This window comes from Physella acuta, unplaced genomic scaffold, assembly GCF_028476545.2.
Source record: "Physella acuta isolate Inbredline_101_S28 unplaced genomic scaffold, ASM2847654v3 ptg001086l, whole genome shotgun sequence".
Taxonomy (NCBI): Eukaryota; Metazoa; Mollusca; class Gastropoda; family Physidae; genus Physella; species Physella acuta.
The window spans coordinates 1-272,741 of NW_026732603.1; the positions used below are offsets into that span (position 1 = coordinate 1).

General features: G+C 38.0%; 5 protein-coding genes and 1 non-coding gene across 6 annotated transcripts; 1 reads left to right on the forward strand and 5 right to left on the reverse strand.

The window, feature by feature from the left end:
* Positions 1 to 10,156: 10,156 nt before the first annotated feature.
* LOC131955605 (neuronal acetylcholine receptor subunit beta-3) lies at positions 10,157 to 106,981 on the reverse strand. The gene is made up of 11 exons (XM_059319783.1): positions 106,534 to 106,981; positions 48,462 to 48,548; positions 44,099 to 44,325; positions 38,355 to 38,464; positions 33,610 to 33,858; positions 32,736 to 32,941; positions 31,323 to 31,409; positions 19,173 to 19,288; positions 17,839 to 17,949; positions 15,141 to 15,215; positions 10,157 to 12,226 (listed from the first exon to the last, which is right to left on the reverse strand). The coding sequence occupies exons 1-11, from the start codon at positions 106,544 to 106,546 to the stop codon at positions 11,960 to 11,962; spliced, it is 1,548 nt and encodes a 515-aa protein (XP_059175766.1). The 5' UTR covers positions 106,547 to 106,981; the 3' UTR covers positions 10,157 to 11,959.
* Positions 106,982 to 134,412: 27,431 nt separating this feature from the next.
* Positions 134,413 to 137,687, forward strand: LOC131955606 (galactose-3-O-sulfotransferase 2-like). The gene is made up of 3 exons (XM_059319784.1): positions 134,413 to 134,489; positions 136,307 to 136,860; positions 137,086 to 137,687. The coding sequence occupies exons 1-3, from the start codon at positions 134,452 to 134,454 to the stop codon at positions 137,655 to 137,657; spliced, it is 1,164 nt and encodes a 387-aa protein (XP_059175767.1). The 5' UTR covers positions 134,413 to 134,451; the 3' UTR covers positions 137,658 to 137,687.
* A 64,158-nt stretch (positions 137,688 to 201,845) lies between these two features.
* On the reverse strand, positions 201,846 to 202,304 carry LOC131955604 (ribonuclease H2 subunit C-like). The gene has a single exon (XM_059319782.1). It carries the CDS (start codon positions 202,302 to 202,304, stop codon positions 201,846 to 201,848), a length of 459 nt encoding a protein of 152 aa, XP_059175765.1.
* A 6,186-nt stretch (positions 202,305 to 208,490) lies between these two features.
* LOC131955607 (coiled-coil domain-containing protein 33-like) lies at positions 208,491 to 235,437 on the reverse strand. The gene is made up of 27 exons (XM_059319786.1): positions 235,178 to 235,437; positions 231,893 to 232,083; positions 230,907 to 231,024; positions 229,850 to 229,991; positions 228,085 to 228,259; positions 227,323 to 227,665; positions 226,408 to 226,422; positions 225,547 to 225,711; positions 224,116 to 224,282; positions 223,569 to 223,702; positions 223,045 to 223,154; positions 222,569 to 222,673; positions 221,711 to 221,802; positions 221,144 to 221,264; positions 220,552 to 220,684; positions 219,854 to 219,987; positions 219,274 to 219,345; positions 217,876 to 218,109; positions 213,375 to 213,559; positions 212,472 to 212,592; positions 211,985 to 212,114; positions 211,368 to 211,456; positions 210,942 to 211,128; positions 210,579 to 210,655; positions 209,787 to 209,894; positions 209,476 to 209,595; positions 208,491 to 208,732 (listed from the first exon to the last, which is right to left on the reverse strand). Exons 2-27 carry the CDS (start codon positions 231,991 to 231,993, stop codon positions 208,673 to 208,675), a joined length of 3,438 nt encoding a protein of 1,145 aa, XP_059175769.1. The 5' UTR covers positions 231,994 to 232,083; positions 235,178 to 235,437; the 3' UTR covers positions 208,491 to 208,672.
* On the reverse strand, positions 233,190 to 233,261 carry Trnah-gug (transfer RNA histidin (anticodon GUG)). Its single transcript has one exon. It is a non-coding gene; the product is annotated as a tRNA-His (tRNA).
* Positions 235,438 to 236,514: 1,077 nt separating the features above from the next.
* Positions 236,515 to 272,497, reverse strand: LOC131955608 (WD repeat-containing protein on Y chromosome; the record flags this gene model as incomplete). Its single annotated transcript, XM_059319787.1, is given in 26 exon segments — positions 236,515 to 237,306; positions 238,572 to 238,671; positions 239,260 to 239,274; positions 239,689 to 239,800; positions 240,809 to 240,937; positions 241,468 to 241,671; positions 242,393 to 242,531; positions 243,176 to 243,354; positions 244,178 to 244,387; positions 245,243 to 245,402; positions 247,746 to 247,912; positions 248,552 to 248,704; positions 249,639 to 249,717; positions 252,473 to 252,600; positions 253,433 to 253,562; positions 254,390 to 254,508; positions 261,715 to 261,810; positions 262,599 to 262,704; positions 263,202 to 263,296; positions 263,634 to 263,749; positions 264,430 to 264,524; positions 265,308 to 265,450; positions 267,062 to 267,159; positions 267,886 to 268,055; positions 268,956 to 269,169; positions 272,341 to 272,497. Coding segments are annotated over 26 exon segments (3,942 nt in total), but the record flags the coding sequence as incomplete, so codon positions are not given.
* Between the last annotated feature and the right edge of the window lie 244 nt (positions 272,498 to 272,741).

The window sequence follows — 272,741 nt, forward strand, 5'->3', positions numbered from 1 at the left end:
GAAAGAAGGAAAGAAAGAAAGAAAGAAAGACAGACAGACAGAAAGAAAGATAGAAAGAAAGAAAGAAAGAAAGTCGCGATTTCTAAACAAAAACGTCTATATATAAATATGACCCACTAAAAATGGCTACAAGACATGTATAAGCAAATCAAGAAATAAAACAATATTATAATCAAGCAAGCTTTAATCACAGATGAAAGATGATGTTAAAAGAACCATGACTCCCGTATTGCCAGTCTACCTGTTGGGTACATTCCCACCTAGCACCCCTCCGCCTTACCTTAGGGGTTGAGCGTCATTCCTTCCCTCCAGCCTGACGGTATTCTGGTCGGTGTTGTGTTATAAGCCTCGCGGCTAATTACACCGCTCGTCTGATGTGACTTTAAGCAGGGATTAGATTAAATCAGCAGACTGTTATCCTTTGTATATCACCTGTACGCGTTCATTAGCCTCAACACCAATCAGGTAAGCGTCACCAGGTGCAGTTTATAACAAAAAAAACACAAGTCTCTATCTCATTTTTTCCTATACAAGAAATACAAAAAATAAAAAAAATAAAAAGAAACAGACCTATGTTGGTATTTCCAATTATAGTGATGAATTGATGGTAATTAGCGGGTAATGGTAGAATACAACCATGGGCTATTAGTAACGTTCTGCATTATCTTACTCCACACGTGATCCTATACTTTGTGTCATCAGGTAACTTGATAGTAAAACACAACACTAACCCAAAGGTAAAACAAGATCGTGATTCACTTTCTTCAATGACACACACCACACACACATATATATATATATATATATATATATATATATATATATATATATATATATATATATATATATATGTATATATATATAATTATATCAACCCATCGAACACCATCACCAATACCGCCCTATACCAATACACCAACATCACCCTACACCATCACCACACCGTCCTATACCATCGTCAACACCGCCCTACACCATCACCAACACTCTTATCATTTTCCCTTACCAAACGATGTAAGCCAATATTAATCTGTAAACTAACAAGAAGTATATGTTGTGTATTGTAAAACATCCCAAGATCTTCTTATCTTACACCTTGCTCTAAAGCAGGAAAACATGCAGTGTTACCAGTAAGATATATATTACAAATCAAGGCAAATTCGATAACCGCTAGCAAATGTTGTGTTAACATTTATTTACAAACATAAAATTAATCAAACTGTAGATATACTTTTCCTTCAGTAAAAGAAAAATTTAAAAACAGAACAAAGACACCCCTCTCCCCCCCCCCCCCCCCCAATTGTTCTCTTTCTCCTCGTTTTCTACCTCTCGCGCTTTCTCCCTCGCCTTCTCCTCCAGTACAAAAGAGATCACAGTAGCTTTTGACCGCGGAATGATCTTCTTCGGATATCATTTCCGGTGGGCAGGTACTCGTCGGAAAGTATATCCGGTATCCAGGTGGTGAAAGTAAACAGTCTCTTTTGTTGTGGATATGCTGGATCAATAGTGTACGTCGGCTGGGTATATGTTGGATGTGTGAGTTGTAGTAGCTGATACGTTGTTGTGGGTTGTATCATAGGATTACATGTCACCTCACACCAAGCAGAGGTGTGTGTTTGTGTGTGTGTGGGGGGGGGGGGGGTAGAATTGTTTGTTAGTTTTTCATGTGGTGGAATTAAGAAACTAACGTTGTGTAAAATTTCTTGATAGACGTGGTGGTGTTGTGAAGTGTGATTAACTTAGGAGCGGATAAAGATGAGATACTTTTGTTAGTGTGTGTGTGTGTGTGTGTGTGTGTGTGTGTGTGTGTGTGCGTGTGTCTAAAAAAACAGAACAATGTGTGGATGTATATGTAGGTGAGTAGATTCTAGTGTGTGTGTGTTTGTGTAGTTAACGTGGTTCAACATATTTTTTTTTAAAATAAGTTTTTTGTAAATCTGAACAAGATATAGTACAATACCCTTTTCAACTCGACTGTCTATGCAACAGGTGAAGTAGAGTACACCTGTGTTTTTCTGACCTCCTCATACATAGGGATAGCATTATAACCAGCTCCTTTACTTTCCCTAACATATTTCAGGCATCCATCATGGGGACTTCCTGTGAACGTTGGATCCGAACTCGAGACTTTCAGGATAGCAGTCGAACACTCTACCATTCGACCACTCTGCTCCAAATATGAACACGTGGTATAAATAAAATACAAAACAACCAACCACAGTGCCAATGCGTTTTTAAATCTATTCCACCTCACATTTAGCATTATTTTGCTTATCGTTGACTTTTCATTTAAAACCCAAACTTCTCATACATGTCGCTTAGTTATTTAAAATTTTTAAACAATCGCATTGATAAAGAGCTCAAAGATCAAACATATTTTTAAAAAGATCTTATTCAAATATTGACATAAAAATATACAACACATCCGAAACAAATACAATATAGATACATGTTTGCATAAACGACACTTTCGCTCCTAAATTGTGTTTACGTACACAAATAAAAACCGGTGATTGAAAAACGTTGAGACCTAAACATCGGCCACCTCGATCGTTTTAAGTACACGTTTATTGATAGAAAAAAAAACAGTCTCCCACACGATACCGCTGGCTATGGTATCAAATGGAAGCGTCGAATTACCATGAAACATTTATTGCCGTATACAGCCGTGCTAGGGGAGGAGTTCTAGTGCTTATTGCCGAATACAGCCGGGCTAGGGGAGGAGTTCTAGTGCTTATTGCCGTATACAGCCGGGCTATGGGAGGAGTTCTAGTGCTTATTGCCGTATACAGCCGGGCTAGGGGAGGAGTTCTAGTGCTTATTGCCGTATACAGCCGGGCTAGGGGAGGAGTTCTAGTGCTTATAACCCAGAAACAACAGTGTACAGGGGTGAATAACTCTCTGTAGATCAGCATAGTCACTGCTGGGGATTGGTGTTACCCAATGTCGGATTTCTGTAAAGTAAAGATAACTTTTTGGACCTAGAGATCCGTTGGGCAGGTGAAGTAGAGTTCATAAATTTATTGACCTCGGGATATGAACGGATGGTGTGGTCAGCGCATTTGCCCAACCGCCTTTACTTTCCCTAATGTGAATTAGGTACCAATCAGAGCTGGGTGGACTCAGGAACGGTCTACAGTCACAAGTCCGAACGGGATCCGATATCGATACATTCGGTTACCAGTCAAACGCTCTACTATTCGACCACGCCGAACAATCACATACTGCGCTCATTGAATATGGACAGTAAACAAATCCTTAATCTCGACCCAAACCAAGCCCTTAAGCGCCCCGATAACTATTTACAGTAAACAATCCCTACCTAAGCCAACTGTATTAATATCTTTTGATATAGTTTTACAAGTAACTGAAAATGGTAAAAATATTTTAGAAGTAAGTAAAAAAAAGACTGTAAGAATGAGTTTGTTAATCCATGAAGTGTTTTTTTTTTACAAGTTTTTCTAAAACTATTTATAAAACGAGCAATTAAACAACACACAATGTCAAAATCTTTTATTAAACCAGATAATAAACTAAAGCGTCGAACACTAAAAATGTTTTGAACGTTCTAATGGTGTTGAAATTGGTCCTTTTAGCAAAAAAAGTTGCACTACGTTTTACGCATAATGTAAATATAATATTAAAACACGTTAAAAATGTTTTGCTCTACAATGTAGTCCTGATGTTTCTAATCATGGCCACGGTAGCCTTACATTGGATATTAAACTAAACAATGACAATCAAGTAACTGACCCTTTGAGAACTTGACCTGCAGTACTATTGTGTGTGAGAGGGACGTAATGCATTCGGTGTGGGGAGATGTGGCGGGGGGGGGGGGGGGTAGGAAAGGTTTAGGCTACTTGCTGAGATGGAGACTATAGTGCAGATCAATAATATTGTTAAACTTGTTTGAACCCTTACATTGTCTCATTGTGAACCAAGAAGAATAAGAAGAAAATTCCTATAGCTCTGCATAATTTTATTTCAATTTGACCGTCAATTTTAGCGCCGTTGTCATCGCGGAATATCACTTGACTGGGTATTTTATCATAGCGACGATAAGAGCAATCTCAACTACATAATGTCTATTTGAATGGTGCCGGTACTGTTAGTTTTTGTTTCATGTCCGCGCACTAACCACACACAAATGTCTATTTGAATGGCGCCGGTATTTTTTTAGTGCTCAAACACTAACCACACGTGATATTCATTTAAATAAATCTGGCATAGTGTCTAGTATCGGACACCCGGAACCACCCTCCCCTCCCCCATCGCCCCTCCGCGCCAACCACCCAGTGTGTTAATAGAAATAAACCCTCTCCCGACCAAAGTGCCGTAACGAAGCGAGAATTCAATTAGAGTTGTCTCACCCCACCCTTGCATCAGTACCAACTCGACCAAGTCCATTCAGGCTAGGGACTTTTTGTTGGCTAAATCTGAACAAAACTCGTGACTGTAGGAGGGTGAACGATCCTTCAATAAACGTCAATACTACCATACCTTGTTGGCACGGGTGGGATTAAGTTGTATTATATATGGGTCTAGCTCTTGTCTCTCTCAATATATATATATATATATATATATATATATATATATATATATATATATATATATATATATATATATGTGTGTGTGTGTGTGTTTGTGTATACATTGTCAGTTCACTTGAGTATGCGAGTGAGTGTTGTGTACTCTCCGAGAATATTTAGAACATATTAAAATGGAACGCGTCTATTTTAGATGCGTTATAATGACAGAATAAATCAACTTGGTTAGAACAATTACTACAATGCCGTGTACAGCTGTTGGAGAGAGTTTCTTGAAAACGACTTTATTATGCACTGTAATTTTTTAAGTTATATTGCAAATTCAAAATTATAAAAATGAATACATTCATGAATCGACGGGATGCTGTTTTAAAAGATTGTATGGAGCAATTTTGAGTCAACTTTTGAAAATGTTTTGGTGTCTTGCTATTTAAAATTAGTTTCATCAGAAGAGTTTCGTCTATTTCATTGTCTGTGTAACAAGACGTTTCATTCCACGAATTATGTTTGGGCTTTTAAGACACCAATGACGTGCAGTCCTTGGATTTATGGTACTAGGCAAATCCTCCGCAGTAATTCAAATTACAACATTTTGACTAGATGGTATGTATCTTGGTGGAGAATACCACATCTATCCCGTCAATAAGGGGTTCGAAATCTATGCAGTAATTCTAAATAATTATTTTGTTTTTAATTTAATTTTTTTTGTCTTAACCTCCCACCCACGGACCCACTTTCATTACCCTTGTGGATATCTCACAACACGCAACTTGTCAGAATGTATTAAACCTTTTAATTACCAATAGTGTGTGTGTTGTTTGTCTTCGTTTCCAGCAAGCTTCAGTGTATTACTATCACAAAACGTTGACATTGAAGGCTGAATGTTTGTCTGTGACCATTTCTTCAATCTTTTGTCTGCAGCACTCCCATATTGACACCATTACTTACAGCAACATCTATGTTTACCAGCACATCACTGTTTATACCTTTAATTCCAGCGTATCTCTATTTACACCTTTAGCTCCAGCATATATATGCTTACACCTTTAGCTCCAGCATATATATGCTTACACCTTTAGCTCCAGCATATATATGCTTACACCTTTAGCTCCAGCATATATATGCTTGCACCTTTAGCTCCAGCATATCTATGTTTACACATTTAGCTCCAACATTTCATTTTTATGGTTACACATTTATCTCCAGCAGATGTATGCTTACACCTTTAGCTTCAGCATATCTATGGTTACAACTTAGCTCTAGTATACTGCTGTAAACAAACACACTGGAATTTACGACTTTGTGTAAAAAATGGTTTTTATTTTACATTAGCAAAAACTCTACTGTTATTAAAATATTCATTCATAAAACACAGTTCAGACTAAAAACGATATACGTGTAACAAAAGTATAGAAAACTCTCTTTTAAAATAACCATTAAAAATCTGTAATATTTTCTAATTGATAAAAAAAAAACATTGAAATAATTTGAACCTACACAAGAAAGTCTACCAAGTTAAGAATAAAGGACAGGCCCAAATAACAATCTATCCGGTGAATTTTGTTAGAAGTAAATTGTGTAGAGCGAATGGAAAACAAAAAAAGTCATGAACAATTTTACGGAGAACTGGATAACTGAAAAAACAAAAACATTATTCATATATATATATATATATATATATATATATATATATATATATATATATATATATATATATATATATATATATATATATATATATATATATATATATATATACATACAGGCCTATATATATATATATATATATATATATATATATATATATATATATATATATATATATATATTTATATTTTTTTATATATACATATATATGTATATATATATATATATATATATATATATATATATATATATATATATATATATATATATATATATATATATATATATATGTATTGTATACAAAACATACATACACATATAAATATATACACATCTATATATATATATATATATATATATATATATATATATATATATATATATATATATATATATATATATATATATATATATATATTGACAAGACAAATTACGCCACATAATCAATTATCTTATTGAATGATACTTTACTGGAAGTGCAAGTCCAAAGATCTATTTTAAACAACAAACAGCAGTATTAAAATTTAAAACGTGTTAAACATAAAAATCAATGTGAACTGTTACATGAAAGTCTACTGTACCTGTTTTAGAAAAGACACATTTTCAATTAAATTACTGAACTACATCCAGTGGCGTCGCGAGGGGGTGCGGGGGTGACACAATGAATTCGGGTTACGCCCGACCCAGCGACGCCACTGACTACATCATAATATCACTATTTTACTGATATAAGCAGCATGTGATTTGATGCTGGGATGATTAAGAATTTAATTAATGGCGTGAATGTTGTGAATAAAAATGACTAGTAATATTTAAGTGATCTACGAATGTGAGTGAATTGTTTATTTTTTTTATATAACACAAGCGAGATATAACCTCAGGTATTGTTAGTCACATTGTGAATGTTATAATATACGCTATTGCTGAATTTGTCCAGCATGATTATGTGCACACACCCCCCTTTCACAATTGATTTTTCTAGTGTATATTTTACATATTGCTATACACCTTGTAGTACTAGTAGTCTTCGTTTTTAATTCGTTACACAAGAATGGCACGTTCTTTGTTCTTTTAGTTCAATAACGACATTTCGCTTTCGTTATCACAGTTTAGTATATTAGGAAAACAAAAGTTCATATTCATCATCCTCATCGTTCCTTAACCCTTATTGGAGACATTGGGGAACCACAGTTCATAATTCTTCGACATATTAAAATAACGGAAATATGTGCTTCTTTTCTTGATAGTTCAGTGTTTTATTGCCCACGTTTAAATTATAAAACGCTTCGAGATTTTAAAACTGTTTTAACCCTTAAATCACAAAATAAACACTTCGAACAAGTGAGTTATTGTATTTTATATTCTGATTCTACTAATTTTATTTACCAGCTTATGGAATAGACAATAATTCACTAACGGCGAACCTCATTGGTTGGATTTTTAAAAAAAAAAAACACGGAACCTCATTGGCTGAACTTATTTAAATTTTCAACTAACTGTACAGATAGAATACACAGGTGGAGAAACTAAATTTTGGCAGCAGAAAGCCTAAGTTAATGACCTTTTTTCTTTCCTTTTTTACTTTCTCGTATATACGAAGTATAGAGAAAGTCTTGTAATCGTGCAAAAAAAAAAAATCGAGATTTTTGCAAATCTCGACGTTTTGCATCTCACTGATACGGAAAAACATAATTTTGCAATCTTGTCCGTATGTCTGTGTGTCTGTGTGTGTGTCTGTGTGTGTGTGTGTCCGTGTGTAAACACGATAACTTGAGTACCGTTACAACTAGGTTGATGAAATTTCATATATAAGTATTTTATCAAAATCGTAGATCCGTATCAACTTTTGAGCGATTTCTGACAACCGGAAGTGGTACTTTTTCTACTTTGAATTTTTCAAAAGCCTATAACTTGAGTACTATTTCAGATAGATAAATGAAATTTCACATGTAAGTAGAAGATCTAATTCTCTACCTTCTGTTAAATGTTGAGTAATTTCCGTTGACCGGAAGTAGTAATTTACGCTACTTCCGATTTCTCAAAAAACTAATGTAAATTTTTAAAGTAATAATAATATTGCGCACTATTATGCGCTTTTTTATTTCGCGTTCACTTGGTGTGCAATTAATTTGTCTACGAGATTTTATTCTATTTTTAAAACTTTAAGTATTTAAAATGGATTAAAAATCATGTCTATAGCCCGAGTTCCCATCCCCTGTTATTTTACATAAGAATATTCGAGAAAGTTTAGGGGAGATCACTCCCGGTTTATTTTTTTTACAAACCCACTAAACTTAAGAGCATATATAAATTGTGTAAATTTCTTAATTTTCCAGACAAAACTATCCGATTTGTTTATTATTTTGCTTGGCAAACATCACGTTTTTTTTACACTTTGCTTTGTAATTTATGTTTCTAAAATAGCTTTTTACAATAGCTACCTAGCTATATGCGTGTACTATTACACGCAACATGTAAACATGTTGTTAAAATTGAGAGCATGTACATGCACGTACTTGGATATTAGCCCTTTACGCTATTACCCTAGTCACACATGAGCATTAACCCTTTACGCTATTACCCTAGTCACACATGAGCATTAACTCTTTACGCGTCGGAGAGATTGGCCGCTATCCCGAAGGTCTCGAGTTCGTATCTAGATTCGGGCTGTGTGACGTCAGCCGGAGTCCCCAAAGTTATTTTGTCAATTCGGACATTATCTCTTTACGCTATAACTCTGAATCAATGTTCATATTAGCCCTTTACCCCATAACCCTCCTTCCATGTGCATATTAGCTTTATACGCTTTTAATCCATCTCAACATGGACATTAGCACTTTTCGCCATAACCCTTGCTCTACGAGTTTATTAGACCGTTATTCTGTTATCCTAAATACACACGGGCATTTGTCGTCTACCCTCCTCAACATGGACATTAGCTCTCTACCCTCCTCAACATGGACATTAGCTCTCTACCCTCCTCAACATGGACATTAGCTCTCTACCCTCCTCAACATGGACATTAGCTCTCTACCCTTCTCAACATGGACATTAGCTCTCTACCCTCCTCAACATGGACATTAGCTCTCTACCCTCCTCAACATGGACATTAGCTCTCTACCCTCCTCAACATGGACATTAGCTCTCTACCCTCCTCAACATGGACATTAGCTCTCTACCCTTCTCAACATGGACATTAGCTCTCTACCCTCCTCAACATGGACATTAGCTCTCTACCCTCCTCAACATGGACATTAGCTCTCTACCCTCCTCAACATGGACATTAGCTCTCTACCCTCCTCAACATGGACATTAGCTCTCTACCCTCCTCAACATGGACATTAGCTCTCTACCCTCCTCAACATGGACATTAGCTCTCTACCCTCCTCAACATGGACATTAGCTCTCTACCCTCCTCAACATGGACATTAGCTCTCTACCCTCCTCAACATGGACATTAGCTCTCTACCCTCCTCAACATGGACATTAGCTCTCTACCCTCCTCAACATGGACATTAGCTCTCTACCCTCCTCAACATGGACATTAGCTCTCTACCCTTCTCAACATGGACATTAGCTCTCTACCCTCCTCAACATGGACATTAGCTCTCTACCCTCCTCAACATGGACATTAGCTCTCTACCCTCCTCAACATGGACATTAGCTCTCTACCCTCCTCAACATGGACATTAGCTCTCTACCCTCCTCAACATGGACATTAGCTCTCTACCCTCCTCAACATGGACATTAGCTCTCTACCCTCCTCAACATGGACATTAGCTCTCTACCCTCCTCAACATGGACATTAGCTCTCTACCCTTCTCAACATGGACATTAACCTTACATTTTGATCAATTCTAATCTAGACTCACTCCCCACACACACACACCACAAGTTTAAAATTGACAGATATCGCGCCCCCTGAGTAAACCCCCCCCCCCTTAGAACCAAGCCTACTTCGTGAAAAAAGTTTTCAATTCTCAGGCTACACCGCGCTATATTTATTTTATGTTATTGTCATTACGAACACAATACGCCTCTAACGACACAGCCATTGTGCTCACCTTTATCAGAGGCTGCACATTTGTGCATGAGTGTGCAACATACTTGTGTAATAAAGATGTCAACGCTCGCACATTAGAGTTATTGGGATTTATATTTCACCGGATTTTATCACACACATCTGTCGTGGTTTATTTACTTCTGCTCTACAGTTACAACAAATGTACATAGACTCGACCAAGAAGAAAAAGTTCAATCCTAGAGACACGTAGTTCGATCAAGGATACAATTTAGCTAAACATGGATGTTATTTCACTATAATGATAATAAAGTTGTAACAAGTAATTTAGTCGCAGAGACAAGTAGTTCGAACGTAGATGCAACGCTAAAATATGGACAATATAACATGAAAAAAATATTTAATTATAAAAAAAGTCGTTTCGAGTCTAGAAACAAAACAAAACATTCATTTGTTTCGGACCTCGAAACGTGTAGCATCGTTAACGAAGCTTCAAAAATCGATTCTAGACATTTAATGCAATATCATTGACAAAGTGCTAAATCTACTAGAATAAATAGTATCTGTGAACATTGCATAACAAGAGTATTTAATTTTCAACGTCGCTAAAATGTCATTGAAGTTAGTCTTATAACTAACTTTCAAAACAATGTATGCATTCAAATCCACGCAGCTATTCAAATACATGTTGTTGTTTTTTTGTACACTTATGAGAACAAATAGGGCTGGTAAATAGGTCACCAACCAGTTCCATGGCTCATGCAGTTTTTATTGAGCCGTAGAACTGGTTGGTGACCTACTTACCAGCCCTATTGAAGTAGAAATGTCTTAAATATCCAACCGCTTACCATTGCATTCACGTGATTCGAGAAAGTGCTCACTGTGCGTTAAGCCATGCATGAAAACCCACGCCTCGCCTTCCAATAATAAATACCACGTGACACACGTAAATATAGAATAAATGTACACGGTGTAACAAGACATAAACAAGTTCCTGTCTATTAAAAATAAACATATCATTTCATGTAGGAAATGTCAATTGTAACAATAACGACAGACTTGTTTTGCTAAGCTACCTAGAAAGACGTAAATCTTTTAAGTTAATAAATAAAACAATATAAAAAATTCATCGAAGTGAAAGGTAATCGTATAAAAAACGATTATCTTATTTTGAATACTGATGTCTCGAATATTCAAAGCGAAATATCATTTGCATTAAAACTCGACTTTAATGATTAGAATTAGATGAATGCATAAATATGCCAGACAAAAATATTCCTAATGTATATGTATATTATATCATTTTTTTTTAAAATTTTACTAAAGTAGAACCAAATTACAAAAACGTATTAATTCTGTATAGCTGGAAGCTCAATATCTTTTTTCTCATCCAGTTGAAGTTGCATTGTTGTTGTTTTTTTACGTTATCAGATTCAAGATTTCTCAAGTTGATTAAAGATTTCTACAGTTGATTAAAGATTTCTGCAGTTGATTAAAGATTTCTTCAGTTCATTCAAATTTTTTCCAGTTGATTCAAGATTTCTTTAGGCGATTCAAGATTTTTTCAGTTGATTCGAGGTTTTTTTTTAGTTGATTCAAAATTTCTCCAGTTGACTGAAGATTTCTCCAGTTGATTCAAGATTTTTCCAGTTGATTCTATATTTGTCCAGTCGATTTAAGATTTCTCTAGTTGATTCAAGATTTCTCCAGTCGATTCAAGATTTCGTCCAAAAAAAATAAATAATTAAACAGCAGTTTTGGCGATCTGCACGAGGGATGAGTTGTAACTGGTGTTGGACCAGGTGAGGACCGGAAGTGTGTAGCTGAGGGAGGCGAAGATGAGGAGGAGGTAGAGGAAGAAGAAGATCCTGTCCAGGATGAGCGCTACCGCCTTCCACTGCTTGGCGATGTTGTCCTTCTTGTCGCGGTCTTCGATGCGCTGTTTCTGGAGCTTCATGAACTCACGCAGCTCGCCTAGCTTGTGTTCGATCTCTGCCAGTGGGCCGACACACTGGGGGTGGAGAGGAGGGGAGGTTAGGTTTGATGGGTGGGGAGGGGTTATATTAGAGGTTAGGTTTGAAGGGGGGTAGGGGCTATATTAGAGGTTAGATTTGATGGGGGTGGGGTGGGGGAGGGTTGTACTAGAGGTTAGATTTGATGGGGGTGGGGTGGGTGAGGGTTGTACTAGAGGTTAGATTTGATGGGGGTGGGGTGGGTGAGGGTTGTACTAGAGGTTAGATTTGATGGGGGTGGGGTGGGTGAGGGTTGTACTAGAGGTTAGATTTGATGGGGGTGGGGTGGGTGAGGGTTGTACTAGAGGTTAGATTTGATGGGGGTGGGGTGGGGGAGGGTTGTACTAGAGGTTAGATTTGATGGGGGTGGGGTGGGTGAGGGTTGTACTAGAGGTTAGATTTGATGGGGGTGGGGTGGGGGAGGGTTGTACTAGAGGTTAGATTTGATGGGGGTGGGGTGGGTGAGGGTTGTACTAGAGGTTAGATTTGATGGGGGTGGGGTGGGTGAGGGTTGTACTAGAGGTTAGATTTGATGGGGGTGGGGTGGGTGAGGGTTGTACTAGAGGTTAGGTTTGATGGGGGAGGGGTGGGGGAGGGTTGTACTAGAGGTTAGATTTGATGGGGGTGGGGTGGGGGAGGGTTGTACTAGAGGTTAGATTTGATGGGGGTGGGGTGGGTGAGGGTTGTACTAGAGGTTAGATTTGATGGGGGTGGGGTGGGTGAGGGTTGTACTAGAGGTTAGGTTTGATGGGGGTGGGGTGGGGGAGGGTTGTACTAGAGGTTAGGTTTGATGGGGGTAGGGGGTTTTACTAGAGGTTAGGTTTGATGGGGGGTATATTAGAGGTTAGGTTTGATGGGGGAGGTAGAGTTAGGTTCGTAAGAGTTGGTATTCTAGAGCACAGTAGAAGTTAAAGCCGACATGGTTAGGGTAGACTAGAAGATAGGTTCAGTAGGGAAGGTGATATGCTAGATGACAGGTTGAGGTTAGATGTAATATTAGAGGATAGGTTCAACATGTGAGTGGTTGTAATATAGGCTCAATAGGGGAGGGGTGATATTTATGGAAGGTGTGATATTAGAGGAGGGGTGATATTTAGGGGATAGGTTTAATAGGCGTGGGGTTTTAAAATAAGAGGTTAGGTTCTTGGGGGGGGGGGGGGGCTAGAGATTAGGTTCGGGGTAATATTAGAGGTTAGTTTAGAAAGACGAGGGGTAAAGTAACAGTTGATTATTACTAGAACCAGTTAAGGTTAGGTTCAATTGTGATATGTTATCATAGCTAGAAGTTAGGCTCAACAATGGAATTGTAACATTCAAGACACCACTGGTAAAGGAATAAAAGAATACTATGGTTATTCTCAAAGAGGTAAATGAAAAAATACAATTCCTGACCATAAAATCTACTTAAGTATGTCGTTGTTTTTTTTTTAAAGTAATCAATTTTTCATCCCAGTAATAGAATAGATATAAACAGGTAAGTAATTCTAAAGGGGTGAAATTTGAAAACCCTATTAGTAAGAAAAATAAAATGGATTCAATATGTCAAATTTTCACAAGAGATGCAATCTAAAGGCTCCACCCGCTCGTATGCTTCAACACAGAATAGACAGGTAAATCGCTCTACAGGTGCTAGAACACAAGAATCAATTTTAGAAGACATTTTGAAGCAGCAGCGAATAAGTTCCCTGTCTGTGAATTTAATTTCCCAGTGTCGAGTAAGTAAAACAAAAACGAGGGTTTAACGAGAATTTAAAGTGTGAATTCTCATTAGGGGGATGACGTAAGCAGGTACGTCATAAGTTGGCTCTAGCTGCCAGCGGTTCGCATGACGTCACAGTTGAAACCTTGCCCGCCGTTTACAAACATTTAATTAGCTCGAACAAGCATTTTTTTTTCCAGACCGTTCTCTTTTGTGTGAGGGTTTATTTCCAGAGGGTAGGCCAATAGGGCTGGTAAGTAGGTCACCAACCAGTTCTATGGCTCATGCAGGTTTTATTGAGCCGTACAACTGGTTAGTGACCTACTTACCAGCCCTATACCCTTCCTCAGTAGCATGTCTGTCCCCTCCCTGGACGATGCAAAAAAATTATTTTCCATATAGAAAATATAAACTAACTATAACGTATGTTTGCCACACCCCCGCCCGGAAATTTTACCCCCCCCCCCCCCCCCCCCCAACAAAAATGTTCAAGTGCCGAAAGTTTCAAAAAATATGATTTAAAAAAAAAACATTTTTAGTTATAAACCCTAGTATGACAAATATATTTTATTATATTTTGGAGTAAAGCCGTATGTAGAATATGTCTCTATGAAAAACACTTTACTTAAAATCTATTACATACAAACAGCTGTCTTTATTTTTACATTACAGGTAAAATATAGCTGTCTGCAGTAAAAAAAATACAAAAGTATGCAGTATTTTGTATGTACAATATGGCTATGAGAAAAAGTATATTAAAAAAAATGGCTGTCATTATTTTTATCCTAGATGTAAACTATAGCTGTCAGCAGTAAAAAAAAAATACAAAAGTTTGCAGTATTTTGCATATACAATATGGCTATAAGAAAAACTCTATTAATAAAAAATGACTGTCATTATTTTTTATACTAGAGGTAAACTATAGCTGTCAGCAGTGAAATAAAAAAAATACAAAAGTTTGCCGACGAACAAAGTCCCCCACGCGCCAAATCCCCTCCATCCCCGGGAAAACACAAACACCGTCACGTGATTTTGTTTAATCAACGCGTCTTTGTTTGATTGCTTAATTCCACCCCTTCTCCGTTTCTCCCCGACCCCCCACTTCTAACCCATCTACGCCCTCTCCCAGAATTCATTGAGCAAACTCTTACGGGCCCGGGGATCAACAGACGGGGCCGGGCATGCTTTATTCCAGCGCTACTTCCGGTATTTACCTGACTGGTTTGATCTCGTTGTAATGAAACTATTGCTTCATTCGAGCCGTCTAGTTCGTGCTTCCATGTTTTCTCCTGAAACAGTGGCAAAACACAGTAAGTGTATAATGAGGAATATTTAAACAATGGCAAAACACAGTAAGTGTATGGAGGTATATTTGAACAATGACAAAAAAGTTTATGGAGAGAAATATTTAAACAATGACAAAACACAGTAAGTGTATGGAGGTATTTTTGAACAATGGCAAAACACAGTAAGTGTATGGAGGTATATTTGAACAATGACAAAACAAAGTAAGTGTATGGAGGTATATTTGAACAATGACAAAATACAGTAAGTGTATGGATGTATATTTGAACAATGACAAAATACAGTAAGTGTATGGATGTATATTTGAACAATGTCAAAACACAGTAAGTGTATGGAGATAAATAGTTGAACAATGGCAAAATACAGTAAGTGTATGGGGAGACATATTTGAACAGTGGCAAAACACAGTAAGTGTATGGAGGGGAATATCTAAACAATGACGAAACACGGTAAGTGTATGGAGATATATTTGAACAATGATAAAATATAGTAAGTGTATGGAAAGGAATATTTAAACAGTGACAAAACACAGTAAGTGTAAGGAGAGAAATATTTAAACAATGACGAAACACGGTAAGTGTATGGAGATGTATTTGAACAATGACAAAATACAGTAAGTGTATGGATATACACAATTACAAAACCCAGTAACTACACAAAGAGAAAAATCCAAAACCATAAACAAATAATTACAAGTTACATGGCTAGAAATAGTTAAACAATGGTAAACCTAGTAAATTGATAAGGAAAATAACATATAGTAAACAGGGAAGAAAGAAATATGCAATATTTAAACACTGACAAAATCTAGTAACTGCACGAAGATATTTATTTCAACACTAAAGACACTCAATATTTTCATGACTATAAATATTTAAACAATAGCACCCCCCAAAAAAGACTCTGCTAAAAAAATTCAAACAATGACTAAACGCAGTTATCGGATGAAAGAGTTAGTCGTTGTTAACAAGTGAAGCGGTACAGTCTCACGTTTCCGTGCTAATAGAAATCACCTTTTGAAATATCTTTTTTTAACGCTAATGTTCTAAAACCTGAGTTGAAGTACGCTTCATTAATTTAATTAAACCAGTTATTGCACGTGAAAGCCTGTGGTTAAAAAAAATTTCATTTTTTAGAAAATTAATCCAGGCGTTACTAAAACAATCAGAAAATGTAGATAAAAATGTAATAAAATTTGGAGAATAATTTCCAATTGTTTAAATCTTGTAATAGTTGGAGCAGAAACCGGTATATATCTTTTTTATAATGGGTTAATTTTTTTCCTGCGATTTAATGAGTAGTTGAATTCTTTTACATTTGATATGACTTAAAAGAAACAATCGTTTATATTGTAATTAATTAAGTTTTAAAAATATATTTTTAAAAATAATTAAAATTGTCAAGTTACTGGGCTGTTGTAAGTTCTAAGTCTGTCACATTGAAAGTGTTAAGTCTGCCAAATTGTAAGTTCTAAATTTGCCAAACTGAACTTTTTGACTACTCCAAATTAAAAGTTTTGGGTCTGTCAAATTGAAAATTCTGACTACGACTTATTAAAAGTTCTGGGATCTTCAGAATTGAAAGTTCTGAATCTGCCAAGTTGAGAGTCCTAAGTTTACCGAATCGAACGTTCTGGGTCAGCCTAATTAAAAGTTCTGTGTCTGCCATATTGTAAGTTCTATGTCCGTCAAATTGAAATTTCAGGTTCTACCTATTTGTCATCAGCGTTCGACCGAGGTCAAGAAACGTCAGAGCAACGGAGTTGTGATGCTAAGAAGATGTCGAACTCGTAGATCATTGAACTTGTGAAGACAATTCATCTCCGAGAAGTTTTCTAACTCTGTTAACATTTTTTTTTTCTTTAAATACGAAAATAAAAAAATGTTTACAAACGAGGCAGCCTACCTTTTCTTTGTTTGCTAACGTAGCTTTGGGTTTTAACGTTTAGAATTTAAAAAAAAAAAAACTTTGGACAAGAAAACAAACGTCTAGTGAGGATTTAAGGACCTGTCACTGTTAGTCCTCTTTATGTGAGTCGTGGCGGTCAAGGTCAGGCACGTGATGTGTCGGATTGTGACGCTGAAATATCCTAGCGTTATCCGGTTAGGATGAAAGGATTTCCTCAAAAGATAATTTCATTCTTTTTATGGTTGATAGTCTCGGTATTGAAGTGTTGTCATGCATAGAAATATCAAATTCTGCAGCGATCTTGCTTATTCATTGGTGCATTTACCATTCATCTTTCAGACACACACATACACATACATAGAGACAAAGATACACACATAAAAACAATTTTAAAACCGTTCGGGCTTATTCATTAGAACATTCCTAATCAGAAACCTTCACAAATACATAGACATATTGGCACCTAGCTGAAACATCCACACAATTTAAGCATATTATGTCTTCTTGATTTGCATTTAAAAAAAATTCTATCAATATTATTATAATTATTTTCAAATGTTGATTCACAAGGTAAATAATTTAAAGTGAAATTCCATATGATAGGTTGGAGAGAATAAGCATACACATATGCTTTTAAACGAGATAACACTTATCTTTGCAAAACATGGTTGAGGCGGGTAAGAAAATAAATGAACGTACCTCGATCTTTCCAATATCGTCTTTCGGTGTTCTACTTTTGGGTTTGGCTGAGATGAACGGCCGAACTAGATCCTCCATCATTAGACACTTGGCCAGGTAGTTGAAGAAAAACTTGAAAAAGAAATTTGGAATCCAGTTGAAATAAAAACGTCGTTTTTCAGTGTATTTTTTTTTTGCTGAAGTGAATTATGGGTATGATGTTTAGGAAGTTGCATACACGCCAGGCAAGGCGTCTGACAAAAGCAAGATATTCTCGACATACGTGCTTCAGAAGCGAACATATCAGAAGTGCCAGAGGAAACACACGTCATGTGGTCCCACTTAATATACGCACCTGTGGTATCACATGACATACACACCTGTGGTCTTATATAACATACACACCTGTGGTCCCACATGACATACACACCTGTGGTCTTATATGACATACACACCTGTGGTCCCACATGACATACACACCTGTGGTCCCACATGACATACACATTTGTGGTCTCATATGACATACACACCTGTGGTCTTATATGACATACACATCTGTGGTCTCATATGACATACACACCTGTGGTGCCACATGACATACACATCTGTGGTCTTATATGACATACCCACCTGTGGTCCCAAATGAAACACTGCACACCTGGCAAACACACTTGACAGAACACACGCCGATTGGAAATACCTCACACATCTGACACACAATTCATACTTGCTACCTGTAAACGTTCTTCTTCTTCTTCGTTCTTAATTGTATGATATCGATAGGGATTTCCCCCAACACATGTAATTATTAGATGTAAATATGTTATGCATCATGTCGCCCGCTGTCTCCAACTTACGTCTACTTTTCTGTCTAGTTTTATTTCCTTTGCTTTGACCATCTACGTATAATGAATCAGTCAGATGTTGCTTGATTTTGCGAGGTATTTCCTTCTCTTCTAGATGGATTGCTGTCCCCAGCTAAGGTAACTAATTTTTTACTATCCAAACAGGACTGTTTTTATGTAACAGCCATGAGTGTTTACGTCAGAGTTTTACAATACATTTGGGTAACTCACAAAAACACATTTCTACTCAGTAGAAACATCTCCCCACCTACCCTAGTCGACTCGGGTCAACCACAGAGGCGTAGCGAGGGTGGGGGGTGGGGGGGGGGACACATGTCCCCGGGCGCCGACCTTAGGGGGGCGCCAAATTAACAGTTTGACGGGGGGGATGCAAATGAAAAGTTCGAGGGGGGTGTAAATTGAAAGTTTGAGGAGGGGTGGTGCAAATCGAAAGTTTGTTGCTCTGGTCAACCACCAATGATACTGGCATCAGACCAACCCAAACCTTACCTTGCTAACTTTGGGAGGGGCTGTTGTCCTCTGTCCATGGGTGGTCAAGTCAACGATCAGAACGTTCAAGAAACTGGACAGCGTGATCAAAATCATATTCAAACAATAATAGGTACCTGAAATATAACAAACAATAGTGCAATACTGTTTATATATATATATATATATATATATATATATATATATATATATATATATATATATATATATATATATATATATATATATATATATATGTTTTCGCCATTGAAATATTGAACCAAAATAGTGTGTATTTGGTGTTTGAAGAGAAACGTCAAGCTAATCACAAAAACATATACGGACAGTGGATAATCGTTTGGGATCCGACTAGGAAATAGAAAGTCTTGGCGGTGCATTTGGAATTGGGATTAACGGACCAGCACTTTAAATGAGGTGTATCTAAACCGAATATTAAGATAATGTCGAAGTCGTTGTTGAGTTTATCGTTTTGTAAGTGATTTTGTGGTGTCATATATGCATTTGGTATTCTATTACGACTTGGTTTTCAATTAATGTAGGGAACGTACTAGTGGTTTTTGAGCATTTGTAGATTTTTTTTTTAAATTGGGACATGATGTTTACAGTAAATTTGTTGTCGAAAGTTAGTGATGTAATTATGAAAGTTGGATCTCTGTTCTTTGTGAGGTTTTAGTATGTGTTTAAAATTCTAATAGTGGCGCCATAATGTCTCTGAAATATTTTTTTAATACCATTTAAGTCGTAACTGTTATTTAATTATAAATTCTGTAAACAAATTGTAATCTTTTGATATATGTTTATAGCCTGTAGTTTTTTTAAGGTATGATAGCTCTATGAGACGGCGTGGCGTGGTCGTAGGGTTAGAGCGCTCGACTGCTAACTTAAAAAGTCTCGAGTTCGGATCTTGGCTAGAGTCTGGCAGACGTCCCTGAGTCTACCCAGCTAAAATTGGTACCTGGCTCACGTAAAGCAACCAGTCGGGCATTGTGCTGACAACACCATTGTTTACATGGCAAAGTAAAGAAACATCAACTCTACTTCATCTGCCATGAAAGAGGAATTTCTAAAATGATAGTTCTATTATACCAGTTTATCAGCGCACGTTTACATAAGTGCTTGAAATAGTTGTGTGTTCAACAGCGCTATTAAATATTAATTTGTTTTACAAAGCTGAGTAATGGGATGGGCATAATCATTCCTCATTTTTTTAAAAATGCCAGGCAAAAAAAAAATTCCTGAATTTGCAAGCCAATCAAAATGTGTATTTTAAAATTATATGACGTTGATTACTTTCGTTTAAAAAAATATAGGTATAAAGTAAATTGCATGTGATGTGCATTAGCGAATTTTATTTGTGTTTTGCTGAGAATATTAGATTAACGTTTACAGATCTTTAATATTTAATTACTTCATTTTTCATGGTTTGATTTAATTTACTTTTTGTAAGTCAGATTTAATCTACATTTAACAAAAATGTTAACACAATTTTAAAGAGAACAACATTTCAGAATATCAAATCCATTAGTTTTACATCATACTCAAATTGGTGTGCATTTATCTTTTCCAAGTTTATGATGACAAGTTCATAGACAAAACTTTAGGGCGACAAGTTCATAGACAAATCTTTAGGGCGACAAGTTCATAGACAAAACTTTAGGGCGACAAGTTCATAGACAAAACTTTAGGGCGACAAGTTCATAGACAAAACTTTAGGGCGACAAGTTCATAGACAAAACTTAAGGGCGACAAGTTCATAGACAAAACTTTAGGGCGACAAGTTCATAGACAAAACACAGAGGACTTGTCTGGTTATAAGCGACACTCTTACGGACCAAACAGTTAGATGGGGAGTTGAAGTAGAGGTAACCTATTTCCGTGACATACGATGCTCAGTTCTTGGCCCTGTTATAATTACTTTTCTTTAGAGCTTGGCGGACTCAAGGCACTTCCTACGGATTTGAAGCCTGGGATTTGAATGTTACACTTTCAGGTTAGAAGTAGTAAGCTCTACCATTCGACCTCACAAGAATCATGGCGGTCGAGGTGAATACGAAACCTGGGCTAACAATCTAAAATCCAAACGAAGTAAACCTAATCAAACCAATTGCGAGGGCTGACGAACTAACCTTAACCAGATAAAAAGACAGTGCTAATAAACTAAACACAACCAGTACAATTTGACAAAGCTAACGACCTAAACCAAAACACAACCAAAAGGACAACGCGTCATCTCCCACGACTGGTGCTGATATCATCGCCATCATTCGCCCGATGTATCACAATTACAGCACACACACCCCGACCCCACCACCCCCACACACTCAAACTAACCCCTCTTCCTCATCCCCCCCCCAAAAAAAAAGCCAGGAGGGGAAGGGGAATAATCGATCTCTATTAGAGCCAATTACTGGCCTGGTCCGTTCTCTTGGGATGAGCTGTGTTTGTTTTGGCAGACGGTTCTCATAAAGTGTGTTTATGACCCAATTACCCCGGCACCAGTAAATGTTCAACACGATATCACACTCCGCTGCCCCCCCCCCCCACTCCTTCCCACCCACACAACCCCTCCCTCCTCCCCCTCATCTACATTTACGTCACCCTCCCAGGTTAAAAGGTTACCTTTGGTGCATTTTGAATGCCGTAACTGCTGCTATTTTTGGACGTGTTTATGGAGCAAGAAAATCCTTCGGTGTCAAAAGTTCGTTGTATTTTCGCGAGAGGTTGATTAAAGCGGGAGATGAAAGATGCTGAGATTATCAATATCGAGTCAAATATGTGCGAAGGAGCCATAATATTTTGATGATCAAGAAACGTTTCGCCCACATGATCATAATATTTTAACCTGTGTTATTGTTTACTAGTTTATTTAACGTTTCATATGGGCTACAGATATTAAAAAGTAAGAATACGCTATGGGAACGGACCAATCAGACGTAGGGGGTAAAAATAGAAAGGAGGTTGTTTGGAGTACAAACAAAATTGGAAGATTTTTTTGTTGGAATGTTGGTTCGTTGAGGATTGTGAGGGGGTAAATACTTAATGAATTAATTAGGACTTGTGGCAAATTGGTTATTTAAAAGGTTTGCAGTTAAACGGTTTGAGTAAGGAATTTGTTTTAAAGATTTTGAGCATTTTAGAGGTTTAAGAGGTTCGTATTGGAGAGGTTCGTATTGGAGAGGTTCGTACTGGAGAGGCTCGTATTGGAGAGGTTCGTATTGGAGAGGCTCGTATTGGAGAGGTTCGTATTGGAGAGGTTCGTATTGGAGAGGTTCGTATTGGAGAAGTTCGTATTGGAGAGGTTCGTATTGGAGAGGTTCGTATTGGATAGTTTCGTATTGGAGAAGTTCGTATCGGATTGGTTCGTATCTGAGAGGTTCGTATTGGATAGTTTCGTATTGGAGAGGTTCGTATTGGAGAGGTTCGTATCGGAGAGGTTCGTATTGGAGAGGTTCGTATTGGATAGTTTCGTATTGGAGAAGTTCGTATTGGAGAAGTTCGCATCGGAGAGGTTCGTATTGGAGAGGTTCGTATTGGAGAGGTTGGTATTGGATAGTTTCGTATTGGAGAGGTTCGTATTGGAGAGGTTCGTATTGGAGAGGTTCGTATTGGAGAGGTTTGTATTGGAGAGGTTCGTATTGGAGAGGTTCGTATTGGAGATGTTCTTATTGGAGAGGTTCGTATTGGAGAGGTTCGTATCGGAGAGGTTCGTATTGGAGAGGTTTGTATTGGAGAGGTTCGTATTGGAGAGGTTTGTATTGGAGAGGTTCGTATTGGAGAGGTTCGTATCGTAGAGGTTCGTATTGGAGAGGTTCGTATCGGAGAGGTTCGTATTGGAGAGGTTCGTATTGGAGAGGTTGGTATTGGATAGTTTCGTATTGGAGAGGTTCGTATTGGATAGTTTCGTATTGGAGAAGTTCGTATTGGAGAAGTTCGCATCGGAGAGGTTCGTATTGGAGAGGTTCGGATTGGGGAAGTTTCAAAGGCTATGGAAGCAAACCCACAAATTAAAGCAGGCTTAATTTGGAGTTAATGGTCACAATTGCGTACAACCAGTTGGCACGTATACTAAAGTGTGAAGGAGACGATTCCTTCCAACACTAAAAATAAGAAAGAAGAAGAAGAAGAAGGCTTTTATTTGGTATATTTTATGTTGGGGACCAAAACTATTAGAAGGTTTATATTTCTAGATGTGTGCGACTGTGACAATTATATCTGTTAGATTCCTATTTAGGATGTCTGTATTTGAGAGGTTCGACTTGGGGATGTCTGTATTTGAGAGGTTCAACTTTGGGATGTCTGTATTTAAGAGGTTCGACTTTGGAATGTCTGTATTTGAGAGGTTCGACTTTGGGATGTCTGTATTTGAGAGGTTCGACTTTGGGATGTCTGTATTTGAGAGGATCGACTTTGGGATGTCTGTATTTGAGAGGTTCGACTTTGGGATGTCTGTATTTAAGAGGTTCGACTTTGGGATGTCTGTATTTGAGAGGTTCGACTTTGGGATGTCTGTATTTGAGAGGTTCGACTTTGGGATGTCTGTATTTGAGAGGTTCGACTTTGGGATGTCTGTATTTGAGAGGTTCGACTTTGGGATGTCTGTATTTGAGAGGTTCGACTTTAGGATATTTGTATTTGAGAGGATCGAGGTTAGGATGTCTGTATTTGAGAGGTTCGACTTTGGGATGTCCAGTGCTGGCGCCAGGTTATTTAGCGCCCTAGACAAAACTTATTAAAACGCCCCCTTTCACACAAATTAATTACTAAAACATTTTTTTTAAATAATTAATTAAAACTGACGTATTCATTTATTATCAATTGCAGTAGACATCAAAATCAAATTTTACTAGCCTCCTTCGTCGCAAAAGTTTATACTAATTCCTTCAATTCCAGTTTGCAAGCATAATCACAATCTATTGAAATTGTTGCTCCACAAGTCTATTTTGTACTTTATGATATAGACCACCACCCCCCTCCCCTTAGAAACTTTCAAGTGCTATCTCCCCCTCCTCCCCCCAGATCGGAACTTCCTGCATTAAGCTTGACTGTCTTTAGTTATAATTGTAAAATGTCTGTATTGTGTAATTATGTCACGATTTTCTTTTGAAAAATAAAAGGTTATAAATGTTATAGATTCCAGCCTAAAATTGTTATATATGAATCCTTTAGGAGAGGGTGAAATATATGAAAAGACAATCAACTATATGTTTAATTTATGTCTAAGACTGTATGTCTACTAACATTAAGTATTGCAATCTACAACGGCTACTGATGTATTTGTTTTTCAACTTGATAATGCTAAAAAACCTACCAAACTATTTTGTTTAGAACTTAAGCTCTATATAATTTTTACAATAGCAAATAATAACTTAAAGTTGTATTTAAATGTAAGCGGTCAGAATAAGTTGCAGGGATTTGAAATTAATGTAAAGTTAAGCAACAAATTATCTCCCATTTGAAAATCCAAATAACAAAATTTTATTCAAGGGAAATAACTTTCACAAGAATAGCTTAATTAACAAAGTGTAACTAAGACATGCTTGAAATACACAATAAAACGCTCTAAATGTCATTACTTAATAATTATATGGAATCTTTTGTATTATCTATGTAACGTTGTGAAAACAATATATTTTACCTATTGAATTCTTAACTGCAGGTTTTGTTTGAATGTCTATAAATGATAGCTTTATTGTAACATACGGCTATTCAATTATGATGACGTACTATTACATGGTATGGAGGAAGAAAAGTAGATCTAGTATAGTTTTTGGATCCCCTAAATAAAGGGACGCCTTTCAAAAAAATTAAACACAGGCAACTGTTTTAGACATTGCTAGAATTTTTGTCTAAGTATTAAAAAAATTAAAATTTGAAAAAAAAAAAAACAAAGTTTATCGTAGGTATAAATTTCATCCTATTTAATATTATATATTAATGCTTTAGAGTGGTAATATAGATTCCCAAAAAACGAATGTGTGTTACGTACTGAATTGAAATCATCTAATTTACGATAAACTCGACTACTCAATTTACTCTACTACATTCACAACACATTTCAAACTTCGATACCTAAACATAACTAGACTCCATACTCCAACTCGACACCAACTAGCTTAACTTCACCAAACTCTAAAAACGATACTCCCAATCAACAATCATTTCACTGGACCGACTACTACACTTTAACAGTCAATCTAATTCCATACCTAAATACCACAAGAATCAATACTCCCGAACTCCAGAATTACGATACATCATCACCTGCATTCTCATTTTATCTATTACTAATTAGATTCCTCTAGACCTTCAACTACAAAACAGCCGAATAAAAATTATGACACTTTAACACCTCGATACTTTATACCTACGAAACCATATTAGCAATAACCTTCCGCCGTTACTCGCAAATCTAAACGATTCATCAAAACTTACCAAACAAGCAGCTACAATACTTTGAATCAGAGGCGTAGCGACCCCTCCCGGCGCCCGAGGATAAACTTTCAATTTGGCGCCCTCCCCCCTCCATATATTTTTTATATTTATAATTCAAAATAGCAGCTAAAATGATCTTATTTAGGCGCCCCTAGGGTCGGCGCCCGAGGACATATGTACTTTTTGATAATAGCGATTAAACCGTTTGCGCCACCCCCCCCCCCCTAGGGATGGCGCCCTATGCGACCGCCTAGTTCGCCTCATAGGTAGCGCCGGCCCATGGGAATGTCTGTATTTGAAAGGTTCGACTTTGGGATGTCTGTATTCAAGAGGTTCGACTTTAGGATGTCTGTATTTGAGAGGTTCGACTTTGGGATGTCTGTATTTGAAAGGTTCGACTTTGGGATGTCTGTATTTGAGAGTTTCGACTTTGGGATGTCTGTATTTGAGAGGTTCGACTTTGGGATGTCTGTATTTGCGAGGTTCGACTTTGGGATGTATGTATTTGCGAGGTTCGACTTTGGGATGTCTGTATTTGCGAGGTTCGACTTTGGGATGTCTGTATTTGAGATGTTCGACTTTGGGATGTTTGTATTTGAGATGTTCGACTTTAAGATGTCTGTATTTGAGAGGTTCGACTTTGGCATGTCTGTATTTGAGAGGTTCGACTTTGGGATGTCTGTATTTGCGAGGTTCGACTTTGGGATGTATGTATTTGCGAGGTTCGACTTTGGGATGTCTGTATTTGCGAGGTTCGACTTTGGGATGTCTGTATTTGCGAGGTTCGACTTTGGGATGTCTGTATTTGCGAGGTTCGACTTTGGGATGTCTGTATTTGCGAGGTTCGACTTTGGGATGTTTTATTTGAGATGTTCGACTTTGGGATGTTTGTATTTGAATGGTTCGTGTTAGAGTAATTCGTATTTTAGAGGTTTGTATTTTATGTTTGTTACACCAAGAAAATTTAGCAAGCTGAACACACGTATCGACCATAACGCTTCTGAATAAACCCTAGACCGTTGGCGGAGATATCCAAATTAAGTGCATTTATGTGTAAAATATTTACGACCCAGCTAATCATATAAGTAAGCGGTAATTTCCTATAATTAGCTAACGAATTATAATAACTCGTGATGTATCTATACGCACATCAAAGGGAGGACGCAATAATTTAACATTATAGAGCGAGACTCGGGTAATATATCATCAGGGTTTAACGCCCGTAATTTATAATTATAATGTTAAATTCACGTAATACATAATCAAAGGGTTAAACTCCCAAAGGGCTTAAACTCCCATAAAGGTTAAACTCCAATATTTCCTTGTCATGGTTTAACCCCCATCATTTATAGAAAGAGTGTTAAAGCTCTTTTAGACGGCTACTACCACTGGATGTTAAACACTGTTAGAGGGTTAAATTCCCATAGTTCATCATTAGTGGGTTAAACTCCTATAGAGGGTTACGCTAGCCTAGACGGCTAAGCACATAGAGGGTTAAATTCCCTAAGAGGGTTAAACTCCCGTAATACAGGAACAGAGCGTTAAAGACCTACAATCGATGTGGAGGGAAGAAACCCAGACGGTGTCTGTTTTCAAGACGTTTTCCAACCTGGCATCTAAGCGGTGTCCAGACACAGCGTGGAAGCCAAACAAAAAAAATTTGTGGGCTAAATTTGATAAAAATGTTGGCCAAATTTGATAAAAATGTTGGCCAAATTTAATAAACCAATCTTAAAGTACAGAACTGGATCGGGTATTGTGTTAATGAGGTCAGCGCAAGGCGAGCTTAATCTTGTTTAAAACTTCCAACAGAGAAAATGTATCTGGCATTCTATTGAGTTCGTCTCGCAGTGCACAGGTCGCTACACGTAGAGGTGTAGATAATGCATCTGGGACATGAACATAACCCACAACACTTGGTTTAAACACCAATTTTTACGGAGTTGAGATGATCATCCATTCTCGTCCAAAAACCATTCTGGTTTGGTGTATGTTGTATTAAAAGAACACTACTTGGCTTTACTATGTATGTTGAACATATACTACAAGCGATTTATAAACACATAAATAGTATGCATTCATATATATATATATATATATATATATATATATATATATATATATATATATATATATATATATATATATATATATATATATACATACATACATACATACATAAATTGTGTTTAGAGACGTAGTTAGCGCCCAATAATTTAATGTTGAAAATTCCAATTGATTCTCCTTTCCCCGGATTAACGAAACCCAATTCACAGCTTTTATACACTTGGCCGTCAGCCTCTTATTAAAGCCGCTCTCTACTGTAATTGATAAAAGCGTTTTCTGGCTGAAGTGTTATCCTATATCCCTAGCACAGTTAAACAAAATGTCTGTTCATTCGTTGTTATAAATAACGATAAAAGCACGACATGTGTATAATTCTATATATCTATATATGTGTGTGTGCATATATACTAGTCACCTCTCATACAAAAGCTACCTAAGTCTAACAAAATCACACACACATTATAAATGCCCAGCCCCCTCTCCCACACACATTATAAATGCCCAGCCCCCTCTCCCACACACATTATAAATGCCCAGCCCTCTCTCCCACACACATTATAAATGCCCAGCCCCCTCTCCCACACACATTATAAATGCCCAGCCCCCTCTCCCACACACATTATAAATGCCCAGCCCCCTCTCCCACACACATTATAAATGCCCAGCCCCCTCTCCCACACAATTTACATAAGCCCCAGCCACCCCTACACGTACTTTACATAAGCCCAGCCACTTCCTCAACACAACTTACACAAGACCATCCACCTCCCTCACACAACATACACAAACCCATCTACCTCCCACACACAATTTACACAAGCCAAGTCACCCCCACACACAACTTACAGAAACCCATCCAACTCCCACACACAACACACAAGCCCATTTACCTCCCACGCAGAACCTTTACAATCACAAACCCACACACTACATTCACAAGCCAAAACCACCTCCCCCACACAATTTACACAAGCCCAATCTACCTCCCACACACAACATACACAAACCCATCCACCTCCCTCACACAACTTTCAATAAGCTCACCCACCTCCCACACACAACATACACAAGCCAAAACCACCTCCCTCACACAGCTTACAATAACCCATCCATCTCCCACACAACTTACACAAACCCATCCACCTCCCACACAACATACACAACCCCCCCCAACCCACACAGACAGACCTTAACCTAATCAGACCCTAACCCCTGCTATACTTCTGTCTCTCCTCTTCAGTCCCTCGACGCTCAGCCCATCAAATATTGAAGCCCCGGCTTCAACGTCTCGCTAATGCATCGAAAATTAAAACAAACACTGCCCCTTCTAGTAAAAAATATCTGACCCTTTTCTATACCACTCCAACCGCCATTTTTCTGTTATATCTTGTTATTTCTTTGTTATATTTTTCTCCCCCGGAACTTAATAACTAAAAAATATAAGCTTATTATTTTTGTATAACCGCACTCCTGATAATAAAATTACATTATTTTGTTTTTTGCTCACCGTGGAAATATATCTACTATACAACAGAATCGATTAGAGAAAGGGGGGGGGGGGGGAAAAGGGGGATTTAACGAGTGCGACGCCACCTACCCTATTCTCATGTGCAAACCGCTTATCTAATTTAATCCTAACGCTGGTGGGGCGAGAATAGGGCGCCTGGCCATCACAGACCCCCGCCCCCCCCCCTCCTCCCACCACTCACCCCCGCCCGTTGTTTCCCCAAAGCGTCAACTTGCTACATCAGCAGAATGGATGGTGAGGGGGTCCTATGGATGCAACACACAGCTGTGTATCCTATCTATTTCACTTTTTTGCTCTTATCTGGTTTTTATTTTTTTTAATTTTTTTTTATTTTTTTTAGTTTGGAGAAAAACACATCACATCACGTGATCGAGTTTGGCTTTTTATGTTTTTTTTAAATATTTTTATATATTTTTTTTTATTTTTCACAGTTTTGATTGTAGGTGTGATGTATGTATTGTAGCGAGGGCATTTCGGTTCAATAAAGCTGTGTTTCTGTCGTTGTTGTTTGTCTGCGGTAAGGTGTGGTGTGAAGGTGTGAGGTGGTGGCATGTCTTGGTGACAGGGTGTGAGGGTGTGAGGTGGTGGCATGTCTTGTTGACACGGTGTGAAGGTGTTTTTGTGATGCTAAGGTTGTTTTAGCTGTTTGGGGTCTCTACGACATTCCAGGGTCATGGCGTGCTAACCCGAAGTTCTCGAGTCTGGATCCCGGGTTCGAGTCCATGAGGCGTCCCTAAGTTCACCCAGCTTTAATGGGTACCTGACTTACGTTAGGGAAGATAAAAGCGGCTGGGAATAATGCTTCGCACACTATTATTCCATATGTCGAGGTCACAGAAACATATGAACTCTATTTCATCTACCCGCACGGGGGTCTTGGATATTACCCCCCCCCCCCCCCCCCGCGTCAATTACCCCCTCCCAATGCTGAAGAGCTCTAGCTCTAGCCCTAACCCCGAACACCATATACAAAGCTATAGATAACCTTAACCCTAACATCAATCCTAACCATCAACTCTAAACCTACATCTAAAACTAACACTAACCGTGTCACTAACAATAACCCTAACCATTACCCATATATTTACCCTAACCCTAACTTAACCTTAAATGACAAGGACAAAAATTAATGCGGGGGGGGGGGGGAGGTAGTTGCTCCTAGAGGGGTAATTGACGGGGGTGGATAATGTCCTGCTCCCCTGTATGGACCTCTAGGTACAAAAGGTAACCTTGCTCTTAGTTTAACACCGAGATATAATGCCCTTCTTGGCTGTCAATCATTGTACAGGTTGAACTAGTTGAAGAATTAATTATGATGGCATCAATAACACTCTAGTTATACATAATTGTTATGGAACGGCGTGGTGGGTTGGTATAACGCTCTACATATATGTTGTGAATACGGGCTCGAGTCCGTTAGGGAAAGTAGAGACTGCTGGGCACATTATTACACCGTTATATACCGAGAGCTTCCGCCTCCAAATGGATTATGTAAAGAGTATCTTAAGACATTGGTTGTTTAAATGAAGAGCTCAACTCATCAGAGGTAAATAAAACTTACTTCATTATGGTTTTAATGGATTGAGTGGTATTTGCCGGCTATATTTAATGTATACTGACATATGCAGATGATATTCTCCAAGTCATGTTATCTGTGTATTGTTATATGCAGACCATACTCAACAAAACCTTGCATATATATAGTGGCATATGCCGAGGATATTATTCAAGTAATGGAGTGTAGTGGTAGGTCTATATTCAAACGATACGCAACTAATAGTGGCGTGTATGTAGTGATATATGCAGACCATACTCAAGTAGAAGTGGCATAAATGTAGTGGCAATTGTAGATGATACTCACCTAATAGAGGCATGTATGTAGTGGTATCTACAAACGATACTCACCTAATAGAGGCATGTATGTAGTGGTATCTACAAACGATACTCACCTAATAGAGGCATGTATGTAGTGGTATCTACAAACGATACTCACCTAATAGAGGCATGTATTCATTGGTATATATAACGATACTCACCTAGTAGTGGCATGTATTCAGTGGTATATATAACGATACTCACCTAGTAGTGGCATGTATGTAGTGGTATATACAAACGTTACTCACCTAGTAGTGGCATATGCAAGGTCCCAGGCGGTAAATTCTTCTCCAAAAGTCGCAGGAGCACAAAGAAGGCGATGAAAATGGCGAGACCTGTTGTCATGACAAAGTAGTATGTAGTGGGTAGTATGTAATAGTAGTATTTACTAGTAGTATTTAGTAGTAGTATTTATATTAGTATGTAATAGTAGTATTTAACAGTAGTACTTATATTAGTATTTATATCAGATTTGTAAAATATTATTTATGGAAGATCGAAGCATTAACATTTAGTACTAGTATGTAGTAGTATAGTAGTATTATGTTCAGTATTATTAAATAATAGTATTTGATAGTAGTACTTATAGTAGTTTTGTAAAATAGTATATATTCAAGTATAAAGCATTATTATCTATTAAAAGTATGGAGTAGTAGTATTTACAAACATAGAAATCATTATAATTTAGTCGTATATTGTAGTAGAAGTATTCAGTAGTAGAATGTATTCATATGTAAATTGGTCGTATTTAGTAGTAGGACTAGGAAGTAGTACGAATGTACAGTAGTAATTTGTAGTAGTAGTATTTCCAGTAGGAGTATTATTATAGTGGTATTCATAAGCAGTATCTAGTCATATGATGTAGTTGTAGTGTATTAAATAGTAGTATTGTGTTCTAAAATTGGGTAATAGTATCAAATAGTAGAATTTAAAAGCGGCAGCAGTGAGTATCAGTATTTACTTGTATGTTAATACATACTATGTAGATTTGTTATCTTTCTCTTTATTATTATTAACATAATAATGACTCATAAAAAATCGTAAAACAAAGGTCTTTGAAAAACCTAGCTAGTTTTGCCTAATTTAATTTTATTTGCAAGGTTTACAAACTCATTAATTTGTGTCACCTGTCTCACCTGTCTCACCTAACTGTCTCACCTAACTGTCTCACCTAACTGTCTCACATTATTGCCACCTAATTGTATCACCTAACTACTTAGCGTTTCTCACCTAACTGTCTCACATAATTGTCACCTAATTGTATCACCTAACTACTTAGCGTGTCTCACATAACTACTAAGCGTGTCTCACCTAACTGTCACCTACTGTGTCACCTAATTGTGTCAGCTAACTGTCTCACCTAACTGTCTCACCTGTCTCACCTAACTGTCTCACCTAACTGTCTCACCTGTCTCACCTAACTGTCTCACCTAACCACTAAACATGTCTCACCTAGCTGTCTCACCTAACTGTCTCACCTAACTGTCTCACCTAACTGTCTCTCCTGTCCAACCTAACTGTCTCTCCTAACTGTCTCTCCTAACTGTCTCACCTAACTGTCTCACCTAACTGTCTCACCTAACTGTCTCACCTAACTGTCTCACCTAACTGTCTCACCTGTCTCACCTAACTGTCTCGCCTAACCATTAAGCGTGTCTCACCTAACTGCATCTTGGCCGGCGACTCTGGCGGAATGAAGAACAGCACCAGTGTGATGGTAGTCAACAAGATACACGGTAAGATCAGGATGTAGTTGTACAGGGCTGATCGACGTTGGAAGACAATGTGGTAGTACAGCTCTACTCTAGACTCGTTCGTGTTGCGGACGTTCTTGATGTGACGGTAGGCGGGAACGTCCAGGATAGACCTGCGGGGAGGAGTAGCTTCTGGTACAGGTACACTAACACACAGGTATTAATGATGTATTGGTAGAGGTTTACTGGCACCCAGGTATTAAAAAGCACCTGCTAGAGGTACACTAGCACCCAGGTATTAAGGAAACATCTGGTAGAGGTACACTAGCACACAAGTATTAAACATTAAACTTTATCTAGAACATTCATGTAGGTCGGACACACCACTACTTATAAACTGGTGGTCGTCAACATTTATTTTTTCAACGTTATCGAAGCCCCCCTTTCAGACCGTACGATCAATAGTGCAGACGAATTAGAGTTCCTAAGTTTCTTAACCTCTGCATATTAAAGGGATGGTATGGTCAGCACTATGCCCAGCCTCCTTTACTTTCCCCAACGTGAGTTAGATGGACTCAGGAACGTCTTGCATTCTCTGATCTTGACCAAGATTCGAACACAAGACCTTTGGAGTAGCAGTCGATAGCACTACCACCCGACCAATCCCGTCCCATATATATATATATATATATATATATATATATATATATATATATATATATATATATATATATATATATATATATATATATATATATATATATATGTACGTGTTGTGTATGTGTGTCTGTGTGGTATACAATAGATGCTAAGGCAGATGCTATGACCACTAAGAACTCACCAAGAACTACTCTCGATGTACTCTGTAAGATCTATCCACTCCTTGCCACCGTAGAAGCTCAGATCCAGCTTATCATAGCTGTACGTCCAGGAGCCGAACTTGAGCGTGCAGTTCTGGACGTCAAACGGAAAGACGTAGACGTCGATGAGACAGGAGCTGCGGTAGACGACCTGCGGGACGTGGTAGATGTCGCCGTTGTGGTTGACGATGCAGAGGGCGTCACGGTGTTCTTTGAGACGGAGGTCTGCGCTGGAAGAAGTTTCAGAACCGTTGTGTGTTGGGTCGAGGTGGGGGATATAATGATTGCTGGGTAGTATATTGAGACTTAGATTTTTTAATTCTTAAATGCAAAAACTGCTCAGATTAAAAAAAAACAACAAGTTAATAAAAAGTCTAGTGACAATTTAAGCGCAATTTCCTCATGTTATCTAAAAATAGATAGTGATCAAGTTTGTTTTTAAAAAATGTGAAAAAATGATTAGGCCTAGCGAATCAAAACCTTGTAATTGTAACTCCCTATCACTCTCATATAAATTATAAATAAATTAATAGGGTACAAAAATGACGTTTGAATTAGTAAGTAAAAAATAAACTTATAGCAAGATCTAAAAGACAGCGAAAAATAGATTATTTTGACACATCCCTCTCCCCATAGATCTATATCTATATATTGCTATATAGTACTGTAGTGTATTATGTTCATAACCCGTAGCTCTGTCGTAGCGTAAAGCACACACGGGGACAAAACACAAGACGTATAATGCTGGGGTGCGTTCAAGCTAGGAGAACGTTCGGTTTGTAGGTGTTTATGTAATTTTAAAAAAAAAAATTGTGACCGAACGAAAGGATATTTTTGAAAACTTTCTTCGACAATATTGTTTTAAATTATGACAGGAATCGATTGGTAAATGTTTCAAGTCGCTAAGTGGTCTGGTTGCCGAGATATGGGCCAAAAACTGCATTTTTTTCGAGGTTTTTTGACTTTTCCGGGAAATCCAGGAAGGAATTCCGGGAATTTATTTGGCCCGCAATCATCCTCGGAACTTGCTTAACATATTTGCTTTTGAAACTAGTCCTCGATATTGCTTCGTTGAGGAGGAGATACGACTTAAAGCTGCGGACACATCCAGCCAAAAACTGCATTTTTTCGAGGTGTTTTGGCTTTTCCGGGAAATCCAGGAAGGAATTCCGGGAATTTTTTTGGCCCACAATCATCCTCGGAACTTGCTTAACATATTTGCTTTTGGAACTAGCCCTCGATATTGCTTCGTTGAGGAGGAGATACGACTTAAACCTGGGAACACACATCCATCCAGAAATGACAAGTTAATAATCGCAATTCCTGTAAGGAAATTGCGCTAATAAGGAAATTGCGCTAAAAACTATACATTAATGTTGTTACCATTCAAAGAAGACATAAACTTAAAAGCAACTATGTGTTTTTTTCCTAATTTTAAAAATATTTTTTAATATATACTTTTAAAACAACTAAGGAAAAGTACTCTTTGTAGGACAATTTCACTAGTTTGTGTTTGAATCCTGCGGCAATTTATATTGAGTATTTACACGATTTTGAAATAATTCTTAATTATTTATTTGTGAATAGTCATCGGATGTTGAATGGACATCAGACTATGATTTCAAGAATACTGACTCAAACCGTAAAGCTTCAGGTTATAAGCTGCTTGCTCTAATGCTCGAACTTTCTTGAGTTAGATCCGCCTCGCTCATTTAGCTTACCAGATGGGTTAGCCATGAGTTAAGAAAATACCGCAGTGCGTTAGTTGAGTTTTATGTATCTTGTGCTACTATATCACGTCCTACTATATCACGTCCTACTATATCACGTCCTACTATATCTTGTCCTACTATATCGCGTCGTACTGTATCGCGTCTTACCATAGCGAAGTTGTAGCCTACAATAGCCTATCTACGGCTCAAAATAGCGTTTGTGAAACGTTGAATAGTCAAAACTAATGTATGTGTAGCCAACAATAACCTGTGTATAGCCAAGAAAGACGCATGTATAGCTTAGAATAACGTTTCTATAACGTTACTATTGCGTATGTGTAGTCTACTATATCTTACATGTTGCCTACAATAACGACTATTTAGTCGACTATAGGGGTCGGAGTGGTCGAGTTGGTAAAGCTCAAGGCTGCTAAACCGAAAAGTTCGAACTCTCGGGGAGATGAGGCTCGTTAGCTGGGGACAGCAACTCTTCTAGGAGAGACAACTCCAAAAACAAACAACTGCTGCCTTGTAGTTTGTTCTTGGTTGGACAAAGGCTATGGAAGCAAATCCAAAAAGAAATGCAGGCTAAAATCATAACAAGTTGACACGTATCCTTAATTTTGTTGGAGGGGGGTCTTACAATAGCTTATTTGTAGCCTATAATGTGTAGCCTACTACAGGTTTATGTGTAACCTAAAACAATATACTTGTAGCCTACAAAGGCAATATGAAGCGTACAAATGTCGTATGTGTAGAGTCCTATGTGGTATAACCCCATCAACAGCTGATGTTGCAAGCACCCCATACATTATTACCCCTCCCCCCCCCTCTAAACGTGTCATACATTTTTACAAGCTTTTATTTAACTCACTTCCTCGTCAGTCGTCAGTCTAGACGGAAACGCAGGAGTGAAAATTCGGACAGTTCTACTTGACCGATACGATTCACAGTTGGCACGTGGGTCAAGACATGAAGACAATGCAATCTGAAACTAAATTTGACTTAATTGGATGCCTAATTAATTTTTTATGAATTAATTAAAATTTGGACCGAATTAGTAGGCATGTCTAGCCAACCACACCACACGCGTCATCACCTTCAATAGCTGCGCCATCACGTAATGGCTGCGTTCAAAAACCATTGCGCGCCTACTGAACGTGATGTTCAGTAGGCGCGCAATGGTTTTTAGTCATGTAACTCTATTGTAGATAAAACATGTAAAGTACTGAAAAAAAAATTCATAAAAAACGTTTTAATAACAAGCTTTTATGTAATGATGCACTAAAAAGTAGAAAATAAATTATAGACTACTATTTAAATAACTATAAAGAAAAGCGTGGGTGTCTTCCTTAACATTAGTAAAGGTATCCAATAGATACTAAAGTGACCCACGCTTTTCTTTATAGTTATTTAAATAGTAGTCTATAATTTATTTTCTACTTTTTAGTGCATCATTACATAAAAGCTTGTTATTAAAACGTTTTTTATGAATTTTTTTTATTTTATTTTACAAACTATTTCCCAACCAAACAAGCTAGAGCCCTTTTGTTGTAACAATGTCCCAATCAATCTTTCTCTTTTTTTAAAAAAAGCAAATGAAGGCAACGAAACAATGGCTTTTAATGGGGGTGTGGGTGTGTGTGGGTGTGTGTGGGTGTGTGTGGGTGTGTGTGTGGGTGTGGGTGGAGTTTTGGATTTGAAACAAAGAGTTATGGGTGTGCTGGATCTTAAGGACATTTGTTTTAAATATTTATCGATTTAGCAGAGTTTGATCGATTGAATTACAATTTGTTAAGAGATTAACTTTAAAAAAAAATCAGAGCTGTTGTAAGCTTTAAGGGAATTGTTGAGTTGTGAAATAAATAATTGTAGAATATTGTTTGTTTATTTATCGTAACAGTAAACCTTAGTTGCTTTAATTTAAAAAAAAAACGCCTGGCATTTTTAGGATAGTCTTGAGTAAATTAAACACAGGTGACAAGAATTAAACTTCCCAGTGTTTTAACTTTTAACGGTAAAAGTCTATTGCTTTAGACTGCTTAAGTTAATTGATTTTTTTTCTCCAATTCAACAAATAGCAACCCTAGAAGAAATCACGAACGTTAAAAGCCAGCGAAGCTCTCATCAACGTTCATCTTTTGTCCGTCAAACATCAGCCATCAAATCCATCCGTACACCGCCCAAATCTCCCAAACCAACGCGCCCTCGAGCTAGCCGTCCCTAGATCGGGCGATTTATTTCCCCCAGATTAGATCACGTTTAACGACATACGATTCTTCTTGGAGGGTCTCCGGGGCTTTTTGCTCCGTGCTCCTTGTATTAGGGCTCTCGGCCAGTGCTCTATCTGGGGGTGGGGGTAAGATGTAGGATTGTGCGTGGGGGTGGGGGGATTGCGTATGCATTTTCTGTGTTTTTAATTCTCGATTAAGATAATTGTTAAGACGAGATAGATTTTTTTATTATTTAAATCAGGATAAATGGGTACGATATTTTTTTTAAATCGATTTTTTTTTTACTTTAGAGACTAGGATGTGATATATCTGATACTGCTAAAGCAGTGGTAAACATAATATTTATAGAAATACACGTCACTACATAGCAGTCGTCTGCCAACAATCGTCACCCCACCCCACCCACCCACCCCAACCCAAAACCCCCACACAACCCCCACCCCACACACACCTCTATTGACACACACAGATCTTACTAGCTGTGTAGTTTGATGTCTGCTGTCTACCCCCACCCCCACACTCCACACACCCTTACCCCCACACACCCCCAACACTTACTAGTTGTGCAGCTTGATGTCAGGTGTCTATCCCCACCCCCACCCCCAACCCCACAAACCCACACACTCCCACCCACACACTCCCACCCACACACCCCACACACCCCACACACAGATTTACTAGTTGTGCAGCTTGATGTCTGCTGTCTACCCCCACCACCACCACCCCCACACTCCACACACCCTTACCCCCACACACACCCCACACACCCCACACACTTACTAGTTGTGCAGCTTGATGTCAGGTGTCCAGACGTTATGACAGGGTATCCTGACATTAAACACGTGACCATAGTCTTCAGGTTTCCAGGAGATATAGGCGTCGTGCCATTCCTGGAAAGAGAAACGCGAGTCATTCTGTAAAGGGAGATGTTTGTGTAAAGAGAAATGTTTGTGTAAACAGAACTACAGACCAGACATATTTAAGTAAAGAGAGATGTTTGTGTAAACAGAACTACAGACCAGACATATTTAAGTAAAGAGAGATGTGTGTGTAAACAGAACTACATACTAGAAATATTTCTGTAAAGTGAGACTTTTTTTGTAAACAGAACTACATACTATATATATTTCTGTAAAGTGAGACTTTTTTTGTAAACAGAAAAACATACTAGAAATATTTCTGTAAAGAGAGATGCTTGTGTAAACAGAACTACATACTAGATATATTTCTGTAAAGAGAGATGTTTTTGTAAACAGAACTACAGACCAGTCAGTTTTAAGTAAAGAGAAACAACAAACCAGATGGATTTTTGCAAAAAACTAGACCAGTTAGATTTTTTCTACATTGAAACAACAGACCAGAGGCGTAGTGAGGGAGGGGGGGGGGGGGGCAGGTGGTGCGGGCCGCACCGTGTGACACCATTTATGGGGGTGACACCAAGGCAAAAAATAGCAAAATATATAGAGAAAAACTTGAGTAGAGGGTGCAAATCGAAAGTTTGAGGAAAGGGGGGGGGGGCAAACATTTGAAAGTTTGTCCCCGGGAAGGGTCGCTACGCCTCTGGGGGGGGGGGGGGGTGACACCATTAAGTGCCGCACCGGGTGACACCCGACCTCGCTACGCCACTGCTACAGACTATATAGATTTATCTACATAGAAACAACAGACCAGTTAGATTTCTGTACATTGAAACAATGTACATGAAAACAATCGACTACATTTCTATGAACAGTTCCGGAAACACTGCCACTGTGAGAGTTAAATATTTGTTCCGGGTATTATTGACGACCCCTTTTTTAAATGTCTACCTGCGCCCCAAAACGAAACTGTTCCTACGCAATATTCGGTTACTCGTCACTCCTTATTTCTTCACTTCCGGTCACTACTTACTTTCATCGTCCACTAACTAGGCCAATTAGAGCCTAGGCCGTCCACCGGCCGGACCGTCGTTGGTCCAGGATCGAAGGATCGATAATCAATCACCGGTGTAGTGTGACTGGTTAGCGGAAATGTAATCGGGGTGCGCTTGTGATATGAGGCTGACCGGAGGGTGACCATAACTGTTAATTGATCGTCTGCGCCGGCTTGAGAAGGCTGTGTATGTGTGCGGGTGTGTATGTCTGTGTATGTGTGTGTTTGTGTGTGAGGGTTTAGGCAGTTTAACTCTACCCTGAGCCCCTAGGATGTCTATTTTATTTAGCTTGCTCAGTATGTGTGTGTTTGTTTGTGTGTGTGTGTATGTGTATGTGTGTGCGTGTGAAAGGGTTTCAGCCGTTTCTCTTCACGGGGCGCCTAGGATAAGTTTTTTTAAAGGCTATTATTTAGCTTTCTCAGTATGTCTGTGTTTGTGTGCGTGCGTTCGTGCGTGCGTGTGTGTGTGTGCGTGTGTGTATGTGTGTATGTGTGTGTGTGTGGCTCCGCAAATCTTGGAATCTTACTTTAGCCCACTTCCCATTGTCCGACTGAGTTGACATTTCGGCACAGTGGTAGATCTTTAGGTGACAATACGAGAATATCGAATATGTTTATGATAGGATTTGAACAGTTACCCTACACTGACCCCTTGGAGGTTTTTTCTTTCAAAATACGTGTTGACGTTATGCCCTACGTTGAGCTCATCATTTACTTTAATTTGCGTCGCACATATTGTGACATTAAATATGCACAAAACAACATGATATACTTGATACCATCTATGTGCGGCACTTTATCCTTATAGATATGCACTAAACCGTGTCAGAAGAAGGATATATTGCATTTCAAAATGTGTATAATGCATGATATGCTAAACGGAATACTGTTAAAATTATGATAGATCCTATGTGTAGTGTGCATGGTGTGTGTTACACGTAGTATGCTTCATCCATACACATTATGCTTCTAGGATTAATGATGCAGCTAATCAGATGCGATGTAAATCCACATGTAATCCTTCATGACGGTGAGAGCATTAACTTAAACTTATTTTCAACTGGCTTAAAATATGAAAAGGGGTACAAGGATACTGTAATTTCCTATTTCTGTCTTCTCTTCGACGGGCAGTGCCTACTCCCCCCCCCCCCTCCCCCGGGACACGTCCACCGACCCCCATACCGGATGAAATAATAAAAATATTAAATTTCTAAAGAAAATTTGTACTTTAACAACTGTCACTGCCCTCTAAAAGTTTCAGGTAACCTCTGAAAATTCCAAATGCCCCCCCCCCCCTCCCCTCACTGAAAAAAATTTCTGGAATACAGTTTGGCAGGATATCAGTTTTGAGATATCTTCATGTATTTGTGACAAAAGCGCCGTAAAGCTCTATTTTAAAACTGTTTTTTAATGTCATTTTAATGAAGCAAACTACATTGTTTCGTTTAAAGAAGCAAGAAAATAATTCGAAATTTTGCAGAACCACAAGAGTTCCCCGTAAAACCATCGTTATTCAAGGTCTTCAGATCCAATTCCTGGACATACTTTAGAGTTAAAATCATCGTTAAACATCCTTCAAGAGTGGCTGTACAAGACATCATCAGCTGAAGGTGCTACAACGACTCAAATTGTTATAGAAGTTCACATAGTGTTGTACAGATTATATTTTCTTTTAGAAGAATGCGAGGCTTTCTTCATAGCTACGAAACCTAACACTAAGCCGCTTTTTAAATTGATTATGCTTATGGTATATATTTGATTTTGTAATACTTGTTTTACACCAACTGTATATTTTAAAATTCACACAAACGTATACACAAAAAAATAGAACTTTTATATTGTTAAAAAAATTTAAAATCCCACATTTTTATATGATCTATCCCATAACCCCCCCCCCCACCCCCCATCTTTCCCCGACAACATTTAAATTCTTAGTGACACGCTGACTTCGTATGCCGAAAATAACTCTAATTTTTTATTTAATGAAATGCGTGATTGCTGCTAAAAAGGTTACCTTTTATTGAAGTTAGTTATTGGAGAAAAAGACTTCCTTGTTCAGTTTTGTTTGTATACGAACGGCAATTGAGTTTCCAGGATTGTGAAAACCTATTTAGAGTACTGAACTAAACGAAACAAAACAAGTTTTGTAGTGTCTGAATCTGGTCTAAAGCGTAGGAGTTTTCTAAAGGTTCGTGTTTTGTTCAACGTTGGTTTTCTTTAGTTAAATTAACTATTTGGAAGATGATGGGATAATGTAGTCTCTAAAAATATCTGGATGGTCAGTATTTGAACTTTGCATTATTTTTAGTTATTTGGATATGGGTCATCTAGGTAGGTATCATGTGACCAGTGGTCATTTGGTCATGAGGTTACATAATTTGATGTTACAGAACCGATCTCATAATCATGTTTCTTCCAGGCATCTCTGCCCCATCCCCCCACCCCCCGAAGAGAGTCTACCGCCCCTCCCGTCACCCCGAACGAAATGGAATTTATAGAAAATATATACTTTTAACAGTGTTCGCTCCTTCCCCCTCAACGAAAATTTTAGTCGCCCCCCCTCCGAAAATTTCAAATTTCAAGTGCCCCCCCCCCCCCCGGGATATCAATCTGGAAGAAACACTGCTCATAATATACCACTACAGAAGAAGATGCTGTATTGCGATTGCAACCAAATACAGGGATAAACAAAAGGGGAAAAGCATGAGGTAAAATATTACCTGGAATTTACAGGTAAAATAATTGTTGAACTGACATTATTTGATCAGGTGTTGACGGTGGGTGATTGTACGACAACAGGTTAAATTTACACATGGGCCTAATATATTTATCATAGCAAAATGTCATGGTTGTTTTTACATTGTAATTGGTTTATTTCAAGTTAGTGTAAGGAGGTAAAGGAATGTATAACAGTACCGAAAATATGTTCCCAGATATAGAGAGTAAGGATGGTGTGATGGTACTTAAGGTTTGATCTGTGAGAGTTAGGATGGTTTGATGGTACTCAGATATTTTCCCATATGAAAGAATAAAAATGGTATGATGGTACACTAGTACTTATCTTAGATGTGGGTCAAAAACTATAAGATGGTATGGACTAATTTCAGATGGTGAGTATATGCAGGTAAAGATTAGTATGAAGCACTGAATACTTGATTTAATTTGTTGATAAAAATACAAGATGGTATGATGCTACGCTAAAGATGGTATGATGGTACTCATCATTTGATCTCTAATAGTGATAACCTACATGATGGTATGCATAATCTGATATCTGTGTATTAGGATTGTACACTCGATATAATCCCAGATTACAGTCACGATCTGATCAAAAGATTTTGCTAAACTACAGGATGTGCTATGATGCGTGTTCTGTGAGTACAAATTGGTGCGAATAAATCTCGGTGCAGGTGTGTTATAAACGAATGGAAGTGTGACGTGCATAAAAGACAGTGACATTGAAGGTAGAGAACGTTGTTGCTGTAGAATGAATGCTAGGTAGATTGGGTTATGATGTTGGTGTGGAAGGACATTTGTGTCCTGTAAATGACCAGTCTACTTGGATTCTAAACTGATGTTGTTAGTACTTTTTTATTAAAACCAAAAAAAAAAAGAAATAAGTATCCTGTCTAGTTTATTCATATGTGTGTGACCAAAGAATATTGGTAGTGGAACGACAACAATAATGGTATGGAAAGGTGAAGCCCTCTCACAGCAGCCTTAACATGATGGTATAAAGGTTATATCGATCTGATCCAAAGATTCAGCTAAACTACAGAATGATATAACGGTACATTTTTAACAGAAGATTTGGCTAAACTACCGGATGGTATAACGGTACTCACAATATGATCCAAAGATTCAGCTAAACTACTGGATCGTATAACGGTAGCCTACTCATAACATAACCCTAGGATTCAGCTAAACTATAGGATTGTATAACGGTACTCGCGATCTGGATTCAGGATTCAGCTAAATTGCAGGATGGTATAATGGTACTTAAAATATAATCCTATGATTCAGCTAAACTATAGGATGGTATAACGGTTCTCACAATATGATCTTAGGATTCAGCTAAACTGCAGGATTGTATAACCGAACTCACAATTTGATCCTAGAATTCAGCTAAACTACCGGATAATATAACGGTACAAATGTATTAGAAGATCCAGCTAAACTACAGGATGGTATAGCGGTTCTCACAATCTGATCCTAGAAAATTCAGCTAAACTACCGGATGGTATAGCGGTACTCACGATATTATCCTAGGATTCAGCTAAACTACCGGATGGTATAACAGTACTCACAATAGGATCCTAGGATCTACCTAAACTAACGAATGGTATAACAGTACTCACAATATAACCCTAGGATTCAGCTAAACTACCGGATGGTATAACGGTTCTCACAATCTGATCCTAGGATTCAGCTCAACTACCGGAGGTTATAACGTTACTCACAATCTGATTCTAGAATTCAGCTCAACTACCGGATGTTATAACGTTACTCACAATCTGATTCTAGAATTCAGCTCAACTACCGGATGTTATAACGTTACTCACAATCTGATCCTAGGATTCAACTCAACTACCGGAGGTTATAACGGTACTCACGATCTGGTCCCAAATGTTGAGAGTCAGGATCTGCTCCTGCTCATTGAGACCCATGATCTGCTGCAGCTGGACGGCGAACTTGACGTTGAGGGTGTCGTTGTAGCGCAGCACCGGCCGGCTGTAGATGGTCCTCATCTTGTACGACTCCAGGATGCTCTTGACCACGATCTCCTCCCACGACAGCTCGTCCAGGTGAGATTTTTTCTCATTTCTTTTCGCAGTGGCTGCTGGGGATAGAGTACACAAGGAAAAATATGCACTCACAGATTACATGCTTTATTAGATTAAACCCTGGACTCACACAATTACAATTTAAAAAATAAAATAAACCGGGAGTGATCTCCCCTAAACTTTTCTCGAATATTCTTATACTAGGCATGCTGCCCAGCTTTGCTTAGGCGTTCGAAAACATTGAGAATTTGAATGCTTAATTAATTCGCCCGAGGGTCGGTCTACGACCTCAGGAGTTATGAAGAGGTTCCTCCGTGGACATTTTTTTTCGATTTATAGCTCATATAAGGCGCCGGTCAGTCGAGGTCAGTTTTGACCCCATCATCGTAGACTTTTCGGCCAACCGGCCCCCGTGTTCTGTCGCCCCAAGGCAAGATCCTGCCAAATTTGAAGCGCCTGCGGCGCCGGGAAGTGTCCTGTCGGGCACCCGACAACTTTGCTTTATATATTATGGAGATTAGCAAATTGCATAGATAAACAAAGATTTCAATAAAGTAATTAAGGCCTGAAATACTTTAGTATAGAAATGTATTACTTGAATAGATGAATCTAGAATATCTAGATCTAGAATCCAAATAAATAAAATAAATTTTATGAGTTTAGGCCGGAAAAATTGTATTGTGTACATTTCATAGTGTACGTAGATCTAAATCAAATTTGAATGAAATAGTTCATTTCTTTTTATTCTAAACACGGCAGATGACGTCATTAGTTAATGTATAAGCAATAGTGACGTCACAGTTTTATGCGTTCTTTTTCACATTTATTAATGCTTTTCTGGTTGCATAAATAATACTGTTTCTCTACATTCGAATACGCCTTTAATTTTTATTTTTCTTCTTTAAATAAAATTGTGGTTATACATTTAAAACATCTAACATATCATTTTCAACAAAAGTCCGTATAAAGTTCTCCATATATCGCTGCCGTTTCTGACGTGATGTCCGGCGAAAATATTTTGCGGACAGACAGAGAGAGAGAGAGCGAGAGAGAGAGAGAGAGAGAGAGAGAAGTGCGCACATGGGGAATTATATATTAGGATAACACAACGGGGGATGGCAACTCGGGATATAGACAGTATTTTTAATCCCTTTTTAATTACTTAAACTTTTTAAAATAGTATAGAATCTCATAGAAAAAAAGAATTGCGCACCAAGTGAACGCCAAACAATCTGTGTATAATAGTGCGGAATATTATTAGTACTTTATAAATTCACATGCGTTTTTTGAAAAATCGGAAATAGCGTAAATTACTATTTCCGGTCAACAGAAATTACTCAAAATTTGAAAAAAGGCAGAAAAGTAGATGTTTTACTTATATGTGAAATTTTGTTTCATCTATCTGAAACAGTAATCAAGTTATAGGCTTTTGAAAAATTGAAAGTAGAATTAGTTTTACGTTCGGTTACCGGAAATCGCTGAAAAGCTGACACAGAACTACAAATTACATATAATACTTGTATGTGCAATTTCATCAACCTAGCTGTAACAGTACTCAAGTAAAAACCTAAAACGTCGAGATTTGCAAGTATCTCGATATTTTTGTGCACGATTACTATATTTTCTCTATACTTCGTAGACGAGAAAGTAAAAATATGCACTCACAGATTACGTGCAGAATTAGATTAAACCCCGGAACAACACAATTTTAAAAATTGGAGATTAAACTATGCCTGCTCAAATAGCATTTTGCACTATCATTTTAAATTAAAAAGCTTTCAGATTAAGCGATGCAGTCTCAAATTAAACGGTTTATTTTTAGATTTAAAAAGTGCAAATATCTGATTAAATGATGCAAGCCTTTAATTAAATGGCGCACTCTCATAGAAAAAATTGCACTCTCCAATATAAAATTGGACACTCAGATTTATACGGTGATTTGTATGGTACGCTGATTACAAGGCACACGACGGGATGAAACTTCCAGTGTTTCTTCCAGTCTTTTTTCTCCGGGAGGGGGGCGGGGGGGTGGGACTTGATATTTTCGAGGGGGGGGGGGTAGAGGGCGGTCAATATTTTTCGGGGGGGGGGGGGGGGGGGGCTGGTGTAAGTTTATATGTATATGTATAAGTATATGTAAAAGTATAGGCCTATAGAAGAAACTCTGGATCATTCACCCTCAGATTGCCTCAAAGCAACCTACCCACTTCCATTAAAAAAATTGCTCTTATTTAATATTTACTTAAACGGTGAGTTCCTTCAAATAATTAACAACTCTTTTATCAAAAGATTTTATTATCAAGTAATACGTCGTTGTTAAACATTAAACACAATCTATAAAGAATAGTTTTGTGTCTTTGTGTGTAAAATAAGGAACTCTATTTGAACATCTATCTAGAGATTATATATTGAATATAAAATTGTATATATATATATATATATATATATATATATATATATATATATATATATATATATATATATATATATATATATATATATGCATGCATGTATTATCTAAACATATATCTAACTATGTTTATGCTAGTGTAAATAAATTGCTTGCATTGTTTTAATTTTTAAGCAATTCTGATAGACGTTGAATTTAATGAAGAAATACAACATTGTTGTGTGCTGTGACTTGGTGGGGCAAGTTTCAGCCTTGCTGTTGTCTGCTTACAAGCACCCAGCTTTGATCTGCTTACAACTCCATAAGCACCCAACTTTGGTCTGCTTACCAGCACCCACCATTGATCTACTCACAACGACACAAGCACCCAAGCCTGAACCACCAGCCCCACACTTTACCTACCTATAACTGTGAGCATCAGAGCGACACCACCAGCCCCACACTTTACCTACCTATAACTGTGTGCATCAGAGCGACACCACCAGCCCCACACTTTACCTACCTATAACTGTGAACATCAGAGCGACACCACCAGCCCCACACTTTACCTACCTATAACTGTGTGCATCAGAGCGACACCACCAGCCCCACACTTTACCTACCTATAACTGTGAACATCAGAGCGACACCACTAACCCCACACTTTACCTACCTATAACTGTGAACATCAGAGCGACACCACTAACCCCACACTTTACCTACCTATAACTGTGAACATCAGAGCGACACCACTAACCCCACACTTTACCTACCTATAACTGTGAACATCAGAGCGACACCACCAGCCCCACACTTTACCTACCTATAACTGTGAACATCAGAGCGACACCACTAACCCCACACTTTACCTACCTATAACTGTGAACATCAGAGCGACACCACTAACCCCACACTTTACCTACCTATAACTGTGAACATCAGAGCGACACCACCAGCCCCACACCTACCTATAACTGTGTGCATCAGAGCGACACCACCAGCCCCACACCTACCTATAACTGTGAACATCAGAGCGACACCACCAGCCCCACACTTTACCTACCTATAACTGTGAACATCAGAGCGACACCACCAGCCCCACACTTTACCTACCTATAACTGTGAACATCAGAGCGACACCACCAGCCCCACACTTTACCTACCTATAACTGTGAGCATCAGAGCGACACCACCAGCCCCACACTTTACCTACCTATAACTGTGAACATCAGAGCGACACCACCAGCCCCACACTTTACCTACCTATAACTGTGAGCATCAGAGCGACACCACCAGCCCCACACTTTACCTACCTATAACTGTGAACATCAGAGCGACACCACCAGCCCCACACTTTACCTACCTATAACTGTGAACATCAGAGCGACACCACCAGCCCCACACTTTACCTACCTATAACTGTGAACATCAGAGCGACACCACCAGCCCCACACTTTACCTACCTATAACTGTGTGCATCAGAGCGACACCACCAGCCCCACACTTTACCTACCTATAACTGTGAACATCAGAGCGACACCACTAACCCCACACTTTACCTACCTATAACTGTGAACATCAGAGCGACACCACTAACCCCACACTTTACCTACCTATAACTGTGAACATCAGAGCGACACCACCAGCCCCACACTTTACCTACCTATAACTGTGAGCATCAGAGCGACACCACCAGCCCCACACCTACCTATAACTGTGTGCATCAGAGCGACACCACCAGCCCCACACTTTACCTACCTATAACTGTGAACATCAGACCGACACCACCAGCCCCACACCTACCTATAACTGTGAGCATCAGAGCGACGACAACGACAGTGGTCCAAAGATGGCAGAACGGTTCCATTCCAGGCCGGATACTGCCACGCCCTGTGGAGGGATGGGCAGAGGTTCAATTAATGATGGAGGGATGGGCAGAATAATGAGGTTCAATTAATGATTGAGGGATGGACAGAGGTTCAATTAATGATGGAGGGGTGGACAGAATAATGAGGTTCAATTAATGTTGGAAGGATGGACAGAATAATGAGGTTCAAATAATGATAGAGGGATGGACAGATGTTCAATTAAATGGGATGGACAGTATAATTAGATTCAATTCATGAAGGAGGGATGGGCAGAATAATGATGTTCAATTAACGATGGAGGGGTGAACAGAGGTTCAATTAATGATGGAGGGATGGGCAGAATAATGAGGTTCAATTAATGATGGAGATAATAATTAGGTTTAATTAATGATTGAGGGATGGACAGAGGTTCAATAAATGATGTAGGGAATGAAAGAAGAATAAGGTTCAATTATTGTTGGAAGAATGGACAGAAGAATAAGGTTCAATTAATGAAGTGTCGTCATGCGAGCTAATAGCCCACCCCCTCGCTGACCGGATGTGGGGACGCCGAAACCGGATATGACAAATGAGGTGGGGACGTCACGTGCTGACGGTCACATGACGTGGGTTTGCATTGGCCAGAACAATGTATAGAACTGGATAGATCAGTTTGCATTGGCCAGAACAATGTATAGAATTGGATGGATGCATTTGTTTTGCTGTATTGGGCTTATATGGAAGGGGGGTAGATTTATTGTCTGTTGTATTGCTTTCTTTCAGTTATGAGAAGAAATAAACATTCGAATAACAAAGAACGTATTCATATGAGAAAAAAATGTTTAACATGCACGAAAAATGGTGTGGGCTGGGTTATTCAATCGATGTAAACAAAATCGTTTGGAAAACAATAGGGAAATCATATTAAAAAAAATAGTTGTGTTAATTGTTTTAATCAATTAAAGAACATCGAATTGCTTTTATAAGAAAATGGCGTGTTTTTGGTGCGAATTATGATGTCATGATACGAGTATATTGTGTCTTTGTTACTGTAATACGATGGGATTAAGATACAATTTTATATGAGTTAAATTATGGGGCCATGATACAATGTAACTTTTAGGCCATGGTGATACATCGTAAATTGGAGCCTTTGATACAAGTAAAATGCGGCGTCTTAATGTAAGTTATATGTGGGAACTATGCGAGTTAAAGGGAGGATTGATACATGTTATGTGGGCGTGATATAAGTAAAATGTGGGCGTAATACACGTTATGTGGGCGTGATATAAGTACAATGTGGGCGTGATACACGTGATGTGGGCGTGATATAAATAAAATGTGGTCATGATTCACAATAAATGAGGGTATCTTCTTCTTCTTCTTACTTAATTTTAGTGTTGGAAGGAATACCCTCCAACACAATTAAGTGTACGTGTCAACTGCGACATTGAAGCCATTGATTTCAGCCTGCTTTTCTTTTTGTATTTGCTTCCAGAGTGTTTGTCCAACCGAGAACAAACTACAAGGCAGCAGTTTTTTACTTTGGAGTTGTCTCACCTAGAAGAGTGGCTGTCCTTAGCTAACGAGCCTCATCTGCCCGAGGGTTCAAACTCGAGACTTTTCGGTTTAGCAACCATGAGCTTTACCGACCACGCCGACCCCTAATGAGGGTATGATGCAAGTTAAATGATGACAAGACTTTAAATGCGAGCAAGATACAAGTTCCATGTTGTCGTGATATAAGTTAACTGCGAGCATTACATAATTGAAATGCGGGCATGATATACGATGAAGTACGTTACAACCATAATGCACGCATTGTTTCTTTCAGATATATTTTTCTCCGGGAAAGGGGTAACTTTTCGGGAGAGGGGGGAGGAAGGGGTCAGACACGCTTAAAAATACATATATTCTATATAGATTATCTTTTGTTAAGGGCAAGGCAGGAACATAGATACCTGAAAGAAACACTGAACACAAGTAGATCGTGAGAATGTTAATGAGCAAGCCTTCAAAAAACACCTAACCCCCCCCCCCCCAGATAAGCACCAGTAGAGTGCGGCGCTGTCACCTTCATAACTACATCCCTGACAAACTAATCAAGTCACGTGGTTTACCTACCCACCTCTCAGCTTACACCCGACCCGTGATAAATCAGGACATTTTTTGACATCGTCTCGAAACTTCCATCTGCTAACACCTATCTCCGCCATATTTAAAAACACATCCAATATTACGTCACAAGATCAACACACTCTCCCTCCACTTCTTTATATAACTACCCCTCATAATAATAATAACCAACCCCCCTCGTTTCTATTAAATAACGATAACCCTTTTTCACCTTCCAAATCAATCAAATCCCAAACCCCCAACCGTACCCCTCTTTCCTCAATCATTCCTCGACTACAGTGCATTTTTTTTAAAGCCTGGCTTAACACCTACACAGTAACCTCATCCCCCCCCCCCCCCCCCCCCCCCCGCCTTCAACCTTCAGCTCCCGAAATAAAAAACCTCCAGGATTTGGAAAAACGATAAGAAAATTCTAATGAAAGACAGGTAAACGAATATCTAGGCAGTCTCATCAGGGGGAGGCTAAAACGGGTACAGCTATTTCAATATGCCAGTGGTTCTTACACTCGCAAACACGGACCCAAATAAAAACACACAACCAACAATGTTTTATAAGTACTTTATTGTAATTGTTTTATATTGAAACTTTTCTGTTTTTAGTACTTTAAAGTAGTAATTTGGGAAAAAAAGTCTTTACTAGAGGTTTTAATAGAAAATAATTAATGCGTACTGTTATTAAGACGTATTGACATACTTAGCATGGAGACAATGGATTTGATTTGTATGTTAGTCACAGTAGTGCTAAACATGTGAATTATATATATATATATATATATATATATAAATATATATAAATAAATAAATAAATATATATATATATATATATATATGTATATATATATACATATATATATATATATATATATATATATATATATATATTTATATTTATATTTATATTTATATATATATATAAATGTGTGTATGTATATATATTTATTTGTATATATATATATATATATATAAATAAATTTATATATATATATATATATATATATATATATATATATATATATATATATATATATATATCTCTGTGTGTGTGAGTGTGTGTGTGTGAGTGTGTGTGTGTGTGTGTGTGAGAGAGAGAGAGCCATATTTAAACAGAACACGCTACAAACTCGCCCTAGCTGAAACTATCTAACATTCTCACTATTACCCCGCCCTGTTAAAGCCATTTACCAATCATCACTAGCAGTTCATTAGCCAAGGGGATTCTTGACTAACGAGCAACTACACAGATACGGAAAGTACACACAAAAATGTAGACAAGGCATTGTTCTATTCGAGTGTTGCTTTTTTCTTTTTAACTCGTGAACTGTCGTCTTGAACATGAGTTTTATGTACGCATCTAGTTTAAGAATCTAATTTGTAATGGGAGTATTTTAGTATAGTTGTCTGATTATACTTTTGTTATATTTAAGTCTTATCATTGTATGTTTTTACAGAAATGTTCATTTTTTTGTGTATCGGCTGTATTAGTGTCTTGACATAGTGCTCACCATACTATAAGTTTATGGGCCGTGGTTAGACAAGCAGGTTAACTCTACGTCACCTACCTTCAAGAAAGTGTACATAACTTATTAAAGTAGTGCTTGTTTTATAATCTGTGTAAGCGTTGCAAAATTAAAAACACCATAGCACTTTATAAATTAAGCTCAACAACAATTGGGCCAGGTCACCTATAATTAATAGTGTGTTATCCCCAAAATTAATATCTCAGACCACAGTAACAACATACATCAGCCACAACACGCTAGTGCAAAACAAACTTCAGGGAGGAATAAACCTGCACGATACACAGACCACAATCAACACGTTGAGATTAACAGACATTGGCAGACTAATCAGTCAGCCAAACTTTCACCCTCTAGCTCGCTACTATATAGGCTTTCGGCTCAACAAGCTTGCAAAGATCAACAATATAACTCCACGAGCCGGCCCGCGGCATAACATACGCCGCTATTTAGTTGTTTCTAATTTTCAATAATTCATAATTTGTGAATTCGACAGTACCAACGCTGACACTGAAAATATTTCTTTAAAACACTATAAGTAGCTCGTTAAGGACCATAACCCCCCCCCCCCGCCTTCCTTCCCTCCCCCCCTCCTCCCCCCCCCCCCCCTACGTTTAAAATCGTTGGCTCTGCTTGTAAACATTTAGAGTGAACACAGCTCACTAAAACCATGTAGGGGTGGGGAGGTAGGGAGAGCGTTTGCAGCTTGTTTTCTAACGGCTCGAAGAAGAGAATTATATATATAGATATTACGTCGGACAGAAGCACAATCCCACAGAAAGCTTACATTTTTTTTTTCAAAGCTTACAAATTAAAATAAACCGGGAGTGATCTCCCCTAAACTTTCTCGAATACTCTTATATAAAATAACAGGGGATGGGAACTCGGGCTATAGACATGATTTTTAATCCATTTTAAATACTTAAAGTTTTAAAAATAGAATAAAATCTCGTAGACAAATTAATTGCACACCAAGTGAACGCCAAATAAAAAAACGCATAATAGTGCGCAATATTATTATTACTTTTAAAATTTACATTAGTTTTTTGAGAAATCGGAAGTAGCGTAAAGTACTACTTCCAGTCAACGTAAATGACTCAAAATTTAATAGAAGGTAGAGAATTAGATCTTTTACTTACGTATGAAATTTCATTTATCTATCTGAAATAGTACTCAAGTTATAGGCTTTTGAAAAATTCAAAGTAGGAAAAGTACCACTTCCGGTTATCGGAAATCGCTCAAAAGATGATACGGATCTACGATAAATACTTATATATGAAATTTCATCAACCTAGCTGTAACGGTACTCAAGTTATCGTGTTTACACACGGACAGACACACAGACACACACACAGACATACGGACGAGATTGCAAAATTATGTTTTTCCGTATCAGTGAGGTGTAAATCGTCGAGATTTGTAAAAATATCGATTTTTTTTTGCACGATTACAATACTTTCTCTATACTAGTATATACGAGAAAGTAAAAAATGCGTAAAACTTAAGGAAATTTTGATCGTTTTCACTGATTAATTATTATGCTAACACGTTGATATTTAAGGAAATAGGGTTTTTGAAATTGTTTTGTTCATATATTTTGCTTACAAATATACTCTAGCTGAGAATAAAGTTGTATCCTATAAAACATCCAATAATAAAATTAAAAATATTAATTCATTTAAGATCGACAATGTTACGTGGTTTTAAAAATTAAACATTGGATACAAAACAAAATATTAGATCACAATATTAAACTTGAAAGTTATGTCCCTTTAGAAATCTACCCAGGCAGGTTAATTAGCTCCCTTCTCTGCGAGCCGACCTAGTACACAGAAAACGACGATTTAATTATTTGGCAAAAGATCCCCCGGGAGTTACTCCCCCTTCGTTTGGCTGCGGCAATGATTGGGTTGTCTTAGTGGCGTTCGACGTCATTTTTAAACTTTTGAAAATTTTAAAATCGAAAAAAAAAAGAAAAATTAATTGGACGCCAAAAATAAATCCTTCAGCTTGTAGTTACGCCACAACACACTAAAAATGAAGGGGTTTTTAAAATGTGTTTTTATACTGCTAGAATAAGAATTTATTCGAGAAATTCGGGAATATCGATTTTTTTAATGTATTAAAACTACACACATACATCTTGGCAACGAAGAGAGAGAGAGAGAGAGAGAGAGAGAAAGAGAGAGAGAGAAAGAGAGAGAGAGAGAGAGTTTGCATCTATAACCTGCTTATCAACCTTACTTAAAGCGGCATAACTAACTTTAAAGGCGGATTATGGTATATCTAGGTCAAAGGTTAATGCTAGTGTGCAAACCCCCATCTGAAATATTTCAGGCGACCGTACTACCAGAGTTTCTTCCATGCTTATCCCCACCCCCTCCTCCCCCGAACGAAATGGAATTTATATTGAAAGCGTATATTTTTACCAGTGTCCGTCCCCTTTCGGAAAATTTAGTCCACACCTCCCACCGAAAATATCAAGTGCCCCCTCTGAGAAAAAAAGTCTGGAAGAAACACTGCGTACCACCCCTAGCTTACACTTAGTAAAGACGTACCTTCAAACACTTTAGGTCTATTTATATTAAAACTACTAAAATATGTCCACCTTACAGCTACGTAATACAATCATGGAACAATATAGGCAGCAATATATCTAAAAATAACGGGTAACTGTCCAATCTATGGAGTCCCCAGGTCAGGTAACGGGCACATTCACCCCCCCCCCCTTTCCATCCACATCAAGGTCAAAGACCATGCGACCGACCATCTTAAGCCTGCACACAGCTAGGAGTGAAACGAATGCCTTAGATGTCCTATTTCACCCTTTCTCATAGAGATGTGGGATAACCCGCTCTAATCAAACATGGGACTTGGTTTTATAATATAAATATTAGGGGTCAAATATAAAAAAAATCTCATTTCTTACCCTGTATAATATCTGTAATACTACCCAACACCTAAAGTATTTATTTGAAAGAAAAAACATATTTACATATGCCATTTTAAACACATAAACTCTACTTCATTTACATTAAATATAATCGTTTTACGAAATCGTAAATACATTTTATCTAAATATGGTTTTTAAGTTTCTCAATAAAGTTAGAACAGCTCTTTAAAACATTTTGTCTTTAGGTAATATTCAATTTAATTTCTAAGCAACGTGAAAATGTAATAGATTGGTAATTTAGAGAAAACTCAATTCTCGGGTAATCGGATTTTAAGGGAAGATACGCTAGTCCAGGGTTGCAGACCGAATCCAGAATGTCCAGAAAGACATTCCTAAATGTCCAGACTGAGATTCCGAAGTGTCTAGCCGGACGGTCCAGCTCGACAGTTCTAAATGTCCAAGAACTTGGAGATTAGGACACTTCTGGCGCTCGTGGTGCTGATTAGATTGGCACCGCGTGATTGGTTGACTACTGGTGGAGATTCGCTGATTAATAGTTGATTAAGAATGTAAATTTATTTATGAACAGTTAATTAGGTTTATATATGAGTTTATAAATAGATAATTTGGTGTAAAATTGTATTTATAAAAAAGCTGTAACGTTTAAAATGTGTTTATAGATAGTTAATTAGGTTTATCAAAGGTTCATAAAAACGTAATTAGGGGTGTAAATTATATTTATAAGTGTGTTTATAAATAGTTAATTGGGTGACGTATTTATAAACGGTTAATTAGGAGTATTGATGTGTTTAAAAATAGTTTAATTAGCAGTGTAAACGTGTTTATAAATCATGAATTAGTGGTGTACATGTATTTCTACATTGTTAGGTTTATGAATGTATTTATACATAGTTAATTATGTGTTTATACTTATTTAAAAATAGTTGTTAGGCCTATACAGATAAATGTATGAATGGTTTATTACACGAACATGTAAACCTATAAATAGTTACCTAGTTTATACTTTTATTTTTAAATAGTTTTTTGTTGGATTAATTAATTTATATATACATTGTTAAGAAACATTTTAAATTTAGGTAATTCATAATTATTTAATTGGATTTTGTTTCAATACTAAATAATTGTATTGATAGAATATTTGCCATTTTAACTATCATTTGTAAAATTCCCGGTTTTCAATATATCCCAAGTAGACCACGAGGCGTGCGCAGAGTGAGGTAGTACTGTGGTGGAGATTCACATTGTGATTGTAGTGTCACATAGAAGTTGAGGTAGTGTGAGATGGTGTGGTCAGTTAAAGATAGTGGGTGATGGTGTGGTCAGTCAAAGATAGTGGGTGATGGTGTGGTCAGTTAAAGACAGTGGGTGATGGTGTGGTCGTTAAAGACAATGGGTGATGGTGTGGTCAGTTAAAGATAGTGAGTGATGGTGTGGTCAGATAAAGATAGTGGGTGATGGTGTGGTCAATGAAAGACAGTGGGGTGGGTGATGGTGTGGTCAGTTAAAGACAGTGGGTGATGGTGTGGTCAGTTAAAGACAGTGGGTGATGGTGTGGTCAGTTAAAGACAGTGGGTGATAGTGTGGTCAGTTTAAGATAGTGGGTGATGTTGTGGTCAATGAAAGATCGTAGGGTAGGTGATGGTGTGGTCAGTTAAAAAATAGTGGGTGATGTTGTGTCAAAGACAGTTGGTGATCGTGTGGTCAGTTAAAGATAGTGAGTGATGGTGTGGTCAGTTAAAGATAGTGAGAGATGGTGTGGCCAGTTAAAGATAGTGGGTGATGATGTGGTCAGTTAAAGACAATGGATGATGGTGAGGTCAAAGATAGTTGCCAACACTGTTGCCAGCGAAAGATACTGACCGACGCCGTGGTGAGTGAAACAAAGATTGAAACGCCCTGACATGAAGACCATCAAGGTCCCCATTACATCCCGACGCTTGATTGGTTCGGTCAGTCTCATTTATCGTCTGAGCTCCCGAAATGGGCGTCACCCCAGTGGAAGGGGTTTAAGATCCCTGATATGTCCATCGACTTAGTTTAAGCAGCTTATTTTCTTACGATAAATTACACGTAAATCTAAAGCTTATTTCTGTGGATTTTTAACGACAGATTTTAAAGTAAATCTTTTCCTTGAGATAAATGAAACAGTATTTAATAAACTATTAGTTTAAAGCGGAATGGCAGATTTTAAGTCATATTTTATACATTAATATAAAATATTTATAAAATTTTGTAAAGATTATTTGTTAAAAAAAAATGAATCAAGAGTCTGGCCAATTGCTGCTATTAATTAGGCCAATAGGATAATGAACTTGAGGTCAAGAAATAGATTCACTAACGAATTATCCCCACTTGGAGGAATGGTTTACAGAATTAAATAACATTGTGTGTTCTGGTTGTTGGTGTGTGTGTGTGTATGTTTGTGAATGTGTGTTTGTGTGTGTGTGTGTGTGTGTAAGTGTGAGTTTCAGATGTAATATGATACACACGTGGAAAAAGTAAATGTGAAACTGATGTGTTTCTTTGAACTCGCTGAACTTGTATTTTTGGCCTCGAGTTCTTGAAAACTGTTATTCTTTCCAAATACATGTTCAAATAACGTTTTTCCGTTGTTGTTTTGTTTTTTAAATATTGTAACCGGTAACTTTATAAACATGAAGATGGAAAGTTAAGTTCATGGAAAAAGCCCACCTTTTACATTCTACTCGAGCTTGAAGCTTATGTCTGTTGTATCTTTGAGTCTCATGTTCAACTTGCCTTACAAGCCTACTGTATCTTTTATTATGCCGATTGGTTGTCACCACTCCATGTCCGTTAATTGTTAAAATATCATGTTTAGTTTATATCTTAAAGTATCTTACCCTATTTCTGTTGTATCTAAGAGTACCTTCATTAGCTTATAAAAACGTCTGTTGTATCTTTAAGTATCTTATTTAGCTTACCCCCATGTCTAATGTACCTTTGAGTATCAAGTTGAGCTTACCCGTATGTCTGTTGTATCTTTGAGTATCTTGTTAAGCCTACCCCCATGTCTTTGAGTATCATGTTTAGCTCACCCTCATGTTTTTATCATGTTTAGCTCAACCCCCATATCTGTTGTATCTTTGAGTATCTTGTTTAACTCACCCCATGTCTTTTTTAGCTCACCCCCACGTATGTTGTATCTTTAGGTATCATGTTTAGACTGCCCCCACAAGACAGCTTTATAACCCTCGTGTTTTAGTTTCCCAGCACCAGCATCACACGAGTTGTTTCCCCTTCTGACTTTGTTCTTGCCTCAACCATCCCAGGTACATCTTCTAATCTAACAGGTAATGTCTATACAGGTAGGGTGCAGGGGAGGGGAGGGGGATGTTTGGTTGACTTATTGACTCGCCAGATCCACTGTTGCCGTTGTCTGATTATTCAATCACCCGCACCTGTGTGGGGGGAACGTGATGTTTTGTGTGAGTGAAATGGTGTGGGGGAGTAGAATAGTGAGGGGGGGGGGGATGTGTTGGGTGGTGAGATTGTATGTGTGAGTGAAATTGTGTGAGTAATAGTTTTGGGGAGAAAAATTGTGTGTGAGAAATATGTTGTGAGTAATATAAAGTGTGGGAAAGAAATTGCGTAGAGTGAAATGTGTGTAAGGGAGAAATGTGTGTGAAAATGTGTGTGGGACGAAAATGGTGATGCAAATAAATTTTGTGTTGGAAAGAAATGATTTTGATAGATAAATGGTGCTTGAGAAAGAAAGGTGTGTTGAAGAGAAATGGTGTCTGAGAATTAAAAAAAAAACAGTGGCGCGTCTAGTTATGAAAAACTAAAGACGTCAGTTGAACGTATAATTACAAAGAACTATAGACGTCAGTTGAACGTCTAGTTATGAAGAAATAAAGACGGCACTTGGGTCTATAATTATGAAGAGCTAAAGAAGTCATTCGAACGTGTAAGAAGAACTATAGATGTAAGTTCGACCTCTATGATCAAGATACGTGAACTCGAGAACCCTTAGCCTGATTGTTGCCGGTCTATCTAATACAACCCATGATCGCAGAGAAAGATACACTCGACTTCATATTACCATAAAAACGTCATGGATGTCTTCACTTTTTTACTCACTTCAAATATAAATTTATATCGGATTTTGTCGTGTAAAATGGGACGGCGTGGCCTACCGGTAGAAAGCTAGAAAGCTAACCCGAGAGTCTCAAGTTCGGGTTCAAATCAGTGGAACGTCTCTGAGTCCACCCAACTCACGTTAAGGAAACAACGGCGGCTGGGCGTTGTACTAATCACGCTATCCCTTCATATAGAGTTCGACTTTGAAGTAGTCAAACTCTACTTCATCTACCCCATGTGTCTTGGGCACGAACGGGAAATGATAATGTTGATGTGTAAAAAAAATAGTGAGAAAATAAAAGCAGAATGCATCGCATATATTAAGTCAAAACAACTACAGTAAGAAAAAAAATGGGTATCGTTAACAGTGAAGATACAAGAAAAGAAAGACAGGGAAGGGGGGTGTTGCGAGAAATGGATGGGAAGAGAAAGTTGTCCGTTTATGATGGATGTGAAACTGAAATGATAACATGCTGCCTCGGTTACTTGTTGCCCAAACAGATGTTTTTCCTTGGATTTCATAACTTTCCCTGAAAAATCGAACATGTTTCAGATGTGTTTTTCTTGCCATTCGTTGCTTTACCTGTAGAACTAACTCGCTTTGAATTCGTTACGTGCATGAAAAAAAAAAAGTTTTTTGGCAGTTTATTCGGAATTTGAAATAAAGATTAGATTTATCTAAGGTGTCAAAATTTTTCCTTCCCCCACCTTCTCCACACGTAAACATCATGTAAGGGTATAATCTTTCACCATCTACATATTCATGGCTCTGTCTAATATTTAACGCTTTATAATGAAGTTTTAAAATTTAATTGTCTAATTAGCAAAAAATCTAATTTCCACGTGCAGGAAGAAAAGTACGTGCAATGTGTACAATTTGTTGGGTTATCTTTTCTTGCTGTTAGCAGTTATGTGCTCCTGACATGCCCCTGATTTTGTCGTGTAAGTTGCGCGTGGTATGTTGATCACTTATTGTGTAATTGGGTCCTAATGTTACGTCACATAGTGAAGAAAGTTTTGTTACATGGTATTTAGGGTTGATGCCCTTATTGTCCAGTATATTGACAGCTTATGTACTGTGTTGATGACCTTATTGTCCAGTATATTGACAGCTTATGTACTGTGTTGATGCCCTTATTGTCCAGTATATTGACAGCTTATGTACTGTGTTGATGCCCTTATGTATTAGTATATTGTCAGTTTCTATACTGGGTTAATGTCGTTATGGCTTATTGTAACAGTATAATAAAATATTGTCAACCTCAGTGCTGAGTATAATATCAGGTTCTCTACTGGATTTATTTCTTTGTTCTATCATCATATTATCAGCCTGTGTTTTATACTTGGTAAACTTCTCTCATGTACCAGTATATTTTCAGCCTGTGTTGTTTACTTGGTAAACTTCTCTCATGTACCAGTATATTTTCAGCCTGTGTTGTTTACTTGGTAAACTTCTCTCATGTACCAGTATATTTTCAGCCTGTGTTGTTTACTTGGTAAACTTCTCTCATGTACCAGTATATTTTCAGCCTGTGTTGTTTACTTGGTAAACTTCTCTCATGTACCAGTATATTGTCAGACGGCATGGTTGGGTGTTAAAACTTACACCTGCTAACCCGAAAATCGTGTGTTCGTACTCTCTAGTCGGCGAACTCGGGTTTCGGAAATGTTCATGGTTGCTAAACTGACAAGTCCTGAGTTCAAACCTCAGGGCTGATGAGGCATAATACTGGGGACAGAAATCCATCTATGAGAGACAACTCCAAAAATTAAACAACTTCTGCCTTGTAGTTTGTTCTTGGTTGGACAAAGGCTATGGAAGCAAATCCAAAAAGAAAAGCAGGCTGAAATCGGAATCGACGGTCTCAAAGGCGCATAACCAGTTGTCACGCATACTTAATTGTGTTGTAGGGGATCTCTCACAACAATAAAATTAAGGACGAAGAAGAAGAAGAATATATAATTTGATAATGTACTTAACATAATGTTTCGGGTTAATAAAGTGCGAGGAAAGCAGCACTATAAAGCATTTTTAATCTTAGATTTTAACATGTAATTTAACCAATAACCTGTAATTTAACCTGTGATGTAACTTGTAATAGCTTAACCGGAAGTTCCAGTCCCACGTGCCCGGTATCATTTGATTGGTTGAAATTACTTCATCAGTGCGCTAGGTGCATCAAACGACGAGATTGCTAATGACATTTAGGGGTCCGGTCAATTTTAAAACAGCTGCTTGCATCCCACGACCCCTGTGCACTAAAATATGTATTAGTTTATTGAATGAATTACTTTTTAAATAGTATTTTAAAAATTATAAATAATTTAAATGTGAAAGCTTCATCGGAATTACTTTTACGTCACTATTCGTATTTTGTAAAATTAGATGAACATAAGAAATGATTTTTTTTTATTTTTTAGTTTTAGTTTTATTCTGTTAATTATGCTGAGAGAGAAATGAAATGAATAGCATGTTCCGATATTATGAATGGACCCGAGCGAGAATAATCTCAAAGGTTTTCAAGAGGCCCGTAGAAAAAACATAGAAATGTAGTCTTATTAAACTAAAAAAAATATTTTCAAGGTCTCTGGATTTGCAACTTTCATAACATTGATTCTAAAAAATATACCATTTCTGAATAGTTTATAGGTTTACGTTTTTATTTTTTATATTTATTTTTTGTGGCCTCTATAAAGTCATAATATTTTTTAAAAAAAACGAATTTTATCCATGTCAAAAATATGATAGAAGGATTCTCGTCAACTCGGTGGCCTCTATTGATATCACCTTTAAGGCATTGTATACATAACCCACAACTAAACCCTAACCTTCTGCTTCATACAAGACATCAGTGGCGTAGCGAGGTCGGGTGTCACCCGGTGCGGCACTTAATGGTATCACCCCCCCAGAGGCGCAGCGACCCTTCCCGGGGACAAACTATCAATTTTCGATTTGCACCCCCCCCCCTCAAACATTCGATTTGCACCCCTTTCAAACTTTCGATTTGCACCCCCCTCCCCCTCAAACTTATCATTTTTCTCTATATATTTTGCTATTTTTTGCCTTGGTGTCACCCCCCCCCCCCTAAATGGTGTCACCCGGTGCGGTCCGCACACTCCGCCCCCCCCCCCCCTCCCTCGCTACGCCTCTTCAAGACATCACTTATATCTAAACTATAACACAAAACGCAGAAAGATATGTTAATGTCGACTTTAATTTGATAAGACAGTTATTAGAACGAAGAGTGGGGAATTGAAAGAACAAATATCCTTTTCGAGAAAGAAAGACGCCTGTCAGACTAATAAATGAAAAAAAAAACAAGTTTCATTAAAGTTTATATAAAAAGTTAAGACACATTTACATTTATTTTAAAACATTCAGACAAATCTGCAATCGAGATTATTGTAATGGTTCAGAAAAATTTGCAGTAGAGATTATCGAATCCGTTCAGACAAATCTGCTTTAGAGATTAATTTAGCCGTAACCCTTCAGACAAATCTCCTTTAGAGATTATTGTAACCATTCAGTCATATCTTCATTAGAGATTATTGTAACTTTTCAGACAAATCTGCTTTAGAGATTAATGTAACCAGACAAATTTGCATTAGAGATTATTGTAACCGTTCAGGCAAATCTCCATTAGAGATTATTGTAAAAGTTCAGACAAATCTACATTAGAGTTTATGTAATAAAACAAATCTTCTTTAGAGATTATTGTAACCGGTCAGACAAATCATCATTAGAGATTATTGTAACCAGACAAATCTTCTTTAAAGATTATTGTAACCGTTCAGACAAATCTACATTAGAGACCATCAACTGATCAGACACTTAGCCCAACGTACGTGCTATATCTCCCTGGGTTCGACCCCCTCCCACGGTCCCACACCAGTAAGTCACACTGTCCCGGGATGCTTTTTTTTGTCCCCCCCCCCCCCCTTCCCCTTACAATCGGCCTTTTTCTTCCCCACACAATCGGCCCTAACATCAGGAAATTGAATTGCTCCCTCCGCCATTGTCAAAAAGTCCCCCATCCGCCTATAAGTTAGGGCGCCTGGGTAAAGGGGGGCGGGGTGCAAAGTGTTCAATCAAAGGGCTGGGGTGCAAAGAGTGTTCATTGAAAGGGGTGGGGAGGCGAAGGGTGTTCATTCAATCTGTGCCAATGCTAAGCAATCAATTTCATCAATTCCGTATATTTATGCCAGTGGATTCTTTCCCTTGGTTCCTCGCTTACTTCCCCTCCCTAGACAATAACTACCGTCCCCCGCATTATTACGTGCTGGTGTTGGGGTGTTTTTGAGTGTCATTTCTAGCTACTTGTGATGGTTTATTCGCTGCTCGCTACTCCGCGTGCCTAGTTATCCCTAGTTTGTAAAGGGAAATTGTTATATAACTTTTTTGTTTTAATTAACATTCCAGTGCAGAATGTTTCATTTATTAAAATAGAAAGAAAGAAATATTCGGCAAAAAAAAAAAAAAAAAAAAAAAAAAAAAAAAAAAAAAAAAAAAAAACGTGAATATAAAAACAAAATTGAAATGGGAAAATTGCTCGTAAAATGTTATATGACAGGTAGACAAATCTTATTTTATTGGTCATCGCTGACAAAAGATGATAAAGTTAGTCATAATATTGTTCATTCTTATAGGGCCTATATGTTATGATTATTATTTCTGTTTCAAGTAACCCATCAACGTTGGTTCAATTAGGATTTCTCACGATGTTTGTTATGTTTTGCCTATACTGTAAAAAAATTTTAAAAAGTTTCACAACAATATGCATTTACTTTATATTTCTCAAAGAGTATCCTCGATTACAAGACGATTATAACATTTGGTGGAAGACTACGTTATAATCACCTTAATTTAATCTTACAAAGTAAATTATTAATCTTCCAATGATCTTCTTCTTCGTTCTTAATTTAAGTGTTGGAAGGGATCCCCTCGTGTCAACTGGTTATGCGCCATTGGGGCCGTTGACTCCGATTTCAGCCTGCTTTTCTTTTAGGATTTGCTTCCATAGCATTTGTCAAACCAAGAACAAACTACAAGCAGCAGCTGTTTGATTTTGGAGTTGTCTCTCCTATTATAGTGGCTGTCCCCAGCCAACGAGCCTCATCTGCCCGAGGGTTCGAACTCGAGACTTATCGGTTTAAGCAGCCTTGAGCTTTGCCAACTCGACCACGCCGACCTTCTATTCAGGTAATGTCGTCTTACTAAAATAAACCTCTATATTTATTTAAACCAGTAAACACTTATAGAAAACTTTAAAAGCACGCGCTAATCAGGAAAACAAAGACAGCCGTACAGCTTGTCAGCGTCGTCGATATTATCGATCAGCCCGGATTAGGGCTAATGCGATTGGAAACGGCAAGGATTTGAATATCCGATCACCAGCACGAGAAATCCATTTAAACCACCCTGGGATGGCTGACAATTGGCAGAGAGCATGCAAATCAAATTGAGGATTACACTTTTTTTTTTTACAGAAAAAATTTACATTTGCGTATATTTTATTTTTATTCCCCGTCTATATTAAGAAATAAACGTATGGTGATTAAAATTATTATGAATACGTATATATATATATATATATATACATATATATATATATATATATATATATATATATATATATATATATATATTATATGTAAATATATTATTGCCAGTCGTATAGAGCGGCAATTAACCATTTAAACCAGGGAAATATATTTTTAAAGTTGTAAATTGTCAAGTACGACGAATAATGTGTAAAAGGGCTGGTATATCTCAAACCAAATTATAAGCAGCAAGGTTTGTGTTTTTAATACGCCCAGTCTTTTTATACGGGTTAATATACGGTACTTTAGAACGGCGTGGGATAGCGGTAGGATGCTAGACTGCTAACCTGAAAGTCTCGAGTGAAATTTGTTAGTGAAAATAAAGGCCGCTGTCCACATTATCCCAACATATACCGAGGACACTGAAACAGATGGACTCTACTACATCTGATCCATGTGTCTTGACCATAAACATGAAAAGATGCTTATGAGCTTTTATATATATATATATATATATATATATATATATATATATATATATATATATATATATATATATACATATATATACTTGCTAAAATATGAGTACACCCCAGCAGAACTGGACATGTTGTACCATAGCATGAGCTAGAATCCTTGTCGAGACATTGTTTTATGTTTTTCATTGCTAGTTTCTCGTGGAGTTCTATAGCACTGGGAGGCCACTCTCTTTTTTTTTTCTCTTAAATCTTCAAACTAAATTCAGTACGACCCTTACTTTAATTACCCATCTGTGAATAAACCTGGGTATCCTGTATCCTATGAAATAAGGGAAACAAGACAGCCCTTTCAGACTTCTGGCAGACAGACAAAGTAGTTCGAGGCAAATGTTATTGCGACAAAGCCGATTGGTTAGACTCAAGGGGCGTAATAAAGTCTTCTTCATTTAAGGAAAACTTCATTTCCCCCATGAAAGGTTTACCCAAGGCGGATGAATGTTTACTCTCAAGAATTGTTGTGTTTATTTATGGTGATCACTTCCTTCTAAAGGCGGACTACTTATTTTTTTTTAAGATGATGAATACAGTTTTAAACGGAGTGCTGAGGATTGTGGGTTTTTTTCTAAAAATATATTTGACGCGAAATACGCAAGGTACACATTCGCGTGAAATTAAAACCGTTATAAAAAAGGGATTGAGATTGATGATATTTTAGGAAACGAAGCAAGCAATGGCGGATCTAAACAAGGATAAGCTGAGAGTTACGGGACTTGAGTTATTTTTAGCTGCGTTTTTCCCACGCACTGTATTAAATTTAAGGACTTGATAAAAATATTTTGTTTGTTATTTATCGACAATGTAACTCAGTTTCCTGGTTATTTTGAACTTTAGTTGTTGATTTATTGGTTTTGAAATTTTTAGTATTTTAAAAAAGTAAGATTTCCTTTTCAGACCCAACGTTCAATAGGGCAGATGAAGAAAAGTTTGTTTCTTAACCTCGGCTAATAAAAGGGAATAATGTGGTAAGCAGTATGCGCAGCAGTCTTTGTTTCTCCCTAACGTGAGTTATGTTACCATTAGAGATTGGTGGACTCAGGGATCCGAACTGGAGATCTTCGGGTTTGCAGTCAAGCTCTATCAACCGACCACGCCATCCCATAACATTTTAGCTCACTATATGTGTACACGTGTGTATGGCACACAACTTACTATACATTTCTCATACTCCGTAATGTGTACGCACATGGTATCTGACTTGCCACACGTATTAGGATAGCTATGTACAGTAATACACTTCAGTATTTTCATGCCTTAAGCTTAGTCATTGTTTCTTTCAGACTTTATTCTACTTGAGGGGGGGGGGGGATCGGAACTTTCGGGTGTGGTGGCGGGTAGTTTTTTCCGGGGGTGGGGGTGGACACTGGTAAAAATTTTTTTTTTAATTTAAATTATATTTCGTTCGGGGGAGGGGGAGGTGGGGACGGTAGAAGTGCATGAAATGAGGTGCTGGCGAAAAGATCCCTGAAAGAAACACTGAGCCCAGTAAAACGTGTCTTAACATTTTTCTTACGTTTCTCGCCCTGAACTAATGAAGGAAACTTAATTAATAAATTGTGTTTTTAATTGGAGCTGCTCTAATCTGTATCAATAAATGGCATGTGCTAGAAGAATGTGTTGTAACATCAATGTAAATCCACAGGTGGTATAATCAACATTTGAATCATTAAACGTTTCGATCATAAATTATTATATTCAAATTGGATTTTTTTGGTTACTTAATTTATTTTAATTAGCTTTTTCTTAATGAAGCAGAAATGAGATGTCGATCAAATAAATGAGCAGAAGAAAATGTATCCGCCTAATCTAATGGGAACGCGCGTCAGAAGACTGACTAAAAAATAACAAAGCCTCATTTCTCTGTTTTTAGTTAAGGCCCCAAGATTGATGAGAGTTGTGGAACTTGAAGGTACAATAAATAAGGTTTGTAATTAGGTCACCAAATCCTCGTTCTTGTACTTGCTAGCTAGTAAATTTCAAACCAAATATTATTAATTTTATTAAATCGGAAAAAAAGAAAAAGAACAGAAAACTTATTTCCGGTAGAGTTGAGTTATTTATTTAAAATCCTAAACAATAATGATTATAAACTGCAAAATTTAAGCTAACGAAAAATATAGCCTACGTTAAATTATGAATTTTAAAAAAAATATTTGTATAGTTTGTTATTATTTATTTTAACAATTGTTGCATTTTGGGTACTCTTGGCATTTTAAAATCTTGAATCGAGGTCTAGAAACAAATAGCCGCCATGGCTAACGAGATTTCAAATTTTAAGCGAGAGACACCGAGACTTACAAGCCCTAATAGTGCTGGTCTCCTACAATAACTTCATAAAGAATACATTGTAAAGTTGATAAACAAAATAGAAACAGTTGAGAATAGTGTATTCTTCCATTTTCTCTGGTCGATATTACGTGCCTAAGTCCGTAATGGTGTAAGCCGACTAACAGGGAAAAAAAACAAAGCAGACGTATAAGTGGACTTTCTATTTTAATGTTTTAAATACCCAGGGTCTGATCCTAACTCTCTAAATATCAACCCTAACACTTTCAAACAAATAGCAATCTTACATCTTCTACCGAGTGGGTGCTAGAAACTGATTTCATAGAGGCACTAGCAGCTGATTTGAATGGGGCGCCAGAAGCCAATGTGAATGGGGCGCTAGATACTGTTTTGAACGGGGCGATATATACTGATTTGACTGGGGCGCTATATTATGATTTGAATGGGGCACTAGAAACTGATTTCACTAAGGCTCTAGAACTAGAGGCCAATTTGACTGGGGCGCTAGTAGCTGATTTCAATAGGGCGCTAGAAGCCAATTTGACTGGGAAGCCAGAAACTGATTCGCCAAGGGCGCTAGAAGCCAATTTGAATAGGGCGCTAGTTGCTGATTTCAATAGGGCGCTAGAAGCCAATTTGACTGGGGCGTTAGTAGCTGATTTCAATAGGGCGCTAGGAGCCAATTTGACTAGGGCGCTAGAAACTGGTTCGCCGAGGGCGCTATAAGCTGAAATACCTGTGAGGGCTGGTCCAAAAATCGAACCTTGAAAATCCACTACGTCAAACCATAAATAGAATCATCAAACAATTTTCCACTCACGGCCATATGCCGTTATGGTAATATCATATTAATTAAGAGTACTAAATCTATTAATTAATCCAATCGATACCGTGCTAAAAGGTATCGATAAAGCAATATCGCGTTATTTGACATGATTCCTATCTTAATGTATTCAAACAGCGTGAATATTCTTTGACTTTAAAAGGCTTGCGTTAGCTCTACTTTGAAATCATGTACATTGATGTGGTATTTGGCTTCAATTATGGATTCTCGTATTGATTAGGTTTTATTTAGACTGAGTGTTTTTAATTAGAGACTAATTAATTAGAAATTATTTGTTGTAAATATTTAAAAGTACGTGTAGTTTGCTGGTAGTGGGATGAGTGAATGGGTTATACAAGTGTAAATCAGAATGTGTCGGATGTTAAAGGACTTGTTGCTAAGTTGCTAGTTTTAAATTATAATTGTAGTGACTTCAACTTTCATCTATAATCAACATCATCACCATCATGATAATCTTCAATACCCGTTCGTGCCCAAGACACGTGCAAAAGAGGAAATAGAAAGCACCTGTTTCTGTGACCACTGTATGTAGGGGGATAATTTGATCAGCACTACTGTCTATACGATTTTGTTTCCTTATCGTGAGTCAGATATCCATCAATGTTGTATGAACTCTGGTGCGTCTATAAAGCTACAACCAAGGACCCGAACTTGAGACTTTCGGGTTGGGTTTTGTTAGCTCTACAATGTAACGATTCCATCAGTTTAATCTTTTATAATCCTTTTGTAATGACATGAGATTATGCAATGAGCCCTTATTCAGTTTAATTAAGAGAGTTGCGTATTAAATATATACAAGATTTCGTGGTCAGATGGTACAGCGTTTCTGTTAACTAAAGAGTCTCGAGTTCGGAACCCGGGCTTGAGTGTGTGGGATGTAGCTGAGTCCACTCAGCTCTGATGGGTTCCTGACTCGATTTAAGGAAAGTAAAATCGGCTAATAATAGCGCTGACCGAACTATTCAATCATAAACCGTGGTCACTAAAACAGGTGAGCCCTATTTTACCTGCCAATTGGACTGTACGGAGCGAAATGGTAATCTACATTATTTTGTTTTGCAACAGTTTAAGGTTAACCATTTTTTAGAAACGTGTATTAATAACATAGGTAATACCTGTTGAGTATGGTTTAGGGCTGGTTTATCTCATCAACTGATGTCAAAACAGGACTTATAGATGCAAGTTACGTTAGAGTTTTCAGATTTCAGTTTTCGGTTTTGTACGGCAGAAGTCACGTATGTTTCACAATCGTTATTTCAAAGCCATAATAGAAACGACCCATTCGTCATCGGCATAACTCAAAATTTTAAAAGCACTGACAAAAATAAATCACGACCTGGTTCAACCTCTGAAAGTCCCACATTTTTCATGCAGCCATTTGTCTTGTCACGCTATGTGTGAACGAGATCTCGATATTAAAACGAGATCTCGCCCCCTGACTGACACACGTTACGTGGAGGACACTTCGGAAAACGTGTGAAGAATAGGGACCCGATAACTGAGTTGAGGGTTGCAAACAGTGGGGTGTTAACTTAGCGCTTGAGCGATGCGAACACACGCTCAGATAGATCACAAAAACACAAACACAGATAGATCACAAATACATAAACACAAACACAGATAGATCACAAATACATAAACACAGATAGATCACAAATACATAAACACACACTCAGATAGATCACAAAAAATACACCTACATACTCAAATAGATCACACACTCACACACACAATGAATAATCTGACACTAACTCTAAAAGATTTTGCATGTGCGTACACAAACTTTAACCCATATGCAAACATTTACTACATATATATATATATATATATATATATATATATATATATATATATATATATATATATATATATATATATATATATATATATATATATATATATATATATATATATATATTATGAACGTATGTTATATATATATATATATATATATATATATGTATATATATATATATATATATATATATATATATGTTATGTATAGATAAACACAAGCTTTAAACGTTAAACAAACACTATCAAACACATCGTAAACCCAAATGCTATTACAGACAGATCCTAACATGCACCCAATCACACGAGTCATCTCATGAGCCTACGACAACGATTGAGCCGTATAAACGATTAGCGTTTCCTGGTCGATAACAGTTCAACATAATCGATAATCTGTCTGCATTATCGAAAACTGGTCAGCGTGTTTGATAACTGCTCAGTATGCTTGAAAATTGTTCAGACAAATTAAAAACTGATTATCATGTTCAATTTCAATTAAACATGATCAAACATATGATATTTTATACCATGGGTATTATTTGAGACGTTCTATTTTTTTTAAACATAAAAGAACATGATTCAAATGAAATCATGAAACACAGACTCTAAATGTATCGATTTTTATCAAAGTCTCTCTTATTTAATTTAGATTACATCATAAAGAGAAACATATCCTGTCCGTATGTACTCAGTGGAGTAACTCTTGATAGAAGTGTTAAAAGGAAACGCCTGTACTCTAAAGGAAACAAATGTTTGCCTTGCCGAAACCGCAGTAATCGGAAAACTCCGCTTACATTTTATACAAGGTAGGTTTTTAAAGCGCTTTGTTTTTAAAACAATGAATTTACCATTTCTGTGAGGCTGTTTTTATTTTAGATTAAACACGTTATGTATTCTAGATTTCTTCCATTTCACCAACACCGTTACATTAAAATCTAACATTATCGTGAGTACTGGCATTCAAACAATGCATCGCCGAGCGAGCTGAAACAAAAGAAAAATTTTGATTTACATAAATATTCAATCCGTGTATTGACCCCGCTAGAAACGAGAAAAGCACCGGACTTAAAAATTGAAGAAAAAAAATAAAATGAACGTGGGCAGAAAGTATTGAAACGCGTGGGGGACAGTTGACAGTTGGTGGAGATTAAAGGAATAGGAAAGAGAAAGAACAATTGTATTAGCATGAGAGTGTAGCCTGGCGCAAGTGTATGTAAACTTTCAGGAAGTGAGTAACTTAGAGAGTATGTAATGGTAGTAGAGTGGGTATGGCGTGGGACTTTGCAATAAAGATTGCAAGTATAAGGTTCATTTCTATACAGTTGATCCAAAGATGAGTATAAACTTGACATTTAATATGAGTGTGCATAATTATAAACAGACACGTACACAGATATACATTTAAATATATATATATATATATATATATATATATATATATATGTATATATATATATATATATATATATATATATATATATATATATATATATATATATATATATATATATATATATATATATATATATATATATATATATATATATATATATATATATATATATATATATATATATATATATATATATATATATATATATATGTATATATATATATATATTCCTTCCCCCACTCATTCCAGTAGTCTCTGTTTATATAAACACACACGTACACAGATATACATTTAAATATATTCATATATATATATATATATATATATATATATATATATATATATATATATATATATATATATATATATATATATATATATATATATATATATATATGTTCATTCCCCACGCATTTCAATAGTCTCTATTCAAGTTTTTATATAAGAGTAACAAATCAGCTGGGTTAAGTACGGGTGTTATGTATGCGGCTTTTGAACAAGCGAGCTATGAAAGTCCACTGTAGACAATTTTGTACTATAATCTATAGGAGAATTTTAAAACGCTAGGTTTGTATCGATTGTCTGTCCGGTAATACATAAACACTCAGTAAATTTAACTCCTTCTTCGCTAGTGAATAATATAAGGAAATACTTACTTTATTCGAGATCCAGCTTTAAACTTTTATCCGACTATTTGTATATAAAAACAATGTTAAATCCTTTATGTTATTAGACAAATAAACCGGTAGTGATCTCCCCTAAACTTTCTCGAATATTCTTATATAAAACAACAGGGGATGGTAACTGGGGATATAGTTATGATTTTTAATCCATTTTAAATACTTAAACTTTTAAAAATAGAATAGAATCTCATAAAAAAAAGATTGCGCACCAAGCAAACGCCGAATAAAAACGCGTATAATAGTGCGCAATATTATTAGTACTTTAAAAATTTACATTAGTTTTTTGAGAAATCGGAAGTAGCGTAAATTACTACTTCCAGTCAACGGAAATTACTCAAAATTTAATAGAAGGTAGAGAATTAGATCTTTTACTTACATGTGAAATTTCATTTATCTATCTGAAATAGTACTCAAGTTATAGGCTTTTGAAAAATTCAAAGTAGGAAAAGTACCACTTCCGGTTATCGGAAATCGCTCAAAAGTTGATACGGATCTACGATTTTGATAAAATACTTATATATGAAATTTCATCAACCTAGCTGTAACGGTACTCAAGTTATCGTGTTTACACACGGACAGACACACACACAGACACACACACACACAGACATACGGACAAGATTGCAAAATTATGTTTTTCCGTATCAGTGAGGTGTAAAACGTCGAGATTTGTAAAAATCTCGATTTTTTTTTGCACGATTACAATACTTTCTCTATACTACGTATATACGAGAAAGTAAAAAATGAATGTCTGTCTACATAATTTGTCTAACTTTTATTTGGCTTGTAAAAATCCTTTTTTTTTTGTAACGATGACAAACGTAAAGTTATAATAGAAGCCCTATTCTATTTACTTTTGAACAAACGAATGCAGTCCTTGAAGAAATTGAAAGATTAATTTGTGAGCCTCCATGCCTCTTGCTGTGCTGATCGATGTTCGATCTTCTACACGAATCACCTGGTATCCACATGTATTGTAGGCTTTCTTCAGACGTCTGGGCTTAGTTGAACATAATCAAATCCTCACTAGGGGGGTTGGATAATATTGAATCTTACATATTGAAGTCAATATTGGGGTTAGGATAATATTGAATATTGCATATTGAAGTCAACATTGGGGTTAGGATAATATTGAATCTTACATATTGAAGTAAACATTGGGGTTAGGATAATATTGAATCTTACATATTGAAGTAAACATTGGGGTTAGGATAATATTGAATATTGCATATTGAAGTCAATATTGGGGTTAGGATAATATTAACACTATTGAAGTCAATCTAAGGAATCAGAATAATGTTAAAACTATAATACTTAAGACACCACTATGGGTTCGGGATAATATAGATTGGACTCAGCTACAAAGTTTGAGGAAGTGCTTACATAGTGTGGATAAAAAAAAACCCCGAGATAATGTAATCATGGCCATTTTGAAGTAAATACCGTCAGTTTAGAAAGTGAGTGGAGAGTAGAGATTGAGACAGTATAGACACTCTAATATGACGTCACGAGAGTGGTAGAGGTTGCGATAAGTACTAGTTATTGCACAGCTTTGGATAATATAAAGGGCTTAATGGAAAATGTACATAAGAGTAATTTTATTGTTTTGAGATCAACGTGTTTTTTTTTTACATGTTGAAATATCTAGTATATTTTTCAAAAGTTTTATGAAATTAAATCACTTGGGTAAGTTTTCTATAATCCAAATTTACAGGAAGGATTTATTGAATGCTGTCGAATATTATGCAGATCTTAATTAACTAATTAAAAAAAAGAACAAAGATGTCAAGTAAATTTTCCACTGAGCCTTCAAATAGACACTACACTAGTTACGTCAGTTTAAGTATTTAAATTTATACTTATAAGTAGAAACAATACATATTATCATCATGTTTCCCCTTCGAATCCAAAACACATTGGGCAGATGAAGAAGAGTTCATCTGTTTCAATAACTTTGGCAGATAAACGAGGGTCTGAACTAGCGACTTTTGGGTTAGTAACCGTAAGCTCTAGCATCCGACCACGCAGTCCCCTACATAGGCAGAATATTGTTGAATACAATATTTACAGTACAGCATGGACTACGTTCTGAGTTATTTATAAATCCGCCCACGCCCTAACTTTAAAATTACAACAACATCCAGCGTTACATTGAAAACATGCAACTAATTCCTTTTTTATCAACAGACAATTGAAATAAAGTTTAAAAAAAAAACAGAAGCGCCGGTTTAACAAAGGAAACGGAAGAGTGACATTTCTCCACCGGCTGGCCAGGGACGAGAGGTTCACGGTAAATGCCAGGTTGTCTGTGTGACCAGCTCACCCACCGCAGGCCTCCTATTGATCCGCTGCTCGGGCACGGGAATCACGTGCTTAAGTGTCCCTCAGCAGACGAGGCAATTGCCAAAATCTGATGAATGTTTATGTCCCTATGTATGAGAGACGGGCTCCGCGCCTGCGCAGGGATTATTTTTTTTTCTTTCGTCAAACCGGAAGTTAGTGTGAATGTAGTTCCTGTCAATCAATAAAGGATTTAAGAGGCGATGCAATGTTTGATCGGAAAATAGGAGATCGATTTATAGATGTGATCAATACTGAGTAGATAAACGACATGTGTTCATTATGAAGTACATCAGTTTTAAGAGGCAGAATGCTGGCATCTTAAGTGTTATTGTTACTCCTGTCTTAGGTTATATATATATATATATATATATATATATATATATATATATATATATATATATATATATATATATATATATATATATATATATATATATATATATATATATATATATATACAGGGGCGTAGCGAGGGGGGGGGGCGAGGGTGCGGACCGCACCGGGTGACACCATTTAGGGAGGTGACACCAAGGCAAAATATAGCAAAATATATAGAGAAAAACTTGAGGGGGGTGCAAATCGAAAGTTTGAGGGGGGGGGGGTGCAAATAAAAAAACTTGAGGGGGGTGCAAATCGAAAGTTTGAGGGGGGTGTGCAAATCGAAAGTTTGAGGGGGGGGGGGTGCAAATCGAAAACTTGATAGTTTGTCCCCGGGAAGGGTTGCTACGCCTATGGGGGGGTGACACCATTAAGTGCCGCACCGGGTGACACCCGACCTCGCTACGCCACTTTATATATTTATATATATATTAATATATATATATAAATATAAATATATATATATATATATATATATATATATATATATATATATATATATATATATATATATATATATATATATATATATATATATGTGTGTGTGTGTGTGTGTATGTGTGTTTGTGTTTGTATAAGTCTACTTGCTACTTGTTGACATAGAAATAAAGTATAATTGTATACTTGTAAAAAAAAAAGAATGGTTTTAAATAAACACATGTGCACAAAATATTGAGAAACAAAGGTAATGATTTGGTCGTTTATAAACTCTTGGGCCAAAGATAAACAGCTTGATGTTAAACTAAACACTCATCACTGTAAGATGATACCTTAATTGTAAAAAAAATTGCATGTCTTTGTGTGTGTATAAATTACAAACGAATCTGTAATTACTGTGTTATAGGAGTGGAGCCGCTTTAATTCTCAACTGACTTCTAATTTTCCAAACCCTATGATATAGGCTTTTTCTTTTCTCAAGTTTTATACCCATCCCCTTGTAAAAAAAAATATATTGTAAAGGTAAAACAAGCTGAGTCAGCATCTATACAGCATCCTCACCACAGCGACACGTACCAGCAGCATTGAACGTACCAGCCGGTTTGAATAAAAATGTTAATTTACTTAAGAAATACAGAGCGAAAGTTTACACAATAATCACGCCATAATCATGACGTAAACTAAATCTGAAGAAAAAATGTCGGGATTTGGTGGCAGCTGGTTTATTTCTTCATGTTTTTAAATGCATCTTTGTTGTGTTTTTTTTAAATTATTTTTTCTTTTAGTTTTTGGCATTGGGATTAAAGATGACGCCTTTAAGGCTAATGACGTCAGAAATGCAATGAAGGTAAAACAAAGAAGGGCGTAATGCGGGAAGAACGGGTCAAAGGGCGGGGAAAAGGGTTGGTTTATTATAAGTGAGCAGTAATGGCAAGCCAGTACTGATGGCAGGTTAGTTGTGATGTCTGGACATCAATGATGATTGGCTAGAAATGATGTTTGTCCAGCAATGATGTCTGTCCTTCAGTATGTATTAGCATGATTATCCAGAAATGATGTTTAGCCATACATGATGTATGTCCATTAATATGTCTGTCCACTAGGAATTATTGGTAAAGAACGATGTCGTTTCATCAGTAATGATTGGCCAGCAATGATTTTTGCTAGCAATCATATATGTCCATAAGTATGTCTGTCCACCAGTGATGATTGGTCAACAGCGATGTCTGACCATCAATGATGTTTGTCCAGCAATGATCTATGACCACAGATGATGCCTGGCCAAAAATATTATACATCGATCGACTATAATAGGTGAGGGAGACCGCGTTTAAAAAAAAAAGAAATTGAAGACTCGAAAGACCGAAGATAAATCAATGACACAGAAAGTGATAAATGTGTGTTTAGAAAATTAATGGTCACATAGCACGGATTAATACGTGCAATGTAATACACTCGTTTATAATAAAATAATAAATTTAAATTTTATAATAATTAAAATATATATATATAATCTAAATAAAGTTATATATCTTTTACTGTATCGATTGTGATCGATTAGAACTGATATTTACTTTTCTGATAGTTGATCTTCCCGATTGATATAAAGATCTTATCAATTTGTATTACGCTAGATCAATAAGCTTCAAGCTACTGTCGCTGTTTGCTTTATTATATCGATAAAGTTATACAGAGAACATAAACCGGACTTTCAAACTCGATTCGCAATTGGGAAGATATTAATTTTGACAGTTAGTTGGAGTTAGTGAAAGATCATCTAACGTTTAATTTTGTGATCGTTTTTTCGGCGAATATTTTTAGTTATCCTATTTGATATCATATTGGTGCAGATGAAGTAGAGTTAATCAGTTTCAATAACTAAGCCCAGCCGCCTTTGTTTCCCTAACGTGAGTCAGGTACCCATCAGAATTGGGTAACACTAAGGTATGTACTTCTGTCAAAAGTCCGAACGGGATCCGAACTCGACACCTTTCAGAACTGGGTGGAATCAGGGACCTTCTACAGACTCAAGCCGGAATCCGAACTCGCGATTTTCGGGTTAGCGGTCATAAACCCAACCATTCGGCCACGCTATCCAGTATAGTTTGATGTGACATATTTTGTTTAATATTTTTTTAAGAAAATTAATTTTTGTACTAGATATTTCGAACCGTTTTTTTTTAAATCCTTTTTATCTTCAAAGGTGAATTTGGTTTAATTGGCCACTTTGAAAAAAAAAATGTTTTAAAAGGAAAGAAAAAAAATCATCGTTTTCTTCTTCAACATTTTTGTCAGAATTTTGAAAACTTTAATCCTGCCAGATGGCTATTTTTAAGAGTACATTTTGGCAACGTGTTCTCTGAACTAAATAAATTAAATCCTCTACTATTTGTTTAAGAACTTAAATTTCTTTTTTCTCCAACTTCTACATCCCCCCCCCCCTCTCCCCTAAAACTAAATGTGCCGGGCCTCTATCGAGGCAATGGGTTTGATTATTCAGGAACTTTTTCTACGTTGAGGGAAATTAAAACAATTATTCTCCCCCCCCCCTCCCCTTCCGTACAACTGCCCTAGCCCCGGGCAGTGACGGGTCTGTCTTAGGAACAAGGATACTTCACCGTTGTGATCGATAAGAAAGGAAGCCATTTCTAGGATGAAACCTTCCAAATAGACATGGAGAAAAGGGAGGCAGAGCCGTATAGACCCGGTATACTGGTGAGATCTAATGAAAAGTTATTCAATTTCATGGTCTGGAGATGGGGATGTAAACGGGTTAAGTAAAGAGTAATTATAGACATTCCGGGGAGCTTGGCCTAGCGGTAGAGTGCTAGACTGCTAACCCAAAAGTCGCGAGTTCGAATCCGGGTTCACAATACAACTATTTTCATAATTTCTGTTTTACTAGTGGAATACTGGGACATAATGTTCTACTACTTTATCTTTACAATGGATGTTCATTGTAACATTGTCTACTTATGCTTACAAGAGAAAATAAACCGAAGTTTCAAATTAGATTCTCAATTAGGAAGATATAAATTTTGATAATTGTTTGGAATTACTACTAGATCATCTAACGTTGAATCATAATTCGTGATAATTTTTTGTACAATCTTTTTTCCTATTTGATAAAATAAACTATGCTTTAATATATGTTTTTTTTTCATAAATGAATTAATTTGAAATGTCTCTTTCAGTTAGCAAGTTATGAAATTTTTTTATGTAGCAATATCTATCTTGAAAGACGTGTTAATCCTCAGCCTCCTTCCAGCTAAGTTTCTGAATACGAACTGAAAATTCCACTTAAAAATGAACGTCAAATCGTGAGTGACAATCTCGTCCTGAGCCCGGAACCATCAGAGAAATAAACTAGTTGGCCAAGAAAAACACAACTCGTATTTCCTTCACAACACCCCCCCCCACCCCTCCTTCCCAATCACTCAATCATATCGATTCTAATCACCATTTCAATCCAGATAATTCAATTCCCACTCAGTTACGATGGATCAGAGTGTACCGGGCTTTGACTGGGGAAACTATTCAATAGCCACCCCTTTAGGGGTGTTGGGTATGACGGGTGTGTTTATCAATAGCCACCTCTTTGGAGGTGTTTGGTATGACGGGTTCGTTTATAAATAGCCACTCATTTAAGGGTGTTGGGTATGACGCGTTTGTTTATAAATTGCCACCCCTTTAAGGGTGTTGGGTATGATGGGTTCGTTTATAAATAGCCACCTCCTTAGAGGTGTTTGATATGACAGGTTGCCTTACGAATGGCAGCCTTTTGCGGGTTGCTATATCAATAGAGTCTTAGAAGTTTTAGATATAATGGGTTGGCTTAGTAATAGCCATTGCATCAGAGGTGTAGGCAATATCGGGTTGTCTTATCAACACTTGCATGTTACAGGTGTTGGCTATGAAGGGGAGCCTTATCATTCCCAATCTCTTTATGGTTGTTAGTTGTGATAGATTGCCTGATTAATGCCAACCTATGTAAGGTTGTTAGCAATGATAATTTGCATGATTTATGCCGATCTATATAAGGTTGTTAGCTATGATAATTTGCCTGATTATGTAAGGTTGTTAGCTATGATAATTTGCATGATTTATGTCGATCTATATAAGGTTGTTAGCAATGATAATTTTCCTAATTAATACCAACCTATATAAGGTTGTTAGCTATGATAGTTTGCCTGATTATTAATGCCAATCCCTTTAGGGGAGTTAGCCAGAGATGGACTGGTCCGTCGGTCCACCGGGAATTTTTTTCCCGGTGGGACCCCAGGAAAAAATCCCGGTGGGCACCCAGGAAAAAAAATCTCAGTAGGCCCTTAGGACTTAGGAACGATACATTAATAGTCCTATTAGTGTTTTTGTTACAATAAATTAGTGTCGGTAAATCTCTTTTTTAGCATTTTCATATACTAAAACGTAAAATTCTGTCTTTCACGGAACATCTCCCCCTCCCCCCCCCCCACCTAAAAAAGCTGGGGTTGGGCCCAAAAATCCTTTTTAAGTAAATAAATCGAGTATCTTGAGTATTGATGGTTTGAAAAAAAATATTATTTAATTATTTTCGTAAAGAAAAATGTACACAGAGTCGTACCTTTTGAACTCATAAAGATAAATGATTAAAGTTTGATTCCTCTTCTTCTTGTTTTCTGTGATTTTTTAAAAAATTGAGCATATGTTTTTCTGCTTCTCATATTCGTGCTACTAGCGCATTTATTTAATGAAATGGCATTTGGTGTTATTTCATGCAACTAGCGCATTTGCTTTATGAAATGGCATATGGTGTTATTTCATGGGCCTTGTCATTCTAGTAGCCCATTTGATGAAAGAACTTGGCGGAATTATTTTCAGTAACAAAATAACAAAACCATCAACTACCTCCATTTGGAAACCTTAAAGTTACTAGAGAATGGTTGTGTTTCTTAGTACATCTAAAGAGATAATACTGCTACATCCGTTGGTTGTTTGTAGGCAGGTAAATGCCTAATCTTCAGTGGCAGTGGATTGATGGTATGCCTGGATCATCACGGCACTAGAGTATACAGATCTAGAGGTATGAGAACATATTCATCCACATCACATCTGTTGCGGTGCGAATGTGCTAGAGTAAAGCAGGACAGCGATTTGATGAAGAGTAGGACAGAGCTATCAGGAACTAAGCAAAATTCTTGAGACAGGTGCTAACGCGGCTGGTAAATGGTATACTGAATCTTAGTGCTGTAGCTGTCATTGACAGTGTCAGAGATGGAGTGGGTGTTGGTGAAAACTCATTTGGACTTGTGGCCACGCAGTCGAAGTAATCGAGAAGCGTATTTCTCGTGAAATTCATTGTCTATCGGAATTGTGTTGTTTTTTTTTTTTTTGTTATTTTAATGCTGATATTACTCATTATGTCAAAGTTACAAGTATTTTAACGCTGAATATGAAACAACATTATATTTATCGAATAAACAAAATCAGATTAATAATAAAGAAAGCTGTTGGAGCTAGCTGTACCGTGATATACCGTGTTCCTCGTTCTATTTATAGACACGCTCAGTTTAAACTGCACTCTCCCGGTCAAACAAAGATTACAGAGATCTCGAATTTCGCCGACAATTTTCTTTGACCTAGCCTCGGGTTATCTTGCTATTTTCATCCCTTGCACTTGTGCCCTTGCAGATCTGAAATACCACCCCCACCCCCTCCCCACCCACCCCCACCCCCCACATACTTTTAAATCAGCTTTAAGGTCAACACGCTACTTCCATCATCCATCTCCACCCCCCCTCCGCTACCACCACCACCATCATCAACCCTCCCCCCTCTCTTCTACCACGGGATAATGTTGGAATAAATCATCCAAAAACTAAATCGGGATGGGGTGACGACACAATGACCAGAGTACCAATCATGGCTTGACAATGCCCCACCCCACCGGATCAAAGTTGACCTCAGTGGGCGGAGGCCAAGAGCCCAAATCAAGGGTCCTCTATAAGCACTTGTCACGGTATAAACTTGCCATTATTTAGATTTGCAACAAGTATTTCAACATATAGTCCTGAATAAAAATACATCGCTCTATCTTATTAAATTGGTAAAATAGCTCACATTTTTAATATATATATATATATATATATATATATATATATATATATATATATATATATATATATATATATATATATATATATATATAATTTATGTATATATTTAAATAATGTTCATAAATATGATTCATTTGCAATATATAATTATACGCAGGCCTGCATCTACACACACAAAACACAGAAACACACACACACACACACACACACATATATATATATATATATATATATATATATATATATATATATATATATATATATATACACACACACACACATATATATATATATATATATATATATATATATATATATATATATATATATCCTAGTCCTATCCTAATGTCCTATCCTACATTTTCATCGTACCGTAATATCCTAGTCCTATTTTACTGTCCTGCCCTTTATTTTCGTCCTATATATATATATATATGTGTGTGTGTGTGTGTGTGTGTGTGTGTGTGTGTGTGTGTGTGTGTGTGTGTGTGTGTGTGTGTGTGTGTGTGTGTGTGTGTGTGTGTGTGTGTGTGTGTGTGTGTGTGTGTGTGTGTGTGTGTGTGTGTGTGTGTGTGTGTGTGTGTGTGTGTGTGTGTGTGTGTGTGTGTGTGTGTGTGTGTGTGTGTGTGTGTGTGTGTGTGTGTGTGTGTGTGTGTGTGTGTGTGTGTGTGTGTGTGTGTGTGTGTGTGTGTGTGTGTGTGTGTGTGTGTGTGTGTGTGTGTGTGTGTGTGTGTGTGTGTGTGTGTGTGTGTGTGTGTGTGTGTGTGTGTGTGTGTGTGTGTGTGTGTGTGTGTGTGTGTGTGTGTGTGTGTGTGTGTGTGTGTGTGTGTGTGTGTGTGTGTGTGTGTGTGTGTGTGTGTGTAGACGTCGAGCTGCCGCATAAATTGAATGGCTATTGAAACTGTAATAAGTGACTGCTAGTCTGACGACCAAGCCGGGCTAAGACCTTTATCCTTTGGTCAGAAGTGGGTGAAGAGATGGACGCCAATAACTTACTTATTGATCAGGCTGATCTATTGCTGGCTAGCGTAGGATAGAAGGATAGGATAGGGTGGATGGTTGTTGATGTTAGAATAGATAGTAGGATAAGACGGTGGGATAGGATGGAAGGATTGGAGGATAAGATTTTAGGGAGGTAGAATAGGACAGCATGATATTTCGGTAGAATTAGAATGTAGGATAGAACATTAGGATAGGACTGTAGGATAGGACTATGATATTACGGGATGGAGAAAATGTAGGATAGGACATTAGGATAGGATAGTAGGATAGGACTTTGATAATACAATACGGTGAAATGTAGGATAATACATTATGATAGGATAGTAGGATAGGGCTATGATAATATAATACGTTGAAAATGTATGATAGGACATTAGGATAGGACTGTAGGATAGGACTATGATATAACGGGATGGAGAAAATGTAGGATAGGACACAAGAATAGGACAGTAGGATAATACTATGATAATATGGTAAAATGAGAATGTAGGATAAAATATTAAGATAGGACAATAGGATAGAAGTATGATATTACTGTACGGTGGAAAAGTAGGATAGTACAATGATACTACAGTAGGACGACAATAAAGGACAGGACAGTAAAATTGGACTAGGATATTACGGTACGATGAAAATGTAGGATAGGACATTAGAATAGGACAAGGATATTACAGTAGGGCAAAAATATAAGACTGGACGGTAAGATGGGAGGGTGGGATAAGAAGGTAGGTTAAGCCGATAGATTCAGGCAATAAGATTAGACGGTAGAACTTGATTGATGCACTGAGGTAACTCACGTCTCTTCTCTGGGGGAACCTGCAACAGGTGGAGGTCAGGGAACCAACGAGTGCGGAAGGGGGGTGATGTGATTAATTTAATTTTAAACAGTAATTGCTCATACATTAAATTAGAGTAAATTAAATGAAGAGTTTATATTTCAATAAATATGGCATTAATTACAAGGCTATGATCTGAATAAGTTTTAATCAGACAAGTACATTTATAGTTGAATATAATTATAGGTTTATCACGTGCGGAAAAATAAACAAATGAATTTAATTTGTAATCATATTTAACTAAAAAATGTCAAATATGTTTATTTTCGAATTTCGAATTTCCAATATTTTGCAACACAGGCTAAATTGTTATTTATTATTTTATTTTTATTTTTTAAAAATCAAACAAAATTGGCATCAGTATTCTCAAAAAATAAAACGAACGTTAATCAGCTCACTAATTTTTATGTTTAAAGAACAGTGCTCTCTTTACAAATATGTTACCAGTAAACCAAACATTGCATTTGCTAGCTGCACGCCAAATAAATTCTTGGCCAGAAAACCAAAACGTATCTTTGCTAAGTGGGCGCCAAACAAATCCTTAATTTGTACACCAAAATGTAGTAGAACACTATCTCAATAGCTGGGGACAGCAACTCATCTAGGAGTGAAAACTCCGAAATCAAACAGTTGCTGCATTGTAGATTGTTCTTGGTTGGACAAACGCTATGGAAGCAAATCCAGAAAAAAAACTAGTTTAAAATCGTCAACGGCCTTTATGGCGCATACTAAGTTGAAACGTAATACTAAATCGTGTTGGGGAAAATCTCTTCCAACATTACAATTAAGAACGAAGAAAACATCACAATGTGTCGTTGCTAACTGCTAGCAAAACAAATCTTAAAACAGTACAACATCATTAGCCTTTACTACTTCTTCTTCGTTCTTAATTTTTAGTTTTGGAAGGGATCCTCTCCAACACAATTAAGTATACGTGTCAACTGGTTATGCGCCATTGAGGCCATTGAATCCGATTTCAGCCTGATTTTCTTTTTGGATTTAGCCTTTACTAACTGTTCGACTAACTGGTACACCAAACTTTATCTTTTGATAACTTCTGTCACCGAACGAATCTTTCACCCGTCCATCACAACGGCTCACCCCACAAATGTAACCGTTGTTGCGTCTCAACTATCCTTGATGTAAGTATAATCAGACAAAAACAAATGGCCTGTTGGCTAGCTGGGGGATATGAGGGTGCGACACTTATCGATTGCAACCTCCTAAGGGCCAATACTTTTCGCTCGATTAGTTTTTACTGGCAGAGTTCCCTCTCTTGGCAGATGACGTGGTCATCATTCTTTCTCTTCCCCCCCTCCTCTCCCTGTTTCTGTTGTGGGCCTTGTGGTTTGTTAAACTTGGAGATTTAAAGAAACAGTCGTGAAGGGGTTGAAATAGGACGCTTAGTTTTCATAGCTTTGCAAATTATCTTGTATTTTCTTCACCACAAGTATAAAGTATTTTATAAAAGTAAAGAATCATCTTTTTAGAAATAAAGATTCATCTTCACTATAAGTAGAAAGCATATTATAAAAGTAAAGAATCATGTTCACTATAAGCAGAAAGTATATTATAAAAATAATAAATCATCTTCACTATAAGTAGAAAGTACTTTTTAGAAAGTAGAAAGTAAATTATAAAAGAAAGTAAAGATCCTCTTTAGACCTTGCGACCCTTTGGGTTCATATGTTCCTTGACCTCGTTATATGAAAGGTTGGTGTGTTCAAATCTAAGCTAAGTCACCTGTCCTTTCTCTAACGTAAGTCAGGTGCTAATGAGATTTGGATGAACTCAGGGACGACCTACAGTCAAAAGTCCGAACCGTGATCCGAACTCAAGACTTTTTGCGCTAGCTGCCTATTTCTCCCAAATTTCTACCATGCCGATCCCTAGAAAGTACATTATAGTGCGAGAAGAAAGCTAACGTTTTACAAGCCCCAATTATATTCCAATATTTTTTACAGTAAAAATTGTTAGACTGAGAATAGTATGATGGGCAGGATCTATTTTAGTGTCATGGGACTACTCGTGTCGTATAAACAGCGAGGGTATGAGATCAGAAACGTCTGAGAGCAATCTGCAATATTCAACTTTTATGTTATGCTAGTACAAAACAAACATATGAAAATCGATATAACAAAAAAAATCGAATTTATGAACGAGGTATGATTCAATAAATAAATGCTAAAAATAGAAGAAGTATACGGGTATAACGAGGAATAACACACAGGAAAAATAGACCCACAATACAAGGCTTAAGTTTGTTGATTACATCTATAGTGTGAGTTTTCCTGTGGAGGAAAGATGGAAGGAAGCGATGCCAGTAATTGCGAACTGTAGTTTAAAAACTTGCTCACTGCGACATATCTGTGCCAGACATTTAAACTCTCGCACACGTAGACCGTCCCTAAGACTCAGTGGCGTAGCCAGGATCGTCTCGAGGGGGGGGGGGGTTCCAATTTTTACCCGGGGACAAACTTTCGATTTGCACCCCCCCCTCATACTTTATATATATATATATACCGAGGGGTCTATGGGGGGTATGACCCCTCCTACCTCCCCCCCCTGCCTACGCCACTGCTAAGACTGACCAGCTATCAGCCATTGCGATTCCATTCCGTGCTGTTTTTTTTTTTACAGCGCTCTGTTGCAGCAAGATCAGATATGGACAGCCCCAAGCCTCTCCTTACACGATACATCACAGTCTAGGTCAGTTCGATGGGAGGGGGGCTAATATTTACATCACTCATAACTGGGAATTATTTCCCTTACATGACTAAACGTAATGGATCACTCGAGGAGTATTTTTTTTTAAAGTATACAATTCAAGTTTTTTTTTCTTAAATGATTTATCCCCAAAAGACGCAAACTCTAACCCTAATAGAATAATAATGAGAATAAAATGGCCTCTAGGAGGTGGACGGGACACGCAAGTCAGAAGTGTGTTAATAAAATTGATTTTTCTCGCCTGGGAGGGTTTGAGAATTTTAGATCTACCGCCTTTCTGATGACATTCAATAGAGGAAATTTTGTTTACAATTTAATCAGCGTTTCTGTAGGAAATAAATGGACACATTTTTTTTATCTCTCTCTCTCTATCTGTGACTGTTGTGTTGAGCTATTTTTTTTCGTTAGACTGTATCGCTCTCTCTATCTCTATCTCTCTTTACCTCTTTGTTTATCTGTGCTCCATCCCCTTTGCTCTATCTTTCCAATTCTTTTATTGTTTACCTTTCTCAATCTGTCAATCAGAACAGCAAAGCCAGTAATTTCCTGAACTCGAATTTTTATTTATTTATTTATTTTTCTTGATGCTGTAGATTTGCATTTGTATTTTATCTTAGCTTTAATAGTCAAACATTTTTGGTGCTTTCCTTCTAAAATGCCATACATCATCTCAGTTATTTTCCTCTAAACGTAAAATTGGGCGTCGGTAATTTCGATAGACCGCATACTCTGACAGAAGAACTACAGCAACTTTAATTTTTTTTAATATTATTCGCACAGTAATCTTTGTTAAAAAAAATATACACGATAGTTTGATTTCAACTCAAATCAAGTTCTCTTATTAACAAATGAAAATGTTAGTACTTTGTTTAAACGTTAATATATGCAATAAATGCAAGGATGCTGTTTTTAAAATATTGTTTTAAATTCACATTGAAAGCTTTGAGATGATTAGAATATAGGAGTTACGTTGTTAGAAATCTGGCAATAACTGACATTAATTGGTAAGTTTTCAGAACTTTTAGCAATGGAAGTGGTATCAAAACGAGGACATATCGATACCAATAATATATGACTGTCATGTCGATACCAATAATAAACTTGTATCTGGTTCATTAAAGATGAAGTTAACAGAACTTAGAACAATTGAATCGTCATCAATACGGAGGGCATATCGATACCAATAATACAAGACTGGCATGTCGATGCCAGTATTAAAAGACTGGCATAACGATACCAATAATGCAAGACTGGCATGTCGATACCAATAATAAAATACTGGCATATCGATACCAATGATACAAGAATGGCATATCGATACCAATATTCAAAGTCTGGCATATCGATACCAATAAGACAAGTTTGTCCTGTTTACAAGAGATGAAGATCTCAGAAATTCTCGCACTCCGAGGCGGCATCAATAGGGGAGGACATATCGATACCAATAATACAAAACTGGCATATCGATACCAATAATAAAAGATAAGCATATAAATACCAATGCAACAAGACTGGCATATCGATACCAATAAGACAAGTTTGTCCTGTTTACCAGAGATGAAGCTCTCAGAACTTTTCGCACTCAGAGGCAGCATCAATAGGGGAGGACATATCGATACCCTTAATACAAGTCTGTCATGTTTGCTGAGGACATATCGATACCCTTAATACAAGTCTGTCATGTTTGCTAGGGATGGAAGGCGACGCAAGAAAAATTAACTCAGCATAATAGCGCCACTCCCCTTCTCCCTGGGGACGGGGGTGAGGTAGGGGGGTGGAGGAATTCTTTGAGCACACGTCGAGAGGGTCTGGTGAGTGAGACGAAATAAATATCTGATTGCTCTGATGTGACAAGGACCATCTACATCCGCCCGCCATCTTGGTGTCGTGCTTCCAAGATTCTTAAGCTTTTAGACGCACAATTGGGGTGGTGGGGGGAGACTGGGTTGGCGTTTTATTCTGATTAGTTTAGAAAAGTAAGGGGAGACAAGAAATGGAGTAGGATAAAGCACGCGATATAAATCAGTGTAATAATCTTGTCGTGCGTGATATAGAAGGTACTATTTACATTTTTGTAAAAAAAAAATATATTTTGGTGCGCCCTAAAAATAAATAAATAATGAATAAAACATAAATAAATGAAAGTAATGATAGGTGGACCCAGCCTAGCATAGATAATTTTAGCAGAGTTTTTTTTTTTTATATTTTGAGACGATAGATTTTATGAGTTCTCTACTTCAGTACCTGAAAAAAAGCTTTTAGAAATTTAACAGTGAGTTGCTTTTAGAAATTTAACAGTGAGTAAAGATGGTTCAGCGTCTCACTTTCAGAAGACGTTTGTCTTACAACACCAACTCCAAACGCAGAAAGGTATCCAAGACACCTGGTTGTAAACTAGTTTATTTGTATCAGAAGAAACTCCCCAAGACACCTGGTGGTAAACTAGTTTATGTGTATCAGAAGAAACTCCCCAAGACACCTGGTGGTAAACTAGTTTATGTGTATCAGAAGAAACTCCCCAAGACACCTGGTGGTAAACTAGTGTATGTGTATCAGAAGAAACTCCCCAAGACACCTGGTGGTAAACTAGTGTATGTGTATCAGAAGAAACTCCCCAAGAAACCTGGTGGTAAACTAGCTTATTTGTATCAGAAGAAACTCCCCAAGAAACCTGGTGGTAAACTAGCTTATTTGTATCAGAAGAAACTCCCCAAGACACCTGGTGGTAAACTAGTTTATTTGTATCAGAAGAAACTCCCCAAGACACCAATATGTGGAGACTACAAGACCAACCTGAGAGGGCTTAAAGCTGTTAGACCCCACAAATTGGCTGCCATGAGTAAGAGACAAAAGACAGTAACACGTGCTTATGGTGGATCTAGATGTCATAAGGCAGTTAGAGAAAGGATCATCCGTGCTTTTTTGATTGAAGAACAGAAAATTATTGCTAGAGTACACAAAGCACAGGTAGCCACTAAAAACACTAAGTTACTTTTTAAATAAATATCTAAAATTAAAAAAAAATGAATACAATATAAGGACAGTGCCTCATTAGACCTAGCGATCCTATTGGCAGATGACGTAGAATGTGCGTATTTTTCTTACCGCATCCCCAAATTAAGTCAGCTACCCATCAGAGCTGGGTGGACTCAGGGACGTCCCTTATTTTTTATTGTCGAGATGGTGTGATCTAAATTGATCAATATTTAAAAACAACAACTCAACTCTAAGATATAGAAGAAAAAGGAAGGAAATTATTTTGAAAAAAAAATGGAAGGAAATTATTTTGAATCAAGCACATTAAACCACAAGAGAAAAAAAAATTGCTTCTACTGTTTCGTAACATTGTGAACATTTTAAAGGGAGGGTTTTATATGGGTTCGCTGTTGGGCAGTTAGTTTCAGGTATGTCCGATTTTTGGAGCCAGGTGCTACTCATTAATTGGGAAAATGTGGCTCTTATTTTCGTTTGGCAATCGCAGCTTGCAGTAGGATAAAAATGGTAAAATTAATAGACAGGTATTAAAATTAATAGACAGGTATTAAAATTAATAGACAGGTATTCAAATTAATAGACAGGTATTCAAATCAATAGACAAGTATTAAAATTAAAAGACAGGTATTCAAATTAATAGACAAGTATTAAAATTAATAGACAGGTATTAAAATTAATAGACAGGTATTAAAATTAATAGAATAAAAAGAACAGACAGTTTAAGAAAGTTAACATAGATTAGGCAACTAATTAGGAGAAATAACTATACAACGTGTCAAGAAGTATTTTAAGTGTGTAAAGGAAAGCAGTGTATGCATACACATCAATAGAGTAAGAGGTTAAATTCAAAAGTGAAGGGGTTTAATTCAACAGTAAATTGGTTAAATTTAACAGAGAAATTGTTAAATTCAACAGCGAAGCGGTTAAATTCAACAGTAAACTGTTTAACTTGAGCAAGGATAGAGTTAGAGTTAATAAAGAAAAAGGTTAAATTAAACAAGGAACGAGTTAAATTGAACTGTGAACGATCTGAATTGAACAATGAAAGTGTTGAATTCAACATGAAAGGTGCTAAATTCAACATTAAACGTGCTACATTCAACATTGAACTTGTTAAATAAAACGTGCTAAATAACATCGAACGTGCTAAATTCGACAATGAAAGGATTAAATTCAACATTGAACGCGCTCAATTGGACAGTCAGCGGATTAAATTCTTCAGTGACCGGATGAAACCAATATAATGTTGAGGTAACTCCAGGACTAAACAAAAACTTCCCGATTATGGACGGGCGGTTACTCCGAATCAGAAACGCGGGGGAAAAACAAGGGCGATAATAACTGTCTGGACGTGTCCTAAGCGGTAATAATAACCCCTTCAGCAAGGGCCGCAATCAGACGTATACACACACACACACACTTTGACTGTGCGAGTTAACGCCCATGTCAGGTCTGGCTAAAGATGGACAGCTGATTGGGAAAAGAGAAAAAAAATGGGTCTGTAGGACTATAAAGGCTTTTTGTTTCTTGTGAATGCTACCCCCGCCCTACTCCACCCCACCCCCCCCCCACCCACTCTTATACTCATCATGCTAAAAAATACAACTTCCCCTATTCTACTCAAAATACTCAAATATCCAGATTCGTCCCCTGCTAAAATACCACCATGATACCTCCCCCCGCATCCCCCATATACAAAACATCGTCCTATGCCAAAATACCATTTAGAGAAAGAGAGATCCCGTCTTTATGTTGGTGTATACAAGAGGCATCACAAAATTTCCTGTCATCTTTTGTCCAGCAAGTTTGATATTTCTGTACACATCTATTAGCTACACGTTTTTTTTTTTAGTCTAACCACATCACATCGTAAAGATTATTTTAGGAAGCTTTCAGCCTGTATAATCACTGGGGTGACTTGATATGTTAAAGTTTAGAGTTACCTATTAGGCAGATTTTCTAAAAAAAAAGATGCGAAGAGACGTGGTACGGCTAACCGAACCGCACGCTTCACTTTCACAGATTCCAGCGTCCCAAGACATCTCGGTGTACCCATTAGATAGATACACACGATGGAACTATTTGATGACTGCAGGTTAAAAAATTTCAATCCTAAAATAGTTCCAACAGCTGGACCTTATCTGAAGCTTATCTTCGTTTTACTTGGGCGTTTTTTTCTAGATCTGGTGGAGTTGAAAAACGTCAACCTTTTTAGATCATCCACCAACTTGAGTATGACCACCACCTATATATAGGCCTATATATATATATATATATATATATATATATATATATATATATATATATAATATATATATATATATATATATATATATATATATATATATATATATATATATATATATACTTACAAATATATTTAGCACGCTTTCTAAAAAAAAAACAAATTGACATATGTATTTTACAGAACTCAAATGTGTGGAAAAAGAGTTCATGAGCAATTCAGTTAGGCCGATGTTCAAATCATAGCTTATCCAAGTGTTGAAACATACTTTCAAAAGTTACTGTCCTCTTTGAATGAGTATATTATGATGTTGAGATTTCTACAACCCAATTCCCTGATGTTGTCTGGGTATCACACAAAAGTGTGTCGTTCTTACAAATAAAACATCAGTTAGAACAACCTCTCTTATATTTTTCTTATACTTCACGTTACCAGTGGGCTGGACGTATTCATTTCATCAAGTGGTTCTTTTGTTTGAAATACAAGGGAGGCAAATTGTTTGGAGTTTGACGTCCAGACGAAAGGGAGACAATCAACAGGGTACATGTTTTTTTAGGAACAAATACAGTCTCATAGTATTTTTTGTGATTGTATCAATGATGATCTTGTGATATGTGTTACTGCAAAGTTATAGTCGAGAGTTTTACATTTTACAAGCTTTTCCACTTTGCTCGAAAAATCTATTTATTGTATGTTTAATAATTATTAAATTAAGGCAAACAATAATTTAAGTACTCTAAAAGTCAACTTGTTATTCTATACGTTAAAATTTAAATTACATAAAGTAAAATAATATAGTAAAAAAATATAATGATGTATACATTTTGGAAAATTATTATTGGCAGTTTGTTCGATAAATATCTCAAATTCATTTCATTGAGTTTTAAAAAAATGCTACAATCTGAAATTTCATATTGCCTTGTTGAATTAACGTCAATGTCATGTTTTATCGAAGTTTTAAATATTTTTCTTTAGACAATCTCTCTGCCGAACTAAACACATATTAGAAGGAACAGTATGGTTTAGACTATAAATCGCTCTTTTAAGTAGTCATAAACTTGTATCTGTTCAGATTGTCTAAATTATTTTTTTTTAACTATTAAGAGATTTTCGTGCGCTAATGGTATTATTTGACGAAAAAGTGGGCCTACTCCAAATCAGTAAATTCTCAAATCTGGCGTCGAGTACCGTTTTGAGCTGAATGATGACTTAGACCAATGGTATAGGGGTTGTTGAGTTTAAAGACGCCAGGCCATGATTGTGATCTATCTCTACCATGAGAAGAAACATAACTCTCGTCCTAAAGCATGATATATGTTTTTTTTTTCATTTTCTTATTAAATCATTCCGTTCTTCATCATATTATATATCGAAAACATACCATAAATAAATATCAAAGCGTTATTTTTAATAAATGTAAACAATGAATAAATCAAAATTTATAATAAGTCGATTTTTGTTTATCTTTCAAATAAATGTCACAAGAAAAAAAAACTCACAGGGAATTAAAATGATTCTTTACGTCATAACTATTGATCGCAGCGCGTCTATTTCTCCCCATAAATCAAACAAATTCTATCAAAAAAGTGGCTTTAAAAAATTGCCCAGAAAAGAGCTAAGAGGGGCCCAGAAAATGGCTGAGAAAATGGCTCCGGGAATGGGATCGAGGCATCCCTCGGAGACTCCTGCAGGAAAATGTATTGGCCCCAGCCTGATGGGACGGTGATCTTGGCGCCAGAATTAAACATGAGCGTCGTCTTTCACTCCGTGTTGCAAAACTGGAAAATTTCCAATTATTTGATGGAACGGAAGCGCTGTGTACAGTTAGCTTACCCAACTCTAAATCATTACTGAAAAAATAGAAGTATTAAGTTTTGTAAACGTTGGTTATTGAATAGAAGTGCTGTGTACAGTTAGTTTACCCAACTCTAAATCATTACTGGAAAAAAAGTATTAAGTTTTGTAAACGTTGGTGATTAAATAGAAGTTACCCAAGTCTAAATCATTACTGGAAAAAAAAAGTATTAAGTTTTGTAAACGTAGGTAATTGAATAGAACTGCTGTGTATAGTTTGCTTAACCAAGTCTAAATCATTACTGAAAAAAATAAATGTCTTAAGTTTTTCATAACTTTAGTTTTGAAATGCATGTAGAACAGTTCGAACGTGGAAGAGGAGAATAGTACACGATGTTGAAAAAGAAAATTATCGCGCAAGAGACATCGATAGGAACAGAAAATAAAATAATGTTAATGTATATGTTAAATATATAATTTTAGAAGTAATGGAAATAAAATGTTTTCGTCTATGCTGGGTTATTATTCAAACTATTAAAATTTTATTTACATAGCACAATTGGCGGATTATGTAATATATCTTGTAGGATTAAACGTTGTTTATAAAAATAAACCGGTAGTGATCTCCCCTAAACTTTCTCGAATATTCTTATATAAAACAACAGGGGATGGTAACTGGGGATATAGTTATGATTTTTAATCCATTTTAAATACTTAAACTTTTAAAAATAGAATAGAATCTCATAAAAAAAACATTGCGCACCAAGCAAACGCCGAATAAAAACGCGTATAATAGTGCGCAATATTATTAGTACTTTAAAAATTTACATTAGTTTTTTGAGAAATCGGAAGTAGCGTAAATTACTACTTCCAGTCAACGGAAATTACTCAAAATTTAACAGAAGGTAGAGAATTAGATCTTTTACTTACATGTGAAATTTCATTTATCTATCTGAAATAGTACTCAAGTTATAGGCTTTTGAAAAATTAAAAGTAGGAATAGTACCACTTCCGGTTATCGGAAATCGCTCAAAAGTTGATACGGATCTACGATTTTGATAAAATACTTATATATGAAAATTCATCAACCTAGCTGTAACGGTACTCAAGTTATGGTGTATACACACGGACAGACACACACACAGACACACACACACACAGACATACGGACAAGATTGCAAAATTATGTTTTTCCGTATCAGTGAGGTGTAAAACGTCGAGATTTGTAAAAATCTCGATTTTTTTTTTTGCACGATTACAATACTTTCTCTATACTACGTATATACGAGAAAGTAATTAAGTGAAAACTTTTTTTTCTCTCAAAAGTCTTTCAGTGCGGGCGGTCTAGGGCAGGGATGGGATAAACTGATTTAGTGACAAGGGTAGATGTGAGAGTGAGGTCACTAAAGATTCTTGACCAGGGCATATGTGAGAGTGAGGTCAATAAAGATTCTTGACCAGGACATATGTGCGAGTGAGGTCAATAAATATTCTTGACCAGGGCAGATGTGAGAGTGAGGTCAATAAAGATTCTTGACCAGGGCATATGTGAGAGTGAGGTCAATAAAGATTCTTGACCAGGACATATGTGCGAGTGAGGTCACTAAATATTCTTGACCAGGGCAGATGTGAGAGTGAGGTCAATAAAGATTCTTGACCAGGGCAGATGTGAGAGTGAGGTCAATAAAGATTCTTGACCAGGACATATGTGCGAGTGAGGTCAATAAATATTCTTGACCAGGGCAGATGTGAGAGTGAGGTCAATAAAGATTCTTGACCAGGACATATGTGCGAGTGAGGTCAATAAAGATTCTTGACCAGGGCAGATGTGAGAGTGAGGTCAATAAAGATTCTTGACCAGGACATATGTGCGAGTGAGGTCAATAAATATTCTTGACCAGGGCAGATGTGAGAGTGAGGTCAATAAAGATTCTTGACCAGGGCATATCTGAGAGTGAGGTCAATAAAGATTCTTGACAAGGGCGAAATGTGAGAGTGAGGTCAATAAAGATTCTTGACCAGGGCATATGTGAGAGTGAGGTCAATAAAGATTCTTGACCAGGACATATGTGAGAGTGAGGTCAATAAAGATTCTTGACCAGGGCATATGTGAGAGTGAGGTCAATAAAGATTCTTGACCAGGGCATATGTGAGAGTGAGGTCAATAAAGATTCTTGACCAAGGCATATGTGAGAGTGAGGTCATCAAGGATTCTGGTGGAACCAGGAGCGTCTTAGGGCATGGAACACGTGACAAGAATGAAACGATTTTTGGGTTTGTAATCAAGTGCTCAACAGGCAATCCTTTGAAAATTGGTCAATTTTTAAAATGTATTTATCAATTGATTAGTAGGACCTATAAATAAATAAATAAATAAATATATATATATATATATATATATATATATATATATATATATATATATATATGTATATATATATATATATGTATATATATATATATATATATATATATATATATATATATATATATATATATATATATATATATATATATATATATGTGTGTGTGTGTGTATGCATGTATATAACAAAACATTCGGCATATAGATTTTTTTTAAAGTAACGATTACAGTTTTTGTATATTTTTTTTTTAAAGTTACTCGAACTCAACGTATAACAATTTTGTTTTGATAAAAATCTTCAATTTGTTGGTAACGCAATTCTCTTAATAGAATACCAGTTGTTTAATAATGTATCTAATTCAAGGAAATCCGACCGGCTTATTTTGAGATTAAGGCATGTAATCGTCTGCAAATCAAAGAATGGCTGAATCATTTATTTTTAAATCATTTCTAAATGAATTTCAACACAAAAAAGCGCTATAGTGTTTGTGATAGATTATAGGCTACTAATGTCGATAATAGACTCTTCTGAAAAAATGTGTTTGTTTGTAGCATTGTAATCTCGTCTAGTGTTATGGTTAGAAATTAGGGTTAGGCGTACTTTGTTAGGGCTATGTTTGCAATTATGGATAGGGTTAGTATTGGCATTAGCAAGACAGATGTGTGTTTAGTTAACTACAAGTATCATAACACCCCCTTTTTAAGAAGATTCTATTATTGTGTTATTATCGGTAACGGGTGTATGAAATACACCGACGCTTCAAGTTCAGTGAGTTGTGTTCAGTCAGTTGTTTACTGTTGTGATCTTTGGACTCCCTTGAGGGACTGGGAAGTCGGAGCTGTTGTCGTACATAACAGAAGAGGGGATGGTGTGTATAGATGTGATTTGATGAAGTTGTGTTGGCGTGTTATGCATAGGCGTAGCAACCCTTCCCTGCGCCCGGGGGACAAACTTTCAATTTGGCGCCCCCCCCCCATATATTTTTTTATATTTATAATGCAAAACTGCAGCTAAAATGAACTTTTAATTTTTTTTCAAACCCCATCTTGGCGCCCCCTATGGTCGGCGCTCGGGGACATATGTACCGCCCCCCCCCCCCCTCGCTACGCCACTGCATGTGTGTTGCACGTTTAGAGGCTCGTGATAAGCTGAACTGGCTGGAGAAGTGTAAGATACATTTGGGCTGAACCATATTGAGGGGTGTCAGAATCATAGGTTGGTGTTAGATTTTGGGGTGAACCATACGGAGGGGTGTCAGCATAGACAGGCTAGTGTCATAGAAATTTGGGCTGAACCATATTGAGGAGTGTCAGAATCGTTGGTTGGTGTCAGATTTTGGCGGAATCATATTGAGGAGTGTCAGCATCACAGGCTGGCGTCAAAATCTTTTGGGCTGAACCATATTCGAGTGTGTGAATCATAAGCTGTGTCAGATTTTGGGGTGAACCATACGGAGGGGTGTCAGCATCGACAGGCTAGTGTCATAGAGATTTGGGCTGAACCATACTGAGAGATGACAGCAGCAGAGTCTGATATCATATTATGACTGACGCCTATTACGGGGCGTCAGGATAATGGGTTGGTGTCAGATTTGGGCTGAACCATGTTAAAGGGGTGTCAGCATTAGAGACGCAGGTATCAAAGTTAGTGTGTAGCATGTTGAGCGGTTTCATCAATGGATATCCGGGTGTCACATGTGGGATGAACCAATTTGGGGGTGTTATTAACAGAAGACATTTTGTCAAAGTCAATCTGAACATTGACACGGGCAGTCAGCTGAGGCGTAGCGACCTATTCTGGCACTCGGGGCGAACTATCAATTTAGAACCCACCTCCCCCGTGTATTTAATCATTCACATTGGCGAAAAAGTAACACTCCCTCATTTTGGAAAAGTTTGGGGCGCTTTTTAGCAGCCGCTTTCCCGTTACTTTCTTTTTCTCAAAGAATTAATAAAGATAATAGTAAAATCAGTATAGAAAACCAAGATGTAGTCTATTTTCTTAAATTTGACTGTATATAATTCAGTAATACAGTTCATAATAAGCTATATATTTATTTTTATCTACCACGTTTGACGCCCACTTAGGTTCGGCGCCCGGAGGGGGCGTCCCACCCTCCCTCCCTTAACTACGCCTCTGGCAGTCAAGAATCACATAGACTCGTGTTTAAAAATACGTAGAACTATAACAGAGGAGTGTTGGAGTCACATAGACTTATGAAAGAAAACTTACTGTTGGAAACAAGAATTAAAGTAGTGATTCTAAATTAATTAGCAAAATAATGAATGGGAAAAAAAAACAGAAGTAATATAAATTTTAAGATGGTGTGAATTGGAAAATCTAAAAAAACTAATTCAAGAAAAAAATAACTTTAAAAAATTGCGTTGGATGAAAATAAGAAGACTTTCGTATGCTAAAGAAACATTAAGTTAAATAAACATCTTTCACGTTCCTTCATTTTATCTTCGAAAGGTAAAAAGAAAAAAAACCATAAATGATGCTTTTGTAATTACAACACTGTTTACAATTAATTATTTTCACATCTTTCTAAGAGCTCTCTGTTTCATGTACGTGCGCGTGAGTTATTTTAAGGACTGGTTCTAAATGTATATTTTTAAACAAACAAAGATGTATTCATTTAGAGAATGTATTACAAAGTTCAGCGTCTGAAACTTATTTTCCAGCGAAAAAAAAAATCAATTTTTCTTACTTCCGGGAATTGATGAATTTAAAGAATGTTGATGATTTGTTATGTAAATCAAGAACATTTAAAATATATTTGACATGAGCAGGAATTTAATCAGGTATATATACATTATATGTGTCGCAGTGGGGAGCTAATTCTACCAAATATGCTAAAAAAAATCGTGTTTTTTTTTAAATACAAAAACTATAATTTCCCTTCGAATGAATGATCTCCCTTGAATATCAGCCAAACACTACAGCCCAAAACGATAGTGTTTTATCGAAGAACTGTTTTCTTTCGATCAATGATGTTTGTCTTTTATGAGTTTGTTAGTGCACGAGGATCATGTTGTCGTGTTTCTGGTCTGCCATGAAGGTTGTGGTTGTGTTTGTTGGAATTTGTATCTGTTATGGTGCTGCTGGTCTGTGTTATGGTGTGGTGTTGATGGTCTGTCATGAAGGTTGTGGTTGTGTTTGTTGGAATATTTGTCAATGTTTTGGTGTGATGTTGCTGGTCTGTCTGTCAAGGTTGTGGTTGTGGTTGTATTTGTTAGATCATTCGTCAGTGTACAATTATTATGGTGCGGTGTTGCTGGTCTGTACTATATATATATATATATATATATATATATATATATATATATATATATATATATATATATATATATATATATATATATATATACAATTTCAAACTAATTACCTAAAGAGTAAGTGTCTAGGCTAGCTGTATCAAATTGCATTTGTTCGACTATGGTGTGTGTACTTGCAGTCAGCCGCCAAGTAGACCGAGCGAGGCTGAAGGACACTTAGATAATTAATTAAAAACCTGAATTTTTAATTACAAAGCACACGCGAGTCTATTTTTAGTATGTGATGATATGGTGTGTAGTCTGCTGGGTTATGTGTTTTTTTTTTATGTGTGTGCTTAAGGTATAGTTGTGTGTTTACACATTAATACACGATGTATACTTCCAGCAGGTCTAAGCATAAGATTTGTATCCCAGTTTAAGTATATTTCATATTTCCGAAGTCAAATCTACTATTCCGAATTTACTAATTTGAACGATACCTATACCCAATGTGAAATTGATGCCCTGCATCACAGGTAAAACAAAGGTAGGTCAAATATATGGCTAGATTTCTAGGTCAAATATAGTCCCTGTACCTGAAGGTCAACATATGCCTTTTACCCTTGGTCAATATATGCCCTGTACCTTTGGTCAAATATATGCCCATGTACCAGAAGGTCAATATATGCCCTTTATCCTAGGTCAATATATGCCCTTTATCCTAGGTCAATATATGCCCTTTATCCTAGGTCAATATATGCCCTTTATCCTAGGTCAATATATGCCCTATACTCTAAGTTAAACATATGCCATGTAAATGAAGTCAATTATATGCCCTGTACCCTAGGTGAAATATATGCCCTTTACCCTATGTGAAATTATGCCCTGTACCTGAAATTTATGCTCTGTATATTCGAAAACGTTTTCATCTAAAACCCCAGACAACTAAAAAACACCGACATAATCTATCAACCCCACCCCCCCCCCCCTCCAACCTGATCTCCATGCAACATTTTCATTTAAACCCCAGGTCATCTGAACTTGGACCGATCTATTCTAACCCCCCCCCCCCCCCCACCCCCTTCAACTAGGCCACTCCCCTCGACTTTTCCATATAAATCCCCTGGCATCTGAACTAGCACCCACCCACTCTACCCCCCAACCAGCGCACTCCACTCGACGTTCCCCACCTGTGGTCGTCAAGTCAAGCGTTAAATAAACTCACTGACACCTCATATGTTTTATACCTGGAGATTCGACACGCTTCGCGCTGTGTAAAACGTCAACATATCCTCCACGCTATTTAGGCACGCATCTCACTAACATTTTACCCAAAATAAACTCTCGTTTTACCATTTTAGCACCAACAGAATAAAAGAGTGCGGGGGGGGGGGTATTAAATCCTCTTCTACTCCCATAATATAATTGATAAATATCTACATGTACCCCCCTCCACTCACTCACAATTTATCATTTTTTAAATTAATTTTTACTTCCTGTTTACAACCTTTTGTTACCACATTTTTACCTCGTTAGGGGTAGAGAGGGGTGAGGGGGGTGTTATTAAGTGCTTTATTTCCCCCACTACGTATGATCAATATTTACTTTAACCCACATCCACAGTTGATCCCTATCTAGCATTTTAACCCACCCCAATGGATGAGTATTTACCAATTACCCCCCCCCCCACACACACACACCTCCCAAAATTAATCAATATTTACCCCTTCAGCCTCCACCCACGATTTATTAATTTTTTAATTGACCAATGTTCACCTCCTGTTTCCCACTTATGTCCCACCTTGTTACCTTAATAAAGGTGTGTGTGGTGGGGAGGGGGGGGGGGGGGTAAATTACATACTTTATTATCCACACCATAATTGATCAATATTTATCCCTACACCCCCCCTAACCACAGTTGATTAATCTTTACCACCTTTACCCCCCTAACCACAGTTGATTAATCTTTACCACCTTAACCCCCCTCCTAACCACAGTTGATTAATCTTTACCACCTTAACCCCCCCCCCCCTCCTAACCACAGTTGATTAATCTTTACCACCTTAACCCCCCCCCCTCCTAACCACAGTTGATTAATCTTTACCACCTTAACCCCCCCCCCTCCTAACCACAGTTGATTAATCTTTACCACCTTAACCCCCACCCACAATTAATCAATACTTACTTCCTGTTTACCACCTACGTCAAACCCTTTTTTTTTTCATGAAAATAGGTAGAGAAGGGAAGGTGGTAAATATAGTCCTTTATTACCCCACAATAATTGATCAATTTTTATCCCTACTCCCTCCCCCTTCTCACCACAGTTGATTAATATATACCTGCTGTTTACCATCAGCATATTACCTTTTACCCCGTTGTTACCCCCCCCCCCCAAACTTTACCCCCCCCCCCCCCCCCACAAAAAAGTACCCCCCTCCCCCACTATTTATCCAATATTTAACCCTTTGTATCACATTGTTCAACCCTATAATAAACCCACCTCCCCCACACTGCCCTGTTTACCCCACCCCCATTTACCCACTTACCTACATCTCAACAAAGACAGCAGCCACACAATTAACCCTAAAGAAAGATTCCACCCCATGTCATCGCCCTGTCAAACCGTGTTTGATTGTTCGGCAATTTACGAGACGGCACCCATCTGGCATCTAGACAGCTTTCTCATTAAAACTTATCAAAGTGGAACTCAGTTATCAGAGAGAAATTGACTGACGCTGTTCTCCACCCAATTCTATCTAATTATCTTCTCAATCTCCCTCCCATCCACTCGCCCTTCTCCCTCTCTCTCTTTAATATATATATATATATATATATATATATATATATATATATATATATATATATATATATATATATATATATATATATATATATATATATACATATATACATATATACATATATATATATATATATATATATATATATATATATATATATATATATATATATATAAATATATATATATTTATATATATGTACATATATAAGTATACACACATATATATATATATATATATATGTATATACATACATACATACATATATAACATACATATATATATATATATATATATATATATATATATATATATATATATATATATATATATATATATATATATATATATATAATTATATTAAGACTTTGTATTTATATGTGTTCGGATGTTGAAAGGCGGTATAGGGTAGCATTATGTCTATCAATATTCCTTGAATTACTACAGCATGCTCATCCAATCAGACTAATTACGAAATAGCTAGAATACTCTCAACATATTATCAGCACACCTTTAAGTAATTCAGGTAAATTTTAAACTTTTTTTTCAGCAGACCTGAACTGTAACAAAATAATTAATACATTCGACTTATTGATGGGAAATATGATATGGATTTGCTCTATAATAAAATCCTAGTTCATATATATATATATATATATATATATATATATATATATATATATATATATATATATATATATATAATATATATGTATATATATATATATATATATATATATATATATATATATATATATATATAATACATTAATGAGAAAGCCCATAATTACACTAGGAAACTAAAACCACAATGTATTAAACTTGGCTAAAATTTAAAAAAAGATTGTTAAGAAAATATATTGTATATTGATTTTAAAAACAGACGTCTTAATTACTTACTCATTATACGAAGTATAGAGAAAGTCTTTTAATCGTGAAAAAAAAATCGAGATTTCTGCAAATCTCGACGTTTTACACCTCCCTGAGTCGGAAAAACATAGTTTTGCAATCTTGTCCGTATGTCTGTGTGTGTATGTGTGTGTATGTATGTATATCTGTGTGTGTGTCTGTAAACACGATAACTTGAGTACCGTTACAGGTAGGTTGATGAAATTTCATATAAACGTATTATATCAAAATCGTAGATCCATATAATTTTTTTAGCGATTTCCGATAACCGGAAGTGGAACTTTTTCTACTTTCAATATTTCAGAAGTTTATAACTTAAGTACTATTTCAGATAGATAAATGAAATTTCACAGGTAAGTAGCAGATCTAATTCTCTGCCTTTTTTTTTAAAATGAGTTATTTCCGTTGACCGGAAGTAGTAATTTACGCTATTTCCAATTTCTAAAAAAAAAGACGCATGTGAATTGATAAAGTACAAATCATATTCCGCACAATTATACGTATTTTGTTTTGCATTCACTTGTTGTGCAATCCTTTTTTCTACGAGATTTTACTATATTTTAAAAAAGATTAAGTAATTAAAAAACGAATTAAAAATCATGTATATATTCCGAGTTGCCATCCCCTGGTGTTTTATATAAGAATATTCGAGAAAGTTTAGCGGAGATCACTCCCGGTTTATTTTTATTTCATGCGTATCTATATTCAATAGAATGTCAATTTTTAATTTTAAAAGGAAAGTTTTTACAGATCAGTTAGTCGATTTAAACATTGAGGTTTCGCCTATCTAATAAAACTATTTAAGAGGGTTATGATTTCAATGTGAAAGGTATAGGCTGCCTTGAGGAAAATTACATTTCAAAACGTTTGAGTGGTTAGTAAGAACGAGAAAGTTTTTAGACAAATTATTAGAGAAAGAGAGAAGAGAGAGAGAGGGAGAGAGAAAGAGAGAGTGAGTGAGAGAAGGAGAGAGAGGATACAAACAATTTAACCTCGTAACCAGTTTAACCAAATTTAACCAGTTTTGATATGTGTCATAACTGTTGGATAATTATTAAATAAAAATGCGAATCAGATACTTGTTTTATATGAATACAAATACGTTGCTCAATGTATAAAAGAAGTAGTTCATAATTTAAAAATATATATATATATATATATATATATATATATATATATATATATATATATATATATATATATATATATATATATATATATATATATATATATATATATATATATATATACATAACCAATAATTGTGGTCAAGAAAGAGTAGCACATATGTAAACAATTCTAATTGTTTTGACTGAATTATTTTCACACACGTTTTTACTCATAAGAACAAACAGAAAAGAAAATTAAACTCCCACTAATGAATAAAATGACCAATGGTTTGGTTCTACGTATACTAATGATTCGTGTTTCGGTCACTTCCTTTATCATTTGTACTTTTCATGCTAAATATAGGTCACTGTTTCAAATATTTAGTAGTGACCGTTGGCTGACGTCACATATCTTGGTTGGAGGCTGTGATAAGAGGGATGCAATGTGTTAGGTGGGGTAGTGGGAGGGGGGGGGGGAGAGAAATCTGAAGAAACAGATAATGTGTATTTTAATCACTAATGAAATTAAAAAAAAATGTTTGATTTTTGTTCGAAATTTTGTCATTTGATTTATTGCTTGGTGGGAAAGTGGGAAAAAATGGAGGGGGGGGGGGAGATTAATGTTTATTTGTCATTTGATTGGAGTGTTAATTTTTGTGACGTCATGAAAAATATTGGTTATGCTTGGGAGATAACATTGGCAGGATATCCTAAGATACAAAAATACACACGCTCAAATACCTCACGCCTCACACACACACAATACACACACTAATCCATCTCACACACAAAATAAACAAATTACACACACTCATCCATCTCACACACAAAATACTCACACTCATTCATCTCACACACAAAATACACACACTCATTCATCTCACACACAAAATACACACACTCATACACCTCACACAAAAAATACACACACTCATCCATCTCACACACAAAATACACACACTCATACATCTCACACACAAAATACACACACTCATACACCTCACACACAAAATACACACGCTCATCCATCTCACACACAAAATACACACGCTAATACACCGCACACACAAAATACACACATTAATTCATCTCACACACAAAATACACACACTCATACACCTCACACAAAAAAAACATACACCCAATCAACTCACACACAAAATACTCACACTCATTCATCTCATACAAAATACACACACTCACACACCTCACACAAAAAATACACATGCTCATCCATCTCACACACAAAATACACACATTTATTCATCTCACACACAAAATATACACATTCATACACCTCACACACAAAATACACACCAACCACAAATGAAAAACCCACACACTGTTATCCTACTCACGAATGTGCTTACTCATCTCCCTAACACACAAAACCACAGACACACACGTTTACCCATCACTCAACTCACACACACATGCACTCACTTATAATACAAGAAAATTCACTTCTCAATTTTATACAAGACTCACTCATCCAAAACACATAGTACACAATACACAAATACAACTGAACAATATACATAGACACTCATCTATCACACATAACACACAAACACACAAACAACACATGCACTTACATACATATCCAATACACAAAAAACAATTACACATCTATCAAATGCACATCATCCATCACATACACACACGCTACAACATCTTTCTAATGATCCAGATTATCACTTCCTTTAAACTAAGATCGATAAACATCGAAAATCTATACCTGATCACCACTCAATACAGTCAATACGCTGATCGGTCAACTGTGACATTCACTCACACACCCGCACACTCACCTCACACTTCAGCACGTGCATACAACACACCTATCGAACCTAGGCAACACACACGTGCGAAGGATGAAGTGCTCACGTTTGTGTAATCATGCATATCCCAGCACACACGAAAATAGGCCGCCGTGTCACGGTTAGATGTGTAGCTGTATCAGGTACACACAACACACCTCGCTTCTTCGTAGGTGCCTATATTAAATCGATGATTTTTTTTTCTATTCAATTGTTTCAATAAAGCTTTTGAATTCTTTCTCCTTACTCGTAAGAGGAAGTGACAAGTGCATTTGAAAAAGTAAACAAAAGCCCCTTGTCGATTTGATGTGGCGTAACCGCTTTTGATTACCACGATGCGGTATAAATGATTTTAGTAGGTATGAAAACTACATACATTTTTTATGTTGTCGAAGAATATTCAATTAACATTTTAAAAAAATAGTGTCTGCTGTAGACGCTATATATATGAAATGTAAATATTACCGAATAGTTGGTGTTTTCACTGACCACTAAATGGTTACATCAATTTACCATGTAATTAAAAATGAAATGAATGAAAACATTGTGTATTATGTAAACAAAACAGTAATTATTTTCATGTCTCTCGATCAATAAGCACACGTGTCAAACTGTAAACAATGTGTGTAATCAAACACATGTATGTATAAATGCATTATAAAAAGGTGACAAGCAATTAATTAAAACACAATATTAATGAAGGAAATCAAACAAGTATCAAATGTACACACAATTCTAAAGCGATATTAGTTTACAAAAACGTAACGCCAAAAACGAACAAACACAACAAACAAAAGCTTACACAACACAAATAACACATAATTTAGGTATCAACACGTTGCACATTATCATTACACACTAAACTAGCACAACATAATTACACACTGAACAACTTTAAACTACACTATACACACACAAACAACACACCTTAAGCTACACACAATAAACCTTACAACTACACACAGCAGAATTTAAAACTACACAGAACACACATTACAACTTCACACAACAAACCTTAAAACTACACACAATACACCTTAGAGCTACACACAACACACTTTATAACTACACAGAACACACAGGACAACTTAAAACTACACAGAACACATTAAAACTACACACAATACACCTTAGAGCTACACACAACACACAACAACAACAAACCTTACCTCTAGTTCCCATAGCACCAGAATTCTTCCAGAAACATCCCAGTCCTGTGTCTTGTTTTCATAGTGATGAAACTTTAAGTCACTAACTCCCCATTTTACCGCGCTGAACACAAATCTTTAAGGCTGCGACACTCAAATATTTTATGTTTTAGATCACAACCTTACCGTGGAAAATATACACGAGTTTATAGAACCACACGTTAACCTAGAACACACGGAATCCCTAAAGTTAGTGCTTTCAAAAATTTATAAAAATAAATTAAAATAACGTTCACCTCTAAATAATAAAACAACTATTCTAACACTTTACATATTTCTTTTTAAATACGCTATCTTTTAAAACGCAAACGCGATTTTTTTCTTCTTCTCTCTCTCTCCTGTTAAAATTCCAGAAAAAAACTCCAATTGTTGCGACACTGGAAGAAAGAGAAACACCGAAATAGCTTGAGTCGAGAGTACGGTGTAGGGGAGAAAAGCGAGTGAGCGAAACGCTGTGAGTTAGCCGACGCCATCAAAAACATGGCGGCCACAAGCGAACACAGCCGCTTTTTTTCTCCCGGGCTCCTGGCCAAGGGGACGTAACTCACGTTATTTTCGTGGGTAAATATTTGAGATAGTTAACAGTCAATAAAAGTCTTGTCATAATTAGATGTAAAAAACATGGTAGTGGGGTTGGGTTGGTTACTTTGTTTCTATAACTTTGACAAAAGATGACTGGCAAGGTATATGAAAGCAGGATGATATCTTTTGACGATTGTTCCATGAATTAGTATCTTAACAGTTAGTATCTAATGTGAACGTACTTTATACAATTAGAAAAATGTTGGTTTAGTCTGGCATTTTATTTTTATTTAGAATATTTCTTGGTAGAAAAGACTGTACTATAAATATGCATATGTTTCTATTTATTTTTATTTAAGTGCGATATTATTTAGTTAAAGAAAAATCAATTATTGTGTACCTTTTAGTGCATTATTATATAAAATACTGATACTAAAACATTTTTACTTTCTCGTATATAGAGTATAAGGAAATTAGTTTAGTCGTGCAGAAAAATTAAATACAATTTTTATAGTTTTCGACGGTTCACGAATTACACCACCCCAATGTATCTTATACGGAATATAAAAGATGCTAAAAATCTGAATTGAGATGAGACAAGTTTTCATGTTCATCCAGAAAAAATTTGTTTTGCAGTTTTATCCGTGTGTATCTGTGAACACGTTAACCGGAATACCGTTTCAATTATGTTGATGAAATTTCATATGTAGCTATTATATCAAAGATGTAGTTCTGTATTAAAGTTATAGCGATTTCTGATAACCGGATTCTGCTTCCGGTTACTCAAAAGACAACTTGAGTACCGTTTAAGTTAGATGGACGAAATTTTACATAAAATATTACATTGTATGCGCATGTTTTTTTGTTAAATTTGTAACGATTTCCGGTAAACGAAAATGGTACTTTACTCTTTTTCCGTGGGAACACACAAACTTGAGGATTGTTTCAGTTACGTAGACGAAATTTTATATATAAGACCCTATACTTATATCTCTTTCAAATAGTGACTTCCAAATACCCAAAAGTGGTACTTTATTTATCCCTGGTTTATAAAAATACTAAAATGCCACATAATACCAAATAAATAAAATACAAAATAACTGTTTCAGCTAGATAGACGGAATTTTCCGCTTAAGTATATTATCTTATTCTGTTTTCTTTCAAATTTCGAGTGACTTCTGGTGACTAGAAGTAGTACTTAGCGCTATTTCCGATTTCTCAACAAAGGTAATCAATATTCCCTTTATAAAGTACTAACTTTCTGCTCTATTATACTCACAATTTTTGCGCTCAATAGTTTCATTTTGTAGCATCGATTGTTACATAAGCGTAATTTTAATAACCTCGGATATTTTTGGTTATGTAAGAGGAAACAAATAACTTGCTTACATGCTCTCAACCGTAAGAGGGTGTAAGGACGATGTTTGCTTCCTAGACTGCCGTTAGAGGATCGCACATTTTCTCCACTGTGTATTGCGGCAGGCACTACAATTAGCGGCTTGTACAGGGGTCGGCAACATTTTAAGACGGAAGATCCAAAAGTTACAATCTAACAATTTTTTCCAATTTTTAAAGAACCACTAACATTGTATGTGCACTTCGGTAGTGGATAGCATGGAACCATTGCCACGGGGCTGGCCACAGCACAGTTGTGGGGCTGGCCACAGCACAGTTGTGGGGCTGGCCACAGCACAGTTGTGGGGCTGGCCACATCACAGTTGTGGGACTGACCACAGCACAGTTGTTGTGCTGACCACAGCACAGTTGTGGGGCTGGCCACAGCACAATTGTGGACAGCACAGTTGTGGGGCTGGCCACAGCACAGTTGTGGGGCTGACCACAGCACAGTTGTGGGGCTGACCACAGCACAGTTGTGGGGCTGACCACAGCACAGTTGTGGGGCTGACCACAGCACAATTGTGGGGCTGGCCACAGCACAATTGTGGGGCTGGCCACAGCACAGTTGTGGGGCTGACCACAGCACAGTTGTGGGGATGACCACAGCACAGTTGTGGGGATGACCACAGCACAGTTGTGGGGATGACCACAGCACAGTTGTGGGGCTGACCACAGCACAGTTGTGGGGCTGGCCACAGCACAGTTGTGGGGCTGGCCACAGCACAGTTGTGGGGCTGACCACAGCACAGTTGTGGGGCTGACCACAGCACAGTTGTGTACTGGCCACAGCACAGTTGTGGGGCTGGCCACAGCACAGTTGTGGGGCTGACCACAGCACAGTTGTGTACTGGCCACAGCACAGTTGTGGGGCTGACCACAGCACAGTTGTGGGGCTGGCCACAGCACAGTTGTGGACAGCACAGTTGTGGGGCTGGCCACAGCACAGTTGTGGGGCTGGCCACAGCACAGTTGTGGGGCTGGCCACAGCACAGTTGTGGACAGCACAGTTGTGGGGCTGACCACAGCACAGTTGTGTACTGACCACAGCACAGTTGTGGGGCTGGCCACAGCACAGTTGTGGGGCTGGCCACAGCACAGTTGTGGACAGCACAGTTGTGGGGCTGACCACAGCACAGTTGTGTACTGACCACAGCACAGTTGTGGGGCTGACCACAGCACAGTTGTGGGGATGACCACAGCACAGTTGTGGGGCTGACCACAGCACAGTTGTGGGGCTGACCACAGCACAGTTGTGGGGCTGACCACAGCACAGTTGTGGGGCTGACCACAGCACAGTTGTGGGGCTGACCACAGCACAGTTGTGGGGCTGACCACAGCACAGTTGTGGACAGCACAGTTGTGGGGCTGACCACAGCACAGTTGTGGGGCTGACCACAGCACAGTTGTGGGGCTGACCACAGCACAGTTGTGGGGCTGGCCACATCACAGTTGTGGGGCTGACCACAGCACAGTTGTGGGGCTGACCACAGCACAGTTGTGGGGCTGACCACAGCACAGTTGTGGGGCTGACCACAGCACAGTTGTGGACAGCACAGTTGTGGGGCTGACCACAGCACAGTTGTGGGGCTGACCACAGCACAGTTGTGGGGCTGACCACAGCACAGTTGTGGGGCTGACCACAGCACAGTTGTGGGGCTGACCACAGCACAGTTGTGTACTGGCCACAGCACAGTTGTGCGGCTGACCACAGCACAGTTGTGGGGCTGACCACAGCACAGTTGTGGGGCTGGCCACATCACAGTTGTGGGGCTGACCACAGCACAGTTGTGGGGCTGGCCACATCACAGTTGTGGGGCTGGCCACATCACAGTTGTGGGGCTGGCCACAGCACAGTTGTGGGGCTGGCCACAGCACAGTTGTGGGGCCTAACGCCCAGGTTATGTCAGATGCCCTAATACGTTCTACTACATCTGTTCTCGTTGTTTTTTACTTTGTTCAAAATTGTTTTTGTTTTTAACAGTATATTTTTTTGAGTTTTTGAAATAAAATATTATAATTATTATGGAACTGGAGAGCAGCATATTGACATCAAAATAGCCACATGCGGCTCGCGAGCCGCTGGTTGCAGACCCCTGGGTCAGGGGTCGGCAACCTTTTGAGACGGAAGAGCCAAAAGTTACAATTTTCAAAATTTCCCAGCTTTTAAAGAGCCACTAACATTTTTATTTTAATATTATGATCTTTGATTAGGATTACATATATATATATATATATATATATATATATATATATATATATATATATATATATATATATATATCAATGTATGTAATTGTAGTATGTAAGTGTGTGTGTGTCTGTTTGTCTTTTATTCGATACTACACCTTTCATCCGATTGCCATGAAACTTTAGGAAGCTGTTGAGAATACTCATGGGGAGATATTTGCGAAAATAAAATGTCAAATTCGCAAATAGAATAGCGAGTGTTTATTGTTTATATTTATTAAATCGTTCATTACCGAGTGTTCCAGACTAATATTTTTATTAGTTTCAAGAAGAAAATAAAATAATTATTAATATTTGTCCATTGAACTGAAGAGCCGCTCCTCGACATCAAAAGAGCCGCATGCGGCTCGCGAGCCGCAAGTTGCCGACCCCTGCCCTGGGTTAATCAAATATTTAAATTGCCCTTCTTTTGAGGGATCCAAAATTAAATATAAATAAAATAAATTAAAAACGGATAATTAATGGCGGACGAAATCCTATCTCACAAAACAAGCTCTATTAAGATACTAAAGTTAAAGAATACAGAATGCCAATTGGTATGTGCTTGCCATTTCGTTATTCTTAATATTTCGAAAATAATCGAAGTTAATATAATATATGTAATATAAATAAGGAGTAAAATATAACAATAATCTTAAGGATTGTATTCCGAAACTACGAGATTTATTGTATTCATATAATTATAGTTAACTCCCTTAGAGAACAATTTAAGTTTACATATGGGAGGTAATTAACTCACCCAAACACAAAAATAACTGCCTGTAAAAATAATTCCGTTATATTAATACACAGGTGAAGACGTTTTAAATTTCTCTTAAAATAGAACATTGTAATATTGTGTCTGTGTGTTAATCAACATACTTTTTATCAATTGACTGTGTTAATAACTAGACATTGTCAATAAAAAGAAATAAATAGATAAATATATTTGTATGTATGTATATGTGTGTATATGTATGTTTATATGTATGTGTATTAGTATGTCTATAGAGGTGTATATATGTATGTATATATATAAATGTATATATATAAATGTATATATATATATATATATATATATATATATATATATATATATACATATATATATATATATATATGTATATATATATATATATATATATATATATATATATATATATATATGTGTGTGTGTGTATGTATGTGTATCGGTGTAAGTATGTACGTATGTAAGTATGTATGTATGTAAATACATATATACATATATACATACATACATACATACTTACATATGCCTACATATTTTTTTTTAGAAAAGCTGATTTTTGTAAGTAACGCAAACTAGAACTAGTATTCGTTCAAATTCTAATTTATTGTCAATAAAACAGTTTCTTAGATTAATAGAATGAATAGAAATATATTTCAGTCTGTCTCATGGAGATGCTATTAGCTTTTATTTCAATGTGAAGTTACATCCAGCGGGCAGCAACTGCAACTAATCAATTAAAAATATCAGAGCATGTCTTTTTATTCACAAGTATAGACTACAGCATGATGTTGTCCTTCAGCCAGTATGTATCCACGATGAGTATTCTGATGTGTGATAGTTGACATGATTATTTAGGGATGCAAGTATCGTTTTATGTTTGTATTAGCCCATGTTGTTGTGTAAGATGCTGGAGTTGTTCAGCGTGTAACCTACTTATTGAAAAAAAAAACGGAATTTTTATTGGGTTGTCAAATCACAGTTGACCCTTGAAATACCCATGATACACACACATGCATATATACATCACACAATATAAATTATACGGTTCAATGTGTGTGCATTAAGACATACGTATTGAGGTTAATGATTAATCAGTTAATTAGCATTAGTGCGGGATGATCGTTATACCATCTACCCACACTAGCAGTCCACAAACTTCTTGTACATTTATGTTGAAGTAGAATACTATTTAAAATTAGACACCGTTTAATTTTAGTTCATTTTTAAGGCATACTGTTATGCTTGCTTCCGACACACTACAGAGAAAGGGCTGTTTTATGGTTAATATTCGGTTATAATAAATGTGGTTTCATAAAAATAAAAAAGATTTCACATACGCTATTTATACAACAAAAATAGACAGGATCCTAAGTTCCCATTCTTAACCTGACGATCTATGGGGCAAGTGAAGTAAAGTTTACCTGTCTCTGTGACCTCGGTATATAAAGGGATGGTGTGTCAGCACTATGCCCAGCCGCCATTACTTATTCTAACTTGAGTTAGGTGCCCATCAAAGCTGGGTGGATTCAGGAACGATCTACTGACTTGAACCCGGTTTCAAACTTGAGACTTTCGGGTCACCAATCTAGCATTCTACCGCTAGGCCACCCCGCCCCATGATAAGATCAAAGCTGTACAACAAAGATGGGATCAGATATTATTCAAAGAGTGGACATCAAGGACAGACTACTCAGTTTATAATTAATTAGTTAATTAGCATTGATGTGGGATGGTTATTATATAGCATTTACAACTGAAGTAAATTTGTTTACATTAGAAAACATAAAACTTATATTACATGCAATCTATATATATATATAATTCTCTTCATGGAGACTATAGAAAACACCAAGCTCTAAGCGCGCCTAACAGTCCCCTCTCTTTTTCTCTAGGTATATCCCTACCATCCTCACCCCACATGGTCTGATGAGCTGTGGTTCACGCTAAATGTTTACAATCGTAGAGCCGGGTTTAGTAACGGCCATTAGGGGCAGATAATTTAGTTTGAACCGATTTTAAAGTTAGGGGAGGTAACTAAAAGGAGGCTTCTTTCACGGGGGGGGGGGAGGGGGTTTGTAGGGTAGGGGTTGGGGGATAGGAGGGTGGGGTGTCGGAGGGTTATAGTCCTTAACGACCTACTGATAGCGTTTTAAAGCAAATATTTTCAGTGGCAGCATTGGTACTGTCGAATTCACAAATTATGAATTACTGAAAAGTAGAAAATAAAACAACTAAATGGCGGCATATGATACGCCGCGGGTCGGCTCGTTAAATAATTTTTTTTTTTTAAAATAACGAAATCTGTTATCTTACAAGACTTTTCTTTATTCCACTCACTTTTCAAACTTTTTCACTTCTATAATTTCCCGTCTACCAAGTATCCATTTTTTTTTCTAGTAAATTTTTTTTTTTACTGCATCATTGATCTGGGACGTACTTTAACTAAACAGCCCATAAGAGTTGTCTCGCCCTTCTCTCTCGGCGTGATCTCCCTTGGATTTCAACTGAACGTCGGGGGCCAAAGCGGCGAGATATGACGTGTCCAATTACAGCCGGCTTACCGGTTAACCGGATCCGGCACACGAAGGCGAGACAGCATCTTTATTGGGGTTGGGGATCCGGCTGGACGGAGCAAAGGTTGGGAGGGGGGGAGTGGGAGGGGCGTTTTTAGACGAAACGGAAGTTGGAGGGTGTCAGCTGAGGGAGAATTCCGTTTGATGGTTCATTTAGACACGGGTGATTGATGTTCAATTAATCTGTTGATGTATGATGTGCAATGGTAGATTTAAAACATTGATGTTTGATGTTCGAGGGTAGATTTAAAACATTGATGTCTGATGTTTCATGGTAGTTTTAAAACATTGATGTTTTGTGTTTGATGGTAGATTAAAAATACATGATTTCTGATGTTTGATGGTAGATTTAAAACATTGATGTCTGATGTTCGATGGTAGATTTAAAACATTGATGATTGATGTGCGATGGTAGATTTAAAACATTGATGTCTTATGTTTGATGGTAGATTTAAAACATTGATGTCTGATGTTTGATGGTAGATTTAAAACATTGATGTTTGAAATCAATAAGATACACCCCAGAAATAGTCATACAAAATAGATCCTCTTAATTCAACTAATGCATGCATTCAGTACACAGTTCAACACCCACACATATATCCACAGATCACACACAACTCACACACGGATCAACACGATACAACAAACACAGATCTAACTACATAACACCGGCATAGATCTCTAAGATAACATCCCACACAGATAAACAGAACCACCAACATAAAAACCACAAACAATAACAAGACACAAACCCTATTCATAACAGCAACACAAACCCAGCCTATGAACACTAAAGGAGCATCCAAAGCAAGGTTAGAAAACATCCCTCGCTCACTTAGACCTTCAACAAGAGCGGACAACCCATGTAGCGAAAACTCCCGACCGCTGAATTATTTATTATTTCCCCTGACTTCTCCATTCGTCTCCTAAAGTTCCACTACGTTGTGTTTTTTTTTTTTGTGTAGAAAAAAAATCAATAAAATATGGTTGTACGTGCTATGATTCGAAGAGTCTTCACGGATGACTGATCAGGACTTACTGAAAAGGAAACATTAGGGAATTGTTGCAAGAATAAAATACTTAAAAAAAACTTTTTAAAAAACCACGTTTTTCTTGTGGACTAAAAAGTAGAAAATAACTATTTACATACATTTGATGACAAAAAACGTGGGTACGTTCACCATCAAATTTCCCGACCCATCTGCCCGACCCACGTTTTTTGTCATCAAATGTATGTAAATAGTTATTTTCTACTTTTTAGTCCACAAGAAAAACGTGGTTTTTTAAAAAGTTTTTTTTAAGTATTTTATTTTCTCCTTTTTAGTCCGTTGCTACACATGAAAAACGTGGTTTTTAAAAAGTTGTTTATATAGTTTATTTTCTACTTTATCTAATCACTTGATTAAGTATGACTTGACTAAGTGTTTTTAAATACACGGACTAAAAAAATCTTGAGCGACCGATACGCTTTAAACAGAGAAAGGGTGTAATTTACGTTGCTGGCGTGGAGATCTACTCACGAATCACGTGATCAAATCTCCCATAAACAAACAAATAAACGCGAAGCTGAGTTAAGGAAAAACGTGTTTATGTGTATTTTAGCATGCCCAGCGTACCAACCGTGTCACCGTTAACAATGTGTTACCGTGTCCGTTCTCCTTTTTAGTCCGTTGCTACACATGAAAAACGTGGTTTTTAAAAAAGTGTTTATAAATACACGGACTAAAAATCTTGAGCGACCAGGATTCGAACCTGGGTTGTCGCGGCCACAACGCGAAGTACTAACCACTATACGATCACGGCCAGCGCGCTCACATCGATTGGGGCCGAAGTAACTGTGTCAATAAGCCTCCAGTCTTGTCGGTATCTTTAGAAATCATGTCCTCAATTTTATGGTCCTTGGGGCGTAATTAAATTAAGCTAATTACGGTCTCTAATTGCTAGTTTTTATGATTGCATCTGAAATTGTTAGGCGAAAGTAGCATGCATGCCAAATTTCAGGTCTCTAGAGCAATCAGAAGTGGGCTAATTTTCGATGTCAATTTTAACAACAAACATCCAAACAACCAAACAAACAAACGCGAAGCTGAGTTAAGAATAAAATACTTAAAAAAAACTTTTTAAAAAACCACGTTTTTCTTGTGGACTAAAAAGTAGAAAATAACTATTTACATACATTTGATGACAAAAAACGTGGGTACGTTCACCATCAAATTTCCCGACCCATCTGCCCGACCCACGTTTTTTGTCATCAAATGTATGTAAATAGTTATTTTCTACTTTTTAGTCCACAAGAAAAACGTGGTTTTTTAAAAAGTTTTTTTTAAGTATTTTATTTTCTCCTTTTTAGTCCGTTGCTACACATGAAAAACGTGGTTTTTAAAAAGTTGTTTATATAGTTTATTTTCTACTTTATCTAATCACTTGATTAAGTATGACTTGACTAAGTGTTTTTAAATACACGGACTAAAAAAATCTTGAGCGACCGATACGCTTTAAACAGAGAAAGGGTGTAATTTACGTTGCTGGCGTGGAGATCTACTCACGAATCACGTGATCAAATCTCCCATAAACAAACAAATAAACGCGAAGCTGAGTTAAGGAAAAACGTGTTTATGTGTATTTTAGCATGCCCAGCGCACCAACCGTGTCACCGTTAACAATGTGTTACCGTGTCCGTTCTCCTTTTTAGTCCGTTGCTACACATAAAAAACGTGGATTTTTTAAAAGTTTTTTTTAAGTATTTTATTTTCTCCTTTTTAGTCCGTTGCTACACATGAAAAACGTGGTTTTTAAAAAAGTGTTTATAAATACACGGACTAAAAATCTTGAGCGACCAGGATTCGAACCTGGGTTGTCGCGGCCACAACGCGAAGTACTAACCACTATACGATCACGGCCAGCGCGCTCACATCGATTGGGGCCGAAGTAACTGTGTCGATAGGCCTCCAGTCTTGTCGGTATCTTTAGAAATCATGTCCTCAATTTTATGGTCCTTGGGGCGTAATTAAATTAAGCTAATTACGGCCACTAATTGCTAGTTTTTATGATTGCATCTGAAATTGTTAGGCGAAAGTAGCATGCATGCCAAATTTCGGGTCTCTAGAGCAATCAGAAGTGGGCTAATTTTCGATGTCAATTTTAACAACAAACATCCAAACAACCAAACAAACAAACAAACGCGAAGCTGAGTTAAGAAAAACGTTTTAAAAACGTGTTAAAAATGGACACGTCGTCAAAATTGTTTTTTAAAAGATATTGAATATTTAATTTTTTTCTTTTCAAAAATGTTTCATTTGAATGAAGACTTCTCTAGCGTTCGCTTTATAGGTGGCTGAAGAACAGAGGGGCACCATAAAACAGCTTCTGCCTTTATTGTATTTATACCCTTGTTACGAATCAATGATTATAAACTAAAGACATCGTTTTGTAAATGGAGTAGATTAAAGATATGCGGTTAAAATTCTTTTTTTTTTAATTATTTTTAAACGAAATTCTAAATTGTTATTTGAAAGAAAATCTAAACTGTAATTGATTTTTTTTAAATATGAATTGTATGAGGTAAAATTCAAACTTGTATTTAACAAAGCAGTGAGTACGCTGTGAACGTTGTGGTTTGGTTGAAAGTGAAAAGAACAATGGAAAACATGAATAAAACATTGTTAGATTTCAGTGGGATGTAACAAGTGATTGTTGTTTTTTAAGCTGGTTGCAATTGATTGTGGCGTGTGTAATATTAGAAGGTAGCTTTTGAAGTTTTGGTGGCTGATGTTTCTTCTTGGTCATTTAGATTGTGGTTATTTGTTCTTTAATTGGTGGTTCTTAGTCTTTTAAGAGTTTTTTTTTAATCAAGATGGTGGTCATTGGTCCATTTCTTTGCAATAAAACATCACAACCATAACCACATGATTACCTTACACCCCATTATTTAAAAGGTCGCCTACTGAAGCGCCATACCTGTTAAAAGATCTACCTTTAAAAGTCAGACTTCACATTTAAAATTTACCCACGATTTCATCCTTACCTTTAATACTTACACACCTGCCCATCTTATCTTTAAAACTTACCCATCATATCATGCTATAAAATTCACCTTACCATCTTACCTTTAAAACTTACCCACCTGCCATTATGTTATAAAATTCACCTTACCATCTTACCTTTAAAACTTACCAACCTGCCATTATGTTATAAAATTCACCTTACCATCTTACCTTTAAAACTTACCCACCTACCATCATGCTATCAAATTCACCTTACCATCTTACCTTTAAAACTTACCCAAATGCCAGCATGCTATAAAATTCACCTTACCATCTTACCTTTAAAACTTACCCACCTTCCAGCATGCGATATAATTCACCTTACCATCTTACCTTTAAAACTTACCCAAATGCCAGCATGCTATAAAATTCACCTTACCATCTTACCTTTAAAACTTACCAACCTTCCAGCATGCGATAAAATTCACCTTATCATCTTACCTTTCAAACTTACCCACCTGCCAGCATGCGATGAAATTCACCTTACCATCTTACCTTTAAACCTTACCCACCTACCATCATGCTATAAAATTCACCTTACCATCTTACCTTTAAAACTTACCTACCTGCCATCATGCTATAAAATTCACCTTACCATCTTACCTTTAAAACTTACCCACCTTCCAGCATGCGATGAAATTCACCTTACCATCTTACCTTTAAAACTTACCCACCTACCATCATGATATAAAATTCACCTTACCATCTTATTTTTAAAAAATACCCAAATGCCAGCATGCGATAAAATTCACCTTACCATCTTACCTTTAAAACTTACCCACCACCACATCCTTTAAAACACCCCCCCCCCCCTTACATTTAACATAACTCTTTGACAACACCCCTCCCCCCCCCACCTGCAAGCATGCTATAAAACTCACTTTACCTTCTTATCATAATCTCACCTTTAAAAGATCCGTCCCCCCCCCTACACCCCACCCCTCTAACACGGCTAATCTTCCCCCTGAAAGCCTTTATCTTTTATTCACATGTTCCACCTATCTTACACTTCTGATCTATACCTGCCGTATTGAATTAGACGTATATAATTCATCCCGTGCATGTTCCTCGTCTAGTCTACCCACGGGCACCCCTGTCTGTCTTCCCCTGCCATGCTCATCTGGAATTCTATCTTCCAGCTCTTCTTGGATGTTCGACACAGTGTAGGACAATCCCGCCATCAAATATTTAAACCCAACTGCACCGCGGTCTTTAGAGTGCTATCATTTATTCCCTCAAATAGCTATCGGCATTGAGAACGAGCAATTGAAAGGGAGGTCACCTTAATTATTGTTTTATTAGCAGGCTTTATTTCGAGATGGTCTTTTTGAAGATTCCCACACAGGATTTTACGACAACAAAAAAAAATGTCTATTGCGATTTAAAAATATCATACTTATAAAGTTATACTTGTTTTGTTTTTAGTTAAACGTGGACATTTAACTAATACCGAAAAACATTAACTGATATGTAAACTGAAATACATATAAAGGGTTGTCTCATACAACAATTATTAATTGGTAGATGCACCATACAGTTCACTGAGGTTTTCGTTTTTCAAAATACGATTTTTAAAACTGCCTTTATGAAAAGAAATTTATTCATTTCTGGTAGGACGGAGTGGTCTAGCGGTAGAGAGCTGGACTGCTAATCCGTAAGTCTCGAGTTCGTCCTTGAATCCACCCAACTCTTATGGGTACCTAACTCACGTTAGGGTAAGAAAAGGCGGCTGGGCATGGTGCTGACCACACTATCCGTTCATAATCCGAGGTCCCCATAGACCCGTCAGGTTTGAAAAAGGGAACTTTACTTTCTTTTTTAGTACAGGCAGTGGGGGTTGAAGGGGTGGGAGAGGAGGGGTGGGCAATACTTCCATAGATCACGAACTCCGGTCAAACCCCGCCAAGTCGAAAAAAGGAAACATAATTAATGTAAAAAAATGTATTTTTAACCGTGTGCATTCAACCCCCCCCCCCCCCCCCCCACCCCTATCCACCACCAAGAAATGTCTGAAAGAAATACCTGTATTTGAGAAGTGGGCAAATCTCTAAAATTTGAGACACATGGATTTTGGCTTAGGGAATAGGTCTTAATAAAACCAGGAACTAGAGTTAGGCATGAAAGAATCACGTGTTGATGAGTCGAAGATTTGGTTGGGTGTTAGGCATGGATGGAAGAATCGTTCTGAAGATATGAACACACTAGTTAAAGTTAAAGCATGCACGCCATAAATAATTGTGTGCTTAGTTTGGGTTTGGGCAGATTTGGTTTGGGTTGGTCTTCAATAGACGGAATGCGCGGGTTGTTCTTTGAATGGGGTTGGTTTTTTTATGTCGTCTATAAAAAAAACAAATTCGTTTTTATAAGGTGTTTGATCGAAGAGGTATAGTGTTACTTATATACTAGTAATTTGTTTGTTTTAATATAAATTTCCCAAGAAATATATTTTCTTTGTTTTTTGCTCAGCTGGGTTGTAGTTTAGCGTGATTTTGATTTGAAGCAGATAGCTATGTATAAAGTTAGTGATCAACTGAAGAGGAATTGACTATTATAAAAACATTCGCATTGTCACCATAATTCATGTCGACTGTATTGGGAAAACGAAAGTAGTAGTATATAATATGGGTAGGTCAGCAGTATATAACATAGGTAGGTAGTAGTGTATCACATAGGTAGGTCCTTTGAATATAACATCGGTAGGTCAGTGGTGTATAACACCAATATGGCAGTGGTATATAAAATGAGTAAGTCAGTGGTATGGGATCTCATCAATACCCCCACCCATCAATTAGCCCCCTGGATATTATCCAATTATTCACCCCCCCCCCCCATTAGATCAATTAACTCCCCACACCCCTTGCCAAAAAAAAAGCCAAAAAAGAAGCATATACTGTATCTGAATGTGCTAACATTAAAAAAATGAATAGTATAGATAAATACATGTATTAAATTATATGTAGCCATTGTATATAGTAGTTGTTTATACCATGGTAGCTCAGTAGTGTATCATATAGATATGTCAGTTGTTATTACAAAGCTAGGTCACTAGGGTATCACATCGGTAGGTCACTAGGGTATCACAAAGGTAGGTCAGTAGTGTATCACAAAGGTAGGTCAGTAGTGTATCACATCCGTAGGTCAGTAGTGTATCACATAGGTAGGTCAGTAGGGTATCACATCGGTAGGTCACTAGGGTATCACATAGGTAGGTCAGTAGTGTATCACATAGGTAGGTCAGTAGTGTATCACATCGGTAGGTCACTAGGGTATCACAAAGGTAGGTCAGTAGTGTATCACATAGGTAAGTCAGATGTAGATAACACCGAATACGTTTCTCCACCTCAATCTTACAGGTCTAAGGTCAAGAACAATATCAGGCTAGAGATATTCACATTAGCAGAGTTTCTTCCAGGCATCACTTCGGGGGGGGGGGGGGCTCTACCGCTCTACCCCCCCCCCCCCCCCCGAACGAAATGAAATTTATATAGAAAATATATACTTTTAACAGTGTCCGCCCTCCCAAAGAAAGTCTACCGCCCCCCCCCCCCTCCCCTGAAAATTTCAAGTGCCCCCCAGGAGAAAAAATTCTGGAAGAAACACTGCACATTAGATGTGAGAGCCCCTTGTATGATCTAACCGGAAATATGTGTCAACTTTACATGGTAAATAACTAGAAAAACTCCCCTTAAAGGGCTTTAATCTCACTATAATGCTCACCTTTCAAGGGAATGTATCTTGTTACACGTAAACAGGCTTGTTAATAATGGGGTTGCTTCCCTTGATTTGATGGATTCTGTAAAAAAATAAACCACTGTTTACACTTTCCAGGGGTCTCCAAACTCAATCTTCGTTCGGCCGGTGGAGGTCTTTGTGTCTATGGGAAAAAAATACGGAAATGTACGAGTATTCTATCAAGATCAGCCGCTGCTTACATGGACATTGTGTTTTTATCGAATTAAAATAGAGGCGCACAGTAGTGCGTAGAGGATATATTCTATGAGTTGAAAAAAAACACTTCCTGATTATAACTTGGACTGGACTAACCTCTAACAGCAGTATCAGCACCGGTTTTCTGACTTGGATTCAAATGCAGACGAAGGGAAACTGTTTCAAAACCCATTTGAAGCAGATGTGTCCAGTTGCCCAGATAAACTGCAGCTGGAGGTCATTGAGTTGCAACGTAATCAAATGAATTCCTTTGGGACAAGTTAAAAGGTGGACTGGTGGGATTTTGCTAGTTTTTGCCCAAGGAAGACTACACTAATGTCAAAAATGTTGTATCAAAGTACCTTTCAATTTTGGAACAACATTCCTGTGTAAAAAAAAAAACATAATGAAATACGTGAAGATAAATTTGAGAACAAATTGGTCCGATCATAATCTCTAGTCAATGTTGATGTTAAGGACATCAAATCTAAAGCCAAAAATGTCTGCTATTCTGGCATCCAAGAAACAATTTCACCATTCTACTAATACAGGTGTTAATGTGTAGTGTATCAATGTGTTATTAAATATTATATGACTTGATTTGTGTTTTTACGCATTACTACACCTTTCATCCGATAGCCATGAAACTTTGGGAAGTTGTTGAAAAAAAACCTGGGGAGGTTTCTGTGAAAAAAAAGAAATCAATTTCATATGGGTGGCGCCCCGATAGGGTGTAATTTGGTGCTCCGTATTATCCCGTGAGCGCTAAGGCGGCTACGTTTGTTTTAAACGATGCGATAGAATATGGATACAATGGGGCATTATAGTCGTTCACTATAGTGAATCAGGTGCGTCTGCCGATGCCCCGGTAGGGTGCGTTTTGTCGCCCAGGGCTATCACTTGAGCGCAATGGCGCACACGTTCGTTCTAAAGAGTGCGATAGAATATTGATAAGAGGTAGTATTATAGCTGTTTATTAAATCGAATCAGTTTTAAGGAGCACCCTATATAGGTGCATTGTCAACCAAGGACAAGGCAGCAGTTGTTTGATTTTGGAGCAACATCTGCCCGAGGGTTCGAACTCGAGACTTTTCGGTTTAGCAACCATGAGCTTTACCGACTCGACCACGCCGACCACTTCTTAAAGTATTAATATCAGAGGCGTAGGCGGGGGGGGGGGGGGGTGTACACCCACCCCACCCCCCACCATGGACCCATCATCTGTAATTTTTTTTGTCATAATACCACTGTTACTTACTTAAATCTATTTCTGCATCAGGATATATGTATAATTGTATATGTATGTTTAGAACCATCATCTAAAAACTGACTTTATGTTCACTCTAAGTTGGTCCCCCCCCCCCCCCCCCCCGCCAACCTCCCACTACTTAACCACCTAAAACGGGACACAACATTAATGTCACACCTAGGTATACGCTGGGTAGGATTGTTGACCTAAAGTGACCGGACAGCGGTGAATGAAGTTGAACTCAACCCCCCCCCCTCAACCCACCCGAACTGATCTGTTAAGTATTTTGGGAAAAAGCGTAAAGAGGTACCAAAGTACCGTGCCGCCAGAATAATAGCTTTTGAAACAGGTAAAACTCTTTAAATATTGTTTTTGCAATGACCAGTAAAGAGGTGTGTGTGCAATACAGTGATCCAACCCATACCTTATCATTATTTAAATGATCTTTAAAGAACAGAAACAACAGTAGCTAATTAGAAAATGTGTGATCTGCAGTGAAAGACCAATGTTATAGTTACATGTAGGCTATTATTTTAGTTACATGTAGGCTATTATGCTGTAAGATTTTTAGCATTTATGATGACAATATATTTAACTCTGATTGTAGACAACATATTTTTGTAAAAACGAATAAACTTAAGCTTGGTTTTTTTTTTTTTAGAGTGATACATTATTTTGTTTTGTTCGTCTACTGTGTGTTTTTTTCTTATTTCTTCAGAGTACTACTTTCAATTTATTTTACATCATAGTGAAGCAATGACACACACACACACACCACACACACACATATATATATATATATATATATATATATATATATATATATATATATATATACATTAAATAGGATGTAATTTATAACTAACCGTAAACTTTGTTTTTTTCAAATTGTAACATTTTCATATCTAATCAATAATTCTAGCAATGTCTAAAACAGGTACCCGAGTTTGATTTTATGAAAAGCGTCCCTTTTAAGGGATCCAAAATTTTACTAAATTTATGTATACTAAACAATAATAAATAATATGCCATAAAAATTGAATAGAAGTATGTAATAATAAAGCTAAAGTTTTAGGACCTTCAAACAAAACCTACAGTTAAGTATTCAAAAAGTAGAATATATTGTTTTTACAAGCTTACATAGCTAATACAAAATGTTTATTATAATTATTACGTAATGAAATTTAGAACGTTTTATTGTGTTTTTCTAGCGTTTCTTAGTTACACTTGGTTAATTTAGCTATTCTTGTGAAAGTTATTTCCCTTGAATAAAATTTTGGTATTTGGATTTTCAAAATGGGAGATAATTCGTTGCTTAACTTTACATTCATTATACCTAATTCCTGCACCTTAGGTTGACCGCTTACATATAAATACTGTAAATATTGTAACAAATTATATAGAGTTTAAGTTCTAAAACAAAATAGTTTGGTAGGTTTTCTTTAGCATTATTAACTTAAGTTGAAATTATAAGTTGTAGATTGCAATACTTAATGTTAGTAGACATACAGTCTAAGTCGTAATTTAAACAATTAATTGTCTTTTCATATTTTTCAATATCTCCAAAAGGTTTCATAAATCCTAGCCAATACTTAATGCAATACTTAATGGGACATACAGTCTTAGTCGTAAATTAAACAATTATTTGTCTTTCGCTAATTTTCACCCTCTCCAAAAGGATTCATAAATATTATTTTTAAGCTTTAATCTATAACATTTACAACATTTTATGTTTAAAAAAAAATCGTTACAGTGGCGGAACTAGAAAAAAAGGGCAACCCGCAACAATTTTTTGAGCCCCCACACCGGAACTACCTATAAGGCGAACTAGGCTGTCGCCTAGGGCGCTGTCAATAGGGGGGGCGCAAAAATGTTGTGAAAAAAGTACATAATAATTGATAACTTTGATTATATTAAATAAACTATATACACAGGCCTAACGATATATTTAGGTGCCCAGGACGAACTATCAATTTTACGCCCCATCTTGCGCGCTGGTAAAAATGCGCCCCCACCTCCCATATTTGAAAAGGTCGGGGCGCTTTTTAATCAGTGTTTCTTCTTTCAGACTTTTTTCTCCGTGGAAGGGGGGGGGGGAGGCACTTGAAATTTTTATGAGGGGGGGCGGAGGGGCGGACAAAAATTTTCGGGGGGCGGACACTGTTAAAAGTTTATATTTTCTATATAAAAATCCCATTTCGTTCAGGGGGGGGGGGGAGTGTTGAGACGCCTGGAAGAAAATCTATTTTTAACAGTAACTTTGCCTTTATATTTTGGTGTCACATAATTATTGTAGAAAACAATTAGTCTGTAATGCCAAGTAGCAGTCCACATTCTTTATTTCCACTGTATATAATTCTGTGATGAGCTCTTTATATTATTACCTATTACGTTTGCGCCCTTTTTGGGTCGGCGCATAACGCAGGCCGTTTAAGAAGAGGGGGGGGGGGGGGGACAAAATCAGACAAAAATTCATATTTTTAGCACCTTGATAGAATAGTGGTTTTCTAAAAATAAAAAACGTATCGATTGCAGCAGTGATTGTTCTACAGTAAATAACACACATGGTTGCGTAGAGAAAAAAAAAACAACTACGTATGTAGTATGAAAAAAATTCATAAAAAAACGTTTTAATAACAAGCTTTTATGTAATAATGCACTAAAAAGTAGAAAATAAATTATACACTACTATTTAAATAACTATAAAGAAAAGCGTGAGTCTCATCCTAAATATTAGACACTACTATTTGAATTACTACAAAGAAACGATGCATTGTCTTCATGTCCTGACCCACGTAAATAATTACGAACCGTATCGTATCTGTTAGAAGTGCCTGCAATTTCACTCGGCCGTTTCGATCTAGACAGACAGATAGACAGACTGACGAGGAAGCAAGTTAAATAAAATATTGTAAAAAAAAATAATAAGGCATTCAATAAAGTCAAATTTAATGTCATAATGCATTGTCTTCATGTCTTGACCCACGAACCTATTACGAATCGTATCTGTCAGTTAGAAGTGTCCGAATTTTCGCTCCGGCTGTTCGATCTAGGCAGACAGACTGAAGACAGACTGGCGAGGAAGTGAGTGTAATAAAAGCTTGTAAAAATAGGCAAATCTTAAACCCACTTCCATGACTTATTCTCTCCTTTAAATAGTCGAATCAGGGTGCCGATAAAACTAATGAAAATAGTTTTTTACTAAGCGAATAGAAAACTAAAAATTCGTCTCCTAAGAATGATTAAGCTTTTAAGCATCCTGACCAGTGTTTCTTCCAGACTTTTTTCTCCGGGGGGGCCTTGAAATTTTCGGGGGGGGGGGGGGCGGTAGACTTTCTTCGTGGGGGCGGACACTGTTAAAAGTATATATTTTCTGTATAAATTATAAAAATTACATAGTTATGTAATAAGACAATTTAATAAGTATCAAATGTAAACACAATTTCGTAGAAATTATTTCATACTAATAGCTATTTAAAAAAGAAATCACGAATTATATAATTATTATGATCATTAATACATTTAGTTATAACGTTTAAAGACTTTGGCGAATATTTAAACGATTGATTCCCTTAGTTCGCACAAATTTGTTAGATACGAGTACGAGGTAGCTGACACAAGTTTCGTATATACTAAATGTCAAATGGATGAAAGTATTTTAATTACATTACCCATCTTTTGAAATAACATCTGTGTTACTGGTAATGTGAATGAACTTACACAATATAACGCCTTAATTGCGCAAACACAAAATGAAGCTCAACTTTGTTTCCAATTGTTCTTGGTATTTTATAGAATGCCTTTAAATAAAAATAAAAATAAAATGTTCAGAAGACGCTTATGTTATCTAGCACGTTTCCTCCGCATATGTAACTTACAACAAATCCTAACACATCGTTTCGTTTATTATTCGGACTATGTTAGTTTTAATCATGCGAGAGATCACACAGGCAGAGTTTCTTCCAGGCATCCACCCCCCCCCCCCGAAGAAAGTCTAACGCCCCCTCCCCTTCCTCCCCCCCCCCCCTCCCCGAACGAAATGAAATTTAAATAGAAAATATATACTTTGAACAGTATCTGCCCCCTCCCACCCCCGGAAATTTGAGTCCGCCCTCCCCCCCCCCCGGAAATTTCACCCCCGGAGAAAAACAATGGCTGTAAGAATCACTGCACACAGGGCTCTGACCTCCTGAAAGACTTGAACGTCCTGCATGTGCTTGTATAGAGAGAATTGTGAGCACAATATAACACAAATATCACACACCATACAAGAAAAACATTACACACTATGCAACATCAACACAATATATATATATATATATATATATATATATATATATATATATATATATATATATATATATATATATATATATATATATATATATATATATATATGCCTTTAAATAAAAAATAAAAATAAAATGTTTAGAAGACGCTTATGTGATCTAGCACATTTCCTCCGCAAATGTAACTTTAAACAAAGCCTAACACATCGTTTCGTTTATTATTCGAACTACGTTAGTTTTAATCTAGGGGGGGGGGGGGCGCTCGGCAATATCCTGCTCACGTTTTGGGCAAGGCAGTGGGTAATAAAGAGGGGTATTCGACAGAGGGTAATGTATCCTAAGGGGGAGTTTAATGTATAATTTTACATTGTGTCACATAATGCGAGAGATTACACAGGGCTCTGACCAGCTGAAAGACTTAAACAACCTGTATGTGATGTATACAGAGAATTGTGAACACAATATAACACACATATCCATCACCATACAACATAATAAACTACACGCACAATATAACTCAGATACCACTCACCATACAACAAAAACATTGCACACTATGCAAGATCAACATCACACACCACCCCACATCAACTTCATCATTGATCTAAAGAGAATTTGCCAGCTTTAAAGTTTTTAATTAGAAGTAATCAAAACTTTTTAAAAAAGTTTTACACTAATCACAGGAGTGTATAATATTAATCTTAAAACATGTAAGTATAAATCATTATACGAAATTTCATTTTTTACAAGTATCACAATTATATATATATATATATATATATATATATATATATATATATATATATATATATATATATATATATATATTTACATATATATATATATATATATATATATATGTGTATATATATATATATATATATATATATATATATATATATATATATATATAAATATATATATATATATATATATATATATATATATATATATAAATATATACTTACATATCATTGAAAGTGATCTAAAACGAGCAAAATTAATTAATACTTTATTATAGAACACCCTGTATTCAGTGTGCATAGCTTTTGTTAATTGCATGAAGATAAATCGGAATAACAATACTAATGATAATATTATATAGAACATAACTTATATTTCCAATAAATGTCAACAATTTTGACAAACTCGTATTCATAAATACGTTTTTTAAAGATACGAAATTACTTAGGAAAAAGTATTTATAATAAAATTCTTACCTTTTATTCTAATAAGTTAAAATACAAAGAAATGTAATTAATGCAAAGAAGCAATGTTAATTATAATGGTTTGTTTTCAAAGAAAAGGCATGAATTATAAAGGGGTACATGTACACATTATTTACTAAATTAAACAAATGCATAAAGCATCCTTGTAAATGTGTATTACCTAATTAATGAATTGTTTAGTTTGATATATGTTTTAAAATATTGATTAAAAAACCCAAATGTATTTTGTTTTCATAATTAAATGTTATTGTACTGCTTGATTTCGGTTTTGATGTGTGTGTGTGTGCTGTGTGCGTGTGGGGGGGGGGGGGGGGGGGTAAAGGAAGGAGGTAATGACCGCGGCACTTATCAAGGATGATAATATTATCCTGGACTCAACGTTTTTACTTAGCTGTGCAGGTAAGCAGTGGTATGCAAATAGACGCTTCTTTATGTGAAAGCTTCACGCATCCGTGTATTCTTTATTCCTCTATATGACCCATACTTATATTCCGATAGACTTGTGCTGTACATTTATATTACAAATCTAACGATAAAATTGAAGTGCTTTAAGGTTGCATCAGTGATTCAAAGTTTAAATACATTTAGTTTCGCATTTCTAGACATAAAATACTGCATTAGTTTAGGTGTGTTTTTTTTACTAGAGTACAATAAAACAATTTTTATAAACAAAAGTTATTATTTTGACACGAAATTATGAATTTAACGAATTTTGGAAATAAACTTTTCGGTGTTTTTTGTTGTTTTTTTTAATTTGGCCTACATAAATTTGTAAAAGAGAATTCACGAACACAAGATGATATCAATGTCAAAACTAACGTGCTTTCATTAATGAAAACATTGGTCGGTCATAACAACTATTACATAGTTTAGCAATTAAAGAAAGAAAAAAATTAAGCTATTTTTCTTTTGTTCGATTAACTTTTGTTATTTTTATTTATTTTTTTGTTGTTGAAATGGTCTGTATTTGTGTTTTAATTTCATAGAGACGCACACGAAGAATAATTTAGAAAACCAGTTGTGTAGAACAAAGCGATGATCTATGCTCTAAAAGAAATACATAGCAACGTACATAAATTTGCTGACTTCGGGACCGTTCACCAGATTGAGATCCTTCAACCCGATCAACCCCTCCGTCGCACCTGGGGTCAGCTGAGACGAAAGTTGACCCAGGGGGTTGCAGGCCGCGGTATCCCTGAACCAAAACCCCGCCCCTGCGGCTGAGGCGACGTTGGTGTTGGCGCTGATATCATTGTCGACATCCCAGGTGGAGAAGTTGGCGGGACTTTGGGGGAAGCAGTTGTTGACGACAGCATTGTAGCCGGAAGTTGCTGATCCTCGGTTGCTAATGCCGGTGTAGCTCATCTGGTAGGATTCCGCTCCGGATTTAATGACGACGCCAGCGATTGACCAGTAGGCCGTGACGACGTTGTTTTGGAAGAAAGCTTCCATTTTTAATTTCTTGAACCCGGAGAGAGCTGTGGTGTAGATGCCTTGAAGTCCCAGCCAGAAGTTGTTGTCGTCCAGTTGGTATCCGGTGACAAACTCCTGCCAGGTTTTGTTATGGCTCACGTGCCCGTTGTTTTTAAAGACGTAAATCTTGAGCGACGTGCTGTTGACTTTCTCACACAACGTTGGCCTGACACTTCCAGAAGAGTCGATGCTGATCCAGTAATTTCCCGGTGCGTATTGTGGGTCTAATAAAAAGCTGCAGTTTTTGGGACCCACGTCGCAGTTGACCCCTGTCCAGCCGAACCCACACACACATCCTCCAACAGAATCGTCAAAGATTTTAGTCAGCCCACAAGGAATCCTTTTATTGTAGACGCGGATGTCTTCCCTCGCGCACAGAACAGCGCCGATGGACAACAGACTGCAGTTTTTGCGGAAGTAACAGGTGCTAGTCTCGTCTCTGACCACACCTGGACACGAAGCGCTCATGCTGCACTTGCTCATGCACTGCAGAAAACTTGTGGACTTCTGGACCTGTGTGCACTGGGCTATGACCTGGGTGGTGGTGTTTGTGGAACAGCCTCGAACCCTCACGAACGTTTCTGTGCTAACTTCACGGCCACTCGCGTTCCACAACACGATGCTGCAAACATACAAACACACAAACTTCCAAGCGAATTCACGTGCCGACATTTTAATACTTCATACACGTCCCTCAATGAAGAAATGTTGCAGATTTTATTTCATAAAACAATTCCACACTGAAGACCTATAGAAATTAAATATTTTCCTTAGTTGGCCTTGTTTTATCATACAGAATTTCCAAAAAAAATGTATTGGAATACTAGAGATTTTTTGCAAACTATCAATTTAAACTTAATTGAAAATGGAGTTTTTTTTAAAAACTAAATTCAACCCTTTTTCAAGTAAACCTATTTTAACATCCTTTCCTGAAAATATTTTACGTCGACTGACATACAACTAAAGATCCATTCAAGAAATCGACTCATAGTATCAGAATTAAACATGAAACGAGGAATGGGGTGGGGGGGGGGGGAGGAGCTGCACGAGCCACTGAGTGTACGAAACAAATTATGTTTCTAAAATAGTCCTGTCAGAATTATACATGACAACTGTGGACGTCGGTTTTGTTTTACAATGCAGCTTCATATCTGGTGTGACCAAAAATCTAGACTGACGCTTCAAGATACTTCATGTGTGACTAATTAGTATAATTAGCATAAGCTAGTGAATGGATATAACACTATCTACCCACGCTTAGCGTGCATAAAGAATTGGTTGATTTCCAAAACCGGGTGAAGTAGGCCAGGTAGAGAGTGGTAGTGTTCCAGGCTATTGTTCTAGATGTTGGAAAACTCTTGTGGTGGCAGGATGCTGACGCATAGGATTTGCATAAACAACAGTAACCTCACCATCACAATTCGCCATCTCATCAATTTTTTTTTACAAGACGCTATTAAACAACAGCTTCTAGTACCATCTCAAGACGCCATCAAACAACAGCTACCATCACAAGACGCCATTAAAAAAACAAGTACTTACACAAGACTCGATCATAAAACATCTACTTTCACAAGACGCCGTCAAAAAAAAAAGCTATTTTTTCCCATCACTTTAGGCAGTGGCGTAGCGAGGTCGGGTGTCACCCCCGGTGCGGCATTTAATGGTGTCAACCCCCCAGAGGCGTAGCGACCCTTCCCGGGGACAAACTTTTAAATTTTCGATTTGCACCCCCCCCCCCCTCAAACTTTCGCTTTGCACCCCCACCCCTCAAACTGTCGATTTGCACCCCCCCCTCAAGTTTTTCTATATATATTTTGCTATTTTTTGCCTTGATATCACCCCCCACCCTAAATGGTGTCACTCGGTGCGGTCCGCACCCCCCCCCCCCCCTTGCTATGCCTCTGACTTTAGGCCAACAATGGCGGCTTTCACTTTAAAAACAAAAGGACGTCGATAGAATATGTTAACATAAAAGAGGAAAACGTTTTCTTGCAAATTTCACATTTCTATGATTAAATTCCCAAAGAAACGTTTTTATCAAAAGGTTTGTATGTGTGTGTATGTGTGCTTATATTTGTGTGCATGCATGTGTGTGAGTGTGAGATGTGTGTGTGTGTATGATTGTGTGGTGTGTGTGTATGTGTGTGTGTCAGGTGTAGGGTGCAACAGCCTTACTATTGTTTTCCGTGTTACGCTTCAATGATGGTACTTTGTTAAACATGGGTTTCTTTGGAAAAGATTTGTATAAAGATACGCGCAATAATTTCTGCACTGGAAAAACTTCAAAGTTGTAGAGGCTCATAATAAATCAAAAATTTCATCGATTTAAAATAATACAAGTAGACAATGGAAAACTATGCATGTGTTTAGCATAATAAGACGATGATTTAAATAAAAGAAGTGTTAATGTCTTTGTGGACACGATTTGTTCAAGAGAAAGGAAAGAAAAGACTAAAGAAAGAAAATGTTGAAATAAGGTCTGTCTCAATGGAATGTAGATTTGTTAGACTATAACGTGGATTTAGAATTGTGGGTTGTTAAAATATTTTTATGTAAGATGAAAGCTGTTGTCGATTTACGTGCGACTATTGTGGCGTTGCCATGGGCTTTTTGTTTATGCCTATTATCCTTTTGTTGACTGTCTATTGTCCTTTGTTTAATGTATGTTGTCGGTCGGTCGGTCGGTCGGTCGGTCGGTCGGTCGGTCGGTCGGTCGGTCGGTCGGTCGGTCGGTCGGTCGGCCGGTCGGTCGTACGGACAGACGGACGGATGGAGTACGGTCGTTCTGTCCGATCGTACCACAGTCGCCCTTTCGTCAGCACGGCCGTCCTTCTTCTAGTTTTATGGACTAGACAAGTAATTTAAAACAAGACATGCATTCAGCGGACAATGACGTCTCTTATGTATTCATTGTGTCATTTCACAGAGAAAGAGGAGTAGCAAATTAGAAATAGGGAGGGTTATCAGAGAGAGAGAGAGAGAGAGGGTGAGCAAGTATAAGTAGAAAATGAGTTACGTTACTTATAAACGAGGAGGAGCAAGTTATAGTTAAGTGACAGTATAAATAAAAGTGGAAGGGCCATGTAACTGAGATAAAGAAAAGAGGGAAGGGGTATAGGTGGAAATTAATGAAAAGAGAGAAGAAGAGAAGAAGAAAAAAGGCGTGAAATAATGTGTGAGAACTAATAGGTGGAAGAAACGGTCAACGAGAGTTAGAAAGAGCGGAAGAGGAGAGGGAGGGGGAGGGCTGGAGGAAGTAAAACGAACGTTGTGAGGTTGTAGGATAAAACTTGCGAGGCGTATATAAAAAAAAAGTTTGTTGACAAACTAACTTCAGGTGACACGCCACTAAATCATGTCACGCTACAGGTAAGAGCTTAGAGTCTGATTTATGATTGTTTGTTTGTTTGTTTGTTTGTTTGCTTGTTTGCTAGCTTGTTTGTTTGTTTGTTTGTTAATTTATATGTATTAGTGATTTTTATTTTATTTTTACATTTTTTAAATCATTTTTTTTACCTAAACCTACATGTTGAGATAATCATAAATGTGTCTGACAGGTTTTATGAATACCAGTACCTGTGCTTACCTGTACAACCTGTTTTCACTTACTAAAACTTACCTGTCACCATTTTACTAACTCCAACCCCTCCCCTAAACTGACACTCAGCATGTCTTTAAAATTAATGACTCGCCCTTAATGAAGTGGCTGTTGTTTAGCAAATTCTTCTTGTGTTTTTATACGTCATTAGGGTCGTGTGAGGTCAGGTATTGTTAAAGGAGTGTTTAGGGATTGTGCTTGACTAGAGATTTCACAACATATGGTGGTGTAGTTTAGAGATTATACAACACAGCTGATGATTTTAAATGACAGTGTATTTTAGTAGCTCCGGCAAGAATGTGTAGGATATGGTTTTTATCTGATGAGCTTAGTATTGTGTAGTTTTTGTAATATAACTAATAAGTTAGGATTGTGCTTTATTGAATATATACTAGTTAAGCTTAGGATAGCGTGAATTTAAATGTAACTAGTTAAAGTTAGAACTGTGAAATCATTTTTTTTTGTGTTTTGATTACTACGATTGTGTAGTGATAGATGTTGTATTAATTTCATCGAGGATTTCTTTGAGAAAGTGAACCAGTACTGCATTTTTTCTGCAAAGTTTGTCTTTGACAAATAAAAAAACATGTGAAGGATGTCAACGTTATTCAGACAATACTCCGTACTAAAATGGTAAATGAAAATACTATTTTAATGTGTTCAAAAATACTTGCAGCTAATATAAAAGGCAATCGCGAAAACACGTCTTAGTAAATACTAAAAAAGGACTCTAACATGCTTTTGTTTAGCAATAATGCACTGTGTAGACTGGTAATCTTGTTGTTGTATAATCTTTTTTTTCTGCTTAAATGACGTGTTTGGGGAAAATCCTGTTCCGTTAGCTGCCAATCAAAACTAGCTATACAAAGATAAATGTGTTGCTTATTGATTGGCAGGTGAAGAGACGTTCGTCGTAGCTGTGTCTTAGCGGTATTATGATATTGGTATGGGAGTTGTGTGGCAGTAGTATAAAAGTAGTATGATAGTAGTATGGGAGTAGTGTGGGAGTATTGTGGGAGTAATATGAGTAGTATGGTAGAAGTATGGTAGAAGAATGGGAGTAGTGAGGGAGTAGTGAGGGAGTAGTGAGGGAGTAGTGTAGGAGTAGTGTGGGAGTAGTGTGGGAGTAGTGTGGGAGTAGTATGGGAGTAGTGTGGGAGTAGTGTGGGAGTAGTGTTGGAGTAGAATGGGAGTAATATGAGTTGTATGGGAGTAGTATGAGAGTAGTATGGGAGTATTATGATTGTAGTATGGGAGTAGTATGAGAGTAGTATGGGGAGTTGTGTGGGAGTAGTGTAGGAGTAGTGTGGGAGTAGTGTGGGAGTAGTATGGGAGTAGTGTGGGAGTAGTATGGGAGTAGTGTTGGAGTAGAATGGGAGTAATATGAGTTGTATGGGAGTAGTATGAGAGTAGTATGGGAGTATTATGATTGTAGTATGGGAGTAGTATGAGAGTAGTATGGGAGTATTATGATTGTAGTATGGGAGTAGTATGAGAGTAGTATGGGAGTATTATGATTGTAGTATGGGAGTAGTATAAGAGTAGTATAGGATTAGCATGCGGGTAGTCTGAGGGTTGATTAGGAGTAGTGTAACTTTAGTCTGAGGGCAGTATAATTGTATTATAAGGTTAATTGGTAGTTTGGTTGTATTAAAATAGTAATATGTGAAAAGTATGAGGGTAGTCTTATTTTAATATTGGAGTTTGTCTGGGAGTAGTATGTAGTAATATGAGGAGTGCATGAGGGTTGAATGAGGGTAGTATATGATTAATATGGGACAACAGTAAGTTAGTTATAAGGCGTTTTCTAGACAAGCTGTTTAGCAAAAGTAACGAATTTAAAATATAGGATTATAACGTTTCCCAACGAGTTCTTGTACAATATTTACTTTTTGTTTATCCGCACATTGCATTGAATGTATTAAGTGCGTATGTTCTCATTTTGTGACACGTTTTTATTTTGTTGTTTCAATATTTTAAATTCCGTGAAGGGAAGGGGGTGGGGTGATGACCCAGAAAACAATTAGGCAGGTAACTCGCCTAATTAGGACGTTGTTAATTAATGAGAGGTTGTCGTGCAGGTGTAGGCTAGCTTATGGGTTTAAGTGGGTTTATAATTTTAAACACAACATTTGTTAAATGAAATGAAGAATGTTTTTACGTAAGCTAAGCAGGCAGTGAAAGAAACGACAAGCTGGTTTCAAAAGGTTGTAAAAGGCATTTAAGGAATCTGCATACATTTGCAAGGTCGTAGTTAGATGTGTGTTTCTTTGATGTTCTGCTGAGATAAGTTTGAGTTGAAAATGAGAAATTAAAATCCAAAATAAGTATACATTTGCAAGTTTCTAATATATTCATTCATGTATTATATTTATTTTACAACACATATTTTAATTTAAGATTTATTAATGAATCTAACCATGAATATATATATATATATTTTATAACAGGATTTTGACAGTACTAGCTGTCCTCATCTTTTTACTCATGCTGTCATCGCCTTCAAGTATTGTGTTCATCAAACGATTTACTGAGTCTGAAATGTTTGTTGAAGGAGATTTATTAACCCAGGGCAAGCCAGCATTGCAAGTACGAAATGTACAACCCCCAAAACAACACATTTACTATCTAAAAACCCACAAAACAGCCAGCACGACGATATATTCCATCTTAGCGGAATACTGCCGGGCACATGAACTAGTACCGTTACTACCCGTTGGCGTCCATATCAACCAACGACCGCCTTTTCATCCATCTCAGTTGATGCTGCACCACAAGGTATCCAAATACGACATGGTGTTCAACCACCACATCTACACGGAGGAGATTCTCAGGTACCTCCACAACGACACGTTCACTTTCACAACCATCAGAGACCCATTCAAGCATTTCATCTCGTCCTTCAGTTATTTTTCTAAATTTAACTTGACCTATCTGACGGAGATCAAATCCAAGAATAAACTTGACGCCCTCTTGGAAAACCCTGAACAATACGAGACGAAAGGTTATTCATCCTACACCAATGACAAGAATAAACTAAACGCCTTCCTGGAAAACCCTCAACATTTTGAATCAAAAGGGCAATCATCCTACACTAACGACAAGAACAAACTAGACGCCTTTTTAGAAAACCCTGAACATTACGAAGCGAAAGGGTATTCATCCTACACCAATGACAAGAATAAACTAGACGCCTTTTTGGAAAACCCTGAACATTACGAAGCGAAAGGATACTCATCTTACACGAACAACAGACAATCTCTTGACCTCGGCTTTGACATCAAACACAAATTTAACGACTCGACATACATCAAAGAGTTCATCTCTCTCACAGAGAAACGCTTCCAATTAGTGCTAATAACGGATTACTTCTACGAATCATTAATCCTGCTAAAACGCGCTCTAAACTGGCAGACGGGGGATATTTTGTTTTATAAGAAACAAGAAAACAAAGACAGTTCTCTGCTCTTAAATTCAGCGACAGATAAACAAAGGAAACAACACGAACTCTTTTCTACCGCGGATATCCAAGTTTACAAATATTTTTTACAAATTTTTAAATTTAAGATTTCCAAAGAGCGAGATATTGAAGGCGAGGTTGCAGAATTTCAAACTGTTTTATCGCGAGTGCATACGTTTTGTGATAGAGATTTGCCGTCTAACTCTCAGTTCATGTTAGAAACCGGTAGGTGGTCTGACCGAATAGATTTACAACATTCCAAGTGTAAATGGCTTAAGTTAGACGAAGTACAATTTACAAAATATTTGCAAAATGTGCAGAGAAGTCTGTTTGAATCTTGACTAACAATTAACAGAATGAATTAATGTATTACAAATTGTAAAAATTACAATGTGGATAAGCAGTAACCAACGTGTAAAATACACTTAAAGATAAAGCATGAAGACTGCAGAGAAAAGAGTTGCACTATCCAACAGAGTCAATTCGCTACCTCCAGTGTAAATCTTTTGGCAATAAAAGCTAGACAGTCTCTCCACAACGCCATGGCCGTTTACCTACAACATCACGATGTTCTAACCACACAATATATATATATAGTCAGCCGATCCAATACTATTCTCAACGACACTGTTGTTGAGCCGCTCATCGATTGTGTCTGTTAAATTGTTTCTCACTCGATTATGTCGTTAAGACTCCGAACTAAATAATAAACTATGCTAAGTACAGTTTACTTCGCAATCTTTCACAACCTATTCCAATTCCACCCCCTTTGCTACGACACTCACCTAGCACTTTCCCGCTCTCTCCCTTCAAATTCAACATCCCACTCATCTTTCACCCAGTCTTCCCAACACACCGTCCAAACTTCATCCAACACCCCCTACCCTCCCTCCCAGGAGACCCAGACACCCTGACCAAACTAACTCCCATATTTGGTATACAAGACACAAGAGTTTTGTATTGACTTCATGTGTGAGTGTACATTTCAATAAGGCTTCGTCATCTATTTGGCATAAATTCAGCACTATTCCAATTAGTGTATCAGTTCAGCTCTCTTACCTGGCAGGGGGCTGGGGTTGTGTTTCAGTAGTTCTGGGATAGTGACCTACACGCAAAGCATGTCCAACACACCCCCCACCCCCTCTGGTGGCAATATATATATATATATATATATATATATATATATATATATATATATATATATATATATATATATATATACATACATATACATATACATATACATATATACAATACGTATATTGAGAATATTTACTTTAACCAGTGCCATCTCCGCCACACCCTATCGGGTGTTTCAAGCCTCACCCCTCACCCCCCCCCCCACCCCCGTCTCCCCAGATTAAAAATAATAATTATCTGACTTGGATACTGTATACCATCTTGTTTTAGTTACTACCCATGTATTCTAATACGAAAACAAAGGGAAACTACTTGTAACAGTTTTCCCTATATTGTTTTTAATAAAATGACATTTTATAAATAATTGGTTATCCTCATTTTAATTTTTAATTTTTGTAAATTAAAATTGATAGTGGTAAAGACTTAATTAATGTAGTCTTATTCACAAGAGGGGAAATTAAAGGGATGTTATTTTATGTGACCAATATTAAGTGGACAAAGGGTATTTAACTAGAGGCAGTCATGCTGTTCATAATGTAGAGATGAGGGCTAGCTAATTAACAGTTCTGTAATAGAAGGAGGGTTAAAATATTGAATAGGATACCTCCATCTCGTGACAGACCTATTTGGATTTGTACAGAGCTGTATATGACGTAATGCAGTGTAATAAATCATGTACTACATCGTTTCACATGAGTGCATATTTTGTGTGGTAGAATTATGGGTAGAAACATGTATAAAATGTGATCTAGTCTAAGGCTTATATGATGTGGTACACGGTTCTTTATTAATGGGCATGTGTATAGAAGATTGTATGGCTGTATGTGGAGTATAATAAATTTTTATTATGGCAAGTGCTGTAGCAGAATATATATATATATATATATATATATATATATATATATATATATATATATATATATATATATATATATATATATATATATATATATATATATATATATATATATATATATATATAGTCATGTATAAGAATAAGCACTTTTCAACACCAATAATAATAACAATTTCATACAAGTGTTGAATAACTTTAGTACATCGACGTTAATTATTTATATGCATTTCTTCCCTTTTTTAAATTTTCCTATCAACAAAGGGAGGGAACCTTTTAATTTGGTCCCGATGATTGATAAAAATACATCACAATTTTTAAAAAGAATACAAAAATGTTATTGGATTAAAACTTTCATCACGATATTTATCAAATGACACGTATTTATTGTTTTGATTACTTATTATCAATTTTAAAAATATGATATTATATAACTGCTGTGGAGAAAATAGAAAACCATAATTTTACAAAGTACATTGATTTATAAATTTAAGAATTTTCTTCATTACACATTACGTGTCCATTTTTAAATTAAGCTTATATCATACTAGCTGTTTCGGCCAGGCCCTGCTCTGGCTTCTGTGAAAAACCTTGCTGTTAAAGACTATTACCTGTGTGTTCAGTAATCATCATAAACCCGGCATTGCCCACCCAAACCACAACCAACTAAAACAACGAAACGCAAACATAACGCTAACACAATTACAAATACAAACGAAAACAAAAACCTAACAACAAACCCAACCACAACCACAAACACCAATACGAACACAAAGAAAAAAACAAACGAAAAAGCAAACAAAAACAAACCAAATCCAAACGCAAAACCAACCACAAACACAAACCCAAAGAAAAAAAACACAAACGAAAAAGCAAACGAAAACAAACCAAATCCAAACGCAAAACCAACCAAAAACACAAATACAAACACAAACCCAAAGAAAAAAACACAAACGAAAACGAAAAAAGAAAGAACAAAAACGAACCAAATCAAAACGCAACCACTAACGCAAACCCAACCTAAACACAAAGAAAACACTAACGCAAAGTGCTCACAGTCTAGCCCGGGGTACAATCGCCTGTTTCAGCTTAATAATCGACTACAGTACCCCAACTTATTCATAGTCTTTTGCACTCACTTAAACGAACGTAGGTGCCAAACCAAACCAAATGAACAATTATAATACTCCAAGCTTATTCGTAAAACACCTACAACATTTGCACTTGATCAATCCCCGCTAATTATGTAATTATTTTTTTTCCCAACACCAAAACAAAGTAATAAAAAGTAAATTCTTTTCCACTGATGCAATGTTTTATAAAGGGAAGTAATTGTGTTTTCCTAATTTATCAAAGGGAAGTAAGTGCTAAAGGACTAAATATAAATAATTTTCAGACATAATTAGAATTTTTGTTATTTTTTTTTAAATTGTGTTTAATGAACATGCCGACAATTATTACTATCAGTTTGAAAATGAAAATTATTTCCCAACACTTTCAATAGTAATTTTTTAACTCATAAATTTAGACAAATGCGCACGATAATAGTCTAACACTTAAATCCATTGAAGTATGTCAACGACAAACATATGTATTTTTACATACAGAATTGAGCTTTATATATTAGACTACATAACGTCTTCTTTTAAACGGTATTATCCACATAATGGGAAAATATAAATGATAAAATATAGAACTTGTTATTACGAAACACCACTATATCAGCCAGATAGCTGGCGAACGTACCCGGGTTCTTTTCAACGGTTATACACAGATGGCTTAAAGCCCTATAAATGATAGCTAGCACAACAGTTAACGAGGACACGAACTTAACGTCTAGGGGATACACTCGATGAACTGCTGATACCAACAACACATTTAATCCATATATAACTTTTAATATGCGTACAAATTCAAGATAAGACTCTAGCTTTATACAGAATAAAATGAATGAGTAAAATAACAAAAACCCAAGTTACAATTTGAGGAAAAAACACTATGTAACACTATCACAGGATATGGCACTTAGGAAAATCACCACAGCTTATACAACACTACTAAATCACAAAATATTACTTAAAACCACAAGTAATAAGGGAAAAATGCTGCTTAAAAACTATAGGCTACAAAATAGCGACACTCAGGGCTTTCTCTCTCAAAGATGTCTGGTCTGACTTGCTGCTATGGACTGCAGCGATGGACTGCTCGCAGAAATCTGTGCGCAGACCATTTGACACCTGAGGCAACATGGGAGGTCACCTTCAAAACATGAGACTATTGGTTGGGACATCTCTGATGTCCGAATCAACCAATCGAAAGTATAAAAGTATTGCACCACCACTGGTGATGGAAAATTACTGGGTATATGTCTTTCTTAGAACTATGGAAAAGTACCGGTGGTTGCACCACAGGTCACTCATGATTGAGCAATAAAAGTCAAACAAAAAAAACAGGACCTAAGTAGGTCACATTGTAAAAATATGTAACATATATGTTCATGTAAACCTGGTCTTGCTGTCAACACTGGATGGGTAAGCAGCAAGAGAGTAAAGCTATTGAAAAAAAAAGAATGTCTCCAATATGTAGGCGTTCAAAAACACGATTAGAAACATTAGCTACAAAAACCCTAACACAAAACAAATTGCATGGAAGTATAGGGCAGGGGTCGGCAACCTGCGGCCTGCGAGCGCATGCGGCTCCCTTGATGAGAAGATGCGGCTCTCCAGTTCCACGCACAAAGTTAAATCATTATTTTATTAATTTTCAAAACTAATTAAAATATTATAAAGAAAAACAGAATAATGAGAATAGGTGAGATTGAAAGTATACCGACAGCTGACAGTCGCTTGGGCACCAGGCCCAGCCCCAAAGCCGCACTGCGACCAGCACATAGGCGTCGGTTACATTCTTAAAACTACCGTAGTGCCGACCTTTTCGAATATCTCTAAATGGGGAATCTCATTTTATACAGAATGTACTCTCTACCGGGCAGTATCAACTAATTTAACCTGAGTGACGTAGTTGTTTTTTTTTTTAGTTATTAGCTTCTCCATAATTGTGCCGGGTACAGATGGCCGGGGTACGAGCTTAACCTGCGTTCAATGGGGTGGAACAGAGTTTCTTTCAGGCATCTCTTCGGGGGGTGCCCCCCCCCCCCCTGAGCGAAATGAAATTTATATAGAAAATATATACTTTTAACCATATATACTTTTAACCGTGTCCGGCCCCCCCCCCCCCCGAAGAAAGTCTACCCCCCCCCCCCCCCCCACGGAAAAAAATGCCTGGAAGAAACACTGGGGTGGAAGATCAGCCGTGTGAGAACCGCAGACAAAAGCGAAAGATACCAAAGCTAGTTAGTCGGAGTTGGTCGTGTTGACGGCTGCCGGGCTATGGGAGACACCTGCTGAGCCAGTGGTGTCCGTTCAGAAAAAGAAAGTTATTGGCCTCTAATGTGGATGAGGATTGGTCGTATAGTACTATTATTTGATTATAATTTTAATACTTTAATATGTTTTTTGCGAAATATTAGTATTTTTTTTTAAGTCTAAATATTCTTTCATATTTAAAGCTATTTATTTTAAATCAAGTTTATTTTTCTAACCCTAATCAAATACCAAAATATTGAAAAGAAATATGTTAGTGGCTCTTTAAAAACTGGGAACTTTTGTAAATTGTAACTTTTGGTTCTACCGGCTCAGAAGGTCGCCGAACCCTGGTATAGGGCTACATGAGATTCATACTAAAATAAACACCTTCCGATTAAAACAGCTGGATAGAACAAGGATAGAACTACATTATCATCCATTAGCACAATACTACATAGGGTTAAACAAAAAGAGCATTCTAAAATTAAACATCACAACACCACACTATGGAGGAAATGAAATAGGCAGCCTTTATAAAGGCAACATTCCAAGGAAACAAAAGCATTATTGGGGAAGACACAAAATAAAAATAAAATATATACGACATCGTAATCAAACAACAAGCGACACCCTTATACACCGGAATTAGTTGGGCCAATATAATAGACATTGAAGATACATTTAGAAACCTACATAAAAAACGCATTACACCAAAAGAAGGGAAGTAGCTTACTGACTGATTTTTAATACAACTCCAGTTTCACGAAATACAAAGTCAAATCAAAGATGTTAAAATATCATGTCAAACGTGTAAACAAAATATACACGAAACTGAGAAACATATTTATTCAGATTGTATATTAGTACAGAAAGCAAAGCAAAGCAAACACTTGCAAAAATATTAAATAAAAAACACCAATCAAACAGCCACAACAAATAAAGCAATCACAGTTAACTAAATTAACACGACTAGACAAAGAACAGAAGACGAAAACAGACTAGTAGCAACGGCCATTTATAGATCAACTATTTGGGAAAAATATAAATAAATTTAGATTTTATTTTAAAAAATACACGGACACCGAGTTAAAAGAAATATTTCAAGCAAAGCTAAGACATAGAATGGGAACTCTCAACTTACTTAAAAAAAAGTGTATAGGAAAAGAAAGTATTAATATTCAGTAAGACTGTCTCAAGTTGATTAGCCCTCGATTAAATTAACATTAGAACAGTCCTAAGGTTTTTCAGGTTTTAAAATGCACAATCTGAGTGGTAGAAAGAGATACACAACTCTCATCCCCCCTCTCCGCCCCCACCCCCCACCCCCCCCCCACCCAACTGGACTGGCGTGTGGATCGGGGGCAGCGTACGCTCATCGCCAGGGGTCAATTTTGTGTCATGGACAATTTTTGAGTGAAAGATAAATTTGACTATTTGAACTTGTCGGGATACAAGGCAGATGAAGTAGAGTTTATCTGTTTCTTTGTCCTACGCATCGTTTTTTTAAACCATAAAAACATGTTGTCTGGGACTTGGCGGGACACTGGGCAGGTGAAGTAGAGTTGAGTAGGTCACCTGTGACGTCATATATGAAAGGACAATGTGGTCAGCCCTATGCTCAGCCGAAATAGGTGCTTTTAAAAGATAAAAAACGTCTTTTTGATTGTGGGGTCTGGTTATTTTGTGATGATAAGTGACAGACGTGATGTCATTTATGGATGACCCCCGAAACCCACAGTTTTCCAATGGATGACCGGGTAAGTCTAGTAAAGAAATAATTGTTTTCCAGCAAGTAGTACACATAATTTTGTTGTTGTTTTTTTTTTACCGGCGCCTACCCCCTTGAAAAAGGTATTGAAAAATTGTATCGCAAAGTTTGAGAACAAATTGCTATTAGATTTTTATGAAGTTGCGTTTTGAGAGTATACATTTTGACTTCCTGTACAGCCAATCAAGATTTGTCTTACGAAAGTGAAACTTTGGGTTATAACTCAGGCTTGATGAAAATAAATAGAAATGTAGCCCTAAACTTAACAAATTATTTTCAAGTTCTCTGGTTTTGCAACTTTTATAACATTGTTTTAAAAAATATTAAATTTCTGAATTATTTTCAGGCTTAAGTTATTTATTTTTTTATTTTTATTTTATTTTATTTATTTACTGCTGCTATGATGAGTAAATCTTTAAAAAAAACTCGATTTTTATCCATGTCCACAATATGATGGAAGGATTCTCGTCAACTCGGTGATGTCCATTTTATAACAGTGAAACATTGTTGTATCGTAGCTTGGGAGTGTGTTTTTGAGATTGCATCAGAAAAGGACGGTAGCTGTGCGCATGCGTGAGAGAGGGAGACAAGAAAAGGCAAGAACATGGCGTAAGTTGGCTGAACACGCTGTCCATGTGGAGACAAAATAAATATGTATATAATGTAAAAGAAGGCTCGTCTTGTAATTTCGTATGTGATAGATGAAAGGTAGGGAAAAGGCCTGTGGCAAATTTATAGCGTGAACCCAGTCACACAAAAACATTGTGACACATGTCTTTAAGTATTTTATTTCCAGATTATACTGTGCTGGCATTGTGGTCAATTGGTTAAGCGATCGCCCGTTTAGTAGATCACGCGTTCGGTTAGGATTCACGAAACAAATCTGCCACATATTAGGCTGTACCAACATACAAATCAAGCTCTGAAATAAATTGTTTGCGCCCAAACGCTTTTACTAATTTTTTTTTACACAATTTCTCAGTGTAATTACATATACCCCGAGAGATAATAATGTGCGCAGGGAAACATTTTGGACACACGTATGCCTTAAAGAACCGTAACTCTAAGGCATTTTTGTCGCCTAAAAGAACCGTAACTCTAAGGAATTTATGTCGCCTAAAACAAACGTAACTCTAAGGAATTTATGTCGCCTAAAAGAACCGTAAATCTAAGGAATTTATGTCGTCTTAGGTGGGTCCCACCAGCACTAGAGAACGATGCATTGCTAAAGGCTCTCAGAATAATAAGCAAAAAAGAACCAATAGTAAACAGTATCCCATACACAAACAACCGCAGCTTCACCATCTTCTCCGACACTCCGAACACTATACCACATTATGTCAAGTTTAACTATAAAAACAGACCCATCAGCATCCTCATGTCCTTACCTGGAAGACGACAAGCCTGAAAATCATGTGGTTCAACACAACATTGGACAAGTTATTGCCACCCGAGAGATCAAGAGTGGGAACAACAACCATCCTTACCGACAACTACAACAGTACCATCTAAGGCTACACCTACACCGCAGCATCCAACAGCGCCCACAAATCAGACGAACCAACAAGCGAGCGCAAACACCCCCAGTGTACAACTACTAGCAACACAAGAACTAGTAACAACTGCACCGCAACCCCCAGAACCGATGGAAGCGGAAATACCGTTCAGGGAACCAACCAGCCATCCCAAAACATCAAGTAAGCCAACAACCACCAAAAAAAATAAAGCGAAATCACCAGTCGTCGAAACTTCCGTACCGCAGCAACCAATAGCACCACCAAATTCATCGGGAAAAGTAACTACCCCAAGCACAACCGCAACTCAACCCCCAACCAAGAAGCCAACAACATCTCAAAACAAGGAAACAAAAAGTCCAATCGCAGAAATAGACTACGCCCCGCCATCGAAGAGGAAAAGTGAAAATAGCCCCACGGAACAAGGCAAAACATTTAAAGAACAAAAACGCAACGAAAGATTTTACGGCTGCTTCTTCTGTACCGAACGATTCCCAACAACTAGGGAAACAAGAAACCATGAGAACACAATACATGCGATGCTTAAACGGTGCACCATCTGCAGAAACCAAAAAGTCCACAATGACATAGGAGCCCACTATCAGGCCTATCACGTTGGTGCATACATCCTTCACTGTAGCCAATGCCAAGTGTACCTCCCCGAAGAGGGCATGAAGTCGCACATGGCGTACCATCACCCGATGTCTTAAATAGAGACAATATTAGACGTTTTGTTTAGTGTTAAACTTGACATGATTAATCTAGGAATATTGAACTTAACATATAATAGACGTTTTGTAAAAGTTGACAAATATAACATTACATTGTAAATCTTTTTAATGCAATACTATGTATTACATTGTAATTTTTTAACATCCAACCTATCCACACAGTGGAAGGAGTTCTATTAAACTTGTTAAAAAAAAATTAAACAACAAATTCAAAACTGCTATATAAAATAATAATATTGTAGGGCTTTCACAAACAATACGGTTTTAGACATGTGACTCGATTATATCACAATTTAAAAAGTATTACACATAAACACAATTTGATTCTATTGCAATCTATAGAGTATTATGTTTAACAGTATCTAAATAATATTATTAATTATCGTTTTTGGAAATTTTATTGAGGTTTGATGTACGACAAGGCTAAAATGGAAATGGAATTTTAACACCTCAGGCTAAGACAATATTTTATTGATATAAATATTATAAGCAACATGGCTGATGTATAGATTAAAAGACAAAACAAATCATACATTATTCCCTTTCAAACAGCAATGTCATTTCACGTTTCTTTTTTAAATATATTTTAAACATAAAACAAACAAATTATAATCATTTATTTTGTAGTTGTATACATTTTCAAAGATATGAGTATACATTTATGTATACTAATTAAATGAAGAACGTAAAATGGGATTAAAATTAGTTTTAAACAGTGGCGTAGCGAGGTCGGGTGTCACCCGGTGCTACTCTTAATGGTGTCACCCCCAGAGGCGTAGCGACCCTTCCCGGGGACGAATTTTCCATTTGCAACTCCCCCCCCCCCGTCAAGTTTTCGATTTGCACCCCCCCCCCCTCAAACTTTCGATTTGCACCCCCTACCTCAAGTTTTTTCTATATATTTTGCTATTTTTTGCATTGGTGTCACCCCCGCTAAATGGTGTCACCCGGTGCGGTCCGCAACCCCCCCCCCCCCCGCTACGCCTCTGATTTTAAGCAATCAATGGGTGATTTAGCTTGCTGTACTTCCAACGGCTCAGGTCTCTGTTCCCCCAGCCTTATCTGTGAAGCCATTAGTTGACATTGTGGCGACACATGGACAGAAACTAAAACGACACTGGAAAGGGTTCAATGCTATACTGATCTACCATTTAGTATTTTCTAATTTTTCCATGACCCACCATTGATCACAGGTAGTGTGTTTACTCTACATTTGATCCAATTTTGTTTTTGCCTCAGACATGTAATTGACAGCTTCAGTTTGTCTTGCATGTTCGCTTTAGTATTACAGTTTTCACCATCAGTCTGTGAGGACCTAATATAGATATCCAATAGTAATACTTTCTTCTTACTTGCAGCCTACTTTCATTCATTTAAGAAAGTTTACCCAAACATAGATCCAACACAAAACGGCCAATTACAATTTTCTCTAAAGACAACATGATAATGCAAACGAATGATCATTCAAGGCAGGGGTCGGCAACCTTTTGAGGCCGAAGGGCCAAAAGTTACAATTTTCAAAATTTCCCAGTGTCTAAAGAGCCACTAACATTTTTTTTCAATATTTTATTATTTGATTAGGATTATGTAAATAAATTTGATTGGTTATTTAAAATAAATAGCTTTAAATATGAAATCATAATTATTCATATAAAAACATGCAATTGTTTAATGAAATTAATAATAAAAAAAATATAAAAAATAGAACTATCCCAAATCCACTTAAGAAGCAGTTTACTTTTTTTTTTCATTTCTTTACGGACATCACCGGCTCAGGAGGTGTCTGCCATTAGCCAGGCAGGCCTCAACACGGCAACTGCGACTAACTGGCTTGTATATAGGTTTGATAACGGTGTATCAGTCGCTTCTGTCCTTTGGTTCTCACCAGGCTTATCTTCCATCCCACTTAACACAGGCTAAACTCGTACCCCACCCTCCAGTACCTGGTTCAACCGTAGGAAGCTAATAACTAAAAATCTAAGTCACTCACATCAAATTAATGATTACTGACAGATAGAGAGACGAATTCCGTAAAAAAATAACATTCCCCATTTAACGATATTCGATAAAAGTCGGCACTTGGGCAGTGGCAAGCATGAAATTGTTGTCAACGAAGGCTGTCCGTATACTTTCTACTGTACATATTCTCTGTTCTCTGATGATTTTTTTTTTACTCTGTTTAATTAAACTTGTGTTTCTTTACAGTATAATGTTATGAGTTTTAAAAATAAAAAAATATAGCCTAACTATTATTATTTGTACAAAGAGTTGGAGAGCCGCATTTTGACATCAAAGGAGCCGCATGCTGCTCGCGAGCCGCAGGTTGCCGACCCCCAATTGGATCCTTAAATCAGAGTAAATAGAAATATCTAGGACAAATTGGCACATTCACGATAAGAGCGAAGTATTTCTATATAAAATATTATTTTCTTTATAAATATATTGTTTTTATTATTAAACTGTATACAAATTATAATATGTTTTTGTGTAAATTAAAAGCACTACAGCTTTTTTTCGTAGATAGTTTCTTAATGCATAATAATATTTAAAAGATACTTTATCGTTTTTTCATCATTACATTATTTTTACATTAATAACAATGCTTGTAAATTCGTTTAAAGGTTACCTCCCTTGGTTAATAAGTTATTCAATATCAATGTATATACAATTTTCAACAGTTTTAAGGATTTAATTTTTTTACTTTCTCGTATATACGAAGTATGGAGAAAGTATAGTAATCGTGCACAAAAATCACTTGAAATTTTTAACAATTTTCACCTTATTACACCTCAGTCCTTCATCACATCCGAAGTATAGAGGACTTATTTTAATCGGGCAAAAATTATCAATCCAGATTTATCAAAATTAAGAGGTTTTTATGCGTAATCCTGTCTGAAAAACTGGGCTTTGCAATTTTGTCCGTATGTCTGTGTGTCTGTCTGTGTGTGTGTCTGTCCGTGTGTAAACACGATAACTTGAGTACCGTTACAGCTAGGTTGATGAAATTTCATATATAAGTATTTTATCAAAATCGTAGATCCGTATCAACTTTTGAGCGATCTCAGATAACCGGAAGTGGTACTTTTTCTACTTTGAATTTTTCAAAAGCCTATAACTTGAGTACTATTTCAGATAGATAAATGAAATTTTACATGTAAGTAGAAGATCTAATTCTCTACCTTCTTTTAAATTTTAAGTAATTTCCATTGACCGGAAGTAGTAATTTACGCTATTTCCGATTTCTCAAAAAACTAATGTAAATTGTTAAAGTACTAATAATATTAAGCACTATTATGCACTTTTTTATTTGGCGTTCACTTGGTGTGCAATTCTTTTGTCTACGAGATTTTATTCTATTTTTAAAACTTTAAGTATTTAAAATGGATTAAAAATCATGTCTATATCCCGAGTTCCCATCCCCTGTTGCTTTATATAAGAATATTCGAGAAAGTTTAGGGGAGATCACTCCCGCATTATTTTCAATTGTGTTAGAACTAAAAATACTCTAATAACATTTTTATTTCGCCATCTCAGTGTAAAAATGTCTTTCAAAAAGTGTTTTCCTGTATCAACACAGAAGAATTCCTTACTATTTCAACAATTGTTTTGTTGACAACGAGCAAGAATGTAAACAAACAACAATAGAACCCATTCTACAAACAACAGTCCGGTATCTGACCAGGTTGTCTGGAGTAACCCTGGTGTCTCCTGGAGCTGACCGAGCCTCCCTTTCTGCCGGACACAACAACCAGGATGCCAGACACTAGCGCCAACAGGAGAGCACAGATCGCCAGGCCAAACGAGAAGCCGTAATCATGGCGGCCGTTATCGTCGTCTGCTCTAGCAGCAAAGATGATCACTGCCACGGCCCAGGCCAACCCTGGAGGGGGGGGGGGGGAGACATTTTAAAGATTATAATTCTTTTGTGTCCATACTTTGAGATATAACCAGGGCCGTCGCTACCTATAAGGCGAAATAGGCGATTGCCTAGGGCGCTGTCTGTAGGGGGCGCAAAAATATGAAATCGCAATTATTAAAAAGTAACTAACAATTGATAACTTTAATTAGATTACATTAACTATATACAAAAGGTTAGATTGTTAACTGGGTTGTTTCCTTTTGTGTCACTTTGCTAATGATGCAATTAGCATTTATTTTTAGACGATACAATCAGAAATTGAGATCTAGCTTCTAATAATACACAAATTGTAACTATAACTAATTGCATCTGTCACACTGATGTTTATAACACGTCAAACAATTAATTTCTTCTACGCGTTCAAGAAAAAAACTTGTTGATTTGTATAACTTTAGCGAATGACGCAATCTGCATCATTTTTTTCAGGGTGTTATGTGGCGCTCTGGGTTTTACTGTGAGCACTATGGCGCCTATGTTAGTTTTAAGGAGCCAGGGGCCGTACGCGGCACCCCTGCGGTAGTGAAATTGGGTGCTCCCGAGAGCGAAACGCTACGTACCTGACGCGTGTTACCGAAGTGTGTTCTACCTCATTATTTCTGTGAGTGATCAATGTACACTCAAGTTTTCATGCGGTAGTGTAGGTAAAACCGTGTCCTGATATTTATGACCCAAGCGCAGGCATTGTTTACATTTAAATAATTCACTTTTAGAAAACAAGGTCAGGCGTCTAAGAATATAGGATTTGTAACGCGTGAATAAAACCCTTCTTGCATATTTTGTCAATATTCTTCTATTCCTGTTGCAACGCGCGGGGACTGGTACGCTAGTATATATATGTATATATATATATATATATATATATATATATATATATATATATATATATATATATAATTAGTAATAAACCCAACGTCGAAACGTCCATAGTACTTGTATATGTATATAAGGTACCTAGTGTGAAATCTGTACAAACCTATAACATTAGAGGTACCATAAATAAACCAATATAATCTAAACAATCCTCACCTGAAACTATAAGACAAATGCCAGTCGCCCGGACTGCCTCAGACTTCCCCTGATTTTTGCCATAGAACATGTACAGAAGCAACAGCAGACATCCGACATTGAGCAGAACAAATCCAAAGACGCCGGTCGTTTTGGTTGCTGCCAACCAATCTATGGGGGACACAAAGATAGGGACAAAACAGGTACATAGGTAGAGGAAATAAGCCGTATGGACAAAACAGGTACATCGGTATAGGAAATAAGTTGTATGGACAAAACAGGTACATAGGTAGAGGAAATAAGTTGTACGGACAAAACAGGTACATAGGTAGAGGAAATAAGTTGAATGGACAAAACAGGTACTTCGGTAGAGGAAATAAGTTGTATGGACAAACAGGTACATAGGTAGAGGAAATAAGTTGGATGGACAAAACAGGTACATAGGTAGAGGAAATAAGTTGTACGGACAAAACAGGTACATGGGTAGAGGAAATAAGTTGTATGGACAAAACAGGTACATAGGTAGAGGAAATAAGTTGGATGGAAAAAACAGGTACATCGGTAAAGGAAATAAGCTGTCTGGACAAATCAGGTAAATAGGTAGAGGAAATAAGTTGTATGGACAAAACAGGTACATAGGTAGAGGAAATAAGTTGTACGGACAAAACAGGTACATAGGTAGAGGAAATAAGTTGGATGAACAAAACAGGTACATAGGTAGAGGAAATAAGTTGGATGGACAAAAACATGTACAGCGATAGAAGAAATAAGCTGGATAGACAAAACAGGTACGTCGGTAGAGGAAATAAGTTGGATGGACAAAACAAGCATATCGCTAGAAGAAATGAACTTCTAAAAACAAAACAGGTACATCGGTAGAAGAAATTAAAATTCTATAAACAAAACTGATACATCGTTAGAGATAAAATTAGATGAACAAAACAGGTACATCGGTAGAAGAAATAAGTTGGATGGACAAAACAAACAGACTGCAGTCTCACAGCTATCCAGCTATAAGAAATTTTTTAAAAAAAGTTATAAATTAAAAAACACGTATATCAATACACGGATAATTCAGCGGCATATGAGTTTAAAGTTACATGAAAAACCTACATACATGTTCACACTATCTACTCAAGCTAGGGATGACGCCAAGACGAATTTTCTTTGAAATAAATTCTTTTGTCTCTTCCTAACTGTTAGAAAAGCTATCCAATAGATACTAAAGTGACCCACGCTTTTCTTTATAGTTATTTAAATAGTAGTCTATAATTTATTTTCTACTTTTTAGTGCATTGTTATTAAAACGTTATCTTATGGAAAAAAAATGTGTACAATATAAACAGCTTGGCAAATTAATCGGAAATATTATCAATATGTAAAAAAAAATGTACAAAGCGAAAAAAGGGGATGCATAGGGTTGTTTTGTTTAGTAAATAAATATTTTTTTTTATTTAAACTTTGGACATTTATTTAAAAAGTAACTTAGTGTTTTTAGTGGCTTCCTGTGCTTTTAGTAGCCTACTCTAGCAACAATTTTCTGATCTTCAATCAAAAGAGCACGGATGATCCTTTCTCTAACTGCCTTATGACATGTAGATCAACCATAAGCACGTGTTACTGTCTTTTGTCTCTTACTCATGGCAGCCAATTTGTGGGGTCTAACAGCTTTAAGTCCTCTTAGATTGGTCTTGTAGTCTCCACATACTTGGGGAGTTTCTTCTGATACAAATAAACTAGTTTACAACCAGATGTATTGGATACCTTTCTGCGTTTGGAGTTGGTGTTGTAAGACAAACGTCTTCTGAAAATTAAAGGCTGAACCATCTTTACTCACTGTTAAATATTCTAATAAATAAAAAATGTTTTTATAATACTTTTATTTGCAATTAAAACAAGTACATAAACATCAAATTCTTTACATAATTTCTAACATCAAATGAAAGTGAAAGGTTTCTCAAATGTATATAATAAATATTTATATGCTGTCGTGTATGTAACTATAAAAAATTGAAATGAATAACACTAAAAGTGAAGATCAAATGAAAGTGTCAGGAGTCCGGGTGAGGAGTTGAAAGGAAGTTGATCGAAGAGGGGGGGGGGAGGTTTGGGTGGGGTGGGTCCATGGAACAGTGAAGCATTTTCTATGTAGGGAAACTTAAATTTTTTTTTTTTTTTTTTTTTTTTTTTTTTTTTAAATACTTTTATTTGCAATTAAAACAAGTACATCAACATCAAATTTTTTAACATAATTTTGAACACCAAATGAAAACGAAAGGTTTTGCAAATGTACATAATGAATATTTACATGAAGTTATGTATTTGATTATAAAAAAAAATTGCAAAGGATGACAGTAAAAGGGGTGAAGGTCAAATGAAAGTGTCAGAAGTCTGGGTGGGGAGAGGAAAGGAAATTTTTCAGAGAGGGTCAATGGGACAGTGAAGCATTTTCTATGTAGGGAAACAACTTAAGTTGACTAGTTGAAAGGGTGTTGTAGTGGTCGCATTGAGTTTTCAAAAGGTTGCAGTGTGAAAGATGAGGGGAAAGAGACAAGATTTAGAACTTTAAATAAGTTCTGGATATTGATGTTGCGGTGGGTGGTGGGGTCGTTGGAACAGTTAAAGGGATTGTGGGGTTATCATGTCTGGGGGTAAAGTGGATAGAGGGGGAGAGAGGAGGGGGTAGATTTTTTTTATTTATTTTTATTTTTATTAATTCAATTGTTTTAAACATTTAAATCAGTAATAATAATATATTTGATAGATTTTACATAGCATCAAAGACATGAACAATGAACATCAATTGCATATATAATAATCAAAGGGAAAAAATAAAATGGCATAAGAACTAGATTAAAATAAGGTGTGCAAACTAGGTTTCTCTTCACTGCTTAGTTTAGTGTGCTGCGGAGTCAAAAGTTCACACTGTAGCCACCCATGGACAAAAATAGAAACGACTGTAGGAGAAGGGTCTCTGTAATCACGTACTGATCTATCATTCCAAAACTTTCCATGACATAAAATTGACCCTTGGCAATGAGGGCACGCTACCTTGAAATGTCCGCCAGTCCGGTTGAGTGTAGGGGGGGGGGGGGAGTGTGTGTGTGTGTGTGTTGGGGGTGGGGGTTGAGGTGGGTATCTCTTTCTACCATTCAGGTTGTGCATTTTAAAACCCGGGAAACAGAAGACTGTTCTAATGTTAATTTACTTGGGCGCTGATCGAGTGATGTTTGGCTTGAGACTGTCTAAATTAAAATTAATACTTTATTTATTTCTTTCCTGTATATTTCTTTTTTTTTCTAAGTTAAGTGAGAGTTCCCAGTCTATGTCTTAGCTTTGCTTGAAATATTTCTTTTAACTCGATGTCCGTGTATTTTGTGAAAAAATATCTGACTTTATTCCTAATTTGCCATATAGTCGATCTATAAATAATTTTGCTACTAGTCTGTTTTCGTCTTCTGTTCTTTGTCTAGTCGTGTTAATTAAATTAAGTGTGATTGCTTTATTTGTTGTGGCTGTTTGATTGGTGGTGTTTAATATTTTCGCAAGTGTTTGCTTTGTTTTCTGTACTAATATACAATCTAAATAAATGTGTTTCTCAGTTTCTTGTATATTTTGTTTACACGTTTGACATGTTATTTTAACATTTTGATTTGACTTTGTATTTCGTGAAACTGGAGTTGTGTTAAAAATCAGTCTGTATGCTATTTCCCTTTCTTTTGGTGTAATGCGTTTATTATGTAGGTTTCTAAATGTATCTGTAATGTCTATTATATTGTGTTCCCTGGCCCAACTAATTCTCGTGTATAAGGGTGTCGCTTGTTGTTTGATTAGGATGTCGTATATTTTTTTTGTGTCTTCCCCAATAATGCTTTTGTTTCCTTGGAATGTTGCTAGCGTTTCTTTATAAAAGCTGCTTATGTCATTTCCCCCATAATGTGGTGTTATGATGTTTAGTTTTAAAATGCTCTTTATGTTTAACCCAATGTAGTATTGTGCTAATGGATGATAATGTGGTTCTATCCTTATTCTATCCAGGTGTTTTAATCGGAAGGTGTTTATTTTAGTTTGAATGTCGTGTAGCCCTATACCTCCATTTAATTTATTTTGTATTAAGGTTTTGTGGCTAATGTTTCTAATCGTATTTTTGAAAATGAACTCTCTAATGTGCTTGTTTGTTTTTTTAATAAATGAGTTGGGTATTGTAGAGTTCGTCGCTACGAAAATTATTTTTGGAATGATATATCTGTTTACTAATGCAGCTCTGGCAAAAATGGTTGTATTGCAGTATTGGTATTTTTCCAGATTGTGATTTATTTTATTTTTCAGTGTGGTCCAAGTTTCTTGGTCGTTTATTGCGAGATCGCTAGTATAGGTTATTCCATAAATTTTGAGTTTGTCAGTTATTGTTATGTCTATGTGATAGTTATCTTTACCTTTCCATTTACCTATACCCATTACTTTTGATTTTTCTGCGTTTATTTTTCCCCCGCTCCCTTTCCCAAAGTTGTTGAATTTTTCTATTACAGTCTGTATTGCTTTTTCTGTTTGTACTAAGAAAGTAGTGTCGTCTGCGTATGCAAGTATTTTCTTGCCTACCGTGTTTGGAATGTACAGTCCTTTAATCGAGTTGTCCTGTCTAATGTTTTCTAGTAGGGGTTCTAAGCTTAGGATGTATAGTAGGGGAGATAAAGGACAACCTTGTCTAACTGATTTCTGTATGTGAAAAGCGCTTGTAACACTGTTGTTTATTAATAAATGACTATGTGCATTGTTATATATTATTTTTATCCATGTTTTAAAATAGTGTCCTAGGTTGTAAGCATCTATTGTTTTTATTAACCATGTATGATCTACTCTGTCGAACGCTTTCTGTTGGTCGATGCTAAGAATCGCTAGTTGTGTGTCTTTCTGCGTGCTATAATGTATGATGTCTCTGATTAAGTGCGTGTGGTTGTGTATGTTTCTACCTGGTATGCTATACTGCTGATCGGGGTGTATTAATTTAGATATGAAGGGTTCGAGTTTCTTAACTAAGGGAAACTTAAAATAGTTATTTCCTTTGTACCAGTAAGCATCAAGTGAAAAGTAATATTCATATAAGATTCTCACATTTATAGAACGGTGTATTGTTTTAAAATTATGGTTTTAAATTTTTATTAGAGCAGACAGATAATATGCCATTTTTGTTTATTTATAATATTTGATCAACAATGTAAATACATTTAATAATATCAATATAGATATGACAGTTTTAATACAATAATGATTTCACAATATTTTTATTTAAATTGTAATGTATTTTTAACAACCATCTGGAACAAATTAAAAGGTGCCTCCCTCTCTGGCATAACATTTTAATAAGGGAAGTAATACATGTAAACAATCAAAGTCGATGTATTTAAAGTTATTTAACACTAGCATAGTAGTGTTATTATTATTGGTGTTATAAAGTGCTTACTTGAATATATATATATATATATATATATATATATATATATATATATATATATATATATATATATATATATATATATATATATATATATATATATATATATATGTGTGTGTGTAACGGTGAAAGCCCGAAGTGCAGCCAAAGCCCGCATTGGCCGGCCAATGTGCGCAATGGTCGGCTCTCTTGGCCAAAGCCCGAAGAGCTTAGTACTGAGAGCGTATTTCCTACATTGACCGGCCAATGCGCGCACTGGCTTGGACGTGATGTCGAAGTCCAAAAGCTTGAAATTGACAAAGCATTTCATACATTGGCTAGCCAATGCACGCACTGACCGGGATGTCCTATCTAGACTAATTTGTGATCGCGTTTTCATTATTCTGGGTGCGGTTTCTTTGTGAGTAATGTATTGTTTGTATAGCATTCTATATACCATGCGACATGGACCAAAAGGGTCGTCAGACCAAGTGACAGACTTAACACATGGCTGCCAAAATAAATAATCCAAATCCTAAAGGAAGCGAATTTGTTAATCAAGTTATTCTGAACTAAAGAACATGTGGCCTGAACTTTAACTAGTTCACGGACATCCAAGGCATAACCAAAGTCAAGGTTCAGTAGAACGTGCCAATCAAGATATTCAAAACATAATGATGACATGGATGCAGACAAATGAATAAGCTAATTAGGCTGAGAGTCTCAAATTTATTCAATTTATGAAATACATGACAATAATATGGCCAATAGATTATGTTTAGTTTGTGAAAGATATTGTAGTGCATCCTATTCTTGTGGATTCTGTGGCAACGATGTCCATGCTACATGCGGAATAGCCAATGAAGCAGACGAAGGTTACTGAGGGAACATTACTTGCAGATTATGTAACAATAAACATGAAATCATGGACCACAGGTCAGCATCTCATACTAGCTTGCAATTTCAAGGTGCTAAGACGCTAAAAAATCAGATATAAATTTTAAACAAGCTGAAGTGGGAGATAATATTCGCATCCGTACACCAGATGTTGACAGAGGTCGCGGTGATCCCCAAAGCGTCATTGCAGTTGTCATGAGCGTCGAGGACGCTTTCTACAAGTTAGGAACGGAGCATGGTGTTCTAAAACAACTATATGCTAGAAGTGAGTTTTCAATTCTTCACGAAAAACTGTCATTATCGCCCCTTGGCACTGAGGAAAAAACACTACGAACCATCGCATCTTCACAATCACTGACCGGTGGCCAAGGCTACATTTGCTGTAATTGCACAAATGCACAACGAATCGCTGCAAGTGTAAATAAAACAAGCTACTATGTAATTCTAAATGCCATAAATTTTCAACTTAATTACGTGATCCAAACGGTATAAAAATCCCAAAATCTACTCAAAATCTTCTAATTAGGACTTTGGCCGGTCGTCCCTAGCCAGATGATCTTCTAATTAGGCAAATCCACAATGCCCAGTCCACGGACTGGCCGGCCAAACGCCGAAATCAAGTTAATTTTCGGACTTTGACCGGTCATTGGAAAGGCGATATTGGCCAATGCGCGCATTGGCAATTATATCCTACTTAAGCTGGTATAAAGGCTTGGAGCTACAGATGTGGGGGATAATGTCCTACTTGAGCTGGTATAAAGGCTTGGAACTACATATGTGGGGGATTATGTCCTACTTGAGCTTGTATAAAGGCTTGGAGCTACAGATGTGGGGGATTATGTCCTACTTGACCTGGTATAAAGGCTTGGGGCGACAGATGTGGGGGATTATGTCCTACTTGAGCTGGTATAAAGGCTTGGGGCTACAGATGTGTGGGGTTATGTCCTACTTGAGCTGGTATAAAGGCTTGGAGCTACAGATGTGGGGGATTATGTCTTACTTGAGCTGGTATAAAGGCTTGGAGCTACAGATGGGGGGGGGGTTGGGTATTATGTCCTACTTGAGCTGGTATAAAGGCTTGGAGCTACAAATGTGGGGGATTATGTCCTACTTGAGCTGGTATAAAGGCTTGGAGCGACAGATGTGGGGGATTATGTCTTACTTGAGCCGGTATAAAGGCTTTGAGCTACAGATGTGGGGGATTATGTCCTACTTAAGCTGGTATAAAGGGTTGGAGCTACAGATGTGGGGGATTCTGTCCTACTTGAGCTGGTATAAAGGCTTGGAGCTACAGATGTGGGGGATTATGTCCTACTTGAGCTACAGGTGTGGGGGGTTATGTCCTACTTGAGCTGGTATAAAGGCTTGGAGCTACAGATGTGGGGGGGGGGGGATTTTAAGCAATAAATGACTCTTGCCTGAATGTGGCAGTCTTCACAGTGTCAGGTTTTCCCCTCGAAATAGATTAGTCGCTGGGGTTGGGATCTATAAATCTAGGTCCTAACCCTAGACCGTCAGATACTTCATTGTAAAAATATAGATTTGTAACAATAACGATATTCGCTACTGTGAAATTCCCCGGTCACTTTTCGATCCCACTTCAAGTACTTGATCCAAAAAAAATTAGAGTAAATAGAACTTCTGAAAAACGAAAGGTGATAGAATGTCAATAAAATAATGTATTTTTGTATAAAAGACTATTTACTTTATAAAATTATTGTTTTTTATTTTAAAATTAAATTGCATTCAAATGATAATACATTTTTTGTGTAAACTAAAAACACTACAATCTATATTCATATTTAACTAATAGCATAAAAAAACCATAAAGGATATTTTATTATATTCAACATGACATTTGTATATATTTGTATATGTTGTTCACGTGTTTTGTGAAAACGTTTCAAGGTTGCTTCCCTTGTTTAATAAGAGCTATTCAATATCAATGTAAGATTTTCAACAAGTGTATGGATTTGTTGTTTTTTATTTGGTTATTAAGTTCGATACATATTTGTGTGTTAGAACTAAAAAGACTCTAATACCATTTTTATTTCGCCATCTTGCTGTAAACGAAATGTATTTAAAAAAAATATATAATTCCGCATCAACACAGAAGAATTCCTTTCTATTTCAACAATTGTTTTGTTAACAACGAGCAAGAATGTAAACAAACAACATTAGAACCCATTCTACAAACAACTGTCCGGTATCTGACCAGGTTGTCTGGAGTACCCCAGGTGTCTCCTGGAGCTGACCGAGCCTCCCTTTCTGCGGACACAACAACCAGAATGCCAGACACTAGCGACAACAGGAGAGCACAGATCGCCAGGCCAAACGAGAAGCCGTAATCATGGCGGCCGTTGTCGTCGTCTGCTTTAGCAGCAAAGATGATCACCGCCACGGCCCAGGCCAACGCTGGAGGGGGAGACATAAAGTTTATAATTCTTTTCTGTCCATACTTCGTTAAATAACTTTTATCATTGGTAACGGTATGTGTTATCTTACTAACGGTACGAACATGTTTTATGGAGAGGGCAACTGTAACCATTCTGAATCTTTGAAATTTATAAGTTTACTTATATTATATATACATATATATAAATATATATATATATATATATATATATATATATATTTATATATATGTATATATCTATAATATAAGCGGGATGTGTCTGTCCTTCCTTCCTTCCTTCGGTCCGTCATCGCTATAGATTTTGGGACTATAAAAGTAAACATTTGCACCATGCTGTGCTTTTCAGTGCACCGCAGTGTCTTATTATTAGTAATAGAGTAGGGTTTGTTTATATAGCGGCATAGAGCTATTTTATAATTGCCACGGTTTTTACTCTTTCGCATAACGTCAAGAAAATATTAAATACACGCACATGGCTAAAACATATTTAAAAAATCAATGTTAAATATCATTTTCGTTATTATTCCTAGAAAAAATGGATATATTTTTATGAAAGTAGGTCAAAGAAACTAATTAATTCAACTTTTTTTTTGGTAATTTTTTGCAAGGGAGGTAATTTGAAAATATATTTAACTCATCAATTCCATTCTAAGTTAATTTTTTTTTATTACTACCGCATTGATTATTATATGTTAAGGTTCATAATTAAAAGAGAAAAATGTTAAGATTATTAATATTATTTATTATCATTTTCTAATTAGTCTATGATTTCTCAAAAAATCACTATCTTTTTGCTTTTGTTTTTCGGTGTTATGAAAACAGATGGTGAAATTAGACTTTTTGAGAAGAATGGAAAGGCTGTCTCTGAGCGCGGACGTATGGGAAAATGTGTTTTATTTTTTAATATTCAACTCACTCTCAATAATTTAAAAGTTAATTTTTGTTATTACTTCCACATTGATTATTATATGTAAAGGTTCATAAGTAAAATAGAAAAATGTTAAGGTTATTTATATTATTTTCTAATTAGTCTATGATCTCTCAAAATCACTATTTTTTGTTTTTGTTTTTCGGTGTTAACAGATGGTGAAATTTTAGGATTATAGTATAGAGAAGGCTGAAAAGGCTCTTTCTGGGCGCGGACGCCTGGGAAAAGCGTGTTTTTCGGTGGTGATTCTAATTACATTACCAATGTGTTTTCTTAGAACCATAAAAGTAAACGCCACTTGCCGTACATTTATTTGCATCGCATTGTTTTATTGTAAGTTATGGAGTAGGATCTATTTATGTGACTTAAATAAAGGCTCTCTTTGGGCGCGGACGCCTAAAAAAGCGTGTTGTTTGGTGGTGATTCTAATGTTGTGGCTGTGGTTGTGTTGTGGTTGTGTTGTGGTTGTGTTGAGGTTGTGTTGTGGTTGCGTTGTGGTTGTGTTGTGGTTGCGTTGAGGTTGTGTTGTGGTTGTGTTGAGGTTGTGTTGTGGTTGTGATGTGGTTGTGTTGTGGTTGTGTTGTGTTTGTGTTGTGGTTGTGTTTTGTTTGTGTTGTGGTTGTGTTGTGGTTGCGTTGTGGTTGTGTTGTTGTGTTGTGTTGTGTTTGTGTTGTGGTTGTGTTGTGTTTTGTTTGTATTGTGGTTGTGTTGTGGTTGCGTTGTGGTTGTGTTGTTGTGTTGTGGTTGTGTTGTGGTTGTGGTTGTGTTGTCGTTGTGTTGTGGTTGTGTTTTGTTTGTATTGTGGTTGTGTTGTGGTTGCGTTGAGGTTGTGTTGTTGTGTTGTGTTGTGGTTGTGTTTGTGTTGTGGTTGTGTTTTGTTTGTGTTTATGTTTGTGTTGTGTTTTTGTTCGTTTTGTTCTGTTCCAAAAATGTACATTTAAAAAGATTTACCGTGGCGGAGCACGGGATGCAGCTAGTATATATATATATATATATATATATATATATATATATATATATATATATATATATATATATATATGAGAGGATAAGCGCGTTTTTTCCCTATTTTTTTCAATTTAATATCTAAAGCCTTTTCAATACTTTTATCATGTTTGGCATACGAAAGTAAGTATTAAACAGCAAAAAAAGGGTTGAAAACAGTTTTGGTTGTCATGGAAACCCAAAAAAACCTCCGCCATTTTGAATTTTTTGGTACTTTTCAAAATGCTAAGGCTTTTTTATTTATGCCCCTATAGCAATCAAATTTAAACTGCTTCAGTAGCGTATCGAGGGGGGGGGGAGGGGCGGGGGGTTGGAAAAATGGTTGGAAAAATAAATTGAAAGGTTTAGGGGGGTGCAAATTGAAAGTTTGAGGGGGGGGGGTGCAAATCGAAAGTCTGAGGGGGTTGCAAATCGAAATCTTGAATGGGGGGGGGGTGCAAATCGAAAAGTTTGTCCCCGGGCGCCGGGAAGGGTCGCTACGCCTCTGAACTGCTTATATTTCAGTATATATTAAAACTTTTGTCACAAAAATTTTTGAAATAGCTACTAGTAAGAATTTTACAAAGTCTCAAAATTCGTACCATTTTTAGTGTTCAAAGTTTCAAAATTTGCATATTAATTAATTACCAAATACTTTTTTTTCTACGAAAACCATCACAATTCCCTTGTGACAAAAGTTGTATTTTTGCATGAAGAACAATTACTGAAAATATGGTGGCGATTGTTTTATAAATAAAAAAGTGTTAAAAACCATCGAACTGAGAAAAACAGCCAAAAGTAACGAAAAGTCGGTCACGAAAATGCTATATCTGTGTAAACTGCAAAGCTGATTGTAAGCTTCGGGTGTTTCCGAGATGATGGAAAATAAGATTATTAAATGAAAGAGAAATCCAGCTTTCCAATGATGCCAAATACAATATGATGACGGATAGAAATCTTTTCATAGAGAGCGTGTAAGATTGGGAAAAAATGATTATTTTTAATTAATAAAGTCATAAAAATGGTAATTTAAACACCTAAATTTTTTTTTTCTCTATAAAGTAATTATTTTCTTAATTAAAAAATGGACAAAGTATCAAAAAATGTTGTGATTTTTTTCCGCGCATATCCCCTTAAATAATGTTCATAAATATAGAAGATAGAGACAGAAAGAGGTAGATAAGCATGTATTTTATACATAGAATTTAAAAATGGGATTTATTTGAGATATTTAATTATTTATATATAAGTAAATGTATAAATTTACATTTATATATATGATAAACATATATATATATATATATATATATATATATATATATATATATATATATATATATATATATATATATATATATATATATATATATATATATATATATATATATATATATATATATACATAAAAGTAAATGTTTAAACTAATTATATATATATATATATAACATACCAATGGGTTAAATCTTTAAAGGCCTATGACAGTAGAGTTACCGTAAATAAACCAATATAATCTAAACAATCCTCACCTGAAACCAATAGACAAAATTCAGTCATGATTGCCTCAGACTTCCCCTTATTTTTGCCATAGAACATGTACAGAAGCAACAGCAGACATCCGACATTCAGCAGAACAAATCCAAAGACGCCGGACGTTTGGGTTGCTGCCAGCCAATCTGTGGGAGACACGAAGAAAGGGACAATACAGGTACATAGGTAGGGGAAATAAAATTCTATAAACAAAACAGATATATCGGTAGAGATAAAATTAGATGAACAAAACAGGTACATCGGTAGAAGAAATAAGTTGGATGGACAAAACAGGTACATCGGTAGAGGAAATAAGTTGGATGGACAAAAACAGGTACGTCGGTAGAGGAAATAAGTTGGATGGACAAAAACAGGTACAGCGATAGAAGAAATAAGTTTTATAGACAAAGAAGGTACATAGGTAGAGGAAATAAGTTGGATGGACAAAACAGGTACATAGGTAGAGGAAATAAGTCGGATGGAGAAAACAAACAGACTGCAGTCTCACAGCCAGTAGATACAACACGACTACACCTCCTCCATAAACCTGTGTTGGTGTCTACGTACATAAATGGAGTAGTTAAACGATCGTGTGAAATGTACCAGGATGACGTACAAAAAGCTATCCAGCTTTAAGAAAATTAAAAAAAAAAGTTATGAATTAAAAAACACGTATATCAACACACAGATAATTTAGCACAATATAAACAGTTTGGCAAATTAATCGGAAATATTATCAATATGTAAAAAAAAGGTACAAAGCGAAAAAAAAGGGATGCATAGGGTTGTTTTGTTTAGTAAATAATTTTTTTTTAATTTAAACTTTGGACGTTTATTTAAAAAGTAACTTAGTGTTGTTTAGATGCTTTCTTGTGCTTTTAGTAGCCTACTCTAGCAATAATTTTCTGTTCTTCAATCAAAAAGTTACGGATGATCCTTTCTCTAACTGCAAATGTGTGTGGTCTAACAGCTTTAAGTCCTCTCAGGTTGGTCTTGTAGTCCCCACATGCTGGTGTCTTGGGGAGTTTCTTCTGATACACAACAAGGTGTATTGGATACAGATGTATTGCGTTTGGAGTTGGTGTTGTTAAACAAACGTCTTCTGAAAATTAAAGGCTGAACCATCTTTACTCACTGTTAAATATTTTAATAAATAAAAAATATATTTTTATAATACTTTTATTTGCAATTAAAACAAGTACATAAACATCAAATTCTTTACATAATTTCTAAATTCAAATGAAAGTGAAAGGTTTCTCAAATATATATAATAAATATTTATATGCTGTCGTGTATGTAACTATAAAAAATTGAAATGAATAACACTAATAGTGAAGATCAAATGAAAGTGTCAGGAGTCCGGGTGAGGAGTTGAAAGTAAGTTGATCGAAGAGGGGGGGGGGGGGGGGGGTTTGGGTGGGGTTGGTCCATGGAACAGTGAAGCATTTTCTATGTAGGGAAACTTAAAATAGTTATTTCCTTAGTACCAGTAAGCAACAAGTGGAAAGTTATAATGATATAAGATTCTCACATTTATAAAACAGTGTATTGTTTTAAAATTATGGTTTTAAATTTTTACTACAGCAGACAGATAATATGCCGTTTTTTTTTAATTTATAATATTTGATCAACAATTTAAATACAATTAATAATATCAATATAGATATAACAGTTTTAATACAATAATGATTTCACAATATTTTTTTTTTAATTGTAATTTATTTTTAACAACCATCTGGAACAAATTAAAAGCTGCCTCCCTCTCTGGCATAACATTTTAATAAGGGAAGTAATACATGTAAACAATCAAAGTCGATGTATTTAAAGTTATTTAACACTAGCATAGTAGTGTTATTATTATTGGTGTTATAAAGTGCTTACTTGAATATATATATATATATATATATATATATATATATATATATATATATATATATTATTGGTGTTATAAAGTGCTTACTTGAATATATATATATATATATATATATATATATATATATATATATATATATATATATATATATATATATATATATATATATATATATATATATATATATATATATATATAAGTGTGTTACGGTGAAATCCCGAAGTGCAGCCAAAGCCCGCATTGGCCGGCCAATGTGCGCAATGGTCGGCTCTCTTGGCCAAAGCCCGAAGAGCTTAGTACTGAGAGCATATTTCCTACATTGACCGGCCAATGCGCGCACTGGCTGGGACGTGATGTCGAAGTCCAAAAGCTTGAAATTGACAAAGCATTTCATACATTGGCTAGCCAATGCACGCACTGACCGGGATGTCCTATCTAGACTAATTTGTGATCGCGTTTTCATTATTCTGGGTGCGGTTTCATTGTGAGTAATGTATTGTTTGTATAGCATTCTATATACCATGCGACATGGACCAAAAGGGTCGTCAGACCAAGTGACAGACTTACCACATGGCTGCCAAAATAAATAATCCAAATCCTAATGGAAGCGAATTTGTGAATCAAGTTATTTCTGAACTAAAGAACATGTGGCCTGAACTTTAACTAGTTCACAGAAATCCAAGGCATAGCCAAAGTCAAGGTTCAGTAGAACGTGCCAACCAAGATATTCAAAACATAATGATGACATGGATGCAGACAAATGAATAAGCTAATTAGGCTGAGAGTCTCAAATTTATTCAATTTATGAAATACATGACAATAATATGGCCAATAGATTATGTGTAGTTTGTGAAAGATTTTGTAGTGCATCCCATTCTTGTGGATTCTGTGGCAACGATGTCCATGCAACATGCGGAATAGCCAATGAAGCAGACGAAGGTTACTGAGGGAACATTACCTGCAGATTATGTCACAATAAACAAGAAATCACGGACAACAGGTCAGCATCTCATACTAGCTTGCAAACTCAAGGTGCTAAGACGCTAAAACAAATCAGATTATATTCATCATGACATTTATATATATTTTACGAATTTTGTGAATTATTTTAAAGGTTGCTTCCCTTTTTTAATAAGAGCTATTCAATATATAAGATTTTCAACAATTGTATGGAATTGTTGTTTTTTATTTGGTTATTATGATCGCTACATATTTGTGTGTTAGAACTAAAAAAAACACTAATACCATTTTTATTTCGCCATCTTTCTGTAAAAAAATGTCTTTCAAAAAAATTTTCCTGCATCAACACAGAAGAATTCCTTTCTATTTCAACAATTGTTTTGTTGACAACGAGCAAGAATGTAAACAAACAACATTAGAACCCATTCTACAAACAACTGTCCGGTATCTGACCAGGTTGTCTGGAGTACCCCAGGTGTCTCCTGGAGCTGACCGAGCCTCCCTTTCTGCCGGACACAACAACCAGGATGCCAGACACTAGCGCCAACATGAGAGCACAGATCGCCAGGCCAAACGAGAAGCCGTAATCATGGCGGCTGTTGTCGTCGTCTGCTTTAGCAGCAAAGATGATCACCGCCACGGCCCAGGTCAACGCTGGAGGGGGAGACATTTTAAAGATTATAATTCTTTTGTGTCCATACTTTGAGATATAACCAGGGCCGGCGCTACCTATAAGGCGAACTAGGCGATAGCCTAGGGCGCTGTCCGTAGGGGGCGCAAAAATATGAAATCGCAATTATTAAAAAGTAACTTCTTTTCTTCTTCTTCTTCTTCGTTCTTAATTATTAGTGTTGAAGGGGATCGAGATTTATCTGCCAGTGGGTTTGAATTCGAGACTTTGTTCGAATTTATCAACCATGAGCTTTTTGCCGACTCGACCACGCCTCCAACACAATTAAGCGTTACGTGTCAACTGGTTATGCGCCATTGAGACCATTGACTCCGATTTCAGCCTGCTTTTTCTTTTTGGATTTGCTTCCATAGCCTTTGTCCAACCAAGAACAAACTACAAGGCAGTAGTTGTTTAATTTTGGAGTTGTCTCTCCTAGAAGAGTGGCTGTCCCCAGCTAACGAGCCTCATCTGCCCGAGGGTTCGAACTCGAGACTTTTCGGTTTAGCAACCATGAGCTTTACCGACTCGACCACGCCGACCCCTAAAAAGTAACTAATAATTGATAACTTTGATTAGATTATATTAACTATATACAAAAGGTTAGATTGTTTACTGGGTTGTTTCCTTTTGTCCGAAAAATAATTCCAGTTGTGTCACTTTGCTAATGATGCAATTAGCATTTATTTTTAGTAGAGGAAATAAGCTTGATAGACAAAACAGGTACATAGGTAGAGGAAATAAGGTGGATGGACAAAACAGGTACATCGGTAGAGGAAATAAGCTGCATGGACAAAACACCAACATCGGTAGAGGAAATAACGTGGATGGACCAAACAGGTACATCAGTAGAGGATATAAGCTTGATAGACAAAACAGGTACATAGGTAGAGGAAATTAGTTGGATGGACAAAACAGGTACATCGGTAGAGGAAATAAGCTGGATGGACAAAACACCAACATCGGTAGAGGAAATAAGGTGGATGGACAAAACAGGTATATCGGAAGAGGAAATAAGCTTGATAGACAAAACAGGTACATCAGTAGAGGTAATAAGTTGGATGGACAAAACAGGTACGTTGGTAGAAGAAATAAAATTCTATAAACAAAACAGATACATCAGTAGAGATAAAACTTGATGAACAAAACAGGTATATCGGTAGAAATAATAAGTTGGATGGACAAAACAAACAGACTGCAGTCTCACAGCCAGTAGATACATCACGACTACACCTCCTCCATAAACCTGTGTTGGTGTCTACGTACATGAATGGAGTAGTTAAACGATCGTGTGAAATGTACCAGGATGACGTACAAAAAGCTATCCAGCTATAAGAAAATTTAAAAAAAAAGTTATGAATAAAAACACGTATATCAACACACAGATAATTTAGCACAATATAAATATTTTTGGCAAATTAATCGGAAATATTATCAATATGTAAAAAAAGGTACAAAGCGAAAAAAGGGGATGCATAGGGTTGTTTTGCTTAGTAAATAAATATTTTTTTTTAATTTAAACTTTGGACATTTATTTAAAAAGTAACTTAGTGTTGTTTAGTGGCTTCCTGTGCTTTGAGTACTCTAGCAATAATTTTCTGTTCTTCAATCAAAAAGTTACGGATGATCCTTTCTCTAAATGTCTTATGACATGTAGATTCACCATAAGCACGTGTTACTGTCTTTTGTCCTTTACTCATGGCAGCCAATTTGTGGGGTCTAACAGCTTTAAGTCCTCTCAGCTTGGTCTTGTAATCTCCACATACTGGTGTCTTGGGGAGTTTCTTCTGATACAAATAAACTAGTTTACCTCCGGGTGTCTTGGGGAGTTTCTTCTGATACACATAAACTAGTTTACTACCAGGTGTATTGGATACAGGTGTATTGCGTTTGGAGTTGGTGTTGTTAAACAAACGTCTTCTGAAAATTAAAGGCTGAACCATCTTTACTCACTGTTAAATATTTTAATAAATAAAAAATATTTTTTTATAATACTTTTATTTGCAATTAAAACAAGTACATAAATATCAAATTCTGTACATAATTTCCAATATCAAATGAAAGCGAAATGCTTTGCAATTGTATATAATAAATATTTACATGCTGTCGTGAATGTGATTATAAAAAAATTGAAAGGAAAATCGGTAAAAGGGGTGAAGGTCAAATGAAAGTGTCAGGACTCCGTGTGCGGAGTGGAGGGGAGGTTGTTCGGGGAGGGGGAGGGGGTGGGGGGGTCAATGGGACAGTGAAGCATTTTCTATGTAGGGCAGGGGTCAGCAACCTGCGGCTCGCGAGCCGCATGCGGCTCTTTTGATGTCAAGTGACGGCTCTCGAGTTCCATGCACAAATATTAGAAATTATTATTTTATTTTCAAAACCCATAACAAATTATATACTGTAAAGAAACACAAGTTTAAACATAATAAAAACACTAACCGGCGAACAATGAGAATAGCTGGGAGTAGAGAGTATTCGGACAGCTGACGGTCGTTTGGGCACCAAGCCCAGCCGCACAGCCGTGCAATGCTTGCCACTTCCCGAGTGCCGACTTTTTCGAATATCTTTAAGTGGGGAATGTTATTTTATTCAAAATGCATTTCCCTATCGAGGGCGCTTTCTGCAAGTTATGAACGGAGCATGGTGTTCTTAAACAACTCTATGTTAGAAGTGAGTTTTCAATTCTTCACGAAAAACTGTCATTGTCGCCCCTTGGCACTGAGGAAAGAACACTACGAACCATCGCATCTTCACAATCACTGACCGGTGGCCAAGGCTACATTTGCTGTAATTGCACAACCAAATGCACAACAAATCGCAGCAAGTTTCTTTAATTTAGTTGAGCGCAGTGTTAAAATCAGGGAGGGCTCATTGTTGACACAGTGACTGCAGGACCGAAGCAGTTGAGTGGTCAGACTTCAAATCATAATCCTGAGCTGTCCTTACTAGCTCCACGGTCACTAGTCTCTCCTGCGCCCGTCTTCTGTTTTCATCACTCAACAACTTCTCAGATGTGATTGTTTCGGGTTTAGGCTGGTGCTGGAAAAACTTCTAGAGACAAATACTTGTCTTGATAAAAAACAACAAGTGTACTTTAATGCTGGGCACTTTAAACAATACATGACTCTTGCCTTAATGGGGCAGTTTTTCAGCCCAGTGTCTGGTTTACCCTCGAAATAGAATAGACGCTGGGGTTTAGATCTAGAAATCTAGGCCCTAACACAGGGGTCGGCAACCTTTTGAAGCGAAAGAGCCAAAAGTTACAATTTTCAATATTTCCCTGGTTTTAAAGAGCCACTAACATTTTTTTTATTTCAAATATTTTTTTTTTTTATTAAGAGTATTAGTATTTGTTCAAGGAGCTGGAGAGCCACATCTTGATATCAAAAGAGCCGCATGCGGCTCGCGAGCCGCAGGTTGCCGACCCCTGCCCTAACACTTAACTGTCAGATACTTCATTGTACAAATATAGATTTGTAACATTAACGATATTCGTTACTGTCAAACACCCCGGTCACTTATCGCTCCCACTTAAAGTACTCGATCAAAAATATTAGAGTAATTAAAGCTGCGCGTAAATGTTCTACTAACCATCGTAGAAAACAAAGTATTTTTATTTAAAAATTATTTTCTTTATAAAATTATTGGTTTTTATTTTAAAATTAAATTGAATACAAATAATAATACATTTTTTGTGTAAACTAAAAACACTACAAGCTATATAAGTATTTAGCTTATAGCATAGAAAACATTAAACGATATTTTATTATATTCATCATGACATTTGTATATATTGTTTACGATTTTTGTGAAAACGTTTAAAGGTTGCTTCCCTTAATTAATAAAAGTTATTCAATATCAATATACGATTTTCAACAACTGTATGGATTTGTTGTTTTTTATTTGGTTATTAAACTCGCTATATATTTGTGTGTTAGAACTAAAAATAATCTAATACCATTTTTATTTTGCCATCTTGCTCTAAAAAAATTTCTTTAAAAAAAAAATTCCCTGCATCAACACAGAAGAATTTCTTTTTTTTCAATAATCTTTTTATTGACAACGAGTATGCGTAAACAAACAACATTAGAACCCATTCCACAAACAACTGTCCGGTATCTGACCAGGTTGTCTAGTGTACCCCAGGTGTCTCCTGGAGCTGACCGAGCCTCCCTTTCTGCCGGACACAACAACCAGGATGCCAGAAGCTAGCGCCAACAGGAGAGCACAGATCGCCAGGCCAAACGGGAAGCCGTAATCATGGCGGCTGTTGTCGTCGTCTGCTTTAGCAGCAAAGATGATCACCGCCACGGCCCAGGCCAACGCTGGAAGGGGAGACATTTTAAAGTTTGTAATTCTTTTGTGTCCATACTTCGTTATATAACGTTTATCATTGGTAACGGTATGTGTTATCTTACTAACGGTACGAGCATATTTTATGGAAAGGGCAACTGCAACCATTCTGAATCATTTGAAAATTATATGGATGGACAAAAAAGGCAGCCCATTGTGGTAAAAGAGATGAATTGAATGGATAAAAACGTACTGTTTGCCAAGCTGTCTAACATGATGCAGCCAGTATTTACACCACGATTGCACCTTCTCCATAAACCTACGTGGGTGTCTTCGTACACGAATGGAGTATTGGATCGATCGTGTGAAATGTACCAGGACGACGTACAAAAGCTATCAAACTGAAATAAAATAAAAATATAAGTTATAATTTATATATAAAACACGTTTATCAACACACAGAAAATTTAGCGGCATATGAGTTTTAAGTTAAATGAAAAGTCTGCAGACATGTGCACACTCAGTGTTTCTTACAGACTTTTTTCTCCGTTGGGTGGGGTGGGGGGGTTACTTGAAATATTCGGGGGTGGCTGACTACATTGTCTGGGTGGAGGGGAATGTGAGTAATTAATTAATTTTTTTTTTTTGTGTAGAATATCGAAATTTAATTTTTATTTTTTTAAAGGGAGTTTTAGTTTTTACGTCTGCATTGATTATGCCAAACGTGTTTATCGTTAAAAATGTCATGATAGGCAATGGTACTCCCTGGAAGTAATAATGCTGAGTTTCCCCCCCCCCCCCCCCCCCCCCCCCCCCCCACAACCTCCATCCTGGAAAAAATGGCTGATAGAAACCCTGTTGCCTTGCTAATAAAAAGCTATGAGTCGGAGAAAATTTACCGGTTTTTTTTTTGTTTTATATAAATAATCGAAGTTTAAAGTTTTAATCTAAATGTCTAATGACTTTCCTGATTAGACGATCCATTAGATGCACGCTATTTTAAAATGATACCTTAAAGCTTGAAAACTTTGTTAATAAACCGTCAATAATTTTAAATATTTACTCCATGTAACACCCCATATACACCATATTACAATTTCTTTATTACAGAATCGACAGGTTAATTAAGGTCTAATGGTCAATCGTATCTGGCAACCGGAATTACGGCAAGATTACTATTTTGTTGTAATCATCGACCGAATGCCAAATAGAGAAATGATTTACAAAGTAATGTTACAATTCTAAAGTATTGAATCTCTGGTAACATCTTAGCTGGGGCTAGAAAGATAATGGATCTAAAAACTACTTGCGAAAATATACACCTACTTGGTTGAGATAAAAACATAACGTTTAAATGTTATGATTTTAAACATTAATATACAAAAGAAAAAACTTTTTAGTTGTAGAAATGTCTTTCTCATCAATATAGTTTACGCAATATAAGATTGAATGACAATGATTATTTATAATAAAATAAAAAAATAAAAACACATTTACTTTTTTAGTATTATCAATTTTTAAATTATTGTAACACAATAATATTTATTAACCTTGATAAAAAAGATAGTTTGACAAATTATCCAAACTATACTCACCTAGAAAATAGCCAGTGGTCAGTCAGCTTGTAGAAGCATATCGTCCTACGACAGACTACCAAATGCTTGTGACGTCTGGCATTAAAGACCAATGGTTCAAGATTCGGTGTTTGGTAATATTTGCAGGCCTTGGTTCTTGACGACGGAAATATCGCAAATGTATTTAATCTTTAACTGAGCGTCGGTAGAAAGCGATACAAAGTGATTGGGATGATAAGGGTGTGTGTATGTATGGGTGTGAGTGAGTGGGTGGGTGGTGGGGGTAGTTTAATTGTTCGGGTTAGGGTTGTTAGGTTGGAGTGGGGGAAGGGGTGGGGCACGGTAGTAGGGTGAGGGTTAGTTGTATTGTTCGTGTGATAGTGGTATTTGGGTGAAGTGTGGGTCAGGGCGGTAGGGTGGAGTGAGGATTGTTGTATATTTCGTGCGAACGTGGTATCGGGGTGGAGTGGGGGTCATGGTGGTATTGAAGGGGTCGGCAACCTTTTGAGACGGAAGAGCCAAAAGTTACAATTTACAATGTGTCCCTTTTTTAAAAATATAACTATAGAACTATCCCAATCCACTTTAGAAGCCGTTAACTTTTCTTTTTCTTTCTTTATCGACATGACCTGTTCAGGATGTGTTCTCAACACGGCAAACTCCAACTAACTGGTTTGGATATGGGTTTGATTACCGTATCTGTCGCCTCTGTCCTTTGGCTCTCACCGGGCTGATCTTCCGCCCCACTGAACGCAGGGTAAGCTCGTACCCCACCGTCCTGTACCCGGCTAAACAGTAGGAAGCTAATAACTAAATAAACTACGTCACTCGGGTCAAATTAATAATTACTGACAGATAGAGAAAGGCAATCTGACTAAAATAATATTCCTTAACGATAATCAAAAACGTCGGCACTTGGGTAGTGGTAAGCATGTAATTGGTGCCACGGGGCTGGCTATAACACAGCGGTGGGGCTGGGCCTGGTGCCCAAGCGGATGTCAGCTGTCCATTTACTTTCTACTTCACCTACTGTCACTGTTCTCTTATGAGTGTTTTATTTAATTAAAGTTGTGTTTCTTTACAGTATATTTTTTGAGTTTTGAAAATTAAAAATAAAATAAATATGAATATTTGTGCGAGGAGCTGGAGAGCCGAATCTTGACAGCAAAAGAGCCGCATGCGGCTCGCGAGATGCAGGTTGCCGACCCCTGGTATAGTGGAATCTGATTGGTAATAGAGAAATGAGTATGCAGATGATGACATATAGTTGTTTCAAAGTAGAAAAAGTACCACTTACGGTTATCGGAAATCGCTCAAAAGTTGATACGGATCTACGATTTTGATAAAATAATTATATATGAAATTTCATCAACCTAGCTGTAACGGTACTCAAGTTATCGTGTTTACACACAGACAGACAGACACACACACACACACAGACATACGGACAAGACTGCACAATTATGTTTTTCCGTATCAGTTGTACGATTACAAGACTTCCTCTATACTTTGTATATACGAGAAAGTAAAAATAGAAAGGATCAACAGTAAAGGGTGTGAAGGTCAAATGAAAGTGTCAGGACTCCGTGTGGGGAGTGGAAAGGAAGTTGTTCGACGAGAGGGCGTGAGGTGGGGGGGGTCAATGGGACAGTGTGTGTAGGGCCAGGGGTCGGCAACCTGCGGCTCGCGAGCCGCATGCGGCTCTTGTGATATCAAAATGCGGCTCTCCAGCTCCTTGAACAAATACTAATAATCTTAATAAAAAAATTAAATATTTGAAATGAAAAAAATATTAGCGGCTCTTTAAAACCAGGGAAATTTTGAAAATTGTAACTTTTGGCTCTTCCGCTTCAAAAGGTTGCCGACCCCTGGTGTAGGGAAACATAAAAAAAAATTTTATTTTCTCTTTTTTTTCGCCTCAGACACGTAATTTATAGCGTCAGTTGTGTGTTCGCTTTAGTATTACAGTCTTAATCATCATCGGCTTGTGAGGACTGATACAGATTTACAAGAGTAATATTTCTTTCTTACTTGTAGCCTACTTTCATTCATTTAAGATGGTTTACTTATACATAGATCTAATACAAAACGTCTAAATATAAAGAAAAAAATTAAAATTAAAAACCAACCTGAAACTGAAAATGCAAATTTGTAATTAAATGATGATTCAAGGGATTTTTTTTTCGGCGTGCGTGGTGGGCTGAGGGGACGGGGAGGGGAGGGGTGGAATTTGGGTTTTTAAGTAGAGCTGAAAAAAAAATTGGGATTACCCAAAATTAAAATTACGAGCCGGCCCGCGGCATAACATACGCCGCTATTTAGTTGTTTCTAATTTTCAATAATTCATAATTTGTGAATTCGACAGTACCAACGCTGACACTGAAAATATTTCTTTAAAACACTATAAGTAGCTCGTTAAGGACCATAACCCCCCCCCCCTTTCCTCCCCCCCCCCCCCCCTACGTTTAAAATCGTTGGCTCTGCTTGTAAACATTTAGAGTGAACACAGCTCACTAAAACCATGTAGGGGTGGGAAGGTAGGGAGAGCGTTTGCAGCTTGTTTTCTAACGGCTCGAAGAGGAGAATTATATATATAGAAGATAGATACACATTTTAAGCAATCGGAAAAGTTATGTTATTACAATGAGACACATCAAAGCATAAAATAGTTATTTCCTTAGAATCAGCAAAAACCAAAGGGCCAATTAAATTTTTAGAAGATACTCAAATTTATAAATGAGTGTACTTTTTTTAAATTAAGGTTCTAATTTTTTTCTACAGCAGATAAATAATATGCCGTTTTTTTAAATTTATAATAATTGATCAAAATTTTAAATAAATTAAAAAATATACATATAGAAATGATAGTTTTAATACAATATTGATTTCAGAATCTTTTTTTTTAAATGTAATGTATTTTTAACAATCATCTGAAACAAATTAAAAGGTGCCCTCCCCTGCTAACAGTAAAATTTTAATAAGGGAAGTAATACATGTAAGCAATCAATGTCGATGTATTTAAAGTTATTCAACACTTGCATAGTAGTGTTATTATTATTGGTGTAATAAAGTGCTTATTCTAATACTTGAATATATACATATATACATATATAATATATATATATATATATATATATATATATATATATATATATATATATATATATATATATATATATATATATATATCTGTGTGTGTGTGTGTGTTACGGTGAAAGTCCAAAGTGCAGCCAAAGCCCGCATTGGTCGGCTCTCTTAGCCAAAGCCCGAAGAGCTTAGTACTGAGAGCGTATTTCCAATGATCGCACTGGCTGGGACGTGATGTCGAAGTCCAAAAGCTTGAAATTGACAAAGCATTTCATACATTAGCTAGCCAATGCACGCACTGACCGGGATGTCCTATCTAGACTAATTTGTGATTGCGTTTTCATTATTCTGGGTGCGGTTTCATTCTGAGTAATGTATTGTTTATATAGCATTATATACACCATGCGACATGGACCAAAAGGGTCGTCAGACCAAGTGACAGACTTACCACATGGCTGCCAAAATAAATAATCCAAATCCTAATGGAAGCGAATTTATGAATCAAGTTATTTCTGAACTAAAGAACATGTGGCCTGAACTTAAACTAGTTCACGGAAATCCAAGGCATAGCCAAAGTCAAGGTTCAGTAGAACGTGCCAACCAAGATATTCAAAACATAATGATGACATGGATGCAGACAAATGAATCAGCTCATTGGGCTGAGAGTCTCAAATGTATTCAATTTATGAAATACATGACAATAATATGGCCAATAGATCATGTTTAGTTTGTGAAAGATATTGTAGTGCATCCCATTCTTGTGGATTCTGTGGCAACGATGTCCATGCAACATGCGGAATAGCCGATGAAGCAGACGAAGGTTACTGAGGGAACATACTTGCTGATTATGTCAAAATAAACAAGAAATAATGGACAACTGGTCAGCTTCTCATACTTGCTTGCAAACTCAAGGTGCCAAGACGCTAAAAAAAAATCAGATACAAATTTTAAACAAGATGAAGTGGGAGATAATGTTAGCATCCGTATACCCAATGTTGACAGAGGTCGCGGTGATCCCCCAAGCGTCATTGCAGTTGTCACGAGTGTCGAGGGCGCTTTCTGCAAGTTAGGAACGCACCATGGTGTTCTTAAACAACTATATGTTAGAAGTGAGTTTTCAATTCTTCACGAAAAACTGTCATTGTCGCCCATTGGCACTGAGGAAAAAACACTACGAACCATCGCATCTTCACAATCACTGACCGGTGTTCAAGGCTACATTTGCTGTAATTGCACAACCAAATGCACAACAAATCGCAGCAAGTTTCTTTAATTTGGTTGAGCGCAGTGTTAAAATCAGGGAGGGCTCATTGTTGACAGAGTGGCACCAGGACCGCCGCAGTTGAGTGGCCAGACTTCAAATCGTAATCCTTAGCTGTCCTTACTGGCTCCACGGTCACTAGTCTCTCCTGCGCCCGTCTTCTGTTTTCATCGCTCAACAACTTCTCAGATGTGATTGTTTCGGGTTTAGGCTGCTGGTGCTGGAAAAACTTCTAGAGACAAATACTTGTCTTGATAAAAAACAACAAGTGTACTTTAAGGCTGAGCACTTTAAGCAATACATGACTCTTGCCTTAATGGGGCAGATTTTCAGCCCAGTGTCTGGTTTACACTCGAAATAGAATAGACGCTGGGGTTGGGATCTAGAAATCTAGGCCCTAACACTTGACTGTCAGATACTTCATTGTACAAATATAGATTTGTAACATTAACGATATTCGTTACTGTCAAACACCCCGGTCACTTATCGCTCCCACTTAAAGTATTCGATCAAAAATATTTTTTTTTTTTTTTTTTTTTTTTTTTTTTTAAACAAGTACATTAACATCAGCAAATTTTACATAGTTGAGTTTATACATATTCAAAATAAAACGATAGTTTTTAAGTCCATTTTTGACAGGTCTTTTACTATAGGAGGGATACATTTGCAACAACATCAGCATATTTTACATTTTTAGAAATGTTCTTAAAAAAAAAACATATCAAGATGAATTTACAAATGTATACACCTTTTTTACTAAATTTTATCATCTAATGAAACCATTTTGTCCGAATTAGCGTATTAATAATAAGTATGTAGATCTACATGGTTATCATATTTGTTTTATATATGTTGTTATACACAATTATAAGGGATAATCAGTAAAAGGGGTTAAAGTAAAATGGTAGTGTTGGAATCCGGATGAGGAGGGATTGACAAAACTCGTTTAAGTGGTGAGTACAGCGTGTCATATTTGAAGAGTTGTCCTTCTCGCTGTTTATGTTCTGTCGTCTGCATATATGTAAGAAATGGATCTGTCTGGGTTGAGGATGTAGAATATTTGATTGTGGCAGGGGTCGTTGTCGGTGTGCTGGTCGTTGAGGTGTTTTTCTATGTCGTATTTGGTGTATAGACTTGTTAGGCAGTATCCACACTGGAAGACAGCGGTGTCTGGGTGTTTTAGTACGTGGTGCTTTATTGCTCCTCTGCTTTTGATCAGATTGTTGCAATGCGGGCATTTACTCGTATCAGGATGGGAAGTTTTTGTATGTGTTTTACACTCGCTGGCAGTACTGAAACTGTGAAAGCAATAACCGCAGCTCTTGTCTTTTCCAGGAGTTAAAGGTTTGGGAATTTGAATTGGTTCAGTGGTAGTTTCTTGTTGCGGCTGGGTTTCTAAGGTGTTTGTCAGGCGATCGAAGATTTGATTCGCGGGTTTTTTTGTTAATTTTCCTTGTTCTGTGTTCTGGCCCTAACACTTGACTGTCAGATACTTCATTGTACAAATATAGATTTGTAACATTAACGATATTCGTTACTGTCAAACACCCCGGTCACTTATCGCTCCCACTTAAAGTACTTTTTTTTTTTTTTTTTTTTTTTTTTTTAATACTTTTATTTGCAATTAAAACAAGTACATCAACATCAAATTTTTTAACATTATTTTGAACACCAAATGAAAACGAAAGGTTTTGCAAATGTACATAATGAATATTTACATGATGTCATGTATTTGATTATAAAAAAAAATTGCAAAGGATGACAGTAAAAGGGGTGAAGGTCAAATGAAAGTGTCAGAAGTCTGGGTGGGGAGAGGAAAGGAAATTTTTCAGTACTCGATCAAAAATTTTTTTTTTTTTTTTTTTTTTTTTTTTTTTTTTTTTTTTTATAAATACTTTTATTTTCCATAAAACAAAGTACAATATATTTACAGTAACATGGTTTACATATCTTTGAAGTACATATATTAATTATATACATTTTTTTTTTTTTTTTTTTTTTTTTTTTAATAATTTATTTGATAGATTTTACACAGCATCAAAGACATGAACATCAATTGCATATATAATAATCAAATGGAGAAAATAAAATGGCATGAGAACTAGACTAAAATAAGGTGTGCAAACTAGGTTTCTCTTGACTGCTTAGTTTACTGTGCTCTGTCCTTAGCTGAGGAGTCAAAAGTTCACATTGTAGACAGAAATAGAAACCACCGTGGGAGAAGTGTCTCTGTAATACACATTACTGATCTATCATTCCAAAACTTTCCATGACACAAAATTGACCCCTGGCAAAGAGGGCACGCCACCCTGAAAAATCCGCCAGTCCGGCTGAGTGGAGGGAAGTGTGTGTGTGTGGGTGGGGGGGAGGGTGAGGTGTGTATCTCTTTCTACCATTCAGGTTGTGCACTTTTAAAAACCTGGGAAACAGAAGACTGTTCTAATGTTAAATTACTTGGGGGCCGATCGAGTGATGTTTTGCTTGAGACTGTCGATATTAATTATGCATCTAGTTTATTTGCTTCCTCTGTAGTTCCAATTTTAGTCTCCTGTAAAAGTAGGATGTCAATATTGTGTTTATTTATTATGTTGTTTATATAATGTGTTTTGTCCCTAGCCCCCTGATGTTCAATGTTGCCAGATTTAGCATGAATTATTTGGGGTTTTCTTTCGAACATCTGTTTCTGGAGGGCTGGATGGTGGTGGTCTTTTAATTCCAAACCTTCCAGCCGTTGGTTTGCTATCCCGTTGGGCCCTGGTCACGAACCTTTGAGGTGGCTTTACTGTAGGTAATTGTTTTTTACTTGAACTGATTGCTTGACTATATGACAGTTGACCTGATACCTTTGTTGCTGACATACTTTGTGAGCTTTTAATTTCATTTAGCGGTTTCGTTATGTTTTCTGAACTAGAGTTATCTTGAAGAATATTAGTTATTGTTTCGTCGACAGCCTCCAAATTTTCGTGATTCCCATCTTTTTGAGACCCGGTTACTATGGAATTCCTGGTTGCTATTGTCTCCATGGCTTCGGCCTCTATGGTGGTTTCTGTTACGCTTTCGTTAACTTGCTGCGGTGCTACAGTAGTATGATGTGCTTCAGTTTGGCCATCTACTTCAAAGGCATCTTGTACCTCTCTGTGCCTTGCTTCTCTAAGCATTTCATTTTGTCTTTCTCCGTCAACATCATAACTGTCCCAATGCTTTAAGAAATTTCTATTGTTACTTAGATGCTCCCTAACTTCTTCTTTATCATTTGCATCCCAAGGCTCAATTGCCCTGTACTGTCCATCTACTAGCTGGACGCCGTCAAGAGCGCGAGTCCTCAAATGCTCACACATTTTAGGCAGGTGCCTGTTTGTGTTGCAGTGGCAACATTGCACCCTCCTCCCATTGAGGATTATAAGGACTCTGCTTTCTTTGTTGGCCTCATTTGTAAGTATAATATAGTGTGGGACACTCTCCGCATCTTCTTTCTCCAGAGAGATGGTGAATTGAACCACATTTGATTGGTCTATTCTCTTAAATGTTGGTGTTGAGTCCTGACTGCTTATAGATTTCAGAATCGCCATTATATCATCGTCACTTGTCTTGGAAGGCAGCCATTTCAGCATGCCCCTTTGCCCAGATTTATCGGCGTGGGTTATTGATATTCTCTGCACTCTGTATCTGGATGTTAATCCAGGTGGCAAATCTCTGTGAAATTCTTTTAGGTGCATTTTCTCATATAGTTCCTTTGATCTAATGGTGACATACCATTTACGCAGTGTCCCATAGTTATACAGACCTTCAAATTCAGCTGGTGATAGGCTACATAACATACATAGCTCTCTTTTTAGTTCGTCAGCTGTGAGAGTAGCTAAAGAAAAACCCTCTTCTATGAAAATCTCTAGAGTTTTTGACGCATGTCCTGCCATGCCGAACTTAGGCAGGAATAGCCGTTTGATATATTTTTCCGCCATAGTTGTGCGTGAGGCCAACCCGGGGCCAGGATAAAAAATATTAGAGTAATTAGAGCTGCGCGTAAGTGTTGAACAAACAGTCGTTGAACAAAGTATTTTTATTTAAAAATTATTTTCTTTATAAAATTATTGGTTTTTATTTTAAAATTAAATTGAATACAAATAATAATACATTTTTTGTGTAAACCAAAAACACTACAAGCTATATAAGTATTTAACTAATAGCATAGAAAACATTAAATGATATTTTATTATATTCATCATGACATTTGTATATATTGTTTACGATTTTTGTGAAAACGTTTAAAGGTTGCTTCCCTTAATTAATAAAAGTTATTCAATATCAATATACGATTTTCAACAACTGTATGGATTTGTTGTTTTTTATTTGGTTATTAAACTCGCTATATATTTGTGTGTTAGAACTAAAAAGACTCTAATACCATTTTTATTTTGCCATCTTGCTGTAAAAAATGTCTTTAAAAAAATTTCCTGCATCAACACTGAAGAATTCCTTTCTATTTCAACAATTGTTTTGTTGACAACGAGCAAGAATGTAAACAAACAACTCTAGAACCCATTCTACAAACAACTGTCCGGTGTCTGTCCAGGTTGTCTGGAGTACCCCAGGTGTCTCCTGGAGCTGACCGAGCCTCCCTTTCTGCCGGACACAACAACCAGGATGCCAGACACTAGCGCCAACATGAGAGCACAGATCGCCAGGCCAAACGAGAAGCCGTAATCATGGCGGCTGTTGTCGTCGTCTGCTATAGCAGCAAAGATGATCACCGCCACGGCCCAGGCCAACGCTGGAAGGGGAGACATTTTAAAGATTATAATTCATTTCTGTTCATACATTGTGATATAACGTTTATCATATTATATGAAGATGGCAACCTTTGTGAATCATTTGAAAATTATATTTTTATATACATATATATATATATATATATATATATATATATATATATATATATATATATATATATATATATATATATATATACTTATTTTGATGTCCGAGACAGACAATTTTTTTTCACATTGAAATTGAACATGAAAACAATAAAAGTTATAAATTAAAAAACACGTATATCATCACACAGATAATATAGCAGCATATGAGTTTAAAGTTACATGAAAAACCTGTATACATGTTCACACTATCTACTCAAGTTAGGGATGACGCCAAGACGAATTTTCTGAGAAATAAATGCTTTTGTCTCTTCCTAACTATTAGAAAAGGTATCCAATAAATACTAAAGTGACCCTCGCTTTTCTTTATAGTTATTAAAATAGTAGTCTATAATTTATTTTCTACTTTTTAGTGCATTGTTATTAAAACGTTTTTTATGAAAAAAAAATATAATACAACATAAACATCTTGGCAAATTAATCGTAAATATTATCAATATGTAAAAAAAGGTACAAAGCGAAAAAAGGGGATGCATAGGGTTGTTTTGTTTAGTAAATATATATTTTTTTTTTATTTAAACTTTGGACATGTATTTAAAAATTAACTTAGTGTATTTAGAGGCTTTCTTGTGCTTTTAGTAGCCTACTCTAGCAATAATTTTCTGTTCTTCAATCAAAAAGTTACGGATGATCCTTTCTCTAAATGTCTTATGACATGTAGATCCACCATAAGCACGTGTTACTGTCTTTTGTCTCTTACTCATGGCAGCCAATTTGTGGGGTCTAACAGCTTTAACCCCTCTCAGCTTGGTCTTGTAGTCTCCACATACTGGTGTCTTGTGGAGTTTCTTCTGATACAAATAAACTAGTTTACCACCAGGTGTCTTGGGGAGTTTCTTCTGATACAAATAAACTAGTTTACCACCAGGTGTCTTGGGGAGTTTCTTCTGATACAAATAAACTAGTTTACAACCAGGTGTCTTGTATACCTTTCTGCGTTTGGAGTTGGTGTTGTTAAACAAACGTCTTCTGAAAATTAAAGGCTGAACCATCTTTACTCACTGTTAAATATTTTAATACATAAAATAGTTTTTTTTATAATACAATACTTTTATTTGCAATTAAAACAAGTACATCAACATCAGATTCTTTACATAATTTCGAACATCAAATGAAAGCGAAAGTTTTGCTAATGTATATAATAAATATTTACATGATGTCATGTATGTGATTATAAAAAATTGAAAGGGATAACAGTAAAAGGGATAAAGGTCAAATGAAAGTGTAAGGACTCCGGGTGGGGAGTGGTAAAATTGTTCAAAGAGGGGGGGGGGGGGGGTGGGGGGTCAATGGGACAGTGAAGCATTTTCTATGTAGGGCAGGGGTCGCACAAATACTAAGAATTATTTTATTTTATTTTTAAAACTCATGAAAATATTAGTCTGCAACTCTCGGAAATGAACGATATTATAATACAATGTCATATAAACAATTACATTAGAATATTTGGTTACTCCATTTTTCAATGTACTTCCTTGTTTTCTAAAACTGAGTTATTTAAATGTAAACTGCTTGTTCTTGGATAATATTTATCGAGGCACGGGTTCTACTACACTACGATCCAGCTCGCCATGGGACGGGCTGTATGAAAGAGTTGAGTGTAAGTTAATCACTCACCGTAATATCACAGTCAATCACTCAACGCCTAAGCGTCGTGGACGGAAAGTGGCGCTCTTGTGAACCCGATTACACTATCGCAAGGGCGCCATGTACAGCCCCTAGCTCGGTTTAATCGTCGAATGTCGTGTGCCGCATTATCAATATTGTAGTGTGCTCCTTAAAAACTAACGTAGTCGCGTAGTGCTCGCGGGATAGCACTGGGCGCCAAATTGCACTCTGCAGAGACACCGCAGGACGCGCCTCATTCAATATAGTAAGCGACTATAGGAACTCATTGTATCGTAAATGAACGTAGGCGCTATGGTGCTCACGGGTAAGTCAAATCGCCCCTGCCGCGGAATATAGTAATACCCCTTACCCGCTATGCAGGACGCTTGATTAAGGGATGCCGAGTGCTAACACACCCGCTATGGAACTCTGGGCGCCAAACCGTGTATTGACGAAAATCGCACCCTCCCGGGCAATACCCATAAGAGTGGTGTTTTTTTTTGCAGAAATATTCTCGGGAGTATTCTCATTTACTCTCCAGTTTTATGGCACTCGGATGAATGGTGTCCAACCGCATCCGACTTTTATTTTTTTATATACCGCACCCTCACGGGGCGCCGACCTTGCGAAATATAAAAAAAAAAACATTATTTTGCAGGAACCTCCCCTGGAGTGTTCTAATCTACTCCCCAATGTTTCTTGGCGATCGGATGAACGGTGTCAATTTTATAAACCGAATCGCTCCATGCCGAATTTGACTTTTTCTGTAGATTCCTCCCCAGGTGTATTCTCAACAACTTCCTAAAGTTCATGGCGATCGTGTGAAAGGTGTAGTAATAATTAAATTTTGTAGTAATAATTTTTTTTTTTTTTTTTATTTTTTTTAATACTTTTATTTTCAATTAAAACAAGTACATCAACATCAAATTTTTTAACATAATTTTGAACACCAAATGAAAACGAAAGGTTTTGCAAATGTACATAATGAATATTTACATGATGTCATGTTTTTGATTATAAAAAAAAAAATTGCAAAGGATGATAGTAAGACACATTACGAAATGATAAGCAAATCCATAAGGAGATTCTCAAATATATAAGGCGGTGTACTTTCCAAAATTGTGGTTTTAAAATTTTACTACAGCACAAGAATAATATGACGTATTTGAAATTTATAATAATTGATCAAAGTTTAAAATACATATTATAATATAAATATAATGATGAAAGTTTTAATCCAATAACTATTTTAGAATCTTTTTTTTTTGTAATAAATTTTTAACAGTCATCTGGAACAAATTAAAAGGCGCCGTCCCTTGCTCAAAAAAAAATTTTAAAAAGGGAAGTAATACATGTAAACAATCAAAGTCGATGTATTTAAAGTTATTCAACGCTTGCATGGTAATGTTATAATTATTGGTGTTATAAAGTGCTTATTCTTATACTTGAATATATATATATATATATATATATATATATATATATATATATATATATATATATATATATATATATATATATATATATATATATATGTATGTTACGGTTAAAGCCCGAAGTCGGCCAAATCGCGCATTGGCAAGTTCTTGATTTCGGCCTTTGGCCATGGTTCACCGGCCAGTCCGAATTAGAAGATCATGAGCGGATTTTGTTTTTTTTTATACCGTAAGGATCATAAAAATTAAGTCTTAGTTGATTATTATTTAGAACGAGAAAAATGGCCCGTTGAGGAAGGGTACAACGGGCGCTAGGCTGATAGTGCTGTCTCTTTTCTCTAAACTAAAACCAACCCACCCCCCCACACACCACCCCCACCCCACCCCCCCACCCCCACACACCAACCCCACCCCCACCCCCCACCACACACCACCCCCACCCCTCACCCCCACACACCACCCCCTCCACACACCGCCCCCACCCCCCACCCCCCAAAAAAAACATGTCTACCGTCCCATTCAACGAAATATAATTATATACTTTTTCCAGTGTCCGCCCCCTCCCAGAAAATTCTACCCCCGCCCCCGAAAATTTCAAGTACCCCCACCCCTCTCCGGGGAGGAAAAAGTCTGAAAGAAACACTGAAACCAACCCCCCCCCCCCCACACACCACCCCCACCCCCCCCACACACCACCCCCCACCCCCACCCCCCCACACCACCCCTCCCCACCCCTCCACCACCCCCCACCCCCAAAAAAACATGTCTACCGTCCCATTCAACGAAATATAATTATAAACTTTTTCCAGTATCCGCCCCCTCCCAGAAAATTCTACCCCCGCCCCCGAAAATTTCAAGTACCCCCCACCCCTCTCCGGGGAGGAAAAAGTCTGAAAGAAACACTGAAACCAACCCACCCCCCCACACACCACCCCCCCACCCCCACCCCCCACCCCTCCACCCCCCCCCCCCCCACACACACCCCCCCCCCACCCCTCCCCCCCCCCCCCCCCAAAAAAAAAAGCATGTCTACCGTCCCATTGCAAGAAAACCACTTTTTAGATTAGACACATTAATTAGGCGGTAATTTTATTATAGAGTATCGATGAGGAAATTTCTTTTGAGTTGGGGAGGGGGGGGGGCTCAGACGTTCTTACGCGGGGGGTGGGGCTTCGCCCCTACCCGAAGAATTGTATGCAAGAAACTCTTCACGCAAACCATTTAGATTAGACAACATTTCCTTTTTTTCAATGTTTACTTACGCGAGAATCAATGACGTCATTACATTACTGTGTGCACTCTCTGGTTTGAGATTATGTTCTACTCTACGCTAAATGTGTCGACGTCATATTTCGTTTTTCGAATTACTGTGCATGTTTTTAAATTGCTTGTGTTTTCTCTAGAGCGTTCTTGTCAGACAGAGCGTTCTTGTCAGACAGAGCGTTCTTGTCAGATAGACAGACAGCGAAACTATTAGTATTAACGAGAAAAATGGCCCGTTGAGGAAGGGTACAACGGGCGCTAGGCTGATAGTGCTGTCTCTTTTCTCTAAACTAAAACCAACCCCCCCCCCCCCACACACACCACCCCCACCCCACCCCCCCACCCCCCCACACCACCCCCACCCCCCACCACACACCACCCCCAACCCAACCCCTCAACCCCACACACCACCCCCACCCCCCACCACACACCACCCCCACCCCCACCCCTCACACCCAGACACCACCCCCCTCCACACACCGCCCCCCACCCCCCACCCCCCCCCCCCCAAAAAAAACATGTCTACCGTCCCATTCAACGAAATATAATTATATACTTTTTCCAGTGTCCGCCCCCTCCCAGAAAATTCTACCCCCGCCCCCGAAAATTTCAAGTACCCCCACCCCTCTCCGGGGAGGAAAAAGTCTGAAAGAAACACTGAAACCAACCCACCCCCCACACACCACCCCCCACCCCCCCACACACCACCCCCACCCCCACACACACCACCCCCCACCCCCACCCCACACACCACCCCCCCCCACCCCTCCACCACCCCCCACCCCCAAAAAAAACATGTCTACCGTCCCATTCAACGAAATATAATTATATACTTTTTCCAGTGTCCGCCCCCTCCCAGAAAATTCTACCCCCGCCCCCGAAAATTTCAAGTACCCCCACCCCTCTCCGGGAGGAAAAAGTCTGAAAGAAACACTGAAACCAACCCACCCCCCACACACCACCCCCCCACCCCCCTCCCCACCCCTACACACCACCCCCCCCCCCCCACCCCTCCACCCCCCCCCCCCAACCCCCCCCCCCCCCCCCCCAAAAAAAAACATGTCTACCTTCCCATTGCAAGAAAACCACTTTTTAGATTAGACACATTAATTAGGCTGTAATTTTATTATAGAGTATCGATGAGGAAATTTCTTTTGAGTTGGGGAGGGGGGGGGGGGCTCAGACGTTCTTACGCGGGGGGTGGGGCTTCGCCCCTACCCGAAGAATTGTATGCAAGAAACTCTTCACGCAAACCATTTAGATTAGACAACATTTCCTTTTTTTCAATGTTTACACGATAATCAATGACGTCATATTACTGTGTGCACTCTCTGGTTTGAGATTATGTTCTACTCTACGCTAAATGTGTCGACGTCATATTTCGTTTTTCGAATTACTGTGCATGTTTTTAAATTGCTTGTGTTTTCTCTAGAGCGTTCTTGTCAGACAAAGCGTTCTTGTCAGACAGAGCGTTCTTGTCAGATAGACAGACAGCGAAACTATTATTATAGATTACATTATTATTTTTACGCTTGCGACGATTTGTTGTGCACTAGGTTGTGCAATTGCAGCAAATGTTTGCATTGGCCGCCGGTCAGTGATTGTGAAGATGCGATGATTCGTAGTGATTTAGTGCCAACGGGGGACAATGAGAGTAGTTTTTTTAATTGAAAACTCACTTTTAGCATGTACCATGTTCCGTTCCTAACTTGCAGAATGCGTACTCAATGCTCATGATGTTCGCATCCGTATACCAGCTGTTGACAGAGGTCGCGGTGATCCCCAAAGCGTCATTGCAGTTTTCAAGAGCGTCGAGGGCGCTTTCTGCAAGTTAGGAACGGAGCATGGTGTTCTAAAACAACTATATGTTAGAAGTGAGTTTTCAATTCTTCACGAAAAACTGTCATTATCGCCCCTTGGCACTTAGGAAAAAACACTACGAACCATCGCATCTTCACAATCAATGACCGGTGGCTAAGGCTACATTTGCTGTAATTGCACAAATGCACAACAAATCGCAGCAAGTGTAAAAATAACAAGCTACTATGTAATTTTAAAAGCCATAAAAGTTCAACTTGTTGGAACAAGTGATACTATTGATTGAGACTCTAGTATAATAAAATAATTTGAATGTTTCGACTATTTACTTTAATTAATAATCAATAAAGTCTTAATTTCGTGATCCTTACGGTATAAAAATCACTAAATCTGCTTATGATCTTCTAATTAGGCCAATCCACCATGTTCTACTTGAGCTGCTATAAAGGCTTGGAGCTACCGATGTGGGGGATTATGTCCTACTTGAGCTGGTATAAAGGTTTGGAGCTACATATGTGGGGGATTATGTCCTACTTGAGTTGGTATAAAGGCTTGGAGCTACATATGTGGGGGATTATGTCCTACTTGAGCTAGTATAAAGGCTTGGAGCTACAGATGTGGGGTTATGTCCTACTTGAGCTGGTATAAAGGCTTGGAGCTACAGATATGGGGGATTATGTCCTACTTGAGCTGGTATAAAGGCTTTGAGCTACAGATATGGGGGATTATGTCCTACTTGAGCTGGTATAAAGGTTTGGAGCTACATATGTGGGGGATTATGTCCTACTTGAGTTGGTATAAAGGCTTGGAGCTACATATGTGGGGGATTATGTCCTACTTGAGCTAGTATAAAGGCTTGGAGCTACAGATGTGGGGTTATGTCCTACTTGAGCTGGTATAAAGGCTTGGAGCTACAGATGTGGGGTTATGTCCTACTTGAGCTGGTATAAAGGCTTGGAGCTACATATGTGGGGGGGGGGGTTATGTCCTACTTGAGCTGGTATAAAGGCTTGCAGCTACAGATGTGGGGGATTATGTCCTACTTAAGCTGGTTTAAAGGCTTTGAGCTACAGATGTGGGGGATTATGTCCTACTTGAGCTGGTATAAAGGCTTTGAGCTACAGATGTGGGGGATTATGTCCTACTTGAGCTGGTATAAAGGCTTTGAGCTACAGATGTGGGGGATTATGTCCTACTTGAGCTGGTATAAAGGCTTGGAGCTACAGATGTGGGGGATTAAGTCCTGCTTGAGCTGGTATAAAGGCTTGGAGCTGCAGAAGTGGGGGATTATGTTCTACTTGAGCTACAGATGTGGGGGGTTATGTCCTACTTGAGCTGGTATAAAGGCTTGTAGCTACAGAAGTGGGGGATTATGACCTATTTGAGCTACAGATGTGGGGGTTTATGTCCTATTTGAGCTGGTATAAAGGCTTGGAGCGACAGATGTGGCGGATTATGTCTTACTTGAGCTACAGATGTGGAGGGGGGGGGGGGGGTTATGTCCTACTTGAGCTAGTATAAAGGCTTGGAGCGACAGATGTGGGGGATTATGTCTTACATGAGCCTGTATAAAGGCTTGTAGCTACAGAAGTGGGGGATTATGACCTATTTGAGCTACAGATGTGGGGGTTTATGTCCTACTTGAGCTGGTATAAAGGCTTGGAGCGACAGATGTGGCGGATTATGTCTTACTTGAGCTACAGATGTGGAGGGGGGGGGGGTTATGTCCTACTTGAGCTAGTATAAAGGCTTGGAGCGACAGATGTGAGGGATTATGTCTTACATGAGCCTGTATAAAGGATTGGAGCTACAGATATGGGGGATTATGTCCTACTTGAGCTGGTATAAAGGCTTGGAGCTATAGATGTGGGGGATTATGTCCTACTTGAGCCGGTATAAAGGCTTTGAGCTACAGATGTGGGGGGTTATGTCCTACTTGAGCTGGTATAAAGGGTTGGAGCTACAGATGTGGGGTTTATGTCCTACTTGAGCTGGTATAAAGGCTTGGAGCTACAGATGTGGGGGATTATGTCCTACTTAAGCTGGTATAAAGGCTCAGAGCTACAGATGTGGGGGATTATGTCCTACTTGAGCTGGTATAAAGGGTTGGAGCTACAGATGTGGGGTTTATGTCCTACTTGAGCTGGTATAAAGGGTTGGAGCTACAGATGTGGGGGATTATGTCCTACTTGAGCTGGTATAAAGGGTTGGAGCTACAGATGTGGGGTTTATGTCCTACTTGAGCTGGTATAAAGGGTTGGAGCTACAGATGTGGGGGATTATGTCCTACTTGAGCTGGTATAAAGGCTTGGAGCTACAGATGTGGGGGATTATGTCCTACTTGAGCTACAGATGTGGGGGGTTATGTCCTATTTGAGCTGGTATAAAGCTTGGAGTTACAGATGTGGGGGATTATGTCCTACTTGAGCTGGTATAAAGGCTTGGAGCTACAGATGTGGGGGATTATGTCCTACTTGAGCTGGTATAAAGGCTTGGAGCTATATATGTGGGGGATTATGTCCTCCTTGAGCAGGTGTAAAGGCTTGGAGCTACAGATGTGGGGGATTATGTCCTACTTGAGCTGGTATAAAGGCTTGGAGCTACAGATGTGGGGGATTATGTCCTACTTGAGTTGGTATAAAGGGTTGGAGCTACAGATGTGGGGGATTATGTCCTACTTGAGCTGGTATTAAGATTTGGAGCTACAGATGTGGGGGATTATGTCCTACTTGAGCTACAGATGTGGGGGGTTATGTCCTACTTGAGCTGGTATAATGCTTTGAGCTACAGATGTGGGGGATTATGTCCTACTTGAGCTGGTATAAAGCTTGGAGCTACAGATGTCGGGGATTATGTTCTACTTGAGCTGGTATAAAGGCTTGGAGCGACAGATGTGGGGGATTATGTCCTACTTGAGCTGGTATAAAGGCTTGGAGCGACAGATGTGGGGGATTATGTCCTACTTAAGCTGGTATAAAGGATTGGAGCTACAGGTGGGGGATTATGTCCTACTTGAGCTGGTATAAAGGCTTGGAGCGACAGATGTGGGGGATTATGTCCTACTTGAGCTGGTATAAAGGCTTGGAGCGACAGATGTGGGGGATTATGTCCTACTTGAGCTGGTATAAAGGCTTGGAGCTACAAATGTGGGGGATTATGTCCTACTTAAGCTGGTATAAAGGCTTGGAGCTACAGATGTGGGGGATTATGTCCTACTTGAGCTGGTATAAAGGCTTGGAGCTACAGATGTGGGGGATTATGTCCTACTTGAGCTGGTATAAAGGCTTGGAGCTACAGATGTGGGGGATTATGTCCTACTTGAGCTGGTATAAAGGCTTGGAGCTACAGATGTGGGGGATTATGTCCTACTTGAGCTGCTATAAAGGCTTGGAGCTAAAGATGTGGGGGATTATGTCCTACTTGAGCTGGTATAAAGGCTTGGAGCTACAGAAGTGGGGGATTATGTCCTACTTGAGCTACAGATGTGGGGGGTTATGTCCTACTTGAGCTGGTATAAAGGCTTGGAGCGGCAGATGTGGGGGATTATGTCTTACTTGAGCTGGTATAAAGGCTTGGAGCTACAGATGTGGGGGATTATGTCCTACTTGAGCTACAGGTGTGGGGGGTTATGTCCTATTTGAGCTGGTATAAAGGCTTGGAGCTACAGATGTGGGGGGGGGGGATTTTAAGCAATAAATGACTCTTGCCTGAATGTGGCAGTCTTCACAGTGTCAGGTTTTCCCCTCGAAATAGATTAGACGCTGGGGTTGGGATCTATAAATCTAGGTCCTAACCCTAGACCGTCAGATACTTCATTGTAAAAATATAGATTTGTAACAATAACGATATTCGCTACTGTGAAATTCCCCGGTCACTTTTCGATCCCACTTCAAGTACTTGATCCAAAAAAAATTAGAGTAAATAGAACTTCTGAAAAACGAAAGGTGATAGAACGTCAATAAAATAATGTATTTTTGTATAAAAGACTATTTACTTTATAAAATTATTGTTTTTTATTTTAAAATTAAATTGCATTCAAATGATAATACATTTTTTGTGTAAACTAAAAACACTACAATCTATATTCATATTTAACTAATAGCATAAAAAAACCTTAAAGGATATTTTATTATATTCATCATGACATTTGTATATATTTGTATATGTTGTTCACGTGTTTTGTGAAAACGTTTCAAGGTTGCTTCCCTTGTTTAATAAGAGCTATTCAATATCAATGTAAGATTTTCAACAAGTGTATGGATTTGTTGTTTTTTATTTGGTTATTAAGTTCGCTACATATTTGTGTGTTAGAACTAAAAAGACTCTAATACCATTTTTATTTCGCCATCTTGCTGTAAACGAAATGTATTTTAAAAAATATATATTTCCACATCAACACAGAAGAATTCCTTTCTATTTCAACAATTGTTTTGTTGACAACGAGCAAGAATGTAAACAAACAACATTAGAACCCATTCTACAAACAACTGTCCGGTATCTGACCAGGTTGTCTGTAGTACCCCAGGTGTCTCCTGGAGCTGACCGAGCCTCCCTTTCTGCCGGACACAACAACCAGGATGCCAGACACTAGCGCCAACATGAGAGCACAGATCGCCAGGCCAAACGAGAAGCCGTAATCATGGCGGCTGTTGTCGTCGTCTGCTTTAGCAGCAAAGATGATCACCGCCACGGCCCAGGCCAACGCTGGAGGGGGAGACATTTTAAAGATTATAATTCTTTTCTGTCCATACTTCGTTAAATAACGTTTATCATTGGTAACGATATGTTTTATCTTACTAACGGTACGAGCATATTTTATGGATAGAGCAACTGCAACCTAAAGGTGCGCGGACCTTTGACCACAGGTGCTTTGACCATATGGGGTTTGACCATAGGGGGTTTGACCACAGCGGAGCTTTGATCATAGGGGCTTTGACCATAGGGGGTTTGACCACAGCGGGCCTTTGACCATAGCGGTGCTTTGACCATAGGGGGTTTGATCATAGGGGGTTTGACCATAGGGGGTTTGACCACATGTGTTTTCTCTGCAGAGGGTCTTTGATCACAGGTGGTCTATCAACTGGTGTTTGATCACAAGCGCTGTGCCCGGCTTTGATCATAGGTGTGATACAATTAACACGATTTTATACATGTTTCCTGAGAGTACGTTAATAGAAATTAACATGTATTTTAAAAAAGCCAAGAACTATATTTTAGTCTCCACATAAAGGCTGGTGCTAAGCCTCATAGATTTTGATTTTAAATATAAATGAAACACAAATAATGCTACATATAACAAGTTTCACAAATAAATAATGTAGATGTACTTGAAAATACATAGCATATATAAAGGATAAAAAATGATACAAAACTTGCCAACAATATAGTCAAAGATGTAATACATAAAATGACAGATGTGCTATAGCACGCAAATATGTCAGTAAATCTGTTTGACCATATGTCCATGGTTTTGACATAGAGTAGTTTAGATGATTTTTATGATGATTTAACATATTATTACATCATGTCGAAATTTAAAATATAATTTAGCAACTTTTAAAAAAAATCCTTACCATATATGGACAGCATTGAACAAACCTCCTGACATCAAAGACACTATGTGGACAATACACCTGAGATCAAAGACCCTATGTGGACAAACCACCTGAGATCAAAGACCCTATGTGGACAAAACACCTATGATCAAAGCCGGACGCAGCGCTTGTGATCAAACACCAGTTGATAGACCACCTGTGATCAAAGACCCTCTGCTGAGAAAACACCTGTGGTCAAACCCCCTATGGTCAAACCCCCTATGATCAAACCCCCTATGGTCAAAGCACCGCTATGGTCAAAGCCCCGCTGTGGTCAAACCCCCTATGGTCAAAGCCCCTATGGTCAAAGCTCCGCTGTGGTCAAACCCCCTATGGTCAAACCCCCTATGGTCAAAGCACCTGTGGTCAAAGGTCCTAGGACCATTCTGAGTCATTTGAAATTTACAAGTTAACTTATATATATATATATATATATATATATATATATATATATATATATATATATATATATATATATATATATATATATATATAAAAATATATATATATATATTTATATATATATATATATATAAACTTAGAAACTTATAAATTTATAAATTTATATATATATATATATTATATATAAGTAAATTTATACATTTATATATATATGTGTGTGTGTGTATAACGTACCTAGTGGTGAAATCTGTAAAATCCTATAACATTAGAGATACCATAAATAAACACGATATATTCTAAACAGTCCTCACCTGAAACTATAAGACAAATGCCAGTCGCCATGATTGCCTCAGACTTCCCCTTATTTTTGCCATAGAACATGTACAGAAGCAACAGCAGACATACGACATTCAGCAGAACAAATCCAAAGACGCTGGACGTTTGGGTTGCTGCTAGCCAATCTATGGGAGACAGGAAGAAAGGGACAAAACAGGTACATCGGTAGAGGAAATAAGCTCGATATATAAAACAGGTATATAGGTAGAGGAAATAAGTTGGATGGTCAAAACAGGAATATCGGTAGAGGAAATAAGCTGTATGGACAAAACAGTACATCGGTAGAGGAAATAGGATTGACAAAAACAGGCAGCCCATTGTGGTAAAAGAGATGAATTGAATGGATAAAAACCTACTGTTTGCCATGCCGTCTAACATTGTGCAGCCAGTATTTACACCACGATTGCACCTCCTCCATAAACCTATGTTTGTGTCTACGTACACGAATGGAGTATTGGATCGATCGTGTGAAATGTACCAGGATGATGTACAAAAAGCTATCCAACTGAAATAAAATAAAAATATAAGTTATAATTTATATATATAAAACACGTATATCAACACACAGAAAATATGAGCTTTAAGTTACATTAAAAGTCTGCAGACATGTGCACACACAGTGTTTCTTTCACACTTTTTTCCGTTGTGGGGGGGGGGGGGGTTACTTAAAATTTTCGGGGGTGGCAGACTACATTGTCTGGGTGGAGGAGAACGGAGGACACTCGTAGAGTATTTATTCTCTATATAAATTTTATTTTGTCGGGGGGGGGGGGGAGGTTGCCTGCCTGAAATTGAAAATTACTAAGTACAGAATGACGGCATCCGAATTGTGATGAAGTTTTGATAGGCATTTTAGAACATGATTGATTGGCGATAACAATGTGGAAAACGCTCATATTGACACTGAATACTTTCAATGAGGTGTCTCTTTAACATTCAAATACAGATATAACTTGTAAATAAAAATAGGGATTAAAAATGAATCACATGCAACTCAACTTTGATGAGCTCCTGGATCGGGAAGATTATAGGTGACTGTTCCTTCATCAACAAAGGTAACATAAAAATGATGGAAACTTTAAGGATATAAGGCTAAACAGACGAAACAAACGTCATACTTGCAGAGTTGAGCTAGCAGGACCAGAACGAACGCGGCCTTGACGAGGATGCTGGCACCCGTGAAGCCGTCCTTGATCCCCATCTGTGAATGCTTTTCTTAGAGTAAAACAAAGCATGCAAGTATACGGTTTAAATGTTCAGGTGTTTTTATTAATAATTTTTATGGAATATCAAAATTTCTTTTTTTTTTATTGTGTGAGTTTGAGTTTTAAACTTGTTTGACGTCATTAATTCCATGATAGGCCCTGATACTCCCGGGTGGGAAGAACGCTGAGCTCCCCCCCCCCCCCTCGGCAAATCCCATCCCCGGGGGGAAAAATGGCTGAAATAAACACTGCTGCCTTGTCATTAACAGTTATCAGTCGAAAAAATTCCCAGTTCTTTTTTTTCATATTAATAATCGAAGTTTAAAGCCTTAATCTAAATGTTTAATGACTTTTCTGATTAGATGATCCATTAGATGCCACTATTTTAAAATGATATTTAAAATATTTACTGCATACAACACCCCTTATACAACACATCACAATTCCTTTATTAAAGAATCGACAGGTTAAATCAGGTCTAATAGTCAACAATAAATCATCCAATCTTATCTGGCAACTGGGATTACATCAAGATTAATGTTTTGTTGTAATCATCGATCGAATGCCAAAGAGAAAAATAATTATACAAAATAGTTTCACAAATCTAAAAGATTGTTTCTCTGGTAGTAGCATAGTATATAAAACTAAACGTTAAAATATTACTATGTTCTATCGTATCACAAAATAAGCCTCTAAAAAAATTGCTAAGGTCCCATTCAAATACAGGTGATAAAAATTGTTTAACCATCTTAGCTTGTTCTGTAAAGATAATAGTCTAAAAACTATATGTGATGTTATGGGCCATACTTAATTAAAAGATATAAATAAACAGTTAAAATGTTATGATTTAAACATTAATTTAGAAAAGAAGATACTTTTTCGTCTAGAAATGTCTTTCTGGTCAATATAGTTTACGTAATATAACGATTGTATGTTCCACAAAGTTAAAAGGCTATAATTACTTACAATACAATTAAAATAATTGAAAAAAAAAACAGTTACATTTTAGTATTTTCATTTTTTCAAATCGATATAAAACCATATATAAATGAACCATGATAAAAAATAAGATAGTTTGACAAATTATCCAAACTATACTCACCTAGAAAATAGCCAGTGGTCAGTCGGCTTGTAGAAGCCTATCGTCCTACGGCAGGCTACCAAATGCCTGTGACGTCCGGCATTAAAGACCAGTGACTCAAGATAAGCGTTTGGTAATATTTGCAGGCCGTGGTTCTTGACGATGGAAATATCGCAAATGAGCGTCGGTAGAAAGCGATATCAAAATAGGGGTGTTAGGGGGTGAGTGTGGGTGTGGGTGTGGTTGGGTGGTGTGGGTAGTTGGATTGTTCGGGTTAGGGGTGTTAGGTTGGGCTGGGGGTTGACGTGGAAGGGTGGTGGTGGTGGTATTGTTCGTGTGATAGTGGTATTGGGGTGGAAGGGGGGTCTTGGTTGTAGGGTTGGGGGGTTGTTTTATTGTTCGTGTGATAGTGGTATTGTGGTGGAAGGGAAGGGGGGGTCATGGTTGTAGGGTTGGGGGTTGCTGCATTGTTCATTGTTTGTGTGATAGTATTGTTGCGGTGGAGGAGGTGGGTCGTGATGGTAGGGTTGGGGGGAGGGGTTAGTTGTGTTGTTCGTGTGACAGTGGTATTTGGATGGAGTGGGGGTCGTGATGGTAGGGTGGTGGGGGTAGTTGTATTGTTCGTGTAATAGAGATTTATACATCTTAAAATTTGTTAGGGCCCGATGTAAGTTGTATTGTGAAATTGGCGTGTGGCTGGGGTTCTAACGATTGGAGGTGTAGAAATGAAAAAAAACACAGAGCAAAATAAAGACAGAGGCGTCGCGAGGCTGCTGCGGACCGCACCAGTTGACAACATTTAGGGGGGAGATGACACCAAGGCGACAACTTTTTTAAATATATAGAAGAGATATACTTTTTTGTCAGTTCAACTAAGGGTTAATTAGAGTTAATCCACATGAATAGATAACTGATTATAGAAAGACATGTTTACTCTTATCTGATTACACTTTAATATATCACCAGTGGGTGATACCAACTGCAACATTTACAGTGGAAAGAAGGTTTTGGTGAGTATTCGGAATAACTGATAAGTTTATCAACGACCGAAGAGAGGGGGTGACACCAAAACCCAATAATTTACGATGAAAACTATTTTCCACTTGAATTAATTGTTGGATAAATATAATGTGCGTACATTTTGAAGCTGTTAGGTAAAATGGGGGGGGGGGTGGAGGGTGGCACCATGAAGTGCCGCACCGACTGACACCCAACCTAGCGACGCCACTGCAAACAGAGCCATAGTTTTTAACAGATACAACTACAGCGCCATTGTTAACATTGAGGCGAAGATCTATATTCATATATGGAGTTGGTGTTGTAAGACAAACGTCTTTTGAAAAATTAAAGGCTGAACCATTAACCGAACTGTTAAATATGTTTACAAATAAAATATTTTTTTTTAGATTATTCAACATTTTTGCTGTAATACTGCCTACCACATAAAAGTTATATACATGATTTTTTTTTTTTTGCCTCAGACACGTAATTTATAGCATCAGTTGTGTGTTCGCTTTAGTATTACAGTTTTCATCATTGGCTTGTGAGGACTGATACAGATTTACAATAGTAATATTTCTTTCTTACTTGTAGCCTGCTTTCATTCATTTAAGATGGTTTACTTATACATAGATCTAATACAAAACGTCTAAATATAAAGAAAAAATAAAAATTAAAAACCAACCTGAAACTAAAAATGCAAATGTGTAATTAAATGATGATTCAAGGGATTTTTTTTCTCGGCGTGGTGGGCTGAGGGCACGAGGGGGGTGGGGGGAGAGGGGGAATTTGTTTTTTTTTTAAAGTAGAGCTGAAATGAATTTGGGATTACAGAGAATTATAATGATACACATTTTAAGCAATCGGAAAAGCAATGTTATTACAACGAGACACGTAAAAGCAAACACTCTTCCCTTTCAAACATCTATATCTATACAGTCCTCAATTAGTTTTTTTTTTCCTTTTTTTTTATTAATTCAATTGTTTTAAACATTTAAATCAGTAATAATTATTTATTTGATAGATTTTACACAGCATCAAAGACATGAACATCAATTGCATATATAATAATCAAATGGAGAAAATAAAATGGCATAAGAACTAGACTAAAATAAGGTGTGCAAACTAGGTTTCTCTTGACTGCTTAGTTTACTGTGCTTTGTCCTTAGCTGAGGAGTCAAAAGTTCACATTGTAGCCACCCATGGACAGAAATAGAAACGACCGTGGGAGAAGTGTCTCTGCAGTACACATACTGATCTATCATTCTAAAACTTTCCATGGCATAAAATTGACCCTTGGCAAAGAGAGCACGCTACCTTTAAAAATCCGGTTGAGTGGGGGGAAGTGTGTGTGTGTGGGGGGTGAGGTGTGTATCTCTTTCTACCATTCAGGTTGTGCACTTTTAAAAACCTGGGAAACAGAAGACTTTTCTAATGTTAATTTACTTGAGGGCTGATCGAGTGATGTTTAGCTTGATACTGTCGATATTAATTATGCATCTAGTTTATTTGCTTCTTCTGTAGTTCAAATGTTAGTTTCCTGTAAAAGTAGGATGTCAATATTGTGTTTATTTATTATGTTGTTTTTATAATGTGTTTGTCCCTAGCCCCCCTGATGTTCAATGTTGCCAGAGTTAGCATGAATTATTTGGGGTTTTCTTTCGAACATCTGTTTCTGGAGGGCTGGATGGTGGTGGTCTTTTAACGCCAAACTTTCCAGCCGCTGGTTTGCTATCCCGTTGGGCCCTGGTCACGGCCCTTATGGGGTGGCTTTACTGTAGGTAATTGTTTTTTACTTGAACTGATTGCTTGACTATATGACAGTTGACCTGATACCTTTGTTGCTGATATACTTTGTGAGCTTTTAATTTCTTTTAGCGGTTTCGTTATGTTTTCTGAACTAGTATTAACTTGAAGAATATCATTTATTGTTTCGTCGACAGCCTCCAAATTTTCTTGATTCCCATCTTTTTGAGACCCTGTTACTATGGAATTTCTGATCGCTATTGTCTCCATGGCTTCGGCCTCTATGGTGGTTTCTGTTACGCTTTCGTTAACTTGCTGTGATGCTGCAGTAGTATGATGTGCTTCAGTTTGGCCATCTACTCCAAAGGCATCTTCTATCTCTCTATGCCTTGCTTCTCTAAGCATTTCATTTTGTCTTTCTCCGTCAACATCATAACTGTCCCAATGCTTTAAGACATTTCTATTGTTACTTAGATGCTCCCTAACTTCTTCTTTATCATTTGCATCCCAAGGCTCAATTGCCCTGTACTGTCCGTCTACTAGTTGGACGCCGTCAAGAGCGCGAGTCCTCAAATGCTCACACATTTTAGGCAGGTGTCTGTCTGTGTTGCAGTGGAAACATTGCACCCTCCTCCCATTGAGGATTATAAGGACTCTGCTCTCCTTGTTGGCCTCATTTGTAAGTATAATATAGTGTGGAACACTCTCCACATCTTCTTTCTCCAGAGAGATGGTGAATTGGACCACATTTGATTGGTCTATTCTCTTAAATGTTGGTGTTGAGTCCTGACTGCTTATAGATTTCAGAATCGCCATTATATCATCGTCGCTTGTCTTGGAAGGGAGCCATTTCAGCATGCCCCTTTGCCCAGATTTATCGGCGTGGGTTATTGATATTCTCTGCACTCTGTATCTGGATGTTACCCCAGGTGGCAAATCTCTGTGAAATTCTTTTAGGTGCATTTTCTCATATAGTTCCTTTGATCTAATGGTGACATACCATTTACGCAGTGTCCCATAGTTATACAGACCTTCAAATTCAGCTGGTGATAGGCTACATAACATACATAGCTCTCTTTTTAGTTCGTCAGCTGTGAGGGTAGCTAAAGAAAAACCCTCATCTATGAAAATCTCTAGAGTTTTGGCGCATGTCCTGCCATGCCAAACTTAGGCAGGAATAGCCGTTTGATGTATTTTTCCGACAAAGTTGTGCGTGAGACCCACCCGGGGCCAGGCAACACACACAAGAAATAAAAAAGAAAAAAAGTACTTACAATGTATAAAATGTGAAGAAAAAAAAACACACACACACAAGGTTCCAAATGGACATACACACGAGTTTAAATAAGTAGAGATGAAATTAATCCAAAGTCACTGATTCTTTAAGGTATTTGATTACAATGATACTTAATGAGCATTTATTTGTTGCGTTCATTTTAAATAGATTTTATCCCTTTAGGGATCCAGAAATACATGCACATAATATATTCAACGGCCTAACGATATATACATGCAATTTGTTTTTTTTTTTTTTTTTGTTTTTTTTTTTAAATATACATGAAATATTTTTGCTTTTAAATAATATTTATTTTTACTCATTTGACATCACACATATAAACAGAAACATACAAAGCAGGCAAATATGATTTCACTAAGTTTAGTATTAGTAAGTCTTTTACTACACATAATATATTACATGACTGTACGAAATGTCTTAGAGCAAAATCAAGTAGGTACTTCTACAATAGCCAGTAAAGCTTGTACTGCAAATAGCATTGCATTCAATGTATTTTCAGTTGCATTTATCAGAGCTATAGAAATAAATCCAAATAAACTATGTGGTTCTTAAAGTACCAGTACTGATTCTTTCTTAGTTTAATTGAACCTGTTACAGGTACTTAAAAATTGTAATTCTTAATGTCCCTTCATGCTTGTCTGGCTGCTACTTTGATCAGAGTCCATTTTGACTGGTTTATGCAGAGCGGAGGAGATGTCAACACACTGCAAGGCCCTTTGTATCAAATCATCAGAAGTTGGTTGTTTGTCTAAATTCCAGTGTGTAAATTTATCAAATGAGTGTGTAGCTATCAATTTTCTCTCTTCATCTTCTGTTGTTCTTTTGTGATGTTCTTTTAATACTAAACCTGTAAATCCAGATGGCAAGTTTACTTCTACCCCATTTAAAGGTCGTCCTCTGAATGTGGCAGCAAGTTCTTTATTTCCATTTGATGATTCGTCACATATTGTTTTTTGGAAGAAATCAGATACCCTTGCTTTTCCATCAAAGTGTATTTCACATGGTATATAATGACAATTTCCTTTAGATGTGTCAGAAAGAGAGAGTGTGCTGTTTACATCAATCGTAGTAGCCATTTTTACCCGCGTAAAATTGCAAATATTTTTTTTTTTTTTTTTTTTTTTTTTTTTTTAAATTGCAAATAGTTACTTCATTTTAAACGGAAAAAAGTCTAGTTATCAATGAATTCTATTGAAGATTCTCGTATTTATAAATCAGTGTACTTTGCCGAAATTGTGGTTTTCTATTTTTACTACAGCAATTAGATAATATGAAGTTTGCTAAACTTAATAATAAATGATCATAATTTTTAATTCATTTTATAATATTTATTAAGTGATGTAAGTTTCAATCCAATAACAATTTCAGAATTTTTTTTTCAAAATTTGCAATGTATTTTTAACAATCATCGGGGTCAAATTAAAAGGTGCCCTCCCTTCCTTGAAATGAAATTTTAAAAAGGGAAGTAGTACATGTAGACAATCATGGTCGATGTATTTAAAGTTATTCAACACTTACATGGTATTGTTATTATTATTGGTGTTAAAAAGTGCTTTTTCTTATACTTGAATATATATATATATATATATATATATATATATATATATATGTGTGTGTGTGTGTGTGTGTGTGTGTGTGTGTGTGTGTGTGTGTGACCAAGTGCGACAGCAGCATGTGTGACGTTCTTTGTTAGGTCTTTTGCGACCCCTACCTCACGGCACCCAAATGCGACAGAGGCGTGTACAACCTCCTGCCTGTAGGTGTTCGCCCGCGGCTTAGGAATTCCAGCCTCTAGGCCGAGGACACCTCATTTGGTATCGATCCACCCACCTGATATAAAGAAGCACACTCTGCCCGCAGGATTATTATTACGTCAATTTATTTCTTCTTGAATAATCACAGTTCAGATATTTAGGTGAATCTCAACAGACCTCCACTGTCACAGGTCCACACACTGTATCACTCCGTAACTCATTCTACTAACACTTGTCTCTGCATCTTCTGTCTATCACATCTTCTATCTCTCTCATCTTCTGTCTCTCACATCTTCTGTCTCTCACATCTTCTGTCTCTCACATCTTCTGTCTCTCACATCTTCTGTCTCTCACATCTTCTATCTCTCACATCTTCTATCTCTCACATCTTCTGTCTCTCACATCTTCTGTCTCTCACATCTTCTGTCTCTCACATCTTCTGTCTCTCATATCTTCTGTCTCTCACATCTTCTGTCTCTCACATCTTCTGTCTCTCACATCTTCTGTCTCTCACATCTTCTGTCTCTCATATCTTCTGTCTCTCACATCTTCTGTCTCTCACATCTTCTGTCTCTCACATCTTCTGTCTCTCATATCTTCTGTCTCTCACATCTTCTGTCTCTCACATCTTCTGTCTCTCACATCTTCTGTCTCTCATATCTTCTGTCTCTCACATCTTCTGTCTCTCACATCTTCTATCTCTCTCATCTTCTGTCTCTCACACCTTCTGTCTCTCACATCTTCTGTCTCTCACATCTTCTGTCTCTCACATCTTCTGTCTCTCACATCTTCTGTCTCTCATATCTTCTGTCTCTCACATCTTCTGTCTCTCACATCTTCTGTCTCTCACATCTTCTATCTCTCACATCTTCTGTCTCTCACATCTTCTGTCTCTCACATCTTCTGTCTCTCACATCTTCTGTCTCTCACATCTTCTGTCTCTCATATCTTCTGTCTCTCACATCTTCTGTCTCTCACATCTTCTGTCTCTCACATCTTCTGTCTCTCATATCTTCTGTCTCTCACATCTTCTGTCTCTCACATCTTCTGTCTCTCACATCTTCTGTCTCTCATATCTTCTGTCTCTCACATCTTCTGTCTCTCACATCTTCTATCTCTCTCATCTTCTGTCTCTCACATCTTCTGTCTCTCACATCTTCTGTCTCTCACATCTTCTGTCTCTCACATCTTCTGTCTCTCACATCTTCTGTCTCTCACATCTTCTATCTCTCACATCTTCTGTCTCTCACATCTTCTGTCTCTCACATCTTCTGTCTCTCATATCTTCTGTCTCTCACATCCTCTGTCTCTCACATCTTCTATCTCTCACATCTTCTGTCTCTCACATCTTCTGTCTCTCACATCTTCTATCTCTCACATCTTCTATCTCTCACATCTTCTGTCTCTCACATCTTCTGTCTCTCACATCTTCTGTCTCTCACATCTTCTGTCTCTCACATCTTCTGTCTCTCATATCTTCTGTCTCTCACATCTTCTGTCTCTCACATCTTCTATCTCTCTCATCTTCTGTCTCTCACATCTTCTGTCTCTCACATCTTCTGTCTCTCACATCTTCTGTCTCTCACATCTTCTGTCTCTCACATCTTCTATCTCTCTCATCTTCTGTCTCTCACATCTTCTGTCTCTCACATCTTCTGTCTCTCACATCTTCTGTCTCTCACATCTTCTGTCTCTCACATCTTCTGTCTCTCACATCTTCTATCTCTCACATCTTCTGTCTCTCACATCTTCTGTCTCTCACATCTTCTGTCTCTCATATCTTCTGTCTCTCACATCCTCTGTCTCTCACATCTTCTATCTCTCACATCTTCTGTCTCTCACATCTTCTGTCTCTCACATCTTCTATCTCTCACATCTTCTGTCTCTCACATCTTCTGTCTCTCACATCTTCTGTCTCTCACATCTTCTGTCTCTCACATCTTCTGTCTCTCATATCTTCTGTCTCTCACATCTTCTGTCTCTCACATCTTCTATCTCTCTCATCTTCTGTCTCTCACATCTTCTGTCTCTCACATCTTCTGTCTCTCACATCTTCTGTCTCTCACATCTTCTGTCTCTCACATCTTCTGTCTCTCACATCTTCTATCTCTCACATCTTCTGTCTCTCACATCTTCTGTCTCTCACATCTTCTGTCTCTCACATCTTCTGTCTCTCACATCTTGTCTCTCATATCTTCTGTCTCTCATATCTTCTGTCTCGCTCCCTGCATACATCTGTCTCTCAGCTCACATCTTCGATCTCTACATCTACCCAAAAGTGTCGCTCCAGAGGCGTAGCGAGTGGGGGGAGGGGGGCGGGGGGTGAGGACCGCACCGGGTGACACCATTTAGGGGTGTGACACCAAGGCAAAAAAATAGCAAAATATATAGAGAAAAACTTGAAAGGGGGGGGTGCAAATCGAAAGTTTGATGGGGGTTGCAAATCGAAAGTTTGAGGGGGGGGGGTGCTCCTTATATATACCCAGTCACACCCAGATGTACATCCGGTTTTGTCAATAATGTCTATCAAGGTCAAAGTATTCTATTTCGCATAGAATAGAATTCTATTTCGCATATTTCGACGTGTGTATAGTCTCTATTAATAGCTTGTCCATTTGTCTTTAAGTTTACGAGTCAAATCCTATTTTTTTAGTAGCATCAGCTACGTCACAACAGTTTCATAATAACTATTAATAACTCATTCCATTTCTAGCCTTGACCTTGTCCTTGTTTACAACGAAATCAGTTATTTTAGTAACTACACTAGTTACATACTACACACATCGGTATAATTCAACGACAGTTGTTTAACACGCCCTCCCCTCCCCACACACCAGAAATTATCCTCCCCCGCCCTGTAATTTAAACCACATGTGAATATTGGGAGCAAGGTATTACCTCTGTCAATAATCCTCGATCATTTCTAAACTAAGAACCGGCCTGCAATTATAGCCTCCCCTTCCCTGTATATTACATCACGTCCACCAGCAAAAAATAAATAAATACATAAAAACGTTAATAATTACAAGCTTTTATAAATGCACTAAAAAGAAAAAAAATAATACAGTTTTTATTAAATATAAAATAATTTTTAAAAATATAATAAATCTGCGGTTACTTTAATTATAAAAAAAATACTTTCTTTAAATATACTAATGCATTACTATTTATAGTGATATAAATAGTAATTTTTTTTATATTTAAAGTTATATTTTAAAGTATTGAACGAGGAGCGAGACTTGGACTTTCCATTGACTTTACCGCCTTTACCACGTCCGGACATTGTGAGTTGGTTAGGAGCGAGAAGAGTAAAGCGACTGAAACAGCGATCGTGTAGATAGAACTGCCTACTAATTCGGTCCAAATTTTAATTAATTCATAAAAAAATAATTAGGCGACCAATTAAGTCAAATTGAATGTCACGATGCATTGTCTTCATGTTTTGACCCACGTACAAATTACGAACCGTATCTGTCAGTTAGAAGTGCCTGCAATTTTGCACGGCCGTTTCGATCTAGACAGACAGACTGACGACAGACTGACGACAGACTGACGACAGACTGACGACAGACTGACGACAGACTGACGACAGACTGACGACAGACAGAGGAAGTAAATTAAATAAAAGCTTGTAAAAACATAATTAGGATACACCATATCCATCTTTTATTGCTTGCTAATATTAATAGGGGGTCGTCCATAAATGACGTCACACTAGTAAGGGGGAGGTGGGTGTGTGATGAGAGGGAGGAGAGGGGGGGGGGGGGGTTGAAATGGTGTGACGTCACATTTTTTAATTATAAAAAAGCAATGTTCGAAAACGAGTTAGTGCCGTTATTTCTCGTTTTAGAAAACGGTTTTAATAAATTGTAATAGAAACTGATCAAAATACTCAATGTTAACAGAGTTCTGACAAGATTTTGGAAACATATCGATTCTTTAAGAAAAATTCAACAGCAATTTTGAGAGGGTTGTAGGCTGAGGTGTGACGTCATTTTAAGGGGGGGGGGGGGGGTCTGGCTTTTTGTGACGAAGTGTGACGGAGGGGAAGTGGGGGAGGTAAAAATCGTCAAAACAAGCGTGACGTCCTTTATTGATGACCCCTAGGGATCGTAATATTTCTAGAGTTAGAGGTAGAGGATCAAGATAGGGGTTTAAAAGCGTTGATCGTTAAGCAAGGAGATCCGGTTAGGTTTAGAGCTAGTGTTATGGAGCAAGATTAGAGTTAGAATAGTGTAGCAAGCAATTTGTCAGGGGACCAATGAAAAGGACGTAGGCCACGAAGGAACTGAGTGACCATTTAGTTAATTGACTTGACCAGCAACCAAAGAGGCAGCTAAAATAAACGTTGAAACGGTATTTTTTTTTCGGACCGTCAGCCGAAGAAGTCGACTACACCTTCTTTGGCAACCTCGGCATAACTTCTTCTTCGTTCTTAGTTTTTAGTGTTGGAAGGTATTCCCTCCAAGATAATTCAGTATTACGTGTCAACTCGTTATGCGCCATTGAGGCCGTTGACTCCGATTTCAGCCTGATTTTCTTTTTGGTTTGCTTCCATAGCCTTTGTCCAACCAAGAACTAACTACAAGGCAGCAGTTGTTTGATTTTGGAGTTGATTCTCCTAGAAGAGTTGCCATCCCCAGCTATCGAGCCTCATCTGCCCGAGGGTTCGAAACTATATTCCTATGACTGCATAGATTCTAATTATATCCACATGACTGTAGCTCTCACGAACTCGAGACTTTCGGGTTAGCAGTTTAGCGCACTTTCTATAGACCACGCCGTTCCATTTAGACAAAAATGAAAGCATATACAAACTAGCAATTCTTATATGTACACCTTTATTTATATCGTCTGGTACATAATTAAATCATATAATTTATGCAGGAAAAAAAAACATGTAAAATATTAGAGAAGTTTAATGTGTTTGTAATAAAAATCCATTCCTAGTGTATGATGAAACTATCAAAGAACTATTCTTTCTTAAATTTTAAATGATGTGTTAGCTTTTCCTCTGGTGGTGTATAGTTGTTGCACTTTGTTTCAAATATCGAACTTAATTGTTTTTTTTAAACAATGTTTTTTTTCTATTCTATTGTACAATAACTTTATTAGGTCCTAAAATATAAGCTAAGATTTTAATTATAACCAACAGAGCAGATTATCATTATATAAACTCATTGCTTAATGGGAAATGCCTGAAAAGAACAGTTAGATACTTTAAAAAATGTATATAAAAAATATTTATATTTACATTTTATGTACAGTTAGTAATTACACATTATAATAAATGAATGTTTAAATTTAACATTAACTACTGGACATTCGTACATTTTTGTTTAAATGTAATATACACTTACACAATCATTAAATTATTAACATAGCTAACATACTAAAGTATTATATTCAGAGTTTCTTTTAGGCATCTTTCCAATCCCGACCCCTCCCCACCCCTCCACGACCGTCCTTAACCCTAGAGAAAATAGCAAACGTGTTTATTGTACTGTTAAAAACATACACTATAACTAGTGTACAAACTTGGATGTTTTTAAAACTAACAAGTGCCCCCTCCCCCCTCCCCTCTAACAGAAAGAAACATGTCTGAAAGAAACACTGTACATCGTGAGTGCTTATTTGTAATTAATTATCACAGGAAGTTGCAATGAATGTGTTTTTTTTTAAACAGCATTTTATCTCAACAAGGGACCAAGCCTTGAAGGTACTGTATAAGATCTTCCATAGGCGGAATCCTGAGGAAAGACAATGTATTTCTATGTAAATAAAAAGTAACCAAAAACAATTCATTTTTATAGATATGATTGCATTGTTAGCTTTATAAATAAGTGATAAAAAATGAATAAAAAAGATGCCTGGTTGTAATGAATGTAGAAAAAGTATAGGTTTTAATGGCACTTCTTTATGTGTAAGTTACTTACTATGAAGTGACTATGTGGCGGAGTGTGCTAATTGGTGGATAATGTACCTCATATGTATGTAATCTTTGAACTATATAATCACGTAATATTGAATTGCAAACACTGCGTTACATTTAACTAGCTAGACAATCAGGTAACATACAACAAGTAAGACTTTTTCACGTGTATCAATAATCTCGTAATAGTGTACTGCTAAGACTGCGTCACTTCTAGCTATATTATTTTGACTGCGTAGCTTCTAACTATATGTCTATGACTGCGTAGCTTCTAGCTATATTCTTTTGACTGCGTTGCTTCTAACTATATTCTTTCAATGCGTAGCTTCTAACTATATAGTATATGTCTATGATTGCGTAGCTTCTAACTATATGTCTATGACTACGTAGCTTCTAAGTATTTCTATGACTGCGTAGCTTCTAACTATATCGACACGACTACATTAATTCCATCAACATTTGCGTGCTATTCAATTGCAAAGGCTATGTCACTAACTAAATCACGTGATATTTTAACTGCTAAGATTTTAAACTGCTGTGACTGTGTGACAACACACATACCAAGACCGGGTAATCGTGAAGTATCATCCCACCACTGCGACCAAAGCCGTGTTCCGCTTCGTTGACCCTAATGCTGAGATCAGCCCGTTCCTTCCCCCAACTGCGTGCATTCTCTTGGAGCTGGAGGGAAAACATGGGAGACAATCATTCGTTAACTTATTTATTATACCAAAACTTGAATTTAATTTTTTTTTATTTGTTTGTGAGAAAAAAAATGTTGTCAAGTTACTAAAGTAATAAAACTGTAAGAGCTGTAAAGCAACACTTTAAAGTAATCGTGCGTTCAATTTTAAAAAATAGCAAATTTTTACCTGTTTTTCAAGGGACATAATTCGACCCTCTGCTCTCTCCAACGCTTGGTAAAGTTCTAGTTTTTCAAGGTCCTCTCCACCACCTGCTCCTGCTCGAGCCATTTGGTCCTGGAACAAAGAGGTTTAACGAAGAGGTTTAACAAAGAGGTTTAACAAAGAGGTTTAACAAAGAGATTTAACAAAGAGGTTAAACAAAGAGGTTTAACAAATAGGTTTAACAAAGAGGTTTAACAAAGAGGTTTAACAAAGAGGTTTAACAAAGAGGTTAAACAAAGAGGTTTAACAAAGAGGTTTAACAAAGAGGTTTAACAAAGAGGTTTAACAAAGAGGTTAAACAAATGGGACTAACAAAGAGGTTTACTCGCTGTTTACAAAATATTATATATCACTGCTATAGAGGGTATTAGGTGATACAGAGGTTTAAAACATGTAGTATAGGATATTAGGGTGGTTTAAGCTACATAGTTAGCTACAATTCTGTATAGGATGTTAGGTGACTAAAGCTTCAGCTAATTAAAAGATAATACAGTAAATCCGTAGCCTCTGTCGCATTAATGCACCACGTTAAGATCAGCCGAAAATTATATAATAAAGTTTAAAATAAATACGTAGACAGGGTGGTCTGTTTAAAGTCGATGATGCTGAACTTTATTTGTAAAAAAAGGTTCTAAACCAAGTGTTGAAGGATGTTTTGAAAAAGATCCAAGATTTAGGGAAGTTTAACCAGGGTGGATTTATTTCTTCTCTATCGAGTTAAATATCACTATGAGAAAATATAAAACCTGAGCTTACCTTCATGTCATCAACCAGCTCTCGGAGCCGTTTGTTTTCATCCACCAGAGCAGCGTTCACCTCATTCATAGCACCATCTGTAAGGTAAACATTCAAGTGTAATTTTATGTAACGCAGTACTTGCTACTGTTTCTGCTAATGGTTCTTTTATTTGGGTTACAAATAGAAGCAGGTACAGCTTTAGAATTGTGGAGGCAGCACTTCAGAAAAGGCAGGATAGAAAATCAAAATAATCTTTTCCAAAAAATAAAAAAAATTGCCCAACGCTATACTATGTATGTTGGTGTAAAACATATACCTCTGCTATCGTAGAAAATTCCTAACTTCAAATATGAAAATTTCGCAAATAAAATCGACCCTGACCTTTGTTGGGTTTTCCCCTCATCTTGTACAAGACAGCCTCCAGCTTCTCGATGACCTTCTCCTGCTTCTTGCAGGTTTCTTCCAGCTTCCTGACCTTCTGGACCTTCTCCTGAAGTCTCTGCAGCAGCTCCTGTTGGGAAGCGTGGGCGTGGGACATCTTCAGGTAATCTTTTTCCTTGTCGTTTTTCTGGGGGAGAAAGTTTTCTTTTTATACATATACATCTGTATTCTATGATGGCATTATCGATACTGTGTTATTTCATGATTGTTAAATATATCGATATTACCTTAATTGTTAAAGTTCATTAGGCCGCCATAGATGCAGAAAATATTTTTAAAATAATAATATAATTTTAAAAAGTTGGGAAAATGTTAGTAAAGGGAAGCAACTGCATTTAAAGTGCTGATTTTTATCAAATTATTTACCTTTATGAGTTCATTTTGTAGCTTCTGTACTTTTGTTTTGTAATCTTTTAGTTCGGTTGTTTGTGCTGCTAGCTTCTGTCTCAGTGAGGCTGTTAAATATATATATATATATATATATATATATATATATATATATATATATATATATATATATATATATATATATATATATATATATATATATATATATATATATATATATATTTCCTTAACCATGCGTGTAATAGTCATGTTAACGTTGAGAATACTTAAAATAACATTATAATATAAATGAAACAAATCCTGCACACTTACACATCTATTCACCTTGATGAAAACACATCCATTGAACTTTGCGCGTCACACAATACAACACGACATAATACGACAGGACACCAAACAACACAACAAACTACACAGCACAACACAACACCACACATTATGACACAGCTATGAAACTATTTATTCCGGTACATGAGTCATAAATTACAACACAGCACAGCACAACATCACAGGACACAACACAACATGAAAGGACTCTACACGACACGATACAACGTTACACACAACACGACACAACTTACAGGACCCAACACACCGCAACAAGACACACCACACAGATCTTAGTAAAGCTATACCGTATCTGGCTTGCAGCTCTGGACGTGCCAACGAATCCAAATCTGCCGCGTCTATCAACAACTTTCTGTTGTCGTCATAATGGTTGACGTCAATGCGCAATTTGCTATTCTCTCCCTCGAGTTGCCGGACCTGAGCAAAAAAAATGTAACCATAACAAAATTTATTATTGTTATAGAAAGTGTAATATAACCAAGATACATAATCTAGTTGCTATTAAATATGCTGAAAGAGTTTCTTAATATTAATATTTTAATGAATTTCACGTAGCAAATACATACTACAGCATTTATATTATTTTAATATTTTCTTTCATCAATCGCTAACCTAAACATAACCTATGAACTATGACAAGTTCTAGCTGTTAATCTATACCTAACTTAATCTAAATTTAACCCAATAGAAGAAACACCGTTTTCTGTTTTAGGGAACTACATAAAATTCCAAGAAAAGCATATATTGTAGAATACGTGTTGGTGGGATTCGAACCTGCGTTCTCAGTGCTAGTATATCCTGTCCCATCTTCTGCACAGCTGTCCTGTAGTTGTCCAGGTCCCTCATCTGGTAGTCCAACAAGTTCATCTGTGTTTGGTCAAGGTCGTTGGGGTCCCTGAGAAAACAGAATCCACGTATTTCGTTACGTTATCACATGATGACCTCAACCACTGCCTACGAAGTCAATCAAAAACGTTTTAAAATCTGATGTTGTGATACAAAGAAGCAAAGTGTTATCAATGAGTTGAATGGTTGATGGTAAAGAGGATTGCTATAGTGGTGTTACAAACAATGATAAAATCTATAATGTGATCGGACAACTCGTTTAAATAAATATATTCTTAAAAGTGAAGAACTAAAAGTATCCATTGAATCTTATTGTACATACACACATTTTTCAACCACTATCTGCAATGTTATTATCTATTTCAAAGCTTGTATTGATGTAACCCTTCTCAAAGATGCGCGGGTTTACATGAGTGTTGGGATATAGGAATGTGGGATTATTGAAGTTTGGGAAAGTAAGGGTTATACGAGTGTTGGATTATAGTAGAATGGGATTATAGGAGTGTTGAGTTACATAGGAGTAGGGTTATAAAATAAGTGAGGTTACAGCAGTGTCGGGTTACATAAAAGTGGGATTTTGGGAATGTTGGGTTATTCGAAAGTGGAATTTCGGGAATGTTAAGTTATAGAAAAATGGGATTATAGGAGTGTTGAATTACATAGGCGTAGGGTTATTAAAAAGTGGGGTTATAAGAGTGTTGGTTATAGAAAAGTGGGATTTTGGGAATGTTGGGTTATTCGAAAGTGGGATTATGAAAGTTCGGGGAAAGTGGGATTATGAGAGTGCGTGAATATGGGATTGTATGACTGTACACAGACAAGAAGCGTCACCTAGTGGCGGCCGTTGTGGTGGTGTACGCTCCCCGGTCTGGAGGCTGGACGTGACGGGAAGGGGGCGGTGGCTTGCTCTTGGTGGAGCGGTCAGTGTTCTGGTTAGGGTCCACGAAGATGTACTGGTACTCAGGGAGGATGTACTCCATGGCTTCAAAAGGTGGGAGTTCCCCGTCTTTGATGGGCTGGTGTTACGGGATAACAGCGAATTAACACAGTTATTAATACAAGGATTAACATGTATGAGCTTAGGAATTAACGCATTGATACAATCATCGTTAAACACATGTGGATTAAAACACTGATTAATACATTAATTAATACATGGATTAACACGTGAATTAACAGATGGATTGACACGTACATTAATACATGGATTAAAACCTTCTTACTTGTTACAAAATCTAGTTTCAGAGGCGTAGCGACCCCTCCTGGCACCCGCGGACAAACTTTCAATTTGTCGCCCCCCCCCCCCCCCATACACTTTTATTTTATAATTAAAAATAGCAGCTAAAATGAGCTTATTTTGGCGCCCCTAGGATCGGCGCCCGGGTACATATGCACCCCCCCCCCTTCTCCCCCCCCCCCTTCCCCCGTCGAAACGCCTCTGTCTAGTTTATTAAAAATATTTTTTTTACAATTTGACGTATCACAACATTTAAGGCATGAATAGTAAGGGTTAGCATACACATATGAAGGAGTAAATCAATTCGATTATTTAAGAGAATTGTTGTATCTTCATTTTTATCACTGTGTTTTAATGAAATATGTATCAACCTGGAATATGATGTTGCCATGTAAAAGCATTTCTACTTTTTTCTAGTATTTGATAAAAAAAAAATTCCAGTTCAGCGGCATATATTTTAAGTAACAGCATACCATTGTGATGTAATCTCAGTAGAAGCGGTCAAAAGAAAAGGGTGGGAGGGGTGAACAATAGGTAATCAACTACCGGAAGATGGCAATAACATTCGTGACGGAGTGGGTGATTAACATGATCGATCAGCGAGCGAGCATTGATTGGTTTACGTTAATGAAGTTCTGCTGATTGATGTGTGAACTTCCGCTTGTCGTTCTGGCTTATCGATCTCCACCAATAACACTTAAACCGGTGTGCGTGAAAGAATTCATAGGTGTCAAGTGTTTATAGAACTAGCCATACACCGAACAACTAACCTAGCCCAAATAAAATAGGTAACACGCAACACCCTAAAGCTAGTCACTAAAACTCTCCTACCTCTAAACACACACACACACACACACACACACATATATATATATATATATATATATATATATATATATATATATATATAATATACTCGTATAAATAAGATTTATATATTATATAGATGTATATTTATTATACATATATATATATATATATATATATATATATATATATATATATATATATATATATATATATATATATATATATATATATATATATATACGAGACTGTGTGTTCCTGTGTTTGTTTATATCTTCGTGTATGTCGATGGAGTATGCCTGTGTGTGCCCTGGTCAGAAATATGATTTAAGCAACACATTGTATATAGTATGCAATAAAAGTGCAGTATATGGTTTGTAAAGGGGTGAACGAGTTGAAATGCATTGCAAAGTATTTAACAAGTCCTATTAGGATAATTTATCGAGTATATTTGTAAGCAAAAAAAAATACACAAAGTATAGTACATATTTTTGTCTAACGTCTCTGCCGCAGGTCAATGAAATTATACATGAACGGACTAATATAATCTATGGTTAGGTCATGATTAAATTTACCATTATCTAATAGTCTGGTAATTTTTTTTTTTAAACCTGTGGTAGGACCGTACAGTATTCTACAACCATGCACATTTTAGAATGTTGGTGTATTATTACTGATATATTTATGATTTGGGTAAGTGTTATTGTCAGGTTTATAGTCAGGGTTGTTAGTAGTATTAGGGCTAGGGGAGGGTTATGATTATGATAAGGGTTGAGTTTCGCAAAATATTAGCACCATTAAGCTCCGTTAAAAATTTGCTCCTGTTTTTAGCTCAACCTAGATGTGTAATTGGTTAGTACACACAGCTACACACTCCGTGGGTTTTGTGTTTGTTATACCTGAGTCAATTCAGCACTAATGTGTACCCAACTTAATACGCTCTATTTCACCTGCCCTAAATACCGTTACGAGAATAACTTACATAATTGTTTTAAAATATGTGCCATATTCTAATAGACCATGTATTAAAACATAAACAATCTACATCATCTTAAAAGATTGTTTTATTAAGATTTTATACATACCGACACTACACATTGATTTAAGCTAACATGTTGTAAATAAAATAAAATCATACCTCTGAAGTATAGGGTCGGTAGTACATAGTCGCCATATTGAATCACTTAGCGTCGAATCGGTTCAAATTTAAGTTATTTTTAAATCGATATCGATCCACTGGCATTAAAGTGCCAGAAGTAAAAACTAAACACCACTAACCCTAACTTTTATGTGTCACTATCTTCAAGTTCACGTCCACACCGATTCACATTTCAACAAGTTATAAAAAGTGAAATCAAAACTAGTAAATCTAAAATGTAGGTTTTATTACAAGTATATATTTACGTCCAAACTAGGATCACATAACGAAAAACTTGTTATCGGGCCTAAAGTTAGCCTAACACACGGCCTAGAGGATCGTACCGTGACCCCTAGCACCTTGTTGACACTGGTTGCCTAGCGACGAGCCCCGCTGTCCTCATTACGTCGCAGGTGTGTTCAAAACTTGAACGGGTAAAAAAAAACGAGGGTAACGGATAGTGTACCGCTGGCTTAAGGGAGTTTTGTTGTAGGTAACTGGGGGCCTATAAAAGCAAGGTATGTGTAGGCAGATCAATATAAGGGCTAGTAGCGGGGTTAAGAAATACACGAGGGGGATATAGTGTTGGTTGATCTGGGTAATTAGCTTGTCGTTTGGGGGCTGGTGTGTAAGTGTTTATGTGGCTTTAGTTAAAGTGTTTTTGATCTTATATAGTCACGGCTATTGAGCGGCTGGTAGGTGGAGAGGGGTGTACGTTAGGTGTAGTTATAAAGTACAAAGTAGTGGGTGTTTTTTGTAAAGTATAAAGTAGTCGATATTTATTGTAATGTACATTTTAGTGGGCATTTGTTACGGAATAGTTATTGATATTTAACTTAAAAACAAAAGAAAGTACTGTATTCGATTCCATAGACTTTTCATTATTGTTTGTTTACTTAGAATAACACATGAATAAATGAACAAGGAGGGTTATAACACTGCTAGTTAGCTGAGCGGTATATCAGCGGTATAACCAAGTAAACAACTAACCAATATACGTGGCGGAATACTTTCCACCATTTCATTAAACCAAGGGGTCAACTCATCAAATGTCTCTTGACCAACCGACCAACTCACCAACCGACAAATCGATCAACCGATATGACCATAAGACCAAATGACATACTGACCAAGCGACTAACTCATCAAATTTCTCTTGACTAACCGACAAACCAACCGATTGACGAATCAATTAACTAATAACATGACCAACAGACCAACTGACATACTAACCAAGCGACTAACTCATCAAATGTCTTTTGTACACCAAGTACATTCAAATGACCAACTAACCAACGCATCAATTGATGAAATGAGCATCTAACCAACCAATCAACTCACTGACTAATCGATTAAATTATATAAAGACTTATAGACAACTGACTTACTGACCAAGCGACTGCATGTCTCTCGTACACTCAGAAAATACGAATGACAAACTAATCAAATGATCAACTGATTAACTAATCAACTGACCAACTCACCAATTGACCAAACGACCTATTGACTAATTGTGTTTCGTTCACAGTGTCATACAACTGACAAATAACCGACTGATAAAATGACCAACTGACATACTGACCAAGCAAAAACTCATGAAATGTACTTGTACTCCATATACATGTATATGGAAACTGACCAATGGATGAACTGATTAAATAACAATATGACCAACCGCCCAACTTACGAACTTGCCAAATAACCAACTCACCAAACGTCGCTCGTTCACAATGTCATCCAACTGAAAAATATCCAACTGATAAAATGACCAACTGACAAACACATCGGCTCAGCAAACTTAGCAAATGACTAAGCTTACCTATTAACCAATTCACCAAACGACTCTCGATCACAATGTCATCCAACTGACCCATTGACTATCTGATAAAATGACCAACTGACAAAGTGACATACTGACCAACTACCAAGCTAACCAATTTACTAACTGACCAACCGACCAACTCACACATTTAAGAACTGACAATCACTGAACTGACCAATTCACAAAGCTGACCAACTGACCGACTGACCAACTGACCCACTGACCCACTGACCAACTGACCAACTGACCAACTGACCCATTGAACAACTCACCCATTGACCAACTGACCGACTGACCAACTGACCAACTGACCCATTGCCCCACTCACCAAACGGTTCTTGTCCACTCTCTGCAGATACATCCCTGGCGCCAGATTCTCTTCCTCCTCCTCCTCCTCCCCTCCCTGTTTCTCCTCACTTGGACCCTCTTTCGGCTGAACTTCCGGTGAGGGTGTCCGAATCTGCAACACGTCTGCCGTGTGGGGCGCCGTGCTCAGCCCCTCTCGTAGCTCCATGGACGGGAGGTTTTCCAGGTTGCTCATAGTCACCATGGAGTCTGGTTGCTATGGAAATAAAACAAAACTGAACGCTGTAGATGGCTATGTGAACTAGACAAACATGCAGTGATTATTGTTGTTTGTTTTCATGCGTTATTTAAACACACGGGATAGGGCACGTCTCGACTTATGACGGCAGATATACAGACAGCCAAGTTAAATAAAAGCTTGTAAAAAATATAGAAATCACATTGACCAAGTTTCTTGCAGACAAATCTTTAGTGTGTGTGTGGGAGGGGGGAACCTTGAACGTAATGAAATTTATATAGAAAATATATACTTTTACTAGGGTCCGCCCCCCCCTTGCCCCCCCTCGCCCCCCCCCCCCCCCCGATCAAGTGCCCCCGAGTTGAAAAATGTCTGGAAGAAACACCCGCACATTGAGAAATCCGCAAATCACTTGGAAACAATTGTTCGTTCATCCATTATTAGTTATGCATCAAGCCATGCTAATTGTATGTAATACAAGAAAAACAACAAAAAAAATTCATAAAAAACGTTTTAATAACAAGCTTTTATGTAATGATGCACTAAAAAGTAGAAAATAAATTATAGACTACTATTTAAATAACTATAAAGAAAATCGTGGGTCACTTTAGTATCTATTGGATACCTTTACTAATGTTAAGGAAGACACCCACGCTTTTCTTTATAGTTATTTAAATAGTAGTCTATAATTTATTTTCTACTTTTTAGTGCATCATTACATAAAAGCTTGTTATTAAAACGTTTTTTATGAATTTTTTTTTCAGTATTTTACATGTTTTATTTACAATAGAGTTACATGACTAAAAACCATTGCGCGCCTACTGAACATCACGTTCAGTAGGCGCGCAATGGTTTTTGAACGCAGCATTTACGTGATGGCGCAGCTATTGAAGGTGATGACGCGTGTGGTGTGGTTGGCTAGACATGCCTACTAATTCGGTCCAAATTTTTATTAATTCATAAAAAATTAATTAGGCATCCAATTAAGTCAAATTTAGTTTCAGATTGCATTGTCTTCATGTCTTGACCCACGTGCCTACTGTGAATCGTATCGGTCAAGTAGAACTGTCCGAATTTTCACTCCTGCGTTTCCGTCAAGACAGACTGACGACAGACAGAGGAAGTGAGTTAAATAAAAGCTTGTAAAAACAGAACTAATTGTTGTCTATTTAAAGTTCTTACGTGAGTTGTGATCAGCTTCAAGACCATGCCAATCAGAGGAGCTCTTCCATCTGACATGCGCAGCTCCGAGCCCTGCAGAAAAGTAAAAAGACATTTGATTGGTTGCATAGATTTTGCACCTTACAAAAGTATAATAAGGCAGTGTGTTACCTAGAGTGACCACCAAATTTCTATATCAACTTAAATGAGAAGCCCCAATAGTATGTCATCTCAGATGACATAACTCAACTATATGTCACTTAAAATGACAAACCCCAACTGTGCGTTGCCTTAAATGCCCCCCCCCCCCCCACCATCTTTGTGACCCACTAGTCTACTCACCATAATGGGCACACCATCCATAGACTACTCACCATAATGGGCACACCCTCCATTCACTACTCACCATAATGGGCACACCCTCCACTAGTCTACTCACCATAATGGGCACACCCTCCATAGATTACTCACCATAATGGGCACACCCTCCACTAGTCTACTCACCATAATGGGCACACCCTCCATAGACTACTCATCATAATGGGCACACCCTCCACTAGTCTACTCACCATAATGGGCACACCCTCCTTAGACTACTCACCATTATGGGCACACCCTCCACGCGCATGCCCATCTTGGCTTTCTCCTGACTGAGCTGCTTGTACACCTTCTGATCCAGCAGCAGAGAGGAGAAACCAACAGGTGAACGAATCTTCCAGAACTCATCAGTCATGGCTGTAAGGTAAAAGGAAATAGGTGTCACGACACTGACAGTAACCAAAACAATAAGTGTCGTGGCACTGCCACACTTCAGAACTGACAGCAACAAAAAAGTGGCATAGGAATATCTTGTGGTGTGAACTTTGAAAGTATTTACCTGTAGGCTACTGTTACAGTATTTACCTGTATTTTACCTGTATTGTGACAATACTTACCTGTATTTTACCTGTATTGTGCCAGTACTTACATGTATTGTGACAGAACTCACCTGTATTGTTACAATACTTACCTGTATTAGAACAGTATTCACATATATTGTGACAGTAATCTACTGTGACAGTACTAGCCTGTTATGTGATACTAATCACATGTATTGTGATAACAGACTAATGTTATAATACTCCCCGCTGTTGTGACAGCATTCTGTATTGCCACAATACTCACTACCGCAGAACTCACATGTATTGCTATCGTACTCACCTGTATTCCCACAATACTGACTTGTATTGTTCCGTTACTCACCTGTATTGTCACACTACTCACTGCCACAGTACTTACCTGTATTGCTACAGTACTCACCTGTATTAGCCACGTAGTACTCTATAACCAGCGCTGCTGTAGGTGTGAACATGGTGGCCTTGTCCTTGGTGTCGCAGAACAGGTACGGGTGGTTCCATTTGGGTTGTTCCTCTGGTCGGCCAAGCAAGCTTACCTGTGAAAATAACGGCATTGTAATTGCCATATAACTTGTTTAATGGAAACAATATCTATATATGGCAGCAACATGAATACAGTCGTTTATTATTTGTAGAAAAATCTTACAATCAAACGTATTGGGTGATTTTTTTTTAAATTGCTAATTAGCAAATGTTTTTACAGTTACGTATTTTGAAATATCTAAGCCTTGTCTAATCTTACGAGTACTAAAAATAAAAAAATAAAAAGCAAACCAAGTTTATTTAATTCAAATAGGACTGAAAATTAGTATGAAAATGATAAAATATGGATAGTCTCCCTTTATTAAAAAAAATTCAGCTCTAATACAGCGTTTATACTTTGGTGAAGGTGTTGGGTTTATACTTAGGTGAAGATGTGGGGGTTTATACTTAGGTAAAGAAGTGGGGTTTATACTTAGGTGAAGATGTGGGGGTTTATACTTAGACACACTCACCTGAGGGTATCCGTGTGATGACCGCCCCACGACCGTGAACGTGTTAGGGTGGGGGTTGGGGAAGGTGATGCTGGACATTGTCACCCCAGCGGCCCGGGGTTGGGTCAGCAAGTTGTCGCTCCTGAAATAGTACGCACATGTACGACTTAAGACTCACTCTGGACCAGGGGAGTGGACTGGCCCGCCGGTCTATAGAAAAAAATTCCGGTGGGCGCGTAGGAAAAAAACCTGGATGGGCCCCCAGAAACGCCACTGCAGTAGGTCTATTCGAGCTTTGATTTGTTTAAAATTAATGGCTTTTTACAATTTCTTCATGCCAAGATGTAAAATGTAGGCTTTGATGGAGAGAAAAAAATAAAATAAAAAATGAAAATGTTAATCTAGGGTTGGAGCCCTCTTTTAAAATTTCCCGGGCTCCTTAGACACTGCCAGTTTACCCCTTCTCTGGACTTTATCTTTTAAAAGACCAACGGGCAAAGCCATTGTCTTTAGTAGTTAATCATGAATTATAACTTAAGATTGTAATGATATAATGCGGGTGCTGTGTCAAGCAATGAATGAACATACTTGTAGTTGTAGTAGTCGGGCACAATTCTGGCTACAGCAATGAGGGGACCCACGGGGTTCTGTAGCGGGAGTTTCACACCCCTGAGGAAAACCTGTGTAATAAGCAGGATCGTTATCAATAAGTTTTTTTTATTTTTTTATTTAGCATTGAATCTATTTTATATTGATGAATGCTTAGGTTTATCTGTATTGTTATCATCAATATTTAATGTATGTGCCCTTCAAAATGGAATGGAAGGGTTTATTTTCAAATATTGGCTCCCGGTCAAAAAAACCCTGGACATAAACCCCTTGGACATAAACCCCACGACATAAACAAAATCGACATAACCCCCCCCCCCCCCCCCCGCGACATGAACTCAATTGGGGTGGTTTTTGTCCAGGGGGTTATAGCCGGACACCCAAATATCACATTCAGATTGAATCTTGTTTATTAATTTGATTTTGGACCTCATGGTTGGAGGGTAAAGCTCACGACAGATAACATGAAATTCTCTAGTTCGGATCCCGGACGTCTGTAGGACGTCTCTGAGTCCACCCAGCTCTGACGGGTGCCTGACTCAAATTAGAGATACGAAGGCAGCTGGGTATAGTGTGAACAACATAACATCGATGTACGTTGAGATCAATGCAAAAGATAAACGCTACTTCATTTGTTCCATGTGTCTTTGGAAGGAGCGAAACAGATGATAAGATGAAGATTAGTGTTAAAGTATAGGTCTATGTATTTGAATGTGTTGAACGAATTTCAATGTTATTGGGTAGCATCTATGTCAGTGTATTGTAGTTCACTCACAACATTATCTTATTAACATAATTAATACGAAATGCGTGTGCTCCTGTAGCACATAATCTTACCTCAAGTGCCAGATAGTTTGGTGACGACGGGTCTTTGGGCAGTGCACTGGCCTTGCGCATGATGGATGCATACAGCTTGACGCCTTCTTGACCCCCCTTGGCGGGCTACATGACATAGTATGTAATTTTAGATTAGCCAAACCATTTTCTAAATTAAATAGATAGAACTCAAACATATCTACTTGTAATTGATTTGATTTGTATAAGCTAGATAAAATATAAGTCAAAAAGTTAAAATAGCTTAAACTCAACTGTTTATCATATATATATATATATATATATATATATATATATATATATATATATATATATATATATATATATATATATATATATATATATATATATATACAACTTAAATAGATCGAGTTAAAATAGATCTATGCTAAATAGATCGAGCTAATACAAATGCAAGTTGTATAGATCTCGTTACATTATATGTAAGTCTAAAAGATGTAGTTGAAGTAGCAGCTTACCATCACCATCTCGATGTGGTACGGGTGAAACGGCTGCAGGTTTGCTATGGGGATGCTGTAGTTGATGAGCTGACCTTTGGTGATGGCGTCATCCACCGTGATGACCATAACTGTCAGATAGTAATTATTTAAATTAAACCCTATCATGGAGAAATTGTAAGTTTGCTTTACAGGTGGCAGGAAGTCTATATTGATATACACACCATTTATTAAAGGCCTCTGTTGCTAATGATTATGCGCAATCAATAGAATTAACAGTTAGTGTTTTGTTTTATGTTAGTTGAAAAAAAAATTGAATTATCAGTAAAAAAAAAAACGAAACATGAAAAATAAAGATCCTGACGAGAAATACAGCCTCAACAGACAACCCCTTTGCACAAACTCACGCACACACACACACACACACACACACATACGCGCACTCATTCCAGACACACATAAGCTTGCGCAAGCTTATACCACACACTAAGAAACGAACGGGCATTTAAAAAACAATCACGACACGCCCCCTAATGACGTCATACCTTCCTTCTCCGCCTCCTTGTCCGTCAGCTCCAGCGTCATCAACTCCTCCCACGAGGGGATGTTGGTGGGCCGGGCCACGGCGTGGGTCCTTGACCGTGCTTTGCGATTCATGTCCACATCTTTGCGCGTTTTGCTGCAGACAATATTACACTTTCTAACATTCTGTTCTACAGAGGCATAGCGACCCCTCCCGGCGCCCGGGAACAAACATTCTAACACCTCAACCATATATTATTTATTTTTATAATTCAAAACTGCAGCTAAAATCTTTTAATTTTTGTTTTCTTCCAACCCATTTTGGCGCACCTAGAATCGGCGCCCGGGGACATATGTACCCACACGACCCCCGTCGCTACGCCTCTGCTGCTCTAAAAGTAAAATATGATTGTGTAAACTTCCGAATCTATACAACGAATAGTTATAGAAAAAATTATCTTTATTAATGAAAAAATATATATACTTTTCTATCAACTAGAAACGATTGAACTAAATGTCTATATATTTAAGTATTTCCACATACGAGCCAGAAGATTTGAACCCACTTACACTGTGACGAAAGGCTGAGGAGTTTTCCCCCCGGCCGCTGACGGCAGGTTGCTGGCACCGTGGACGATGACGTCAATCTGGTCATGGCCTGGTTTGGACGTGTGCCGCCATGTTTGGTTGGAGCTGTACGTGGTTTTGTCGTAGTCTCGCAGTGGCGAGTCTCCGGTCTGGCGAAAACAGGTATTTGTTATAAGGGATTTTATAATAGCTTTAATATGGATGGGATAAATAGCGAATCGCCAGTTTGGCGAAGATAGGTATTTGTAGGCAGACGATTTTATCCTAGCTTTAATATGGGTGGGATACAATGCGAGTCGCCGGTCTGGCGAATACCGGCATTTGTAGTCAAAAGATTTTAATGTTATACTAGTTTCAATATGGAAGGGATAGAACTTAACCAGCGGCGTAGCGAACCTTCCCGGCGCCCGGGGACAAACTGGCAATTTGGCGCCCCCCTCGGGAGCAAATTTTTAATTTGCACCCCTCCCCCCCCCCCCTCAAACTTTCGATTTGCACCCCCCCCTCCCCAAACTGCAAAAATGCAGCTAAAATGATATTTTAATTTGATTTTACAACCCATTTTGGCGCCACCTGAGGTCGGCGACCGGGGACATATGTACCCCCCCTGCCCCCCCCCCCCCCCCATCGCTACGCCTCTGAACTTAACTCCAAAATTGTGCACGCAATATCTTTTACAGTAATTTCAACGTCCCAATGAAATTAGACTATAAACCCCAAAGTTTTTTACTCACTGACTTGTACAATAACTTCACATATGAATGGATTAGAGTTTAGTTCCAAGTAGCAACTTTTGTGTGTTTAAAAAGATACAAAGCTCAGCACGTTTTTCATTAAGAGATTGTTGATAAATATTTAACATTAACTTTTATTTTCATGGCGATTGCAAGGTTAACAATGTAACCCTTAGTATCTTGAGATAATATCTAGCTTCGAGATATAAAGTAATGCTATTCGAGCATTGTAGTTTTACTGAGACAGTGTGTGTTATCATTGGTGACATTGTATATGACGTGCATAAACTTATTATAAACGCATCGCTGTGGGCATGACGCTATAGGGATATCTCTCTTTTTTTTCTATCGTGCCCAAGACACATTGGGCACATGAGGTAGAGTTAATCTGTTTCAATGACCATGGCATATAAGGGGATAATGCCCAGCTGCATGAGTTCAGGAACGTCTTACAGTCACAAATTGGAACTGAGATTAGAACTCAAGACCTTCGGGCTTGCAGCCGAATACTCTACCAATCGACACCGATTGTGTATTGGTGATTTAGACAAAAGTATTGGAGTGAGACTGTTTAAATAGATATGACAGGTAACAGAAATTTTAAAAAGAAAGTGGGATAATTTCAATTATTTTACACATATATATGTAAACTATGTATAAAACAACCAACAGTACTCACTTTCCTGAGATCCTGGGCTGGGGGTGAGGGAGATGGCGTCACGGGGAGGTTGATGGACGTGTTGTCGCCCCACTCACTGACGGGTGAGTGACCTCTGAATGGCGCCGCTGCGGGCTGGGTGGGTCGGTCGTGAGGGCCCGGGGTTCGGGCCACCTTGGGACGGGCCTGGTGAGACAAGCAAAACATGGACCAATCGAGACCTGCTGGATACTGACTTGTCTTTTACGTGCACAGTTCCTCGTCTTATTCATGGTGTACCAATAGTATAAGGTTGTGACACCCAGTATTGTAGTTGCCTAATCTAATATAACTTATATGTAACATATTACAAACATACATGATTTTGACGTCCAGCTATTATTATACCCACATATGTGATTTTATCTTGCAGGTAATGTAGTACCCAGATATACGATTACCTGTCAAGTCAACATATATCGCTATACTGATACTATAGTATTGTTTTAGAGTTAAATGTGAGGTTTTACTTCTAACATTAGTTAAAAAAAACTAACTTAAGCTGCATAACAAATAAATTATATTTCATCATCTTACATTTTACCATGCATGGTTAACGCTATAAGAATATACGAAAGATGTTGAAAGGGGAATATACAAATACAATCCCTTTAATAACAATATTATTCACTTCATGCAAATACGATGATATACACATAATAAATACCAAATATACGTTGTGTATGCTGTATTAAAATAAGTTTTGCCTTATAGGCCTACTATAGGTGTACATAAAATAAATAATGCCTTCAATGCCTACATTATAAATGTAAAAGTAATTATCAGGCAGCTTTTTAAGGGCATGCACATTAAATAAAAATCTTCCTATTGTCCTTGACCTACCTGAAAGGCATCCTTCTGTTGATAATAGAAAGAGTTTATTTACAAAATATGGTTTTAGAAATCAGGACGGATATGACGTTTTGCTTTTAAAGCGAGGTAGCAATCGTGATCTAATTTTATAGTTGACATAACATCTTGGTACATATGGTTATAGGAGTCACAATAAATACGGTGCTAGATAGGAGTCTGATAAACAACGTAAATCTTAGCTCAGAAACAAGTTTAAAAAAATTGTAGGTAAGACATTTTTTTTTATCTTTATTCCTTGGCATAGGGGAGATTGTTTCTAATACATGTACATATATTTTAGGCGTGATGAACAGGGTTACTATTGAAGCAAAACAATCGATGTAATATATTTATTCTATTTATAAGGTATGCTTTCAATCCTTATGGTATATTGGGCAAGGGAAGTAGAATTCACCTGTTTCTGTGACCTCGGCATATGATGGGATATTGTTGTCAGAACAATGTCTAACGGTCCTTACTCTTCCTAACGTAAGTCAGGTACCCGCAGAGTTTCTCCCCCCCCCCCCCCCCCGAAAATTTTTTACCGCCCCCCCCCCCCGAACGAAATGAAATTTATATCATTTATATAGAAAATATATACTTTTAACAGTGTCCGCCCCCCCCCCGGAGAGAGTTTACCGCCCCCCCCCCCCCGAAAATTTCAAGTGCCCCCCCGGAGAAAAGGAGAAAAAAGTCTGGAAGAAAAACTGGGTACCCGCCACACCTGGGATGACTCAAGGATGTCCTAGTGATCCGAACAAGAGACATTCGAGTTAGCAGTCTAACGCTCTACCATTCGACCACGCTGTACTTTTTATTGTATGTAATACCATACATTTAAAAACAGTTACTTAATGTAAGCTGAAAGAATAGCACCCCCTTATGAATCAACATAAAACATTTTACCTGAAACGGATTTTCTGTTTCTTTAAGTTTCGCCTCCTGTTCCAACCTCTTCCTCTCCTTCTCTTCTTCCTCCTCCCTCCTCCTCTCCGCCTCTCTGTGCTCCTCTATCTCCCTCCTCCTCCTGTCCTCTTCCTCTCTCCTCTTTCTCTCCTCCTCTTCTCTCCTGGCCGCCTCTCTCCTCTCCTCCTCCTCTCTTTTCCTCTCTTCCTCCTCCTTTTTCTTCTTCCTCTCCGCCTCATCGTTGTACTCCTTGAGGGCGAAGTTACACCTCATCCTCCCGCAATGCATTTCGGCTTTTCCCTGTTTGCTGGTAGTCCTGAGCAGGGCGACAACTTGTGTGTGTCTGAGTCACGTGGTTAAAAACGAATTAAATATAGACAGGTCTTTGTGTCTGAGGGAGTGGCGTAGCAAGGGTGGTGACACCATTTGGGGGGGTGACACCAAGGTAAAATATAGCAAGTTTGAGGGGGAGGGGTGTAAATCGAAAGTTTGAGGGGGGTGTGCAAATCGGAAATTGAAAGTTTGTCCCCGGGAAGGGTCGCTACGCCTCTGGGGGGTGACACCATTAAGTGCCGCACCGGGTGACACGCGACCTCGCTACGCCACTGACTCTAGCTATAACCCTAAATCCCTCTACACTTTACCCAAATCCATTGATCCTAAAAATTTTAATACACCTACCTGTAACCTAACCCCTCTACCTGTTACTCTAACCAATCTATCTATATCCCAACCATATCTACCTGTAATAACCTCACTCACCTGTACATGTCCTCCCCCGGGTTGACGTTGTGATTAGTCCGGGGGGCGTTGGTCCGGGGGTAAATGGCCACCTTGCCCTCCCCCACCTTCTTGCCCATGTCCTGGCTGTTTGCCGGCAGATCGAACGCTTCCAGCAACAGGTAGACGTCATGGTTCCGGTCGTGTTTACAGAAACCTGCTCGGAGAATCAGAGTTTGTGTCAGGATATCTTCAGCAGGAGGCATTACACCCCCTCCCCTCCGCGACACATGCACGCCCCTCAACCCCCGAACCCAAAAAATTTTAAAGTAAAAAAAAATTTAATAGAAAATATATACAGTAATTAGTGTCTGCTTCCCCGACACATGCACGCCTTTCCTCCACCCCCCCACCATTTTTTTTAAAAGTAAAAACTTTTATAGAAAATATATACAGTAACTAGTGTCTGTCTCCCTCTCCCGTAAGTTAAAGTGCGCCTCCCCTATCCCCGAAGGTTTCAAGTTTCTACAACCCAACCCCGGAGAGAAAAATGACTGAAAGAAACAACGCGGGCACTAGTGTCATTAGGACAACTTAAGCTGTGATTTTTTTAGCACCTGGTCGGTGTAACAAAATGCCGTAAATAATTGTCGTTTAGTTGTAGAAAGCTATATATATAAACCTGCAGATGTGTAGACTAACGACAAGAGTAATCTTTCTTCTTCTTCTTCGTTCTTAATTTTAGTGTTGGAAGGGATCCCTCTTTAACACAATTAAGGATACTGTCAACAAGAACAAACTACAAGGCAGCACTTGTTTGATTTTGGAGTTCGAGGGTTCGAACTCGAGACTTTCCGGTTTACCAAACATGAGCTTTAGAGACTAGACCACGCCGACCCCTGACAAAAGTAATAACTTGTGTAGTAACGATGGTGATATTCTTCTGGACCGGAACTAGGTCAAATTATTGCACTTCACCACATTTTACGATGAAGTGTGTCATGTACTTCATTATTCAAGATATCTATTCATTCCCCACCCCCTTACGACTACCACTACCTCATGCTGAATCTGGACACCAGAATGTTGTACTATTACAGAAAGGATTACATCGCTAGGGAAAACCATGACTAAATAAATAATGACTTGGAGATGCTATCAATAGACTTCGAATAGTAATAACATAAAGGTGAACTTTAACATCGAGCTATAACCTTTGCACCCCCGCATATGCCAGTGCCACCTTTACTTAATCTTTCTTATCTATCCTTCACAAGAGTAACAAAGCAATCGTACCAAGGTATATTTTGTATGTCTGTATCGCTGTTTTATTTAGAGAGATAAGTGAGACATTAAATCTTTAATACTGCCATCCTAATATATAAAAGCCCATGTTCGCACCTCTTTCTCTCTGTCTGTCTTTAAGTTTTTTTTTTTAGGCGATGTGATCAGTATGTTCAGCGATATATGAAGAACTTAAAGATACATACTTTTTTGAAAATAATATGGCACTTGATATAAATGTATAACTTAATTTTATTTAAAGAAGGGAAATAAAAATCAAGGTATATTCGAATTTAGAAACACACTTTTGAAAATGCAACCGGAAATGCATTGATTGTTTTGAAAAGAACGCAATAAATGATGACGTCAAATGCCACATGTTTAAACTAAGGAAAGAACAACAATAACTATTTCATAAATTATTTTTTTCCAAATACATATAACATCAAAAATATATAGGCCTATCATGGGTACCGACAGCTAGTAATGGAAAACAACCAAGGACAGGTAACTCTTGACTCACCTGCAGGTAAACGGTAGGTGAATTTTTTGTCCTCGAACACACACAGCTCTGGCTCATTCTCTGAGCCCTTTTGGTTGACCACGCTGGTCACGGCCTCGTAGTCTCGCACAAAACTCTCATCCGGCCACTTCCGTAATAAAATCTGAAGGATTGTGGGATAGGAGATAAAACGTATTTCAAATAAATAAGATGTTTTTTGTTTAAGCTCAACACTCACAAAAAATGGCATTCACTAAGAAAACACGCAAGTATTAATAAGTATAGAAGACAAGAGTTGGAATAAATGCGTAAAAAATGGAGTTAAATACTTATATATATTATATATATATATATATATATATATATATATATATATATATATATATATATATATATATATATATATATATATATATATTGAAACGCATGGAATGGCTTGTTCTTAATTGGGAGTAGAAAAGTGAGAAAAGGACGAACAACAAAAATGTGCAAAACACAGAAATGTACAAAACACAAAAATGTACAAATCATAAAAATGTACAAAACACAAAAATGTACAAAACACAGAAATGTACAAACCACAAAAATGTACAAAACACAAAAATGTACAAAACACAAAAATGTACAAATCATAAAAATGTACAAAACACAGAAATGTACAAAACACAAAAATGTACAAATCATAAAAATGTACAAAACACAGAAATGTACAAAACACAGAAATATACAAAACAACTTTCTGGGAGTGGCCACTTGTGCACTCTGTAGAGACGGGAAAAGATTCAATGATGATATACCAATGCAATGTGCATTTGTTTACCTTAGAATAATCTTTGGTGGCCTAACCCAAACTATAGATGGTCAGCTAATGAGATGTGTGATTTGAACCTTGGAATAGTATTTGGTGGCCAGACTTTGTATAGTCAACAAATTCACTAATAAAAAATGTGTTATTATTACCTTGAAACGATCTTTGGTGGGTAACTATGGGTGTTCAGCTAATGAGATGAGTTATTATTACCTTGGAATAATCTTTAGTGGCCAAACTTTGGATGGCCAACTAGTGATAAAATATTACCTTGGAATAATCTTTAGTGGCCAAACTTTGGATGGTCATCTTGACAAAGTACCGTCCAGGTTTGTTGAACACGGCGTCTAGGATGTCAACATCAAACTCGAGGATTTTATGTTCTATTCTGTTCGTGCGGGAAATGAAAAGAAATCATAGTTAGACTGTTATACATAGATCACACGCATTCGATTAAGATCTATGTGACTTGGAAGTACAGCGTACGGTTGTTAATCCGAAAGTTTCTTGTACGAAATACGGAATCGATTATTTTCTTCTTCTTCTCCGTTCTTAATGTTAGTGTTGGAATGGGGACAAACTTCAATGAGGCAGTTGTTTGATTTTGGAGTCGTGTCTTCTTAAAGAGTTGCTGTCCCCAGCTAACGAGCCTCATATGACCGAGGGCTCGAACTCCAGACTTTTCGGTTTAGCAACCAAGAGCTTTACCGACTCGACCAAGCCGACCCCGTGAACTCATTTCATTTAGGACTTCCTTGAGTTTACCAATGTATGATGGGTACCTGATTAGCGATATGAAAGTAACTGAGGCTGTTAAAAAAGGAATAGACACTCTCTTCATATGCCGTGGTCAGGGGAAAAGTTTAACTCGTGTTATATTTATCATCGTTTAGAATTTAGTTGGATTGTAACGGGATTGCATAATTGATGGCAGTGTAATGTGTTGGCTAAAAGGCTATGCGAATGAAAATATAACTAATTAGTGTCATGCCCCCAAGCATCATCCTAACCACATTCCCAAGATAGACGAACTCCAATCCACTAACTACACCCCACTATTCTACCATACCCATCATATCATTCACATCAGTCTTAGCCAAATTTCATTTTCATCGAACGCCCCAAACTTTCGATGTTTCGAAAACCACACCTTCAAGCGAGAATACCAATCCTCCCTCCCAGAACACATCATCCCCCCTCTCCCCCCCAACCCCACCCCCACCCCCCTCCCACCAGCAGAAGAGTGCCAGACCTACCCATCCGCCAGACGACTGCTGTTCATGGCAGGAGTGGAGGAGTCTGGGAAACCAAGCCTGTTGGACTTGAGCTCGGGGTAGGGGAGCCTGGGACTGGCCATCTTGACCCCACGGGTTCAGACCCCCACCTGGGGATACAGGTCCTGGCTAAGATGTCTCAATATAGATGTCGTGTGGCCTTCAACACTGACCTTCAACAATTACATAGAAACATTAGAATTATTTTTAAAAATACACACTTAAGTCAGAAAATACTTTTAAAAAAACTTTTTAAAAAACCACGTTTTTCTTGTGGACTAAAAAGTAGAAAATAAATTTTCATACATTTGATGACAAAAAACGTGGGTACGTTCATCATCAAATTTCCCGACCCATCTGCCCGACCCACGTTTTTCCCACGTTTTCTTTAACTTGCTTTCGCGTCTGTTTGTTTGTTTGTTTGTTTTTCCAATCAAATCTTGCGATCGCAATTTCGGGCACTTCCCAGTTAGCTAGCGCGCTGAAATTTTCAGGGAAGCTTTGTTTCGGATGACAATAAAATATTCAACTGTTATTATTACTAAATTGATCCATGGAAACATTTTATTGATCATTTTATACTCCTATATAATTGTACAAAAAACGTGGGGAAAAAAGGGACATAACCCAGTAACTGTAATTTGATGAAAACAAGGTTCGGTACTCTCCCTCTTTTTGCTTACTGAGTAGTTGTCACGCGGTGTTTGTCTACAAACAACCAGAACGTAACAACTGGTTGCTATTGAAAGCGATGAAAAACGTGGGGCGCCGTGATTTTCTTACAGTTTCTAATACTGTTGACTCTCTACAAGCTCCCTAATAAAAGTCAATAGTATTATCTGATCAATAGTAATATAACTTTTACTTCGGCGCTCCAAGTTTTTCATCGCTTATAGTAGAGTGATCGCTTGCATTATTGTGATGAATAGCATTTATTTTCTACTTTTTAGTTCAATCAGAAAACGTGGGTTTTTAAAACTTTTTTAATGATTATTGTTTGTCATCAAATGTATGAAAATTTATTTTCTACTTTTTAGTCCACAAGAAAAACGTGGTTTTTTAAAAAGTTTTTTTAAGTATTTTATTTTCTCCTTTTTAGTCCGTTGCTACACATGAAAAACGTGGTTTTTAAAAAGTTTTTTATATAGTTTATTTTCTACTTCATCTAATGACTTGATTAAGTATGACTTGACTAAGTGTTTTTAAATACACGGACTAAAAATTTTGAGCGACCGATACGCTTTAAACAGAGAAGGGGCGTAATTTAATTAAGCCTACATGCCGTGACCAGGATTCGAACCTGGGTTGTCGCGGCCACAACGCGAAGTACTAACCACTATACGATCACGGCCAGCGCGCTCACATCGATTGGGGCCGAAGTAACTGTGTCAATAGGCCTCCAGTCTTGTCGGTATCTTTAGAAATCATGTCCTCAATTTTATGGTCCTTGGGGCGTAATTAAATTAAGCTAAATACGGTCTCTAATTGCTAGTTTTTATGATTGCATCTGAAATTGTTAGGCGAAAGTAGCCTCTATGCCGAATTTCAGATCTCTAGAGCAATCAGAAGTTGGCTAATTTTCGTTGTCAATTTTAACAACAAACAAACGCGAAGCTGAGTTAAGAAAAACGTGTTAAAAAAACATACATGTAATGGAGAAAAATGTTACACATTCAACAATTTATCTGGCAAAAGTCACGAGAAAATCAGGCATTTATGAAAATTTTATATACATTTACATTACAAATCTGATTTACTTATTACAAACTCAATTTATTGTAAACGTAATTTTAGTAACAACCACACAAGTAGTAAATCTCTTTAAATGTTTCGCGCTTGTTGTTGTTTCTTATTAAATGTAATGTACTCTTTTATTCCAGCTAAACATGATTTTTATACCTTATTTGTATACAAATATGTTACACATTATTTGTATACTTTTTAAATACATAATTGTTATAAACAATTTTTATTTTTTTTATTTTATACATGATTTTCATTCATGATTTTTATACATTATTTTATTATTTATATACGTGATTTTAATACATGACTTTTATACTTGTTTTTTTTCTCTACGCAGGCTACAAACATGATTTGTTTGACTGATTTTTTACAACTAGTAGGATTGCTTGTAAAGATGTTGTACATTCGTGAACAGGCTTAGTCTTCATTTCATGGGCGTGTGCTGGCATATTTTACTGAAGATATAAGTCGTTTAATGGTTCTATAACATATACTTTAAAAATTCAACCTTCACATTTCTTTTTAATTGCTTTGTTATTGACAAAGTATTACTAATGCGTCAAACATTTTATTATTTATTTACTAAATACATTAAAACCTATTTAAAAAAAAAACGAAAATATTTTTCACTAGAATACTCGACATACTTTGAATAGAAACACTCCCCCTTTTAAAATTTTAATTCCATTTTAATAAAGTTTCCCTCATTTGCATAATCTCCCAACAACAAAAACCGCCATACCCGCGCAGTCAATGAGACACTTGGAACCAGACCAAAGACCTGTGTGTCAGTTCTGCGACTCACCTGTATCAAGGTACCTCAGGTGTGTTGGCGTGGGGGGTACTGGACTACAAAACCGATCATATACTTCGACTTTCGATTATCGATTCGTTTTATTTACCGTCTTGCTTTCAAATTCAAGGAACGGAGAGAAATAGCGACACACGAGAGGGTGACAACTCCCCCCCCCCCCTTCCCGCACCTAGTGACGCTATTGATGAGTAGCAAAAACTAAAATTTATAAAAAAGTATTTAGCATGTTGATGAATAGAGATTTAAATATAATTTATAAAAAAACGCTTTTGACGCATGGATTTTCTTCATTATTTCTTAAATAAATTAAACTTATAGTTTAAAAAGTGAATTTTTAAACTGTTGTTTTGTCAATAGTAAAGTAAGTGAATACTGTTTTAAGAATAGAATAAAGCGCTAAAAATAAGGCATCTAGTCCAATACTTTTGACTTAACACAGAAAGTAAAGTATAATTATGTTTATAATATAAAATTTGCCACAAGACTAACTTATATTATCGCTATTGAAAACAAAATTTTAACTATTTTGAAATGAAAACAAAACAGTCGAAAATTGTAATGTATTCAAGTAAAATCGTCGAGCAGTCTATTAATAAAAAAAAATTAATTCGCGTTCGATTATTAAACAAAATAAAGAAAGTGACAAATCCGAAGGATAAAAATGAAATTTAAAAATAAAAATAAAAACACACAGTAGTAAATCTTACGCATTGCCATGTGAATCAAACACATTTTTTGACTTTCGTCCCTTTGGTCTCAATTGTTATTCAAGTTTTTATTAAAGTTTAAAGTTTATCTAACTAGTGTTTGTTATTTAAATCCTTGCTGGAAATTTCCTTACACTGAACGAACACACCTGAAAGAACTACACACAGCTACACAGTAAACAAGACACGGCCAGTCAAAGAAAAGTCACAGAAAGTAAAACCGTTCACAGGCCGCGACGCCGCCATTTTGAAATCAATATTTACCTATATCCCTTGGTAAACCAGGCGAGTCTATCAACAGATCGTTACAAGCAAATCACTCTCGGCACCGTCCTGTGTCTGCTGGTCTTTTAGTGGCGGGGTTCTTGTACCTGTTATCTCACCTGGGTTATACACACGGGAGGGATTGGGAGGGGGTGTCCACTTATCTTACCTTGATAATACACAAGGGAGGGGTTAGGAGGGGAGGGGGTGTCCACTTATCTTACCTTGATAATACACAAGGGAGGGGTTAGGACGGGAGGGTGCGTCCACTTATCTTACCGGGATAAAACAAGAGTGTGGTTTGGGGGAGGGTGGGAGTCCACATTACTTTTTCTTGATTTACTGTTGTTAAATGTCTTAACTATTAATCTTGTTAAATGTTAATTAGAAAAATAACCACTTGCTACATGTAAAATTAGAAAACATGGCGTAAGTTACTTGTAAGGTGGGTTGAAGATGTGTACATATTTTACCTTTTAAGTGTAATAAACTTTAGATTGGTGCAAGAACAGATTAGATTATTAACATTCAAGGGCGTGAAGTGATAATGGAAACATGTAATTGTATCCCCTTTTATACTCGGTAATTTCTAGACATGTTTTATCTACATTTATGTGTTATTTGGAAACCAAGTAGTGTAATGTTCATTTATGTGTTATTTGTAGAATAATTAGTTTGAGCACAATTTATATGTAATTTATACAACAAGTACTTTTGTGTCATATGAAATTCAAAACATGTTACGTCTTGTCTCTTTGTAATCATGGCCGTCCATAATGTGACTTTTCAGTCACATTGCGTCTTTTGGGTGACTTTGAATGTACTTCACATCCATGGCCGTCCATCACGAGACCCTTAAAATCCATGGCCGTCCATCATGAGATCCATCATATCCATGGCCGTACAGAAATTACCTTTTAATTTCCCAATAAAATGATCCCACATATTATGTACCTGTAGTCAAAAGCTAAACGTACGATTACAATATTTTTCTAAACATCCAAATTTAGCAGTTAAAACAATCAAAATAAATGACACAAGTCAAATGTGAAATTTTATAAGCATATGTAAATATTTCAATAGATTTTAAATTTTTCTATGAAAAAAAAAGTTAATATTCAAAATGTACTTATCCCATAACTATGAATAAATACACAAAAGTTTTAAAATTGTTTTTGTTTTAAATTCTGGAGATCAAATAAAAAAAATTAGCTCCAGTATAGCTAATCGTGAACTTTTATAACAAAAAGGAATAGTTGACTTTCAGGTTTTTTTTATCCTTTCTCGGCTTCACCGGCGGGAGAACAGAATTACTTCCCTTCAACATGGGGGCGTACGGGCGTCGGGGCTGGAAAGGGCTGGCCAGCTCGCTCTCCGAAGCCCCATCCTCTTCCGGTTTACTGGGGTCATAGTTCAGCGCGTCCCTGACCCGCTGTAGCAGTTCCGGCCCCAGCTCCATTTCCGACGACAGGCTCATATACGCGTCGGTTTCCGACGACTCGATGACGGAAGATTCCGACCAGTGTTCCCGACGCAACAGCCTCTCCCCGGGGAATTTAGGGCTCCAGCACAACGAATGACCCTCCGGGCTCAGGCAGCTACTGCGCATGTCCGTTTGAGACCAGGTGTCGTTCAGGTAGCTCCGGGACTTCCGCCTGGAAGTGTCGGTCTCCGGGAAAGTCTCGCTGAGGCTGCGCGTGTCCGGTCGGGAATGTTCCGACATGCGCATCGAGTTGTACAGCCAGTCGGTGTCGTCGGGGTTCTCCGACATAAAGCTCTGGGCTAAACCTTTGACGGCGTCGGCCACGGTCCCGGTGTAATGTTTGGGTTCAAGGTCGCTGGTGCTGGAGTAGAGGCGGCGGCGGCTGAGGAGGAGAAGGAGTTCACACATAAATATAAAAGGTTCCATGACAAATGATCTCAGACAAAATATCCCAGACAAAAAATGTCTCACGGAAAAATGATCTCATGACAAAAGATATCAGGACAAATTATCTCAAGGACAAATAATATCACGGACAAAAAGATATAAGGATAAATATATCAAGACAAATTATAAAACCATGGACAAATGATCTCAGACAAAATATCTCACGGACAAATGATCTCATGACAATGATCTCAAGACAAATGATCTCACGGAAAAAAGATATCAGGACAAAATATATCACTACAAACGATACCGTGGACAAATGACCTCAGACAAAATATCTTAGAAAAATATCTCACAGTAAAATGTGTATAGTATTTACAATTATTTTAGTCGCTTCTAACCTTTTTAAAATTTCTATTTATAGCTACTGTCTCTTAGAAGTTTTTACTTTTGTGTCTCATAATTGAGATAGCAACAGTCAACTAAGTAAAGCCAAATAGCAGTCAATTTTTAACTGAACTATTCAGTGCTAGAGTTCAAACTAAGCTTATCATTTCTTCCTCTAAACTGTTTGTCGACGCCAGAGGGTAGGCGCCAGGGGCTGCGCCCCACCTGACTTCGCCTAGTTACGTCTATGTCACACACGACATGTCTACCCAATGGCTCACTATTTAACGTGATATAGGCCCCGGCGTAGTCGACTCGGTAAAGCTCATGGCTGCTAAACAAAAAAGTCTCGAGTTCGAACACTCGGGCAGATGAGGCTCGTTAGCTGGAGACAGCCACTCTTCTAGGAGAGACAACTCCAAAATCAAACAACTGCTGTCTTGTAGTTTTTTCTTGGTTGGACAAAGGCTATCGAAGCATATCCAAAAAGAAAAGCAGGCTGAAATCGGAGTCAATGGCCTCAATTGTGCATAACCAATTGCATAACCAATTGACACGTATACATAATTGAGTTGGAGGGGATCCCTTCCAACATTAAAATTAAGAAGGAAGAAGAACTAGATCTAAAATACTCAGAGATACACAAACTACCACACAGGTTTTGCAAATGTGTAGATTTCAATAGGCCAACATCGTAAAAATCGCTATGAGTTAATTAGCTAAACTGAATTTCTTCGCTATGCACGCATGATTTCTATCTACTTAAGTACTAATGAACCAGGTCTAAAACAGGTTAAGTGGGCGTTACTGCGATAGCGGAAATGGGTAAAACGAAAGTGAAAGTAGAAACGAAAGTGAAAGTAGACTGACTTCTCAAGGTGGTCGGGGCTGTGGTTCAGGGTGTAGTCACGTGACTCGTTGTATCTGTTGTGGGTCAGGTTGGAGTTCTGGTCGGCCACGTTGATGCTGGCTGGGAGAGAGAAAAAAAGAAAAGGGAAAAAAGTGGGCGGAGGGGGGTAGGGGGAAATTCCTTTTCCGTTAAGGCGTACCAAAGATAAGCGGATAGCAGGAGGAGATTTGGGAATCAGGCTCAACTTAATATGGTGTATTTCAATATGCATTTTGATATGCTTAAGCTTACTAATTAATTAGAAATCTACTCATTGATAAGGGTTGTAAGTTCGGGAAGTGGCTGTCGGGAAATATTGTTCTGGTACATGTACTACTGCGTTGGTTTTTTTTTCATTTTTTCTTTTGGGGGGGGGGGGGGGTTAATGAAAGATATCTGAAAGTTAAACGTTAATACTTTAGTTTTTCACGGCAGTTCTAGGAAACATGTGCTTATCAAAATTAGACCAATTGTTTATTTATTTTAATTTAAAAAAACAATAACTTAAGTCGAATGTCATTTAGAGTTTAGAGTGTAGGCCATATACGAAAAAAATACAATATAATTTAAATGCTGCAGTATTTTTTCTACAAACAAGTTTGAGCATTTGTAAGGGGAAATAACTGTAACGTTGTATAGGAATTAATTTTTGGCTGTTTGTCTACTCACATTTGGAAACTGCACCTGTAACAGAAAAAAATATTTAGAAGAAATTGTATTTTCAATTAAGTATATTTTTACAGTTGTTAGATCTTCTAAATATTAGTTAATTAAACAAAATATTTTATCATTCAGTAAGTTAAAAAAAACAAAAGGTTTTATTATTTATTGCATAAAAACAAAATATATAATTTATTAGGTCAAAAAATATATCATTAAGTAAACAAAAACACAATATTCTATCATTTATTAAGTAAACTAAATTATTCCATCATTTATTAGGGAAAAAGAGAAAAATTGCCAAAAAAAAAAAAAAAAAAAAAAAAAATTAGGTAAACAAAACAAATTATTATATCATTTATAAAATAAACAAGACAAAATATTTAATCATTTACACGGTAAACAAAAGAACATTTAATTCTCTAATTTAAACCACACCTTGTGAGATCCGTTTGGTGGGCGTGGATGCCCAGCTGGATCCTGATTGGCTGCGACTTTGTTGACCGTAGCGAATTGGGTCACCACATATCAGGTTAAATTGGTTCATCATCTAATTAGTGTTGGACAATCGGGTTAATTGGTTCATCATCTAATTAGTGTTTGATTAAATTGGTTTATCATGTAATGAATGGTGGGCAATCGGGTTAATTGGTTCATCATTAAATTAGTGTTGGATAATCAGGTTAATTGGTTCATCATCTAATTAATGTTGACTCATCACCTAATTAGTGTAAGACATTTCTGTTAAATTGGCTCATCATGTAATGAATGAATTAACCAATCGGGTTAATTGGTTCATAATCTAATTGGTGTTGGATAATAAGATTAAAATGGTTCATCGTCTAATAATAGGTTCATTGTCTAATTAAAATTCGATAATCAGGCTGAATTGTTTCATTGTCTATTGTATGGTGAACAATCAGATCAAATTGCTTGCAGGAATGCATGTGGTATCACAATTATGTGAAGAAATAACCTGACTCTACAGAATTGCCTGACGATGAAACTGAGCATCTTTCCTACCTGAAAGAAAAACCTGACAAAATGAAATAACTGAAAATGAAACTGAGCATCTTTCCTACCTGAAAAAAAACCCTGACTAAATTGAAACGACTGACAATGAAACTGAGCATCTTTCCTACTGGAAAAAACCGTGAAAAAATTGAAATGACTGACAATGAAAGTGAGCATCTTTCCTACCTGAAAGAAAAACCTGACTTAACAGAAACGGCTGACAATGAAAGTGAGCATCTTTCCTACCCAAAAGAAAACCCTGACAAAATTGAAATGACTGACAATGAAAGTGAGCATCTTTCCTACCTGAAAGAAAAACCTGACTTAACAGAAACGGCTGACAATGAAAGTGAGCATCTTTCCTACTGGAAAAAACCGTGAAAAAATTGAAATGACTGACAATGAAAGTGAGCATCTTTCCTACCTGAAAGAAAAACCTGACTTAACAGAAACGGCTGACAATGAAAGTGAGCATCTTTCCTACCCAAAAGAAAACCCTGACAAAATTGAAATGACTGACAATGAAAGTGAGCACCTTTCCTACCTGACGGGTGATCCGTTTGGACTTGTTTTGTAACGGCCGCCTGGAGTCTATGTCAAAGAATGTGGGTGGCTTGTACAGAGGTTCCATGGGGAAGATATCTCTGGGTAGTGTCGTCTGGTAGGGGGCGCACTGTGTGGGGTAGAGAAGGGGGGGCAATGGGCAGATCAGAACATTACAGAACAGAACACAATAGAACATCAACGAACATCAAAGAACATCAAAGAACATCAAAGAACATCAAATAACATCAAAGAACATCAAAGAACATCAAAGAACATGACATAATATCACAAAATATAAAAGAACATAACATCCCAGAACATCACAGAACATCATATAATAGCACAGCACAGTATATGCATACACTCTTTTGAACATTCTTAAAAGCACTAGAACAAACATGTTTGTAGCAATATATGTATCCCTCCATAATAAATAACAGCTTATTTTGTATGTGTGCTCAATTAGAACAACACATTTGGAACATTTTATTTTGGTACAATTTTAATAAGGAAGCTAAATACGTGGGCTATATATTTATGATATGATATTTACACAACAGCAAATAAACTAATAAATACGATGGAAAATGGTGCATTGTGATCAACTATAATATAGGTGCAACAGCAATAGCCAATGTTCCGGGTAAGACAACTCACCTTGCCTTTGAAGATCTGCAAGGGTGGCAGGCCCTGATCTTTGATTACCATCGGCCCCTTGTAACGGCTCCTGGGGATGTAGTACTTGCCCAGGATCTTGCTGACCTGCTTCTCCTCTGCCCCGTCCTCCTCGTCACTGTCCGGCTCCCCCCGGGCGGATTTCTCGGCCTTCAACTTGGCCTTGGCTTCTTCAATTTGTTTCTCCTGTAGATGGGCAACATAGGGTCAGGCTGATGGTAAACATTGGGTCTGATCAGAGGCGTAGCGGGGGGGGGGGATATGACCCCGGGCGCCGACCTTAGGGGGCGCCAAAATGGTTCGGAAAAACAAATTAAAATCTCATTTTAGTTGCTGTTTAGCATTATAAATATAAAAAAAATATATGAGGGGGGGTTGCAAATTGAAAGTTTGAGGGTGGGGGGGGGGGGGTGCACATTGAAAGTGTAAAGAGTGGGGGTGCAAATTGAAAATTCAAAGGCTGTTCCTGAGGGGGGCGCCAAATTGAAAGTTTGTCCCTGGGCGCGGGGAAGGGTCATTACGCCTCTGGGTCTGATTGACTGTAAACATTGGGTCTGAGGCTAGCTAAAGGATTTTGAAATAGCTAAGACTGACTATAAATGGGACCGCATGGTTGGATGGCAGAGTGAACGACTCCTAACTCTAACGTCTAGATTTCGGATCCCGTACTTGAGTCTCTATGACGTCAATGACTCCATTATCTATAATCTGTACCCGAATCGCATTAGAGAAAGTAAAATCAGCTTGTCATAAGGCTGACCACACCACCCCATTACACGCCGTGCTCACATAAACAGATAAACTCTACTTCATCTGCTTCATTGACTGCCAGTTTAAAAAGAGTAACTTGTTTGACAGTATAAACAAAAATCTATTGGCTGTCCCTATTGTTTATTAATTCACTCACTCTGCGTTGCTCGTAAATATGACGTCGCACTACGTAGCACGCAGTCCGCCATTTTGGCATTTTCCCGTTGTGAAGGGTTGCCAGGGACCTCGCCGAGGCACATCTCTGTACGTCACGTGGTATGCGAGGAAATTTTTCCCTGAAATCATTTTATAGGGCAAGTTACTTGTGGGTGATTTTGGTTTAGAAATAATGGTAGTTTTATTGTGGATATCTTCAGTTTAGATATAATATTTATTTTTCTAAGCAGTGACTAACTTGTATTGTCTCAAAACTTTTAGATTAATAACTATTAGAGCTAAGTGTGGATTCAACAGTAAAGTTATCAGTCATTAGCTTGATTGTAACGGGGAAAACATGTATGATGTAGCTCAATAAGTCAATACTGCCTCAAACAAGTTATCCACAAATGTAGTGAATATTATAAACACATAAGACTAAATCAAAATACTATGTTTTGTTGTGATCGAGTAAGATAAAACAGTAAGATGATTTTAGCCTTATTTTTTAAATTGAAATATTATGGATAAAACATGTAGTTTTCTAGTTCAGGAATTAATGTAAATATAATTTTATTTGGTTTTTAAAGCCTAATGAAAACGTCTCCATTACTATTTGAAAGGGTTAAAGGTTACTTACACCACTGCCTGCCCCACTGTTAAGAGTTACTTGTCACACAGATGCCCCCAATATTAACGGTCACTTACACAGCAGCTCACAATACGACAGGTAAAAGGTCACTTACACCACAGCAGCCAATACGACAGGTCAAAGGTCACTTACACCACTGCCCCGACCACTAATGGAATAGGTTTCCAGATCTCGCCAAAGGTGCCAATGAACGTGCAGTTCTTGGTCCACAGCCGGACGGTCCTGTCCATGCTGGCTGTGATGATCAAATTCCTCTCGTCTATCAGCTCTACAGACACGATGGGCTGGGTGTGGCACTTGATGCTACTCAACTAGAGGATAGATAGTATAAGGTGTGGCACTTGATGCTACTCAACTATAGGACAAATACAGTGTGGCACTTGAAACTGGTCAACTACAGGACATACACAGTGTGGCACTTGACACTACTCAACTACAGGACAAGTGTGGCACTTGACACTGCTCAACTACAACATGCATAGTACACAATCTGGCACTTGACACTACTCAACTACAAGACAGGTGTGGCACTTGACGCTGCTCAACTATAGAACATATACAGTGTGGCACTTGACGCTGCTCAAATACAAGACAAGTGTGGCAATTGACACTACTCAACTACAGGACACACTCTCCTTCCCAACTCACCCACCTACCCACACAATTAAACTCTCCGATGAACATACTCTCCTCCACCCACCCACACTACATCTACCCACACTCACCCACCGACAAACTCCAGATTACTCAAACTCTCATACCTGTACACGCACACACATTCCCACACAAACCATCCCCCACACACTGAGACACACTCATACAACTCCACTCTTCAACTACCACAGACAAACACACTCTCACCCACCCACTCTACCAAACCAACAAACCTTCTCCCCCACGTTTTTCAACTCCCACTCTCTCACCCACACACACAAACACACACACACACTCCCGCCCACTCTCACACATTACCACCAACTCCTTCCACCCAACATCTCCCATCCAAAATCTTCCACCACTACTCTCTCATTCACATTCTCCCATCTCCTCACTCTACCCCACACAACCCTTCCTCCCACGCTTCCTAACTCCCACTCTCCCACACACCCACACACCCCACACTTCCTCACCCACCAGACGTGGTGACTTCAAATTTTTCCGCGGTTTACTGGCATCCGGAACAGATATCCTCTTCTCCCTCAACTTTTCCATGGTGTCGAGAATCTCCTCGGGTTTGAAGGGTAGCCTAGTATATACAAAAGTTTTCTTGATCTTCTTCTCGCGCTCATCCCTCTCCTCCTGTGTCAGCTTGTCGGCGTTACAGAACTCTTTGATATCCCAGATCTGCAATGTGTAAACAGCGAACGTCCTAGAGGTTACGCCAGTAACAAATGGGATAATTCTATTTTATGAATAGTGTGGCTCACATGTGCTAAATACAACCAAAGTATGAATTATGTAACTTTAATTATTAATATAAAATCGAGTATTCTTTATTACTGTTACCCAAGTACTATTGTACGGTCGTTTTTTAGATATTTTGTTGTTTTAGTATCGGTAACCTAACCATAATTTATTTTAAGGTCATACATCTTGCACTTGAGTATAATCTTAACAAAGATATTCAAAATATTGTTTCGTACTTTTTGCATGTGGTTTATACAAATACACAAGATCAACTAAATAGCAAAACAGCAAAAAATAACTGCATAATATAAATCATTCAACGGTTACATATTAGCGCACCCCCCCCCTCCCACACCAGCACAGAAAGCAGAAACAAGAGGGACTAGGTTTACCCCTTATGAGCTCAGACAATGACCAGTCTTACCCTCAAGAGCCTGACATTTACCTACTTACCCTCAAGAGCCCTGCCAGTGAGCAGCCTTACCCTCAAGAGCCCTGCCAGTGACCTAGTTACCCTCAAGAGCCCTGCCAGTTTCCAGCCTTACCCTCAAGAGCCCTGCCAGTGTCCAGTCTTACCCTCAAGAGCCCTGCCAGTGTCCAGCCTTACCCTCAAGAGCCCTGCCAGTGTCCAGCCTTACCCTCAAGAGCCCTGCCAGTGTCCAGCCTTACCCTCAAGAGCCCTGCCAGTGTCCAGCCTTACCCTCAAGAGCCCTGCCAGCGAGAAGCCTTACCCTCAAGAGCCCTGCCAGTGACCTAGTTACCCCCATGAGCCCTGCCAGTGTCCAGCCTTACCCTCATGAGCCCCATGGTGTCCCCTGTGATGAGGTACTCATTGTTCTTGTCTGTGGTCATACACCTGATGCTCTCAAGCTTCCGTCTGGTGCTGGTGAACTGACCGAGCAGACCCCCTTTGGGGTGGAGGGACCAGAACCGCAACCAGCACTCGGCACCACTGGAGGTCACGTGATGAGGGGAGAATGTGGTTAATTGGGGGTTAGTTAATTAATTAGGGGGGATATGTCAGACAACAGGTTAGGTACTAAAGAATGTGTTAAATATTTGGTTAATTAATTAGGGAAATGAGTTATTTTAAAGATGTAGAACTAGTGAAGGAAAATGTGTTAAATTGGTTTTTAATTAATTAGGGTGAATATGTTACACAACAGGATAGGTACTGAAGAATGTGTTATATTTTTTGTTAATTAATTAGCGAAATAAATTATATTAAAGATGTAGAAGTAAAATGTGTTAATTTGGTGGTTAATTAATTAAGGGGAATATGTTACACTAGAGGTAAGGTAGTGAGTACATTATATCTTTGACCTGCGCCCACCCACGCATTATAACTTCAATCACACCCAATGATACTCGCTGTTTCAATATGCTCTATGTTACATACTATCTCTTACCACGCCCACAGGTATATATTTAATTTAACCACGCCCACGGGTATATATTGAACTTAACCATGCCCACAAGTAAATATTAAATTTAACCACGCCCACATGTATATATTAAATTTAACCACGCCCGCAGGTATATATTAAATTTAACCACGCCCACAGGTATATATTAAATTTAACCATGCCCACAGGTATATTTTAAATTTAACCATGCCCACAGGTATATATTAAATTTAACCATGCCCACAGGTATATATTAAATTTAACCATGCCCACAGGTATATATTAAATTTAACCACGCCCACAGGTATATATTAAATTTAACCACGCCCACAGGTATATATTAAATTTAACCACGTCCACAGGTATATATTAAATTTAACCACGCCCACAGGTATATATTAAATCTAACCACGTCCACAGGTATATATTAAATTTAACCACGTCCACAGGTATATATTAAATTTAACCACGTCCACAGGTATATATTAAATTTAACCACGTCCACAGGTATATATTAAATTTAACCACGTCCACAGGTATATATTAAATTTAACCACGTCCACAGGTAAATATTGACTTTACCCACGCAAACAAAAAAATTCATAGCTAGTGCTATTAAAAATAACAAAGATATTGTAATTACAAAACCCACATTGATTGTAACCACATTGTAAACAATGGTTTCTTTCTAAAATTCTCATACAAGGGGGGGGGATTTTAAAACTTCAAAGATAGGTGTGGACGGACACTGGTTTAATGTATAGGCCTATATTTTGTATAAAGGCTAAATAAACAAGTTAATTAAAAAGTCTAGTGACAATTTTAGCGCAATTTCCTTATGTTATCTAAAAATAGCTCTGTCGTAGCGTAAATCAAGAGCAGGGTTAGTAAAACCATTGGTTAGTTATTAAAACGTTTTTTATTAAAAAAAAATTTCAGTATTTTACATGTTTTATTTACAATAGAGTTACATGACTAAAAACCATTGCGCGCCTAGCTACTGAACGTGATGACGAAGCCATAGAACGTGATGGTGCAGCTATTGAACGTGATGACGCGTGTGGTGTGGTTGGAAAAAATGCCTACTAATTCGGTCCAAATTTTAATTTATTCAAAAAATTTTTTGTGACCGAACGAAAGGATATTTTTGAAAACTTTCTTCGGCAATATTGTTCTAAATTATGGCAGGAATCGATTGGTACATGTTTCAAGTCGCTAAGTGGTCTGGTTGCTGAGATATGGGCCAAAAACTGCTTTTTTTCGAGGTTTTTTTGGCTTTTCCGGGAAAACCATGAAAGAAACCCGGACTTTTTATAGCCTATGTTCATCCTCCTCGTAACTTGCTTAACATAATTGCTTTTGGAACTAGTCATCGATATTGCTTCGTTGAGGAGGAGATACGACTTAAAGCTGCGGACACACATCCATCCATTCATTCATACATTCATACATCCAGAAATGACGGGTTAATAAACGCAATTCTCCAGAATGGAAATTGCGCTAAAAAATATCCGGTGTTGAGGTGGGGGGGGGGGGGGGGAACGTTGTGGTGGACGAGCCCAATGGTGTAGGAGTTGATATAAACCTTTTGGTTTCAACGTCGTAAATTCATACAATAAACGCTACACCGTGTTTCGGACCAGTTTGGTTATTGTAGTAAACAAAAAAGTTAACGCGTACATGAATTACACATATTCTTTTTAACAGAGTGACGCCATCGGCACAAAATACAAACAAACATGGAACGGTGCATGTAGCAGCCGAAAACAAAACATTTACAAACAAAGAATTGCGCTAGCTCAACGCACTTCTTTCTCAAAAACCTAACCAAGTCTTATTCGTCACAGTCCACAACTACCCATTGGTCGACCCCACCCAAGGCGACTTACCCAGCGACTAAGGTGGCGGTCTGGGGGTCGATTGGGCGCCGTGACTCCAGGAAAACCATACACTCCACGGCCGACTCGTAGACAAGACTCAGGCCCTGCATGTTCATGCGTTTCTTCTTCTTCTTGTACTTGGCGCTGAAGTCTTTTCGTTCTAAGGCGGCTCGTCGCTATAGATGGTTCATATTTAATAAGTTCATGAACTAATAGTTCACATTCAACAAGTTTATGAATAGATCACATTCAACAAGTTCATGAACTAATAGTTCACATTCAACAAGTTCATGAACTAAAAGACCACATTCAACGAATTCATGAACTAATAGATCACAGCCAAAAGGTTCAGTTAGTTAATAGTTCACATTGAATATGTAAGTTCAAGAACTAATATTTTAGGTTTAACAAGTTCAGATTTGTAATATGTTATTTTGTTTCATACTCAAAATTATTATTCTTTGACGAAGGGACAACAAAATAGTGCTAATGAAAATAATTAAGATTAAAATAATTCTCATTAAAAAAGATCGATTTAAAATAGTTCAGGTTTAAATTTGTTTGGTTTGAATAGATAGGATTTTAAATAGTTCAGATGGATATGGCTAGGATTATTGTAATCCGGATTAAAATAATTCGGATTAAAATAGTTCGGATGAAAATAGTTCGGATTAAAATAGTTCACACCAAAAAATGTATTAAAGAACTGACACAAAATTGTTCACGATATACAATTTCACATAAAAGAAATCACTATATCTTACCCTCTCTCTCTCTCTCAATATCTTACCCTCTCTCTCTCCTCAATATCTTACCCTCTCTCTCTCAATCTGTCGTTTTTTCAGGGCCCTCAGCAGCCGGTACCACCCTCCCTCCTTCCTCAAGTGCCGGCCTATCGTCATGAAGGCGTCCTCCCCCTGCTCCTCGTCCCCGTCGTCCTGGTCGGCTGAGTCCATCTCAGCGGCCACCTGTGGGGGGTGGTCAGGTGATGGTCAGTTGGTCAGTCGCTGGGTAGTTGGGGTGGGGTGGGTGGGGGTGGGGGTTGTTGGATGTGTTAGGGGTAGTGTGTGGACGTGCGACTGTCTGTATGTGGATTGATGTGGTCGAATGGTGGTCACTAGTGATGGTGAGTTGGACAGTCGTTGGGTCGTTGTGGTGGGGTGGGTGGGTGTGTTGTTGGATGTGTTAGAGAGGGGTAGTGTTTGGACGTGCGACTGTCTGTATGTGGATTGAAGTTGGTCACTAGTAATGGTGAGTTGGAATGTCGTTGGGTCGTTGTGTGGTGGAGATGGGTAGAGAGGGAGGTGGGGGGTTGTTGGGTGTTTTAGAGAGGAGTAGTGGTTGGACGTGCGACGGTCCATATGTAATTGATGAGATATATGTGGTAGAATGGTGGTTATTGGTGATGGTCAGTTGGACATAATGTTGGGTCGTTTTGGCAGAGATGAAGAGATAATGAGTTGTTGGATAAGTTAAGGCGTGTTATGTGGATGGGTGGATTAATGAGATATAGGCCTATATGATCGAATGGTGGTCACTGGTGATAGTCAGTTTGTCAGTAACGGTATAGTCGTGGTAGGGTGGGGCTTTGCTGGATGTATTTAAGGGGATCGTGTGTGAGTGCGTATGTGTGTGAGTTTGCGTGCGATTGGGTATTTGTGGATCAACGAGGTCAAGGTGGTCGAACGGTAATCAAGCGTGACGGTCAGTTGGTCAGTCACTGAGACCTTATGGATTTTAATGGACATTTACATCACACCATCCTGTCCTCTCACATAGTATGTCGTGCTTTCAGTCAAATTATGGCGTACATCGGGTCAATTTATGACGTACATCCGGTCAACTTATGCCGTACATTCGGTCAACTTATGACGTACATCCCGACAACGTGTCGACACTTACTGACATAATATTGTTCTTGTTGCCACCCCCTCTCACAGCCGTGTCCAGCTCAGGTAAGCTGCCAAACGATGCGTGAAATCTACGAGAACAAAATCATTGACAATTCAATACCATCTAGGTGGCGCGAATGTCCAAGAGGTAACTATTCGCCCTACAACTAAATTGGTAATTTTTTTTTTCTCTTTTTTTTTTTTGCCTCAGACATTTAATTTACAGCGTCAGTTGTGTGTGTTCGCTTTAGTATTACAGTTTTCATCACCGGCTTGTGAGGACTGATACAGATTTACAATAGTAATATTTCTTTCTTACTTGTAGCCTACTTTCATTCATTTAAGATGGTTTACTTATACATGGATCTAATTATAATCTAATACAAAACGTCTAAATATAATAAAGATGATACTAAAACTTTTTTTTTTTTTTTTTTTTTTTTTTTTTTTTTATGTGTGTAAGTGAATTAGTATGTTTTTTTTTTTTTTTTTTTTTTTTTTTTTTTTTTTTTTTTAATACTTTTATTTGCAATTAAAACAAGTACATCAACATCAAATTTTTTAACATAATTTTGAACACCAAATGAAAACGAAAGGTTTTGCAAATGTACATAATGAATATTTACATGATGTCATGTATTTGATTATATAAAAAAAAATTGCAAAGGATGACAGTAAAAGGGGTGAAGGTCAAATGAAAGTGTCAGAAGTCTGGGTGTGGAGGGGAAAGGAAATTTTTCAGAGAGGGTCAATGGGACAGTGAAGCATTTTCTATGTAGGGAAACAACTTAAGTTGACTAGTTGAAATGGTGTTGTAGTGGTCGCATTGAGTTTTCAAAAGGTTGTAGTGTGAAAGATGAGGGGAAAGAGACAAGATTTAGAACTTTAAATAAGTTCTGGATATTGATGTTGCGGTGGGTGGTGGGGTCGTTGGAACAGTTAAAGGGATTGTGGGGTTATCATGTCTGGGGGTAAAGTGGATAGAGGGGGAGAGAGGAGGGGGTAGATTTTTTTTTTATTTTTTATTTTTATTAATTCAATTGTTTTAAACATTTAAATCAGTAATAATAATATATTTGATAGATTTTACATAGCATCAAAGACATGAACAATGAACATCAACTGCATATATAATAATCAAAGGGGAAAAATAAAATGGCATAAGAACTAGATTAAAATAAGGTGTGCAAACTAGGTTTCTCTTCACTGCTTAGTTTAGTGTGCTGCGGAGTCAAAAGTTCACACTGTAGCCACCCAAGGACAGAAATAGAAACGACTGTGGGAGAAGTGTCTCTGTAATCACGTACTGATCTATCATTCCGAAACTTTCCATGACATAAAATTGACCCTTGGCAATGAGGGCACGCTACGTTGAAATGTCCGCCAGTCCGGTTGAGTGGGGGGGGGGGGGGGGGGGGGGGAGTGTGTGTGTGTGTTTGGGGGGGGGGGGTTGAGGTGGGTATCTCTTTCTACCATTCAGATTGTGCATTTTAAAACCCGGGAAACAGAAGACTGTCCTAATGTTAATTTACTTGGGGGCTGATCGAGTGATGTTTGGCTGTCTAAATTAAAATTAATACTTTATTTATTTCTTTCCTGTATATTCCTTTTTTTTTTTTTTTCTCAGTTAAGTGAGAGTTCCCAGTCTATGTCTTAGCTTTGCTTGAAATATTTCTTTTAACTCGATGTCCGTGTATTTTGTGAAAAAATATCTGACTTTATTCCTAATTTGCCATATAGTCGATCTATAAATAGCCATTGCTACTAGTCTGTTTTCGTCTTCTGTTCTTTGTCTAGTCGTGTTAATTAAATTAAGTGTGATTGCTTTATTTGTTGTGGCTGTTTGGTTGGTGGTGTTTAATATTTTCGCAAGTGTTTGCTTTGTTTTCTGTACTAATATACAATCTAAATAAATGTGTTTCTCAGTTTCTTGTATATTTTGTTTACACGTTTGACATGTTATTTTAACATTTTGATTTGACTTTGTATTTCGTGAAACTGGAGTTGTGTTAAAAATCAGTCTGTATGCTATTTCCCTTTCTTTTGGTGTAATGCGTTTATTATGAAGGTTTCTAAATGTATCTTTAATGTCTATTATATTGTGTTCCCTGGCCCAACTAATTCTCGTGTATAAGGGTGTCGCTTGTTGTTTGATTAGGATGTCGTATATTTTTTTTGTGTCTTCCCCAATAATGCTTTTGTTTCCTTGGAATGTTGCTAGCGTTTCTTTATAAAAGCTGCCTATGTCATTTCCCCCATAGTGTGGTGTTATGATGTTTAATTTTAAAATGCTCTTTATGTTTAACCCAATGTAGTATTGTGCTAATGGATGATAATGTGGTTCTATCCTTATTCTATCCAGGTGTTTTAATCGGAAGGTGTTTATTTTAGTTTGAATGTCGTGTAGCCCTATACCTCCATTTAATTTATTTTGTATTAAGGTTTTGTGGCTAATGTTTCTAATCGTATTTTTGAAAATGAACTCTCTAATGTGCTTGTTTGTTTTTTTAATAAATTAGTTGGGTATTGTAGAGTTCGTTTTTTTTTTAAATACTAAAATGGTAATTACCAATAACAAAAAGAACATTGCAGTAAACGAAATTTTATTTTGTTTATTTTCTTCAACACCCTAAGGTCAAAAACTTACTGTAAAGGACTTATATTTTTAGTATTTTTAGAAATTATGGGATTTATTAATTTTAAATTATCCGTATTTAACAACATATATAATATGATACATTAAAAATAATTCTAGAGCTATAGTGTTTATAAATCCTCATTTCCCCTTATAAGCACCGAAACTATAATGGGAAAAAATTTTGGAAGGTGTAAGAGTTATCTTACTTGCAGTAGGACTCAGTCGTCTCCCTTGACCAGACTATGATGCTGCCGTCGTAGGCTGATGATGCGATGAGGTTGGGTTCGAGGATACACAAGGACAGGCAGTCGTCGTTGTGTTTCTGTTGCCAGGACTGGGGGAGAATGTCCACAAAAAATGTCGTATTACCGTCTGGTTTCCTTCGTGTAATGGTGTATAAGCTTTAGGTTTACTTACGTTTTCGCCAAGTAACAAGAAATATAGTGGCGCTTTGAAAGCCTACAACGAGTTTCAACTTTATGATGATTAATTGAACCCCTTCACTCAATAAGGCTGGTAAGTAGGTCACCAACCAGTTCTACGGCTCAATAAAACCTGCATGAGCCATAGAACTGGTTGTGACCTACTTACCAGCCCTATAGTCTCACTTTGTTGATAAAAAATGTAAAGATTCCTCTTTAGACCTAGATATCCATTGGCTAAATGGATCGCTTTCACGTTTCTTGACCTCGGTATATATAGGGAAATTGTGGTCAGCATTATGCTCAGCCGCATTTACTTTCCCACTTATGGCTTGAACCCGGATACGAACTCGAGACTTTCGGGTTAGCAGTCTAGCGCTCTACCACTAGGCCAAGACATTCCATTCTCCTGTTTGATGGCCTAATGAATAACCCGTTACCGTGTCACCTTTTTATGCCTCCACTACCATTTAACCATCTCACCTCTGATGGCCTCATAGATAACACGCTACGGTCTCACCTTCTTAATGGCCTCCTGTACGTGTTACGAAAGTCTCACTACGGTCTCACCTTCTTAATGGCATCCTGTACGTGTAACGAAAGTCTCACTACGGTCTCACCTTTTTAATGGCCTACTGAATCACCCACTAGGCCCACCTTTTTAATGGCCTGCTGTACCCTTCACCCAAGTCTCACTACGGTCTCACCTTCTTAATGGCCTCCCGAATCACCCCCTAGACCCACCTTTTTAATGGCCTCCTCCCCCTTGAAGTCACTGAAGATGTTGATGATCTTACTCCAGCCGGTGACGTAGATCTGGTTCTTGGCCATGGCGATGCTCGTGATCTTCTGACAGTTGCTCATGTCCAGAACCCTAGGTGAAGGTCACACAACACAGAACATAGAGCCGGACAACATGGAGTGTAGGAGAGGGTCACACAACACAGAACATAGAGTAGGACAACATTGAGTGTAGGAGAAGGTCACACAACACAGAACATAGAGTGGGACAACATGGAGTGTAGGAGAAGGTCACACAACACAGAACTTAAAGCCGGACGACATGGGGAGATTCCTTAGACAACACATTATTATCGAGTGGGCTGGGACTGTTTCTTAGAAACAACAACAAAGGAAAGTAACAAACTCGTCTACTTGCAACTAGTGGCCGGCCATGAATTCTTCTAAACACATTGCGTTAAGTTGTGAGTAGTAGTGTAATCACAGGTTTAATGTTAGCGTCAAATTTACTTTAGGGCTGTTATAACTGGGGTTAAGATTTGGGTTAAGGATGGGTAATCAAGTTATGAGTTTGTTTGTAGTTAGTTTTTACAGAATATTCCAGTATTCTTTAAACACAAAGAACATAGACTTCGACCTCTAAACCTGGTATAGAATATAAACCGTGACCTAACTCTGTTTTCAACATACACTGTGACTTCTAATCTTGATACATAACTTACACCATAACCTCTGACCCTTGCATAGAACATACACTCTGACCTCTTTCCCTGGCATAAAACATAGTCCCTGACCCGTGTATAGAACATAACCCCCGACCTCTAACATAGACCCTGACCCATGTATAGAACATAAACCCTTGACCTCTGACCCTGGCATAGACCATAAACCTTGACATCTAACATAGACCCTGACCTCTAACACAGACCCTGACCCATGACCCTACTAGAAACCCCTGACCTGAGAACGACGCCGACACAAAAGTTCCAGATTTTGATGACACCCTCAGCCGCTGTACACAGGCGCTTCTTGTTCTCTGTCAGGGCGATACACTCGATTTCCACAGGTACGACACGACCCTGGGGATGTAGGGGGCGTTAGTTGGTGGGTGGTGGGCTTTAGTGGGTGGGTGGTGGGCTTTAGTGGGTGGGCGGTGGGCTTTAGTGGGTGGGTGGTGGGCTTTAGTGGGTGGGTGGTGGGCTTTAGTGGGCTGGGCCATACACTCGATCTCCACAGGCACAACACGACCCTAGGGATGTAGGGGGCGTTAGTAGGTGGGTGGTGGGCTTTAGTGGGCTGGGCGATACACTCGATCTCTACAGCCACAACACGACACTGGGGATGTAGGGGGCTTTAGTAGGTGGGTGGTGGGCTTTAGTGGGCTGGGCGATACACTCGATCTCCACAGGCACAACACGACCATGTGGATGTAGGGGGCGTTAGTAGGTGGGTGGTGGGCTTTAGTGGGCTTGGCGATACACTCGATCTCCACAGGCACGACACGACCCTGGGGATGTAGGGGGCGTTAGTAGGTGGGTGGTGGGCTTTAGTGGGTGGGTGGTGGGCTTTAGTGGGTGGGCGGTGGGCTTTAGTGGGTGGGTGGTGGGCGTTAGTGGGTGGGTGGTGGGCTTTAGTGGGCTGGGCGATACACTCGATCTCCACAGACACAACACGACCCTAGGGATGTAGGGGGCGTTAGTAGGTGGGTGGTGGGCTTTAGTGGGTGGGTGGTGTGCTTTAGTGGGTGGGTGGTGGGCGTTAATGGGTGGGTGGTGGGCTTTAGTAGGTGGGTGCTGGGCTTTAGTGGGTGGGTGGTGGACTTTAGTGGGCTGGGCGATACACTCGATCTCTACAGCCACAACACGACACTGGGGATGTAGGGGGCTTTAGTAGGTGGGTGGTGGGCTTTAGTGGGCTGGGCGATACACTCGATCTCTACAGCCACAACACGACACTGGGGATGTAGGGGGCTTTAGTAGGTGGGTGGTGGGCTTTAGTGGGCTGGGCGATACACTCGATCTCCACAGGCACAACACGACCATGGGGATGTAGGGGGCGTTAGTAGGTGGGTGGTGGGCTTTAGTGGGCTTGGCGATACACTTGATCTCTACAGGCACAACACGACCCTGGGGATGTAGGGGGCTTTAGTAGGTGGGTGGTGGGCTTTAGTAGGCTGGGCGATACACTCGATCTCCACAGGCACAACACGACCCTGGGGATGTAGGGGGCTTTAGTAGGTGGGTGGTGGGCTTTAGTGGGCTGGGCGATACACTCGATCTCCACAGGCACAACACGACCCTGGGGATGTAGGGGGCTTTAGTAGGTGGTGGGCTTTAGTGGGCTGGGCGATACACTCGATCTCCACAGGCACAACACGACCCTGGGGATGTAGGGGGCGTTAGTAGGTGGTTGGTGGTTGGTGGGCTTTAGTGGGCTGGGTGGTGGGCTTTAGTGGGCTGGGCGATACACTCGATCTCCACAGGTACGACACGACCCTGGGGATGTAAGAGGCGTTAGCAGGTGGGATTGGTGGTGGGCTTTAGTGGGCTGGGTGATGGGCTTTAGAGGGCTGGGCGATACACTCGATCTCCACAGGCACAACACGACCCTGGGGATGTAGGGGGCGTTAGTAGGTGGGTGGTGGGCTTTAGCGGGCTGGGCGATACACTCGATCTCCACAGGCACGACACGACCCTGGGGATGTAGGGGGCGTTAGTAGGTGGGTGGTGGGCTTTAGTGGGTGGGTGGTGGGCTTTAGTGGGTGGGCGGTGGGCTTTAGTGGGTGGGTGGTGGGCGTTAGTGGGTGGGTGGTGGGCTTTAGTGGGCTGGGCGATACAATCGATCTCCACAGGCACAACACGACCCTAGGGATGTAGGGGGCGTTAGTAGGTGGGTGGTGGGCTTTAGTGGGTGGGTGTTGTGCTTTAGTGGGTGGGTGGTGGGCGTTAATGGGTGGGTGGTGGGCTTTAGTAGGTGGGTGCTGGGCTTTAGTGGGTGGGTGGTGGGCTTTAGTGGGCTGGGCGATACACTCGATCTCCACAGGCACAACACGACCATGGGGATGTAGGGGGCGTTAGTAGGTGGGTGGTGGGCTTTAGTGGGCTTGGCGATACACTTGATCTCTACAGGCACAACACGACCCTGGGGATGTAGGGGGCTTTAGTAGGTGGGTGGTGGGCTTTAGTAGGCTGGGCGATACACTCGATCTCCACAGGCACAACACGACCCTGGGGATGTAGGGGGCTTTAGTAGGTGGGTGGTGGGCTTTAGTGGGCTGGGCGATACACTCGATCTCCACAGGCACAACACGACCCTGGGGATGTAGGGGGCTTTAGTAGGTGGGTGGGCTTTAGTGGGCTGGGCGATACACTCGATCTCCACAGGCACAACACGACCCTGGGGATGTAGGGGGCGTTAGTAGGTGGTTGGTGGGTGGTGGGCTTTAGTGGGCTGGGTGGTGGGCTTTAGTGGGCTGGGCGATACACTCGATCTCCACAGGTACGACACGACCCTGGGGATGTAAGAGGCGTTAGCAGGTGGGATTGGTGGTGGGCTTTAGTGGGCTGGGTGGTGGGCTTTAGAGGGCTGGGCGATACACTCGATCTCCACAGGCACAACACGACCCTGGGGATGTAGGGGGCGTTAGTAGGTGGGTGGTGGGCTTTAGCGGGCTGGGCGATACACTCGATCTCCACAGGCACGACACGACCCTGGGGATGTAGGGGGCGTTAGTAGGTGGGTGGTGGGCTTTAGTGGGCTGGGTGGTGGGCTTTAGTGGGTGGGCGGTGGGCTTTAGTGGGTGGGTGGTGGGCGTTAGTGGGTGGGTGGTGGGCTTTAGTGGGCTGGGCGATACACTCGATCTCCACAGGCACAACACGACCCTAGGGATGTAGGGGGCGTTAGTAGGTGGGTGGTGGGCTTTAGTGGGTGGGTGGTGTGCTTTAGTGGGTGGGTGGTGGGCGTTAATGGGTGGGTGGTGGGCTTTAGTAGGTGGGTGCTGGGCTTTAGTGGGTGGGTGGTGGGCTTTAGTGGGCTGGGCGATACACTCGATCTCCACAGGCACAACACGACCATGGGGATGTAGGGGGCGTTAGTAGGTGGGTGGTGGGCTTTAGTGGGCTTGGCGATACACTTGATCTCTACAGGCACAACACGACCCTGGGGATGTAGGGGGCTTTAGTAGGTGGGTGGTGGGCTTTAGTAGGCTGGGCGATACACTCGATCTCCACAGGCACAACACGACCCTGGGGATGTAGGGGGCTTTAGTAGGTGGGTGGTGGGCTTTAGTGGGCTGGGCGATACACTCGATCTCCACAGGCACAACACGACCCTGGGGATGTAGGGGGCTTTAGTAGGTGGGTGGTGGGCTTTAGTGGGCTGGGCGATACACTCGATCTCCACAGGCACAACACGACCCTGGGGATGTAGGGGGCGTTAGTAGGTGGTTGGTGGGTGGTGGGCTTTAGTGGGCTGGGTGGTGGGCTTTAGTGGGCTGGGCGATACACTCGATCTCCACAGGTACGACACGACCCTGGGGATGTAAGAGGCGTTAGCAGGTGGGATTGGTGGTGGGCTTTAGTGGGTAGGGTGGTGGGCTTTAGAGGGCTGGGCGATACACTCGATCTCCACAGGCACAACACGACCCTGGGGATGTAGGGGGCGTTAGTAGGTGGGCGGTGGGCTTAAGTGGGTGGGTGGGTGATGGGTGGTTGGCTTTAGTGGGTGGGTGGTGGGCTTTAGTGGGTGGGCGGTGGGCTTTAGTGGGTGGGTGGTGGGCGTTAGTGGGTGGGTGGTGGGCTTTAGTGGGCTGGGCGATACACTCGATCTCCACAGGCACAACACGACCCTAGGGATGTAGGGGGCGTTAGTAGGTGGGTGGTGGGCTTTAGTGGGTGGGTGGTGTGCTTTAGTGGGTGGGTGGTGGGCGTTAATGGGTGGGTGGTGGGCTTTAGTAGGTGGGTGCTGGGCTTTAGTGGGTGGGTGGTGGACTTTAGTGGGCTGGGCGATACACTCGATCTCTACAGCCACAACACGACACTGGGGATGTGGGGGGCTTTAGTAGGTGGGTGGTGGGCTTTAGTGGGCTGGGCGATACACTCGATCTCCACAGGCACAACACGACCATGGGGATGTAGGGGGCGTTAGTAGGTGGGTGGTGGGCTTTAGTGGGCTTGGCGATACACTTGATCTCTACAGGCACAACACGACCCTGGGGATGTAGGGGGCTTTAGTAGGTGGGTGGTGGGCTTTAGTAGGCTGGGCGATACACTCGATCTCTACAGGCACAACACGACCCTGGGGATGTAGGGGGCTTTAGTAGGTGGGTGGTGGGCTTTAGTGGGCTGGGCGATACACTCGATCTCCACAGGCACAACACGACCCTGGGGATGTAGGGGGCTTTAGTAGGTGGGTGGGCTTTAGTGGGCTGGGCGATACACTCGATCTCCACAGGCACAACACGACCCTGGGGATGTAGGGGGCGTTAGTAGGTGGTTGGTGGGTGGTGGGCTTTAGTGGGCTGGGTGGTGGGCTTTAGTGGGCTGGGCGATACACTCGATCTCCACAGGTACGACACGACCCTGGGGATGTAAGAGGCGTTAGCAGGTGGGATTGGTGGTGGGCTTTAGTGGGCTGGGTGGTGGGCTTTAGAGGGCTGGGCGATACACTCGATCTCCACAGGCACAACACGACCCTGGGGATGTAGGGGGCGTTAGTAGGTGGGCGGTGGGCTTAAGTGGGTGGGTGGGTGATGGGTGGTTGGCTTTAGTGGGCTGGGCGATACACTCGATCTCCATTGGCACAACACGACCCTGGGGATGTAGGGGGCGTTAGTAGGTGGGTGGTGGGAGGTGGGCTTTAGTGGGCTGGTTGGTGGGCTTTAGTGGGCTGGGCGATACACTCGATCTCCACAGGCACAACACGACCATGGGGATGTAGGGGGCGTTAGTAGGTGGGCGGTGGGCTTTAGTGGGTGGTGGGTGGTGGGCTTTAGCGGGCTGGGCGATACACTCGATCTCTTCATGCACAACACGACCCTGGGGATGTAGGGGGCGTTAGTAGGTGGGTGGGCTTTAGTGGGCTGGGCGATACACTCGATCTCCACAGGCACAACACGACCCTGGGGATGTAGGGGGCGTTAGTAGGTGGTTGGTGGGTGGTGGGCTTTAGTGGGCTGGGTGGTGGGCTTTAGTGGGCTGGGCGATACACTCGATCTCCACAGGTACGACACGACCCTGGGGATGAAAGAGGCGTTAGCAGGTGGGATTGGTGGTGGGCTTTAGTGGGCTGGGTGGTGGGCTTTAGAGGGCTGGGCGATACACTCGATCTCCACAGGCACAACACGACCCTGGGGATGTAGGGGGCGTTAGTAGGTGGGCGGTGGGCTTAAGTGGGTGGGTGGGTGATGGGTGGTTGGCTTTAGTGGGTGGGTGGTGGGCTTTAGTGGGTGGGCGGTGGGCTTTAGTGGGTGGGTGGTGGGCGTTAGTGGGTGGGTGGTGGGCTTTAGTGGGCTGGGCGATACACTCGATCTCCACAGGCACAACACGACCCTAGGGATGTAGGGGGCGTTAGTAGGTGGGTGGTGGGCTTTAGTGGGTGGGTGGTGTGCTTTAGTGGGTGGGTGGTGGGCGTTAATGGGTGGGTGGTGGGCTTTAGTAGGTGGGTGCTGGGCTTTAGTGGGTGGGTGGTGGACTTTAGTGGGCTGGGCGATACACTCGATCTCTACAGCCACAACACGACACTGGGGATGTGGGGGGCTTTAGTAGGTGGGTGGTGGGCTTTAGTGGGCTGGGCGATACACTCGATCTCCACAGGCACAACACGACCATGGGGATGTAGGGGGCGTTAGTAGGTGGGTGGTGGGCTTTAGTGGGCTTGGCGATACACTTGATCTCTACAGGCACAACACGACCCTGGGGATGTAGGGGGCTTTAGTAGGTGGGTGGTGGGCTTTAGTAGGCTGGGCGATACACTCGATCTCTACAGGCACAACACGACCCTGGGGATGTAGGGGGCTTTAGTAGGTGGGTGGTGGGCTTTAGTGGGCTGGGCGATACACTCGATCTCCACAGGCACAACACGACCCTGGGGATGTAGGGGGCTTTAGTAGGTGGGTGGGCTTTAGTGGGCTGGGCGATACACTCGATCTCCACAGGCACAACACGACCCTGGGGATGTAGGGGGCGTTAGTAGGTGGTTGGTGGGTGGTGGGCTTTAGTGGGCTGGGTGGTGGGCTTTAGTGGGCTGGGCGATACACTCGATCTCCACAGGTACGACACGACCCTGGGGATGTAAGAGGCGTTAGCAGGTGGGATTGGTGGTGGGCTTTAGTGGGCTGGGTGGTGGGCTTTAGAGGGCTGGGCGATACACTCGATCTCCACAGGCACAACACGACCCTGGGGATGTAGGGGGCGTTAGTAGGTGGGCGGTGGGCTTAAGTGGGTGGGTGGGTGATGGGTGGTTGGCTTTAGTGGGCTGGGCGATACACTCGATCTCCATTGGCACAACACGACCCTGGGGATGTAGGGGGCGTTAGTAGGTGGGTGGTGGGAGGTGGGCTTTAGTGGGCTGGTTGGTGGGCTTTAGTGGGCTGGGCGATACACTCGATCTCCACAGGCACAACACGACCATGGGGATGTAGGGGGCGTTAGTAGGTGGGCGGTGGGCTTTAGTGGGTGGTGGGTGGTGGGCTTTAGCGGGCTGGGCGATACACTCGATCTCTTCATGCACAACACGACCCTGGGGATGTAGGGGGCGTTAGTAGGTGGGTGGTGGGCTTAAGTGGGTGGGTGGTGGGCGGTGGGCTTTAGTGGGCTGGGCGATACACTCGATCTCTACAGGTACAAACACGACCCTGGGGATGTAGGGGGCGTTAGTAAGTGGGCGGTGGGCTTTAGTTGGGGGGTGGTGGGCTTTTGTGGTTGGGTGGTGGGCGTTAGTGGGTGGGCACGATTCGACCCTGGGGATGTAGGGGGCGTTTGTAAGGTTTGATTGAGAACTCACAATAACAAAATCGATATTCTGACAAAACCCGATGTCTTGTAATTAAATTAGTCTGAATATATAAATTTTTTTTAAACGGTAATCAAAATATTTTACTAAACCGTAGAGTAAGCTTACCGTCAAACATTATAAATGAAAAGTGTGATGGGTACTTGTATTAATATTTAATTGGAAAATCAAGTGATTAACATGGTTGCCGCCCTTTATAAGCTTTTGTTGAATAACGTTATGAACTAGCCATCATGTTGGATAAGGGGAAAGGGGTGATAACAGGTGAAGCTTACCTGTGCTTTCTTGCTGTGGGCCATTCCGAACTGCATGACACGGGTGCCGGTGATTATGTCCCAGACACGCACCATTGACCCCCGGCACACGCTGACCTATAGGTGAGACAACAGGTGACACAGTGACACAACAGGTGACACAACAGGTGACACGTCAGGTGATACAGCAGGTGACACGACACGTGATACAACAGGTGACACAACAGGTGACACAACAGGTGACACAACAGGTGACACGTCAGGTGATACAGCAGGTGACACGACAGGTGACACAACAGGTGACACAACAGGTGACACAATAGGTGACACGTCAGGTGATACAGCAGGTGACACGACAGGTGACACGACAGGTGACACAACAGGTGACACGACACTTGATACAACAGGTGACACAACAGGTGACACAACAGGTGACAAGACAGGTGGCACGACAGGTGACACAACAGGTAACACAATAGGTGACACAACATGTGAAAACAACAGGTGATGTGTAGGTATGGTATGTCAAACAGTAAACCTCACGTATGGCGTCACATGACGAGATGTGTGGACAGGATGCAATAGATGGAGAGGAAATGGCAATGGAGTGGTCACACGCTTAGGAAGGACTCTGGTGTCCAAATATAATCTGTCCATGTCTTCCTGCGTCCAAATGTCATCTAAGTTCGTGTCCTGCGTCCAAATGTCATCTAAGTTCGTGTCCTGCGTCCAAATGTCAACTAAGTTCGTGTCCTCCTGCGTCCAAATGTCATCTAAGTTCGTGTCCTCCTGCGTCCAAATGTCATCTAAGTTCGTGTCCTCCTGCGTCCAAATGTCATCTGTTCGTGTCCTGCGTCCTAATGTCATCTAACTTCGTGTCCTCCATGATACAAATGTCAACTCACCACTTGCTCAAAGACTGGCGAGTACAAGGCTCCAACCAGCTTGTGGTCATGTGACCTGACCTCCACGCTCAACCCCTCCAGGGTACACCTCTTCAGTACACACAACCTGGGGAGATTAATTTGTTTAATTAACTTAATTAGTTTTAATAAATTACCCAGGGTGCACCACTTCAGCACACATGAACTGGTAAGATTTTTTTTCTAATTAATTAGTTTTAGAAAAATGATGGATGTATATGAAGAACAAACTACAAGGCAACAGTTGCTTGATTTAGAAGTTTTCTCTCCTAGAAAAGTGGCTGTCCCACTTATCGAGCCTCGGGTCTACTGCCGTTCAGCAACCACGAGCTTTACCGACCCGACCACTTCGACTAGAGTAGAAGGTATGGCAATATGGAAAAACAATGTCCAGAAAAGATATTGTGTAGACATTCTCGAAAAAATTATGGCATTTTAAAAGAATACACTTTGAGTTTTATCAAATTTTGGTGATAGTGTTTTGTGCAGGTATGTGGCGATACGGTGAATTGTTGTATAAGGGAGGTAAGGGACAGGAAATGCAGTAGATAGTACTGTTGTGTAGGTCACAAGACACACACTAACCCGTAAGATCCCATGAGGCACATTTTCCTGTGGCTGTTGAGGTAGATGGAGTAGATGAAGTGGTTCCCCATCCTCACTGCTTGCCCAGGTACACGCTGCAAGGTACACAAACATCATCAACCAAAATTACAAACACCATCAACCATCACAACAAACACCATCAACCATCATATTAAAGTACCATCAACCGTCACAACAAACACCATCAACCATCATCACAAACACCATTAACCATCATTACAAACACCATCAACCAACATTACAAACACCAATAACCATCATCAAAAACACCATCAACATTATCACAAACACCATCAACCATCATTTCGAACATTATCAACCATCATATCAAAGCGCCATCATCCGCCATCACAAGTACCATCAACCATCATCCCAAACAAACCCAATCTTTAATGGAAGAGACCCACCCACCATAACGACAGCTTGGGAAGATAAATTGAATATCATGACGGATCTGGACAAGTCCACACTGATGCAGTAGTTCTCAATCTCGTTAATCTTGATGTGGGAAACTGGACGGATGTGACCTGTGTGATAGACAAAACACCAGGCTAAACGGTTCTCACTCTAAAACAATAGGCTCAACGGTACTCTAAAACAACAGGCTAAACGGTACTCACTCTAAAACAATAGGCTCAACGGTACTCTAAAACACCAGGCTAAACGGTACTCGCTCTAAAACAATAGGCTCAACGGTACTCTAAAACATCAGGCTAAACGGTTCTCACTCTAAAACAATAGGCTCAACGGTACTCTAAAACACCAGGCTAAACGGTACTCACTCTTAAAACACCAGGCTAACAAGTACTCACCTTTTACAAAATCACTTTTTGATCGTGTATATCATGTCATTGAAAAATAACGGTACCATGTATGCACAATAACTTATTGTTGATTTCTTTTCGATATCTTCGTAAGCATTGTTTTTAGTTATAAGCATTTTTAAGCACTGCTTTTTTTTTTTATTTTTAAAGCTTATCTAGTAATTTGATACTGTTTTCTTTAAAATTGTGTTTAGTTCATTATGTAATGACCCATGACCTATTGTTAACATTGGTAGCTTAACCTGTATTGTTACATTTATTGACCCCTGGCTTAATATTAAACTAGGCAGCTTGAACCGTGATGTTACATTTATTGACCCTGTCTTAATATTAAAGTAGGTAGCTTGACCCGTATTGTTACATCTAATGACCCCGGCACTGACCTTCCATCATGGCGACGACCTTCTGCGGCATGTATGGGTTGTAGAGCCAAACGTTGCAGTCGATGCCAGCCGCAGCCAGCACGTTCAGCTCATAGCTGGGGGGGGGGGAGGGGACGAGAGGTGGGGCAGTTAAATTATTCGTTATGTGTAATGGGGGCTACATATGGAGATGGACAGCAAACATTTAAAAAAAATAGACTGCTGTGAACGTGGACAGATCGAAGTCCGCAAGATTAAACCCTAGTTGCCTATAATCAAAATATAAGAATCAGATATGATTAAGCCCTAATCCTCTATGATTAGGCCCTAGTTACCTAAAATCAAAACACAAGAATCCTCAAAGAATAAACCCTAATTACCTAAAATCAAAACACAAGAATCCTCTATGATTAAGCCCTAATCCTCTATGATTTAGCCCTAATCCTCTATGATTAAGCCCTAATCCTCTATGATTAAGCCCTAATCCTCTTTGATTAAGCCCTAGGTACCTAAAATAAAAACACAAGAATCCTCTATGATTAAGCCCTAATCCTCTATGATTAAGCCCTAATCCCCTATGATTAAGCCCTAGTTACCTAAAATCAAAACACAAGAATCCTCTATGATTGAGCCCTAATCCTTTATGATTAAGCCCTAATCCTCTATGATTAAGCCCTAATCCCCTATGATTAAGCCCTAGTTACCTAAAATCAAAACACAAGAATCCTCTATGATTAAGCCCTAATCCCCTATGATTAAGCCCTAGTTACCTAAAATCAAAACACAAGAATCCTCTACGATTAAGCCATAATCCTTTATGATTAAGCCCTAATCCACTATGATTAAGCCCTAATCCTCTATGATTAAGCCCTACTCCTCTATGATTAAGCTCTAGTTACCTAAAATCAAAACACAAGAATCCTCTTAAGACGTGAAAGTAACTTGGCTTTTTCTTGGAAGGTTCGACATGGCTCATATACAAAGCCGTGGCGTCATCCTTACAGCATGAGACGAAAGAGGTAGCTTGGGGTATGTACTTTACCTGCAAATACAGGTGGGATTATGAGATTAAGGTGTGGGGTATGTACTTTACCTGTAAATAAAGGTGGGGTTATAGGATCAAGGTGTGGGGTATGTATACCTGCAAATATGGGTGGGATTATAGGATCAAGGTGTGGGGTTTGTAGTTTACCTGCAAATACAGAAGGGATTATAGGATTAAGGTGTGTGGTATGTACTTTACCTGCAAATACAGGTGGGATTATGAGATTAAGGTGTGGGGTATGTACTTTACCTGTAAATAAAGGTGGGGTTATAGGATCAAGGTGTGGGGTATGTATACCTGCAAATATAGGTGGGATTATAGGATCAAGGTGTGGGGTTTGTAGTTTACCTGCAAATACAGAAGGGATTATAGGATTAAGGTGTGTGGTATGTACTTTACCTGCAAATACAGGTGGGATTATAGGATCAAGGTGTGGGGTATGTACTTTACCTGCAAATAAAGGTGGGATTATAAGATACAGGTGTGGGGTAAGTACTTTACCTGCATACATGTGTGTCAAGTAACTCAAAATTAGGGGAATGTACTTAACGTACAATAAGATAGTTGTATACTTTCAAGGTCCGTGGGGTATGTTCTTAACCTACAATCTATCTATATATATAATTCTCTTCTTCGAGCCGTTAGAAAACAAGCTGCAAACGCTCTCCCTACCTCCCCACCCCTACATGGTTTTAGTGAGCTGTGTTCACTCTAAATGTTTACAAGCAGAGCCAACGATTTTAAACGTAGGGGGGGGGAGGAGGGGGGGGGGGTTATGGTCCTTAACGAGCTACTTATAGTGTTTTAAAGAAATATTTTCAGTGTCAGCGTTGGTACTGTCGAATTCACAAATTATGAATTATTGAAAATTAGAAACAACTAAATAGCGGCGTATGTTATGCCGCGGGCCGGCTCGTATATATAATTCTCTTCTGGGATCAGTTAGAAAACAAGCTGCAAGCGCGCCTTTGCAGTCCCCTCTCTTCCTCTCTATCACTATCACTACCACCCCCACCCCCACCCCCACATGATCTGGTGAGCGGTGTTCACTCTGTTTACATTTTACAATCACAGAGACGGGTTTGGTGACGGCTATTAGGGGCAGATAATTTAGTTTGAAACGATTTTAAAACTTAGAGGAGGTAACTAAGAGGAGGCTGCTTTCACGTGGGAGGGGGGGGGGGTAGTGTTTTTAAGCAAATATTTTCAATGGCAGCATTGGTACTGTCGAATTCACAAATTATAAATTACTGAAAAGTAGAAAAAAAACAACTAAATAGCGGCGTATGATACGCAGCGGGTCGGCTCGTTAAAGATATTTGTATAAGTTCAAGCACATACAGGGGTTTATTAACTCCGGGGTTTAGATTGGTGTCATTTTAAACTACAGGTGTGTTTATAAATCCGAAAGTTGTATATTGCCTTGATATATGTTTGTTTATAAGCTCAAGTCGTGTTGTGTATATTAACTTGTTTTGTTTATAACTCATTGGTGTATCTCTCTTCAAGAAAACAATCATCTATTCTTGTAATAAGTTATTCAAGTATAAATGTTTGAATGAAACCGGTAACTTACACCATAAATTAGACACAATAGAATCAACTGACCTCTTTAACCCAGTCTTTGTGGATCTGATTGAAGGATCGAAAGGTCACACCGTCATATGCGCCTCTGGCTAGCTCAGGGTACGTTATATCGGAACAGCCTAGGACATAATTTTTTTTTTTAAGTTTTAAATCTGTTTGTCTTATAAAGCTGGACGTCTGTTTACACATAATAGGGCTGGTAAGTAGGTCACCAACCAATTCTATAGCTCATGCAGGATTTATCGAGCCGTTGGTGACCTACTTACCAGCCCTATTGTGGCAGAATGATGAAAAAAATAATAAAGAAATTACTTCAGGTAAAATTTTGATATTGTTTACGAATGTTGCTCGAAGTTCATTCAAACTTGTGTTTAAGAAATTATAATTAATATAGCTGAGGTATTTTGCTTAATGAGAGATATATTGAAATTTGCAATTTGAAATCTTCTTTGTGATTGGGTGGTTTTAAAAAATGTCGGTGTCATGGAAGAATGGAAGAAGCGAGCCATACATCCGTGGTGGAAAGTAAATAGATCAAATAGGGCTGGTAAGTAGGTCACCACCCAGTTCTATGGCTCATGCAGGTTTTATTGAGCCGTAGAACTGGTTGGTGACCTACTTACCAGCCCTATTCCAGGCAGCATCAAAGTGTTGATATGGTGTGGATAACTGTATGGTGATGGTGTGGTGTGGGTAACTATTTGGTATAGGTGATGGTGTGGTGTGGTGTAGGTGGCCGGGTGGTGTGGGGGATTGTGTGGTGTAGGACTTTTATGTTTAACAGGAGAATTTGCTGTAGCCGACTAAGTGTGCTGCATACGGCAGTGAGAAACCCAATCTCTCACCTTCACGTACAGGTATCCCAAACATGGGCAGACGCTGAGACAACTCGAACTCGATCATCCTGACAGAACCTGACGTGTCACCCCACAAGATGACGGCAATCTGCTCCGTGGCAAGCCCCGCCCAGTAGCCCAGACACGTGACACAGTGGGGCAGTTTCCTTAGCCAGTATCTGTCAACAGATATATACAATGTATATATATATATATATATATATATACATATATATATATATATATGTATATATATATATATATATATATATATATATATATATATATATATATATATATATATATATATATAGATATAGATATATATATATATATATACATACATACATATATATATATATGTATATATATATATATATACATATATATATATATATATATATATATATATATATATATATATATATATATATATATATATATATATGTATAATGTAGGCCAATTTATTTATTTATTTATTTATTAATGTGAGATATCTGTAGGTAAATAATACTTGGATGTTATGAATTGTAAGTGTAACATAAAGTATGTTAAAATATCATAGGTACGCTTTTTCCTGAACCAGCATCAGCTCTCTCTACTGTCTAACTAGTGTTATTGAAGGAAAATCTTGGTGAATATCAGAGGCGTAGCGAGGGGGGGGGTGCGGGTACATATGTCCCCGGGCGCCGACATTAGGGGACGCCAAAATGGGTTGGAAAAACAAATTAAAATCTTATTTTAGCTGCAGTTTTGCATTATAAATATAGAAAAGTTTTATGGGTGGGGGTGCAAATCGAAAGTCTCAGTGAGGAGGGGTGCAAATTAAAAATTGAAAGGTTTGCTCCCGATGGAGGCGACAAATTGAAAGTTTGTCCCCGGGCGCCGGGAAGGGTCGCTACGCCTCTGGTCAATATTCACTTCATTTAAAGCTGATTTTGTGTTTTCTACATTAAGAACTAAAACTGATTTTTTTTTAAAAAATGCATTGCTGTGTAAAAATTTAAAAAAATAAAATTCTACAAGCAAAACGACAGTTGGAATAATTAAAAGAAATCGGGACGAGAAGATGACCTACTTTCTGGACCAGCCGGCCCGGGTGTAGTCGTAGAAGATGAGGTCCCGGCCGGTGGTGGCGATGCAGATGAAGCCGTTGTGGTACATGCAGACCATGTCGATGTACCAGCACGTGTCCAGCTGGCTCTTGGGCACCAGGTTGTTGTAGTTGAGCAACTTCATCCGGGTGGACCACACGGACATCAGGCCCTCGCGACTCAGCACCATGTATTTACCTGATGGAGAGAATGGTTTAATGCGGTGATCGATTTTTAAAAAATTCAGGGGAAGTAACTCTTGATGTCTTAAGAAGTATAGTTAATTTATTTGTTACTTCCCTTAGATAAAAATCTCGGCGTTGTCTTTGTACAGTTTGTTGTCAAGATATCCTAGCTACGGTTTCTTCTGTATCGACTATTGCTTTTGTTGAAACCTTATAAAAGGTCCTACATAATATTCTATAAGAAGAACTGTAGTAACCAGATCTCCAAAGTTAGCAGAGTTTCTTCCAGGCAATTATTCGAAGAAAGTCTACCGCACCCCCCCTCCCCCTCCCCCCCGAACAAAATGGAATTTTTCTAGAAAATATACACTTTTAACAGTGTCCGTCCCCACCCCCCCCCCCCCCCCCCAAAAAAAAATTCAAGTGCACCAGAGTCTGGCAGAAACACTGAAGGTTAGTATAGGTTAGGTCTATTCTAGAATTTAGCCACTGTATCGTAGTTTGACTAGCTTGTGTGTTTTGTGTTTAGAATAGACTGTGTTAGGTGTAGATATTAAAACGTTTTTCTTAACTCAGCTTCGCGTTTGTTTGGTTGTTTGGTTGTTTGGATGTTTGTTGTTAAAATTGACATCGAAAATTAGCCCACTTCTGATTGCTCTAGAGACCTGAAATTTGGCATGCATGCTACTTTCGCCTAACAATTTCAGATGCAATCATAAAAACTAGCAATTAGTGACCGTAATTAGCTTAATTTAATTACGCCCCAAGGACCATAAAATTGAGGACATGATTTCTAAAGATACCGACAAGACTGGAGGCCTATTGGCACAGTTACTTCGGCCCCAATCGATGTGAGCGCGCTGGCCGTGATCGTATAGTGGTTAGTACTTCGCGTTGTGGCCGCGACAACCCAGGTTCGAATCCTGGTCGCTCAAGATTTTTAGTCCGTGTATTTATAAACACTTTTTTAAAAAACCACGTTTTTCATGTGTAGCAACGGACTAAAAAGGATAAAATAAAATACTTAAAAAAAACGTTTTAATAAAATACTTAAAAAAAACCTTTTTAAAAAACCACGTTTTTCTTGTGGACTAAAAAGTAGAAAATAACTATTTACATACATTTGATGACAAAAAACGTGGGTACGTTCACCATCAAATTTCCCGCCCCATCTGCCCGACCCACGTTTTTTGTCATCAAATGTATGTAAATAGTTATTTTCTACTTTTTAGTCCACAAGAAAAACGTGGTTTTTTAAAAAGGTTTTTTTAAGTATTTTATTTTCTCCTTTTTAGTCCGTTGCTACACATGAAAAACGTGGTTTTTAAAAAAAGTTTTTTATATAGTTTATTTTCTACTTTATCCAATGACTTGATTAAGTATGACTTGACTAAGTGTTTATAAATACACGGACTAAAAATCTTGAGCGACCAGGATTCGAACCTGGGTTGTCGCGGCCACAATGCGAAGTACTAACCACTATACGATCACGGCCAGCGCGCTCACATCGATTGGGGCCGAAGTAACTGTGTCAATAGGCCTTCAGTCTTGTCGGTATCTTTAGAAATCATGTCCTCAATTTTATGGTCCTTAGGGCGTAATTAAATTAAGCTAATTACGGTCTCTAATTGCTAGTTTTTATGATTGCATCTGAAATTGTTAGGCGAAAGTAGCCTGCATGCCAAATTTCAGATCTATAGAGCAATCAGAAGTGGGCTAATTTTCGATGTCAATTTTAACAACAAACACATCCACAAACGCGAAGCTGAGTTAATAAAAACGTGTTAAAAAACCACGTTTTTTATGTGTAGCAACGGACTAAAAAGGAGAACGGACACGGTAACACATTGTTAACGGTGACACGGTTGGTACGCTGGGCATGCTAAAATACACATAAACACGTTTTTCCTTAACTCAGCTTCGCGTTTATTTGTTTGTTTATGGGAGATTTGATCACGTGATTCGTGAGTAGATCTCCACGCCAGCAACGTAAATTACACCCTTTCTCTGTTTAAAGCGTATCGGTCGCTCAAGATTTTTTTAGTCCGTGTATTTAAAAACACTTAGTCAAGTCATACTTAATCAAGTGATTAGATAAAGTAGAAAATAAACTATATTAAAAACTTTTTAAAAACCACGTTTTTCATGTGTAGCAACGGACTAAAAAGGAGAAAATAAAATACTTAAAAAAAACTTTAAAAAAAAACACGTTTTTCTTGTGGACTAAAAAGTAGAAAATAACTATTTACATACATTTGATGACAAAAAACGTGGGTCGGGCAGATGGGTCGGGAAATTTGATGGTGAACGTACCCACGTTTTTTGTCATCAAATGTCATCAAATGTTTGTTGTTAAAATTGACATCGAAAATTAGCCCACTTCTGATTGCTCTAGAGACCTGAAATTTGGCATGCATGCTACTTTCGCCTAACAATTTCAGATGCAATCATAAAAACTAGCAATTAGTGACCGTAATTAGCTTAATTTAATTACGCCCCAAGGACCATAAAATTGAGGACATGATTTCTAAAGATACCGACAAGACTGAAGACCTATTGACACAGTTACTTCGGCCCCAATCGATGTGAACGCGCTGGCCGTGATCGTATAGTTGTTAGTACTTCGCGTTGTGGCCGCGACAACCCAGGTTCGAATCCTGGTCGCTCAAGATTTTTAGTCCGTGTATTTATAAACACTTTTTTAAAAACCACGTTTTTCATGTGTAGCAACGGACTAAAAAGGAGAAAATAAAATACTTAAAAAATTTTTTTTAAAAAACCACGTTTTTCTTGTGGACTAAAAAGTAGAAAATAACTATTTACATACATTTGATGACAAAAAACGTGGGTCGGGCAGATGGGTCGGGAAATTTGATGGTGAACGTACCCACGTTTTTTGTCATCAAATGTATGTAAATAGTTATTTTCTACTTTTTAGTCCACAAGAAAAACGTGGTTTTTTAAAAAGTTTTTTTTAAGTATTTTATTATTCAATGATTTTAGTCTTCGTTTTCATTCAGTCTTGTGTTTGTAACCCGTTTGTGGTTGTTTGTCTTGTATGTTGCGCGACGCATCGGATCACCCGTAAGGTGTTCACAACAAAAAAAAAACCTTTAGAAAATATCAAATAAAATGTCGCTGTAATAAAATTGTCAAATGATATTTGTGGCAGTTGGGAACTAACCGAAGCTCCAGTCGACAAATTTGCTGATGGGGTCGACGGTTGGCATAAAGTTGATTTTCAGGATAGGCTCCCTGTGGCTGTGTTTGACTTGCATGACTTCCGGTCCAAAGGGCATCTCGTCCATAGTGGCCATCATAGACATGCGCTTGTTGTGTTCCTGGGTTAATGCAGGGGGGGATGGTTAGGGCGGGGGTGGGATGGTTAGGGCGGGGGTGGGATGGTTAGGGCAGGGGTGGGATGGTTAGGGCAGGGGTGGGATGGTTAGGGCAGGGGTGGGATAGTTAGGGCACGGGTGGGACAGTTAGGGCAAGGGTGGGATGGTTAGGGCGGGGGTGGGATGGTTAGGGCAGGGGTGGGATGGTTAGGGCAGGGGTGGGATGGTTAGGGCGGGGTGGGATGGT

What these genes read in the sequence shown, in the direction of transcription:
- LOC131955605 (XM_059319783.1), bottom strand. An exon ending in ACGATATTGGAAAGATCGAG is followed by an intron (nt 15,216 to 17,838) that starts GTACGTTCATTT and finishes CCACTGTTTCAG; the next exon opens with GAGAAAACATGGAAGCACGA. An exon ending in AACGAGATCAAACCAGTCAG is followed by an intron (nt 12,227 to 15,140) that starts GTAAATACCGGA and finishes CTCCACCCCCAG; the next exon opens with TGTGTCGGCCCACTGGCAGA.
- LOC131955606 (XM_059319784.1), top strand. Translation starts at nt 134,452, where the DNA reads ATGTCAACGTTATTCAGACAATACTCCGTACTAAAATG. An exon ending in CAATACTCCGTACTAAAATG is followed by an intron (nt 134,490 to 136,306) that starts GTAAATGAAAAT and finishes ATTTTATAACAG; the next exon opens with GATTTTGACAGTACTAGCTG. An exon ending in TGAACAATACGAGACGAAAG is followed by an intron (nt 136,861 to 137,085) that starts GTTATTCATCCT and finishes ACGAAGCGAAAG; the next exon opens with GATACTCATCTTACACGAAC.
- LOC131955604 (XM_059319782.1), bottom strand. Translation starts at nt 202,304, where the DNA reads ATGGCTACTACGATTGATGTAAACAGCACACTCTCTCTTTCTGACACA.
- LOC131955607 (XM_059319786.1), bottom strand. Translation starts at nt 231,993, where the DNA reads ATGGCCAGTCCCAGGCTCCCCTACCCCGAGCTCAAGTCCAACAGGCTT. An exon ending in TACTAGCACTGAGAACGCAG is followed by an intron (nt 212,115 to 212,471) that starts GTTCGAATCCCA and finishes TTTTTTGCTCAG; the next exon opens with GTCCGGCAACTCGAGGGAGA. An exon ending in TTCACGATTACCCGGTCTTG is followed by an intron (nt 208,733 to 209,475) that starts GTATGTGTGTTG and finishes GTCTTTCCTCAG; the next exon opens with GATTCCGCCTATGGAAGATC.